The 288,358-nt window shown below is 33.3% G+C and overlaps 3 protein-coding genes across 3 annotated transcripts; 2 read left to right on the top strand and 1 right to left on the bottom strand.

The window, feature by feature from the left end:
- Positions 1 to 33,868: 33,868 nt before the first annotated feature.
- Positions 33,869 to 73,316, bottom strand: LOC129231603 (exostosin-2-like). The gene is made up of 11 exons (XM_054865965.1): positions 72,819 to 73,316; positions 52,560 to 52,757; positions 51,774 to 51,980; positions 50,481 to 50,667; positions 49,562 to 49,701; positions 46,152 to 46,377; positions 44,396 to 44,579; positions 41,514 to 41,583; positions 41,302 to 41,398; positions 37,411 to 37,554; positions 33,869 to 36,054 (listed from the first exon to the last, which is right to left on the bottom strand). Exons 1-11 carry the CDS (start codon positions 73,121 to 73,123, stop codon positions 35,704 to 35,706), a joined length of 2,109 nt encoding a protein of 702 aa, XP_054721940.1. The 5' UTR covers positions 73,124 to 73,316; the 3' UTR covers positions 33,869 to 35,703.
- A 336-nt stretch (positions 73,317 to 73,652) lies between these two features.
- Positions 73,653 to 74,840, top strand: LOC129231000 (uncharacterized). The gene has a single exon (XM_054865245.1). It carries the CDS (start codon positions 73,653 to 73,655, stop codon positions 74,838 to 74,840), a length of 1,188 nt encoding a protein of 395 aa, XP_054721220.1.
- A 68,774-nt stretch (positions 74,841 to 143,614) lies between these two features.
- On the top strand, positions 143,615 to 273,818 carry LOC129230999 (protein Fe65 homolog). Its single transcript, XM_054865243.1, has 16 exons — positions 143,615 to 143,651; positions 216,419 to 216,662; positions 230,552 to 230,782; positions 234,044 to 234,288; positions 239,898 to 240,010; positions 246,861 to 246,982; positions 247,111 to 247,156; positions 253,342 to 253,497; positions 257,537 to 257,664; positions 263,345 to 263,350; positions 263,507 to 263,787; positions 264,676 to 264,878; positions 265,675 to 265,745; positions 268,891 to 268,999; positions 269,093 to 269,164; positions 273,719 to 273,818. Exons 1-16 carry the CDS (start codon positions 143,615 to 143,617, stop codon positions 273,791 to 273,793), a joined length of 2,139 nt encoding a protein of 712 aa, XP_054721218.1. The 3' UTR covers positions 273,794 to 273,818.
- Positions 273,819 to 288,358: the final 14,540 nt, after the last annotated feature.

The raw sequence follows: 288,358 nt of genomic DNA, 5'->3' as shown, positions 1-288,358 counted from the left end.
TCCATGATTAAAAGTCCGGCCTTTACAAAAGCTACAACTTCACATCATTATCACAATGAATATCATGTTTTGATAACTATCGTATCCTTTTTTAAACGTCGTTATGCGAAGTTAAGTACTTGTTCGCTTGTGAAAACATTACCAGCAGGTATTTAAAAACTTCAGCTCTGAAATACAGCATAGAAAGAATTACACGTACGAGGAGCTATAATGGAAAATTTTCAGTAGCCATTTTGAATCTTCGAAAACCTATGAAAACTAACGCAATCATGTTACAGAAGTTTTCAATTGTTTCAAATTGCCTTTCAAAGAGTTTCAAACAAAATTTAGAGCTATTGCTGTGGTTTAAACCTTGTAACACTTTAAAATTATTCCAGTCAAATACTAAAGAATGCTTGTGAAAAGAAAACTTAAACTACGCGCAGGTAGACGCGCTCGTAAATTTTCGGTCATATACAATTGCAAGTATCATGAAAGGGTGGAAGGGTTTTTCTCTTCAAAAATCCTATAACTATAAATCTTATCTTATCGCCATCCATTTTCATCCTTACATCTTCTATTTAATCCAGTCATGTCCAATAGAACAAACCTGAAATTTTACAGACGCCTAAAACAAGTGCCAAAACTGGGGTCAGATAAATATGATTCCAGGATTTCTATCTTGATGCTTCAAAAAAAAAAAAAAAAAAACAGTAAAAATAATAAAAAGGTTAAAAAAGGATCTTAAAACAAAAAGCGCAATTTACTTCTTCGTATTATTTTATCCTTAGCAAAAACTACTATACTGCCGTGTACAGGTAAAGGGCAATAACTGCAATTTTTTTTTTTTTTTGCATTTTTGTATTTATTGTAAATTAGCTTTATTGTGAAAAATTGCTTATTAGGTTTTCGCAGAAAAAAAGGCAGTAAAAAACGTCAAATTCCAACATTTTGTTTTCCTATTATTAGTATTGAATCCAAAACGCTTTTCTTCAAATATCACGAAAATTCATTTATGCAGATACTCCTTTTACCTGCCCACGGCAGGATAGGAGAGAGGAGGCACAGAGGAGCAATTGTCATGTTTTGTAAAAATTTCTTTCATTTTAGTTTTTAAAAAAATTAAATACAGAACATAATAAAAGCACTTCTTACCTTTTATTATAGTATTTCTTTCATAATTTATCCACATTATATTCCTTTAAAACAAATTTCAAAAATCGAAAGGTTCTCAAGTTGTTTCACTGCGCCTCCCAACGGAACATTGGGACAGGGATTGGAGAACATTGGACATTTATTGAGGCACATATAAAACCAGCCTATAAGACACATAAGATACCTATAAGACCCTATAGGTCCCTATACTACCTATACTACCCTATACTACCTATAAGACACATAAGATATGAAAACAGTGTTCTTTCATATCTTCAGTATAAGTTATACCTGCACAGTTTTATCTTTTAATAGGACATAAACAGGGATAACCCGATGAGAGGTCACTGTAACTTCCCAAAACAATGTCCTTATTTGACTGATCTTGTCTGACGCTAAAGTAAATTTGGAGAAAGTATTGTAATAATACTTAAAATGTATGTATATTATAACGCTTAATGTTTCTTCTTATTATACGTAAGTATGTGGGCATGCTCGTATTTTATCAATCGATAAAATTCGGTGATTCATTCAGTAAATTGAAAATTTCCTTCTCCCAAAGTTCGTAGCGACCCTGCTTGTAAAAATAGTCATAATGATAAAGCATATTTAAGAGTTGAAGTATTCTTAAGCGAAAAATGTTTTGTGCCTTGAAAATAACAAACGAACATTAAAATTAAACGTTAAAGGATAACAAAATGTTAAGGATAGAATGTAAAGGTTATTCAAAGGTTCATTGTAACTTAGAAAAACATTGGAAGACTTCAGAAATGATAATCATTTCTTGGTTTGTTTTTGTACATCCAGCATTTTGTCGAGCCACGGATTTTGAAAATTTCATTTCAATGCCGGTAATTATAGTTCGTAAATAACATTAACAATGACAATATAATAGTATCAGAAGATAAATAGGCTTTTAAGTGCACTCTTTAAATGAACAGAAATATGGTTGAAAATACTATTTGAACGAAACCTCATTAAAATTGATGTCGTTTAATAATTTACTTTTAAAATCCAGAAGTCCTAAAATATAATTTACTTTTCATTATTCTAAAACGTATTTGCTCTACAGTAGGACATATTGATTGAGGGTACAGTACGACATTCAGAGCCTGATTACCGCTGGGGCAAGTGGGGCACAGGCCCCTCCTCTTAGATTTCAGGGGGGCCCAAAATCCCTTTAATTTATCATGCTAATTAAAATAAATAGTGATTTCAATTATAATCTAGAGCAGTGGTTGGAAGTAGCGCGCTACAAATAGCGACGCTACTGTAGTAGCTACATTTTTGAGTAGTTTGTAGTGTAGCGCACTACTTTTTTAAAAAAGTAGTGTAGTGAGTAGTTAACTACAAAAAATAGTAGTTTGTAGCGATAACTGGAAACTACTTTTAAATAAACTGAAAACAAAAAAAAAAAAGGTTCAAACGAATTTGATTGGCTCAAATTTTACACAAGTACATCAACGGATGCAATGAGAAATAGACTCATAAAAATACGAGCTGACCTCAGGCATTTCATTTTGCCTCCATACGTTCTATCTGTTTGACGCCATTAGTTTTTTTGCCGTTGTAATTTTCATATTTCACCAATATTCATATTGCAAAAAGCACTTATTTTCGCGAAAATAAAGATATCGGTGATTTCGCGAGTTGAAAATTTGGTGAATTTTATATGAACTGACCGAAGATTAAAAAACAAAAATATTTTAGCGAGGCTTAAATTTTTGACAGTATTCACCAAATAAAAAGAAGCTACTTAAAATGTTATAGAAAAGGATAAAATTGAACTGTTCTAGAGGACTTATAATAAATACGAGCATTACAGTGTGTGAGAGTATTATAACGGACATTTTTCTTAATGTCTTCTGATGAGCTGATTTATCAATCTTTTTTGTTCAATTCTCTTACGGTGTGTGTGTGTGTGTATCAGGATCCCCTCCCCCCCCCCCAAAAATCGAAAGTTGATTTTTCAAGTCGCACCCTCTCTTATATTTTATCCTTTTACATCCAAAAAAAAAATCATATAATTTGAACAACGGCAGCAAGTGCCGATTTTGTCTGAAAGTGTGAATCAGCACTTGTGTAATGCTAGGCCAAATTGAAATAAAATGTTTTTTTAGAAACTCAAAATTTCTGTTGATAAAACGTTGCTCCTATACCCACATATGCACCACAAAAACATTTATTCAAATTAAAAACCATTTAGATATCCCACACGTGCCTAACATTTATAATTTCTTCAAAAAATTAAGTTTTTGATACATATTTTCAGAAATTTAATATTTTACGAAATTATCAAGCTAACAAATATAAACAGTAAAGTAGAAAAGTAGGTAATTAGCGTTAAATAGAAATGTTTGTTTTCCTGCAATTTTTAAGTCTCCCACATAGTACTCAAAGATCTGGTTTTTTTTCAGGCTGAGTTAAATTTTTCATTTAAAATATATTATTTTTTTATTATTCGTTTGTAATTGTTGATCTGTAAATGTGTTCGTTATTAATTTTTGAACTTTATATTCTATTTAAATTTATATGTAATTTTTTAAAAGATAACTGAAAAAAAAAATCAATTTTTAAAGTAAAATTATAAATTTTAGGTCAAGTGTGTCATATCTAAATGTTTTTTAATTTGAATAAATGTTTTTGTGGTACATGTGGGGTGTTGGGTACAGGGGCAACGTTTCCCAACAGAAATTTCGAGTTTCTAAAAAACTTTTTTTTTTTTTTTGCGATTTGGCCTAGCTTACAAGTACTGTTTTACACTTTCAGATGCAGGCCGGCACGGGTTGCCCTTGTGCAAATTATATGAAACTTTTTTTCACGATTGTTTTGACACAAGAGGAAAAATACAAGAGTGTATGCGACTTAAAAAATTGACTTTCATTTTTTGAGGGACAGCTTATTGTGTATGCTTTTTATTTGCTTATTTTTTGGAAAGTAGCAAAGTAGCGACTACATTTCAAAAGTAGTTTGTAGTTCCTACATTTTGAAAAAAGTAGTTGTAGCTGTAGTTAACTACATTTGTAACAAAATAGTTGTAGTTGTAGTTCGCTACAAAAAAAAATGTAGTTTTTCCAACCACTGATCTAGAGTACAATGATATCATTGATATTTTTGCAAATACTACGACGAAAATCTCTTATTTATTGATAAAAATTCCCCTTAGAAATTTGATCTCTTTGCAAATCTCAAAACCACTCCGTTTAGTCTGTATTTACTATTAAAAGTTATATCATAAATAACTTTGATATTTACGGTAAACTGCAACGGGCAAAGTTTAACCACATCTTATATAATTATCGTATTCTATATCTCTTCTACTTTATAAATGTGACATGAGGTACCACCAAATTTAGAATGGCTGTGTTAATATGCAAGTATCGAAATATTTTATAGCTTCAGAATAAGTGGGAATAGGGGGAGGGGGCACAAAATAAATTTTAGGGCTCGACCGATGGCATTTTTTGGCCGATGGGCCGATGCCGATTGTTGGCCGATTGTTCAAAGATGGCCGATGGCCGATGGCCGATTGTTTTTCTCCAAATGGCCGATTGCCGATGGCCGATGGCCGATGTCGATGGCCGATGGCAAAAAAAAAATATATAATAATCAAACGAAAATAAATCGATAAGACTGTCAGGGATTTGAAGAATCCTTCCCCCTCTTTTTCTAAATCTTGCCACAATTTTCCTGATGTTAAAAAAGGAAGTTTTTGTTTTATTAGGAGGTTTTCAAGAAATTTTCTTATAATCAAGTGTTAACTTTTTCTAAAAAGCGAAATTTAGGAAAACTTCATTGTTTTCTTCCTCCTCGAGTTAACCTCTACAGTAGAAAAAATATTGGTTCCATGATTTTCCTCTGCCATCCCCTCACTGAAGCAGGCTTTTAAGTAAAAGTAAAGCAAGTTCGTACGCAAAATGTATATATATTATTACTATAACTTTATTTTGAGCGTGTTATTATTAGACCTCTTGAAATCAAAGAAGCGAAGAACTAATATACATTAATTTGAGGAAATCTATGATCTAAGTGAGATTGGCATGTAAGACTAGCTACGTTGGTGGGAGGGCTGCCATTGTTTGTGATTGATAAATTTCTGAATGTTAGGTTGTAACTAACGCAGTGCATCAGAATACTTTCAATATCTTCTTCGATGCTTTGACTTTGCATGTGGTGCTAATGCTGAAAATTCAGATTCATTCATATGTAGATGAAAACTACACCAACAACCTGAAAAAGGCAATAATGTTGAAAATATCCACACGTGACCACAAAATTGAGCAAATTATAGTTAGTTTTACTTTTTCATTTTATTTTTCTAAACATGCACGCCTCCCAGGATACTCTTCTTCGCCCACTAAGGAGATGTGCACCTCCCTCGCCTCAGTTTGAGAACCCCTGCCTTACAGCGAGCAGAAAAACTCTTATAAAACATGCACCCCAGTTTGTTTTGATGTGAAGTGGCGTATTTAAAATATCACAAATGTTGCAATAACGCAAGAGGCCCCATGACCATAGGGCCCCGTAGGAGTTACAAAAATGCTTATGGTTGAATCCATTTCAATTCAACAAGGTGCGTAACTTGATAGTCTCGGATTTTTTTTAATTTAACATATGTTAAAAATTCATAAAAAAATTAAGAAATATGTTTTTTTCCCCAAAAATAATTTCGGGGCCGAGATTGTCTAAATCTTTAAAGTACATTATCTCAGGAACGGTAAAACATATTGTGTTGCGGTTTGTTTTACTTGAAAGGATATTTTTTCTTGTTTAAAAAAATATGCAACATTTTGAAATATGATCTTTAGTTTTTTTTCTACATTTTTTTAAAAAAACAAATTAAAATATTTTTTAAAATTTTCCTTCAAAATGCCAATTTAAAACTTTGAATTTTTTTACAGTTGATTAGTATCACTGAGCACTACGTTCCTTGAAAAGGAGAGCTTCCATTTTTTGTTTAAGATATTTTAGAGGCATTTGAAGAAATGGGGTTTTTTAAGGAACTCGTTACGTAATGGCAGACCTGAAAATTCAAAAAAAAAAAATCGTAACAAGTGGCCAGAAAACACTATTAAGTTGAGTTATATAGCGAAATTATAATTTTTAGTCTCCACGTTCTCCAGGAGTTTTATTTTTTATGAAAACAATAATGCAGTCTCCATCCGATTCGCTGCATTTCCCCACGCAACCTTTCAGCGTAGCGCCAAAATAATCGTTAAGCGCAATGCCATCTTGTTCTCACTAAAATGAATATCCTGAATCAAATGGTGACTCAAAATGAAAATTTCGCTATATGACTGAATTAAAAGTGTTTTCTGGCCACTTGCTGCGAAAAACAAATTTGAATTTTCAAGTTTGCCTTTACGTAAAAATTCATTAAAAACCCTCATTTTTTCAAATGCCTCTAAAATCTGCTACATGAAAAAGTAGAGGCTTTCTTTTTCAGGGAACGTAGTTCCCAGTGGTACTAATAAATAGTAAAAGATTTTGAAATTGGCATTTTTGAGATAAGTCAAAAAAAAAAAAAAATATTTTAAACTTTTTTTTAAAAAAAAAAGACTGTTTTTTCAAAATTTAATATATTTTCTTAAACAAAAAAAAAATTTAAATAAAACGAACCGCAACAAAATATGTTCTATCTTTCCTGAGATAATGTACTTTAAAACCTTTTACGAAAAACGCAAGTGAGAAATCATGACGGGGCCGCCATTTTTTGGCGGCATGTATCTCGGCCCAGGAATTTTTTTGGGCAAAACAAAAAGAAACGTATTTCATAATTTTTTATGAATTTTAACATACGTTAAACTCCGAAAAATCCGAGGCCATCAAGTTACGCTCCTTGTTGAATTAACATGTATTCTACCTTATGATAAATGTTTTACAAGTTCCGTGATAGAGAAAGAGGGCCCCAAAATGTATTTCGACGGGCCTCCAACTTTTAACTGCGCCGAAGCGATACAGAAAGACTACATTACAGTGTGATTCATATTACAAATATCGAAAAATTAAAAATTACCGTCGGTTCAACGGGAATCTAACAAAATGTCACAAAAACCGGTTTCGCCATGCATCTCATATTTGTTTCCAAGTTGGTCTCCAATTCGGCAATATATCACCATATGATCAAACTAAGACGCTATGTTATTTTTGCATTGAAATAAGTAATTGATAACCACAAAAAATGAGTAAATAGGCCTTTTAGAACACCCGATTGAAAACAAAAAGGGAAGTGCACAACTGGAACGTACACAGACCCCACATACGAAATTTTAACCTTCTACAGCTTACCATTTTTGAGTTATGACTTATGAGAGATACATACGCACATCCAGCCGCAAAAAACAACGCAATAATTAACTTGTATGTACCTGAATGCAGTATTGAAAATTCTCTCAGGGGTGACTAAAATAGAAATTCATACTGAAATTCAAGTAAAAAAGTTTATATGAAAGCAATAACTCCCTTTACTTTGTATTAGAAAGTAAAACAGCGAAAGTCCGTTTTTTCGAAAACATCGGCCAATTCCATCGGCTTTTCGATGTTTTTAAGGCCGATGGGCCGATGTTTCCTCCAAGTTAGCAGCGGCCGCCGATGCCGATGCCGATGGCTAAATTATTGAACCATCGGCGCCAATGCATCGGCCAGGCCGATGCATCGGTCGAGTCCTAATAAATTTCATGCCCAGCGTCTTCAAAAATCTTAGTCGGGCTCTAGGGGGGCCCTGAAATAGAAATGTGCCCCATGTCCAGTATCAGAATGATCGGGCTCTGACGACATTATCCCGAATGAGTCAAACTTCAAAATTTTACTTAGTAGCAAGTGGGTCAGAAGATAATTTAAAATTAGTTACGTAGCCACATTTTCATATTTAATTGCCACTTTATTCAGGGTTTTATTTCTGAGAAAACAAGAAAGCAACTTTTTGGCACTACGATAAAAAAGCGGCTACAGACTGTTCTTGTTATCATAAAAATTAAATTCCTGGGTAGACATAAACTAAAAAAATGGCTATGTAACTGAATTAAAAGTCTATACTGGCCACTTGCTACTTTATAAAATTTTGAATTTTTGTTTGCATTTGCGTTAATAGTTCTTTGGGAAAACCGCTCATTTTTTTTCAAATACATCTATACAATGTATTAAACTCAAAAGTGGAAGCTCTCCTTTTCAGAAAATGTAGTTCAACTGTACTGTTCAATAATCGAAAAATCAAACTTTTAAAACTGGTTATTTTAAAAAAAAATGATTTTTTTTTTTCAAAATACTGCAATAAAAAATTAACTAATATTTCAAAAGGGTGCATATTGTTTTATAGAAAAAATCATTATTTTTTTATGAAAAAACCGCAACAAACTGTCGTGCACCGTCCAGGAGATGAAGTAGTATAAGAATTTTGTTGAAAAATGGCAAGTGAGAAATAGCGTTTAGGTTGCCATTATTGGCTGACAGTATCTCGAGCCAGAAATTTTTGGACAAAACAAAAATATGCCTATAACTTACTTTTTCCTAATTTTAACATAAGTTAAATTCAAAAACTTCCGAGACTATGAAGGTAATCCTTCTGCCTGGATTGACATGGGCTACATACCTAAAAAAGAAGTTTTAGAAAGTCACATGCTGCCTTACGCTCATAAACAGCTGCCTCCTGCACGCATGTTTTATCACAATAATCATACCCAGCACACCTTCAAAATAGTGACAAATTGGTTTAGACAGTTTAGAGCTAGTAAAATCAAAGTTTGGGACCAACGTGGCTCTCAATTAGACGATTCGCTTCAAGTGTCGGAAATCGTGGGATCGATTCCCGCCTGTGCACTGTGTGTTATTTATAAATCTATCTTGCACTGGTCTTTATATATAAATAAAGGAGTCAAACCTCTCAAGGCAATGGCACCCCATATCTTCATAGTGGTTATTAGCTATGAACACGATACAACAAAATCAAAGTTTTGGACTGACTAAGTAAGTCACCTGACATCAATCCATTTAAATACCATAAAACACCTTAAACTACCTTAAAATACCTCGAAAAAAAATCAAGGTATGGACGTATTCTTTAAAGGCAGATTACTTTCAGGATCTTCAATCGAAATGAAAGAAAATCTCTAAGTCCACATTTAGAAAACTCTCAAAATGTAAGGATAAGCTATAAAATATTGCTGTATTTTGTTAAATTAAGATGATTAATTTCCAAAAAATTTAGAAAACTTTTGCTTAAGTATTTCTTGAATTATTTTTAATTTCTGTATTTGTTTCAATTGTTCTAAGGTTGCGTTTTGTTGAGCTTTTTACAGACTGGTAATATGCCTCCACAAAAAAGGTACACCCGAAAAAGTACAGCCGAAAAAAACTCTGTTATAACCTCCTCCAACGGCATAGAATACTTATGACGCTATAGCCAAGTAACTTTACAGACAATCATCATTACTATTTAATGTTTATGAACGAATGAAGGAACAGGCATGTTTTTAAATTAAAACAAAGTTTTAATTTAACTAGTTTAAATTTAATTAGTCTAGAACGATGTCAGTTTTACCAAGTTCAACTCTATGTATATTGGAAAAGTATTAAGAAACAACTGTGCAGTTTTTCACGTGAGATTTACTGAGAACTTGTAGAATAAAGGTCACTTCTGTGTAAACTATTTTAACTAAGAACAATGGTAGTCGAGGAATTTTTAAATTTATGAAATTTTTCGCTTTTTGTGTTCCTACTTGTTCGAAATTCAACTCTAAACTCGGTTCGTGGAACTCTACTGTGAAGAAAATAATTGACACTTTTTACTCAACTGTTGCTACAACTACAGCATGGCGGCAGAAAATCAGTAACTAATTTATTTTAGAGATAAAAATACAACTACAATATAATATGCAAGAACAAGTTTTGCCCCAGAGTAACTTTTTTCTTGTAGAATACTGAGGGTATTAAGAGTCACGAGTACTGAGGGTAATAAGAGTTACGAGTTTCTAGCTTTCTGCATAACTGTCGATGTCATCAAAATATGCATGAAATGTAAAAATCTAGTGTTACGACATTTTTACTAAAAAATTGCTACAAAATTTTGTGTTAAATTTTCAGCTTTTCAACATTGTACTAACAAAGTTTAAATCGATGTCTAATAAAATTAAGCTGTGATTACAATTTAGGGGAATAAGACTTTTAGTGATAATATTTTTACTTGTAAAGTAACGTATTCGAATGTGGATTTTATAAAAAACATGATATTGAAAAACTGAAAAAAAAAGTGAAAATAGCTACGCAAATAAATAATTAAGAAGATGAAAATTATCAATGCTTTTATAAAAACACGACAACTTATTTGAACTATTAGGCCAGTGAATAGGGAGTGAAAAAGGTCGAATACGGAAGTAATTTGTAGAAAGCTGGAAATTGCTTTAATCTATGCCGTATGGGTCTGAAATGACCATACTAAGTTTTCCCCCTTTCACTAAGTGAGCTTTAGCCGTTATGGGCAAATTAGTGACAAACGAGATGATGTGTGCATCACATGACTTCCTTTTACTCCAATTTAATGTCATTTTCCCATTATTGGCAATTTTTATGTGATTCAATAGTTTACTCTCTAAATATCACCAACAGTGGCCAAATCAAAACCCGATTTTCGAAAAAAAAATCGCCAAATTTGTCGCCAATTTGCCGACGAAACTTGGCGACCAAAAGACTGGCGATATATCGCACAGTGTCCGTTTTAATCTCTACAAGTAATATGCCGATATGTATGGCCATTGTAAGAGTTATTTTTGAGATATTGTTATATGAATGAAAGAACGAGTGTTTTTACTTCCTTTTACAGAAAAGGAAGTATATTATATTCGCGAAAAAAACTTCACTCAAAAATGGGCCTTAATTTCCATTTTGCTCGCCCCAAATGAATATTGAATTTTTTTTTTCAACCCGACCACACGTGGATATATGCCTAAGAACCTATATACACTCGAAGTATCCATTTTGACAATCCCCGAGTTAATTACAACGAATTTTCTCGTGACGTTCGTATGTACGTATGTATGTGCGTATGTGTGTATGTGTGTCACATAACTCAAGAACGGAATGTCCTAGAAAGTTGAAATATGGTACTGAGACTCCTAGTGGGGTCTAGTTGTGCACCTCCCTTTTTGGTTGCATTCGGATGCTCCAAAGAGGGTCTTTTGCCCCTTTTTGGTGGGAAATCATTGTTAATTTCGATGTAAGCTCAAGTAGTGTTATAATTTGGTGGACACTTGGCGATATATCGCCAATCTTTTGGTTGTCAAGTTTTGTCGCCAACTTGGTGACAAATTTTTAGATTTAAAAGAAATTTTTTTTTTTTAAATCTGGTTTCAATATGGCCACTGTTGGGGATATTTAGAGAGTAAGCCATTGAATCACATTAAAACTGCCAATAATGATAAAATGACATTAAATTGGAGGAAAAGGAAGTCATGTGATGCACACATCAGCTCGTTTTATTACAATGTAACAAAGAAATGAAAAAGGATCCAATTTTTATACAGAACTCATTTTATTTCTCAAAAGGAAGCACAAAAATACTGATAGGTTAATTTCAAGTAGAATTATCTAGAGAAAATGACTGATTTTGAGTTGAGTGAGTAATTTGTATAAGAAAATTAGTTTTTTGTTAAAGGTAAAAAGCTTTCCAGTTTGCTTCTTGAAGTAAATCAATTTTTTCTTTAAGCAATATTAAATATTTCATCTATAATAATAAATGTCTTGCTGTGAGACATGGTATTATATGAGATGCGATTCAGAAAATCCACATAAAATATTACAAATTCAAAGTTTTAAAGAAATGCGCATTAAAAACAATAAATTAGTATTTAGAAAAATGCATTATTACAACAAGAATTTAAAGTACAAATGACAATCATCTGGACTTCAAAAAAGTTATTGTTTTCCTATTAACTGAGTAAAATAGCAAATATTAAAACAAAAAGCAAAAAGTTAATATATGCAGCAACTTTAAGTAGTTTTCGAAACATAAAAATTCATTAAAACATAAATAAAAATTCACACCTATTTCCATGAATGCTCAACTTTTGCATTTAATCGGTGCGTAATTTCTTCAACATATACAGTTAAGAGTAATTAGAATAGTATTAAACATGTGATTATTGAGAAAATATGTTATTACGATAATTTGAAGTACAAAGGGCATAAAAGATAAAGACATCAGGCATAAAAAGTTACTAGCAATACATAATATACACGTGAGTCACCTAAAATAATACGCTGAGGATGGCTAAAACATTTGAAAACATGTGAAAGTAAAACAGGGCGTGAGATGGTGATAAAAAACAACATAAATTTTCTCGCTTAATTTGATATGATAGTATTTTAAGGCTGCTTTCAGCAAATTTTTGAATTCCACATTCTTTGACTTCAATCACGTCACCTTCCGTATATAATTTTTCCCAAATCACACAAAACTCAGGGATGTTTTCCCAAATAGTTACTTCACGTAATCACTGATTGAGCTATATAGTACCATTTCTCACAGCAAAACATTTAATATTATTAATTAAGTTTTCTTCAAGTTGTGGTAAATTTAAAAATTTATTTACTTCAAGAAAAGTGATCTGGAAAACTTTTTTACCCTGAACATAATATGTACTGATTTTCTAATTCAAATTATTTCACTCAAATCAGTTATTTTCTCTGGATAGTTCTACTTGAAATTAACCTATCAGTATTTTTGCGCTTCCTTTTAAGAACTAAATTGAGTTGTGCGAAGATAGGATCCCTTTTTATTTCTTTGTTACATTGTAATGAAATAAATTGTTTTCAGCAACATCTAGTAAGTCAACTTGATGAATACGTACCTGTGTAGCTGCTTCCGTGGGTAGGAAAGCACCGTCTAATGTTTTAGTGGTACGCCTTAATTTATTTCGTTACAGAAACTAATAAACTGTTGGACATACAGTGTAAAAATTATGAATTTAGTCTTCTACAAGAGCTAATAAATTGTGCAATAGGATGTAACACAACAAGTAACGAAAGATTATTAATTTAGTATATTAACAGGAGCTAATAAATGTTTGGATTTTCAGCATAAAAAGCCAGAAAAAGTTATCAATTCAGAACGTTACAGGAGCTAAATTACTTACGAAGTATTAAAAGCGACAGAAAAACTATTAGTTCAGTACATGACAGAAGATTTTAAATTTTGGTCTATGCGGTTAAAAAATTACGCAAATAGTATTTTAGTGCAGTAAAGAAATTATTTTATCAACAAAACATTTGCATAAAAACAATCAAATGTTTTTAAAGTAATGAATGTAAATGGATTTTTTCTTTTCTTTTTTTTTTTTTTTTGGTGTTATTGGCTCTCTATTCGCTAGTCTTCAAGATCTTAACGCGAGTTACATTGTGGCAAAATACGTTTTACTTAAGACAAACATAGTTTAATATCTAGTTTATTTCGGAAATGGCCGCATATTCAAATATTTAGAAAGACGCTAAAATCACGCACGTCTGACGACACAGTCATTTACTTTCTCATTTCACTTTAATCCAGTCATTTTACGAGTTAGAATCAATTGTTCGTCCTTGACGCCGCTAATATCAAGTGAATCTGAAACTCCGTTCGACCCAGTGAATCGTCTAATTCGTGATCCCACGCGATTTGAATGCACAGTAGGACAATTCGCCGTACCTCATCTAAGTGAGCTAGTGGAGCTTGATTTTATGACCTGATAACAGCTGATGAATCCAAACACGTGGGAAGGCGTTCTGCTCAACCTCAAAAAGAGTTGTTCTTTAATAAGATTATTTTCAAGCACTGCATAAACAGAACATTTGTTTTGCTATGTACCTATCCTAATGTCAAAATTTACTTGTTGTTGTGTGACAGCTAGGCTGGCAATTTGGGGTGTGCTGCTTCACTTTCCCAACTGTACCGTAATTTGGTGTGAAGTCCGACTTCTACTGTACACACGTGCCATAAGGACCCGTTTATAGGGTAGGCAACCATTCACATCATAACGACACATTCACACAAAGAAAGGACAAGGACAGGAGAGAGAAAGCACGTCCATGCCCGAGCCGGGATTCGAATCCGGACCTTCCTGTCGCAATCAGACTTCTCTAACCACTAGACAAGGTAGGCGGTCAAAATTTACTTATCTTTCTTTTAACTGTTCAAAGTGCTATGTTGTACAACCATCACGTGTAGGACGACATTCTACTGAACCACTAAAAAGCTGTGCATTAGGGCGACTGTTTCTGCTACTCTATCCTAGTGTAAAAATCTACTGAACTATCTTTTTGGTCTTAAGTGACTTACAGTGTAGACCGTCACGTGGTAAAGCAGTCTGGAGAGCCTCAGAAATTCTGAAGTCAAAACTAATTTTCTTTTAACCATCTAAAATAACGTTCAGGTCAACCATCACATGGGCAAGAGTTCTGTTCAACTTCAAAAACAGAAAGGAATAGCTAGAAACAAAACAAGATTATTTTTCAGAGGGATATATATATATATATATATATATATATATATATATATATATATATATATATATATATATTAGGGTGGTCCTTATTTATATGGGAAAAAAAATTTCGGAATTCAACAAGTGACGCCCCCTAGTTTTGTGACACTATAATAAAAAGTAACGTGTGCAAAATTTGAACTCGATCATTCAATAATAACACGTGCCCCTAGGCCGTTGAACTTTAACAGTTTTGATAATTTTCTCACAAATCTTCCGAGTTTTCACTTCAGACCCAGTACATCGTTTCTCCTAGGTTTGCAAAATATTTTTACAGTGAGGTAGCACTAAAATTAACCTTTTTAATTACTTTATATCATCTAAAGATTTTACGTTGAATAAGAATGAAATAATGCTTTAGAAACTTTCCTTAATCGTACGCTTTTCTCAATGTATCTTGATAGTGTGTATTTTTCTTCCGATACTCTTGGACGGTCTGTAAAATAAATAAATGGCTTTGTGACTCATATTTGGTAAATTAGTTGTGAAATTCTTCGATTAATTGTGCTCCTCTTTCAGTTGTATCATGCACAATTTTCAGTATTTTAGCAATATCTCTTCCCTTTAAATAGCTTAAACATTTTGCCGTGAATCAGGATTATATAGGAAAAAATCTTTTAGTATTTGCAACTTATCAAACAATTTTATTGACTCGTAATTGATTCTATAAAGAGGAAGCTCTTTACTAATTAAGCATTCTAAATCATCTACTGTTATCTGAAATTTGTTAAACAGTCATCAGACACGTCTTCCTTATCACAAGCATTTTTTGGACTATTCTCTTCCTATCTTCAAAGTTAATTCCTTCATCCAATACGGACAAAGCTACTAGTTTATCCCCTAAATACCATAAGTGATTTATGAATTTTCCAATCACTGCTTCTGCTGCATGTTTGTCGTCATTTTGTACGCTGCTAGTTTTTCAGACATATTATATTATTCAAAGGAGCCTCGATTGGGTTACTGCGAAGATCATATATTCATACAGCATTTAATTGTAAAACAGCTTTGTAAGAAAGCATTGAAGGGCTTTCTTCTCATGTAAGGTCAATTTAAATTGTTTCCTAAATATAAAAATTTTCAAACAAAAATTCCTTTTGCCACCCATGTGGCTCAGGGATAAGCTCCAAATTGCCGAAAACATATCCCTGTAGAAGGAAATTCACCAGGAAATATTATTATAAGTTATGAGAATTCTCTGTAATCTTTCTCAATTGCGCTTTTTACGAACAATAATATGTCCTCCACTTCGTCTTTTAGAATTTATGTGGTATGTGTACTTGATTGAAATGTTATAAGTTCTGAATGATGGAGATCTTTCCACAAAATTTTGAAGCGCTTAAATAATTAAATATCTGATCTTGAACTAAGAAAGGCAAAAACTTCTTTAAGGACACACTCTGCAGTACGATTTCAAGTGCATGATGATGGCAATCCAAATGTAATATATCACCGTTCAGTTTTTGCTCTAAAAAATTACATGCACAATTTTACGGTTGGTATTGCAAGTCGTTGTATCAAACACTACAGCTAGAACAGTTAGCAATAAATAGCTATCATCTAAGACATCATATACAACTGAAGAAATATCTAAGGAATTCCGAGTAGCTGTTCAATATTAGGACCGGAAGCTATCACGGTAATCCTGTCGGCGTTCTTTTTCCAGTTACATCTGGATGTAACTTTGTATCCCAGTGAATAACTACAAAATCTAAATTTGAATTCATGAAATTTAATTTTACCTCTCGAAGGTTTTCTTTTGCTCTCTTAAGGAATGTACGATTGATCACTAGGCCATTTGGATTTAAATTTACTGCATCTGCATAGGCTGTAAATAAATGAACAACATCTTTATCCCTAATATGGTATTTGTCTAACAGTGATGAAAGGCGAGCAGATATCAATAGTTGTCAAGCTTTTCTGCATTGTGGTAGACCAGCTGTAGAAAATAAAATTTCAACAGGTTAGGATAGATACCCCTTTCGGTTTCTAAATCTTGTGAATCGCAAGAATTTGATGATAATAAAGGATTATGTACTGAAATAGAAGAAAATTAATTTAAAGTATAGATTTCTACATTGTTCCGATCTGGATATTTTTTTTAAATTTATATTTTAGCTATGGAAAATACAGTATATTTTTATGTTAGCAGTAATCGAGGATTTTTCGAAATTTATATTTTAAAAATTAAAACTTGCATAAGCATTTAGGTATGTTTATAGTATGTTTATAAATAAAGAACAGCGAATTAAAATATGATTGCAATTACTTATATTAATAACATTGAAATATTGCGACTCTATTTGACACACCTATTACATACACAGGGAATTTTGTAAATCAACACCCCCAAAGCCTGGAGGAGGCAGTTTGTTGTTGTCAAAGATCGTTCATTAATGGCCTAGGGCATTCATTAATGGACTGTAGAATATCTTGTGTCCATCTTGATGAGAAGAAACGTTCCCCTGCCGCTTGGTAGGAACAAGCGCAGAAGAGCCGTACGATTGACCCAAGGCCATTGGTGTACATTTTATTCTCTGTAACATGTTAAATTTTACAAAATAAAAGTGAGAGAATGGTCGATCTGAAAGTAGCACACCTATTGAGGTTCATACTTACTTTAAATATAAAAGTTAGAATATTTTTACACAAAAATGAGAAAATCCGCAATTTTTTCTTCGAAACTCAAAAAAGGGGGCCCTAGGGGCACGTGTTAATATTCATGGATTGACTTTACATTTTGCAAGGATCATTTATTTGTACAATGGAACAAATAAATGTATATATATATATATATATATATATATATATATATATATATATCAGGGTTGGCAAGTTTTTGCCGGGGGCGGAAAAAACCATGGAAAAAACCACGGTTTTTACCGTCCGGCAAAAATAGGTTTTTGCCAGTTTTTGCCAAAGTGGCAAAAATAGATTGTGTTAACAACTTACGGACAGTTTTTTTTCCTTTTATATAAAAGTAAAAGCATGAAAAGATTTTGATAAAATTTTAATTATTTTTATAGTTAAAAAAAATTTAAGGTTTAACTTACTTTTAAAGTTATGGTGCATTTTTATTTCTAAATTTTTAAACATTAACACAAAATTTCACTTTGTAACATCTAAGACAAATAATTAACTTACATTGAAAATGTAATTAGCTTGTTTATTATAGCATTTTTTACAGAATACTAAATATCTATATAAAGTATACTTAATCTAGATACAACTATAAAATAAAAGAAATAAAAGTAATTAAAAAGCAAAATACACATTTCTTTAGATTGAAATATCACTTAAATCACCATAGTCTATACCATCTTCATCAAAACCTATTTGTTGTTTAAGCATGGCATAGCAATAAACTAGTTTCATGAGAGAAGCAACTAACAAACGGTTTCGTATTTTTGATTGTACAAAAGAAAAATTTGAGAAATATCTCTCTATTGCAGCAGAACTTGCAGGACACATTTGAAGAGTTGCGACTAGTGTGCAGAAATCTTTAGGTACTGTACTGCAAAATTTTACCAAAATTTTAACTATAAACTAGAAGAGAATGTTTAAGCTCCAGTACATGTAATATAGAGTAACAATGGGCAAACGCACCACTTGCTAAACTAAAAACAATAAACTAGATCTCAAACCTAAAACTAAAAGCAAAACTAAAAGCCCTAAAAATCTAGTTGAAAACATCTGCTTAAGTATAGCCTTCGATGAACATTTCGCTTCCTTTGAAACTGTTTAACTGTGTAAATGTATGATACAACCGTGACAAACCATTTTTTATGAATCACCGGGGTGGATGAATTTTACACGTGCGAAACAGGCGACTCGGTATGTCTACACTGTTAAAAAAAACCTGAAAATTCAGGTAGTTTTCTGACTGATTTTAACAGAATAGTTCCGTAATGCTTCAAAATGTATTTTTTCCTTACAAAAACGTAAACATCCCGACGAAAACGGAATTTTTCCATTTCTAGGGTTGCCGCTGTGCTGTACTTTGCTCCGATTAGTCTTCAAGTCATGATAAACATCACTTATTGATAGTGCTTATTAATCGCACTGTTACATTCTGCTAATTAAAAGCATATTTAGAATAACAACTCAGATGCTGTAGACAAAATACATAGCTTGCTATTTCATGTCTGGAGAGTAATATACTCGTATGTCGAAATTGTTTATAAGCATTTGAACTTTGTAGGTTTGGAAAAATGTTCGCGCCATTTTTAGACTGGCAGATGTGTTTTGATCGCCCTGGTGATTTGATGTGGGTTTTACCGAGTCAGTATTAGAATATTTTTGTGGTTTTAATATTTTGCTCAATACTTTGAACAATTCTATTCGTTAGTCATATTGTGTGCTCTAGCAGTGAGAATAGTTTAAGGATCTCGTGTTATCAATTTAAAATAAAGCCTATTGGATTAGCTGTATCCAGATGCATTTAGCACCGCTGGTCATATGTAAGTGTTGTTGAATATCTTTGTACATGTTAATACAAATGTATTTTCCTTGTTAATATGCATTTGATAGAATTCCGATGATAGTTTATTTAGAATTTATACAACTATTATAGAGTTATTTTTTATTGCTCTTACGCATTCTTGAAAGTTAATACACTAAATGCCATTTCGTATCTATACCGGAGATTATCGTGGTGTGCGAGCAACATAGGAAAAATCACTCTTCTTTGGGGGGGGGGGATTCGCTTCACAGTTTGGAATACTGAAAGTAACTATTTTAAATCTCTAAATAAAGGTGTATTGTTGATCTTTAATATATACAATGAAAGTTTTGTCTACAATAAGTACTTAATTTAATTTATTAAGATCTTATCCAACAACTTATTTGAGATTATTGCAAGTTTCTCGGAAAAACAGTTCGGGTAAAACGAACTGATTGATATATGCTTAAGTAATAATGATTATGTACTAAAAATCTACGTTGCGATTCCAATGAGTGAAAAATTTGGATATCATTGGGGGGGGGGGGAATGTAGCATCTGAACCAAAAATTCTTCACATGCATGTCAATGATTCTGTTTTTAAACACAATAGATATGCGGTACTCTCTATCAGGTATATCATTATATGATAACGTCAACCTGCTTTTAATAGCATTTTATTTGACATATTCTGCAAATAAAAATATCATATTTTTCATGTATGTTTTTCCATGCCACCCGAGACAATGTACGACGAAGGGAATATCGAACAGTATCAGCAGGGATAATTGGTGTCCTATTCAAATCCATCAATTTTTCTGCTAGTACTATTTGATTAATTTGACTCATCTGAAGTTGATATAAAAAGTTTTGGTCAGCAAATGGATGGTTGGTATGTTAGGTAAGTTGTCTCTCCAGATGTTAATTTAAAAAATCTTTGAGTAACGAATGCAAATAAAAAAAAGTAATATTTTTAGAACAGTTAACTATATCTGTATTATATATCATTTTAAAGAACTAAATTTTTAATGAAACGAAAAGTCAATACTTGACATAGCTTTTTAAATATTTTTTTAAAATAAAATCTTTTTATATAAATACGGGAAAATGAGAAATGGAAAAAATATCGCAATGAAAAAATAAGGAACGTAAATTCTGTTAAAACACAGAAAGATCGTAAATGAACGGAAAAATAAGAAATGGAATTTTCGTTCAGTCACGAGAAATTTATAAACAGAAAACTACAACTACGGAGAAATAAGAAATGGAACTTCTGTTAAATCACGGAAAGTCATTGAACGGAAACGTAATATTTACGGCAACTTTGCTGCCGGTACTTTCTCCGTTATTTTCAGGAAATTTTTTTAACAGTGTATGGACTGATTTCTGGATATGTTTTTATGTTTTTAATGTTTTGTTGACAAATGGAATGGTTTTTTTTTATCAGGTTGAACAATGGATTTGATTTTGTTTACGTGGATTTCAAGGTAAGACAATTTTGTTATAGGCAGGTACTGTCCCGTGGAAGGCTAATTATCGGAACTTGTTTTCCTAATTAGTCGAGGCGAAACCCCCTGCTTTTAGTTTTAGGTTTGAGCTCTAGTTTATTGTTTTTAGTTTAGCAAGTGGTGCGTTTGCCCATTGTTACTCTATATTACATGTACTGGAGCTTAAACATTCTCTTCTAGTTTATAGTTAAAATTTTGGTCTTTTGACCATAATTAATGAATCCTCCACGGCTGATGAGCTCTGGATTCACTCTTTATCTATTCCTACTTAATAGCTGTTTGCATTTTTCCTTTTTATCATCATTTGTTATTTATAATTTGTTTAATATTTGTAATTCTGTTTGCTTAATTTTATATTTACTTGGCTTTTTAGTTTTGCTGCGTTGCGCATCTATGGGCTCTTGGTGTGGTCTTTTCAATATTTTTCACTTTTATTATTATTATTATATATATATATATATATATACATATAATTAGAATTCAATCTTTTTATTAATTCACTAAGCTTAAGTAAACATTCCTTGTTTTAGCATTGAAGGAATTGGCTCATTCTAAAAAAATTGTTTTAGCAAACATTTAAAATCTTAATTTTTGCAATCCCAACATTTCTTTTTTATTTATTTTTCACCTTATAAATTAGAAGTAACATGGAGAGACATAACTAAAATATTAAAGTGCATTATTTATATTATATTGTCACTATTTCTTGATTAACAATATAATGCTACTTTATTTGCAACTAGGTTTTTGCCATTTTTTCCATTTTTGCCGGTTTTTTCCATTTTTGCCATGGTTTTTTCCACTGTCCCGGCAAAAATACCTTTTTGCCGGCAAAAAATCCAACCCTGATATATATATATATATATATATATATATATATATATATATATATATATATATATATATATATATATATATATATATATATATATATATATATATATTTTTTTTTTTTTTTTTTTTTTTTCTCCCAACCTCCAGTCACACACTATGAGAGGCGAGGCACGCAGCAGGTGGCTGGACTTTCCAAAACTCCAAAAGTCATAAGAAGTGTGCTTTAACGAATCCGGTCTCCATAGTGTGTTCAAAAGGATTATTGAATTTCTAAAAAATAAAAATATCAGCGCACTCAAAATGTCTTTAGCGAAAACAAGGGATCTTCGTCGGAAGGCTCCTCATTAGTGCCCTGTGACGTAAGCTCGTGACGTTTCAGAAGAGCGCACTTTTGCGCGTGGATTTTTAAAAATTCATTAAAAATCAATCACGGTGTTTTAAAATTCGGCAATGGTGAATTTTTTAGTTTTGAGGGTCAATTAACAATATCCAATAGTCAAAATATGAACATTTAATAGGTTGCAACTTCCCTATTCTAAAGAAGAAACTGAAACGATCTCTAAAGAAAAAACTGAAACAAAAGAAGAAACTGAATTCTAAAGAAGAAACTGAAACGATGTCTAAATTGCCTTACCGTAACATTTTAGGTTGCATTTCATTCATTGCAAGTAGAACGCAACCATGTTTAAGTTACGCTGTAAATATACTATCTCAATTTCAATCTAACCCAGGTTTGAATCACTGGAATATTCTACTGAAACTTCTTGGCTATTTAAATTACGCAAAAATCTCTGAAATTATGTTTGTCTCACGTTTCAAATTTAAAAGTTGAATGTTATAGTGATGCACGTTTTGCAGCAAGTCGCGATGATAGAATCTCGATCGGCGGAATGATTTTATTCATTGATCAATCGCCTATCATTTGGAAAACTTTTAAACAGAAATGTGTTAGTTTATCAACAATGGAATCAGAATATGTGTCACTTACTGAAGCTGCAAAAGAATTAGTTTGGATTGTTAGCGTAATAAATGAACTTGTAAAGTTTGAATTTATTGAGATCAAACCACAGTGTTTAATTTACTTTGCGACAATCAAGCAGCAATTAATTTTTCAAATTCGCCAATAGAAAACAGTAAAACAAAACGCGCGTATAGACATCAGACTTCATTTTTTAAGAAATTTAATATTAGAAAATTTGTTTGATTTAAATTATGTGAATACAAAACAAAATTTCGCGGATATTTTTACAAAACCTTTGAATAAAATTAAACTCTTTCATAATTTTTTTTTTTTTTTTTAATGGGAAAAAAAAACAGTCCAATTACATTTGCATGTGTACTTGGGCAATTTTTTTTTTGTAAAAATGTTCGTATTATGTTATTGACAGTTGTCATTTGTTTTCATGTATCTGGAAATTCTGGAGCGTTTAAATGCAACAGCACTTGTAGGACTTTTGGTGTTGTCGTTCCCGATTCAAGATGGATGCTTTTCATACACTGTTAAAAAAAACCTGAAAATTCAGTTAGTTTTCTGACTGATTTTAACAGAATATTTCCGTAATGCTTGAAAATGTATTTTTTCCTTACAAAAACGTAAACATCCCGACGAAAACGGAATTTTTTCATTTCTAGGGTTGCCGCTGTGCTGTACTTTGCTCCGATTAGTCTTCAAGTCATGATAAACATCACTTATTGATAGTGCTTATTGATCGCAGTTACATTTTGCTAATTAAAAGCATATTTAGAATAACAACTCAGATGCTGTAGACAAAATACATAGCTTGTTATTTCATGTCTGGAGAGTAATATACTCGTATGTCGAAATTGTTTATACGCCTTTGAGCTTTGTAGGTTTGGAAAAATGTTCGCGCCATTTTTAGACTGGCAGATGTGTTTTGATCGCCCTGGTGATTTGATGTGGGTTTTACTGAGTCAGTATTAGAATATTTTTGTGGTTTTAATATTTTGCTCAATACTTTGAACAATTCTATTCGTTAGTCATAGTGTGTGCTCTAGCAGTGAGAATAGTTTAAGGATCTCGTGTTATCAATTTAAAATAAAGCCTATTGGATTACCTGTTATCCAGATGCATTTAGCACCGCTGGTCATATGTAAGTGTTGTTGAATATCTTTGTACATGTTAATACAAATGTATTTTCCTTGTTAATATGCATTTGATAGAATTCCGATGATAGTTTATTTAGAATTTATACAACTATTATAGAATTATTTTTTATTGCTCTTACGCATTCTTGAAAGTTAATACACTAAATGCCATTTCGTATCGGAGATTATCGTGGTGTACGAGCAAGATAGGAAAAATCACTCTTTTTTGGGGGGGGGGGGGATTCGCTTCACAGTTTGGAATACTGAAAGTAACTATTTTAAATCTCTAAATAAAGGTGTATTGTTGATCTTTAATATATACAATGAAAGTTTTGGCTACAATAAGTACTTAATTTAATTTATTAAGATCTTATCCAACAACTTATTTGAGATTATTGCAAGTTTCTTGGAAAAACAGTTCGGGTAAAACGAACTGATTGATATTGATATATGCTTAAGTAATAATGATTATGTACTAAAAATCTACGTTGCGATTCCAATGAGTGAAAAATTTGGATATCATTGGGGGGGGGGGGGATGTAGCATCTGAACCAAAAATTCTTCACGTGCATGTCAATGATTCTGTTTTTAAACCCAATAGATATGCGGTACTCTCTATCAGGTATATTATTATATGATAACGTCAACCTGTTTTTAATAGCATTTTATTTGGCATATTCTGCAAATAAAAATATCATATTTTTCATGTATGTTTTTCCATGCCACCCCAGACAATGTACGACGAAGGGAATATCGAACAGTATCAGCAGGGATAATTGGTGTCCTATTCAAATCCATCAATTTTTCTGCTAGTACTATTTGATTAATTTGACTCATCTGAAGTTGATATAAAAAGTTTTGGTCAGCAAATGGATGCTTGGTATATTAGGTAAGTTCTCTCTCCAGATGTTAATTTAAAAAAAAAAAAAAAAAAAAAAGATGTTAATTTAAAAAAAAAAAAGTAACAAATGCAAAAAAAAAAAAAGTAATAATTTTAGAACAGTTAACTATATTTGTATTATATATCATTTTAAAGAACTAAATTTTTAATGAAACGAAAAGTCAATACTTGACATAACTTTTTAAATATTTTTTGAAAATAAAATCTTTTTACATAAATACGGGAAAGTGAGAAATGGAAAAAATATCGCAATGAAAAAATAAGGAACGTAAATTCTGTTAAAACACAGAAAGATCGTAAATGAACGGAAAAATAAGAAATGGAATTTTCGTTCAGTCACGAGAAATTTGTAAACGGAAAACTACAACTACGGAGAAATAAGAAATGGAACTTCTGTTAAATCACGGAAAGTCATTGAACGGAAACGTAATATTTACGGCAACTTTGCTGCCGGTACTTTCTCCGTTATTTTCAGGAAATTTTTTTAACAGTGTATGGAGTCTTCGAAGTTTGGCAGAACGAGGCACTAGCTCTCGATGCGGGTCTACAGCTCGACTCATCAAATTATTTGATTTTTGCGTGATTAGCAAAGTGCTATTCTATGTACTCTAAAAATTTTGCAACATTGCCAGAGTTTTAAGTCGTCTAGATGTTGTATTTAAATTTCGTAAATTTCAATTGTGCCTTTTTTATATAATGTTCTGGTGCGATCTTGATTGCAAGAGGCGGGCCATTGTTACGAAAGGAGTTATATTATTCTCCAAAAGTATTGGAAACCTTAATTTGCATTAGTTTTTTCTCATTCGTTCTTTCCGTCTTGCAACAAGATCGCGTCAGCAGAATATGCAAATTGCCAGTAGCATTTAAGCTCCCGGCACTTTGCCTCGTCTTCTCCCTTTCAATTTCAATCCAAGTCATACTTGGTTGCTTTTCGGCAGCTCAGTTGAGTCTGTCCGTTTTTGCCGATATATTCGGCTTACTGCTCTTACATGATTATAGCTCTATATGTTTAACGTTTCATGCTTTGACTTGGAATGTTTGCTTCAGAAGTCATTTAAAGTATAATGGGCTACTTAATATTGTAAAGAGCGTATTCTCAATATTTCGTTCAGGGCCCGATTAAGATATTGAGCGGCCCTAGGCCAAATACTTTTTGGGGGCCCCCTGTATTTAAATTTCGTAACTTTAGCCATTGACTAAAATAATTTCAGCCATTTGGGGGCCCCTAAATATCAGGGGCCCTAGGCCACGGCCTTGTTGGTCTATTCAGTAATCAGGCCCTGATTTTGTTTAATATGTCATTATATATACTAGTGTTCGCCCAGTGGTCGATATTCGACCATATTGTATGAATAATAACTTGTATGAATTTAACTGTTAAAACTTGTATGAATTTAACTGTTTCCAACATTTTTATTTCGACTCTTACTCATGTTAACTGCATATCTGAAAACATACAATTTTTATATGTATACGCAATAACTAACAGTAATAATTTATTCCAATTTGGCTTTTTATCTGTTAATCTCAAAATAAATGGATGAAAGGGGATATTTCGGTAATGGGGTCGTTTCCGAAATTTTCAAAGTATTTTTTACTGAAAGAGGATGCTTAAAAACAAAGATTTTAACCATTTTTTAAATAATTTGAAAAAATTTAATAATTTTTAACAACTATTTTAATTGGTGCGCAGATTGAAATTAATTTTTTGGCATCAAAAGCGATAAAATGCCACTCATTGATGCCATTAGCGCACAGCGCAAATTATCATTTCCCAAAAACGCGGTTGAGAGCAAACCGTAAATATTTAGCGCGGCAATGGAGTCGCTCGCCAAAGTACATCACTTATAACGTCATAAAGACCACGCCTTATTTCCAAAGTCGGACATTCAAAAAAGTTTTTAAAAAAACAACAGTTGAGAAAATAAAAGTTTTTTTTCAGGCTCAACTTTTTTTTTCTTATTTTATCTATTTCAGTGACTAAACGTGTACTTTTGATTGAAGGAAACAACCCCATTGAGAAATTGGTGTGGTCAACAAATTGCTGGCTTGAGTAATTTTATTTTGGATATCATGTTGCTTTGTGCTCACCCTATGCAAATAAATATTTCCCTACTCTTTGTTTACGTATGCAAAGGAAAAACATTTTTCGCGCTGGCACTGGAAACAAAAAAAATCGACGCCAATGGATAAAAATCACCAATAATCCAATTTTCGAAATCTTCCTGTATGAAATGAAGCATCAAAACTCAATTTATACGTAAAACTTCTGTGAACAATGTTACTTATAAAACGTCCACTATTATCGAGTAAGTTGCTTCTTCGTCATTAGAAATATAAATTTCCAAGTATCAAATGAACGAACTCGACTCGTGGCAACATATAACTGTCCATTCAAAAACACTGAGCATCGTAATAATAGTACAATTTTTTAAAAAGGTCGACTTTGGGATTTGTTTATGGTTAAGGGCGGTGAATAACTGATGTCACACTTTTCAACATTTTCGACCCCCCCCCCCCTCTTTGTCACAATGTTTTGCACTTCACTATACCCCCTCTTGCCTTTGTCACATGTCCCGCTGTTTTTCATAAACGTAACTATTAAAAAAAAAGGCTTGTTGTCACGTTCTCCCCATTGTATGCTCCTCTTGTCATGTCTTTCCTTTCCCTTGTCACAAACTATTACTATTTCGTGAACCTCACCTTAAAGTGGGATTTCATTCGTGAACAGCCCCTATTTTGTGACAACCGTATGCAAATATACATTTCTCTAGTCTTTGTTCTAGTATGCAAAGTAAAAACATTTCTCGAGCTGCAATTGGTGCCAAAAATTTGACGTCAATAGATGAAGAGCGCCCACCAATTTAACAATTACCGAAATCTTCCCGAATGAAATGATCCTGCAAAACTCAGATTATACGTAAAACTTCTGCATGAACAATGCTTCTTTTAATAAGTTTAATATTATTGAGTAAGTTGCCTTGACCTCTGCTATTAGAATTATTAAGTTCCAAACAGTCAAATGAACGAATCCTACTTGCTACATTAAAAATTGTTCATTCGAAAACATTGGACGTCGCAATAATAGTGTAGTTTCTTTTTTAAAAATCGTGTTTGTGATTTGTTTAAGGTTTAGGGGAAAACTGACAAATGCACTTTTCAAAATTTTTGATCTCTCTCCTCTTTGTCGTCAAGTTTCACACTTCATCATAACCCATCTCCCCTTTTCCACATATCACAAAGTTTTTCATAAACGTTCTTGTCAAAAAAAAAAAAAGCTTGGTGTCCCATTCTCCATATTTTATGTCCCTCCTGTCATTTATTTCCTCCGCCTTGTCACGAATGGTTACAATTTAATGAACCCCACCTTTAAGAGGGACATCATTCGTAGTCAGGTCCTTTCAAATAGACATTTCTGTACTCTTTTTTTACGAATGCAAAAGAAAAATATTTCTCGTGGCATTGGTGCCAAAATGGATAAAGTTCGCCAATTTCACAATTATGGAAGTCGTTCTGAGTGAAATGTTACCGTTAAACTCCCTTAATACGTAAAACTTCTGTACGAACAATATTTTTTGTAAAAGTATGCATGATCTGGCCGTTAAATATAAAATTTCCAACTGTCAAATGAACGAACTCTACTCATGGCAACATGTAATTGTCCATGCGAAAGCACTGGACGTCGTAATAATACACCAATTTTATCAAAAGTTTCACCTTGACATCTGTTTGTGGTGATAGCAAATGCAGATATTATTGGGAGCTGGAACTGAAAGTCATCCCTCACTCCGTAAAATAAATTATTTAAATATTAAAATCGCAAAAACATAATCAAAATGAAAATATTTTAAATGCTCGTAATTACCCAAAAAGCCTCATAATAAAAACAAATGCAAGTATTTCATTTCTTTATGCTCAAGCGAGAATTGGCAACACCACAATATTATCCAGCAATTTCTTTACGCTATGTCGCGTGAAAAGCAAATAAAAATGAATTTTTACTAACTTTTAATTGCTTCTGGCGCTATTTCTAGCCCACATAGCAGGTTTCGATTTTCGCGCGGTAAAACCGGGTAGAAACGTGTTTGAAAGTATTTTGTACGAGCTTTCCAACCATACCAAGTTTGAAGCAATAAAATGCATTTTTCGTGTAGAAAAAGCGGTTTAAAAAATGAATTAAAACTTAATGTTTCACGCTTCAATGGAAAAGAGATAAAATTAAAATTTTTGAGTTTCGCTAACTAAAAAACGCTTATAACTTTTTTTTCTAGTGGATTTAGGTTATTGGACTTTGGGCGCTCTGACAATTTTTTCGTTAGAAGTGTTTTTTAAAGACCTTTCCAACCATATCAAATTCGAAAAAATTGGACCATCCGTTCGCGTAGAAAGAGCCATTTAGGACGAAAATGCGTTTCTTATTAATATCTCCGTTAATTAGCGTTCGATTTCAAAAATTTTTATTGATGACACTAAAACTCGGCAATAGCTACCAAACAAAAAAAGAATGAAGGAAATCGGTTCACAAACAGAGGAGAAATCGGTACCGAAAGAAAACAGCTTGCCTATTAATATTATAAAGATCATAGCCATAATAAAGTTATTTTTAACTTTGGCTCTTCTTGATATTGCACAAGATAAATGTTTTTTCAAGAACTATCACACGTCCTGGTTGAGCTTCCACTAAAAGTTAATAAGCTGAGCACTTTTAAAAGCTCATAGCTTAACATTAACACTTCTGAATCTATGTTGTTCGATTTTAAAGAAACCATCAGGATAGTCTCTGTCCACAAAACACGTATCTGGTTTTCCCTTCACTTATTGTTAGCCCTGCATTTCTGGTTGCCTTTTCTTAGAGCAAGGAATTATTTTTTCAATGTACTTTCAGATTTTGCCATGATGTCTATATCATCTGTGTAAGCCAGAATTTGCTCTGATTGGTAAAATACTGAAACCTCTAGACATCTAGCTGAACTGAAAATTTAACTGTAGTATTTATTTCAAAACTCAAAAAAGTTTTTTAAACAAACTAAAAAATGGAAAGAAGCAACACTTTCAGAAAAATACTTAATTTTGTCAAGAAGTTACATTTGAGTTTTGACCTCTTTAGTTCTTTTGAGAAAAATTGATAAAATTATCATATTGACACATCAACTGTTTTTTTTTTTTTTTCATATGTATCATTATTCTGTACAATGAGAAAATGACATCACAGCTCTCTTCCTCATAATCCTTATTGCTTGATTTGCAACCTTCAGAACTTGGTTCACTTTTTAAGCTAATTGTTTTTTAAACTCATAACACAGTATTAAAGAAAAGAAGAGATTAGTTTCAACCAGTGATGTAGAATACCCGGATATTTATTTTTGAGGGTGAATACCCCTGAGTGGGTAACTACCCAAAATGGGTATTTACCTGAGTATTTATTTTCCAGTAAACTTTATTCACACAAAATACCCACATTTGGTATAATGATATTGCAATATGTATATATAGTATATTGAATATAAAGAAAAATTGAACATTTGAACCCTTTTTACTAATTTTAAATTTTATAGACCTAAAATAATAAATCGGGAAACACGAGTGTTATACAACATCATGCATTTTTCATGCAATACTTGATTTGAATATTTACCCTTTTTTAGTAATAATATAATTGCCAACTTTAAGAAGAACAGTTGTGGTCAATTCAAAAGGAAAGAATGCTAGGTTTGACTTTTAAATGGGAAAAAAAGAGAATTGATAGTGGAAACCAGAATCAATCATAGCAAGAATTAAAGGGGGAATTGTGATGCTATTTTAAAAGTCCTTAAAACTCTTGCAGTAACAACATTGTTTTAAAAATTCTTAAAATAGCTTTTTAAGAAACCAAGAAGCAAATAAAATAAAGGCAAAGAAAGATTGCATCATAACTAAAAACGTACTTTCTGAAAGTAATGAATAAAACAAATTACGAGTTTTTGCTCACTTTAAGAGAAAACTATGGATTCATTCGAACATTTCCAAGTCAGACTGATTTTGAATCGTCATCTGAATTGCACAAGTTATCTATCTTTAGGCTAAGAAAATTTTCACGCATAGTTGATTGCTTAATTATTTTGTATTATGGCTCTTTTATTCATTTCTAGTCCTTATTCCTTTTGTGTTGTCTTCCCTTTTGTAATGTAGCCGCTTCAAATTATGGGATAGATATTTGAACTTAGTCACTGTCTGAACTTTTTTATTGTGAATGTAACTGAAAATGCTGAAAGATCTTTCTTCTGCAGTAGAAGTAAATGATGTGTTTAAAATCTGCTAAGCTACTTTAACACTTGTTCCTCACGAACTTTTCCCCCCATACTAGCTAGTAAACTCATGCTCTCAATTTTTCTGCAATCTATGATGAACAGTGGTGTTCCTATAGGGTCTATTCCATATACACTCAAACATTTTTTAGACAAATAGCGTATACCCTCAAGCTTTAAAATTTTTCATATTATGACATATTATGTTTATGACTGCATACATTGTGCATGATTACTGGGAGTATACCCTCAGAAAATTTGATCGGAACATCACTGATGATGAACAATCCTATAGTATCTTCAGCTGAATACTGTCTAATTTCAAATTCTTCTGTCCTTTATAAACAAAAGATAAACCATTAAGTAAATTTAATTGTTTCCTTGCATCATTGGATTTAAAATCTGCAAGGTGAATTAAACCACCAACATTTTTTTAGACTGCTAATGAGTGGATTCACAATTTATTTTTTAATAATTTCATAAAAATTTTCTACAACAAATACTATAAACTGAAAACTACATATGTATACATAACTACATATGTAAACTACATATATCACTTTTATACATTTTATTTTGTGTTTATATAAAAATGTATCATTTATTCACCTTTAACTTTTTTTCCCAAAATTCCCAGTTTTTGGGCAACCCTTGCTTAGGGTTGTCCAAAACATTTACCCTTGCATTTTTGCATTTACCCTTGCTTAGGGTAAATGCAAAAAAAAAAAAAAAAAATATTTACCTATCCACTGGGTATTTATAAGATCCATTTCACTGGTTGCAACCTAAGATTAAAAGAATACCAAAATTCTTGGACACTATGCAATTATGGAAAAATAGAAAAAGAAATTACTATTTTATCAAAGAACATATTTTTCATTTTTATAACACATTCAACAAATCTCAAATATTTTTTACAATAAAATACTTTTACTTTTTAAATGGCAAATATAGTCTTTTGTGCCAATCATATATATGAACTAATCCATACGACTGCTTTTATAGTAACATAAGTAACTAGGAAGTTCATTGCAATATCTTTAAAAATTAAAGACACAAGAGAGAAACTTCTATAGAGGCAGATGCAAGGGGAGGATCATGTTTCCCCCCCCCCTAAACCATTGACAATATAGTATCTGTCTACATTGTGTTCAAACACTTGAATGAATACAATGCAAACGATTTTTGTAGTCTTTTCAATTAATTTTTTTAAAGGTAAATATTTGAAATACAGTCGAGTCCCGACTTACGCGAGGGATGCGTTCCAAGACTCCTCGCGTAAGTCGAAATTTCGCGTTGTGGAAAACTTTAGGTATACATTTTTGTAGAAGCATACCAAATTCTTTTAGACACTTATAAACACCCCGCAAACTGATGCTTTAAAGCATTACTCAGCTATAAGTTAGTTTCTTACTTCGAAAAATAAAAAAAAAGCTGTTTTATTCAACATGAAATACTTTAAGGAGCACAAAATGAATGATCAAACACTTAAATGCAACAACACGGTACGCATAGTATTTTGTAATAATAAAATGCTGCACAACAACAGTACTGTACATAGTAGATTAGTAATAATATTTATGAGTAAATGAAGATGATTATGATTTATGCTCCATGATCAGATTATCTAGTACATTTTTAAATACAGTTGCTTTGGCTTTTCTTTGAAACGTTTCCATTTATGGCAACAGCCCATCTTCCTAATATCTTTAAACCACAATACAAGATCAGCTTCCATTTTCATAACATTAACTTTGCTTAGACATTACTCTGCCAACTTCAAGAAACTAAGTTCTAAACTTTTAAGGATATATTTATGTTTCGACTTTTTAATTGTATGTATGATATTGTCAGAAACTTTTTTTTTCCACCCATCTTCAAACTTTAGATGAAACAGCGCACTAAGATGCCATTATATTTCATCAACTTTAATATTTGGAATGAAAGAAAGATAAATGAAAGATACTGAGTAGTTATTTGATGCACTAACAGCGCGATGTGTCGACTATTTTGGTGTGGTGTCGCTGTCAGTAATGTTAAACGTACGTATTAACGTTCATGAAATCAGTATTTAGTAGCCAATAACGAAGCCGATACTTCCTACAAAAATAATTTGTGTTTGGACAAGGAATTCGCGTTAGCTATAAATTTGAAAAATTCGCGTTATAGCCATTTCACGATCGCTTTATAGCCACTTCGCGTTATAGCCATTTCGCTATTAAGTTCCCTATGCCTGGCTAATTTGTTTTTTTTTTTTACCCAAGCAGTTTCAGAAATTTTTTGTACCTAAAACAACAGAAATGTTGGTCTGTCTGTAGTTAAACGTTAATGAAAATGCAAAACCTCAATATATGTGCAGTGGAGATTTTCATTTTCAAATGATCCAGAATGAATGCTGTCTCGATTAGAGAAATTTCAGCTATAAAGAATTAAAATAAATCAAAATTAATGAAAATATATTCTTAATATCACCTCCACATACAATTAGAAAATAAAACTGGCACAAATGAAAAACCATGATGAAGCCTATAATAATTTAAAGTTTCCTTGTAAAATGCCAACTACAAAAATTAAAATATCTTTGTTATTTCCCTATGAATGCATCTCACTAACTCAGGTCAATTGAGTAACTTTCCAAATTTGATGAAAATTTTGGTTGAAATTTTTCAGTTTCTGATTCCCTGCTGTACATCAATTTGTTTTAAAAATGCCCGAGTCAGTCAAGCTGAGTTGCATTAATATGCAAATGTTTTCTGTTTTAACTAATGCATTAATTTTTTAACTCAAAATATCTGAAATTACACCAATTTTTTCCCCAGTGGAAATGTTAAAGAGCACAAGTTTCAATTCAATACTCTCAGTATCAGTAAAATTGCATGACAAATGTATATAAAAATAATTGGACAACAGAAGTACAGATAGGAGGATTTCTATTCTACTTAGATGTGAATTAAAATTAGCATTTAAAAGGCAGATATGAAATGCACAAGATTTCCAGCCCTGAAAATCAAATCTAAAATAATAAAAAAAGGGACTGGTCAAGAGTTTGAGCCATGCTCAATCATTAAATTTGTAAAAAAAAAAAAAAAAATCATAAATTTATATAAATGCAACTATTTTTTAAATTAAGCAACAAAATTAAACACTACAAAACAACTAAAACAGAATTTATTTTACAATTATTTACACTATTTACAAGGAGAATAGTAGTTGTTATTCAAGAATCGAGGTAGATACAATAATTTAAAATGAAAATTTTATATACAATAAAAGGCAACTCTTTCAACATGTGTATATATATAAATGCATTTCAAGACCAAATACAACAGAAATGTTACACATTTAAATGCAAAAATAATTATCTGTCATAATAGAACCATGCAGCATGTATTTTTACCATTTTATAAACTTAAGTGAACCCATTAGGGATTTATTCTTGAAAATATTTGAACATAAATAAATAATATATTATCTTTTTTCCACATTACTTAGACATCAGAATCTTAAGTTGGTCGCCTTGTCTAGTGGTCAGAGAAGTCTGACTGCTATGAGGAGTTTCCGGGTTCGAATCCCGGCTGGGGCGTGGATGTCCTTTCTCTCTCCTGTCTTTGTTCTTTCTCTGTGTGATTGTATTGTTATACTGTAAGTGTTGCCTACCCCACAAATGGGCCCTTATAGCATGTGTGTACTGTGAAAGTTGGACTTCACACCAAATTAAGGTACAGTTTTCCAACTGTACCTTATGTGAAGCAGTGCAACCTCAAGTTGTCAGCCTAGCTGGCACAAGTCAACCACAACAACATCAGAATCTTAATGCAAGTAAAACAGTACAATAAAATGCACTAATTTTATGCTGAAAACATTGCAAAAGAAATACATCTACATTCATACTATCATACTTTTGCTCAAATACCTGCTTTTATTCAAAATCACTTTTTAATTGAAGAAATATAGGTAATGTTATTAATTAGCCAAATATATATTTTTTGAGTTAAATAATAAAATAATCAAATTTTAGAAAAAGAAAACTGTAGATTTGCATCTCTCTAATGGACCATATAGACACATATGCCACATCCATTTTCACAAAAATTATTGAACCAATTTCCACAAAACATGACATACATGTTACATCAACATTTAATTGTTTTATATATAAAAACATTTCCAAAATTAACCACAAAGCTTGTTGTCTTTAAAGGATTAATCTTCTCAAAACAACTCACATGTTCTGTATCTAAACAAAAATTGGGTATAGATGATTTTTTTAAAAAGAAAGAAATGTTCACTTGTATTTGCTCAAAAAATTTCTTGTTGAGACAAATATTGAATGCAGAAGACTATGACAGAAATTAAAACTAAATATGAAAAATTTTCTTTCGATTCATTTATCTTTTCACATAATTCAAAATGTATGAAATAATTATTTTTCTCCTGAAGTATTTCTTCTTTTAAAACCTACCGAAACTATGTCAGAATTATCTTTGCTTTAAAAAAAATCAAAAATTGTGTCATCTATCTTTCTGACATTTTTTGAAAAAAAAAAAAAAAAAAAAACTGAAATGCACTTCGTCTGAAGCAAATGTATATTTTGTAGGAATCTAATTTCAATAAAAATGCTTTATTATACAATGTAAATTTGGACAAATTCGTTCACTTTAATAAGGTAGGTTTTGCTTTAATATGGTAGGTATCAAAACTTTCTTGAATCTTATTAACACAAAACATTACAGACATGTTTGCTAATGAAAATGGTTTTTCATTTGTATTTTTTGAACTTTTAATGTTTACAAGTTACATAAACATTTCAGCAGAGTACACAACTTATCTAAGAAATTCTAAATGTTTGACACTCCACATGAGCCCAAATTACCACAGTGGTAAGAATTGTTTTTTTATACATTAATTTAACTAATGTAAAATGTGCAATATGATTTGTAAAAGGAATGGGTATTTCTTGCAGAATAGAAAAAATACGAAAAGTATTTCAAAGACTTCCAACATTGTTAAATCTTTTAAGCTTTTCAGGGAAATTATCTTTATAAAGAACAGGATCAGCACGGAATTCAACAGTTTTCAAAGACATCACACCATATATTTGAGAAAATCTATTAATGCATTCAGAACGTTCAGCCATATGTATTACATCAGCAGAAAGCATTTCAACATTTGTGCACTCAGGACATTTAAACTTTTTCCTTGGAGTTACTTTTATGGGTGCTTTTCCAGTAACATTAGCAACTAGGAAATTCATTGCAATATCTTCGCAGTTCATATGATCGTCTACCCATTCTTTGATATCACCAGGCATGGAATATGTATACAAGTAACTATAATACTAGGGGAAAAAATTAAATAAAAAATTAAATACAAAACACACGATAAAAGTACAATAATCTGCAACACTGATTTTGAATTTGAATTTCATAAAAAGCAACATACTTTGCTACTACATATTTTAAAACTATATTGAACATAATTTGAAAACAAATAATACTGTTTAAGAATCTATGAAGCTATTTCAAGTGACATAATTACTAGAATTAAAATAGTGTTTTCACAATCAGTTTTTCTTTTTTAAAATGTAGTTTAATTTCAAAAGTTAATTTCAAACAATGGAAATATGATAGTTTTAAGCAGAGAACTTACAAATTCGATCATGACATCAAAAATTAAGCTAGTTTAATTCTAGTTTAGTCTAATTAAAACTGAATCCATGAATACAATATATTTAGTGCAGAGTATAAAGTACAAGCATATTAGTATGTTTATCAGCAATTTAACTTACTGCTAAGGAATTTTTAAAAAATAATAATAAGAAGAAGAAAGAAAATAAAAGAAAAAAAAATGAAGAAATACCAAAACTACTGAACTTGAAAATCATTAATGAAAATAATATTTGATTAATTTCAAGACTTTGTAGTTAATCATATACCTTATTAATGTCACATGTGCAATTTTATGCTCTTCAAACTTACAAGCAGTTTTATAGATGATTTTGTTCTTCTATTTGGTGTGAACATCAAATTATGATATATAAATATTATAATTTACCCCATCAAATAACTTCACTTTTAAAAGCTACATATTTCTCTTAAAATACATTTTTTCCTTAAAAATAGTTTCTTATTTTGCATTTCCACGGGGTGGGGGTGGGGGGGATTTTGTACTAGCATAACACTAAAAATACCGAACATAAGTCATTTTTATGCATCACTCTTCCAAGTGACTTGCTATTAAAAATGATGAATTTGTAGTTTAAAAATGGAAATAAGTGAAACAAAATTCTGAAGATAAAAAATTCAATGCATCAGTTTTTAAAAAGAAGTCATGAAAAAGGTTTTTTTCTGATAAAACCATGTGATACAGAATATAATTGACATTTAGTTTCCCAAATAGAATAAATACTAATTCCTTAAGTAGAAAAATAGCTTACTTACTGCATTTTTCTTTACCTAATATCACTTTGGATTATCATTTGAAAACGTTAATATATATATCTAGGTTTAGTGAGGAGATAGAAACTTGGAGTGACACTGAGAATTCCAGAATTATAAAATATAAATAAGAATTTTTTAACTGTTTTATCACACATAAGAATACAGCAACAAAAAAAAATAAATTGCATCAATTGAATGTAAAAACTATTCACATAGTATCATACAAAGATTCTCCTTAAAATATGTTTCCTTACTTTATGATAAAATGCAGCACCAGTCAAAACCATCGATATTTCATTTGTCCATTCTGATTCATACTTCCATTTTTTAGTTGTATTATCCCATAAATGAACTCGAGATGGAAAACCAACAATACGATCAGGAAATTCTCTCCAAACCTGAAAATCAGAAAATATTTTTATTCTTAAGAAAGTGAAAATATTCATTATACTTTGCACAATAAGCAATTCATTTTTAAAAAATATATTAACACCAATAAAACACATTAATTGTTTCTGAAGTTTGCATTAAATAGGATAATCGACTTTTAAAAATTGAATGAAGAACAGCCCATAGTTTTGGGACATTATAAACAACCTCCTTCAGATTAAATCACATTACTTGAAGTAGTGAATAAAACATAAATAATCCAGAAAGGAAAGAAACCCAACTGAAACACATTCATACATATTATGTACATAATATGCATACATAATATGTTTATGTCATATTATGAGATAAATAGAACCATGTTAGAATCTTATTAAATATTAACACAATGTGGACCATATTAAATAATGCATCAGGTACCTTTCTTTTAGCTAGAATATTTATTTCAGTAAAATGTTTGACACATATTTCTCATTTGATTTATTCTCTATACAATGGGATTCAATAGTAGTCTGTAAAAAAAAATTGCATAGTTCAATCCCTAAAATTACTCTTCTTGCTTTATTTACAAAGATTGAACACTTTTAATTTATCAGTATCAAATAAATACTTAATTTGTGACTTTTTACTTTTATTAATTAGTATTTGACTCCAAATCTGATTAATCCACTTCTTTTTAGATGACTAGATGACTTCCAGGAGCAAAGAATAATGAATAAAACAATTTGTTCAAAAATACAAAATTTCGAATTTCATAAACTTTTTTTGCATTACTGTTTTTTTTTTTAAAGAAATTCCATGGCCTTTCGGAAGAACTTTGTTTATTATGCTTTAAAATAATCACAATTTGCTTTATAATGAAACACAACTAATGTTATTTACAGAAAATAACTATAATAAAAATCTTAAATCTGTTAACCCTTAAGTAGCCGCATATTGGCCTATTCCCCGCCTATTGTCATATATTTCTTTCTATCCCACCACCCCTTATATTGATAATGGGGCCCATCTGTGTAGCTGACCTGGAGTAACTCAACACTCCCAGAGAATTCTCTGGATTTTTTCGGTATTTTAAGGTAGCATAGCTTTCAGAAATGTATGTTGGTCATTTAGAACAATAGTACGACAACCTAGTCAGATCTCCGAGAGTTACTTTCTTTCAGCCTATGCTGTAAATATTGTTCTTCATTACATACTATTGCATAGTAAATGGTATCTATTCTATTAGCTGAAGCAAACACTAAAAGAAATCTTTGAAAATTCTTTTTTGTATCACAAATTGCTAGATTGGAAGAGACAAAAACGCGAGTACTATGTAATAAAAAGATACGTGACTACATCCAGGTTAATCGACTAATTTTTGACAACTAATAATATATTTTACTATATTTACTATGCTCTATATACTATGCTCACTGTTAAAATGAAAGTTATTGTAAAAATGAAATAAGAAAATATTTTAAGTGAAAGAAATATTTCACTAAAGAAAACTTTATTTACTCTCTACTCCCTCCCACATTTTAGATTCTAAAAGAGCAATTAGTTTTCTTCTAACAATAGCATAATTACTGACATTTCAGTCTTTTAAACATATATCTCCATTTTCAATGTCAGCGAATGATTTATGTTTAGTTTAAATTGCTTATGGATTTTTCTGCCCTTTAAAGCAAAAGAAATGTGGCTTTAAGTTGTTTTTGTAAGTCATTCGCTGCATGTATGTTTTTAACAAAACTTGGATGACAGCTTCTATAATCCATAATGCACCCTGTAATGATTTCAATTTAATGAAATATATATTGAAATATCAGCCCAAAAAAAAAGATATTTTCTCCTTGTCACATTGCTTTGCTTACCAGCTTGTATGAGGATGCTATTTTTTTTTTCAAAATAGTGCACCTTAATGTGTACAGTGTTGCAAGATTTTTTTTTTTTTTTTGCCATGGCGAAAATTGCATTGCTGGTCAATCTTTGAGAGACTAAAAATTTTGGCGAAATTTGAAGTAATAGACCTTTTATTTTCTCTATAATAAAAGATTTTTGAATATTGAGGGAAACGAAACTACATGTGAATCCTTGTTCTACAAAAGGATTGTACAAACTGTTCATAGAGAGTCTGCTAGTGCCGATTTGAATGAAGATAATGATGAAGAAACTTGACCACCTCAAACTACTCAGTAATTTTCAGATTATGCAAATATTTACTCCAGTGATTGCAAAATTCCAAAAACAAGGATAAATCAAATTGTGTTTACAAACTTAATGACCTTTAAAGATGCAACAAAAAAATATATGCAGTAAGAAATAACTTTCCTTTTCAAAGTATCTAAAAAAATGTATTCTCTATAAAGATTTTTTAATTTTTTGTTTTTAGTACCAATAATTAATTGTATCTAAGCAATAAGCATTATAGTCAACTTATTATGCACTCTCTTTTCCTGAAAAAGAAAATAAAATAATTAATGAGAAGACAGGGAAAGTAACTTCCAATAACTCAGACTACCAATTACTCGAAGGCTTCAACCGGTTCCTTGAGACTTTGAGAAATCGAAAGTTGACAGCACTTTCCCTTTATAGACATGAAATTTGAGACTTGAATAACAAAAAGGTCAGCTTAGCTATTTAAAAAAATGATAGTATCCAATATGCACCTTCACATATCCAATAGATCCACAAATCTGTGACTATCAAGAGTATTACAAAGAACTAAATAAGAAAAGAAATTCCGATTGTTTTTCATTCTGCTCGAAAAGGCTAACCCTAACAAAAGAGTTTAATAGAAAAATAATACACACCGAAGACCAAATACAATTTTTTTACAATTACTACTAAGCTTATCACTATTCAAAAAGCAGAGCTTAAGAGAGACTACCACAAGCATTTCCACAGCTATTTAAATATTATTATTGTATTGAATAATAAAATGCTAAAAAAAATTTTAAAGTGTGATTATATGTGTGTGTGTGTTTGTCTGTCCTATACCAAATTTAACATTTTTCTAGAACTTACTAAAATAGTAGCATACAGAACAGTGAGGATGTTGCGCTTCTCTAAAATTTTGAAATTAAGAGCACCAACATTTATATGACTTTTTGCACAGAGAGAAGCCAATCGGGAGGATGAGAATGATAAAACCCATAAATATTTTTAAGAGGGCTTTTTTATTGGCCTCTAGTTTCCTTCTATCCTAGTTTTATTGGCCACGATCATATTTTTGTGATATTGCTGCTGTTAGTCAAACGTTTTCGATTTAGAAAGAAAAGGGAGAATCAAGCATTGAAAAATATAATACACAGCTTAACAAGTGAACAATTGCTCTCTTTTTAAAAGTTAAAAAAAAAACAGGAACTTACATCAAAATATATGTTTGAAGAATTAAATTGGCATTCATAAGGGAATTACTAGTACATAATTTTTGTTACTCAAACTCATTATGACTGCAGTGTTACAACAAGAGAGGCATTCAGAAAACTTTTCCCCACAGATTGTACACATAATCAATAATGTGACTACTACACTTTTCAAAAAAAATACATTATGTTCAGTTTACTGCTGGTAAGATGCAAAAAGGATCATCAAAAACTGGCAGTCATCACTAAAAACAAAGAAAAATCGATTTTGCTTAACTAGAATTATATTGGTTACAATGAGCTTTCAATATTCATTACGCATTCTGAGAATAGTTCAATGATTAATATAGGAAATTTTACTACTCATAAAGTGAATGCATTTTTCAGAATAAAACATGGATTACATACTTCATATCCAAATTCCAATTCATCTGCAGTTAGCATAACAATATCATCATCAATAGCAAGCACACTCTCTGTTTCAATTTCATCATAGGGGAAAAATCTAGGGGAAAAAAGCTTCATAATTGCAAGCAATTATATTTTACAAAATCATGACAAAAACTCATAAATTTCACACAATATTAGTTTACTGATATGCAGGCAAATTAAACATTTACCTGTTGCTTAAGCGATTTTCTTTTGTCTGCACAACCTTTAATGGCTTACTAATCTTAGGCCATGCAGAAGCTAAGGAAGACACATAAAATGTTATATTAAAATTAAAGTTATTTTTCATTTACTCAGACACAATTTTTAAAAAGTCCCTAAAACTATATCAGGTTGTTATAAATGTTGTACAATCATGATGTAAGTAGGATTTTATGTGTTTGTTGTCAAAAAAATATTTAGATACTTTTAAGAGACATAAGCAAAAAGAATTAGCAAGAAAAAAAGTTATTTAAAATCTTGGCTATCAGATTAAAATGAGGCAAGTAAAGAAAACGATATGAAACTTTGCCAAAAAAAATCTTTGATCATAATGTGAATAAAATTTGATGTTTCCAAGAAAGCACCATCATATGGCATGCTAATTAGGAGCTTTTTAAAGCAGCAAATGCTACTAAATTATTCTCAATAGTACCTTTAACAAAGAAAGGATAAAAAAAAAGGTGTAGTTATTTCTCAGAACTGCAGTAATGGTTTTGTTACACTGCTCAAATATCATCATTTGAAAGTTTTGTACAATGGTCTAGTGTCAAATAATGAATTTTGATGGATCATCATCACATTTTCAAAAGATTGAAAATCTGGGTGAACTGGGACAAAAACAAAAGAAAAAAGATCTACGCTGAGATGAAAATAGAATGATGTTTTCTACCGGTGGCTGACTGTTATCTTTTTTCTTATACAGTGAAACTTTTCTGGAGCGACCACTCTCCATTCCTGAAAAAGAGGTCGTTATTGGAGGTTGGTCGCTCTTAGAGGACATTTTTGAACATGCAAATATAGCACCAATAGCTGTTATTTATCTTTTTCCTGTAGTATATTAATCAAGAAGATTATGATAAGAATGCATTTAAATAAAGAAACTTTTTTTTTTTAATATTTAATACAAAATATACTTCTTACATGATTTTTCCGTTTGAAAACTATTTATTAACTTTAAAATATGTGAGAAGAATTGCCTGCGTGAGATTCTTAGAGTTCTCGAAAACAACTTTAGTTTCAAGTGTAGCTTTCAGCTATAAAAATAAATTACTAGTGTCCTAACCATTTGTGCAACCTGAGTGCCAGATAAGATTATCTATTTCTGTTTGAGTTTGTTGTGCCTACAGCTTTGGTTGTACGGTATCCCTCAACTCGGCATTATCACCACCTTCATCTTCCTCATCGTAATCTGATTAAGTGCCTGAAAGGAAAAACTTTTTTTTTCTACTGCTATTTTCCTATCTAATTTTCCTTTCTTATGTAAGTTTATTACTTCTACAAGTTTCTCGAGTATGAGATAACTCACTTTTTTGACATTTTGACCGTGATGTATGGTGATGAAATGCAGAATGCAACTTCACTGAAACCAACTCTTGAGCTATTCAAATGATCTAAAAGTAGATTTTGACCTCTCTAATGATCTAGGAATGCTCCATCCTAAACCCTCTCTCCCGTAAGCAACGAAGAAATTTCAAGAAACAACCAAGCCTTTAATCAGCTTCCCTCAACGACAGGGGTCCATGCTTGACTTGCCTCGAGATGTACAAGAGCCACCTTAGCTTCCCTAGGGTCTGAAAAATAACGTCCTCCTTTTTGTGGCATTTTTCAGGTTCAAAACAAAGAGGGCTAGAAAGGAACACCTTTGGACCCACAACAGAATAAATTTTAATTCCTTATTCCGGTTTCTTTCCACTTTTGTTAACAAGGGAAAACTGATCTGTGTGCGAACTAAATGTTCTTTTGCTTTTCTTTTGTCTCTCTCTCTCTCTCTTTGGGTTTTATCTAACAAAAATACCTATATTTGTTAATGCTGATGTTTACGATTTGCCAGGCGTTGTGAGAGATTTCAATGGTCTTTCTCAGAGGTATTTTAACATTGGTCTTTCTCAGAGGTATTTTAACATTAGGTATATGTGGGGAAAATCGATGCCTCAGAAAAGTTATCATTAATGGAGGTGGTCGTTCATAGAAGACTCACTGTATTCTTAAACAAAGATTTAAGCTGCGTTAGGCGATTTGTCTATTACCAGTTAATGAGGCAAAAGCTGCACCATTTTTATTCACACAAATAAACCTTTTCATTTCCAGTTTTTGTTAAAAACGGCCACTAATGATGCATAAACATGAAGAACGGTATATTATACATAATGAACACAACATTCTGCAGCATTATCTTTTCTGTGCTGTCATAAAGTGAGCGGACTTCATAATAAAGTAGGTGCAAGGCAGTGCTTTGAGCTGTTCTCAAAAAGCATGGTTTACTAACTCTTGAAAATAGTCATATAAGTTTCTTTCTTTCTTAATTAGGAGAATCAATGTAAAAAAATACGAATATGGCATAAAGATTTTGATAAGGATTCTTATTTGTTCTTGGCTTACTTCATGAAATCAAATACAATTCTCATTTGTTGTAAATGTTAAAATCCTTTTGGTTTTAAACAAGATTAATGAACCTGAATTAATTGTCGACAGTAACAAATTTACTAAGCGGCAAATGTCACAACCAAGAAGGGCCTACACGATCATTAGGAGCAACAAAAGGGATAGAAAAATGCACTTATTAATGTTTTACATAGTTCTAAGATAGACATAGGGGCCCTCAAAAATGCATTTTGACTGACCCCTAAACCTGCAACTCTTCCACTGAATCTTGGTTTGAAATACATGCTTTTATAATGCTGTGGTTCTAAATTGATCAGGAAACTTATTCTTTCTCATGCAAACTTTTATAAGGACTTGGATCAAATGCACATTTATTGCTTCATTAACTTTAAAAAACAAAACTACAGCACTATTTCTTCTGGAAGTTTTAAAGGAAAATAACACAGCAGAATTAAGTGAAAATACACACCTAGTGGAGGAGGTTTAACTTGATTATTCCATACAACAAGAACTTTAGAGAGGCTAGGAGCTTGAACAACTTTCTGAATAACTTGAAACAAGCTTTCTAGACGATCATACGTAAGAATTACTGCAGTAAATCCTTGAGACTTAGGAGCGATCATTGGTAGGAACAAAGGAGAAGATGTGCCTGCCTACAAAATCAAATTTGTATAAAATAAATTTTCAGTAGTGAATACATACATATACTATAACAGTTAATGAACATGCCCTAAAGTTACTCAAAAACTTTAAAAAACAAAATGATTAGAAACAACGAAGCATATTGCTGCTAGTTATGACAAACTGCTTTCATCATGTTACTTGCACTAAGTGAAAATTTTCACAGCTTCATAAAAGAAAGCCCACAGTAAACAACATCTACCATGTACATCATTTCCGAAAACTCATGGTAGAAGTACATAACAGACACATGTACATTGCTATTAGCTACAAGTAACAGAGTGCTCAAAGTCTGCATTGTGTACTTGTATTTCATATTTTATGCTTGTGTCAGATTAGAGCACTTTTTTCTTTTTTTAAACTGAAATATGTGTGTTTCTATAGCTAGAGCTTTCAAAAAAGACAAAAACTTTTAAATGTCAGCAAAACTGACAGATAGAAATTAAGTTGCATAAATGTTCTTTAAGAATCATGAAAAAGAAACAGACATACGCAATTCAGAAAAAGTCCTGCATTTTTCTCAATAAGATTTTTTAAAAAAATATGCATACATCTAAAACCCAGATATCAACAATTAAGCATTAAGAAAGGTACTGATGTTACTCACAAGTGGTGAACAGACAGATGGTGTTTATTACTACTCATTTTCCCTCTCCCTTAAAAAAGACTATTTCATAGTAAGAAAGAGTTAAAAGCAAGTGATGGAGACAAAAAATTACAAAAAGTGGAGAACGATTATGAAAGATAAAATGTGAGATAAATTATATTTATAATTCATATCATTTAACGACTAACTTTGCTAAATGATATGAATTATAAATTTTATTCATTTTCAATACTAAAGATAAACACACCGGTAGCGGCCACTTCAAGGTTTGTATTTGAAAAAATAGGATATCAGATCTCCCAATGGATTCAAAAGTGCATCAAATGTGCAGGAGGTATTACCTCCTGCATGTTTAAATCCATTGAAAAACCTGGAATTCTACTTTTTTTTTTTTTTTTTTAAGATAAACCTTAAAGTGACCACTACTGAAGCACACACTTCCGGAGTGTTTACCTTATTTGTACAATTGAGATGAATCTTTCAGAATTTCTACAAAATATGCAAGTCACAAGTGCAATTCTTATATAGTGACACATATTCATGAGGTGAAAATTTTTACATTTACTAAAAGTTATTTTTAATAATCATGTAAATATTATGAGTTACATATGTGCGTTGAGAAGACAAAAAGGGTGGGGGGAGGAGGATAATTGAATATGCTGCAAAATTGATGATTTGCTAAGCAAAAGTCAAATTTCATAGATTTTATATAACTAAGATGTTGAACTAAAGCAAAATGTATCATACTCAATGACAATTTAATTTTAAAGGATTGTTCTGTATTAATATATTAAATTTCTTTCACAAAACATATTTTTCTTTATACTTGGTACAACTATTACTGATCAAAAATTCCATTTTTGGCAAACAATTTTATTTGATATTGGCATTTTCTGATAATTTGATACTTACATTATTGTGAAAGAAAGCTACTCACTTTTAATGGAGGATTATTCCAATGTTCATATGAATGAGCATTATGAGGAAATATTCTGTCATTAAGAATATCTAAGACTGTAGTTGTAATTTGTTTCATAGAACTGAAATACTTTTGCCAAAGGAAGCAGACTTGCTCACGCATTTCAGCTACTTTTTCATCTGAAACTGCTTTTAAAGTGTGAATGACATCAGAAAGGTTCTCTTCAAGAATTTGAATACTTGCTCTGTTAAAACAATGAGATAAAATTAAGAAACCATTTTGTTACAAATAAACCTCAAACCTTACAAAAGACTTAAGGATAAAATTATATTAAGATGCAAAAATGATACTATGTAAAAAAAGAAAAAATATGCAGAATAATGCAAGTCTAGTTGTGGCTCTGAAAAAAATTTGGACACTCTTAGTTTTTAAATGAATATCAGGGTTTTAACCAGGCCTGCTATTTAATGGGGTCAAGAGGGGTGGGTCAATTAGCCCCCCCCCCCAAATTTGAAAAAAAATTAATGTTTTTACTAAAAGTAAGCATGGTTTTTTAATGTTTTCTGATAAAATTTTCATGGAGTACACACCCTTTGCAGCAGGTGGATCGAGCGAGACACCAAAGGCATCTTACCTAGCCACACTGAGGGCTAGCTTTTTTACTTAATGAGTGCAAAATAGATAGTCCTATTTCTTTATCCCCTCCCCCCCCCCCACCTCTTAATGACATCCAACCTTTAAAAGTAACCAAAACCAGACTAGTTGAAATCTGATTTTTACATATACACTTCTTACGTGCGTAAAAGAGGGACCGGACCAGTTTTATTTTTTAAAAATTCCCTCCCTCTGCAAATCATATTTAGATTTTACATATATTTGTTACATACACTGTTATCGATTTTAGCTTTAGTTTAAATGTATATGAGAGTGTTATTTATTTTTTAGCTATTGTATACATTACTATCATTTTTACCTAGTCCTGTGGATTATCCATGATATTTGCTTATCCGTGGTTACCATGCCACTGTGTTCTACAAAATATTAAGAGTTTACTGCCATTTTTTAAAACAAGGCACATCAGGAAAATTCTATAAAATCAGTTAAATTAGAATACAATATTTTTTACCAGACACTGGCATATCAGGACTCCTACAACCTGTGCATATGCACCTGTAGAAGTTAGTGAAAACAAATTCATGAACAAGAAGCACATACTGAAAATTGTATAGTATAAAGAGAGTAAATGAGTTTTTTGAAAGGAAAAAATGTTACTAGAAACTAAGAAAAATTTATTAACGGCCTGTCAAGAAATAGTAGCATAGTTGTACTGCAGTATCAGATTTTACTTTTTATCTCTCTCACATTCAATTTAAACAGTATAAATTGCTTGAAGTAATGTAAAGATTTATACATGTCTTTGTATTTTTAATAAAAAATATACAGTTGACTTTATCTTTAACGACCTAAGTTGTCCAAATTAAATCCATTGTTATAATGCAAATGTACAAGATACAGCATGCTTTTTAGCCATAGTTAAAATTAGTCATAGTTTAGTCATACTGAAACAACTTTTACAAATTGTGCATCACTTTAAAAGATAATCAAAGAAAAAACAAAATAATAATTCAGTATACAAAATAATAAATAACACACATAAATTAAAAATAACTTTTAAATAATACATTTAACGACAAAATACACTGAAAGCTACTGATAGTAATTGGAAATTTTTAATAAAGAGATCATGATTTGCATCTACTTTGTTTGAGATCTTTTATGAGTACTAGTTTCTTCTCTTATTTAGATAATGTAGAAGTTTTCCATTTTTACGACTAATTCTTTAAAAAATATTTCATAATGTCTATTGTTTGGGCATAGTTTCTTGTTAATTCTTTGACCTTTTTATCATGAAATGACTCCTTTCACAAAGAAAATATTTTATTGTTGGAAACATAAAATTGTTAAATATTAGTTTTAGAATGGATAGTCTTGAGAACAATGAGATGAAGATGTTCAAACTGAATTTTGGATGTGGATTAAGTGATTCAGTTTGGACCCTTTAACAGACGTTAAAATGAAATTGAATATATGGAGACTTCATGCATCAGTCACTGTAACAAAATGGTCACGATAATAAGAGGTCTTTCAAAAGAGCTGTATAAATATGACTATAAACATTAAACAACAAATGTATTCAGCTTTTTACTTCAGTAAACTATTGTTATATAAGAAGTGCATGAGTTATTACCACAACAAAGTCACAAGTCTTCAAAAATTGCAAAGGAAATATAAGAACAACACATGGCAGGAAGTTTTAAAAGGGGCATTAGCAATCCATAAGATTATAATCTACACATTCATCATATATGAACCTCAAAATATCAATATTGACAAGACTAAAAAGATTTTTAAATGGCTTGCGTAATACAATAATTGGAGTTAATGTCCACAATTTATTTTTTTAAATGTACATCGAACTTATATAAAACAGAGCAATAAATTAGTTACAATTCATGTTGTGTTCCATTGGGGGACCATTTGTTACCAAACTTTTTTCAAGTTGCAGAAAAAAATTACAAAAAGGAAAGCAGCATTTTACTTGATTTCTGTTCACGAGGCCAGTTCTTTTTTCTTATTTTTCTTATATTAATAATCATCAGAAAAGAATGAATGCTATAAGAGCCAGGCAAAAGGAACTTATTGATGTTCATTATATGAGCCACTGATTTATGAATACTGATAATTTTACAAAATATTCGCTGGTCCCAAAGAGAATCATATTGAATCATTTTAATTATTTGCTTTCACACGTTAAAATTTAAAAATTGAGTGTGTGTGTTTTTTATTTTATTTATTCTTTCTTTATGAACTTGGAGTAAAGGTTCTTTTTTTCAGTATTCTAGCTGCAAGAAAAGAAATTCTGAAAAAGCAGTTTTTGAGGATGCATAATCATAAGCACTTTCAGATGCCAACCTTGTTTTGTTGTAAGAAATTGTATACAAAACATGTTGCAATGATTCCTATGAAGGCAATGAAAGGTATTTAATCTTTTGAAATCAGTTATTTTTTTCAAATCATGTAACGCCATTTATTGCAAAACATGAAAATAAAAAGGAGTTCTGTGGCACACAGTACTAGAGTGCAAATCAACTTAGAATGAGCCAAACTCAAACATCTTTCATATCACTCCTTGTCATTAAGTTGCCTTCTGCTTTTACTAGTGGTACAGCTTAACATAGGAGAGATATTCCCTCATGCTAAGAAGGGGATAATAGCTAATGTTAAGTAGACAAATAAAACCATTCTGATTCTTAAATGGATAAAAATTTATTTTGCATGAATTAACTTCAATTTAAAACACATGCACCTACAGCTTAATTATTTGAGAAATAACAGTGTGATAACCATACAGAGAATTTAAAAATTACCTTTTCCAATCAATAACTTCAGAAAACGGCATAATGTATCCATCCGATATTATTACTGGAATACAACCAGCTTGCATGGCTTCAGAAAGAACAGTTTGTCCAAGTCGAGCTCCTCTGATGATGAGACAAAATGTGGAATCCTAAAAACCGAAAGGAGCATACTTTTCTCAGAAAATATTTTTAAATTTTTACAGCAATTTGAATGACAATATCAAAAAGATGAAACTTCAACCTTCATAACCCTCCCCCCTTTTTAATCATTTATTTAATTAAACATTACAATTTTGCAATAAAAACTAGAAGAAAAAAAAAGTTAAAGAAACAGTACAATGAATAATTTATTTACATAAAAATAAACCATCTGCTAATTAGTTTTTTTAATCTTAGAGGGGTAGGAAAATCAGAATTAACTCAATGTTTCTCTCACTTTGGCTTTAATTTCCTATTTCCATTGGATTAAGCAACAACTATTACTGGTTCACTATAAAATTGCATCATGTTTATGATGTTCATAGTTCCTTGATTTTTCCCTCGGCTGTATGCTTAAGCTTTAATGAACAAAATCTGAATAAATGCAGCATTTCCTTTTTGCTAAGAAATATTTAACCTGCTTAAAAACAGTTCAGCAGAAACAATTTAATTTTTTCAAGAAACAACTAAAGAACTTTAGTTTAAAATTTAGTTACAATTAAATTAAGAATTTAGAACCTATTTCTGACAGGGAGGAAATCACATTAACTTTTAGCAACAGATTCTGCTTTATACAGCTTCAGCTATTTTCAAACTATCCAATATTTCTGTGTTATATGGAGGTTACAAAAGATAAAAGTTTGCATTAAATTTGTTTCATATAAATAAAAGAATTTTTTAATATAAAAAAATTGAAACAATGTTATAAAAAGAAATTGTAAAAAATTACTTCTAAAATTTCTGGATATGAATAGGTGTCACCACCACAACATCGTAATGCATTTTGTTGGTTTGCACCTTCAGAACAAGGACCTAAGACCAACAATTCTGGATGCTCTTCAGCTAAGTCTTCTAATTCATGTCGGTATTCAAAATGGATATTTAACTGAGTGGAAGTTACCAACCAATGTCTTGAACTGAAAAATAAAACATAAATACAAAGTTTAAGATATTTCAAAATAGTTAACCATTTATAATAGTGCTGTAGTCCAGGGGAAAAAGATGGGAGGACACTTTCAGAAATAAGAAAAAATTTATGACATTAAAAAGAGGAGAGTGCTGTATTCATACATATATATATATAGAGAGAGAGAGAGATATAGATAGATATAAAAAGTATACAAGCAAAATAACAAGTTTTAAACATTTTTTAAAAAATAATGATGAGAAAAAGAAAATACAAGCAGCATATAATAGAAAAAGTTGAAAGGTTGAATCCAGAGCTCATCAGCCGTGGAGGATTCAATAAATATGTGATACATACTAAGAAACATTAATATAAACTGTATTTTTAACCTGAACAATTCAAACAAATTAAATTAAATCAAATCAAGCTTCACCACTCAGTTCAATAGGTGCCATAGGCAGCATGTTGATCGTGGTAGACAATAAATGTCATAGTAATATAAAATTTGAACAAGAAGAAATGTAAAATTGAATAAAAATCCCAAAACACCCTGAAGCCTCATCAGGGGGTTACTCCCCAAGGGTAGGGAAAACACCTTGAGATGTTTCCCTACCCAAAAGGAAGATGGTTTTTCCCTACCCTTGGGGAGTAACCCCCTGATGAGGTCCGAGGTTGTTTTGGGATTATAATTCAATTTTACGTTCCTTCTGGTTCAAATTTTATACTGCTGTTACATATATATATATATATATATATATATATATATATATATATATATATATATATATATAATATGTATATATATATGTGTGTGTGTGTGCATGTGCGCATATATATATATATACACAAAAGAGGTGGAAGCAAAACTGAAAGAAATAATAAGAAAAAGGAAAAAAAAAAACTAGAAAACAGGGGAAATTACAAAAAATAAAATGCCAAGTAAAAAATACAGAAGCGGGGAGTGTTAGTGTAAAAATTAAAAAGTAGGAGGACACTGTCCCTTAACCCCCCCCCCCCCCCCCAACTCCACCATAGGTTTATAATCTATATTTTGTAAAAAAAAGAAAATAACTAATAATTTATTTTCCATGAAATCTTTAGATAAAACATGCTCACCTTTCATGACAAGTCTCCCAGCTAAAAGTCTCATTTAATGTACTGAACGTTGGAATACTGATATCAAATGTTTTACGATAAGTTGAAGCTGAAAATCCTGCTCCAGCTAAAATTGAATTACCACAGTCTACATCTAGTACTGGATGGTAATCTGGTACAGAACCAGGGATCATATTAAAAAGAAGATGATTGATGCCTGAATTCCAACTGAAAAACATCAAACATTGTTAAATATGATTAATCAGATACAAACATACTGAGAAACACTAGATAGAGAAAATAAAGATTACTTACATTTTGGGCTTCAAATAATGAAATCTTTTATAAAACTATGGAAATATATTTCCATAGAAAACATAAAAGCACATAGAAACTTAACTTTAGAAAATCTATTTAAAATCTGATAGTAAGACTGATTTTTTTTTTTTTTAATTATAAAAAGCTGTTTAATATTTGGTTCAAAAAATTAAACTAAAGACAGAGAGATTCAGATTTATATTCCAATCGAACTCTCGTGGACAATATGCTTAAAGGAGTTATGTTTCAAGGCCAAGCTTGCATGAATTTTCTTTACTTTTCAAAAAAAAAAGTTTTATTTTCGGATAAAATTTTGTTAAAACTTCAAAGGAGCTAGGAGGGCATACTAAGAAATGCAAAAAAGAGGGCAGGCTGGCCCTACTAAAAACGCCCGGGGAAATCGGTAATCCATTTTTCATAGTTCATTTACAGAATAATTTATAACTATTCAAATTCAAGAATTTAAAAACTGAAGCTAAAAAAACTTACTATGGCAAAGTGGCTAAAACTCTTGATGTTTCCTTCAGCCTTATATTATTCTGGTTGAGTAAATCAAGGGGTGGGACAAATATACATGCCTTTTTAGGATCTGGTTCATAATAAGGACTGTCATATATAGTTTTCAATATTTCAATATACTCATTAGAAAAATCAACTGCAATTGGAACGGCTTTAGAATCTTCATATCTAAAAGGGAAGAATAATTGAAAGTAAATATATATATATATATATTTATAATATATACATTATTTATATATATATATATATATATATATATATATATATATATATATATATATATATATATATATATATATATATATATATATATAATGTGAAGCAACTATTTCAATATATAGGAATGGAATAAAGTTAAAATTTAATAAAAATTTATCAGTTACTTGAACCCCTTAAGGACAATTGAACATATACTGGGGTAACAAAAGTCATGGGATAGCAACATGAAAATAGGCAGAGATGGTAATAGTGCCCCACATGGAATTTTCTATATGGAAAGTTCATTGGCAGGGTTTTCATTTGCAGTCAAGAGTTTCAATTGAAAAGGTTTCCAACCTGGTTATAGCTGCAACACAGAAATTAAGAGACTTTGAACCCAGAATGGGTAGTTCAATTTAGATGCATGAATTTTCTATTTCGGAATTAGTTGATTACATCAAGATTTTGAGATTCTCAGCATCAAAAGATTGACGAAAGTATTTTATTTCAGGCACCCCCCCCCCCCCTACACACACACACAATGGACAGCTGCCTGCACTTAATGATCGAGACTAGCGACGTGTGTTTAAAATTGACAGGATTAACCGACAAAAAACACTGCGTATAATAACCACAGTATTCAATGGGACGTAAGACGGGCATGTCCATTGCTTTGTCAATGGAGTCATGATTCCCATCGATATAAAGATGTTGATATGGTTTGATTGTGATGCAGTGTCCATGAAGTCATGAACCCAGTTGTCAACAAGGCCCCGGACAACCTGGTGTGGACTCCATAAAAGTGAGGGCTGTTTTACATCACATGAACTGTGTTCTCTGGTCCAACTGAATCTAAGACTGCCTGAAAATGGTAATGTCGGCTAATTTAAGACTACCTGCAGCAATTTATAGACTACACAATCAAGGATAGAATTTTTAAGGATGACAATGGTACCCTGTACACCAGCCACACACAATTGCAATTACATACAAAAACATTCAGGACAATTCTAGCAAATTATTGGTTCTCTTACATCACCCAACATGGATTTTATCAATCATTTATGGGACAGAACCGAGAGACCTATTCATACAAAAAATCCTACAATGTAGGCATGGGCAATATCATCCTTTTTAGTGGTTTATCAGAAGATCATTCATTTCTTTTGCCCATTCATCGAACTCGTTCCTTTCAACGACTTCATTCATTTAAAAAGTTATTGACATTTTCTTAAAGTTCATTAAAAATTATCAAATATAAAGTATTAAAAGTTATAAATTAATTAAATCTATACTAATATCATAAAGCGGAAGAGTTTATTTGGACGCGCTAATCTCAGGAACTACTGATTTAAATTGAAAAATTCTTTTTGTGTTGAATAATCCATTTATTAAGGAAGGCTATAGGCTTTTTTTTTTTTTTCAAAATCAGATTGACCAAAATATTTGTAATTGCAAATTAAATGTTTAATTAATGTTTAGTTCAATGACTTCCTAATACATGGTGGGGTAAGTTTAGTTCTATGAATTTTCTCATTCAGAGGGCGCTGGCCGACAGTGTCAATAGCTACAAGGAACCGTGCCGTACGACTCAGATGCGAACTGTTTCGAACGTCGCTGTTATGGTCAGCGAACTGATTTTTGAATGCGTTTTTTTTCCGATACTCAGGTACATAATTTTATTTTGTAGGATTTTTCTATTGGTTTTGTTTTTCTTATTTCTTCAATGTTTGTTTTTGTTATTATAGTTGAGAACAGTTACCTACTTATCTAAGTAAATAATTTGTCATATTATTCAACTGTGATTGTCCTTCATGTTTTTTTATAGTATTGCTTATTTTGCAAAACATTTTAAATTGCAGAATAAAAACGCTTCCCTCGCTAAAAGGCAGGGTTACGGTAGCGTGGTTGCTTGGCGCGTTAAGGATGAACTATACAGTTGAAGGATTATTTTGAGTTTTAAAGCTACTGTTAATCTTTTTACATGTTTTGGCAAATAATTTTAAATCAAAGAGGCTTTAACAGGTTTTTTTAAAAGGTGTGTATGCATTTTAGTTGAAGAAAAATGATCATTTCACATCAGAAGGGGGGAGGGGGCATGGATATTTTTATTCAATGGACTTCCTTTAAATTCTTAGCACCCTCATCGCCCTGCGGGTACTGCTAGCTATAAATATGTTTTGAAACCTGGAAAGTGGGCTATAAAAACACTAAAACTTAATTCTTTAACTTCTCGGTGTAAACAAGATGGCAACAAAAAGCAGAAAAGCAAGTGATGCCATTTATTATAAAGTAGAGAAGAGGAACAAAACTATGTTTACTTGGGTAGTATAACTTAAAGACCGATTTTAGTAAACATGAACGAATGAGAGAATGACATGAAACAAATGTACTTTCAGTGCAATGTTAAAAACTGTTCGTCGTAAAAAAACGACCTTTAATTTTATAATCGATTATACTATGCCGATCATTTTAAGAAGTCTTTCTTTTCGACCCGTTGGTTCATGAATGACACATCCCTACACCACAACAGCAATATTTTCACAATAGGGAAATTTTCGATTTTTCAATTTTATTTTCATATGATAGAGTAACATGTATGAACATCATAGGTGAAAAAAATTTTGCGATACAATAAGTAGTTTTTTTTTAAATTAATTTTTAAAGCTTGTGACGTCAAATGGCATAGGAAATGACGTCATGCGCTCTTCCGATAGGGGAGAAGCCGAAGGTCACGCATTCGACTTCGAAGACGAAACGTAAAAGGCTTATCTCCTCACACTTAACTCCTCACGTTTCTGGAACATTAAACCTCTCATCCTCTCGGAAATATTCGAATATCATCGATGTTACATGAGGAAGATTATTTAGATTGTGCTTTAAAGAATCCGGTCTCCATAGTGTGTTCAAAAGGATTATTGAATTTCTAAAAAATATAAATATCAGCGCGCTCAAAATGTCCCTAGTGAAAACAAGGGATCTTCGGCGGAAGGCTGCCCATTCGCACCCTGTGACATAGGCTCGTGACGTTTCAGAAGAGCGCACTTTTGCGCGTGGATTTTTAAAAATTCATTAAAAATCAAGCACGGTGTTTTAAAATTCGGCGATGGAGAATTTTTTAGTTTTGAGGGTAAATTAACAATATCCAATAGCCAAAATATGAACATTTAATAGGTTGCAACTTCCCTATTATAGACGTTTGTAACAACAGCATGGCTCAATATTTTTGTAGGGAACTTCTAACAACTTGTTGAGTCTCTACACTGTAGAGTTGTTGCATTTCTCTTGGCAAAAGGAGGTCTGATGCAATATAAGAAAGTATCTTATGACTTTTATCACCTGAGTGTATGGGTGCACAAGTTCAGAATTTATTTCTTAAATTATCCAGTACAAATATTTTATAATCAGAATCTTAATATTGGCAGAAAAAATTATAGTTTTAAATATACAGCAATTTCTTTTGAAAACATCTGAAATGAATGAAATAAATCTGTATTCATACTGCCCTTTCACTTTTACAGGGTGTCTACTGATCTGGTGATCCAAAATTCTAGTATAGGGGGAGATGGGATACGTTGAACCGAGAGGCACTTTGGACTGGTCTCAATTATTTAAATACTGTTAGGGTTGCTCAAATGAAAAGTGGACAAGTTGATAAAATTATTCTTTTAATGTAAATCGAAAGAAATAGCTATGGACATTGAAACACAGGACCCAGCATTGTGGCAGCAGGTCGATGCCTTTGCTGTAGAAAGAACAGGGCAGATTCCTGAGGAAGAACTGCACAGCTTCCTTCACTTCATCATCCGAATGGAAATGTTTCCCCAGTAATGCTCTCATAAGTGGCTCAAAGATGTGGGAGTCACAGGGTGACAAATCCGGACTATACACAAGCTCATTGTCATTTCTGATGATCAAGGGTCAGGATTTTTGGTACCCATTCCACACACACTTTATTGTACCGCAGCTGTTTGTGGATGATAGTGTGAAACGTTCCTTCACTCAGGTTGAGCTCCTCACTGATTTCACTGGTCTTAATCCTTCAATTTGCTCAGATCATTTCATTAATGAAGGCAATAGAATCATTTGTGATCGCGATGTTTGCTTGGCCTGGTCTCGGCAGATCTGATGTCGTTTGCAATCCTTCTCGAAACATTTTACACCACATGTTTACAGCCATACGACCTAAACAGTGGTCGCCATACACTGCTAATATTCACCTATAAATGTCTGCAATTCGCTCACCTTCCGCAACATGAAACCGTACTATCACATACTGTTTTGATCTGGATGCTTCCATGGATAGCACGACTTTCCTTTTGTACAATTTTCTCTACTGGAAACAGATTTTGCCACAGAGCGGCATCTGAGATGCATACCTCATACCACCCTTTATATACTTGTGCAGTGGCGCTGTAATACAAATACAAAAGTGACGACCAGCAACAAGCTCTGGGCCCAGCTAGACTCGTCCCAGTCAATTTACAATCCCCAGTGAAGATCAATGGCCCTCTTAAAACTGTCTACTCCCTTGCTCATTACCACCTCTTCCAGTAAGCTGTTCCAAGGTTCCACTACCCTGCTAAAATAATAATTTTTCCTAATATCCATGTTAGCCTGAGATTTAAATAGCTTAAAACAATGATCCATTGTCCTGTTTTCACTGCTAAACTTCAGCCTCGTAACATCTTTCATTTTAATAAATTTCAACAACTGAATCAAGTCCCCCCGGTCTCTTCTTTGCTCAAGACTGTACATTTTTAGCCTTCTAAGCCTGGAATCATAGTCTAAGTGAGAAATTCCATTTATTAGGCATGTGCCCGCCTTTGAACCCTTTCCAATACAGTAATATCTTGCTTAAGATAAGGAGACCAAAACTGAACAGCATACTCCAAATGAGGTCTTACCAAACTTCTATATAAGGGCAGAATAACTTCTTTAGATTTGTTTGAAATAGATCTATTGATAAACCCAAGCATCTTATTGACTTTGTTACTAGCAATGCTGCACTGTTGGCTAAACTTTAAATCCTGACTTATTAAGACCCCCAGATCAGTAACTTTGTCTGCCTGACTAATGACTGAACCTTACAAATAATAACTTGTACACTAAATTTCTATGCCCTAAATGTAGCACTTGACATTTCCCAACATTACCAGCCATACCCCATTTATCAGCCCACTCTGTAATACGATCTAGATCTTCTTGCAGCTGATTTGCTTGTTCTTCATATTCTACAGTCCCCATAACTTTGACATCATCAGCAAAACAATTCATGTTCCCAGAAATATTTTTGTGAATATCGTTCATAAAAACAATGAACAAAACAGGCCCTAACATTGATCCTTGAGGAACCCCGCTTAAAACCTCACTGCAATTAGAATAATTTCTCCTTACAACTACCCTTTGTTTCCTTCCGGTCAGCCAGTTTTTTACCCAAATGAAAGTTTTCCCTCCTATTCCTTTATCAGCTAATTTGCTAAGAAGAGCAACATGCGGTACCTTATCGAAAGCTTTCTGAAAATCAATGTAAAGAACATCTACAGGCGTCTTATTGTCCAAAGCCTTGGTAACTTCGTCGTAGAAATGTAATAAATTAGTTGCACAAGATTTACCTTTTCTAAAACCGTACTGAAAACTAGTCAATAGATTATTAGTCTCTAGAAAATTTACTATCTTAATTTTTATCAATGTTTCAAAAATTTTGCAAACCACCAAAGTTAGACTCACAGGTCTATAATTTCCCGCACTCCCTTTAGACCCCTTCTTGAAGAGCGGTGTAATGTTAGCCAGTTTCCAGTCCTCTGGCACTGTCCCTGAGTTATAAGAAGCATTGAAAATATTTACAATTACATCTGCTAATTCCTCCACACATTCAACTAAAATTTTTGGATAAATATTATCTCGTCACGGAGCCTTAGTCTCTTTAATTTTTTTCAAATGAAGTAAAACGTCATCCCTGGAAAATACAAAGTCCTCAAGCTGTACTATAGCTTGTGTCTTGTTGGTGTCAACTGTTGAGATACAGTTATCGTTAAAAACAATCGAAAAAAAGTTATTAAGAACATTAGAAATATCAATATCGTCCTGGATGAAAATTCCCTGCTCATCAACCAGTGGCCCAATATGACTATTTCGAACTTTCCCCGAATTAGCGTATGCAAAAAAACCTCTTCGGATTCCTGTTTATGTTATCTTCCAGTCTTTGCTCCAACTCTCTTTTCTGAATCCGTACCAATGACTTAAATTTACGCCTTGCCTTACAATATTGGAGCCTATCTGCGCTGTGACCAGTTTCTCTAAACCTATGAAAAGCGGCTTGCTTGTAATTTAGAGCGTCTTTAGTTTCCCTGGAGAACCACATCGGCCAAATTTTAGAGTTGACACCCTTTCTCCTAAAGGAAACATGATCCCCAACCGTTTTCGCTAGATTTTCCTTAAACTCTGCCCACTGAAGATTCACATCTCTATTGTCAAATACAGAAGAAAAAACTGCTTTCAAACTCTGCCTAAGTGCCACAAAATCAGTATTTCTGAAATTGGGCACAAACCTAAAATTCTCTACTTTGTGCATATCAAATTTAATCCCGAACCTAATACTGTTATGGTCACTATCTCCAATGTGTTCCCCTACACATAACCCCTGAACAGAACCTTCCATATCACAGAAAACTAGATCCAAAATCACGTCCTGTCGAGTACCCTGAGTTACAATTTGATCTAAAAAAGAATCACCAATTACTTTCAAAAATTTTCACAATTTTTCAGTTTTCACAATTTTGGAGTGTGCCAATGTTTGTGTCCCTAGGGGTCATATTAAAAATGCTAAACCTTTTTGGAATGATAAGCTTCAAGACCTTAAAGAAGATAGAGACAGAGCAAGAGCTAAAGCGGAATCTACTGACGTTATGGAGGATTGTATTGCTTTAAGAAAAAGCCCAGCTATTTTGAAGAAAGAGATTCTAAAAGCAAAACGCTCATCTTTTGGCAAGTTTCTAGAGGGCATGGACTACCAAAAAGACAAACCAAAGGCCTTTAGATTTTTATCTGCGTTAAACGGTAAATGCACACAGCCTTGCAAACAACCTTTGAAGATTGGCACAAGAACTTTGACCTCAGAGCAAGATATTGCTAAGGCTTTCTTCAAATTTTACCGCAAGATTAGTAATTTTAACCCACTGATTAGGATTACGAGGGGGGAAATTATCCCCTCTGGTGATGACCAAGCATGGAATAGCCTTTTCTCTTCGCCTTTTACTTTTTTGGAATTTAAAAGAGGACTAAATTGCATGTCAAGAGGAAAAAGTGCTGGTCCTGATGGCATGCTCTCTGAATTTGTCTTGGAGCTTGGCCTTAAAGCTAAACAAACAGTTTTAAATTTTATAAATAAAACATGGGGCGGCACTTTCCCAAGCCTCTAGAGAAAGGCTGATGTTATACCTATCTTAAAACCTAGAAAAGACCCGACTGACATACAGAATTTTAGGCCCATTTCCTTGACCTGCATCCTTAGTAAATTAACCAAAGAATGATCGTTGATTGACTTCAGTACTTTTTGGACCACAGTGGCCATATCTCTGAGAAACAGGCTGGTTTCAGATGAGGATATAATACGACTGAACAAATTGTTCGACTTATGCAACATATAAAGGATGGTTTTCAGAGGAAACAAAGTACTCTTGCCGTCTTCATCGATTTTAAATCGGCATTCAACCGTATTTGGAGGAAAAGGCTACTTAAGAAGCTGCTTCATATGAAAGTGCATGGAAATCTTTTTAAATGGATTAAGGACTTTCTTTCACAGAGACTTTTAAACGTGAAATACGGTAACTCTCATTCAGGTTTTGGTCAAACCAGGCAGGACCTCCCTCAGGGCTCAGTTTTGAGTCCTGTCCTTTTTAACATCATGGTAAATGACCTTTTGAGTTTTGTTAAAAATAGTGTTCCAGAGACTGAGTCGCTGTTGTATGCTGATGACCTTGTTATCTAGTCCACTGGCTCTGACATCTCTATGTTGGAGAAAACACTAAATTTGGCTTTAGAGGCTCTGACAACCTAGACCCTGGACAATGAGTACAAAGTAAACCCGGAAAAGACAAATTTCGAACTCTTTACAGTTAGTACCAAAATGTTTACTGTTGACCTGGTGTGCAAAAACAGTGCATTAGCTCGGACTAATTGTGCTACCTACCTAGGCATAACTCTTGTTACCAGACTAACTTGGAATAAGTACATTGAACAAGTGACTGACAGAGTGGTGGACCGCCTTTGCCTATTGAAACGTCTTGCTGGAATAAAGTGGGGTTCTTCTCAAAGTGTTCTTACATCCACCTTTACATCTTACATTAAGCCTGTATTGGATTATGGCTCAGAGGTCCTTATTACTGCCTCTGACGGCACACTTTCAAAACTCGACCTCGTTCAAAATAAAGCACTAAGACTCATCACTGGTGCTGCGGTGTCCACCCCTATTCCTGCTATGCAGCTACAGACAAAAAATTTTAATTTAACTGACAGACGAATCAAGGCTTCCCTTTCTCTCGCTGAAAGATTATTGAGAAAAGAGCATTTCTGGCCTGATTACATTCTTCCGCATACTAGACTAAAATCTCAACATTCTTTTCTTTTTGAGTGCCAAAGACTTGCAGAGGCCTTTGAGGTCTCCAACTCCAGACTTGGCATCTATCGACCATCTTCTTTTACTGGCCTTCTGAGATATGCTGCAACTAGGTTTGATCTGGTACAGCCTGTCAAGAAATCAGATTCTCATCAGACTGAGATGTACTCCATTGCTTTGGCCACAGTACACGAGAGGTACCCTGATCAGGATTGGTTTAGGGTTTATACTGACGGATCAGCCACTCCTTCAGCTGGTAGAGCAGGTGCCTACTCCAAACATTTTAGTCTTCAGGAGCCTCTCGACACTTGGGCGGATAACTTCGATGGAGAAATGAACGCAATTTTTATGGCCATCAGATCTATTGAAGAACCAGCTGAACAAAATATTGTTCTCAGGGGCCAATCCAGGACTTTTTTCTCGCTACCTATTTTTGTAAAAGTATTGCATCATTCTATTTTTGTGAAAGATTTTTTTTTATCAGCATTGTGTCTGTGAAATTTTAGACGAATCCTAATTTTTGTAAAAGAAGTAGTGGAACAAGTGAAATTTTAGTTCGAAAAGTGTAAATGCATCTAGTATTATTTTTAACAGGTTTCGTTTTTTTGGGGGGAGGGGGAGCTGGAAACCTAAGAAGCATGAAAAATACCATCGTAATTTCAGCTTAATGGTCTATGTACTGTGTACAATATAGGAAATTATGAGAAAAACGGTTCCTTAAAACAGATGTTTAAAGATTGCGATAATATTGCATAAATACACTTTGGGGTGAAACAGCTAAAAATTAGTCAAAATACTACAAAGAGGTTTCTATTTAAGCGATTGTTCATATAAACCTGCTTATAATTTTATTTTATGAGTATATTTTGTTTTAAATAGAGAAACAAATTTTATATTTTAAAATGCGAATTTTTTGTGAAATTTTCGATGTTTTTGTGAAACTACTGATTTTATTACTTGATTTTTGTGAAAGTACCGATTTTAAAATAAGATTTTTGTGAAGGTACCGAAAAACGGTAGCAAAATCAGCCTGTATTGGGCCCTGGTTCTCTTTGTTGATTCTCAGGCTGCAATTCAGACCATTACTGATTACAATCTATATCCTTCAGAACTTGACCTTGAGTCTAAAAAATCCATTGACTCTCTTTTGCGTTCCAGAAGAAAGGTTGTCTTCCAGTGGATCCCAGGCCATTGTGGCAGCTATGGAAATGAACGAGCGGACATCTTGGCTAAAGAGGCTGCATCCCTGCATCCACCTTCTCGCCGATTCCACTTAGAAACGCTAAGCGACTTCTCCCAAGCAAAATCGAACATGCTACAGTCTCTGCCCTGAGGAACAAAGCTGACGGAAAGCCCTGGGCTTGCCTTCCGGATGATGAACAGCGTACGCCCCTTTCTCTCCTTCCCAGAGCCCTGGGAGTTTCCTCTTTCCGAGCCATTACTGGACATGATTATCTACAGGCCCATTTACATAAAATCAACCTGGCAGATTCACCTCTCTGTGTGCTCTGTGAGGGGACTTCTCCAATGACAGGGGAGCATCTTTATAGTTGCTCCTCTTTTCATGATATTCATAATTGTGATGACTTCCAGGCCTTAACACCCTTTGAAGCCACTGTATTGTTATACTGGACAGCAAGACGCCTTATGTTTGAAAGAACGATGATGGGCGTATTTAAAAAAAAAAAACTTTCAAAAATTCCTCTTCTCTGCTATCACTATGGTTAAAATTATTCCAATCAATTCCTGGAAAATTAAAATCTCCCATTATGATGACTGACCCCTTGCTTGAAATGTCACTAATAATACTAAACATCTGTTCATCTTGACCCTGGTTTAAGTTGGGTGGCCTATAAATGTTCCCTAAACGTAGTTTTTTGCCATTATTGCTCATAAACTCCAGCCAAATCATATCAATCTCATTAGGTTTATCATTAATTACCAGTTCATTGCAAGTTAAAGTGTTTCTGACATAACATAAAACCCCACCACCTCTTTTACCTACTCTATCTTGTCTAAACAAATTATACCCAGCAATAAATAATAAATCATCATCATTTTCGGTAGCCCATGTCTCAGAACCAATAATATCCAACCTCTTGTCTATTATTATGCTTTTCAATTCTTCCACCTTGTTCCTAGTACTATGAGCATTTGTACAAAAAACCTTAAGTAAGCCCATCTTACTTTTATTTAATGCTGTGTGATTATTTGAATTCCAATTGTTAAAATCTTTTCTCATCCTATTTTCGTTTCTACTTAAATCCCAATGGTTAGTACCCTTTCGAATTCTGCTCCTTAAACCATGCCCCATTCCAACTTAGTTTTTTGAATCTGAAGCCTCTAAAACCAAACCACTAACCATTTTGACCCCTGTAGAGCTCAGATGCAGGTCATCCCTAGCAATCCAATCGCGTTTTCATTTACTCCACACATCAATGAACCTGATACTACGCTTAACGCAAATTTCCTTGAGTACCAGGTTCATGCACCTAGCCCGTTGGTTTAACTAACTCCTATGCACTCCATATCTGGGAAGCAAACCAACCACTTGGACATTTGCCGAACATTTGGTTGCTTTGTCCAACAGGGAATCCTATTCCTTTGTAAACTCATCGTCGTTTACTATGGCCTACATCGTTAGTTCCCACCCAGAAAGTAACTACATCGTCTTTATTAAATACCCCCTTCTTTTCAGCAACCCTGTTTACATCTCTCACCCGAGCCCCTGACAAACAACATCTAGCCACCTTACGTCTAACTCTGCCTATTGAGTTTCCCACCTCACGCACCATTGAATCTCCCAAAATTATACCCTTAGTTTCCCAGTCTGTCACCCCAACAATAACTTTCCCCTTTACCTGTGGAATATTCCCACTATCTAACACACAGCTAATGCCCACCTACTTTTTACTAACTTTCCCCTTTCTCTCTGGAGTGTTTACCCCATCTACACTCCTACAGCCTAATGCTAACTCACCCTCCAAAGTAAGCATTTTAATTCTGATTTCTGAGAGTTCAACACACTTAGTGCAAATACAAATACAAATGTGACGACCAGCAACAGGCTCTGGGCCCAGCTAGGCTGGTCCTAGTCAATTAATTAGTCCCCAATGAAGATCAATGGCCCTCTTAAAGCTATCCACTCCCTTGCTCATTACCCGCCTCTTCCGGTAAGCTATTCCAAGTGCCCACGACCCTGCTAAAGTAGTAGTTTTTCCTGATTTCCAAGTTAGCCTGAGATTTAAATAGCTTAAAACAATGACCCCTTGTCCTGCTTTTCCCGCAAAAATTTAATCCATTTACATCTTTCATTTTGATAAATTTAAATAACTGAATCATGTCCCCTCTGACTCTCCTTTGCTCCAGGCTATACATGTTAAGCCTATTAAGTCTGGTATAATCTAAATCTGAGAGTCCCCTTACTAATTTAGTTACCCTTCTTTGAACCCTTTCCAATACAAAAATATCTTTCTTCAGATAAGGTGACCAAAACTGAACAGCATACTCCAAATGAGGTCTTACTAAACTCCTATATAAAGGCAGAAGAACTTTCTTAGATTTGTTTGAAATAGATCTATTGATGAACCCAAGCATTTTGTTGGCTTTGTTACTAGCAATACAGTAAACTCCCGATTATCCGCGGAATTGGGTGGCACAAGTGCCGCGGATAATAAAAATCGCGGATAACCGCAAAAAAGACTAAAATGGGGGAAAATCAGGTAAAAATTGTCCTATCTCAAATTCTTAACTGTGTATTGATGCATAACACTTTCCCCCCCCCTGCAAACAGTGAAAATTTATATAGAGTACGGTACAAATGTTTTGTATTTTTGCACAACCGAACTTAGCATCAATAACAAACAAGTGTATGTACGATGAAGAACGCACAAAAATAATAATAATAATAAAATTAAATTAAATCAATCAATCAAGCAAAAACAACTGAGTGTAAATTTACAATTTTTCAAAAAAAAAAAAAAAAAACAGCCACTGCTCGCTTTTTACCGCGAAAATACATGTTCGTGATTGATGATTGATTCGCGGATAATCCGCCCCGCGGATAAACCGCTCGCGGATAATCGGGAGTCTACTGTACTGCACTGTTGACTAAACTTGAAGTCCTGATTTATAAAGACACCCAGATCCATAACATTTTCTGCCTGATTTATGACTGAACCCTGCAAACGATATCTCATTCGCTTATTTCCATGACCTAAGTGTAGCACTTGACATTTCCCTACATTTACTGCCATACCCCCATTTATCTGCCTACTTAGTAATATGATCTAAATCCTCTTGCAGCTGTTTTACTTGTTCTTCATTTTCGACAATCCTCATAACTTTTACATCGTCAGCAAACAATTCATACTTCCAGAAATATTTTCATTGATGTCATTCATGAATATAATAAACAAAAGAGACCCTAAAACTGATCCCTGAGGAACCCCACTTAAAACATCGCTCCAATTAGAATGATTTCCTCTCACAACTACTCTTTCCTTCCTACCAGTCAGCCAATTTCTAACCCAAAGTAAAGTTTTTCCTCCTATTCCAATGTCAGCTAACTTGCTGAGAAGAGCAACATGCGGTACCTTGTCAAAAGCTTTTTGAAAATCAATATAAACAACATCCACACATTTTTTGTTATCTAAAGCTGAGGTAACCTTGTCGTAGAAATGCAATAAATTAGTAGTACAGGATTTACCTTTCCTGAAACCATACTGCAAACTAGTCAACAGACTATTAGTCTCTAAGAACATCATGATCTTAATTTTGATCAAAGTTTCGAAAATCTTACAAATCACTGAAGTCAAACTTACAGGTCTATAATTCCCAGCAATACCTTTAGACCCCTTCTTGAAGAGTGGCGTTATGTTAGCCAGCTTCCAGTCCTCTGGCACCGTCCCCGAGTTATAAGAAGCATTGAAAATATTCAAAATAACATCCACTAATTCCTCTGCACATTCAACTAAAATTTTTTGGATAAATATTATCTGGTCCCGGAGCTTTAGTTGCTTTAATCTTTTTCAAATGAAATAAAACCTCCTCCCTGGAAAATACAAAATCCTCAAGCTGTATAATAGCTTGTGTCTTGTTAGTGTCAACTGTTGAGATACAGTTATCGTTAAACACACTGGAAAAAAAGTTATTTAGAACATTTGCAATATCCCTATCGTTTTGGATTAAATTTCCATACTTATCAACCAAAGGCCCAATTTGACTGTTTCGAGCTTTCCCAGAATTAGCGTAAGCAAAAAACCTCTTAGGGTTCCCATCAATGTCATCTGCCAGCCTTTGCTCCAATTCCCTTTTCTGAATCCGTACCAAATACTTAAAATTTCGCCTTGCCTTACCATACTGGAGCCTCTCCGCACTCTGACCAGTTTCTTTAAACTTACGAAAAGTGGCTTGCTTATAATTAAGAGCTTCTTTAGTCTCCCTGGAGAACCACATGGGCCAAATTTTGGTACTAACACCTTTTCTCCTAAATGGAACATAGTCCCCAACGGTTTTAGCAAGTTTATCCTTAAATTCCGTCCACTGCTGATCTACGTCGCTATTTTCCAACCCTGACGAAAAAACCTCTTTCAAGCTCTGCCTAAGTGCAACAAAATCAGTATTTCTGAAATTGGGCACAAACCTAAAATTATCATCTTTGCACACTTCAAATTTAACCCGGAACCTAATGCTGTTATGATCACTATCTCCAATATGCTCCCCTACACTCAACCCCTGGACAAAACTACCTATGTCACAAAAAACTAGATCCAAAATCGCCTGCTCTCGAGTTCCTTGAGTTACAACTTGATCTAAGAAACAGTCACCAATTACTTTTAAAAATTCCTCTTCTTTGCCATTACCAGGATAAAAATTATTCCAATCAATACCCGGAAAATTGAAATCCCCCATTATGATAACGGATCCCTTACTGGACATGTCACTAATAATACGGTAAATCTGTTCATCTTGTCCCTGGTTTGAATTAGGTGACCTATAAATGTTTCCAAAGCGTAGCTTTTTGCCTTTACTGCTCATCAACTCCAGCCAAACCATATCAATATCAGTAGGCTTATCATTTATGACCAATTCATTGCAAATAAAATTGTCTCTAACATAAAATAAAACCCCACCACCTCTTTTACCAACTCTATCCTGTCTGAACAAATTATACCCAGCAATATGTAATAACTCTGCATCAGATTCGGTAGCCCATGTCTCTGTAATTCCAATAACATCCAACTTCTCATCCATAACTATGCTTTTCAATTCATCCATCTTGTTCCTAATACTGCGAGCATTGGTATAGAAAACTTTAAGCATGCCTAAGTTGCTTTTATTTAACACCCTGAAATTTCCTAAATCACACTTGTTAGCATTACTACTCTTGTTCGTCACTTTATTTCCATTTCTAGCAATACCCAAAAAAATTTCATTCTCTCGATACCTGATGCTTGAACCATGCCCCCCATTCCAACTTAGTTTTTTGACTCCGAAGCCCTTAAAATTAATCCACTAACCATTTTGACCCCTGTAAAGCTCAGATGCAGGCCATCCCTAGCAATCCAATCCCGTTTACAATGACTCCATACATCAATGAACCTGATACTGCGCTTTTCGCAAATTGACTTCAGTAGCAAGTTCATACACCTCGCACGTTGATTTAGCCAGCTCCTATGCACTCCATACCTGGGAAGCAAACCAACCACTTGGACATTCGTCGAAAAGCTGGTTGCTTTATCCAACAGGGATTCCCATTCCCTAGAAAACTCCTCATTTTTACTGTGGCCTACATCATTTGTTCCCACCCACAAAGTAACCATGTCCTCCTTATTCAATACTCCTTTCTTTTCAGCAACCATATTAACGTCTTTTACCCGAGCCCCTGGTAAACAACACCTAGCCACCTTACGCTTTACTCTCCCAACTGTGTTACCCACCTCCCTTACCATAGAGTCCCCCAAAATTACACCCTTAGTTTCCCAATCTAACTCCTCATTTGAAACTTCCCCCTGAATCTCTGGAACATTTATACCCTCTAATGAAATCCTTCTCAGACTCATCCATCCCCTTAAACAAGCAGAACATCTGACATAGGTCACAAGAAATCCACTTGCCCCCTTTACCACTTTTAACCTCCTTCATTATGCATATAACTCCCATTCTAGCTCAAAATGGTACACTTAAAAAGTCAATACAAAAATACAAAAATGAAGAATTAATGCTAATTATTAGAATTAGAAAGCATTGGAAGTAAAAGGTACAAATATTACTAAATCCTAAGACAAGCAGTAAATTAAAATAAACAAGTTACACACTTAATAGAGCACTCAGGCTTAACAACAAGAAATCAGCACAATTTAGGCTTAGCTACAAAGAATAGAAAAACACTTTAAGAAAGCAAGTAAATCAAAAATAAGACTTAAAAGCACAAAAATACTTAATTATATGATAAAATACAATAAAAATACTGAAACTAAAGCAGTAAAATAAACAATCACAGTAAAAAATCACTTGTCTCAGGAGCTGCAAAAACTCCTCCCCAGCAACAGTAGCGCCCTCTAGCGGCGAATCCAATCGAATCATTTATTCTGATGTTATAGCAAGTGTTAACTTTTCATTTAAGGCAACCCCTATACTAATGCTTTTATTTTTAATTAGGACTAACAAACAGTACTTATGGTCCTACAAACTGTATAATGAAATCACATGGTACAGTAATATTGAACAAATTTTATTCCAGAAAGTGTTATTTCAGTAGTGCTGATTATTTTCACAAAAGTGCAACTTTATTTTTTTTTTATTGGGTTTCATCAAGATAGCAGAAAGAAAAAATGAACTTCTTTCTTAAAGTAAGTTTGTTTAGTTCACAATTATTTGCAGTATTTTAATTTTTTGTCACTAAGAAAAAAATTATGACCTCATTTTTTTAGATCAAACACGTGGGCTATGTTGGTCCACCTCTTTTGCAGGGTACGTTGAACCAGATAAACCCACCCCAAGTAATTTTTTTAAAAAAATTTCTCTCTTAAATCAACAGTTATAACAATATTCTAAGTGTTTGTATATTACACATTCATTTCACGTTACACATGTTTGGAAGTAATTATAATAAAAACTTAGGGTAAAAAAAAACCAAAGGCATATTTTGTAATTATTTAACAAAAAGTGTACTAAATTAATTTTCCCAAAAGATTTATTTCATATCTGCACTTTTTTACTATTTATATTTTAAAATATTCTTCTAAATTTTTGTAGCCAATTGTTTTCAAAGAGTAAAATATGTAATACATTCTATAATAAAGTTGATGTATTAACATTTTTTTTTTTTTTTTTGCCAAACTAATTCTAAATATAGAAAGAAAATAAAATAAATAATTGATTGGAAAAAGGCAAGGCCACTTTACAAAAAACCGTTGAAAAATTAACAAAAAAAGCTAATCAATTCGACATTTTCAAAAAAACCTGAGATGATGAGCAATGTTTAGTGAAACTTATTGTAGAAAAAACCAACTGCTCAATACATTTTTTGATTAAATAAAAAATAAAAAGTAAAAAAGTGAACCAACGTGCCCCATCTCCTCCTATTTCTAAAATTTCTAACATCAAAAGGAAAAATTTCACAACTTCATGGCAAAATAAATAAGAAAATAATACATGTCATTTAGTAGACCAATTTATTGGTAAAATATATTTTTTTCTTTAACTGAACTTTTACAAATACCAGCAACAGGCTATGGGCCCAGCTAGGCTGGTCCGAGTCATTTTGTTAGTCTCCAATGAAGATCAATGATCCTCTTAAAGCTATCAATCCCCTTGCTCATTACAGCTGCTTCTGGTAAGTGCTCACAACATTACTAAAGTAGTAATTTTTCCCAAATTTTCAAGTTAACCTAAGATTTGAATAACTTAAAACAATGATCCCTTGTACTTATTGGTTTTTGTGTAAAAAATTAACCCATATTCACATTTTTCATTTTAATAAACTTAAACAACTGAATGATGTCCCCTCCACAACTCTCATTTGCTCCAGGATATACATATTAAAGCCTTTTAAGTCTGGTATAATCTAAATCTGAAAGTCTCCTTACTAGCCTAGTAGCCCTTCTTTAAACCCTTTGTAATAAAGAAATATCTTTCTCGAGATAAGGAGATTAAAACTGAACAGCATACTCCAGATGAAAGCTTACCAAACTTCTATTCAAAGGCAGAATAACCTTTTTCAATTTGTTTGAAATTGATCTGTTGATTAATCCATGCATTCTATTTGCTTTGTTACTCACAATGCTGCACTGCTAGCTAAACTTGAAGTCATGATTTATACATGTCAATGATTTACATACTCTTCTAAAACAATTACATGCACAATGTACTTATTCTCAGTTCTTTATAATAAATTATTTCCATTGTCGCACACATGTTAAAAATTTTATAAAATTAATAATAAATTATAAGAAACTAAAAATTATTACATTGTGCACATAAAATAAGATAATATTACTTAATGCTGGATTTTTTGACCCTGAGCTTATAAAAAAGAACTTCAAAAAGAAGAAATAGTATAAAAATTCACACGTTAGGGGAAAATGGCTCATACATGAAAATCAAGTCATTTTGAAAGCAATAGATATATGTATGTAATACATGCTTAGCTTAAACCAATGGCGGATTTACTAGGGGGTGGTGGCAGCGAATGCCCCCTCCATGGACATCATTTTCTGAAACCAATACAATTTAATTGAAGAAATACTAGGAATCGCTATTATTTCAATCAAATAAATTCCATAAACTTGCTTTAAATTAGTATCTATGAGACATAGTAAAGTCGAGGATGGACGCCAGTATCCACTTCTTAATTTTAAGCCAAGCTCGCTCTCCCCTCCCTTCCCCGCCCCTTTTTCTAACTGTAATAATCTTCATATTTGTACCTCTATGAAACTGTCTGCGCAAATAACCAGTTTTAAGCAGAGCAACTTGACTTTCCTCCCTTGATTTAACAAATGGATTAGTTAAATCCCTCGTACATCGGGAAGTCATTTTATCAGAGAGATTGTAAACAGCTAGCGTAATCCTGCAGCAAGACTTTTTTAAAAAAAACTTACAAATTTAGCACCAATGCACCAGTTGGTGCAAATTAGTCTATAAAAACATTCTGTGAGACAGGGGCGGATACAGGATTCCATTTTAGAGGGGGTCATGGGGAGGGGTGATAGTGGACTCCAGTTTTGAAGGTTGTCTGATTGATAAAGTTTTGAAATTTCATACTTTTAAGAAGAAAAATTCCTAAAATTCGGCAGTTTTCTATGTTTATCAGCTTAGATTGATAAAAGTTCTGAAATGAATTCAATTGAGGTGAAGAAGGCAATTGTTGAAACTTGATAATGAAGCAATCAGGGGCGGATACAAGATTTTATTTTAGGGGGGTCATGGCCATGGGTGATAGTGGACTCAAGTAACATTTTCAGAAAACAGTCTGAACTTTCGGTAACTATGAGGCATTTCTACACCCCCCCCCCCTCCTCAGGTAAAAAAATTGAAATTTGCATACATAAATCATAGAAATAACCATTTTACATTTTTTTAAAATAATTTTTCAGGTTTAGAATGTGCTGTCAGTCCTAAATTTTTCGGAAACGGCAACCCAAGATTTTCGAATATTTCGGATCACAAACCCCCTTGGTCATGCTTAAGAATGTAATCTCACGCATAACAATTTCCTTGGACTTCGGTTAAATTTAATTAAAATAATAATAATTAAAATAAATCACTTTGTTTGACCTCTGGAATTCATCTAACTAAAACCGTGAAGGAATAGTATGTTTCCAATTCTAAGGGTGAATTTTGTATTTGTGCTGAAAAAAGTTTTAATCCTATTTCTAATTTACGTAACAACTTTAAATAAAATAAGGATCTCAGATATGAGTTGAAAAACGTATAGGGCTTGTTGATAATTGTAGTGGAACCCGAAAATTATAGATCTGGGCCTGAAGCGAAGGATTGTTTAGAAAATAAGTTGTGATTAAACATTAACTAACTGACGTAACTAAAAAGTTATTGCACATTTATTATAATAAAATAAACATTAAGTTTAGCTTCTTACGACGGTCACTGCTCATTTTTATATTTTATGTCTGATATCTCCATAAAGAAGGTTAATTTTTCATTCATATATCTGATTATGACATCTATCTTGCATGCAAAAGAAAACTATTGAAACATAAGTTAAAAATGCGGCGAAAATATAATTAAAATTAAATATTTTATGAATGTAATTTAGACGTTGATAAATATTTACTGACTGATTCACCTCACCATACTAAGCAATCTGACTTAGAAATTTAATTTGAATTGAAACCCTGTACCCCAGTTTACAGTTACACACCCCATAGTTGCACAATAAATCAATAACTTACTTGTAAATAGGATAGATATAAACAGAAAGTTTATTCAAAGATCGACCACATAAGTACACGTTGAAGCATGAGTTGAAATGATTACAATCTCTGTTACGAGGTTCAGCCGTCAAAGCACAAGAAAGAACTTTTACTTCAGGAGAATCCTCCACAAACCGCAGTACGAACTTTTCATCCTTGTTTACATACTTATTCCACTGACTGAGGATTATTAAGGTTATTATTACAATTGAAAATGCTATGTAAGATGTATTATGCAAAATTGCGGTGACATGTTTACTTCTAGGTGCCCGAGCAAATCCCATCTTTCTTCAGCTCAATTACTTGCAAACAGAGGCAGTCTTCAGGGTTTTTGCTTCATTACAATCATTGATTTCGTCGGAACGAATACTAAGCAGAAAGTGACATAATTTTGACACCCCGAAACCCCGAAAACTTTTTTTTTTTTTTTTTTCCTCACGCGGTCACGCGAAGATGGTAAACATCTTCACATTCTCTGGCAACATATTTTAATCATCCGTTGAACAGGAGGCTCTGATTGGACATTTGAATGAATAAACGCCGGTTCAATAGCTACTTTTAAAATAAGGGTCCACAACTTATCACCTGGCAACCCTGTGAAATATTTCGTAATCCGTAGTTTCCGAAATTCCGAAGACAAAAGAAAAGACGACGGCAACGAGAAGGTAGAGAACGAGCAAGAACGAGGGTGAAAAGTAAATATTTCTGGCTTGTTTTGTTGTTATGTCGTGCACAACGCGTTTGAATGGCCTGACCAACTTTTGACATTGTTATTTTAATTTATTAAACTTTAAAAAACCTATTTCATGCATTATGTCTTCACATATGATTTATAATGCATTTACGGGTGATGGTTCATCATCGTCCTCGAGTCCACTTTCATATTATAATATGGACACACCATCTTCTACTCCTTATACAGATGCTATAAAGTGTAGGAAAGTTGTTGACCATGTCAAAAGGCCTTTAAATCCATTCATGGTTTGGAGTCAAATTGAACGAAGGAAGCTTGTTCATTATAATCAGGACTTGCATAATGCCGAAATCAGTAAATTGCTGGGAAAACGCTGGAGGCAGTTAACTGCTGAAGAAAGAAGACCATTTATTGATGAAGCCGAAAGGCTTCGCTTACTTCATGTCCAAGAATTTCCAGAGTATAAATATAAGCCCAAGCCGAAAAAGAATCCAAGAAATCCGACTCCACTTAAGCCCAGACCAGCTATTCTATCCAAACCAAACTTGCAAAAAAAGAAGGCCCCCTGTCAATCTTTCCCACCTGCTCCAGAATTGCCAATTTTTGCTTTGAGAGTACCTGAAACACCTTCTAGTAAGTATAAGTTAGTTAATACTTTGCACAGAAAGATACTTCCTAATCCACAGAATTTCCTTCCTAATCCTCAGATACTTCCTAATCCTCAGAAAATTTATCAGAATTCCCTTCATAATCCTCAACTAAACACAAACCAAGATTCTACAGAAGTGAAGAACAGAAATTATGAATTATCTTTTCAAATTGACCAAACATTTCAAGGAAATGCTAGTACATCAAAGGGAACAGTTGGGTTTAATAAACGTAAATCATATTTGCCGGCGACTTATGCTGACTCCTCTCAAATTTCTAAAAATTCAAACGAACTCTCATTCAGACTGCCTGCAGATTGTGATTTAACCTACACAGAAGACGCTCAAGTTTTGTGGTCAAATGAATACTCTTTATGTGTACCTGAAGAAACATCATCCAGTCCAATTTCTGCTGACGCTTGTTCAAGTGGAGAGAATTGGTCAAAATTATTTGATGATGTTACTAAAAATTGTAAAAAACAGTATGCAAATGCAAAAGATGAAATAGCGAATATTGCTAAGACTTATTTTGCTCTGAAAAACATGGAAAGTGAGCTTATTGCTCAATCCCCTGTTCCAATTGATCCATGTCCAACGATGACTGAGCTAGTAGGCGAGAATTGGAGGCTGGAAGATTTTGGCTGTGATGTGTTGATGTAGAAATGACATAAAATTAATTTTTCTTTCCTGGTGCAGATTTCACTCCACATTCCATCCTAAATCTGAGACTCTTGTGGACAAATATAATTAATTATGTAAAAGTAACATTTTGTCTTTCGAAATACAGAAATTATGTGCAAAAAGTGAGGATGCACCGAATACCATATTTTGCCGAATATTCAGTTAATTCAAAACAATACAAATGTGATTGGCCAGCAACATGCTCTGGGCCCAGCTACCCTGACCTTAGTCAATTTATTATTCCCTAATGAAGATCAATGGCCCTCTTAAAGCTATCTATTGTGAATTCAGGGAGAAGTGATAGTGGAAGTAAACAAAGAGGGTTGCTGTTAGGAGCCGACATTTGCCACTTTCAGGAACAACTCATTGGATTGGCAATTCTTCTCAGGAGCAGTTCACTTATCTGATAGGCGCTATTTTCACCATTCCATCGCCAGTCAGACAAGTGTCACACTATTTCTGGTAAGCTGTTTCATGTGTCCACAACTCTACGAAAGTAGTAATTTTTCTTAATTTCCAGGTTTGGGGGGTACCCCCTTTCCTTGTCCTGCTTTTCATATAAAAGTTTAACCCATATCTTTCATTTTGATTCAGTTAAGCTGCTGAATCATGTCTCTTTCAACTCTTCTTTGCTTAAGACTGAACATGGGTGGTTCAAATAACTTTTTTTCAGCTAGAGTCCAGGACACTCTCTTTTTTGTTTTAGACTTACTAATAGTATTATGCTGTAAAAGTTTTAGCTTCTTCTACTCTAATTTTAAAAGGATGTTCAATGACCCCTTAATTTAACATTAGCTGTAGCATAGAAAATGCCACAAATTTAAAAACATTTAATTTCTCCAGCTGTTTTTATGTAAATAATTATTTTATTGCAATGTATATGCATATTATTAGTTTATATTATAATATGAAGTATTGTTTTTTTAGTTCAATGTATTTTTTTGACCCTCCTCCCCATACATATGAAGTTTGGGGGAGGGGATTGAGCACCCACTTTCAGTTGAAATAAGAAGCTAAAATTCTTCCAGTACAAGCCTAAAAATACTGAGGGGTGTCCTGTTATCTAGCAGATTTTTTTTTTTTTTTTTTGCATGTATTTTTGAGCCACCTTACTGAACATTTAAGCCTTTTAAATCTGAATCTAAATATCAAAACTGTCTATCTAAATATTTGGTTTTAAAAAATTTAACTATAATATTAGTATGTTTATTTGGGCAATTTGCAATAAAAACTATTTATCTATTTCATGTTTGTAAATCTAATTATTTTGTTTTTAAACAATATTTAATACTGCAGATAGTATCAAACTTCAGACATTCAAATACTGTAACATTTAATATCCGTGTGTTTCCTTTGCACTTCATTAATCACCTTTTTAAGTATTTACAAAACGATGTGTGTTTTTAGAAAAAATTAGCAGTTCATTGACTTATATATGAACACTTAATATTATGAGGATCTTTATGTGTAATGTGTCATAAGATATATGAAAAACTGAAAATTAACAAAATTTAAACTGAACATATGAATGTTTTCTCATGCATTAAAATAACCTTGAATGTGTAACATTATTGCATAATTCTGTTTAAATTAATTTTGTTTTATGATTATATACTATAACTTTCTATCATTGCATCAAAAATTATGCTTCTTTACGAATTGTAGAACACTTAAATTTATTTGCCGAACTGTTGAGGTATTTGTTGAACCAAGTATTCAGTTTGTTTGCCAAGTATGAACCGAGTATTCGGTGTATCCCTTGTAAAAAGCAACGTTTCTCTTCATAGTGCAGACTTGAATATCATTCCATCCATTACCCAAGACTCATTTTGGCAATAGGAGAAATGCATAAAGTTACATTGCATAAAATATATTAAATTTGTCTTATTGTGTGTAAATCAGGCAAGGCTGCCTAGACTTATATGCTAGCCATGTCCACATGACACTTTTGTACTTCTCAAATCCCCACTGTAGCTACAAACAAACAAACAAAAAACTTATTTTTAATATTCACTGTTCACTTGTAAAAAGAGGCTGTACTGGACAAAGTGGTTTTGCGAAGGAAGCAGCCTTCATTTTGCAAAGTGTTTTCTGGGTAAAAGCTTGGCCTTTACCCTTCTAGGAAGCAGAGGAAGAAAGATCCAGTTACCCGAATGCTGTATAAAGCAGGTTTTTTCTGTGGTAGAAAAGCTCTATGTGAACTACTGTTGACCGAAACAAAAGAGGTTGATTGAGGTGTTCAATCAACAAATTTAGATTGTACATTAAAATTTATTTATTTTATGTTCTTTTATTATTTCATATTAATGGTTTTAGCTGTTAGGGCCATTCCATAAGTGTCAACCACAGCCTCAGAAAAAAAAATGATCCCGAAGCTTTAATTGTGACCTATCATTTTATTCAGCATACTTTCTAGTAGATGAATCAAGTAACAGTTTTAAAAAAATCCATTTCATTTTTTGTGGCAACTCAATAAATGCATGATAGTAAAAAAGGCATAGCATATGCAAAAAACGTTGGTCAAAGTTTTCTTGTATAATGTAATAATTAAATATATTTAAAGAAGATATGCTTATTATAAAAGTTAAGATCTATGTCCAATGAAATTGATTGTATTGTTTTCACCCCGTTTATGAGATTAGTATTTTAATTCACTGTTATTTCATTGCTTATATTGTGTTTCGTTAGTCACAAAATTGCAGTTTTCTATTTCAAAACTAAATCAAAAAAGTAGACAGGCTATAACTCTTATTTTTTTACAGCTGCATCATATCTACTTAAAAAGTGCAAGCAGATTCAGCGTTAGAAATCAGTCAAATATCCGACAGGTCCTTCGGACAAGTCAACATGAATATGTACTGTTCTGCTTTAAATTTAACAAGAATTATTTTTGTGCCTAAAATTATTTGCACGTTGATTACAATTATTAAGTTATTTAAATGTATCTTTCGTTTTCAGCTACTTTATCAAACATTAAGTGAAGTACTAAAATGTAACTATAAATATATAGATATATGTATATATACAGTATACGCCGCTTAATGTGATCATGGTTATTGTTATCAGAATCACGAAGTTTGGGAACACTTTTATGTTAACCATGTGTAAAAAAGTCGGATATTGTAATCAATCTTTGTTTACTGTTATTACTTTTCATGAACTTCCCCTTTCAATCTTTTCCCCTTTTTTGTTCCTCAATCCACTGAAATACAGAGACAAACTTTCTGTGTGGCATTTAGTAGTTTCAAATAGCAAAATTTTTTCTAGAAAAGTAACAATACAATACAATACAATGTGATGACAAGCAACAAGCTCTGGGATTTATTAGTCCCCAATGAAGATCAATGGCCCTCTTAAAGCTATCCACCCCCTTACTCATTACTGCCTCTTCCGAAAAGCTGTTCCAAGTGCTTGTAACCCTATTAAAGAAGTAATTTTTCCTAATTTCCTGGTAAGCCTGAGATTAGAATCGCTTAAAAACAATGACCCCTTGTCCTGCTTTCAGTGAAAAAATATAACCTGATAACATCTTTCATTTTGAAAAAAATTAAACAACTGAATCATGTCACCTTTGACTTTCCTTTGCTCCAAGCTATACATATTAAGCCTATAATATTTTTTGGTATCATAGTTTAAATCTGAAAGTCCCCTAACTAATCTAGATCCTTCGTTAAACACTTTCCAATACAGAAATATCTTTCCTGAGATAAGGAGACCAAAACTGAACAGCATACTCCTGATGAGGCCTTGTTAAACTCCAATGTAAAGTCAGAAGAACCTTCTTAGATTTGTTTGAAATAGATCTATTGATAAACAGGGGTGCCCCCCCCCCCATGAAAAAATACTTCTCAACCCAGGGTCAAGATGAACAGATGTTTAATATTATTAGTGACATTTGAAGGCAAGGATCAGCCATCATAATGGGAAATTTTAATTTTCCAGGAATAATATTTAGGGTCTGGTGGGGGAAAGTGGTTAATGGGGTAAAGTGGTTATTCGTCAAATAAATGGCTATAGCTTGGAAATAAATGTTCGAATGAATATGAAAATTTTATTTTAGAGTAGGGCAGTTAGAAACTACATTTTGAACACAAAATTTTACAACTGGCAAAACTTTATTTGGTAAGAAAAAATATTATGTGTGAATTTGAAAAATTTAAAAATCTAAACACCATTTTTAACTTGCTTGGGAAATTTTGTTTGCTGGAATTATGAACAAGTTAACTGCACAGGTCGCTTTCTACATGTCTCAAGAACTCTTAGGTACTCATTAGCAGTTATCGGAATCCATTTTAGGTAATTTTTTAGAACAGTTTAAGTAAGATGGGGTAAAGTGGTCATAATATTAGGCTTAACGAATATTGTTCTTCGAATGTCATTTAATATTTAAGTATGAGACAGATATAAATTAATTATTAATTTAACTTAATGTATATTGTTTTTACAGTAAATGGGGTTAAACATACGAGTATATGCATATGCATACATACTCGTGTAGGCATGTATGTAAACGTATTCACATAAATGCACCAATAAATACGTATAAGGGCGTCTGCAAGTATTTTTATCTATACTTATATACATTCTATACATATATACACGTATATCCTCACTTACACTCGTATAGATACGAACACTTATATACTCAGGTAAACACATATATACGCGTACGTACGCGAGTAGACACTTACATACAAGCACGATATAAAAGTATACAGGGTGAGTTCACATTCTTGAGAAAATTATTAAATGGTGTTAGAGGGGAGGATAAGAAGCAAGAATCATAAGGAACATATGATCACAAACACAATGCTGACACGCTACATGCACGCAAAGCCAGGAACTGATGGATGCAAAACAGGTCAGAAATTCATTACACAAAGACAATTTCACACAACATTTGAGGTCTTAAGAAAGTTTTCAAGCGATTGATGAAAATTTGCGGCCTTCAGCTGTTTTTTACATCTGTCGCAATCACAAATCACTCTCCTATAGCAATAACAAGACTTATGAAAAACTTTCATCAGTCGCTGCGTCTTTGTTGCGATGCTTGTATTATAGCTACTACAGACCGTAACTTTTAAGAACTGCTCTAAATATTTCTTAAAAACTAAAACTTTGGGTAAAATCATCGTTGTGCAACAAATTCGTGACCTGTTTTGCATCCACCAGTTTTTGGCTTTGTGAGCATGTAGCTCGTCAGCGACCATAAGTTCCTTATGATTCTTTGCTTCTTATCCTCCCCTCTCACACCCCTTAGATTTTTGCCCAAGAGTTTGGATGCACTCTGTAGGCATACATGTATGTAAGGGTATATACTCGTATACACATATATGTACTTGTGTATGCGCGTAATAGTACATAAATGCACCTATACAGGTATATAACCCTGTTTACGCGTATACATATGTATGTACTCGTGCTTCCATATATATATGTGTATATATATATATATATATATATATGCGTGAGTAGACACGTACAAAGACGCAGTGGATGTATCCAGGAATTAACTCGTGTAGACTGGTTTATGTATGCATGTATACTTACATTTGCGTATATACATCTACTATACATGTAAATACTCAGGTATGCACTTATATACCCGAGATACAAGTGCATACGCGCATATGACGTTCGTTTATGTGTATATACTCGTATATGCACGTGACACGTATATACTCGTGTATACAGGTATATACTTGAGTAGGCACGCGCATACATGCATCCCCTTATATGTGAATGTGTTTACTCATGTTTACATGACACGTATATACTCTTGTGTACATACATATACATATACTTGTAACTAAAAACAACCGAAATATACAAATATTAAGGTTATTTATAATGGTTTTGCTTCCATTTTTAACTATGACCACTTTACCCCATGCTATGATGACCACTTCCCCCCCCCCATGGGGTAAAGTGGTCATAAATACATAGGGAAATAAGTTATAAAACTACTTAAATCAATATTTTTTTTCCTGAAATTCAATGTACTGTGTTCTTTAATAATGCAATGTAAAATAACAACAAAAAAAGTTGAAGAGTTTAAAGAATTAATTGTATTTATTATCCACCTAAGTTGAAAACCTACGATTATATGACCACTTTACCCCACCAGACCCTACAATTAATAGCAGAGAAGAGCAATTTTTAAAAGTAATTGGTTTGATCAAATTATAACTCGGGGTACTCGACAGGACATGGCTTTGGATCTAGTTTTCTGTGACATGGAAGGTTTCGTTCAAGGGTTATGTGTTAATGTGCAGGGGATATTTGGATATATATATATATTGTGCATTGGAGATAGTGACCACTACAGTATTAGGTTTGAAATTAAATTTGATATGCACAAAGTAGAGAATTTTAGGTTTGTGCCCAATTTCAGGAATACTGATTTTGTGGCACTTAGGCAGAGTTTGAAAGTAGTTTTTTCTTCGGGATTGGACAATCAGGATGTGAATCTTCAGTGGGCAGAGTTTAAGGAAAATCTAGTGAAAACAGTTGGGGATCATGTTCCCTTTAGGAGAAAGGGTGTCAACACAAAAATTTTGTGGATGTGGTTCTCCAGGGAAACGAAAGACGCTCTAAATTACAAGCGAGCCGCTTTTCATAGGTTTAAAAAAACTGGTCACTTTGCAGATAGGCTCCAATATTGTAAGGCAAGGTGTAAATTTAAGTATTTGGTACGGATTCAGAAAAGAGAGTTGGAGCAAAAACTGGCAGATAACATAGACAGGAATCCTAAGAGATTTTTTGCATACGCTAATTCAGGGAAAGTTCAAAATGGTCATGTTGGGCCACTGGTTGATGAGCACAGAATTTTAATTCAGGGACGATAGTGATATTGCTAATGTTGTTAATAACTTTTTTTCAAGTGTTTTTAATGACAACTGTGTCTTAACAATTGATACCAGCAAGACACAAGCTATAGTACAGCATGAAAACTTATTTTCCAGGGATGATATTTTACTTCGTTTGAAAAAAATTAAAGAGACTATGGCTCCGGGACCAGATAATATTTATCTAAAAATTTTAGTTGAATGTGCAGAGGAATCAGCAGATGTAATTGTAAATATTGTAACAGATCCGGTGCAACTTTCTTGAAATGACGACACAGTTCTTGAGAAAACCACAGGAGATTTATTTACACTATGTACATGAAAGATCGTCAACAACTGCTAAATTAATCATCAGCAATTAAGCAAATATCACTCAACACCATAAACTCAACGGTTACACATGTATTTACTTCCAAATACGAAAAACAACACTGCGAAATGCCTCGCAATAAACAGAGCTAATACACTCCCAGAACAAATTCTCAATCAAGACTGCCTCTTTATCATGCGTAACAATTTTTATAGACATCAAAAGACACCTCTCAACTATTCCATAAAATGCTACACCGTTCTACACTTTCTTATTTCTTTCCATTCACAAATTTTATCATTCAGAAATGAGGGGCCGGTATACTTCAGCCAAATGTATGGGGGCTGTATATTCATTACAAGAAACTATTTACAGGTTACGTTACTACAATAATTTTAGATGAAAGATAATTAAATGAACACCAAATTTAGCTAGATTACGACAAATTAATCACAAAAATAATTACTATTTACAGAATTTGTTAACATTGGCCCTTGATAAGGACTGCACATCCCGGGCAGTACAATCCCCAGAAAGGGTGCCAAACTTATATCACAAGTTCACAAATACACACATTAAATAATCAATAATACACAGAAAACACAATAATAACAAGAAATACTACTACACATTAAAAGCAAAAATTATCTACAACTTTTATGTTATCAACCATGGCTGTTTACGTAAATACTCATGAGGTATGACCATAGTATGGGGCTAACCGATCATAAGGTACAATCCTCGGCTTTGCGTTAGGTGATTTTTGGATTCTGACTACAACATCATTCAGTCGGTTAAGGACTTTATAGGGTTCATCCCAATGCGACTGCAATTTGGGTGAAAGACCTTTCTTTCGGATATGATTCCATAACCAAACCTTGTCACCTTCGTTGAATTCATATCCAGTGGACCTTGTGTCGTATCGGGTCTTCATCTTCTCCGCCGCAATGTTGATTCGCTCCCGTGCAAAGTTATGAACGTCTTCCAACCGGGCCTGCAGATCCTGGATGTACTCCTCAGGCGATGCAGGCGCATCCAGAGGACGACCGAAGACGAGATCACAAGGTAGCCGAAGCTCTCGTCCGAAGAGCATCTGAGATGGGGCATATCCGGTAGTCTCGTGGACAGCACTGCGGTAGGCCAGCAGGAACAAAGGTAGCTTCTTGTCCCAATCCTGTTGATTTCTGGAGACCATAAGCGAGAGATTATTCAGTATTGTGCGGTTAAATCTTTCCACCATGCCGTCCGATTGTGGGTGTAGTGGTGTTGTCCTAGTTTTCTCAATTCCGAGAATTTGACATAGGCCCTTAAACACAACATAGATGAAATTCTTCCCTTGATCAGAATGAATCTGCAAAGGTGTTCCATATCTCGAGAGCCAATGTTGGACTAGAGTCTCTGCTACGGTGGTAGCTTCTTGATCTGGAATGGGATATGCTTCGGGCCATTTGGTGAAATAGTCAATGGAAACAAGAATGTATTTGTTCCCATCAGCAGTTCTTGGTAGAGGACCCAGGATGTCGATCCCAATCCGTTCGAAAGGAGCTCCAACATTGTACAGATGTAGCTTCCCTCTGCTTCTTTTCTTCGGACCTTTACGAGCAGCACAGGCGTCACAAGAATGGCACCACTTCTCCACGTCATCCTTGCCTTGCTCCAGAAGAAGCGCTCCCGAACTTTATTGAGGGTTTTCAAGACGCCAAAATGTCCTCCAGTCGCACTACTATGTATTTCTTTCAGAACATCTGAAATTCTTGATCGGGGAAGTAGTAACTGCCACCTAGATGTTTTGCCGTCATCAGGTTCCCATTTTCGGTACAGTACGCCGTTCTTTAAATGGAGTGAGTTCCATAAAGGCCAGTATCTTTTTGTTGCAGGACTGAAGATGGAAACATTCTGCCAGCTGGGTTGCCGACTGTCACTTTCCATGAACTCCAAAATTGGTTTTATGTCCGGGTCTTTAAGTTGATCTTTTCGAACTTAGTCGACACTCCATGGATCAGGTTCTGATGATGTTGGAGTCACTGTCACCTGATAGGCAGTAGGGCTAGTCGTTCCATACTGTTTCTGGATTCAGGAACAATAATGTTATTTCTCAGGACAGGGTCTCCTTGATAAAGCTTCTGCATTACCGTGAGACAACCCTTTTTGGTGCTTGATCTCCATCGTCTAATTCCTGGAGCCGCTGTATCCACCTGGCTATCTGGCCTTCTGGATTTTTGAAGTTCAAAAGCCAAGTTAACGAGGCATGATCTGTCCAAAGCAGAAACTTTTGGCCGCAGAGGTAATGATGGAAGTGTTCTACAACTTTCACTATGGCCAGTAACTCCTTTCTGGTGATGCAGTAATTTCGCTCCGACTTTGATAAGCGTTTGCTCCAGTAAGCGATGACATGTTCATTGCCGTCAATTTCTTGGGATGAAACAGCTCCGATGCCCTCGTGGCTCGCATCAGTGTCGAGGATGAAGGATTTTCCAGGCTGAGGATATGAGAGAATAGGCATTGATGGTAAAGCTTCCTTCAGTCGTAGAAATGCATCTTCACATTCTTTGGACCATTCAAACTTTTGCTTGCTCTCCATCAGCTTATGCAAAGGTCGTGCAATGTTGGAAAAACCCTTCACAAACTTCCTGTAGTACGTGCAGAGCCCCAGGAAACTTCGCAGCTGATGGATGTTTTCGGGACGACTCCAACTCTTGACCGCAGATACCTTTTCTGGATCGGTTTGTACACCCTCAGACGAGATGATGTGACCAAGGTAGTTCACTTCTCGGCGGAACAAATTGCATTTGAATGGGCTTAACTTCAGATTGGCTTCCTTAAGCTTCTGCAGCACCTTCCTAAGATTTGCCAGATGTTCTTCGAAGCTGCGTCCCACGATGATGATATCGTCTAAATAGACCAGACAGGATTCGTAGGAGAGTCCTCTTAACACTGTCTCCATAAGACGCTTGAACGTAGCTGGTGCATTGCAGAGGCCGAAGGGCATCACTTTAAACTGCCATAAGCCTTGTCCAGTTGTAAACGCTGTCTTCTCTGGGTCATCAGGGTGTATCTCAACCTGCCAGTAGCCGCTCAACCAATTGTGAACCGAAAACCAATTGTGTCCGGAAAGAGTGTCCAAGGTGTCGTCTATCCATGGAAGAGGGTAACTGTCTTTCTTGGTGATTTCATTCAGCCGCCGGTAATCGACACAAAATCTGGTGGAGCCATCTTTTTATCAAGACGATGGGAGAGGCCCAAGGACTGGACGAGGGTTCGATAACATCATTCTCCTGCATCTCTTTCAGGAGGGTCTCAACTTCTTCCTTCTTGGCGAACGGTAGTAGTCTTGGATGCTGTTTAATAGGGGGGTGTTCTCCAGTGTAGATCCCATGCTGCGTTAAATTCGTACGGCCAACATCCTCCGATGTAGATGAAAACAGATGCTTGAAGTCGTCCACCAATTGTTCTGCAGCAGTTCTTTGATCTTTCAATAATGGCACACTCCCAAATAACTTCAATGTCAAGGACTTAGAAGACACAGTCTCGGGGGATTTGATTCTTCTAATGATGCAGTTTACTGGAGTACAAGGTACCAACACTTCACCTTTCCGGATATTCTTTGGCCTTTCACTCACGTTGGCTACTCTCGCAGGAATTACATCCTTAGAAATGTCCACAAGCATTGATTGTACCACCACCCCTTTTGGGTTATTGCTTAGGTTAGAGTATTCAAAGAGGCCGAATCGAAAACTATTGCTTTCTTCAATAGAGCCAGGTAATAATGATTCTGACCTTGAGGGAATTGATAAACCTGTTTGGACTATTATTTCATGAGCAGACTTTACATCACTTTCTGCGGGGAAAACGGCTATGTCTTCTCTCGTCGAGTGCAGCTCATTAGTCTTTTCAGATCACTTTTTAATTGGTCTTGATTAGCCGCCATATCACTCTTCACAGAGTTGATTGCTTCAAGAAGTTGTTTTAATTGTTCATCCATTGCGCAAGTAATCACCATAAAAATAAAGTCCAAATTCAAACAGTCTTTATGAAAAGATGTCCAAAGTCACACTTATTCCAAGAAAGTCCTGAAGAAGCCCCACGTTGGGTGCCAAAATTGTAACGGATCGGGTGCGACTTCCAACTTTCTTGAAATGACGACACAGTTCTTGAGAAAACCACAGGAGATTTATTTACACTATGTACAGGAAAGATCGTCAACAACTGCTAAATTAATCATCGGCAATTAAGCAAATATAACTCAACACCGTAAACTCAACGGTTACATACGTATTTACTTCCAAATACGAAAAACAACACCGCGAAATGCCTCGCAATAAACAGAGCTAATACACTCTCAGTACAAATTCTCAATCGAGATTGCCTCTTTATCATGCATAACAGTTTTTATAGACATCAAAAGAGACCTTTCAACTATTCCAGAAATGCTACACCGTTCTACACTTTCTTACTTCTTTCCATTCACAAATTTTAGCATTCAGAAATGAGGGGACTGTATACTTCAGCCGAATGTACGGGGGCTGTATATTCATTACAAGACAAGAAACTATTTACAGGTTACGTTACTACAATTATTTTAGATGAAAGATAATTAAATAAACGCCAAATTTAGCGAGATTGCGACAAATTAATCACAAATATAATTACTATTCACAGAATTTGTAACGATATTTTCAATGCTTCTTATAACTCGGGGACAGTGCCAGGGGATTGGAAGCTGGGTAACATTACACCGCACTTCAAGAAAGTGTCTAAAGGGATTGCGGGAAATTATAAACCAGTGAGTCTAACTTCGGTGGTTTGCAAAATTTTTGAAACATTGATAAAAATTAAGAGAGTAAATTTTTTTAGAGACTAATCTATTGACTAGTTTTTAGTACAGTTTCAGAAAAAGTAAATCTTGTGCAACTAATTTATTACATTTCTATGACAAAGTTACCATATCTTTAGACAATAAGAAGCCTGTAGATGTTGTTTACATTGTTTTTCAAAAAGCTTTCGATAAGGTACCGTATGTTGCTCTACTTAGCAAATTAGCTGATTTAGAAATAGGAGGGAAAATTTTCATTTGAGTAAAAAACTGGCTGACTGGAAGGAAACAAAGGGTCGTTGTAATAGGGAATTATTCTAAATGGAGTGAGGTTTTAAGCAGGGTTCCTCAGGGATCAGTGTTAGGGACTGTTTGTTCATTGTTTTTATGAACAATATTCATAAAAAAATTTCTGGGAACATGAATTGTTTTGCTGATGATGTCAAAGTTATGGGGATTGTACAAAATGAAGAACAAACAAATCAGCTGCAAGAGGATCTAGATCATATTACGGAGTGGGCTGATAAATGGGGTATATGGCTGTTATTGTTGGGAAATGTCAAGTACTACATTTAGGGCATCGAAATAAGTTTACAAGTTATTATTTGCAAGGTTAAGTCAATAGTCAGGCAGAAAAAGTTACTGATCTGAACGTCTTCTTTTAATAAGTCAGGATTTAAAGTTTAGTCAACAGTGCAGCATAGCTAGTACAGGGGATGAGATTTTTCCGGCTTTTGCTGGAATTCCGGCTTTTTCTGTTGACTTTTAGAACCTTTCCTCCTTTTTTTCCTCTTTCAGGTCTTATTTTTCTCAAAAATCGGAAAAAAATACGATTTTTTTTCAAATTTTTGGCCCCAGTTTTCTTATTTTTCTATTTTTCTCCCTCGAATCTTCATCTTCTGCGATATCTGCCTAAAACGTATGTTTTGGAATCATGCCAACGATGTCAAACACGTGATGCCTCGTTTGAGATTTCAATCTTTTTGCATCCTGCAAGTATTTCAATTATTTTTAATGTTGGGTGGTTTTTCACTATGTGTTACCTTATATCTGCTTATTTTATTCACCAGTTCAATAATATTTTTATTTCTTTAATTTATTTTGGAAAAAATGCAAAAAGGTCAATCAAAAAATGTTTCATAGCACCCACAGTCTCGAATTTTATTAAAACTTGGCATGGTTACTTTTTTGTGTATTTAAGAAGTGTAAAAAATATTTATGGTGAATCTCAAACCGTTTAGGCTTTTCAGCCTGTTAAAAGTTTTGAGATGTCATAATTAAATGAGGCGGCTGCAAGTTGTTCTTTTGACTCCGAGATCGTATTAGGAAGTTTTTAAAGACAAATTTTGGGTTCTAATGCAAGGAAAAGGATAACCAATCGTTTGTATACAGATATATTTATTTATTTTCAAATCTTACTATGAAAAATATGTTCTACCACATAAAGAATATTTAGATTTTTCTCTCTGTTGAAAATTTTTACTTTACAAACAGACCTAATTTTAAAATTTATGTTCTCTTTCATTTAACACTATAAACTCAAATGTTTTTAATGAAAAAGTTGACACTATTGTGTGATGCAGCCAAAATTAACCTGTGACTCCCTCAACCCTTTGTTCAATAACTCGGATTAGAAATTGTTGCCTCTTTTTCAAAATTTAGATTTATTTATTAATAGACACTCTTGCAAGAAATGGTACAATGCATCAAACTGTACAGAATTATTACTTATACTTAATTAAATACGTATTACCTTTAAAACTGGTAAATTAGCCATTTTTTTTATTGAATTTTTGAATATCTTGGCTTCCAGGTTCTATTTTGATGCGGTTTTGGATATCATCCCTTTTACGAATTTTTTTTTTTTTTTTGGATTTCCTCCTTTTTGCTCTCTGACTACTCTCATCCCTGCTAGCAACAAAACCAATAAGATGCTTCGGTTTATCAATAAATCTATTTCAAACAAATCTAAAGAAGTTTGGTAAGACCTCATTTGGAGTATGCTGTTCAGTTCTGGTCTCCTTATCTTAAGAAAGATATTAATGTATTGGAAAGGGTTCAAAGGCGGGCTACAAGGCTAATAAATGGACTTTCTCATTTAGAGTACGATTCCAGGCTTAGAATGCTAAAAATGTAGTCTTGAGCGAAGAAGAGATCAAGGGGACATGATTCAGTTGTCTCTACAAAGAAGTGTCTGCCGCCTGATCGCTTTTTATGCTACAAATTTAATCGAAGACAGTTATTGCTAAACTATTTCCAGAGTTGCAGGCATCGGTACAATTTATAAAACATTTTTGAGTGTAAATATTTTTTCTGTATTTTTTGCTATTATGATTTTTATACAGTTTTGTTTTTGTTCGTGCTGAGTTTATTTGTAAATGTGCTGTAAATAGTTAATTAGTTTAAATCATTGTTTTGGATTTTGTGTCGTGCTAGAAATGTAAAATTTTAGTTTCCTGTTTGCCTGAAACCTTGTTATTCGAGGGTTCCCGAAAATTAGCCCCTCGTATTAGATAGACGGAAAATGACTGAAAAAAAACACGTTTTGTCAGAAAAGGACTACCTATTACAAAAACAGTAAAGCTTTTGGGTGATAAATTTTTTTTTTTTTTTTTTTTTTTGCAAAATTAAAAAAAACTGATGATCCCAAATGCAATGGAAACATATCCCGAATTCCTGTATCAGACTCTGAAACTAGGACGTCCTCGTTTACCTTCAATTTCTCTACAGCTGGTGGAAAAGAATCGGTCTGTAAGTAATTATCAATGGCCGAATTACATTCATAAAATATTTAATTTTTAATTAGATTTTCGCCACATTTTAAAGTGAAGTTTTACTAGTTTTTTTTTCTGCATACAAGATGCATGTCTCGAATGAAATGGAGATATTCTTAATGGAGATATCAGTACGTAAAATAAAAAAAAGTGCAATGAACGTCTGAAGAAGCTATTATGTTAATGTTTAATTTATTATAATTAATATGCAATAACATTTTAGTTACGTCAGTTAGTTAGTGTTAACCACAACTTTTATGTTAAACAATCCTTTACTTCAGGCCCATATCCATAACTTTCAGGTTCCACTACAAATCTCAACAAGCCCTATACTTAAGTTGCTATGTAAATCTGAACAGGATTAAAACTTTTTTTTCAGCACAAATTCAAAGTTCACCATTAGAACAGAAAATATCATACTGTTCCTTCATGGCTTTTACAAGATGAATCCCAAAGGTCAAACCAAGTGATTTATTTTAATTAGTATAATTTTAATTAAATTCAACCTAAGTTCAAGAAAATTGCAGTACGTTCGACTCCCTTCTGAAGTCTGACCAAGAGGGTTTCTTGATCCGAAATTTTCCAAAATCTTGGGTTACCGTTTCCCAAAATTTAGGGCTGACAACACATTCTAAACCTGAAAAAATATTTAAAAAAAAAAAAAACTTTAAAAAATTGTAATTTTTATGATTTATGTACGCAAATTTCAATTTTTTTACGTGATTAAGGAGAGGGGGGTGTCAAGCTTCCTCATAGTTTCCTAAAATTCAGACTTTTCAGAAAATGTTACTCGAGTCCACTATCACCTCCACTATCACCCCTGTTCATGACACCCCGCCCCTCCCTAAAATGAAAGCTCGTATCTGACTCTGATTGCTTCATTATCAAGTTTCAACAATTGCCTTCTTCACCTCAATTGAATTCATTTCAGAACTTTTATCAATCTAACAAGGAGACGGCACGACCGTGGGGTCGGAGATTTGCGTCAATTTTTTTTTTTTTTGGTGAAAGAGGACTCCTAGTACCTTACGTGGTTACGACGCAATACTCAGAAAATTATGAGAAAGTCAATTTAATGTCGCCATAGAGTCTCCTAAGCGCCTTATGTGTTTAAAATGTCAGTCTATTGACGAGCCACCGTTAGCCTAGTTGGTTAAGGAGCTATCTTATGCTATCCAGAGATAGCACGATCGAATCCCACTGAACATTTTTCTTTTATCTTCTTTTTTTTTTCTTGCTACCACAACAATTAGTGGCAACGCTTTTCACCCCTATTATACTTTCTGAAATTTATTTTTGCCAAGGAACACTAACTTTTTCATTTACTGAAAAATATTCTTGCTCGTTATTCTGCACGGTTTGATTTGCCTCGTAAAGGTTTTTGACCTGTGGTCCCCTTACGGTTATAAGGGACATCTGCTCATATGACATTCGGATCTCTTTTTTTTAATTATTATCACAGCAATTATTGAAAGTTTCTCTTCCCTACATAGTTTTAAAAAATTTATTTACATCATTTTTTTTATTATTATTTTATTTTTCTTCCAACAAAACACAATTTTAAACAATTCATATTTTTCATTTTACCACTACTTCGTTACCACTAATTGGTGTGGTAGCAAAAAATAGGAAAAAGGTCCAGAGTGGGATTCGATCGTGCTATCTCGGGGTCACAAGATCGCGCCTAAACCAACTAGGCCAGCGGCGGCTGGTCAAGAGACAGACATTTTAAACTTATAAGGTGCCTAGGAGACTCCATATCGACTTTAAGTCGATTTGTCTCATAATTTTCTGAGTATTGGGTCGTATTACTTTAACCACGTAAGGTACTAGGGGTCCTCTTTCACCACAAAAAAAATTGACGCAAATCTCCGACCCCACGGTCGTGTTGTCTCCTTGTAAGCTGATAAACATAGAAAACTGCCGAAGTTTTGGAGTTTTTCTTCTAAAAAGTATGAAAATTATAATTCTAAGAAATAGTGATACCACTGTTTCTTAGTATTATACTTGAAGAATTTGTGTTTGTGGTTGTAACTGGGGCGGGGGGCAAAGCAGCTACAGTTGAAACCTAGTGGTTGATAATCAAAATTTGTACTCAAGAATTTCTAGATGTCATTGTAAAACTTCTATCGTCATATGTGAGTTTTTGTTTTATAAAAAAAGAAGATTCTGCTTGAGAAAATTCAGAAAAAAAAAAGAGGACATGACTGTTGTTATTAAAAGTAGTTTGTATTATTATTATTCCAAGTGTCTGAAATGTTTAATTTAATTTGTAACCATGCATTTTTATTGAATCTGCTGGTCTACTTATACTTATTATTAAAAATAGATACTTCCATGAAATGAACTTTTTCATCTGTTGCATAAAATTTACTATGATTATAAATGTAAAGTAATCAATATTCTGAAGATTTTTAAAAAATCTGATATATATATATATATATATATATATATATATATATATATAAATTTTAAAAAACCCGATTTAAATCACAAACCCTGAATGTAAACACCCTTCAAACTGTTTTAAACTACTATTCCTGAAGTATATGTCAATGGTCAATGTCTCCCACATAAGGATCTGAATTTATACTGTACATGAAAAAACCTGGGTTATTCAAAATAAAATACTGTTGTGATACACAAAATCTGTGATCAATGAGAGATAGAGGGGTGTGGAGTGCAATACTGGATGTACAGTACACAATAATAATAATAGTAAATTACTCGATTATACTACTGTATGGTAGATAGAGGAATAATAACTGTAGCTAAAAAATTTATGAAGATGATGATTGGTGCTGTGCAACTATTATGCAAAATTATTTCATATTGAAGAAAATAACTCTTTTTGAGAATCTCCATTTGTGATTCAAAATGAAATTTATTGCATATTTAAGTTTGCTAAGGATGTTTTAACGATTATTAGAGATGGACAGTCTATCAATTCCTGGGAAAATAAACTGTTCCCGCAAACAAAAGACTATGTCACTATCATGTACTTTTGCCTTATTGAACTTGTATTTCAGATTTTTTTCTAAAATTCAGAAAAAAAGTGCTTTATCAAATAAAAATTTTATAGAAGGAATGTTGTGTCTGATATGTTTTTCTTTCTTCAATTGTATAAAATATAGTTTGATATATTTCAGGTATTGTAGATTTCTATCTTTACCAACGTGTTATTTTCTTCTAGTTTCAGCTTTTCAAAAAGAAAAAGATGTCTCTAAAAAATAAATATAGACACTACTTGCCTTTTTAATCTTTATTATAGCATGCATTACACATTTGAATTTTTTAAAAACCGTAAGGTGATTTTTAAAATAATAGATGAGTGGTGCAGAGGGGGGAGGGATAGCAGTTTTTATTGAAAGGAAAAGTAAATTTTTTGTTAATTTTTTTTTTTCAAATATTTTGCTCCTGTTTTAATAAGCTTCATTAACTTCAAATATGTATTGTGCGACTTTGGTTACTTTATGCTTGCCTTTGGACACGCTCATTTATGCATGTGTTAAAAGATGGCAATTTCTTAACTTGGAACAACGGCAACAATCATTATCTTAATGCAATCCGGCTCTCCTTACTCCAATTAGGGAAGTTGCAACCTATTAAATATTTATATTTTGACTATTGGATATTGTTAATTGACCCTCAAAACTAAAAAATTCACCATCGCCGAATTTTAAAACACCGTGATTGATTTTTAATGAATTTTTAAAAATCCACGCGCAAAAGTGCGCTCTTCTGAAACGTCACGAGCTTACGTCACAGGGCACTAATGTGCAGCCTTCCGCCGAAGATCCCTTGTTTTCGCTACGGACATTTTGAGCGAGCTGATATTTTTATTTTTTAGAAATTCAATAATCCTTTTGAACACACTATGGAGGCCGGATTCGTTAAAGCACAATCTAATAATCTTCCTCAAGTAACATCAATGATGGTATTCGAATATTTCCGAGAGGATGAGAGGTTTAATGTTCCAGAAACGCGAGGAGGTAAGCTTTACGTTTCGTCTTCGAAGCCGACTGCATGTCCTTCAGCTTCTCCCGCGGCGGAAGAGCACATGACGTCACTTCCTGTGCCATTTGACGTCACAACGCTTGAACTTTAAAAATTAATTATAAAAAAAAAGTACTTATCGTATCGCAAAAATTTTTTCACCTATGATTTTCATACATATTACTCTATCATATAAAAATAAAATTGAAAAATCGAAAACTTCCTCCATCAAATGCTATAAAGCGCTTCCTGTGGTCCTCCCCGCGAAAATGAGAGAAAATTATTGCTTCAAAAATTGCTTTTTCGTTTTGGACAAATGAAGTCATAAAACTAAAGTTAAATTTATGTATAAAAAACGTGTGATGAAGTTTTGCTTGACTTAAACGTTATCAGAACGAAACATCATACTACTTTTACAAAATCTATTGAAGGTGCGTTTTTTTATCATTTTTTCCGAATTAAACGTTTTGTTTTAATCGTTATATATTATTTCTGTAGCCTGTTTTTTGTTTCTACGCGAGATCTTCCTCAATTCTTGATCGATTTCTTTGATTTACTCCTTATTTTAAAGATCGTGCAGGCTACTGACGAAAAATAGACCAACGGTCTAAAAATAGTTTTTTTTCTGTCAAAAAAGCCTGATTTAAAGAACCAGAATGAGGTTTTCGGTTAAATTTAACTTGCACTGTGACCGACAGAGCTGAATAGCTCGATCGGCAGAGCGTTCGACTGGCAACCAGGAGAATGAGTGTTCGCTCCCATGTCCGGACAATCTGCATCAAAAAAATTCGAGAAATATCGCGCATTGCATGAACACTTAATAACAATGAATAACAAATGTGAGAGAATAGAATAAATAAAATGGGAACTCTCCTTGCTGTGATGAAAATTTGATGCAACTTGGAGCTAAATTGATTCTTAATTGTAGGCCCCTTAAAAAAAAAAAAAAAAAAAAACTTTGGCTCCGGTAAGAAAATTAAAGCATTAAATCGGAAAATATAAGTATCAGGTTTAAGATTTCAGACTACAATAGAATTGTTTTAGTTCAGAAAAAAAATGATAAATCGTATATTGAAATAGAGTTTCTTCAATGACTTTTTGACTCTTTGTACAGATAAAAAAATTACTACCTCAATTTGAAGGGTGAAATATATGTTTTTTTTTCCTTAAAAAAAAAATAGCCTATCACATTTTTACTACATACGAAAAACTAGCTTAAAAAAGAACTTAGTTCAAACTATTTTGCATTTTAACCGTGCTGTTAAATGATGAACACGTGCTGCCATCTAAGCCATAACGGTTCCAGTAGCCTGCGATAACAAATTGTAAAAAATTCAAAAATAAAAACACTTCTCTTCAATATCTTATCCTATATATTATTTCTGTGGATTATTTTTCTGTCAGTATGCGAGATCTTTTTTATCTCTTGAAGAAATTCCCACTTCATTTTAAAACTTATCAGGCCGGCTAATGACGAAAAATAGACTTACGATCTAAAAATAAAGTTTTCGGAAAGCCCCTTGCTGTTGCAAAATCTTGATGCAGCCTGTAGTTCTTGTGCAATTTTTTTTAAAAGCAAAGTTCTAATACAATTTTCCAATTTTTTGCGTCGCTTTCGGCAAGAAAAAAAAATTAAAATTAACAATGTGTGTTTTTTTTTTTTTTTTTTTTTTTTAATAAAGCTTGAAAGCACTGGACTTAGTTGTTCGGTTAAATTGATAAGTTTTGTTCGGTAGCGCGTTCGGCTATAATCTATTTGAACTTTCTTCGGGCTGTCCGACATAATAGCAAATTTACATTACTATTACGCATTACATGTACTCATAACATGATAGGCGTCGGAACCGGGGGTGCTTGAGCTCCCCCTGGAATATTTCAAACCGGCTCAGCTCCCCCGGAAAATTCTAGCACTGCAGCTTATTGCCGTACATTGATTTCCTCAAACCTGATTTCAAAAATGTGATCTGCCTTTTCTAGGAATTTCCACCCAATAAGCAACAAAAGCAGGGTGCAGACGGAGTGGTCAGTGCACTTGAATTCATCTTCACCCTTTTTTTACTGTTAAAGCATCTCTTGATTCCAGAAATGCGGAAAAGTGGGCTCTACCCCACGGCCTGTGAAAATCAGTACCAGTACCAAGCGGTGGCGAATCCAGAATTTTGTTCTGGGTGCGGCTGAGGTAGTTAAAATTCTTGCTGAGGTCTCCTTGTCATTACCAAAGTTTATCGATGTAAACGAAATTGTTCTGTATCATTATCTGCTATCTAGGGGTGTTAATGACTAATGAATCTTTCTGAGTTACATTTGAAATTATCTAAAATTTGGTATTCAGTGTTAAAATTCTAAATTTTAAATGCATATTCAAAGTTTTTTCTTTCGTTTAGACACATTTGTTATGCAATTTGAAGGCAAAATTTTCAATTCTTGTTAAGGATGCAAAAGGGCCGTGGTAGCCCGATCGGTAGTGTGTCGGATTGGGGGCCGGAGGATCCTGAGTTCGAACCTCGATGGTGGAAGGCCCACCGTCGTCATTAAAGGGGACTGGGCGACGTTAAATATGCTCGTGGTCTCAATGTCCTCCAAGTGAAACGGTACCTCTGGGGGTGCTAGCACCAGGTAGCTATTAGCTCCTGGACTAGTTCTAAATTCACATTAACTGTTCAATCCGGTGATGGTGCTGCCATCTATCGGTATATAAAATAATGGAGGCAAGGCACTTAGTATGCAGTCCTCAGTTGTAGTCAGTTGTGACTCTGAATAGGAATAGGATGCAAAACAATTACGCTGACAAGGTGATGTAAATGAAATAGAAGAAAGAAAAGCTGAAAGATGTTAAACAAGTAGTGAAAAACAGCGAGAAAGAAGACAAAACTTTAAGAATTGATATTAAACACGAAAATCAAAGAGAGAAAGAAAGAAAAACAAGTAGCTATATATTATATCTACACTTTTTTCTCCTTTCCTTCTTTCAGTGAGTAAATGTATAAATATTTGGAACTGGTAGGGAAAAAGTTCAGAAATTTGAAGGGAAATTTCGGAAAACTAACACTCCTGTTACTATCGCAAATTTGTATATCAACCTTAAGAAGAGCGAAAACAAATTAATTGATAAAGATATAATGGATGTAGGAAATTATATATATATATATTTTAACACTAAGATGCATAGACAGAGGGTGAAAGAATTTATTTCTGGTATGGGGGTGGCTGCAGCCTCATAGCCGCCCCCCCCCCCGGATTCGCCATTAGTCCAATGGATCAAAAAAAAAATAATAATGAGCCAGTTTGTCCTTTTAAATATGAATAACATGGAAGGTGCTCCAGACATGACTGAAAAAAGGTTACTAAGGGTGTTTGTACTTGTTCAAATAATGTTGAACTTGTTCAAATAATTTCAACTTTCCAAAAACTTACAGTGGCTCCCAAAAGTATTCGTACACTTACGATTTTCAATGAAATACGCCATTATCGATTCGCTAAAATTAATATTTTGGAACGGGTATTTACTTATAAGATCTATGATTTATTTTTTAACAAAACTACACGAAAATTGTTAATAACATAATAAGACTTGATTTTTAAGAAATCAGTAATCAAAAAGTGCCAGAAACTTAATCTCACTAAAGTCTTCGTACACTTTGAAAAAATGTCAAAAAACTAGTAAATAATCTAACTTTTACTGAGTTATTATTTAGTAGAATATCATGCAGTATCAGCAACAGCTTTTAAACCGTCTGGGAATAGATTTCATTGCTTTTTTTTTTCTTTCTTTCTTTCTTTTTTTTTTTTGAACAATTTCTGAGTAAGTGTTCAGCCGCACTTCGAGTCTTACTGTTTCTAATTCGTTTTCCGTTTCAATAGTGTATTTTCGTAATATATCCACCAGATATCTTCAAATATGTTCTATTAAGTTTAAATCTGGCGATTGAGGAGATATTTCTAAGCTTAAAAAAACGAAGTTGTTTACGATTGCCAAATTTTGGGCTAATTTAAAATTGTTTTAAAAAATATTTCACTTAACAGCATGATTCATCGAAAAATTTCAAACTTCCAAGTCCTGCACCCTCACACAAGAACACTTTCACCGTCCTGATTAACTCATCCCAACTAAGTTCTTTAGATTTAATTTCTCATTTTTTTTTTCTATTTACAGTTATGCAACAATTTAACCCAAAATGTTGAATTTATTTTTATTTTTAAGTAAGACGTTGTTCCAAAATGTTTTGAGCTTATTTATCATTGATTTTAAGGCGGAAAACGTAAGCTTTCTGTTTTTCGCACGAACAAGAAAATTTCGGCAGGAAGAGGTCCCATTTAATCCAGGTAATCAGAGAACTTGGCGAATAATTTTAGGGGAAAATTAAACGAAAATGTTTCATTCAATTCTGCAGAAAATTTTTCATCACTCAAAGGTGTATTTTTCATCATTTTTTTAACTGTAAATCTCCGATCACGCTTTGTTAACTTTGCATTTGACAATTTCTTACCTTGTTTTCGATCCGATTCTTGTCTTTAAAGCATTTTATCAAGCACTTCACTATAGAATGGTATAAATTAACTAATTTTTAGAGACATTTCAAACCAATTTACGGCTATTGAGAGAGAAAAAACATCAAATTTCGAATTGTGTTTTTGGTTTATGCGCATAGCTGCCATTTTAAAATAATAAACAGAATATTAGGGCATAAATAAACAAAAAATTGAAGTCAAATGACTTAACAGTGTGTCATCACAATGCAAAAATAACAAAAAAAACAACTTATGATAATTTTAATCATGAATTTATTCGAAAATATTTCAGTGTGCAATGACTTTTGTGGCGTATTTTTTTCTCTGACCCTTCGTCTTTTGACAAATTTCAAAAATAAAATCTGGCAATATATTGAAAAAAATTACTGGGTTTTATTCAGAATGGCATAGGAATGGTGTGAAAAAAAAATGGACTTCATATTCGAATTCAGTTTCGCGTTATTTTGATTTTACTACAAAATTTCAAGGTGTACGAACACTTTTGGGAGCCACTGTATCTCATTTTAAGTTATCTGACCCCTCAAATTATACTTTACGAAGTTACAGTTATTCTTGTTTTTTGAGCAATCACGATTGCTTATTGCTTTCATTTGACTATTTTGATGTGCTATCATTTTATTTTCCCGCCAGCACCCTCTGCAGCACCACCGTCGACCGGCCTCACGATGCTGCTCCTCTAGCGAAAACCATCTCCAGCTAGCGTCAATATCCTACACTTACACGCATACATACACGCACGTACAAACAAACACATACACACACATACATACACCTACACACATACACACGCGCATACATATGATACATATGGACATATACACACACACCTACACACAACTACCCACACACTCATGCCTGCACACAGACACAAACACATATGCCTGCACACATACACATCTCCCCTACCACAAACACTCATACACACAACTACCCACACACTCATTTCGAGTCATATTTTCACTAAAGGCAACAAATATGGTGTATAATCGCGTTTTAAGACATTAGTTTCGAAACTTTTTCAGGGAGGGTATTCGAACCTTTTCTCCCCTTAACATTATCAAAGATCACCTATAAGTTCGATTTTAGAATAAGAATTTTGAAAATTTTCCGGTAGAGACCCCAAAACACCTCTATTTCTACGTGCTCATCTTCGAGTACTAACCTACTCCTTTTCAAAACCAGAAGTTTAATCACCTCATTCTCTCCATAAACAATTGTATATATACAATATTCAATAAGAGATGGAAGCTTCGAAGTCAATTTTTTATGGGGAAAAACGTTTAAAAGCCTCCCTCCTCCTCCCCCCCCCCCCAAAAAAAAAAATTATTTTCTGGTTGCGCCTCTGCTTCTGCCCCTTAGATTCCAGACATTTCTTATGCTGTGTCCCAGCTCCCCCTACTTCTACAAAGTTCCTACGCCACTGCATAACATACAACAGATAACACACGTAATAAAATAAATGCAGTGGGAATGCTACTTGGTGTTTCGACCCCTTTTTGCAGGCTACAGTTGTCATTCAGATAAGTTGACTGTTAATCGAAGGGTGTTCTTCCTTTTTTTTTTTTTAAGCTTTGACTCCGTTCAGACCACTAAGCATGATGTAAGCATAAAAGAAGTATTAGATTTACCTTAAGGGAATCCTTTTTGTGCAGAAAAACATTTTCATTGTATGCTAAAATGTAGATTTTTCTAATAGTAGTGTTTGACCTTTTGTACAAATGAAAAAATACTACGCCAAAATTGAAACTACGAGTTTCACCCAGTAAACCTTTAATTATTTATTCGAATACGATATAAAACATTAAAATTATTATCAACTTCATTAGTAAGAAATCATTTTCTACTCCTCTGCTTTCGGCTGAAAAAAAAAAATGTATTTTGTCTACGTTCGAAAAATTACACTTAAAAAACGAACTCGGTTCAACTGGTTTTGGTTTTGAATTTTAAGTGTTCGATTAAAAGAAAAACGTGTGGCCTTTTAAGCCGTAACGGTTAAAGCAGCCTGCTATGGGAAATTATTCAATATTAAAAAATAAAAACACTTATCTATATATATAAAAATGGATGTATGTGTGTGGGTGTGTGTGTATGTTCCTTATACAAATCCACAGTTTTCGTCGGATTTCTTCCAAATTTGGCACAAAGGTAAATTGTTGCTCATTAATTCATATAGGCGGGTTTTTGGAATTTTAAAAACACCCAAAGAGGTCTAATTTCATATTTTGAGTCATAAAATTGCTCTTTTCTGCACGATCAAATTTTTGTATAGTTATGAATTACGTCTACATGAAAAGCCCGTAAAAAACTGCCCTAGATGAAGTTTCTTCAAAGTTTAACTGTAATCGTTAAATTTGTGAACCTTGGTTCAAAGCAAATGAAAATGGTTAGCAACATATAACCACCAGGAGATATTTTAAATGCAATCAACACGAAAAGTATCCTCAACCATGGTCGTTAATGTCGATTAGCGACAAGCGTAAAGCATGTTTGGAAAGAAATCCGAACGAAAAAGAAATGCTGTTTTCAGAGGCGTAGCGTGAAGAAACATTTTGGGGGGGCACAGGCCTCTAACGTCAGGGCAGATCCCCTCCCCCCCCCCCACCAACTTAGATTATAGCAGTACACTACACACACACACATTAACAATTCCTTGAAAGAAAAAATAGTATGTTGAGATGACTCAATTTTAGAAGAAACAAAGATTCTGTTCAAACCTGTTGGGTTTTATGCTAAAAATCACGAGTTTCAAAAAGTTTCCTTGCACTAATTAAAACGAAGGAATATTGTTTTTCGCTCTTGCAGTGAGTATGATTTTAAAAATAATATTTATTTATCAAAATAATACGTGTTTCTTGATTAACTACACAAAATTTTTAATTTAGCAATTTAAATAAACAATCTTATAAAAAGGTTAGAACAACATTATGATTTCACAATTTATGTTTATTATTACTGTGCTTCTTCTTAAGTGGTACGACAGCCCCGGGTGGGCCGTGGCCATTTCAGGAATTCATTGATTACTGATAGCTTGTTTTAATCTCCCTAGAAAGGAAATATAGCGTGTTAGCATTCTTTTGAAAAATATTACTTATAAAGTACGGTTATGAAAGTAAGTAATTTTATTGTCGCTGCATCATTCGATGTCTTTCTTATTTAAAGGTTGAATCCGGTTCCGAGCCCTTTCCTTGAAACTCAAAAGTAAACAAGAATGAAAACCAAAGTTATTCCCTTCTGTTCAAAATACTCATTAAATCAATTCCATATATGATTGTGTGTGTAATTAATGTCAAATTATGACTGCTTCTATTTATATTTCTAAGTAATAGAATTGGCTATTTTTAGCTTGTACACCCCCGATTAAGAAATATCTTGTTCTGCTATTAGAAAAGACATATAAAGAATGAATGTACGCAGTCGACAAACGTCGGAGATTCTCAAGAAAGGACTATTTCTTAAGTGAGGCGGAAATTTTTTTTTTAAATAAGTAAAAAATCTTAAATTCTTGAGAATAAATTTGTACTGTATTTCACGGATTCTGGCGGATATAGTCCATATGTAACAGGTATTTGTAACTTTAAGCTCAGCATCTTTTTTTTTTTTTTTTTTTTTGCATTTTTACGAAAGATCTAATTTTGATTTATTTCGCAATATATTTTTTGAAGCATTTTAAACCTGCATCGAATAGGGCTGAATTCTTTTCCTGTGCTAATGCGTAGTAACAGTTAATAAGCAAATCCATCTTAGTTACAGCTCTTATTGTAAAAAAGTGGTGCATACACGTACGTCAGGGTTTTAAGAATAGCTTATCAAAGAATACAATTGCATTGCAGTTCTTTGTAATCATAGCTGAAATTCTACTAAAAGAAGCGAAAGAACCCTACATTTCCCTCAACTTAGTTTTAACTTTTATACATAAATAGCTTAAAGTTTGCCTAAAATGATAAAATCTAACAAAAATTATAAGGCAATACTGGAGCTCGGCGGCTCGGCCCCTGTGAGCTCCTATGCGAATTTAACTCTGTTTTCCAAGTTACGTTTGTGCTACGCCTTTTATAGTAATATTTGTTACAAACACTATGTTGGTTTTTTCTCATTAATTTTTTTCATACAAAAATAAATGTTTTACAATACCTTGTAATGTCAGTAGAAATTGAGCCTTCTAATCGGTTGAGGATGCAAATTTTTCTACCAGATCGTCAAGCTCTTTGGGCTCCATCAATTGTGCTGTAACCTCCTGTTCAACAGCCATTAACGCTAATCCGCTTAATCTGTCCTGCCGCATAGTAGTCCTCAAATATGTTTTTAGACGGCGAAGAGTGGAAAACGATCGTTCTGCGTTTGCTGTAGTGATAGGCCATGACAGTGCTACTTCAAACAGCTCCAAAATAGAAGGGATACTAGTTGATAAGTTGTGTTTCAGGAATGAATTTCCAAATTCTGATAGAGTGGGAGACAGATTGTTGAAGTTTAATTTTGCATAGTTGTGATAAAATCGGAGCTGTGTGGTGACGTCAAATTTCATTTTGTAAAATTCTTTAATGCTATCTGCAGATGACTCATTTAAGGGATCTTTTAAATTGAGAAGTATGTCTGAAATAACTTTGATTTTACTATAATCATTTTCAGAAAATCTCTGTCTTAAATTGAAGAGGATAGTGTCTAATCCTTGGTAGTAAATATTAACTTTGTATGCCTCTTCTGCAGAAGTAGGAAAAAATGCCGATTGGAAATTTCCATCGTCAAGTCTTCTTGGCACTTTTCTTTTCCGGTGGAGGTGTGGTTGTCTAATTTCGAAACCGTCAGAAGAGAGTTTGTTGCATACGTCCTCAGTCTCCTCCCAAATACGCTTAAAATACTCATCATTTCTCTCAGATGATAAACAGTGTAGCAGTGCTTCGACTTTTGAAAAAAAAGATGAAATGTCCAATGTTATGCTTTGTATTTCTTTTGACAGAATATCAGTCACACTTAAAACACGGAACAAAAATTTTAAACAGAATATACATTCAAAGTTCGTTACTAATGTCAGCAAGCCATCTGCTTGACTAGCTATTTTTACATCTGACGAATCATCGGAAATTTTAAGTAGTGTCTGAATTATCTCTTGCAAATTTTCTATCACCACTGATAAAGCACGATGACGAACTGTCCAACGTGTTTTGGACAAACTACAAAGTCTTCTAAAAACTGTACCTTCACTTTTCTTGCAAATATTTTCAAATATTGCGAACCTTTTTGCAGATGCATTTATTAAGTTATACAGGGTGTCTCAAAAGGTCGTTTACGAACTTAACATGCTGGTCTGTCATATCATGATGAACAAGATTTACATAGGAACATGTGTTCGCAAACGCAATGCTGGCGCACTCCATGCACACAAAGTCAGACACTAACGGATGCACAACATGTCACATATCTATTATACAAAGACGGTTTTATACAACATTTTAGTCTTTTAGGAAAGCTTAAAGCAGTTGCTAAAATTTGAGTCCTGCCAGCTCTCATAATCACGTTGCAACGACAACGCAGCGATCAGAGAAATCTTGTCAGAATGGATCGTTATTACGACGGTCGGTACTTCGTTCGTTGCGAGTGCGACGGTGTCTGACAGTTAAAGGCAGCAAATTTCAACAACAGCTATAAGCCTTCCTTGAAAACTAAAATGTTGTGTAAAATCGTCTTTGTGTAATAAATATGCGACATGTTCTGCATCCGTTAGTGCCTGACTTGGTGTGCGTAGTGCGCCAGCATTGGGCTTGCGAACGTATGTTACTATGTAAATCTTGTTCATCATGATATGGCAGACCAGCATGTTAAGTTTGTAAACGACCTTTTGGGACACCCTGTATAATGAATTGACAACGCTAAGAGCATTTCTCAGCTGCTTTATTTCTTCACAGAATCGCATTACTGCCAAATCAAGAAGATGAGCGTGACAGTGAGTGTATAGTGCTCTTGGTTCTTCATCTTTGAATTTTGCAGCAACTCCGTTAAATTTTCCACTCATATTTGAAGCGCCATCGTATGCCTGTCCACGCAGTTTGCTCAAATCTATCCCTGTTTTCTGCAAATAATTTTATATAGTACGATGCAAATTTTCTCCCGTCGTCTCTTCAACGTCAACAAATCCCAAAAACCTTTCTTTAACTAAAAAGGAATCTGCTGTTTTCTGTGGATACCTCACGCAAATACTGACTTGCTCTTTTGTGCTACGGTCGGTTGTTTCGTCGCAAATTATTGAAAAAGCAGACGCAGAATTTACTTCATTAACAATATCGACTACAATCTTGTTTTTTATGATATTTATTATTTCGTTCTGAATCTGGCCACTCTTATATGAATGAATTTTTGAGCTCATCATTTGGATAATGTCCACTCCTTTATCTTTAGCGCGAAGCTGTAGCAACTCAAGGAAGTTCCCTTTGTTCAGAGAAGACATTGTTTCATCATGACCCCTCAAAGTTAAGCATTGCTTACCCAAAAACAAAATAGTTTCGATAACAAACCTCAAATACGTTCTATTTTGTTGCACTTGCTTTGTATGAGCATAAGACAAATTGTCACATATGGTGTTACCACTAATTTTCTTCTAATTCCAAAACTGCAATGATTTCAAATGCATCTCTGATTTTTCATGCTTTCGGAATTTTTCCAAAGCTTTCTTCCAGTTCGAAACCCCTTTTCTTGAGAAATTATCTTCACCCCAACCTGATTTTTCACAACAAAATAACCTGCAGTAGTAGCAGAAAGCTGCATCTTTCATAATGCTATACTCAAGCCAAGGAAACTCAGAGTACCAAGAGTCTTTAAAACTTCTAGACTTTCCTTGACATTTCTGAATTTTATTAAAATCTTTCGGCTGAAAAGGACCAGTGTTAATATTTGCATATCTTATGCCATTAGCAGGATCACCATTGTTTATTTCGGTATCTCGTTGTTGACTTTCAAAATCATCAGTAGGCTTTGATTTTTCTTCATCTATGGTAATCAATTCTTCATCACAAGATTCATCATCGCATAACATATTATTAAATTCTGTTGCTTTCGCAACATCTGCAAATTCCTCAGTGTTATCTTCATTACTTAGCAATTGGTTCGTTGAAGGCTTAGAGTTTTCTTCGATCCTAGCTACGAATTCACCATCATTGTTTGTTTTAATAGAAGACGAACTCTCTGTCACAGAAACTTTTTGAAAAAAGATAAAACAGTTTTCTGTTTCAACATCTTGCAGATGAAGAGATTTAAGTTTTAAAACTCAAGAGCAAGACGAAGTATTCATTTCAGAATTTATTCGATACTGCATGATAGCTAAATCTTTGGAGAGAAGAGATATTTTCCTTTTCAAGAATCGGAAGAAAATGAGCCTTTCTGCACAAAATGTTCAACTCGGCCGGCTTTTTCTTTCCGCGAGAAACGTCTATTATCCTTTAAAAAGACTCATTTCTGAAAACTCTTTCTGGGAGGTCAATCATGATACTCTAAGTAGTCCCACAGGGACGATTCCCTGCTGTTCTGTCACTTGATGATCTCTTATTCTGTGATGTAGTCACTAACTCCCTGTTGATGGTTCCCAGGTTCCCATAACGGCACTTTACCTGATACACTGTCATTGTGATACAGGTGCCGATTACAATAACTAAAAACAGGCGGTAAATGGTAGGCGGCGGCTTTGGAAGTTTGTCATACTGTTGGGAGCCTTGTGTTACCAGGCATCCGTAAATGAACATTTTTATTGCAGTTATTTATCAGAACTTTTCACATCGACTAGCGACCGCACATGTCGTAAAAGGAGCTTAAGATACTGAAGTTCTTTACGAAAATAAACTTTAGAGTTCATCTTCGGCAGAATAAAATTTTTATTAATGAGTCGCATTATGTTCACAAAAATTTTAGATTAGTATTTAGTATGCATTTTAAATTTACATTTTACGATATTTAACCCCCAATGAAATACTGTTTGGATGGGGATAGTTATCCTATATAGATAATTTGAAAAAAAAAAAAAAAACAGTTACAATCAATACCGGATCAAGTCAAGGGATGCCCAGGTCCTTGTAAATTTGGTGTCTCCCTCTCACACGAAAATTATCACATTTTCAAAGTAGTAATTTCCAAAAATGGGTTGAAATTTAAAAACTTACTGTATGGCTTCCCTAAAATTCTGTTGTCCAGGTTCTCGTTCCTGCAACGTTCCTGTTCCGTGTGTTAATCAGGCCCAGGTTAAAACCTCAAAACAATTTTGTGAAATTCCTAAGACCAATTATGTCAGCTTAACTTAACTTTTTTGAATAAAAAGAAATCTGACACATATATATAGTTTCATTGTGAATTAATTTATCACACACAATGCACGAAATCAGCGGTACCTTGAGCGTCAAATAAAGTGCAAAGGAAATTCAAGAGCAGTTGTACCCTCCTCCTCTCCCCTCCTCAAATAATGCCGTTTGCATAGTTAAAATAAAAACTAATCCTTTATTTACTGTTATAATTTCAAACACATATGCATAAGAAAATGGTTGTTAAAAAAATGGTTATTTTAACATTTTTTCGACTTCAAAAATCTTACACTGCTTTGGAATAAGCCTCTTTTTCGATAACCAGTGAAGACATGGGGATTGCAAAATAGTCCGTTTTTAACAAATACATAATTAATTCAAAACCCCTCACGACTAAAATGGGCGCATTTTTTCATCATGTCATATATCGTGCCATTTCTAGTGTAATTTTTTGTAAAAACTTATCGTTTCAGTCGATTTTTTCTTGATCTGCCTCTGCAAGCGGCGCAGAGACGATGAACAGTGAGTGAAGTTATTTTTACTTTACTTGATTCTTATATGCCGATTTGAAAGATTTTGTAATTGTAACAACTCCTCCGAGCTCCAAGGCTGGGGCTATAGGAAATTTATACATTATTGCTACTTTACTGGGGAATGTCAGCATAAAATGAAAGTAATAAGTAGCCGCGTAGAAACTCCTGAGATGATTTTCGTTTTAATTTCGGGACAACAGAGGCAACCAATTTTAGTAATAAAAAAATATGTTCAGCAAGTTGGGGGGGGGGCACGTGCCCCCCCGTGCCCCCCCCCCCCGACCCTACGCTTCTGGCTGTTTTTCAGTAGTTCTTAAATTGCACCCGGAAAAGACATAGGGATGCATTGAAACACCGTCGGTTCTTCATCAATTTGCTTGCGCATTTTGCTAATAAGTTTTCAAGTAATAATACCGTAACAATAAACGAAATTTTGATCTGTATTTTCTGCATAACCAGCACAGAAAATACCAAAATGAGATAGGTATTAAAAATGCATTCAATTATCGAAGTACAATCTTCAACAGTTTTAGCGTTAGAATACTAAACTCATATTAAAACGACATCCTTGCAAAGGAAATTTAATTTAATATTGTATTATCCTTAAACAAATCAATATGTAAATGTTATTTATACTATTCCATGATTTACCTAATTCGGTTCACCTAAGTTTCACCGAAATCGCTCCAGGTTATCAAAGAAAAAGAGGTAAAAATACTAATAGGGCTAATGGATTGCAAAATAATCATTTTTGTGCATAGTAGTAAAGATTGAATTTATCTTTCAAGGGGGAGGGGGATAGTCATGGGGTTCATTACATGTACATAAACTACCATACTAGGATTGCTAATGTGTGGTGAAATAAAAGACTGTGCACCTTTAGACCCGAAACCACACGGAAATGTAATACGGCGGAATTAAAAGTTTTGGAAGGGTAAAAGTTTAAAGTTTGAAAAAATGCAAAGAAATATTAATTTAAATTTAAACTTTTAAAATGCATAAACTGTCTCCATTTTTATGTAAACAAATTTCTTAATCGTTTAAAATTTTATGTTACTTTAACGCTCGAAGCAATAGTACACCTGATGGAGCATCTCCGCTGACTAGCAATAATTTTAAACCAGTTAGCGGGTATGATGCAACTTTTGACACTAAGAGATTGCTCCTGAAATTGGCATGATGAAATATTACACCACATTATAAAGTTTTTTCTTTTTAGTCTTCATCGTGAAATTAGTTGAGCAAAGCTCCATTTCCAATTCCAAGACTCTCAGTTCGATAACTTTTATTGTAAACAATCGAAAAACATTAGTGTTTGTAACTGCCACTAAGTAATTCAACCGTCATTGAAAAAATGGTGTAAGATAAAAATGGATACGCATCAGTGTTATAGAAGCAACTCTGTTCACAGTGGAGGGATAAGGTGAAACAATTTGTATCTCATGTATAACCACTAATCGCAATACATCATTCTTTAAACTTCAAGAAATTAAGGTCTCCAGTAAGACTTAAGTTCTGTATCACGATCAATAAGTCAGAAGGGCAGGCGATCAAGTACTTTAAATGCATGTGAAAATTACCTTTTTCCCATATAGATAGCTTTATGTTGCATGCTTAAGGTTGGGTTCACTCAAAAATGTATTTCATTTTGCTGCTGGAACGGGGACTAAGAATTGTATTTAGGAGCAAGATTTGAGTTAAATTTACAAATTAAAAAATTTTGAATAATTTAACTTTTTAGTGTTTGAATTACGTTTCTAAATGTGGAAATACATTTCCTTCGTTTTGAAGCTGCGGATATGAGGAACAGAATGTGCAACAAGCTTTTGTAAAACATAAACAAAAAATTGTCTAATATACAGTTGTAAGTAGAAACAAGACGGTTTTTTTTCTTTCTTTTAATTTCATGACCTGCAAATAATTTTTTAAAAAATACGCAGATAGTGACCAAAATGTGTACGCCTATTTCTTTATAAGGCAGTTCAATTGACGGGTTTTATATAGTTCGTTCCATAAGTTCGTGTTCATGTACTCCATTTTTAATGCTTAATGTAACTTAAAATAATAACTATAAATATATCTATAGCAACTATTATTCAGTGGAACCATTCCTACCCCTCATTACGACTGTGCCTATGTAAATTAAAATTTCGATATTCTCAAAGGAATACTTTAGAGCAGCAAACTTAAATAAGTGCTCTTACTACCTGCATCAGATTGAGTTATCATGTACAACATTTACGGCAAAAGTGTGAGGTTTTAAAAATTGGAAATAAAATTTTAATCAAGACAAATTTTGAATCGTTGCAAGACACCAATATTAATGTCTAACTGTCATTTTCGCCTACGAAAATAGAAATTTGACATAAATATAAGAAAACAAATGTAGTTGACGTACGTCTTTTTATGCAACTTACACTTATCCTACATGGCATGCTACTAAATCTACACAGAAAAGGCAAACAGACACATTTTGTGAAATTATTTATACTAAGTGACAGTTTTCTACGGAATGTGCTTGCATACCTGAACACTTACAAAAACTTATAAAATGAGTCTACCTAACACGTGAAACCGTGAAAGCAAAAACACTGCCAGAAAATCCGTGAAACGGAACGTTAACTTTTATATCTGAAAATATTGTAACGGTGTCATATTTTGCATATATTTATAACTGATAAAAGCCATTGAATTTTACTCGCGACTCTTTCTAGGAAGACATTCCATGATTTTTTTTTCCAGAATAAAATGTATGTGAAGAGTACTACAACATGCTTTAATGTCTTGAGATATACAAAACCTTCAAACACAGAACAACGGTTTTCGTATTCGAAGCACCACGTAAAAGGTTGTCCCACAAGATATGCAAGACAATCATTTGTCTCTGCATTAAGGCAATGCATGTACCGCCCATCTGTTTCAACCGCAGACAACGTGCCAGTGGACACGACAGAACCAAAGAACATTGTTGACATAACCCCGGTAACATGCCTCATGCTTTTTCGTTTTTACTTGATGCTATTTTTTCTGCAAATGCTCAACTTTCTGTGCTATTTACAGTCTTGAAAATTTGACTCTGGACTGGTGTGCAGTGGCGGATACAGCCGGCGGGCAACCGGGCATTTGCCGGGTGGGCCGGTCGTGCTAAATGAAAATTACGCGCATGTGTTTAGAATAACGCAAATTCGCAAAACACAGCATCAGTTCCTCTTTACGCATGGGCTAGAGCTTGCGGGTGGAGGGAGGTAGGGCCGTCGCCACAAGAATGCGAGGGGGGGGGGGATTTCTTAAATGGGGTTGCCCAGGGCCTGATTACCACACAGGCTAACTAGGCTTAGGCCTGGGGCACCAGGTTCTTATGGGGGCCCCACATTTTTTAAAGAATTATGCATAGCATTGCAACGATGTGAAAAATACATGCATTTTTAAAAAATAAAAAAATATGACTTATAAATTGGAAAAAAACTTCTTTAAAGGGGAATTTTTAATCATTCTGCCAGTAACGAAGTTACTTGGTCACGATTATGAGGGGGCCCAAAGAGGATTCATAAATGCACATAAGTGATTTATACATAGTTGTGTGATTAGACGAAAAGGCCCCCAAAAGTGCATTCGTGCATTAAAAATTTAAATCAAACACTGCAGTCTTCAGGGGGCCTCCAAATTAATGTGGGCTTAGGGCCTCACTTCTAGTTAGTCGGGCTTTGGGGCTGCCAATATATTTTTAGTAGTGTATTAAAAAATAAATGAATAAATAATAAAAAAAAAAAAAAAACAGGGAAACCTTAGCGGTCGTAAAAAGTTAAAATACTTTTGGTCTCTTTGACGCTTTTATTTATAAATGACAATTCACAATTGCTTCCAGCGGCGGATACACCCGGCGGGCAACGGGCCGGTCATGTATCGTCATGTATCGGGCCGATCAGTTGCCCTGTCTACAAACAGTAAAATGTAAATACCGCTTAAATCCTCTAGCTTCAATCCATCTTTACGCATGGGCTCAAGCCCGCGGATGGAAGGTGCAAGGCCGTCGCTAAGGGGGCCGTGGGAGTGATACCAGATTTTCAGAAATGGGTCGCCAATTTCATTTTAGTAATGCAATAAAAAACAGAAAAACAAGGGCAGTATTTAAAAGTTGCAACACTTTTGTCCATTTTTCAATGTTATTTATGAATTGCAATTCACATTACTTTACTTATGAAAGGCAATTCATATGAATTGCAGTTCATAACAATTGCAATAAAAGTGACAAAAAGTATTTCTTCAATAAAGGTTTAACAGAAAACGCAATCTTAAAACACAGTTTGGAGCATCCAAAATTCTGCAATTTAAAGATTATTTAAGTAAAGACTTGCTAAACGTTTCTAACATTTTCTTTTGCGAAAAATAAAATATTCAGTTTCTCTCACTCAATATCCCTCGAAGGGTTCAAACCCACGGTTGAAGACCCTTCAGTTTAAAAATGATTATATAAAAAAAAATATGATTCTCAGGGACCGCCGACACACCGACCTTTTCTACCATTTACCTTTCCTTTTTTTTTTTTTAAATGAAGAATATCATCCTGAAAATCAGAGTTATGTATATAGAAAAATACACAGGCCCCCGAAATATGGTTTAACTAGGAGAAAAATCAAAATATAGCGAGAGAGATTGGAAATATTGAAATTAATAGTCACACCAGTAGTTCCAAGTGTTTGAATGTAAAAATCGTGTATGAATTGAAAATAGAAATAAAACTTTATCAAGAGGTGAAAAAGGAATGATATTTAAAATAAAATAGAGTGGAAAAAAAGAACAAAGGTCATTAAGGTTATTTAAGGTCACCAAAGCACCAGATCAATTCAAGAAAAGTTTTCTTTACCTAGTTCCGCAGATAGCTTACATTTCAAGCAAATAAAAATACTAGGCTGAAAATTTAAAATTTTATTATGGAAAATCTAAATGTAAATTTTTTTTGAAGGAGAACACTGTTGGAGGGTGTTTCATATTATTATCAATAAAATAAATAAAAGAAGATTGGGACGTAGCCAAAAGGGGAGAAGAGAGGGATCTAAAAGCTTATATCTTCCTTTTTAGTCACCAAAGCTTGCTTAAAGTGCGTTTTTGAAACTTAGCTTTTTAAGGAATTCCTGGGAAAAACTCCCGAACTCCACTCCTTAGTTTAACGTCATTAAGGATGGCCTACAACAGCGTATTTGGGATTTCAGCTTCGAAAAACTTCGAGGAGAGTATTCCCGTCGCAATCGACCAAGAAACTTTCCCACCCCATCATTAAAGAGCGTCAGAAATCAGTGTCGAAAACATTTCGAAGGCCCCTTAAGCATCTGCTTCCCATAATATCATCGAAGATCGTCTAAAATGATCTTCTTCGGGTTTCAATCTGAAAAAAAAATGAGGAAAACCCCCAAATCCCTATTTTTTCCATAACATAATGACAGAAGAATTTTTGACCTATTCACAGAAATTAAATTAAAACCTCAAATTTAAATCTGAACACCACACACCACTATTCTTAGTAACATTATGAAAGATCGTTTATATCTCCGTTTTCGAATGTACAGCATCGAAAAATTTCAAAGAAAGTCCCCCCCCCCTCCGTCAACATCAGTAAAGCACGTCAGAAATCTCGTTTTTAATGTTTTAATTTCGAAAAAATTCCAAGGAGAGCCTCGCCATAACTCCTCCTCCTAAAATCATCGAAGGTCGATAAAAGTTTCGTTTTTGGAACTTAACTTTTGAATAACTGTCGATGTCCTAGTTTTTATCAAAAAAAAAAAAAAAAAAAAAGGCTTACAATCACCTTTTTAAGATTTCAATATCAAAAAAATTCTCGGTGGATGTTGCTCGATAATCTCTCCTTTCCCTAGCATCACCCAAAATCTTTTAAAACTGCGTTTTCAGAGCTAATATTTTGAAATTTTCCCGGATACCATCTTCCAAACATAATTGAAGATAATATATAAATGCAATTTCGGAGTTTCACTTCCAAAAAATTGCCGAAGGAGGACCCTCAAACCTCCGCTCTCCCTAACATCACCAGAGATAATCTAAAATTGCGTTTTTAGGACTACAATTTGAAAAATTTGCCGGGAGAGAGACCCCAGGACCCCATATTTCTGACTCAATGTTAAACTTACAATTAGTTTTCTAATGCTAATATTTAATGACTCCCACATGCAAGAAAATCAATCTTCTCCCTATCACTCTCTGTATTGATACATGTGTTTGACAAAATTAAGGGGTCGCCTCCCTAATAACCTCCCTATTCTAACTGAAGTAATGTTAGAAGATATCATTACGGAAATAATCAATACAGCAGCATGCACTTAAAAATACTTAAATAGATTATTACAATCGCCTTTTTTTTTTTTTTTAACAAACAAAGGTTTAGCTTATCTTGTATCAATTGTTCACCATTAAAACACAGAAAAGAATTCCATCTATTAAATTTTTTTTAAAAGAAAGTATTTGATTTTTTTGAATAATTTCCTCATATTTAAGTGATATCGTTTCCCAATCATTTTTGTAAAAATTAGTATCTATATAAGCTATGGGGCCGCGATATCCCTTTATGCCAGGGCCGATTTCTTTAACCAATCCGCCACTGCTGGTGTGAATGCAGGTTTTTACTGTCATTTAGATAGAATTCCTCCATTTAATTATCTGAAAGATATGTTGCATTGAGAAGCACCCGGGCAACGCCGGGTATTAAGCTAGTTTTCAATATAATTTATTACTTCTCTAGAATGTTTGTTTCAATCGCTACGTGAGATCTTCCTCATTCTGTAATCAAATTCCATGTTTTACGAATAATTTTAAAACGTATAATGCTTGCTAATGACAAAACATAGACGCATGATCTTATTATTTTTTTTCCTGCAAAAAGCTTTTTTTGCTGTTTTTTATTACGCATTCCTTCAATGTATAGCATTCTAAAAGGAAGGCGCAATTACTAGGTTTGTTGGAGTGTCGTGCTGTTAATCAGAATGGTGCCAGTTCAAATCCGTGCCAATAAATATCTCCTTAATGTTTCGTTTTTTTTCGTCAAATGTTGACATGGGCAGGACTGTATTTGTCACAACCTCTTTTTTTTACATGCACAATTACTGCTTTTTCACGAGTCACTCAGCCACACTTTGAATGATATTTATGTTTGCATTGAAAATACGTACAACCAAAAGGTGAGCGATGATCAAATTATCACAACGTTGTATTTAACGAGGTTTTGTTACTGATGTCTTCAAATTACATGCCTTCTCTTGTGCGCTTACTTTTTTCCGTTTACTTTTTTATGTTATCTTCATAATGTTCTTTCTTTGAAATTTTTAAAGAGCGAAATGCCTTATGAAACGATTCGAAGCACAGTGCGGAGTTCCGCACGGATCGACTAGTTTTTTTTATTGACCTTGAAAGCGAAGGGTGGTGGGTAGAAGGATTGATGCAGGGCCCCCTCTTTCAGTGGAGTATAGAATATCCATACTCTTAGGGGGTCCATGGATTTCTCCGCCGGAGAAAATTTTGAAAAACAGACGTGAAATTCTGCATTTTTAGGCCTTATTGGGGGGGGGGGGGAGCTTTGTCTCTGAGAGGGGCTGAGATTTTTTATCACACTTCACACGTTTTTAAGCTTAAAGTCATGCCTTAACTAGTAGAAAAATTGTACCTTTGTTGCTTCATCTTGTTACTATTTTGTCCCAATGAATCTTTCTTTTAAGCGCCATAGTAAACATTGTAGTTGACTTTTCACGCAAGTAAAGTACAGAACTTTAATTATCTTACTATAATGCAGATTGCTGAAGGAGAAACCCCACGTGGAATAGTTTCATGGCCAATATCCGGTGATTAAGACCCTATCGGAAGGGTTTCCATGTGTATTTAATTTTCCCTTTTATTTACTGGTTTAAGCAAAAGGAGGTGGGGCACTGAAGCAATCTGCATGAATGCATAGAGTCTTGAACAAGTCATGAAGTTTTTATTACTCCTATTTTTCTTACTCCTGCATTTCTCTTTTGTTCGATTTTTTTTCACACGACCATCCGTACCGTACCCAAATTCCAGTTTTTGTCTTATCTCATCTTATTAATTTTACAAGAATTTGGAGAAACGCACTTACCGACCTGGATCACAAAGACTGACATTCTCCGAGCTCCGAGGGGTCCTTGTTCCTGTCACCGGAGTAACTTAACATTGTGTGGAACCAAATTGATGAAGACTGATCTCCTATGCAGTACCGACACCTCCGGGGGCGTCAGTAGCAGCAATAACAATGGAGAAAGAGGGAAGGAAAGAAAAGTTGTTGTTGGCTAAAATTGTATTTGTTGGAATTTGCAAAAGATAACTTTTTCAACTTTAGGATTATTCCAGAGATCTGCGTACGCGCAAACTCCGCCGTGCGAGGGAGGAGGGGGGCTCACCACTAAGGGGCCCAAGACCCGAGAAACCAAAAAATCTTTTAAAAAATAAATAGAACATCAAACACCTCTGCTGAAATTTTAGAAGTTTAAAATATGTTTTTGAAGAAAAAACGAAACTCAACACGGTCTTGGGCGCCGAGAACATTTGGTGCCGAGCCCAACGTTCCCGGCACTCAATATGCTTGGCGCTCAACGTTCCCGGCGCTCAATCTTCCCATTTCGACTCAGCACATATTACCCAGGAGCCGCTAAACTGTGCAACAGTGATGTTTAAGCACATTTTCAAATAGGCAAAAAAAAATATACGTACGGAGAGCATGAAAAACTCTCAAAATTTTAAAATATCTTAATGATAGTCACATCAGTTCTAAAAGGGTGAAAAAAATTTTACTTGATCAAAAGATTGAAGTTCATGTTTTGTGTCTCAACTTATATAAAAGGCACACAACACCTAAATATTACTAACGGTTAATAGAGGAATAAAATGAAAATCAAAAAAACTGATTATTTACAAAATTAACCAAAAATGGCGTAAAAACTGGTCGAAGCATTTTCACGAAAAAAAAAGTTTTTACCCATTCAGGAAACAAAAAATTCTGTGAATTTCGGTTCACCACAAAACAGAACCTTAAATACTATCAAAAATCAACACAAATAAAACAAAATTAATAAATGAGACAAAAATGAACTTAAAGAAAATTTCAAGCAAGCAACAGAAAAAATGAAGTATTTAAAAGAAAACCCAAAAACATGCCTCAAACTTATGAGAAGTACAGAACGAAAGCTAAACCATTTACCAAATCAAATTCCATACTATGTGAATACTTTTCTCAAAATCAAGATTGACAGAGGACAGCAGTTATTAGAATACTGTTAAATCCTGAAACTTGTTTACTTGCTGATATAACTTATAAATAAAATGAGTATCCAAAAAATCAGGATTTATAATCCCACGTAACTACTCAAAACCTTAAAATATAATAATAAACTTGTAACCCCACTTTACGGTACTGCTTATTATTCGGATTTTCGTTTATTCGGATTGCCTTTGGTCCAAGTTATTCCGGATAATAGGGAAGTTTTCGATTTTTCAATTTTATTTTTGTATGATAGAGTAACATGTATGAACATCATAGGTGAAAAAAATTTTGCGATACGATAAGTAGTTTTTTTTTTTTTTTTTAATTAATTTTTAAAGTTCAAGCAGTTCAAGCGCTTGTGACGTCAAATGGCATAGGAAGTGACGTCATGCGCTTTTCCGATAGGGGAGAGGCCGAAGGTCACGCATTCGACTTCGAAGACGAAACGTAAAAGGCTTATCTCCTCGCATTTAACTCCTCGTGTTTCTGGAACATTAAACCTCTCATCCTCTCGGAAAAATTGGAATATCATCACTGATGTTACATGAGGAAGGTTATTTAGATTGTGCTTTAACGAATCCGGTCTCCATAGTGTGTTCAAAAGGATTATTGAATTTCTAAACAGGGGTGCCCATCCCCCCCCCCCCAAGCTCAATGGCGCAAATTCCCCCCCAAAATTTTCTCGCTTTCGAATCGGGTTAAATATAAAGTTTTTAGAGTGTTTAATTTCCAGTCAAATTCATGGGGGGGGGGGGGAGGGGGGTAGCGCTAACAAATAGCATTTGGATTGAAATATTGTTGGATTGTTGACCTGCCTTGCCTTCCCAAATTTTACAACGTGCACCTTGAGTAAACAAGTTTTGGGTACCCCTGAATTTTGCTACACCTTTTTTTTTTTTCAAACGTATGAACAATTACGGGAAGAGTGAAATCAATTTTCTTGCTTGGGATGGAGTCATTACTAGATGTATTGAATATGAATCTATGAAATATGAATCTATAAAATATGAATCTTATTTTATCGTCACTTAGATAGGGGTTCCGGGGTTTTCTCCTCCGGAAAATTTTCGAAATTGTAGTTTTAAAACCACAGTTTTAGACGATCTCTGATGATGTTTGGGGGATAAAAGGTTTGGTGTGCCCTTCCCGGTAATTTTTCAAGATTGAAACTTTAAAAGCGCAATTGTAGATAGTTTAACGTTGTGTGAAAGAGGGCTTTTCCTTTGTTTTCAAAATTGTAGTTCTATGAACGCAGTTTTAGACTATCTGTGGTAATGTTAGGGAAAGAAGAGATCCTAGGGCTTGCCCCAGAAAAATGTACAAAATTAAAGTCTTAAAAACGCTATCTATGGTTGGGGGAAAAGCAGTTTTCTGAAATTGAAGCTCTAAAATCGCAATTGTACGTTTCTGATGTTAAGAAAACGAGTTTTCGGAAGCTCTCCCAGAATTTTCTCGAAATTGAAGCCTTGAAAACCAAATTTAAAACGATTTTTTAATAATGTTGACGAGAGTAGGGGGGGAGGGAGAGAGAGGCGCTCCACTTAAATTTTCGAATTTGTAGCTTTAAAAATGCAGTTTTGATAGATCTGGATAATGTTAGTGGAAGGTGAATTTCGGTGCCATTCCCCCGGCAATCGTTTTAAATTAATACTCCAAAAACGCAATTCTAGGCTTGTCTTTGATCATGTTTAGGGAAGAGGGGGTAAACAGGGGCTCTCTCTTATAAATTTTTCAAAATTGCAGTTCGACAAACGCAGTTTTAGATGACTCTTGATGATAAAGAGGGTGTTATTCTGGCGCTACAGTGGGGGTTGCTCTCCTAGAAGTTTTCCAAAATTGAAGTTGCATATCCAAAAAAGATGGATCAGACGCACGTGACAGATATGTTTCAGAAATCCTTAAAAATGGATTCAGCTATTCAGCACACATCGAAAATCAGAACTCGAGAATTTCAATGAATCAAATATCCTTCTATACATGTCAGATATAGAAGAAAGTAAATATGATTTACGAAACATAATTTAATCACCTTAAGAACAGTTTATTACCTCCATCAGCGAAAACCACATCACTGAAAATTTTAATAAAAGTCTTCTAATGATAAATTGAAACAATCAGTTTAAAAATGGTAGAGAAGATGGGAGTCAAGTGAAATGAGAAAAATTCTTCACAAGCTTAAGCAGTGGCGGCGCGAGAGCAAAAATAGACGTCGGCGATGCACAGTTTTGCGAGGCCCTTTTAATCATAAAATATTCTCAGACAAGTAATTGAATTCATGAAATTAAATTTTTGTAATAGCTATTGGCAATTGAGTTCCTAATTCACTTAACTGCTAGGAAAAAAACATTTCATGACCAGTAGCGCAATCAAAGAGAAGTTTTTTTTTTTTTTTTTTTTTTTTTGTGGTGGGGGAGGGGGCGGCACATTGAAGGGGGAAAATGACCTGATAGAAAGGGGGGGGGTCCGGGGGTTCTCCCCCGGAAAAAATTTGAATGGGGGTTGTTAGGGGAAAAGAGGTATAGAGGTCTCGGTGGAAAATTCTAGAAATTGAAGCCATAAAAACGCAATTATAGGCTATATTTATTGACTTTAGGGTCAGAGACTGTCCCAGATCAATTCTTTTTTTATAAAAAAATAGGTCAAAATGAATCCCCTACAAATTCTCGAAATTGAAGTTTCAAAAACAGAATTTTAGATAAGGAAGGGAGCTCTACCTTCGGAAAATTTTGAAAATTATTGTCCTAAAAACTTTAGCAATATTTTATATTTAGGAGCCATTCCACTTAAACTTTTTGTTAATGTAGTTTTAAAAACCCAATTGCTTATGATATAAAAGAAAGGCGGTATGGGGACCCTTGCCCGAATATTTTCTGAAATTCAAGCCTTTAAAATGCGATTGTAAGGCCATATTTTGTAAAATTAGGCTCGGTAATTTTTGAAATTCAAGCTACAAAAAATTTTAAGCGATTTTCGATCTTGTTGAGTATTTGGGGGCTTTGAGCTTGAAATATCGCGAAATTAAAGACCTGGAAACGAAATTTCAGATGCTCCATAATGCTTTCGGTGTGTGTGTGCATATGTAGGGGTGGGGGGAGTTACGGAGGAGCAGCATTTTGAATATTTTCTTATTTTTAAACGAATGTAGGAAACAAGAGAAGAAAGAAAAGAAATAGAACGGGGGATGGGGGGAATAGAGTTGGCTGATCAATAAGCTGTAGCTATTGAATATTTTTAATTCAGGCCCTTACAGAATTGGGCCCCGCATTTGCTAAGGCTGGCTTTGTGCATTCTCCCCTGCATGCACTACTTTGATTACTTTTGTGTCTGTTGTTTTTTATAAGAGCTTCAATTGAAAACATGTGAATTTCTTAAAACTTCTGATAATTTACGTCTGAGAATTTTGCGAGGCCCTATCTGCGCGAGGCCGTCGGCAGTCGCCGACGTCGCCGACGCCTAGCGCCGCCACTGAGCTTAAGCTAGTTAAGGAAGAAAATATATTAATTGTCGATTTGCTCTACTCGAAAACGAAATGGGAAGATTGGGCGCCGGGAACATTGGGCACCGAGCACTTTGGGCGCCAAGCATATTGGGTGCCGGGAACATTGGGGCCAATGTGCTCAGCGCCCAATCTTCCTAGACCGGCTCAAAAAGGACTTAGTTACGTCCCTGGGTATCCCCAAAATTATGGTGCCCAGGTACATGGACCTGCCGGACCGTACGTTCATTAGGCGCTGATTATATCCAGTAGTGGCGGTGAAATTACACTGCTTATTGAAACAAGCAGTCCTCTCGCTACCTATTTAAAAGGAAAAAGTATATTGCCTTGTGCCTAAATATGCTATTCAAAAGCGCAATCTTTCACACTGAAAACACATGATGCTAATTATTGCTTACATTAACAATTTTCTTCCTAATCTGGAGCTGTGAAGGCTATTTCGGTATGTGTATTAGGGTGGGTGGTTCAAAAATACATGTAAAAAAAAAGTTTCTAATAGATACCAGGACACCCCTCAATATTTTTAGGCTTGTGGATAGCAATATACTGGAAGAATTTTAGTTTCCTACTTCAACTGAAAGAGGGTGCTCAACCCCCTCCCCCAAACTTCATCAGTATGGGGAGGAGGGTTAAAAATACATTGAACTGAAAAAACAATGCTACTAATTATAATATACACTAGTAATATGCATATACATTGCAATAAAATAATTATTTTTAAAATAACAGCTGGAGAAATTAAATGTTTTTAAATTTGTGGCATTTTCTTTGCTACGGCTAATGTTAAATTGAGGGGTCATTGAGCACCGTCTTAAAATTTGAGTAAGATGCTAAAACTTTACAGCATAATACTATTAGTAAGTCTAAAAAAATTAGGGGGTGTCCTGGACTCTAGTTGAAAGAAAGTTTTTTTGAACCACTCTAATGTCTTTGGTCCACAAGGCTGAGCAAATGTGGTGCAGGAGATTTCCTATTCCCCATTTTAGTTCTTGAGGTGATTATGTTGCATTGTAATTTGTACACTATGTCCTTTTTTGATTGCTTACTATTGTTCGTGGTAGTTCGACTGTGTCATGTTATCATACATAAAACGAACTGATGTGTACATCACATGACTTCCTTTTACTCCAATTTAAAGCCTCGGAGTGAACAAAGAAACACTTTAAATATTTTCGACCCAAGTTTGTTGCTAACCGAAGCAAAGAAAGCGTTTTATACAGATAAATTGGCAGTTTTAATGTTATTCAATCGTTAACTCTCTAAAAATGGCCAAATTAAAACTAGATTTTAAAAAAAAAAACCCGCTAAATTTGATTTTACCTCAAAAAGGTGTAAAAGATCCCCTTTGGAACATCCGAATGCAACCAAAAAGGGAGGTGCACAACTAGACCCCACTTGGAGTCTATGTACCAAATTTCAACTTTCTAGGACATACCGTTCTTGAGTAATGCGAGATACATACACACGTACATACGGACGTCACGAGAAAACTCGTTGTAATTAACTTGGGGATCGTCAAAATGGATTCTTCAAGTGTCTATACGTTCTTAGACACGTATCCGCGTGTGGTCGGGTTGAAAAAAAAATCAGTATTCATTCGGGGGCGAGCAAAATTTAAATTAAGGCCGATTTTTGAGTGAAAATTTTTTCGCGAATACAACACTTCCTTTTTACTTCCATTTACCAAGAAAGAAAGTATTGTATTCGTAAAAAAAATTTCACTTAAAAATTGGCCTTAATTTCCATTTTGCTCACCCCCGAATGAATGTTGAGTTTTATTTTCGACCCGACCACACGTGGATACATGCCTATAGGAACGTACAAACACCCGAAATATCAATTTTGATGAACCCAGAGTTAATTACAACGAGTTTTCGCGTGACGACTGTATGTACGTAGGTATGTGTGTATGCATCTCGCATAACTCAAAAACGGTTTGTCCTAGAAAGGTGAAATTTGGTACGTAGACTTGGGGTCTAGTTGTGCACCTTTCCTTTTGGTTGCATTCGGATGTTCCTAAGGGGGTCTTTTACACGTTTATTGGAGGAAATCATTGTTAATTTCAATGCTAACTCAAGTGGTGCTATAATTTGTCAAACACTTGGCGATATATCGCCAAGCTTTTGGCAGCCAAGTTTTGTCGACAAAGTGGCGAAAAATTGGGCGATTTTATTTTATTCATTTTTTATTTTTTTAATTTTTAAGTCTGGTTTTAATTCGGCCAATGTTGGTGAAATTTAAAGAGTTAACCACTGAATTACATTAAAATTGTCAATAATGGGGAAATAAATCATAGTAAAACGTTTTTTTTGCTTCGGTTCGCAAGAAACTAGGGGTGAAAATATTTAGTGTTTCCTTGCTTACTCCAAGGCACTATTATCATTAATTTGGCGTAAAAGGAAGTCATGTAATGCACACCTCAACTCGTTTGTAAAAGGAAGTAAAAATACTGTAAGCCCAATTGCATTATATTTTGCTTGTGCGTAATATTTATATACTGTAGACATCAATTTTGGGTAACTTTTTAGTTCCAAAAAGTAACGACTTGACCATAATTACTCGATCCCCCCCCCCCCCTCTTTTGCCCTTTTACCTTAATTATTTGCGTATTAAAAGAGCTATGGACAATGTATTAGTTTAGATATCGTCATTGCCTTTTTAATGATTCCGTACTTTAGAATTATTAGTTTTATCGGAAAGGGTTTCAGTTTCAGATTTTAAGGTGGAATGTTCTATATTTCAATTTAGAAACATAATGAGTCCCCTGTTGTCATGTTCTTAAAAGGCATAAAAGTGTTTAATTATTCATCAAATAGAGATTAGGCAGATCGTTAGAGCGGCGTCAACTTTGATATTTGAAATATTTTCTTTTTCCAAAACGCATTAGCACATCAGAGAAGCTACTGAACTCAAAATGACTTCGAGATATGAAGTAAAAACATACACAATAAGCCAAAATTAAATACACATTTTACCCATTATTTTTGAATAAATTAAATGCCATACGTATTTTTTCCACGTCATATTCGTCTACAAAATCTCATGTACCAGTATAGTCAACAAGGTGTTAACTATATTTTCGTCGGATGCCACTGCATAAAGGCGCTCAAAAGACATTTGTCCGACGGCGCCGATCAGGCTTGGCGCGAGCTTGGAAATACTCAAAAATATAAAATTTCAACTACTAAAGAGTCGAAATTTGTCTGAGTACCGAGAGTATATAGGATGTTTCTGAACTCTTGGGCAAAACTTTAAGGGGGAATAGTACATATCTGGACAAAGAATATAATGGCAAAAATAAGGGTCCCAAACGTCTTTCGAAGGAGATAAGCGCCATTAAAATTTAGGGTCCAAAATTTCAAATAATCATAAAAAACGGAAAAAATTGGTCGATTCGTTTGCGGTTTACGTTAAAATTATTCTTTTTATCATTAATTTCTTGAAAATTAATTCTGAAGATGTAGTTTGAAAAATTCCGATAGAGGGTGCTTTAGACTTTGAAGTAACGAACAACAATATTTTACCGCTATTTTTGAATATCATTAAATGTTTTCTAATGCTTAGACTTAAACTTAAATTTGTCAGCTCAAAATCAGAATCATTGGGCGTGATTAAGTAGCGAAAACTGAACTTTCTTCAAAGGCTGAAATACACTTTGTCACAAAAAATGTATGCATCAAAAATAAATTGAACTGCAACCAACAAACTCGGCAGGAATGTAGTTTCGTAAGCGATGATTTGAATTTCGTCGCCACTGACGAAAGGGTAAGCACGCTATACGCGTACAAGATGCGCAGATAGGTACAATTGAAAGTGTGAAAGCGTGTGTCAAAGCGCACTTCAAACGAAAGTAAGGACGCTATTGTGACTAGGACGATCTTTTAAGGTATTCGAACAATTGTTGGACTTTTTAAAAGAACGTACAATAGGTCTCGGAGAAGCAGGTTGGTTGTACGCGCGGATCTCCCGCCACTTCGGTCGGAGCGATATAGTATTAGCTTAGTGTAAGTAAAAATAAATGTATCACACCATTGCGTTGCGACAACGTACCAGATGTTGAAATAGAAACGGATTTCGATTCCTCGCGGATGAGAACATATATTTCCAGTTCGTGTACTTGGTCACACAGAACCCAGATGATTTGAATTTCGTCGCCACTGACGAAAGGGTAAGCACGCTATACGCGTACAAGATGCGCAGATAGGTACAATTGAAAGTGTGAAAGCGTGTGTCAAAGCGCACTTCAAACGAAAGTAAGGACGCTATTGTGACTAGGACGATCTTTTAAGGTATTCGAACAATTGTTGGACTTTTTAAAAGAACGTACAATAGGTCTCGGAGAAGCAGGTTGGTTGTACGCGCGGATCTCCCGCCACTTCGGTCGGAGCGATATAGTATTAGCTTAGTGTAAGTAAAAATAAATGTATCACACCATTGCGTTGCGACAACGTACCAGATGTTGAAATAGAAACGGATTTCGATTCCTCGCGGATGAGAACATATATTTCCAGTTCGTGTACTTGGTCACACAGAACCCGTTTATGAACTCACTCACGTCCATATGACAGATAGCACTATACAGGCACATAGTGTAGGACAGAATTAACAGAAAAGCGAAGGAAGTTACAGCCAGGGCGAAGGACGAAAATTGAAGGGCAACTCGGTATTACCACAATGACGCACAAACAAACAGTGCTACCGAGGCCCCGTTTCAGAATTTAGGTAGAAATACTGAAGCAGTTAAAAACAAACAACCAAGAACGGATTTCCCAATAGGCCAACCTAGGCCCTGGCTTAGGGGCGCAAGCCGAAAAGGGCGCACATCGCAGTGAAGAAAGAAATTAATAAACAGCTTGTTGAAAAAAAAAAAAAAAAAATGTGGTACGCTGGTATATATTAAGACGCAAAGTTCAACTAGAATCGATGCAACTATGCCGTTGGGCAGAAAAAAAAAAAAAAAGCAATTGGAGGATAGGGAAGGGGCGTAATGATTGAGTCGAGATCCTTTTCTGGTCAAAGCAGATAATTTTCAATATCTTTGAATTGAACAATAATTTCTTAAAAATATAGCTTTGCCCAGGGGCGGACTGGATCCTCCTAGAGGGCGTCAACCTTGCTTGACTGCCGAAGGGCGCACAGGTTAGAGGGCGCAAAACAGAAAAAAAAAAAACATAATGATGTATAATGATGTAAGTTATCGGGGTTTGCTACCAACATATTATTTTTATGAATATTTCTATTCAAAATTTCACCATAAGTTCATAACAAAATGGATGAAAATGCATGGGATGCCCCGAAATATGTTTTAAACAGAGAGAGAAAGATTGATTCAGAACATTGTAAGGTAGAGACACCAGCAGTTCTAAATTTTTCTAAGGTAAAAAAATGAATAGAAAACAGAAGTGCATCAAGAAATTCAAGAGTCCGGTCATTTAAATTTAAATAAAAAGAAAAAAAATTATGTAACATATCACTGCTAAATATCACCCCAGGATAAAGCGTCATTTTTTTTTCCGAGGGCAAATGCGTTCGTTTTTCAAACAGACAAAATTTTGAAAATTCCATTATGGAAAAACTAAAACAGTTGAATGTTTTTGGAAAAGAAAAAGTGGGTCAGGATGTTTTGCAACATATTTTTAAAAATAAAAAAAGATTATGAACAAAGCAAAATAGGGGGAGGGAGGAGTTTTCGAAATCCATCCCCAACTTTTTACGTCACCAAAAGTAGCCTAAAATTTCATTTTTATAACTTTAATAGAAAAACTTCAGAGAAGATTCCATCAACCCGCTTCCACTATCAACTTCAAAGATTATCCAAACTTGTTTCTTTATGAAACATCAATTTCAAAATGTTTCCGAGTGAGACTCTAAACATTTGTGTAGGAGCGCCCTCGAACCCCTCCGCCCCCCGTTCTGTTTCCAACATTTTGAAGATGGTCTAAAATTTCAAACATCTTCCGGAGGAGATTCCCCAAATACTATCCAGTCACCCAGCATAATAGGTCCTACAAATGAATAGTTAAGAGTTTTCATTTCGATTTTTTTTTTAGAAGGGGATGGGGGAAATCTCTAAAACTACCCAATTTCACATCGTATCAGATAGTCTTAGATTTTGTTTTTAGGACCTCAATTTTGAAACTCTTTTCTGAGAGAGCCCCCGATTGCAGCCCTTCACCAACATTATTAACATCATCCAAAATTTTGTTATTACGACTTCAATTTTGAAACAACTACGGAAGAGGGATACTGAACCCTATTCCTTCTCGTAATGTCATCAGATATGGTTTCCAATTGCGTATTTAAGTTTTCAATTTCGAAACCTTTCTGAGGAAGAGCGGTTTAACCCCATTTATGTCCGGACGTCATAAAAGGTGTCCTACAATTTTTTGGTTTTCATTTCAGTTTCGAAAAGTTTCCTCGCAAAAATCACCAATCGCCCTGCATTAAAAAAAAAAAAATCGTTAAAAGTTGCGTTGTAGGATCTCAATTTCAAAAAAAAAAAAAAAAAAGAAAGAAAAAATCATTAGAGTCCTCTCGACTTCCACTGTTCCTAAGCATCATTAGTAACAGATCGTCGAAAATTTCGTTTTAAAAACTAATTTCAACTGGGGAGGGGGTGAGGCGAGAGTTCCCGAACTCATCCCAATCTTTAACATCATCAAAGATAACATACAATTACGTATGTAGGACTTCAGTTACGAAATCTTTCCTGGGCGAGTTCCGAATGCCATTTCTTCCGATTAAATAGCCTTAGATGGCCTAAAATTGTATTTCTAAAGCTTTAATTTCAAGAAACCCCCTGGGGAGCACACCAAACCTCCTTCCTTTGAACATCATCGAAGGAAAACAAAGAAGGAAACCCATCCATCATTTTGTCAAATAGGGGGAAGCACGAAATCTTCAACTGTCACTGGACGCTACTACGCCCCTGGCAATGGCTGGGGGATGGGGGGAGGGAGGATTTTGATAGAGTTCGAATATGTGAGGTGTGTTGGGCGTAATCTCTAAGTTTGGCCTAGAGCGTAAATAAATCCGGCCCGTTAATCCGGGTCCTACAAACAACAATCACTAGTTTAATTTTTGAGGGGGGGGGGACAATTCAGTGGGCGGTTAGGGGCCCTGATGATTTTTTGCAGGGAGGCCGAACATTTCTGTCGTTGCCCGAAGGCGATTCCTAAGTTGCCTATTCAATAATCCCGCCCTGTTTACGGGTCAAATTCAACCCTAGGGGCCCCTAACCAGGGGCAGATACAGAGAAATCTTTTGGAGGGAACACGGGAAATTGAATACCCCCCCCCCCCCCCGCCTTCGATGTTTCATAACAAAGTTTTGACGACTTTATTTTTAAATGTGCGTGTTTTTTATTTATTTATTTATTTTTAATTATTTTTTTTTTAATTTTTTTTTTTAGGATTCCTTAAGGTCAATGAATCTACTTCTAAGTACATGAATATTATGCACTAATATACTTTGAATGTGGAGGGAATACATCTGTAACGTTTCAAGCCATTTAAATACTAAACCCAATATAATGTCACCAAGATGCTAGACAATGAGCGGCTTTACCTAGGAACATTGTCATAATGATTATAACACGAGGGCAAGGTTATTAAATAAACCCATACCTCTCTTGAGTTTTTTTAAATTAATTTAATCATAACTTCATAACATATATAAGTTTCACTGAAGAACTCAGAAACTATTTCTGTGTGAATTTCAAAACAATTGCTGATTTGTTCTTAAAGCCATGATACAGTTGAGATATCATATTGATACTACATGCCGTTTCTATTAAAAATCATGGTTTTTCTATAAGAAACTACCACATGATTTCTTTCATTTTGCATCTTTTATTAGCTGAAAAAGAAATCTATTGTTTCGCAAATAGGTTCCTAGACCAAAAAATGACTCTTTTGGGTGCGCCTACACATTTTAAAAAAATGTTAATTATTGATTCCATCAAAGAAGAATTAATCGACGAATAGCGATAATGTGGTCTCTAGAATTTGAAGCCAATGAGTTAAATGTATTCTGCAACTCTGGGCCTCTAACTCCAGTAATACTTCTTTAGCAAACAAAAATGCTTTTATTCAAAATATGCTGTGTGTGTGTGTTTTGTGTTCTTTTTAATTAGCTACGTAAAAAAGTGCAAAGGAAAGGTCAGTTAAAAAGTAATAAATAAAATAGTGAAATTAATTAATCCCTTTGGGGGGCACGTGCCCCCTGTGCCCCCCCTAAAAGCCGCTACTGCCCCTAACCTAAATTTAATTTTTGCCACGGGGGCCCTACCTGGCTTTAATTAGGCTCAGTGTTCTATATTTGTATAAAACTCGTAAGAGTGACCTAAAGCATCCTGGAAAGGAACTAATTAAGATGCAGAGGAAGGTTCTAAGCAAATATTTTTTGGGGCCAATGCAGTCAAATCTTACTTTTAGTCATTAACTGAAACAACTTTAGCTATTTGGGGGGCCCTAAAAAGCAAAGGCCCTAGACCACAGCTTAGTTGGTCTATTCAGCAATCAGGCTCTGATCTTGGCAAAGCATATAAGGAAACAGATTGAAATAATTAAAAGGAAATCAAAGAATTGTAAAATCATATTTTGCTACAATTTTTTTCCCCCGCTTTGGGAGCCCTTCCTAGCTCGGGGGCCCTCGGCGATTGCCGACCTGGCCAGTTTGGTCCTGGCAACTACGGTAGTTAGTTTTCTGAAAGTTGCTTCCCCTCTGTGATGCAAATATTTCGTCCTTTGAGTGGGTCCGTTGGAAAGGACCTTTGTTCGTAGGTTTCAGTTGTATGCGAAAATAGTTAGTTAGTTTCTTGAATATATAATAATACAACAATATTGTTTACTTCTATTTATTTTTATAAAGCCTTATAATAAAAATGTGACTGCCAACAATGGGCTCTGGGCCCAGCTAGCATGGGCGGATTTATGGAGGGGCAGAGGGAGGCAATGCCCCCCCCCCCAGTTTTGGGAGGACTTCATGTAGTAACAACACATTTTCCAAAAATTAAAAAATATACATATATTATTTTTTCTATTTTGAATACTTCAGAAGGGCATGAGTAGATTTATAGGGGGGGGCGGCATAGAGGGCAATGCCCCCCAGTTTTGGGAGTACTTTATATAGTAAAAACACATCTTCCAAAATCTTAAAACAAAAAAAAACACGACTTTTTCTTTTTAGCCTACTTTCCCAGTAAAAGTCAGAAAAAGAAGAAAAAAGCATAAGCAGCAGAAGAAGGAGGCTTAATGCATCTTAAAAATATCGCGAAAAACAAAAAAAAAAGTCAAAAATAAATAAAATAATTAAATAAATATTGAAAAATTAAAAATTGGAAAGTAGGGTAATGAGATGGGGAAGAATGTCTGTCGATCTGTTTGTCTGTCCCCCCCCCCCCCCTAATAACTTTTGAATGAATAGTCCGATTCGAACAAACTTTTTTTTTGTTCAAAAGATCTCGGCAAGCACACCTCATTCCCATATTTCACTTTTTGATTTGAACTATTTTTTGTTCAATTTTGCAACAGTTCAAATAAACTTCACATTAGCGCCTACTGGGAAATTCAAGCAGGGCCGCCGCTACCAGCAATGGGGCCCGGTACCAATTTTCATTCCGGGCCCCCCCCCCATGACCCCCGCACCCCCATTCCTTTTTTTAACTGTCGCGCTTCATTTCCTTTCACTCACACACTTATTAACTTCAAAATGAGTAGTTTAAAATTGCATTCATATGTGATGTTCAATTGTTTAGTTGCCGATAGTTTTTTTTTTTTAATTTTAATGTTAATTTAAAATTTAATCATCTTTTATAAAATATGTTTTCAAATACAGTAACTTCATGCGGTAAAAATTGGATAATTTGTCATGTTTGAGATAAGTGAAGTTCCATGATTGTGAATTATGAATGTTCAGTAAGGCGAAGCCGGATGAACGAAGGGAAAAAAAATCCGAATTACGAAATAAAAAGCTCTAGACGTAAAAATTAAAGCCGAACAATGGTACCGTAATGATATTATAAGTCGAAATATCATTGAAATAAATGCTGAATTTATTACCACACATACATATTACATTTGACTTAGATAATCCACAGTCAGGAGAAAGTATTGAGTTTCTAGAGTAAATATAAATTAATAATCGAAAATAACATATACATATAATCTCTCCGAACATGAGATTTTAAATTTATATTTAAATTAACTTACATACGTTTCCATAACTTTAACTTCTAACGAATATAGATATACCTGTCTGGATTACAGAATGGACATTTAGTGGTTTTTTTTTTGTCAGTAACATTCACTAACATATTCTCACCCTACGTACTTTTTTTGTCGCAAACTCGTGTATGACTGAATTAAAATCCACTTGTGCTGCCAACTGGTGCTCAATGCCAAGAATAGCTAGCGAATTTAGTCTGTCTTGTCCAATTGCTGATCTAGTCCATGTTTTAATTCGATTTCCTAATTTACTAAATGCCCTTTCAGCTTGGGCGACAGTCAAGGGGAGAGTGCAGAATATGCGAAGGGCAATACATATGTTAGGAAATATTGTTTGAAGCTTTCTGTTGTAAATCTCATTCAAAAGCACTAGGGGAGAAAGTTCAGTTACTTCATTAAACACTGACGAATGAATGTTTCTAATGTGAATAATCTCATTTCCAAGTTGACTATTTAAGTCGATTGCATACTTTGATGACAAGCATGCAGACAGCTTTTGCACTTCTTCATCATCTAAGGACATATATTTCAGTATTGGTTTAAATAGAGAACAAATTTCTTTCATTTCTTCAAAACGAGTATTTATATCAATTATAATAAAGTCCAAAACTGTAAAAATTACTTCTGTTCGAAATTTATATTCACCGGGTAAGAGTTCAGTACTTTGATGCATTGCTTCTTCTTCAACTTCTGCTCCTTCGTCAAAAAATACTTTTCTCTTTTTTGTTCGTTTTTTTGAATTTGAAAATTCGATCTCCAAGTCCATGGCTTCAGAAACCAATTTTGTTTCTTGAAAAATTGCAGGCCAACCATCCCTTAACTTTTGGAGATCTTTATGGATATCATTTAGAAGGTTCAGTTCCACATCCAGGGAAATTCCACGTGTTTGGATAATCACGTTTCGTTCGTCAATACATGACAGCACTTTTAACCAGAAAGCTGACATAAGCATGCTCTCAAAAGAGCTAAAGTATTTTCTTAATGCTCGAGCTTCACTGAAGGCCTTCTCAGTTAATTGTAGTTCATCACACAAACGATCGAGAGCTTTCAATAATCCTGGACGGTGCAAGGCGATGGGTCGAACAGCGTCAATGCGAGAACTCCAGCGCGTTTCTGATAATGCCATGAGAGAAATTGGTATCTCTTCTAAAAGAATGGACCATCTGGAAGGACTGGCTGCAAAGAGTACAAATAATGCTTGCACAGAACCAAAGAATGTCATTATTTGAGGACACATCTTTGCAGCATTTACTCCAGTTAAATTTAACGAGTGGGCCCCACAAGGTGAAAATAGAGCAAGTGGGTTTTCGTTTAGAATTCGGCTCTTGACTCCTTTCACAGCGCCCTTCATATTCGACCCATTGTCGAATACTTGTCCCCTGCAATCCTCTAATGGAATCGCATGCTTTTTAAGGCAATTCAACAATTCCTGAGCAATATCAAATCCCGTTTTTTTTGAGAAATTCAGAAATTCAATAAATCTCTCCTGAATTTCAAACAAATTCTTATCTGATGAGAAAGAAAGATACCTTAATATCAATACATTCTGTTCTTGATGACTTACATCTGGTGTTGCATCAGCTATGATAGCATAATAAATTGCCTTTTCACGTTCTGCAAGAATTAATTTCAAAACCTGATCACCACATAAGGAAATAAATTCATTTTGGCTCTGCCATGACAGATAATGCGTATGTTTTTTGCTTTCCCCACGTTCCTGTTCAAGTTTAATTTTGTTCAGATGATCTCTAGTTATTTCATCATAATGGCTTATCAATTCTAAACATCCTAAAAAGTTTCCGCTGCTCACATGCCCTATGTGGGAATTATCTCCTCTGAAGGGGAGACCTCGAGAAGCGAGATGAAGTGTAACATCAATTATTCTTTTAAGAATTGCTTTCCATCTTTCTGTCTCGCACATTATCAGAGTTTGGATGTTGCTGTCAATACCATGGGCGTCGCGGCCGGGGGGGTCCAAGGGGTCCGGACCCCCCCAATATTTGAGGACCGGACCCCCTCAATATTTAAAAATCGGACCCCCTCGATAATTTTCAAGATGAAATTCATTATTTTGGGGAAATTATTTTTGCTTTGAAGACTTTAAACAGTTGCATAATACATAATTTACCATGTTTAATTCATATCAAGTAAAACGAAATGAACATCGAAAAAAAAAAAAAGAACTAAATAAAAACAAAATAAGTGATGTGTATAGTGAACAGAAAGTCGGAAAGTGAACTCCAATGACAAACCATTGCTCTGCTCTCTGCGCACACGAGCTTCAGTGGGGGATGCTAGAAAGGGGACACCTTCTCCCGAGTGCAATGTCAGCCATCCATAGTCGTGTCGCCGGCCTCCCCAGCTTGAAAGCAGGGCTGCGGAGTCGGAAGGAAAATGACCGACTCCGACTCCTGGATTTTTTAAACGCCCTACTCCGACTCCAGATTTTTTTATTTTATTGTATTTTTTCAATTCCCTCTCCCCCTTCAGGAAGGGGGAAAAACCACAAACGGAGATTGAAATATTAATTCTTTTCCATGAAAATTTCGCATTTTGTATTTTATTGTAAACGTAAGATGCATACAACGTCAGAAATTCAATTAGAAAATCAAATTTTCCAATAGTTACGAGTTCAAAGTGAGATGACTTAAAAATACCATTTTTTTCTTTTTCAATAATTTAAAAGGATTACTTGTAATTTGCCCCCTTTTAATGTTTAACAAATACATATTGATAAAATCCTGTGTTTTCAAATTTTGAAAGTTGCAACTTGAAAGAAAAAAAGCTTTTTTCTAAGTCTAAGTTCTTGAGAAGGGGTGGTTTGCCCCGGGTGACACCCATCTGGTAGGTGACACCCAAAGTTAATTTCAGAGTTTGTAAAAAATATAAATATTTTAATTCTGAAAATTTTCTTGAACATATTTTAAATTATATTTAACTTTTCAATTTCAACGAAAGTAAGGCACATATACGTCAGGAGCAAATTTTGCACAAAATGCGGCGGTATACAAATTTGTACGAATAGCTTTTGCTATACCTATATTTCTTCTTTGCTAAATTTTTAATTTAAATTTTATAGTCTGCTTTATAATTAACCTTAATATGAAGATTTAAAGATTAACTGCAATTATTGAGAGTTGTAACCAAGAAATCATTTACACTTATTTTGTTCCATACTTTTTATGGAGAATTAAGCATATAGAAATGGTGTTGACAAAAAAAAAAAAAAAATCATCGGATCTTTTAGATTCGTGCTTTCATGCCAGAACTTATTTGCAAATTTGCCGAACACTCTCAAAAGTTTCCACCCGAGCTACGGGCCTCGACTTACTAAATTGTTACTTTCCTTTAACTATTTTATAACTGAGATTAAACAAAACACTATATTTCTACTTTTATTTGAAAGTGATTACTTGAAAATGTTAGGCAACAAAACCGTTTGCTGACAGTTGCTATTTGTTAAGTTAAAAAGCAAGCAAACTAGGGGACGGCTACAGAAAGTTCGGAAAGCACTTAAGTTAGCTGATTGCCATAATCGCAGTTATTTTCTCATTAGTAGCTTTTTATACGTGTAATCGAACCAATTGCTAGTCAGTTTTTAAAAAATGCAAGGAGAGTCAGTGAAAATGAAAGTAAAAAAGAAGGTCGGAGTCGGAATGTTTTCTAATGACTCCGACTCCTTTGCCCCAAAATCAGTTCGACTCCGACTCAGTGGCGGATCCAGCCGATTGTTTTGGGAGGGGCCATCCGAAATTTTTGAAAAAACTCCCCAGGACCGAATTTAGCTCCATGCCGCCCCTAGGCAAATTTGAAATCTGTCGTCCCCTCCCCCCCCCTAAAAGAATCCCTAAAAAATATCCTTGACTCAAAAAAACGTAAAAAAGTGTTCCCCAGGTTCAAACTGTGACAGTTATGAAGAAATGATGGCGTTTCACATTCTGAGGCGCCCCGATGAAATGATCACAGTGATCTCCAGAAAAATTTTTTATTCGGCAAATTTTGCTGACGATTCAGCAAACACCATGATTGAAAAACATTTGACTTTCAGAAGATGTGTGAAAGTAATCATTATGAAATTACAAGAAAAAATTGTCTCTTCTGTGGAAAATGAAAGAATGCTAATATTTTACTTTCAAGAATAACAATTGAATTCAAAAAATGTGCATTATAATAGCAAATTTGCCGCCGCTAAAAATTTTGTCGCCCTAGGCAGCTGCCTACTCTTGTCTATTGGGAGATTGGGCCCTGATAACTCCCCGGAAATTTTATTAAAATGAAGTTTTAAAAACTAGATTTTCGGGGTATCGAGACATTCGGTGAGGGGGTGGATTTAGGAATCTCCCTCAAAAATGTTTCAAAATTTAAATTTCCGAGTAATTTTTTAAAATTAGGAAACTAAAAACGCATTTTGTCTATTTTTGATGATGTACGGAGAAAGGACAGGTTTCGGGCGCTGGCCCCAAAATACTTTTTGAAAATAAAGCTTAGAAACCAAAATATTCTACCATTATACATTGAGAAGTTAGAAGAGGAAGGGTGCTCTTCTAACTCTTCAGCTGTCCAGCCTAAAAATGCACCTTTAGGTAATGTTTGCTTACATTAAAAGAAGTGTGAAGGTGCTTAGAATCCTTCCTTCCTGGAAATATTTTGCCTTTGAGGCTCTAAAAATTCGATTTTCAACTATATTTATATATATTTTAGAAAGGGATGGAAGATTCATGAGCTCCTCCAATAAACCTCCTTTTAAAGCTATCATCACGATATAAACTAGGGAGGGAGGGGGTCCTATCAAAACTCGTTTGTAATTGAAGTCCCAAAAAAATTTATTTAAGTTGCTTTTAAGCAAGTTAAGTGATAAGGGCTGGAAAAGCTAGTTTCCGCTGACATTTTTTTCCACATAAAAACTTAAAATGCAATTTTTTGCTACATATCAAGGCATTTGTGAGAGGGCATGGGAAAAGGGGGTTCTCTTCCTATTTCGAAATTAAAGTCGTAAAAACGAAAATTTAGGCGCTCTTTGGTCTTGTGAACAATAGGTATACTCTGAGAACGGCAGCATTTACAGATCGTTCAAGTGTCTGTAGTTGGAATCAAGAAGTGATGTAAAAGATGGAGAAAAATTTTGGAAATATAAGTTTTGTTTTGAGGATACTGATATAATTTATCTCTCAATTAAGGTCTATACTTCTTTTTCAGTAAAATACATGTGTTACATTTTGTTATCTTCTCATAATATTTTTTTCTTTTTTTTTCCTTAAAAAAATTCCTACAATCACAAGGCTTTGGGAGGGGCCATGGCCCCCATGGCCCCCCTCTAGATCCGCCCCTGCTCCGACTCCACAGCCCTGCTTGAAAGTCATTCCAGCGTATTTGTTGCTATTTAGGGGGAAACAACGGGACAACTTTAAGATACTGAAACTAGATGGACAACTCCCCCCCTCCCCCTTTTTACGACTCAACAGAAGTCAGACGGGGATCTGAGTTTCTGCCCCTTTCTTTCTTATCTCGTTTCTTGGCGCTTCCAGGTTTCTGTTTCAAGTTTAGCAGTGTTTGTTTCTCCGATTCGATTTAATTTATAGCGACCCCGACGTTACCCAAACAAGATGAGACACCTGACCTCTTTGGCGGTTTTTTGCAGCTGGCAACAACACCCTGGCCAAAGGATGCTCAAAAATTTAGAAAACCACTTAGCTGGTCAAAGGTTAAGTTTGGGGTAGAAAGGGAAAGGACGTGTCATGTGTTTGTCATTATTCAACACGTGGCTTCAAAGTACCTTACCGAAGCGCGGTTTCTCAAATGTGTTTGCGGCATCTCAAATTTGACCAAAAAAGCGTTACGTTACAGAAAAAAAAGAGGAGGAGTCTAAAAATTAACGTGCAATTTCAAAAGCAAATCGTAAGTCAGCATAACGATGGATACTGTGATGTCACTTCCGATAGACCAACGAAAAAAGAAGCGCAAGACGGCTATGGATAGGTGACTTGAAACGGGAAAATGTAGCAAACCTTCTACGTCAAATGAACCTGAGTAATTTTTAACTACTGAATCATCAACAACATCCACGGAACCATTTTTAAAAAGTCAAAAGACCGTGATAGGTAAGTACCATTCTGTTTAGTGTATCATGCAGGAATTCCCCGATTTTATACTATTCAGATTAGGTTACTTCTCGATTTTCTAAATGAAATTCCTAATTACCCACATCACTACTATCCACATCACTATCTAATAAGAATCTCCTTTTAATGCAATATTGCACAAAAAACTTCGAAATTTGAAGACTCGTCAGAATTTTCTGGGAAAGGAAAGTTTATGAAAGTTCACAGTGACCTCCTATCGAGTAGCCCCTGAATGCCTGTTAATCAGGTATGCTTTACAGTCAATATTTTGACATTATGAGTCCTATCCGAGCTAATGCGTTCAACTTTCTCTCTCTCTCTCTTTTTTTTTGAAATGTTTCATCTTTAATAAATTTTAATGGAATAAATAATACTCCTTTTAGTTATTAAAGCTTAACAGAAAGTTATGCATTAATAATCCTGCTTTACTGAACAAATTTTATTGAAATAACTATTTTAAAACTTATTGTCACGTGTCAGAAAAAAGCAGTTCATTTCTCTATCTCTTTCCCATCGTCCGCTGATCAGAATTCAATTATGCACCAAATGCTGTTTGTTCTCTGTGTAGGCCAGTACTTTTAATCTGTGGGATGTGCCTCTCAAGGCAGGCCTATCACTTAAAGAGGATTAGGAGGGGCACTTTCCCCGCTGACTTTGAGAAATCAAAAATTAAGGTATATACGAGTATTGTACATGGGCATGGCTATTGCTGTTTTTTGGTTGCTTATGCACTGAGTGTATGAAGGATTCAACAAAAAAGCAAAATTTTAGTGCATTTGTTACAAAAAACCTGAAAAAATTAAGAAAATACTTTAAAAGGTTGCATTATTAAAATATGATATTATGAGAGCTTAATTATTTGTGTCTTATTTTATTTTTGTATTTGTGTTTTTCGTAGGTTCGTGAATGTCATAAGGGTGAATTATATACTTTAATTTTTTAATTAAAAAACATCAAATTAAACTCTTTCGAATCCAACTTGTGCCAAGAACTTAGAACTGCAGGGTTTATCACTATGTAATATAAAATTTAATTATACAGTTGTCGCGGCTTATATATGAGTCACATTTTGTTCTAAACAGCTTTGATTCCATAAAGCGGCTGATTCAATGAAGCTAGATTTCGTTTTTGATGATTTCATTCATTAAGAACGGTTAATTCAATTGTCTACTGTTTCAAAATGTTGAAAATTTGGTGCGGCTACTCTTCGTGTGCCGCCCTTCGTCGTGTAAAGCTGAAAGAAGCTTCATTGCGCTGAGAAAGCTGAAATTGTATCTAAGGTCGACTATGACACAAAAGCGGTTGAATCATGTTGTTTTATGTTACGTTCACAAAAACATCTTGGACGAAATTGATCACAAAAAAATAGTACGGATATTCGTATTCCATGTGCAGTCTAGAAAAAATGTATCTGTTGATATTTAATTTTTTTTCTTATTGTGTAATTATGTAAATCAAGATGTAAACCTTTGAAAGTATTGTATCAAATGTAAATCCAATTCTATTTGATGTCAAGATTTTGTCTCATATATATATATATATATATATATATATATATATATATATATATATATATATATATATATATATAAAAGAATTTTTCTTAATGCAACTTGAAAATGACAGAGTCAAAATGGTCCCCCCCAATAAATTTCAGCTGACGACGCCAATGGTCAATACCCTTCCCAGCCAGAGACTGCTCCAAAGATTTCCACGAAACATAGCAATTCTTATGTCCTGCACTTTCTTCATGTGAGGGAAATCGAGAATAACATTTTTTCCAAGGCACTTGAGCTGGTGAAAAACCACTTTTCTTCGCAAGACTGCTATTGCCTTTACTAGAAATGGAGTTTTTAAATAAAAAGCAGGGGAAACAGTAAAGTGCTTGATTCATAGAACTCCATACAAGCCAGTCTCGCTGCAATTCTTCTCTTTGGTTTGAGCTTTTGCTGTATAGAAGCTTCTTTTGAAACTGTTGCTTGTTTAGGTCTCGTGGAAACTTAACTGCAGACAGTTTATTAAAATTTGTGTTATATATATGTTTATGAACTTAGATGGTTTTGAAATAAGGACATAGATGAGATTCAGTAAGATTAAGTTTAATAGTGCTGCGTCATAAGCACGCACCGCATGATGGATGATGAAGTGAACAACAACGTTGGTCAGGGAGCGGTTGCAGTTAGAGGTAGAATAGCGATTCCGATTAAATAGATACATGACTAACTATAATACATGACATCTCCCTTTTTTTTTTTTTTTGAAAAAAAAAAAAAAACACATATATATATATATAAAGAACACACAAAAGTAGTTGAAGAGAAAAAAAAAAAAAATTCCGAATATAAAATACAGGTGAAATCAAATATAATAATAATAAGAAAAATTACAATTATCATCATTATTATCTAAATACCAATGTTTAATTGTCTCTGAACCTTGATGGGGGTTTAATTAATCGGCCCGTACGGGTCGTTAAGGTTGTAGCAGCAGGAGTCTGAGTCACAGTACAAGAGCTAGGTGTTACAGTTACTGGAGTAATAATCTGGTTGGTTGTTGGGACTACAAACAGATCCTCTGCCGTTGATTCATTGTTGATGGGCTGTGCAGATCTAAAAATTTTAATGTGAAAACAATTTCTTCGATAAACTCTACCGTTCTCAGCTCTCACGCAGTAAGACCTAGGCTGAGGTCCAACCTTGCAAATTTTTCCTTTGCACCATTCTTTATTATGCTGAAACAATACTACTTGGTTATTATGCAATGGCTCTAACGGGCGTGTATGCAGGTCATATTTATGTTGACGTTGTTGCCTCAGATGTAGACGATTTTGGACATCACTACAGTCGTAATGAGGTTTGAGCAGTGACGGTAGAACTGGAATCAGGGTGCGAATCCGACGACCCATTAAGATCTCAGCTGGAGAAGGCAGACCATCCATGGGAGTGTTTCTGTACTCCATCAAAACTAGATGAGGATCCTTATTGTCTTGAGCAGCTTTGTTGAGGCTTGATTTGATGGTTTGTACACATCTTTCAACCTGTCCATTTGAACGGGGGTATCCTGGGCTAGATGGGTTGTGGAGTATATCCCAACTTGTACAGAATTCACTGAACTCTTTGGAATCAAATGGTGGTCCATTGTCTCCGACAATTTCTTCAGGAACTCCAAAACGAGCAAAGCAAGTTTTCAAAGCATTAATAACTGTGCTAGCTGTTGTGTGGTGCAAATGTTGCAATTCAATATATTTGGAAAAATAATCAACAATTAAAAGATATGTTACTGATGAGAGGTGAAAAAAATCAATTGCAACCTTTTGCCATGGTCGCTCAGCAAGCTTTCTGTCTAACAGTGGTTCTTTGATGTTTGACCTTTGGTTTTGTTGACAGATGGTACAGTGTGAAACCATATTTTCAATGTCGGTGTTCATACCTGGCCAGTAGAGAGATTGACGAGCAAGATTTTTGCATGACACTATGCCTCGGTGCCCAACATGGAGATGTTGCAAAATATCTTCACGACAAGACTTGGGAATCAGCAATCGCTGTCCACGACAGATGAGGCCATTCTCTATATGCAGTTCAGATTGGCAATGCCAATATGGTTGTGCTTGTAGAGTCACACTGTGTTTATTCTGGGGCCATCCATTTGTGATGTAATTTCTTACACTTTTAAGTTCTGCATCATTCTGCGATTCCAGACTGATTTTATCAAGCTTGGATTTTGATGCTTGTACCAGCAAGGAAACCATTAGTTGAGCAGAGTCAATATCTGATGTTGAGACAGGATGTGCTGGCAAGGGTGCTCTGGACAAGGCATCAGCGACAGCTAAATATTTTCCAGGAACGTGTGTTAGTTTGAAAGAATATCTCTGAAGCCTCAATAACAGTCTTTGCAGTCTAGGTGATATTTTTTCAAATGGTTTGTGGATTAAGCCTAGGAGGGGCTTGTGGTCAGTTTCAATTTCTACATGCTGGCCAAAAACAAAATAATGAAAATGTTCACAAGCATGAACAATAGCAAGGAGTTCTTTTTCGATTTGAGAATACCTTGACTGAGCCTCGGAAAGAGTTGCAGAAGTATATGCAACTGCTTGGCGATTCTGGAGAAGAACTCCACCAATTCCAAAAGAACTTGCATCTACAGAGAGCACTATGGGTTTATCTCTGTCAAAAAATTGGAGAATTGTAGATGACTGTAGCAAGTCTTTAACTTTTGAGAATGCTTCATCATGATGAGAGTCCCAAATCCAATTTGTGTCTTTCTTTAGCAGATCTCTTAAAATAGACGTTTCCTGTGAGAACTTAGGCACAAATTTCATGAGATATGTGGCCATACCTAAGAATCTCATTAATTCTTGTTTGTTGGTAGGAACAGGAAAATCGGATATTGCTGAAACTTTTTTAGGATCAGGAGAAATACCATCTGGTGAAATTATATGGCCTAAATATTGTAGCTTAGAAACAGCAATCTTGGTCTTATCTTTGTTTAGTTTCAAACCACTTTGCCTAGCAATTTGAAATACCTTTCTTAGCTTTTCACAATGGTCTTCTAGGTTTGCACTGTACACCATAATATCATCAAAATATGGAGCGATGTCTGGACAACCTTCAAAAATGTTGTCCATGGCCATTTGGTACACTTCCGGCGCACAGGATAAACCAAAAGGCATTACGAGGAAACGGAATCTACCAAATGGTGTAATGAAAGTACACAGATCAGCACTTTCTTCGTCTAGTTGGATATGGTAGAAGGCATTTTTTGCATCTACAAGGGAAAAGATTTTTGAGCCCTTGAGCTTTGATAAGAGTTGATCCTGCGTTGGGATTTGATAGTGTTGTCTCTTGATGTATTTGTTGAGAGGACGAGGATCAAGACAAACTCGTAGAGAACCGTCTTTTTTAGGAACCACAACTATTGGATTAACCCAATCAGTCGGTTTTGTCACCTTTTCAATTATACCATTGTGTTCCATTCTCAAGAGTTCATCCTTGAGTTTATTTTCTAATGCCAATGGGATTTTGCGTGATGCAGCTATAACGGGAACTGCATTTTCATTTAAAATGATTTTATGTTTCCCGGGTAGGCGACCCACACCCTCAAAAATGTCACTATACTCTTCAATTAATTTTGACAGCTTAGGTGTATAAGATGTGTTAGGAGGAGGAACGCTATTATTAGATGAATTAACATTTGAAACACACTTGGTAGAAACACTGTTGATGCACTTTCCACTTTCTTGTGATGTGGTGTCGATTCGTTTGATGAGATTTAAATGACTGCATGCAGCCGCACTTAGTACTGGCTGCACACTAAGATTCACTATGTGGAAGGTAAGAGCATAACACTGATTATTAACTTCACACTGTAAAACACTTTTACCAACAACTGGTAAGGCATCACCCGTATATGTACACACTTGAAGAGATGTTTGAACAAGTGTTGGCGAATTTTTGAGACTTTTAAATATAGAAAAAGGAAGCACATTTACTTGAGCACCGGTATCCAACTTGAAAACAATGGGGAAACTATTTACAAAAATTTGTTGAAGCCAATCACAATCAGATGATGTTGATATTGTCCCAATGTATGCCACATTAGGGTTAGAGCATTCAATTGTTGACACTTGCGAGTGCTGTTTTGGATGTCTCCTTTGCTGTCTGCAAACGCTAGCAAAATGGTTTTGCATTTGGCAGTTGTGGCAGGTTTTGCCATAAGCTGGACAATTCCGGGGAGCATGTTGTGACCCACATCTGGAGCATGGTCGTTTTCTCTGCACTTGAGATGCATTTTTCTTGGCAGGATTTAGCTTAAATTGGTGTGTACTTGTGCTTGAGTTACCTTGACCCTGGAGCTTCTTGGATTTTTGATGGCTGATTGTATCAACTTGCTTAGATGAAGATTGCTGTGACATTGCAAGAGAGTGCAATTTTGAGAGCTCAGCTGACTTGCAGATTTCTACAGTCTTTTTTAATGAGAGTTCTGGTTCCCTAAGCAGGCGTTCACGCAAAACATCATCGCGTAACCCCTGAATTATGCGATCCTTAATGTTCCGATCGTAAGCAGCATCGAACTCACATTGATCTGCTTGCAGCTTGATTTCTGTAACGAACGAGTCGAAGTTCTGACCTGGTTTCTGATACATATTGTTGAACACAAAAGTTGCGAGTGTTACGTTACGATATGGTTTGTAGTGGTCATCAAATTTATCTAAAACTTGCTTGACAGTTCTTGTCTGACCAGCTGTAAGGGTTGGAAAGTCGAAAGTTAAGTAATCTTTGTATGAGGATTTTCCAATGACGCTTAGCAACAAAGCGATTCGAGTTTCGTCATCTTCCTTGCTGTACTTTACTGCAGTTTCAAACAGTTCATATTTCTGTCTCCAGTCGCTCCAAGCCTCTGCTGGGTTATCTCCAGGAACGAATATTTCCATCTGAAGAAGTTGATGCGCCATGCTGACTCTAGATGCTTAAGTCCACACAACGAAAAATAAGTTTAAAAATATGGCACTTTTCGAAATCTGCAAGTAATATTTTCTTCTGACACCATGTTATATATATGTTTATGAACTTAGATGGTTTTGAAATAAGGACATAGATGAGATTCAGTAAGATTAAGTTTAATAGTGCTGCGTCATAAGCACGCACCGCATGATGGATGATGAAGTGAACAACAACGTTGGTCAGGGAGCGGTTGCAGTTAGAGGTAGAATAGCGATTCCGATTAAATAGATACATGACTAACTATAATACATGACAATTTGGAGCTCCAATTTTTATTATTTCTGAGCGAAGAGTATCATTTATAAAGTCCGGCCATTCTGCAGGATCACTCAGATTTGCATTGCTAGTTGAATCCAGTTGACTTATATTTTCACTTCTATTTTCATCAAATTTGGAGCCTAGAGAATCTTCTTGAGTTATTTCAATCGCTGATGTAATTGGTTCATTTGATGCCAGTTCAGTTGTTTCAGAAAATACTGGTTGCACTTCAGGATCGTTCAGATTTGCATTATTAGTTAAATCCAGCTGATTTACATTTTCTCCTCTACTTTCATTAATTTCGGAGCCCAGAGAATTTTCTTCAGTTATTTCAAACGCTGAAGTAGTTGGTTGATTTGATTCCAGTTCAGTTGTTCCAGAAAATAACGGTTGAACAGAAAAACAAGCAGAGGATTGAAAAAAATTAGTAATCTCTTGCCTGCCAATAGCACTTTTTTTTTCTTTTTCAGCTCGGAGCCTTTTCTTTTCAGCCCCTGATTTGTGTTTGCAGGACATTTTGACCAAGACCTGCAGTAAAACTTTCTCTAACACGTAAATTAAAACACGCGTCAAGCGAGATCGTAGATTACCGTGAAAACAAAATCAAAGCACATTCGAAATACTACGTCTTTCACGAATCGCAAGAAAATGAGATTTCGAACCGACTCTCCTTGCGGATTGCATTGTAACCGACAGCGCATTGCTAAACGCTGGCTTGCATTGTCTTGTGGTTCTTGGAAGCAGTGGTTTCCCAGGCCGCTATCCGCCTACCCGTCGCGACCATTGGTCGCATCAACATGTGCCGAGTTGACAAACAGCGTGGAGCTAGCCAAGGTAGATTCCTAGGCAACGCTGATCGCGCGGAAAAATTGACTTAACGAGTTTTTGTAGCGGGAGAAGAAAAGTTTGCGTTGCAAAATTCCAGTGGTCAGGTTGATTTCAGCTTAGCGCTTCATGAACAAAAGCTTAATTTTTTTCGAGAAATTATTAACATTATTATTGGAAAAACTGTTTCATTACTTTACGGGCCCCCCCAGAGCTCCGGGCCCCGGTACTATAGGTCCGGTGTCCCCCCCCCAAACGGCGGCCCTGAATTCAAGGCAATTCCGAACTGTGAGGCAAATTTGCTTCAAACAAACTTTGTAGGAAAAAGCGTTTGATGAAAAACTTGTATATAAAATATCTTTTTGATTTGAACAATTTTCCGTTCAATTTTGAACAGTTCAAATCCCTTAACATTAGCGCCTACGGGGAAACTGAAAGTCAATGCAGATTCCGTACTTGAAGGCGGATTTACTTCTAACAAATTTTGTTGGAAATAGCTCTTGACGCCCAACTCCAGACTTCGACTCCGAGAATTTAGGGGCACTTGACTCCGACTCCTGTGCCCGACAATTAATTGGACCCGACTCCCCGACTTCGACTCTGTCTTCGTAGTTTTGGCAAAAATTTATACACGGAGGACAAATGACTGACTCCGATTCTTAGATATTTGACTCCGACTCCTTTACCCCAAAATGAGATTGACTCCAACTCCGACTTTGCAGCTATGGTTTTGACTGTAAAATAATTATTGTTGATCTGACTTGTTTTTATTTTTACGCTAAAGTTTTAATTTAGGTATTCAGTTTTCGGCGAATAAACTCGAAGTCATTTATGTTTCTACATAAAGATATGCGCAGACGATTTTTTTTTTTTTTTTGACAATGAAAATTATTTCTTTAAGTTGACATTTTATTGTTTTTATTTATTTTGGTAAGTGCATTAATTCATTTAAAAATTGTTTTTGGCAACAGGAGAAAAAGAAACGATGTTTTTTTTTTTTTTTTTTGATATGATGTAATTATTTAATGAGCTTATTAATTTTAATTATTATTTTTTCGTTTTGAAAGCTGCTAAAGATTTTTTTAATGGAAAAAAGTGTATTAGCTGCTTTGTTTAAAAGCTGCTGCTATTTTTTTTTTCTTTTTTTTCCACATCTAATTTTTTTAGATGAGTGAGGAATATTTTATTCCTAGAAATCAGCTTAAAGTATTTTAAAAATATGTTTGAAAAAAAATTGCGATTTTAGCTATTTTTGAGAATATTGATCAGATACTAGAAAGTAGTATGGGTATACGGGAAAGTAGGCTCGTCTAGTTCTAGACAGAACTTCTTGTTTGAATAGTTCAATGAAAATGAAGAGAAAAGCGAATGTCCTTTTCTGATGGGAGAAAAGAAAAGGGAAAAAAAAAACGAACATTAAATATAAATTGTACAGCCACTGGAGTGCTGAAAATGTGTCTAAATTCACTATTTTGGACTGAAAACCATTAAGGGCAAGTATATGAATGAAAATATAGGCTAAACGAGCAAGATATTAAGCTGCAACACTTATAATAATTGACGATTATTTTAGCAAATTAGAACCTAAAGCAAAGGGGACCCCCCCCCCGCCATTTGCGCTAACAAAACGTTCTACTCGTTATGATTTGTGTCCACATTTAAGGTATATTTGTGCATAATATTTATGTTCTTAGTAGATTAATTGGCCTTTTGGGAAATTCTAAAAAACATAGTTTTTTTTCCTTCTCTCTCTCTTTCTATTTTAAGAGAGAAAGAGAGAAAAAAAATACTATCGCAAACTGAATAAATTTCAGTTATCTGAGTAAATGAATCTTTTTACTTAGAGGGAGAGTATAATTTTACTTACTTTATAAATACTGTTTAAAATGTAAGGTAAGTCATAATCATCTAAGTCTAAGTAAGTCAGTCCTTGTCATTATTGAAATCTAAATAATTGAGTCATCAAAAGTTTTGGAAAAATTTGCTGAAATTTTATAAAAGTCTATATAAAAGTTTTGTAAAAGACCTAACAAAGATTGGTAAAATCATAAAAATCCTTTAACCGTAAAAACTGACAAATTTTCGTAAAAATTACAAAAAAAAAAAAAAAAAAAAATCAAGTAAAAAGTTTGCAGGTAAGAGTGAATTACAAACAGGGCCGAATTTGCCTATAAGATAAATAAGCTATTTCTTTAAATATTTGGAAACGTGTGGCTACAAACCTTAAATTTTAAAATTTCTAACAAATGGTTGAGGGGGTGGAATGCCAAAATATGTCAAATTCAGCTCCTTGCCACATCCTGTATTAAAAATGTAAAAATCATGGTTCTCACGTTAGTAACATATTATTTGAAATAAATTTTTGTGACTCACATGTTTCATATCTTGCTACGTATTCAATCCCGAATGTAGTATTTTGGAAGTTCTTTTGTATTGATTGCTTTTATCTTACTTCTTCTGCATATTGTCTATATCTGTTTAGCACGGAAAAAATACACACTACTTCTATTTTTTTTTTTCGTTTTCTGCCCCACTTGCAACTGAAGAAAAGTTGTTGTCATGAGAAATCTATGGCTTCTTTTTTCTTTTAAATTTAAAATAGCTATTTCTCACAAAGTTAGAACAGGACTGTAAAAATTTACAATCAAGTACTAAAATATCAGAGATTGGAAAGTACAAATGAAGTGCGTTAAATAATTTTATTTATTCTAGAGTCCTTGAAAATAATTAGATAAGTCTGTGAAAATCATAAGAAAAGTCGGCTCCAATTACTTCTACTGCATATTGTTAATCTGTTTAGCCAGGGGAAAAAATGATACACTTCTTTTTCGTTTTCTGCACTACTTATAATTAAAAAAAAGGTTGTTGTAATGAGAAATCTATAGTTTATTTTTTTTTCAAACTTAAAATAGCTGTTTCTTACAAATTTTGAGAAATACTGTACAAATGTATAATCTAGTTATCAATTTCTATGTCTATCCAATTAACCTTTATAAGGCATTAAAATGCAGAATTTTATATCCATTTTACAAAATTTCCTCCGGGGGTAAAATCCCCAGCCTCCTAAAATTGGAGATAGTCTATTTCCCACTTAAAAGGGAGCCCTGCGTCACTCTTGATACCGGCTCCCTCTCTTAAGGTCAATTCAAAAAGGACAGCATGAAAGCACACATTAATGAAAACGACACACAAAAAAGTAAAGCATGGACTTATGCATCACAGGAAACAGACAAAAACATGGGAGTGGGGGGCAATAAAAATGTTGCTAAATAAAAAATAAAAAAAATCCTGCCCCCCCAGGAACTCAGTCCTAAATCCGCCTATGCCAGCTAGGCTGGTTCAGTCAGTTTATTAGTCCTCAATTAAGGTTAGACACTCCCTCATACAGATGAGAAAAACGAAGTACAAGCTAATGAAATAGAGCTACTAAAAGTAAATAGATTTCGATTAAAAATAGTTCAATAAGTATGACTTTTCCGTTTTCAACTTTTTATGCCTAAATACTTCCTCCAAGCTCAAATTTAAATAAATATTTGATTAATTTTAATTATATATTATCTGGCAACATTGCAATTTTTACGAAGCTATCAATAGTAAGTATGCGCGCATGAGCGACAGGGTCTTCGATGCAAGTAACTTGAAAAACAGTGCCAAAAAGTCGATAAAGCTGTACTAATTGTAACCTACGCTCATACTGCGAGATGTTGCCATTTATTTTAGAAAATTTATTTATTTTTTCTCCTCTTCTCTGCATTGTCTTGACTTATGTGTTTTTAAGTCATTAGTCAGTCATCGGGCTTCATATCAATAACTAGAAACTGAAATTTAGTTATCATCTTTTATGAAACTCTATATGTGTTTTTATATGGAAAATAAGCAAAGGTTTGGATTGTGCACCTTGTTTGTTTTCACACTGAAGCGAACGAAGTGAAGGGATGAACTAAACATTAAATATCATATTGTTTATTCCTGGGAGCTGTCTTCTGCCTGAGAGAGGTAATGTTGAATATTTCAATTTGATATTGACTTACTTCTTTTTTGCCGCAGAAGATTTTAATTTCTGAAATTTAATTTTTAACTTGTTCATCTCACACTTTGGCTGTATTTTTTAAAGCGAGAGTGAGTGTATTTCACTTTCGCGAAGCTTTACATATATTAATCTCTTGGTGACAGAATAGGTAATTTTTGTTCTTATAAACTTTAGAAAAAGGTCTATTTTCAAAGCATTTTTTAATTAATATTAAGCCTTTGTTAATCTAATGGTTTGTGTGCGATACGTACTAAGATTACATCTCGATATTGATTTTTAGAACCAGTCCTATCCTTGATTGCCAAATCCATGTCAAATGAACTCGAGGATTGATAATTTAAGCCCGCTCTATCAGATTATCTTAAAACTTGGTGTGCTTCCTTCCTTAATTGTCCTCCCCCCCCTTTTTGTTTTTCTTTCCATCTCAATTGGTTTTGGATCATTTGTCATTTTCGAGACACTTAGATTACTTTGCTGTCGTTTATTTTTATTTAAAAAAATGCTTTTGTGTAACTTATGCCTTTTTGAAATTATAAAATAGGCAAAAAGAAATAAACCTACTCTTTTTAAAATCTGTTTGATGAATAAAATTACTGTTTGGATGTAATAGTATTATTCTAGTGTAGGGCAATTCCACGAAAAAATGGACACGAGGGTTGAAATTTAAAAATTCTTTTATTGCTATAAGTAATACATCAAAGCTAATAACATGAGGTTTATAAAACTATAAAGAAAACTTTCATAAAAGTAACTTTTATATATTTTTTTGAGCCTAAAATTAATGTAATATAACAAACCTTGTATTTAGGAAAAACACAGTATTTACATTCGCCCAGGATTACTATTTAAAATAGGAGAATTTTGTATGTGTCGATTACTATTTGTAGCACTTGTCTATCCTTTGGAACACTTAATTTTTCATAACAAAATATTTAACAGAATTTTTAGTATAAAAAAGTTATGAGGTCTCACTGTCAAAATTTCCAAAGTTCTAATGTTTGCAGGTCTGAATAGAAGCAAAATGTTTAAATTTGATCAAATATTTATTCTCTGGGAAAATTTGGTGTGACTTGTGTGACAAACATATTCATGACGGGTTTAACAAAATCATTGAGACAGGTGAAACAGTATTTAAAATTGCTTTTAAAAACTTTCCAAATGAAATAGAAGATTAAACCATTTTATTTCTTAACAAATTAGCTATGTAGTTTTAGAAAAATATCTGAAAATCTTATAACATGACATATTTGAATTAACTTCAATTTCAATGTATTTCGAATTGTAATCAATGTTATTTAAATGTATTTCAATAACTTTTTAGTTATTAAGTGAGTTACTTTTATTTAATTCTTGAAACATTTCAAAGGGGTAAAATAGCTTTAAAGGGAGTAAATAATCAGTTGCACATTTCCATAACTACTCTGCTTTGTGAAAATGCCTCAGTCAATTTTTTTTTTTCATATGTGATAAAAAATAACATTGGAGACACTGGAATCATACAACAAGTAAACTTTGTTCAAAATTATATCACAGGTTCTCAGGATGCAATTTAAAGTCTCATTATCACATTTACAAGTTGTGCATGGTTAAAAGACAATACATATTGCTCCCTTATGGAAGTAAGTTACTGTGTCATGACAAATATGCTCCGTGGAATATTTTAAAATGCTAGCAAAACTAATCTGAAAATGGAATTGTCTTAGCTATTAAAAGTGAAAAAATGTTCTGATTGCTGTCGAGCTCAATCAAAAATGATGTATAACAAACTAGAGCTTTTTTCTAAGACAGGGGATTTTCAACGGACATGAGATTAGAATATTTTCACTATTTTGTATGGAACGCAACAGTAGTCGCATTTGTGGAGGGCTAAATGCAGTCAACGTTGTTAAATTGAGCTAAGTCAAATGAAACTGCTTTTCATTCATTTAATTGTGCAGTGAAAATGACAAGAGTTGATCTGTATATTGAAGCAAACACTGTGGGGCTGAGTGAATATCATCTGCAAGTTTGAATCAATGAAGAAATTAAGTTCAGACAGGCAATAACTTTTGGGAAAGCAGCTCTGATAATGTTCAAGCAGAACAGACTGCAACATATAGCTACATATAGCATATAAGTTTACATTGCAAAATATAGCTATCACTGTAACTCAAATGCTATATCTTACTCCCAGTCAGATTATTAACACTTGATATAGCTTTTATTTTTCTTTTCACTCCATTCAAGGCAATGTCATTCAAAGCACTACATTATTAGTCTTATGTTACTGTTCTACAGATTAACTTTAAAAAGAAAAAATGCAAGCTAATGGATGACCCTGTTGATTTTTCCCCGTAAAGGGTGATATTTAAAAAAAAAAATTGTTTGTAATCACCAAAAAAAGCTACACTTGACCTAATTTTGTTAATGGCCATTAAAGAAATGCTAAACTAAATGTACACACACACCCAGTATTAACTTTTTTCTTATGAAGTATACAGGGGTCTGGCCAGAGGATATTTGGGTCCGTTAACGGACCCTTCACAAAAATCCGATCAACCAAAACAGACCCTTCACAAAAATCCGATCAACCAAAACGGACCCTTCACAAAAATCCGATCAACCAAAACGGACCCTTCACAAAAATCCGATCAACCAAAACGGACCCTTCACAAAATTCTGGTAAACAAGATCGGATCTTTCACAAATTGTTTATTGAAAGAGCAAATCTGAAAGTAAAATAACGCATATTTCTGTGTATAAACCGATAATTTTTTGAACCTTTTTTAAGTCAAATTAGAGGGATCAGATTATACAAAATCGGCTAATTTTGATAAAAAAAAAAGAAAAAAAAAAGCACTCTTGCAATGCTCCTTCAAGTGATAAATAATTGCTACTGCCAAATAAATATAATGGTTGTTTGTTTTATCACAGCTAATTAGCAGCGGTGTTGTAAACTTTTCTGAAAAGGCATTGGTAAGCACTTTTCTCCCTGCTCATGATTTAATAAACAATAATAATATATATCTGCAAAATGAACTTATAACTGCAAAGGGATAGTAAGGGTGGGGGAAAAAATATGATCGCTTCAGATAGGGTTACCAACTTCAAAATTATCACCACTTAGCGTCTTGTCTTTCGTTGAACCTTTATAATGACTTGATTAGAAAATATTCTCATCATTTTACCAGCTTGTCAATATTTGCGTTTTTACGGTGGGTGCGGTGAGATGTTTAATTGTTATTTTGGGAGAAAATTATATGGGTTTTGATTTTTCAATGCTAACAAGGATGATTAACTTTAAATAAACTCTTTTAATTACCTTTTTTTTTTCTTTAGATGTCTACATTTTGAAAAATGCAATCTTTTGACATCCGATATGAGAATCATATTTTGTTCTTTTTTCAAGCTAACTTCGCTTTATTAGGATGCAAATAAATGAAAAGTCTTTTTATTTCTGTTAGAACTCTCATTTCAAGTTTTTAAAGCAAAATTCCATTTTCTGAAATTAAGTCAAAAATTAAAATGCTGAATAGATGGTTTATTTTATTTTATTTATTTATTTATTTATTTTTTTTTGCTTCAACTGTGTCCACAGATATTAATGAAATGTTTATCATAGGACTCTAAAATGCAATTTTAAAATAATTTTATCAAAAATATTTCTTTCACGAGCCGTTTTTATACTTTTGATGCCTTCACTTTGAGAATTGCGATCTCTTTGCATCCGCTATGGGAATCCGATTTTTAGAATTTTTGATGATTATTATGCTTTGTTAAGAGGTAAACTATTAAAATATCTTTTTATTTTTGTTAAAATCACGGAGTTTATAAGTTTTAAACGAAATTCTGTGCTTTTAAGAGTCTTGGGTCAAAAAGTTAAATGCTGAACCCTATTCTGAATTTTATTTTATTAATTTTTTTTTGTTACAATTATTTTAAATACTGTACAGAAATATTTCTAGTGAAATTTAACATAATGTAGAACAGTAGATAAATATTGATACTTGAGAGAGCGATGTCCCCCCCCCCCCCCCGTCAAATATCAGACCACTCCAGAATGATTTTCTCGACATAGAAGAGGAAAACACTCAACTTTAAGTTTAATTGATGCAGTTTGTGCCATCTGTAAATTCTAAAATTTCATTTTAACAATAATTTCAATCAAATAATTTCGCAAAAAAAAAAAAAAAATTTTTTTTTTTTTGGGGGGGGGGGGGGGAATTATTTGATTTTTCACAAAATTAATTCATTTTTCACAAAATTATTTGATTTTTCACAAAAAACGGACCCTGTGAAAAATCCTGGACAGACCCCTGGTATAATTTATATTCACTGTTCTCAAGTATGTCATATCTACTGATCACTATTCTTTTAGAAATTGATCATCCAAGTAGCGGATTTGCACAGTGTCACACCCATCACAACACAAAAACAGTCCTGTTTAATAAAATAAATAAATAAATAAATAAATTCATCATAACTATCATGTTTTAAGTTTCATTTGAATGTCTTTTATTGGAAAAAAATGCTATAGTAATGAAACATTAAAATATTCACTGGAATTTCTAGAAATATGAGTACAGGTGAAAACTGATGTCTCGCAAACATCACTCCTATCACATTATTTTAAAAATTTCTTTAAAAAAATTGATAAGTCCTGCAGTTTTGCTTCAACTCAATCATTCAAGCAAATGCATAGTTAAACATGGTTAAAATACTTTATTAGTATTTGTTAACTGATTTAGTGCTCAAAATAATGGTTTAACTAATAAAAATAGTGTCTGAATGTCACAACCATCACAACGGAATTGCCCTGTACCATAATTCTATTACAATATTTATTTATTATAAAATATTTAAAATTGATTCTTTCAATTTAAGTAAAATGATAGTGTATAATCAGGGTGATTGGAAAAGGAGGGTGGGACCGTGTCTTTGATCTTTCAGTTTCGCCGCTTCTTGGCTAAAGGAGGGGAAAAACGACCGTCTCTGACGTCATCCTGGAAGCACTGACTTGCGTATTTCCATAGCTCAATACTGGTTTGCATCTTCAATTTTAATTTTTCTGCTTACACTATTTATCGCACGGGCTCCCCTAGCCCGTGCCCTGGGCATGACATTCCCAAGAAACAGGAGAATTTTTCATACTTCATTTAAATTATTTTTCAAAAACTATCCCAGTGCTTTGAAATTAATTCTTTAATTCTTAGTATTCCTTCCTATATTGTTTTCCCTTTTTTGTACAGTGAGGGGGAGGGTGCAGTTTATTATGAATTTAAAACACAGAAATCGTAAGTGTATAAAATTGCTCCATATTTTTTATCTGTGCTATGATTTCTGCATACCCTTTTTTCAAAGAAGCAAAAATAAAATAACTAATGACAAAAACTAAGAGTTTTTTTTTTGAACCCCTTCAATCTTGAGCCTCTTCTTTTTCTTTTTTTTTCTTGCTCCCTCAAACCTAAGCTCAGTTTTTCTTTCGCCCCTCAAACCTGTGTACCTTCGGTTTATTTATTTTATGTTACTTAATTTTTTACGGACTAAAACCTGTGCGCTTTAGGGGTGTCCCCCCCCCCCCACTTAAACCTGTGGAGTGGGCTTTCGAGGAGCTTTTTTTTTTTTTTTTTGAAACCTTTGGGAGTCAAGGTTGGTTCTATCTTGGGGAATCCTGTCCGCCCCTTCATTTATTTATACAGTTGCTTGTGTTTTGAATAATTATTTCTGATATTCATTCAAAAATTCACGAGCAGTAGTTAACATAAATATCAGTTTGAAATTACAGTCATTGGTTTCAAGAATGCTTTATAGGATAATAAATCTCGGCAACAGTGAGATCATTATTGAAACACTATGTGGTATCTGTTCGGAAGAATCAATATTTTTCCTTCTGTAGTTGTTTAATATATTTTGTAAATGTAATATTTCATGATTTAATTACGAGCAATGGTATTTGAATAATGTTTTTTTTTAAATGAATTGTTTAAAAGAATGAAAAATTGTTTCATTGCGTAATAAATTTCTGAAATAGTAGGGTTATTAATGAAACATCATGTTTCAATTTCGGAAAATATATATAGTTTTTCCTCTCTAGTTGTACATATATTCATAAAATCTACAAATGCAGGCATTTCATTATCTGTACCCGTTATAGTTATTTCATATTTTTTTGTGGATGCGTATGTTTTGAATTGTTATTATTGATATTCATTCAATAATTCGGAGTGTGCTGTTTGAATATCTCTTTGAAATATAGTATGAGTTCTCAAGAATTTTTCATAGGATAATAAATCTCTTAATACAACAGTTAAATATTGGAACATTAAGTGGTTTAAATGTCAAAGAATCAATATTTTTCCATTTTTAGTTGTTTTATCTATTTTGCAAATTTAAATATTTCATGGATTAATTTCGAGCAACATCTTAAACTGTTAAAAAACTAACAAACAAACAAAAAATCATTGGATAATGAACTTCAACGAATCGTTATGTGGTGTCATTTTCGGAGAATACATATTTTTATCATTTAGAGTTGTTCATATATTCTACAAATGCAAATATTTCAGTTCATTATAGTTTATTTCATTTATTTGTTTCATAATCATCAGTAATTACATAGCTGATTATGATTTGAATTTTTATCATTGATAACCAGTTAAAAAGTCACAACAATAGTTCTTGGAAATATCTGTTTAAAGTAAAGGTAGTTGTTTTAAAAAATGTTTCAATTGAATAATATTCCTTTGTGGAGTTATTAATAAAACATTATGTTCCAACCTGTTGGGTCAGTTTCGTATAACGCATATTTTTCCATCTAGAGTTGCGCATATATTCTCTCTCTCTCTCTCTCTACAAATGCAACTATTTCAGTATATGTATTTATTATAGCTTATTTCATTTATTTGAATCATAAACATCAGTAATTACATAGTTGATCATACTTTGAATGTTCATCAGTGGTATCCGTTTGAAAAGTCACAGCCAATAGTTCTTGGAAATATCAGTTTAAAGTAAAGGTTTGAGCTTAAAAATATTTCATAGGATAATTTTTTTGGGGGGTTATTAAAGAAACGTTATGTACCAACCAGCTCCTGATGTTCCTCTATAGTTATTTTAATATTCTGCAAAAATAATATTTTAATATATGTATTTATTGTAGTCATTTATGTACACAGCTATTTGCATTTTGAATCAACGTAGTAGTTACAAAATCTTTCCATTATACACAAGTAACAGTACTTGGGAAATATCTGCTTGTAATAACAGTAATTGCTTTAAAAATGCTTCATGAGATATTTAATTTCTTTCATAAAAGACGTATAAGTGAAGTATTACCATGTGGTAATCAGTTTCTGAGTATTTGTATTTTTCCCTCTATGTTGTTGTATATATTTTATAAATGTAAATATATAACTATTTTGAACTAATATAGTTGCTATATATTATTAAATTCAATCATTATTCATTGAAAAATTCATTTTTTACTTCTTAGAATTAATATTAATTTATTATATTATTAATATTAATAATGATTCTTTCTCTCTTCTGCAATTTTTTGAAGATAAACTTTAAAGTAAATGCATAACAGTAATTTCTCTTCCAAATCAGGAAAAGATTTTTTGTAGTAATTTATGAATTTAATGACTCAAATAGATTACCATTTTCTTCTAATAAAATTATTTAAAATTGTATTCAAACTTGGTTTAGTTTCATAATAATTACCGTTTGAAATCACTCATGATCAAGTTTTGTTCTTCCATTTTATTCGAATTCAAAATAATTCTCGTAAAATATGGGTGAGACACTAGTATCAAAGAAGGTAAATTAAGACACGAAGACTTAATTTTTTTATCTCCAAATTATGCTTTTATGTCCAAAAATAGGAGTGAAGCAATGCATTTCCTATTGAAACCATCTTAAAGTGCTGCGCGAGTGCTTCCGGAACTACATTACCAATTTCATTCCCCCACAACCTGTTTTGGGAGATAGTCCAACCCTAGTCTCCTTCCAAAGACCCTGGTGTATAATACTAATCAATTAGTTTTCCCTCCAGGGAATTTTAAAAGGGGACAGCATCCCACTCATTGTAAGGTAACGTTCAATAATGCGGCCTACCCTCTTTTTTGCTTTTCTCAAAGTGCCTTCAGTGATTCTTTGAAGTTTTAACAAAATTTTATATGAAACGATTTTGATTCAGCTCTCCCGATTTGTGGAAAAGGTCAAATTGGTTGCTTGTGTATATAATGCTTGAAGTACTTGCAGAACAATATTTGTCAAATGATTTTATGTTGCAGAACATTGTCAAGTAGTGCTTTGGGCATGTTCCTCAAAAACAATGACAAGAAAGACAATAAGACAGTTCAAATCAAATAACCAACTTCTTTGGTACTGTACAGAAGTATAAAAATGACAAAGCAAGCATGCATAAATTTTTATGTTTTTTTATTTTTGTTTTTTTTTTCACAAACTTGTTTATAATGAGCAAATATCTCGGTCCCTTCGCGCTCATTATTAGCTAGTTCAACTGTAATGACACTTTGCAGCACTCGTTGCCTCTCCTTGAGACATCCACTTTGGGTCTCTCGGAGTAGGTTGTTCAGCTGGATGTTAACCGATTGTGCCCATGCTTAGGTACAAAACCAATTAGTAATACTGTTTAAGGTAAAAGACTGAGAAATTTCTAGGTGAGAATTACATTACCATTTTTAACAAGAGTTATTTTTTAAGGGAGATTCAGGAGGATGAAAACCTATTCCAAAGCTGCTCATAATTCCTGTGTTGTGTGATATTGAGTGTTTTTTATTTGTCACTTTATAAAACTCCAGAAATACAAAAAAAAAAAAAGTACTCCACTGTCAAACCAGAAAAATAAGATGAGCACCCACTTACAGGCCACTCCGTTTTTCACAAAATAGTAAAAATATTTGTTTTCGAAAAAAACAAATAAATAAAAATAACCATTCAAAAATTGATAATGGGAAGCTATAATAATTTTAAATGTACCCCCATATTTTTAACGTATAATTTGAAAGGATAGTAGCTAATCTAAATGTTGTGGAGGGGCACTGGATTGTTCACATTTGTATCAGGTGTTTCATTAACAACTGCTCTATTCTCTTCAAGACTTAGGCTTAGCTTGCAAAACTAAAGAATTCTTAGCCGTTAATTTAGTAAACAGTGAAAAATTATCATAAATGTTCTTGGATGAATTTGAATATAAATTGCTCTGCAATAATATTTAGCTGTTGCATTTTTTTAGTTAAAATTATATTTTCTCTAAAAGAAGTCAATGCGCTAAATATGTAGAATACCTGCTCACACGAGGAAATCATCCCTACAGAAAAACAACATGGTTTATTACTCTGAAATTTTAACCTAGAATAGTGACTAGTAATGTCATCTATTGATAGTTTTTCCAGATTTCAAAAAAAATTCACATCATCTTGTTAAAACATAGTATCTTCATATGTGCTCCTTGTTTACATGTGCCTCCCTCATTCCTAGCTATAGATTAAATGTTGTTGTAAAGTAAATATTTAATGAAGACGCTTATGATATCGTTTATAAATTTTCAAGGAAAACTTAGACTTTAAAAGTGGGATAATTTTTCTTGGATAGCAATTTATTGTATTTTTATATTTGTCACTCAATACATATTTTTTCTTTTGCAGACACTTCCATCAAATACTTATGTAATTGGCCAAAATTAAATGCTCCTAGTTTAAATCATCATAATGAGCTCTTCAATCAGTTTAGGTGAGTGACATTTTATTAATTATATGAAATGTACCTAAGACTGGGTTTGTTTATCAAACATATACCTGTTAGAAATGTAGATTTCTCTGTTGTGAATATTATTTAATTAAGAAACCAATAAGTAATTTTTTCAATGTAAACATTCAACTATGTAAACTTTTTCAAAATATAAGCTAGACTATGTTGATCTATCACATACAGTTGCTGCCTCTAAATATATTTAATTCAAAAAACAAATAGAATACTTATATTTTTGCAAGTATGCTGTCCCAGAATTAAATTCATACATTATTTTGACATTCAGGGAAAGTAAAAATCTGTACTAAGAGCTTCAGTTTTCGGGAGCAATGGCACATCTATTGGTACAAGGTGTCATGTTAAATGGAGTTTGAGTTATAGGTATAGTAATAGCTATCCATGTAGTTTATTGATTCTGTTGACTTGACTGGTAAGTGTATTGGTCTTCTATTAATCATTGAACAGATTTTTTCAATTGAAGATGATCATTACAGAATAAGAAAGCAATCGACAGGCTTCCATGTACTGGATTTTGAAAGAAGAATTAAAGTAATTATCAACATTCTATAGTATTAGTACTCATTTTTATGCTTAAAAGGTGAAATATAGCATAATTGCATAAACTTTAGCACAGAAAATAAGTGTTTTAATTGTTCATCTTGAAGATGGGGGCAATATTATCCTATACCATGTTATATACAGTTGGCTCTCTGTTTAACAACACTCTATTTAACAATTTTCTCTATTTAAAGACAGCTTTTCATGGTCCCGGATGCTCCACTGTTGTTTTAAACGCATTCTATTTAAGGACGCATTCTACTTAAGGATGATTCTTTATGGTCCCTTGAAAATCGTTAAACAGAGAATCAACTGTGCAATCAGGTGCATGTATTTAGTTCTATAAGTCATATAAATCTCCCTTTTTTTCCATTCTTTATACTCCTGACAATATCATATGATGAAATGTAAAACCTCTTTTAATTCAAAACCATAAATTTCTGTCAATACTTACAGAGATAAAAAATAGATACAATTCTGTCATGAGAACTTGACTTTATATGATATTTTTTTTAAAAATAAATTCTATATTGAATGCTTCTCTTTGGTTATGAAATATAGGTTTTAGGGTCATTCCACGAAATTGTCAGCCTGTAGGCCAAAATTTCAAACTCAATCAATATTAATGTGTTATATATCATTTTAGAGATATGTAACATTCTTAATTTTCAAATCTGGTAAAGCATTTCTCAAGGTGAATGTCATGTGTAGAATAATTACTGCTTGAAGATCAACAACATGTAAGTTTTAACTGTAAAGCATTCAAGCCTGTACTTTTTTAAACATGCATTTTATGTAAATGTTTTTTTTTTTTTTTCAGTTATTGCTTATATTTTGCAACTTCAGTTTCTTTAATTTCTTTCATTGTATTTTTTTTTCTCATGAAGCCTAATTTGAATTCCGTGTTGAATGGCATGTTACGTTCATCCCAAAATGTCATATTTTCCCTTCTACATTTTTATAGGACTATAAAAAGAAAAAAATTGCCTTATTCTCTTCCCAAGAGCTACCTAGCATGCATTTAAAATGTTCAGTTTTTATTAAACTTTTTTAACAATTAGTTATCACCGTGACGAACATAACAATTGGTTGTGACGAACGTATACATATAATCACTTGAAACAAACACTGCATCTTTTGAGTGTTTAGTCCAATAAGAAATAAATGAAATGTATATTTTGAAATAATTTAGTTTTCTAAATGTCACTGTATAATATTTTGTAATTTTCGCAATAGTAAACTCGATTTTTTAACACATTTGTGGAATTTTCTTAGGTTGTATTTTATGGAAAAAATGGAGGCTCAAAAAAAAAAAGAGTTAAAGCAGAGCAAAAATGGCAGGTAAACAAAAAGAAAATTACAGGAAAAAAGCAGCAGAGCATATGCGAATATTATGGCAAATAAATAAATAAATAAATTTAAGAAAAAAAAATCAAGAAGACTGAGGAATCAAAAATGATAAGTCAGGAGAGATGATAATCAATTGCAGGGAAGCTAGTAATCTGACTTTGTATAGAGTTGTAAACCAATGCAAATGCAACTCCGCCTTTCTCAGCATGCAAAGTTTATGGAAAGATTCAAAAAGCATGCTCTTCCAAGTATTCCCAGGAAAAAATAGGCTCTTATATGTTATCTTGCTAAATAAAAATAATAATATTGTGGCAGAAATGAAAGTCAAAAAGTTCTTGGAAGATGCCCTCTCGAAAACACAATCCTTACAATTGGTTTTGTTTCGCTCACTTTCAGTGACTTAATTTTATTTACCATTTAGTTTATTGTTAGAAATAAAATCTATCCTGCTGACTTGGTCAGTAACATTGAACTTGACCAAGAAGATGTAACTTAAATTACATTGTTGCTTCTGCTGCATTGTCCCTCTCCCCTCTTAAACTTGGATATATTATTCTTAGTGATAGTGTTGCTGTAATGAGTTGGTTTTTATTATTAGAATTAGGGTAAAAATCCATCATTATTTTATTTGGCACATTTTATCTTCATTCTGGGACTATATTAGAGATAAGATGCGTCTTACCAATCAAGCTTAGGTACAAAATGGGTACAGGTTCTGTATAAAATTTTCATGCCCATGTGTACAAAGAAAAATTATATACTTTGAAACAAAATTATTCCACCTTCAGAACATTTAAGTTTTCTATTGGCTCTAAAGCCTTCGAAAAAAAACCATTGCAGTGTTATAAATTTAAAAAACGAGCTAATGAATAAAAGTGACCAATAGAGCTTTCTGTAAAATTTAAAAGAAAATACAATCTTAAAATATTATTTAGGGATGTCCAAAAATTATTGAAGATTACCTAAGTGTACGTTTTTTGAAAAAGCGGCAGTAAATTTCATTTTAATAATGTGAAAAAAAAGAGTAAAATGGATAAAAATAATTTTTTTTGTTAAAAAAAAAAAACTTACATTATTATTTAGGAATGTGAGAATCTATTATTTAAGGCTACCAAACTACATTTGAACTGCCGAAATATACACATTTCAAACAGTTTTATAAATTAACAAAAAAATATTGAGTATACATTCAGGGCTTAATTTCTGACAAAGCCCTACAGTAAGTTCTCACGCAAATTGAGCATTGCATACAATATAGAAAAAAAGGCATGCCACAGTTTTAAAAAATGATTTCATGAATAAAGATAATTCTAATTTCTTTAAAAGTAAAATATCATCATTAAAAATCAGAGCAAATTGGAGAGAGATACATCGAAATATTTAAAATAATAATAATAACATAGAGAGACATTTAAAATATAGTCAAGAAAAGTCACACCACTAGTTCTAAATTTTTGGAGTTAAAAAGTAAAAGTTGAACAATACTTTATAAAGACATTTAGGAGACATTATAAGCAAAGCAAAGTGAAGAAAGTCTCTGAAAGGGGGAGAGGAGCATCACTGAAATGTAAGAAAGCATCACTGAAAAATGCCGCTCTGTCCAAAATTTTAAACATTTCTGCTTGTAGCCCCAGATGTTTGTATTACTAAAAAAATAAAAATATTAGGGTGAAAATATCATTATTTAAAATTTTGAAAGCTACTTTGGATGGTAATTTCTTTTACAAAATTAATATTTTCACTCAGTAACTGCAACCCATGAAAATAAAATATTTTGAGAGTAGAAGGACGGAGCACAAGCCTATGAGTTACTTTTATTCAGAATTTATGCTACCTAAATCCAGAAAATTGTTTCGCCTCTGCGTTTTGTCAAGATATGCATGCTACACAAAAGCTGATGAGCTTAAACTCACAAAAATACTAGAATTTACTGGAGAGAGCCTCCAAAGTTACAAAGTCAGTGTTAAGTCTATGCAGAAGTTTCCACTCGATTGCTAATTTGCATTTAAATATTTTGAGATAATTTTTACTGCATAAGATTCTTCACAGCAGTGCGAATGACACTCATTTTTTAATTTTTCATTTTCTGTTAAAATTTAATAGTAAATGGCAGTTAATTTCTCTTTAAACACTTCATAAATACTCAAGATCAAACATTTGCTGAAATTTAAAAACTAAGCGCCATTCTTGAAAGTTTGGGCTTTTCGGAGATACCTTTTATTTAATCTTACTTAAATTAGGATAAGAGTAATTGGGAGGGAAAAACTGGGAAATTTGGCAAAAATCAACCAATTTTCGCTTTAGCCACGCCTCTCGCCGGTGACAATAGAGGAATGGAGGGGACAGCTTCCCTATTCCCAGATGGGTGGGGCATGGAGATCGTTTTCAGGCAGGGGAATAAAAAACATGTGTTTGGGGGAGGGGATGACACCAATTAAGGGTTCAATGAGCAAGAGCATTTCTTTCCTTCGGGTCTAAACTTTGAGTAGACTTATTTTTTGAGCTTTCCTTGCTTACAGATTTGGAAATACATACCCTAGTATGGGGCGAGCCGAGCCCCCAAGTAATTCAAATGAATCTTTTAACTTATTTTTATTGAAAATATTACACAACTTTGCATTATACCTTTATGTAATTGCCATATTATCAATATCAACTATATTTTAATGCAAAAGAAAAACTGCCTTTCAAAAAAAAATATATCAGAGGTGTAATAGGCATATAAAATAAAACAGATGTCATAATTATGTGCCCATTGAAAGTGATTACAATGAACTTTGAAGAAAAGCATAAATAAATTTTGAGCAAACAAACCGCTGCATTAACTGGAATAAAATACTACAAAATTCACTTATTTTTGCGAGCCTAAATTTTCGTGAAATTAAAGTTTCATGAAATATGTTATAAAGTTCAAATTTTATTTGAACAGAATTTCATTCTTTAAAAACATATTTCGTGAGGTTTGAATTTTCGCAATTATGACGAGTTCTGGAAAATCACGAAATTGAACGCAAGGCTGAAATAAGTGCTTTTAGAGTACTCAAAATCATCACATAAATACATTACCCTTAATTATTTTTGATCTAATGAACTAGTTTTCATGAGCTGAAAATCTAACTTCATGGTTTCGATAAGAACCTTTTGAATATGCTATTTAAATAGCTCTATTCGCCAATTGATTCACCACAAAGTGCTTAACTAACCTAAACCTTTTTTTTCCGGGTCCCTAACTGCCAAAACATGGCTAGGCGCGGGGGGGGGGGGGGGGTAATCGCATATTTAGATGGGCGAAGGCATTCCCTCCTAAATCTGAAATAAAAAATTAAATAAAGGCAGTTATTATTTGGTTTTAGTTTGCTCACAGATAATTTTCAAACTTTAAAGAAAAAAAATAATGACAGTGATAACAATAATTATAATATGTTAGATCCAAATTTTCTGACCTTGGTGCTGCAGGAAGAGGTGAGAGAAGCCGCAAAGTGTTCACAGTGTAATTTTAAAACTAGACTAGAACGCCGTGAGAAAATTCTGATTCTTCAAAGGGTGCAATGAATTGTTAAAATTTGGGACCCCCGCATTAGAGGATACCAGGCAATGGTGTTCAGAAGAGATCAGGGGATTTGTGTCCCAAGTTATTTTAACAAAAAGAAAGCGTTGGGAAAAAAATCTCAATTCTTTCAAGAAGGAATCTTTAAATTAAAAATTTTTTACAGATGCAGATTATTGCTTAGCAAATAAAGTCCCACTCTCTTTCTTTCACAGCCACTCCCCCTTTTTTTCCTTGTCAGTCTGAAAAGAAGGGTCTTCAAAATGTTTCTCGCCTTAACTCTCATTCCCTGCAAGAAATTTAAAATAAGTTTTAGTTTTTCAGTTGGAGTAATAATGGAAATTTATGCCCTAAAAACGCATTTATTTAGGCGTTTTTCGGACATTTCTGGGGGAGGGTACCCCGAACCAACATTCTTTCACTGAGGTAACAACCAAAAATAATCTGAAATCGTGCCTTTAATACTTCAATTTTGAAAAATTTCGGAGGAAGATCTCTAACCGCTCCAAACAACGTCTCCAAAGATAACCTGAAATTGTGTTTCACCTTTCAGGGTAGCTCCTAAAACTTCTTTTTGGTTGTGCCACTGGGTGACAGTATAAAGTCCTTGCCCCACTTCGAAAAAAAAAAAACAGACAAAATTAGGGTACTGTTGCCCTCTTCCCCACCAAAAAAAAAAATTAAAATTGCAAAAAAAACAAAGTTTGAGGGAAACTAATCCTTGTTATATGGGCCCCTCCGAAAAAAAAAGTATGCCATGGGGGGAGGGGGACCACAATTAGGAAACTGAGGTGCTCCGCGTTGGAGCACAGAGCTATAAAGCACTGGCTACTATGAGATAAGGCTCATAAAATCAGCTATATTGTGACACCATATTATTGAAAACAGCTTAATATATAGTTGAGGAATGTGGGGCAAAGTGAAATGATAAAATATTTACTCTGCTTTTAGCGCCACCTATCTAGTAATATTTTAACTATGTAGTAACACGTATAGTCGATTCTAGTCAAGAAAAAATTATATCTGAAAATCTCAGAATATGATAATATAAACAATTTTCAAAAATTGACTCCCATTCAGTGGCGTAGCTAGGGAGGGGCGGAGGGGGCGGTCCGCCCCGGGCGGCACATTTCGAGGGGCGGCAAATTAACCCTTTTGATGTGGAAAAAAAAACGTATTTTTTCAAATATAAATTATGGTTTTAATCTGTTACTGCAGGCAAAAAGAAAATCTTCGAATTTTAAGCCTTTTGTGTCACTACCAGATTAAAATTACATACAATACTTTCTGATTTCTCTAAAAAACTTTCAAAAGTCTTCCTTCATAGCATATCAGTACAATTCCTTGTTTTGTTTCTGAGGGGGCGGCAGTGGACAGTCATGGGACTAATGTTTTTTTAGACTGTGGAAGTTAACTCCAGGAGGAAGAAAACAATGAAGTTTTACATTTTTCATTGTAAGAAAGAGTTAACACTGAATTGAAAGGGAGGGGGGGGGGGTGAAAAATGGTACACGAAACAATTTATTGCTTATCACACGGGTGGCTGTATATGTTTCAGGGTTTACTTCGATTTCTCATTCATTACAAGAGTTCTCTATTTCGAAAGAAGTAAAAGGGATTTCTGTTTTTCACTTTTGAGAGTAGAAAATCTTCCCTACAACTTTGGATCACACATTAGTCTAATCCTTATGGAAGGTGAGTGAATTTCATTTTTCAACATTTGGTTTGGTCCCTCAACTTGACCAAGCATATTCTAAAATTGTTTTTTAGCATATTCAGTTTCAAATAATTCCGGTTGGGAACCTCTCCCAGCTCCACTCTGTAGTCTAACTGCTTGAAAGATAGTTTCAAAATGTTTTTAGGAAGGAGTGCTCTCTAATGTTTCATCTCTTTTCCTGTTGTCACCAAAGATAGCTTAGAAGTACGGTTTTGGACCTCAATGTTTAAAAATTTCTGGGTAGAACCCCGAATCCTGTCTTTTCCTCTAACGTAGCAAACACAGCCAAAAAGTGCATGTTTAGGACTTTAATTCTGAAAATTTTCCTGGAGAAAATTCCTCTCTTCTAAGGTCTCAGCATATAGCCTAAAATTACGTTTTTAAAACTTTGATTCTTCAGTTACCTTAATCACCCCCCCCCCCCTTTATCTAACGTCTCCAAAGATTAAAACTGCGTTTTGGAAACTTCAATTTTGAAAATTTTCCGAAGAAGGAAAGCCGAACTCCTCAGAACTTTTCTTAACGTCCCGAAAGGTAGCCTAAAATTTCGCACATAAAAATGTGCGTGAGTGGGAGAGCTCGCTAATTCCTCCTTTTCAAATATAGCCTAAAATGAGCTTCAGCTGGAAAAAAAATTTGGGAGGGAAGCCTCTCTCTGCCCCCTTTTCCTTCAAACATTATCAATATCAAACAAAGCCTAAAGTTGGGCGTCAATCACGGAAAGTTTCCATTAGAGAGTCGCCTGGCTTCACAACATTTTTAAAGCCATTATCCCTTTAACGTCACGAAAGATAGCCTAGAATTGCGTTTTTGAGACTTTGGTGCTGAACAAATTTCAAAGGAAGATGAATCTTCCCCAATCCATTAAGTCACCAAAGATGCCGTTAAAATTGATTTCAATTTAAAAAAATATTTCAGTAAGAGCCTAAGCGCCTCTCCCTCCCCTAACGCTTACAATTGTCTTAGAATATTCATGCAATTGCGTTGCCAAAGAAAGCGTAAAATTGACTTTTTCAGAGCTGAAAGTTTTTGAATTGAGTATCAGACCATTCCTAATTTTCTTAACTTCTCCACAAAGTAGCATAAGCTGCATTTTAAAACATTCATTTTGGAACATTTCCTTGCAGCGCCCACCGATCCCCTAACGTCAACAAAGAAACACTAAAGAGACTTCAGTTTTGAAAAAAATCGAAAGCAAACCCAACTCGCCCTTGCCCTTCCCTTACAGCAAAACTGCCTCAATATTCGAAATTTTTTACGTAAATTTAGCAATTTTCTCCAAGTGTGGCCCCCTTCCCCCTTCTTTTTTTTTCTTTAATAAGTATGTGAAAAAATTTACGCCTTTTTTTTTCTTTAATTAAACTTCTAGTTTTAATTTCAACAGTCTTGACAGTTTGAAGTGTTAGCTATTCGCAACAAAAGGGCGGCAAATTGAGAAACCGCCCCGGGCGGCAAACACTGTAGCTACGCCACTGCTTTCATTGCAATATTTTGTTGCAAGTCGAAAACTATTTTTGGTATTATCAAAGGATAAAGATCTTATAATTAACATTTGAAACATTTAGACCTTCAAATATTCGGTGCAGTTAATATTATATATAATTATTTAGCTAATATTAAGCTTACTTGTATTTTTAATATTTTGTACAATTACACAATTACATGCCAGGCAAATTGGATGGGACAAAGTGAAATAGGTAATTTCATTAAATTATTCAATCATTTATTAAATCTCCTACGTGTTCATTTCTTTGTTCATTCATTCACTTATTGTCTTGTTCACTCACTCTTTTATTCACTCCTTTATTAGTACTCATGCATTAATTAATTTATTTAATTATTATTATTTTTTTTTCAGTATCATTTCCTTTATTATTAACCTTTTATTTACTAATTCATTTGATAAAAAATATTTTTTATAATCGAATATCGACTTTCCCCTTATTTTTGATGTAACATAACACATATCAGCTCAATCATGACTTCCTCCTTATCAAATAGTCTAACTGATGATAAAGCACTATCAACTAGCAGTTTTTTGTTACCAGGTAACAGTGTAGTGATGGGTGTGACAGAAGAGATAAGAACGTGGTTTGCCTTATTAGTATTCCTCTCATCAGGTGGAGGATATGATCCATTGCTGCATATGCTGCTCATTTGCACAAACTGTGAGCAGGAGAGAGCGAAAAATAGGAAATAGCGAATTACATTGTGTGGCCAAACAAACAAATAAATAAAAAAGTAAGGGTGATGGGAGAAAACAGTGGTTATTTTGGATCAGAGGGAGGGTCGTTTTACATAAGAATCAGAAAGAATGATGTTCCCCTAATATATTAAAAAATATATTGAAAATGCTATATTTTTTTATCCTATGGTTTGTTTTACAATTTTTTCATTTTTCGAGGTGAACCAGGGTTTTGAACTCCTATAAGCCCCATGTCCAAAAAATGTTTTTGATTGTAAAAAATGTTTTAAATAAAGCATGAAAGCACTACATGTTGCAAATACACATGCTTTTGAACATATTGCACCTCTCTAAACCCTCATAGAAATGTTAATGGTTATCATAATACTCCCTTCTTGTCCAAATAAAAATTATGGCCATGAAACTGTTGAAAACTGAAAGAAAAGGAGAAGGGGGTGGAGATGGGGCATTAAAGCTAAGTCCCGTTAACCAAAACCTTACCCTTTTCCAACCCACAACTAGCCCAGTAAATTTTTTGTAACAAAGTATTTTGCACCACAAATTTATAGTTAATAAATATTTTCAGAATTCGTTCCTCATAGCATGTAGAGTAAACCCTAAAAAGTCCCCAAAGATCCCATGTGAGCTTCCATCCAAAATGGCGGATCAAAGATGGCCACCTAATGCTTTTTTTTTCCTTATAACTCGGTCAAATGAAGATTTTTCAGTTCTAAAAAACTTGTATGCTCTAAAAGTAATACTGTTTCGATATATACCCTAAAATAACCAATAAAAAAGTCCGAACAATTGTTTTGACATCAAAAGCTAAAATTTCTATTTTCTACGTAATATGCAGCAGAATACCAAAATAATGAATTTTTATGGTATTTTTTTTAAAATATGAGCTGCAAAATGATTGACATATTCCATTTATTGGATAATCAAATAGCTTTTATTCCATTTCGGAAAGAAATCTTGCTATTTCTAGCTTTGGAATGAGATATGATAATAGAGACAAAAGTGACCTAATAATGAATTTTCCAAAACAATGCAGAATATCATTTATTTAGTACCCCTACTTTAAAACATACTAATATCTTTTTGAAAAGCATGTAAAATATATCAAGAGACGATAGTAATGTCAGTGAAAATCTAGAAAAAAAAAAAGCATCGTCATTCAATATCACCCTTATCTTCGAAACTGCACAGAAATTGAATTTTTTCCTTTTCGCCTAAACAATGCATGCAAAACTTGGAACGTTAAAGGTATGTGCTTTCATGGCATCTGGATCAGTCTCGTATAATTACTGTTAATTTGTAGTCACAAAACATTAAATACAGAATTCCTTCGGAAGCTTCGGGAAGTGACAAAAGCGTTGTGAACGGTCCACCTTCTTTTATAAAGCATCCCCATTTAATTAGATTCATGTTTTTCTTAAGCAACTGTTGTACTTTTGGATAAACACAAAATGGATGCTGTGAAGTAACTGATGCACTTGTGGGAGGAAGAGTTGCCAAGCTTTAAATTTTGAAGAAGGAGTTTTGGTTACTTAATTATTATAGCGGTTGTATCCTAGGATGTCTAGAGAATTAAGTGTTACTCGTTCCAAAAACATGTTTCAGCAACACTTCTACAATGTGGGTGATCTTTTCCGGATGGATCAAGCTGAAAACTTCTGAGCTATGAGATCAGAGAAAGCAGTTCCAGATTTTCCTTTAGCAACTTGAAAGCTGAAGATTTACCCTTTCTGAATATAGCTGACGCTGACGTGAAGTTGGAGTCGCATCCTGTAGATGGGTGGAGCAAAAAAAGAGGATCCTTCGAGGGAGCCAAGGCTTCTTGTACATTCAATATATTGTAACATTTTCTTTGTATTAAATTGGTTTGGGGCTAAAAAATACAGTGATATTCCAGACAAACCTCTTTCACTTTGAATCCAGAGCAGATTTGTATCAGTACCTATTACTGTGACTGGTCTGGAGCTGTTCTGGTATGTTTTTATTGCAATTGGAACATATTAATACATTGGCTTCCTTATCCACTTGTACAACAGTCATTCCTCCTATGATTCAAAGAATATAGTATTCCATCATAATTTGTCTTGATTTGTTCTCAGAATTCCGCAAAAGGTTAGTCTGTATAGTAGTCGTTCCCACTGCATTTTCTTCAAAAAGCAGTAGTCTCAGACATTTTCGATATCACTCTTCTTTGTTTCTTCCCAATGTTAGTTGCTAATGCATCAGCATATCCATTAAAAACCACTGCTTCACATAAAAAGAAGTTTTTTCAGAAGACACCTGAAGTATTTGAGGTATATGTCTCTTTATTATATGTCTGACTCGTCCTATGCCAATGCGTGCATAAGAAATCCTTCAACTTTAATGGACGAAGAGATTAGTGGTGGGTGTCTTAACTAAAAGCTCTTCTGATTCAATGATAGCTGCCACGCTTGTGTTTTTAGCCTTTCTCAGAGAGACAAAACCAAAAAGGGAGGGTGGTTGTGGGGCTAGTTCATTTTTGAGACATCTCGTAAATTATTGTTTGATTGAAAACTGCAGCATCCTGGTCAAAAACTGTGGACGTCTGAACACAACGCTCATTTCTTAATAACAACCCCTTTTTTCATCTGAAGTTTAACTTCCTCAAAAGAACTTCCTAAAGTTGAAAGCTGAGATCTTTCACCGACATTTTTTTTCATTGTCACATAATTACATGAAAACATAATTTTAAAAAATATCATTCTTGAGTACCTATCTGCTACCTAAAATGCACAAAAAATACCATTTTGAGATAACAGTGATCTTTTTTTATTAAAAAAAAAGTTTTGAACCATTTTTGACGAATTTCTATCTTTACTCTGAGTTTTTTTTTTTTTTTAATTAACATTACAAAAGGAATTTGGAGCCACTTTACGATTTATGGTACTTTCAAAGAGCTAAACAGTTTAACATTGAATTTTCACACTGAAAATTGTGCATTTCAGACAAAAAACACTTTGCAGACCAAATATATTTATAGCTTTTTATGGGGAAATATCGGTAAAACACAAGCACCAATTCAAACATACATAGCATCTTTTAAAACTGAAAAAAAAAAAAAAAAAATCATCTGTTGACTACAATATGAGGGGAAAATATCTTTTAAAAAAACCCCCCAAAAAATGTAAAAAAATATTAATTTTGATTCCGACATTCATTTATTTTAGTAGCTTATGTGTTCTGCTGCATGTTATATAGAACACAGAAATTTAAGTTTTTGGTGTCAAAACAAATGATGGAAATTTTTTATTGGTTATTTTAAGTTATGTATTGAAACAATATTACTTCTAGAGTCTACAGTTTTTTCAGAATTGAAAATTTTTCATTTTTGACCGACTTATAAGGAAAACAAAAAGTACAAGGCGGCCATCTTTGATCCGCCATTTTGGGTAGAAGCCAGTAGCGTAACTTCAAATTTTCGGCCCCACCGCAAAATCTGATTTTGGGTCCCCCTACTAAAAATTGTATTAATGTATATTTGTAGTACAATTTTTCGATTTTGTCAGCCCCACATTTTTTTCTAATACACACACACACACACACACACACCTAAATATATCTATCTATATAAGATATATTTAGGTGTGAGAGGTGTGATATATTAGGTGCTATAGAGAGAAAGAGAGGAGGGGGGATTGAGCTTCTAGTTTAGAAAGGGTTAATTAGCTGCAGAAAGCTGTAGAATTCGTCACAGCAAGGAGAAAAAGAATTAGCAAAATGAATTAAATTGTAAATATAATATTTTACAGAAATGGAAGTTCGGGTAGAGTTTCTAAATTTCTTCTGAAATTCTAGTTTAAAAAACAGAATTTCAGACTATATGTGGAAGAAGGAAGGTTCAAGGGCTTTCGTCGTAAAATTTTCGAAACGGAAGTTTTAAAAACGCGATTGCAAGATTTTTTTTTTTTTTTGTAACGTAATGGAAAGGAGTCAGTGACTCTCTTCCACAAATATTTTGGCATTGGAAGTGCGAAAAACGAAATTTTAAAAGACTTTCGATGATATTAAAGCAACGGAGTTCGGGGGTTATCCCCAGAAATTTTTCGAGACTGAACTTCTAAAAATACAATACCTTTAATGACGTTTGGTGAAAGAATGAGGTTCAGAACTCTCCTCCAGAGTTTTTAGAATTTCCAAAATAGTGATTTTAAACGTTTGCAGTGATGTTAGGAGGATGGAAAATTCAGAGGACTTAGACATAAATTTTTCGAAAGTTTTTACACACGTGATTGTAAGTCACCTTTGGGGGAAGGAGTCAGGGGCTCTTGCGAAAATCTCCCGATATTAAAGCTCTAAAAACATAATTTTAGACAATCTTCGCTGATATTGATAAAGGGAGGGGGGTTGAGACTTTGCCCCGGAAATTTTTGGAAATTAAATTCCTAAAAACGCAATTGTAGGCCAACTTTGATGACGTTACATTAAGGGATTGAATTGGGGACTCTGCCTCAGAATTTTCGAAATTGAAGTTCCAAAAACGCCATTTTAGGCGAATTTAGGTGATATTAAGAAGAAAGCAAGTTTTGAGGACCTTCTTGGTAAATTTTTCGAAGTTGAAGTTTTAAAACTGCAATTGTGAGCCATCCTTGAATCAACCTTGCCTTTTTGGAATTTCGATTTAGAAAAAATTAAGGGGCAAAGTTTCAAACCCCTCATTCCTTCTCCTAACTTTATCGAAAGTGGTCTACAAATGCGTTTTTAGGATGTTATGTTAGGAAAAGCTGTTCTAAGATTAGATTTCCGGAAAAATATTTTTTGTATCAAAGTTTTCATTAGCAAATTTAGATGATGTTCGTTAATTTTAAAAAGAACGAGGGTTCGGAGGCTCTTCCCCGGAAACTTTTCAAAATTGAACTCCTGAAACGTAGTTCACCTTTGATGACCTGACGAGAAGGGGTGGAGTTCCAATGCTCTCTCAGCATGTTTTGAAAATCAAAGTTTCAAAATCACAAATTTGAGAAGGGATGAGGTTCGGAGCTTTGTCCCGGATTTTTTCGAAATCGAAGTCTAAAAAACGTTTTTCGTACACTCTTCCAGAATGTTTCCGAAACTGAAGTTTAACCCATTAATGCCTAGCGTCCCTTTTTAGGGACGGTCCAAAAATTGTGTCTCAATTTCCCAAAAGTAAACATTTCAACTCAATAATTGTGTTCATTTATTACTTTAGTATTGTTTCAATTCGTTACTAGCAGACGGCAGCACATAATCGTTATAAAGTGTGTTCTGTAACCATTTTGTTATGATCTTCGTGAAGAATTTCATTGTTCACAATGTCAAGAACAAAAAAGTAAGTTTTCAAAATTTTTAACAAGTAAATCAATTTGTATTTGATACATATGTTACTTTGATCAATATTTCAGTTTACCTTTTCTTGCATTTTTGTAGATTTTAAAAATTTTATGGATTTTATAGCAATTTAAGAGCGTCCCTAAAAAGGGACGCTATTCAGTAAAGGCTGCATTGTTGAATCGTTGCTAGTTTCTTGTTAGAATTCAAAATTGGCCTCAAAAGAAGTTATTAAATGTTTTTAGACTAAAAAATAGGCAATATGTTTTATTTTTAAAAATTAAAAAGACTAATTAATAATAAAACTACCTTTTTTAAAGCTATTTCAGTAACAATTTTTTCTGCAATTTCGAAAAATACTTAGGTAAATTTGAAAAGCTAACTGTTTCAAAAATTAACTTCTTTGAAACCTGAGTTATTTTTTGACATTAATAATCTTCAGTAACTCATTGAGATTTTCTCATTGTTTTGTCTGACTTTGAAGAAGTCTTAGCACTTCTGGAACAGCTCTCTGATGATAAAGAATTCAAGGAGGCTGATATATGCATTTGTCCACCTTCACAAGTTAGTGAAATTACTGACGAATACAGTGGGCCGGATGACTCAGTTGATGTTAATCAATTATCAGGTCAACAGTTGAAATCTTCTGCTACAATGACCATTAGAAAAGTTAATCAGGGTAAGGTAGTATGTGTTGGAGATAGTCAGTCAAGTGACTGATGATGTTGAGCAGCATCTTCCAAGCAAACGCAGAAAAATAAAGAAAAAAAAATACAGAAAGAAATTGGGTTAAGAAAGATATATCCATCAATAAAAAAAAAAAAATAATGTATGGAATGTGGAAACACCAAGCTTTTTGAATGGACACCAGTGTCAATATTTGAAGAGTTTTTTACAGATGAAATACTGGATGAATTTGTTTTTCAGAGCACCCTCTATGCTCGACAGAAAAAACAATACATACTCTTCTATAACGCGAGAGGAGCTGCGTTTATTCTTGGCTATCCTATTAACAAGTGGATATGCATGCTTGCCCCAGCGGAGACTCTACTGGAGTCCATCAACTGATGTCAACGACATAGCAATTAGTTCTGCAATGAGTAGAAATCGATTTGAGCAAATTATGCAGTATTTACATTTTGCTGACACCAAACTCAACAAAAATGACAATGTCGGAAAGTTTTTTTTTTTTTTTTTTTTTTTTTTTTCAAGTATTAAATCGTCGGCAAAAAAATATTTGTCGTTGAAAAAGCATGTACCCTCTGATGCCTAGCGTCCCTTTTTAGGGACAATTTTTCTGTTATTAATAAAACATTTATTTTTTGCATTAGATTTTTTTAATTATTTTTCCTGTCTATTAAACACTATTTGCAACCCGTAAACAAAAAATCTTAGAAAAAAAAATGTCAGGCATTAATGAGTTAAAAACACAATAGGCTGTGTTTGGTGAAATAAAAGGATATTATTTAGTCTTAGGATCCCTTCTTTCCCACCTTCTTATGGCTAATCCCCTATCTTTTATTTATTTAAAAATAAAAAGTAAGAAAACTTAGTAGGTGATACATTAGCAATTGCCCCCCAAAACAATCAACCTAAAACAAAGTAGCTATTGCATTTCTTTTCTTTAACTTCGGAGGTCAGGAGTTGGAGGCTATTCCCCCACCTAACGTAGGGCCTGTTTACTCAGTAGACCAACTAGACTGAGGCCTAGATCTCCTGCTATTTGGGGGCCCCCAAAAGGCGAAAACTCTTTAAGCAAATGGCAAAAATAGTAATGGTTGGCTACAAGAGGGCTTCGAAAAAGGGTTTGGCATACGACCTCCGATATTTTAATTGGGAGAACAAGGCCAATACCAATGTAAACATTTAAAACTAAGTTTGATTTGCGGAAAAAGTTAATAAAAGTAAATGAAAAGAAAGCTAAAAAAATTTCAGGCCCTTTCCGGTTTCGCCCCCCCTCCCTCCCCCCCCCCCCCAATCCAGGTCCTACCCAAAAATTTCTATTGGCTGTCTTTTTCCGGGCTCCGGTATGGTCAGGATTATTTTTCTTCTTATTTTCTTTGAGGAATTTTCCCTTCTATTCATAGCAGGTGGCCTAGAGATAGCAATATAATATTTTTTGCACCGAGCCAAGGTTTGTTTTTCACGCAGATAAAGTTGTGCCGTGGGCCCTCATCCTCTGGGTCTGTTTACTGAATAGGCCAACGTAGACATGCTTTCAAAAGCCTGTCTACACCTCTAAAATTTTATCCAAATCAGAAATGGTCGGGTGAGGAGCACTAGTTCACTTGACATAGAATAGTTATGCAGTTTTTGTGAGCCTTAGGACGTTTTGCAGAAATTACCGCCACAGGAAGGTATATCTTTTTTTTTAATATTTTATTATTATTCTTTATTATTGACAATGATCTGTAAAACATAAAGGAAGTGTTCCAAAAACGGGCCAAAACTTTCATTTTCTACCTTCTGATTTACCTATTCACGCTAAAGGGACAATTTTAGTGCCAATAACTCTCAAAAACATTCATGAAGGTGATCTTAGGATCCAAAAAACCATTACACCAGTTTTAAGTGTTTTAAAACTTCATGATTACGAACGAAAATCACGTTTTTCAAAAGGTGATCCAAAACCGGGCCACTTGAAGAAAAGTATTTTATCTCTTAAAAAACAAATAAAAAGCATGAATTTTAACTCCAACAATTTTATTAATTTAAATTTTTGATAGCTGATATTTATATTTCATAAAAATATCAGCTTAGATATTTTTTATGAAAAATAAAAATCATTTATATCTCATTTTTTAACTGCATAAGTTTCAAATGTAGTGAACCTTTTTTTTTCATCCCACACACTCGGGTGTCTAGCCTTGCAGTAGAGAATCCACACTTCTCCTGTAATGTCATCAGAAAAGAATCTCGTAAAATATGCGTACTACATCGCCATTATCAGATTTATCAAAAACAAGGTCCACCAACTCGTTGCCATCTTGTAGGAAGATGAGTGTGGTCTCCTTTATCTTTTCACTGGCAACTACTTCCCCGCTCACAATTTTCCGACTGTTGTTCAATACACGCTCCACACTTTTCGCCAGTTCGTCCTTGTAAGATGATCCAGTGATCATGCAAGTCTTGGCATTCTTGCGGCCAGGATTGTTCTTTTTCTTTGCAGTAGTAGGGGATTGGAGATATTATGGACTGACGGGTTTGGATGTTGAAGTTTGATTACTTGGTAGTTGATTCGGGATGCTGAATCAACCACGCAGAAAGTATTCCGCTGTTAATCGCAAGAAAGAAATTCCCAATAAAATCTATCCGTCCAAAAAAATCGCTTACACGGTTAGAAATATAGGATATGTGCCACATCCTTTGCAGAAAAATATCAGCAAATTCTTCACTTACGCACATCTTCAACTTAATTCAAGTTTTGATGGTCAAACACAAGTAGAAATTCTGCAACTGAATTTGATAAGAAATTTCGAATGCTAAATTTGAGATTCTATCATTTTTTTATGGTTCTGCAGTAACTCCACCCGCCCCACAGTGCTTTTCTGCGAGTTAATTTAAGTCACTATATTAAGTCAAAACTTTCCAGTATCGAAAACAGCATGGTCTAAAAACGGGCTAGCCCGTTTTTGGACCACCATTGGTAGCCCGTTTTTAGACCACGCAGTATTTTAAGTTTATGGTGCATTAAACCATTACTTAAGAAACATTTCAAATCAAGTACACTGAAAGAAAGCCCATATAATCAACTTTGTTTTAAGATAAAAACCACTTACTTCACTGTATAAATTAGAAAGATATAAATTATCTTGTACAAGCTTCCAAAAGTTTTGAGTTCTTCAAAAGCGAGTGTTTCTCACAAAACAATTCCTGACAAAGCATGTGATTTAGCTATCAAGCTCATTTGTTCACTACGCTTTTGCCTCTTCATGTTGATTCATTCGGTACCATTTTTGTGACTGCACACAATCCCCTTCCCTCATTTTTAGCGGGTGGCCAGTATTTAGACCACTTGCTCTACATAAAAATCAGCTCTCAGAAAATAAATGAAGTTTTCATTTTTCTGCACATATTCAGCACCTGGTACCTGCAAATTGGCCCTCGGCCCAAGCTAGCAGGCATGATGCGTATGTTTAAAGTGCACTCTTAACTCTATTCTACCATTTACAATTAGTTACTCAGAGAGTAAGTAAGGTCTGCCGGCTCTGGACTCTCCGACTATAAGAAACGAATGATTACGAGAATAGATTTTAGACTACCACGAAATATTATTGAATTAAAAAAAAAAGGAAAAACCCGACTCTTGAGTTAAAGTTGAGATCTCTCTTGCTCAAGCAGTGGGATCTTTTTTTGAAAATACTTTGAGTTTTCATACATCTACAGGTTCTTCCTCGTTAATGTTTTGGAATTTTTGTCTTAAAAATGTAATTTTAGGCTACTTTAGTCTACGTTAGGGGTTGGGGAATACGGTTCGAAGGGTCTCCCCCGCTACTCCTTAAAATCTTTAAAACATTTAGGCTGTCTTTGATGATATAAATGTAAGGGCTCTTTAAGCAAGGGGGCACAGGAAGTTTTCTCCCTAAAATTTTCCAAATTGAAGTTTTAAAAATGCTACTTCAAGTTATATTTTGGTGATTTAAGGAAGGGATTCAGAGGCTCTCCCTGTAAATTTTTCGGAACTGATGAAGTCCTAAAAGTTCAATTTTAGGCTTCCTTTGATGACTTCTAATGAATATTTTGGGCCTACTACCGGAATTTTCTCGAAAATAAGCACTTAAAAGCGCCATTTTATGCTATCTTCAATGGTAAAAGAGTGGGGGAGGGTTTACTCAATGGAAACAATTCTGAAACTAGAGCTTGTGTAGCGAAAATTTGGGTCGTCTTTAAAGTTAGGAGAAGGAGGGAGTGTATTCTGAGGTTCTCCTCGAAAATTTTTGCACTGAAGACTTAAGAGTGCGATTTTAAGCTATTTTTTCCTGATGTTAGGTTTCAGAAGGAATTTTTTTGAAATTGAAATGTTAAAAGCAATTGGACGATTTTAATGATGCAAAAACGGGAGAGGTGTTCTCCCTCTTGTCTTCGCTCCCGAGCCGCCGTCACTGCGATAAAGTCACCTTATAAAAATTAAAAAAAATCTCAAAATCGGTTCATCCGTTTAGGATGCCAATGACCCACTTATAGATTCACTTGTTAAACTTATAATCCCCGTAGGGGGGGGGGTGTTTAGGTTCTTGGATTTCTTTTTTTTTTTTTTTCTTTCTTTTTTTTTTTTTACAATACCCAATCCGTGTTTTTTTTTTTTTTTTCATTGAAGGGGAGGGTTCCAAAATCTTTTGACGGGGAATATGTTAATTCGTTTAAACTTATGCTGTATGTTTTACTCTGTGTAATGATTTACTTTGACTGATTTTTTTTTTCTGGTTTTATAATGCAGCGTTGTTTATCAACTTCTTGATAATGTGATAGTGAGAAGTTAAATATTCAGCTGTGTTATACATCAACAGTTCCTTTAGCAATTTTTATGACATATATTTTGAAAATTTTCATCACCAAATTTTTACGATTTATACAAAATAAACTATTTTTTGGGTGGCTAAATCCGAAAAAGTTCGAAGAATTTCGTTATTTTGGGAAGGTCTGGAAAATTGCATATTGATGCGGTTTTTTTTTCTAGTGAGTAAAAGACTACTTTTTAAAAATAAAACTAAATTCAAATGTATGGGAAGTTTCAATACTTCAACTCTTATTTTTTCAAAACTTCATACACATTTATAATCATACAATCTTAACCTACAGTAGGGCTTAAGACATCGCTCTCAGGTTAACTATATTTTCTGAGCCTTTTAAATGTATTTAGACTTTTTAAACTATTTTTCTCTCATGCAACAACATCTCATCTAACGTTTGGCTGCTCCTGGATCCTCTAAAGTTGTTAATTGTACTTTTATTTGCTCAATTTTGAAAACAGTCCCGAACCCCAGTAACAGACACCGAAAATCTGATACCCAGGAACAAACAGGCCAAAAGAGGACGATGAAAGGATGATTAATGTAGACCGAATTCCCCTTTTCTCTTCAAAATTTTGCAAAAATTCTTCTTTTTTTTAGAGCTAAAGCCTTTTTCAATTCAAGTTAACATGAAACACTAGCTGACCTGGTGGTAGCTGTTCATATAACCTTCCACCACTGCCTTGTAAATACCAATTGGCTCATAAAATTCACTCAGACAACACTAGATGGCTTCACCGTGTTCATGGGCCACAGCAACATCAGTTTTACCCGCCTTAAAGGCTTATTATTTAAATCCAAACTTATGACTGTTACTGGCCCTTTTTCTGTCACTGGTGACCTTACCTTAGACATTTGAAAGCATATCTGCGTGAAGGTAACAAAAATTAGCAAGATGAAATGCCTTGATTAAAACGTTATTATTATGAATATTGTCGATATCACTTTTTTTTTGGCTGAGGGGTGGGGAGTAGGAGAGGGTGAAAAAAATTGCACCGAATGCTAGGCTCCAAACAAGCGAATTTACCGATATGCGACTTAACACCAACAGAGTTGCCAAATACTCCGCATTTTGCGGAGTTGCTCCGCAAAAGTGGCGAAACTCCGCGGCTCCGCAAAGTTCTTTTGCTTCGCATTTCCTGGCCGAACGCTTTCAAGCTTAAATTTTGCTATTTTATCATAAAAAACATGAAAAAATAGGATATTAAAGATGCTTATACTCAGAGATTGAAATATTGATTAAAGATGTTTTATTATTATTATTATTATTATTATTACTTGTACTAGTGCTTAAAATGATTATTGAAACTCTTAAACAATTTTAGATGAGTGGTTTTAGTTATTTTTATTGATTTTTATACAAAATTCCGAATTGCTCCTCAAAATCAGCACAGTTGCTCCTCAAATTGTTTCTCCAGGGTTGGCAGCCCTTCGACCGATACAAAAGCGCCATGCCGATCTTCTTTGACTGTACGTATGGTTTCTCGACGATGTAAGTTTTGCGGTGGGTAAAATGAATTTACAGTGTTTTTTGCCGTTCCGTTTCAAAGGTTCCCAAAAATGAGGAAATAATGGTCAGCAGAATGAGCATTAAGTATTACCTAAAGGAACTCTTTTACGCGGCCTTAGACTCGTGAATATTGCTTGGTTGTTTTACTTGAACTTAAAGACATGGTAGTAAAAAAAAAAGAATAATTTCTGACAAATAAAAATTTTCGCGATCAAGAATTGCAGACCTGTTTTCGTTGTATGTTTCTAAAAGTTAGAATTTTACAAAAATTTTCACTTTACCTTTTCACATTTTTTTATTCGTTTTAAACATAACAATAATGCTAATTGGCGATGCATTTCCCATACATCTTTTTCATTAAGTAACGCCGAGATATTTACTAACACGTAGATTCTCACTAATGATTTTGGAAAGATTTCGTTAGCTAAAAAGCTTAGCTAGCTTTTTCTTTTTAACTGTTGCCAGGGTTTTAAATGCCATTTAGTAAGAGTTAATGCTTGTCGGTCGATTGCTGATGTAGGAAAAATAGAACGATTATCGCAAAAATTTTGTAACTACTCAAGTCTCAACTTTCGAAATATATTTTCATGTATTTACAGTGAAATTATAATATTGTTGAGAAACTTTTGAAATGGCCCAAGTGTTACCCGTTAGTATAATTCTCTCGATCTTTTAATGGTTTTTGATGACCTCAATTACTTTTTGCCGGAGTTTTTATATTTTAATGCAACTTTTGAGAGAATTATCATAACTTGGAACTTTCCAAATTGGCGGTACTTTTCCAATTCAACATCCATTAGGCATTTTTTAGTGTAAATTGAATTTTTGGGTTTCATTTGTCGCCAAATTTCTATCTACCATTGCGCGTGAAGAAATGTTTTATCAACGGCAAGAAAAAATGGGGTTGTTGAACTATAAAACTTCTTTTTACCCGACTGAGCGTGCGCGACGCAAAGGAGGGTAATGTGTTTATGAGTCTATGTAAGTATGTTTGTTCCTGGCGTTTTAAAGACTAAATGCCTTGGCCAATTTTGATGATTCTTTCGTCAATCGATTTGTCTTAACCTTGCACGTGTCATTAAACACATGTCATTAAACACATGACAGTAATCAAAATTCACCATAGCAACAACCAGTCTCCATGTTGTCAACTCGGGGTGGTGTCGCACGCGTTTTCGCTAATTGCATTTTTTTGTTTACTGAGACTACTAAATCGATTTTGATCAGATTCCCGACTTTTGGGACAGTCAGCCTATTTTTTTTTCGCGGTGCTATACAACACTTTTTTCTTTGTTGTGGGTGAAAGACTATTATAATTATGTCGAGTTTGATCTCTAACATGTTGAATTGGTTTTTGTGATAATTCAGGGGACAAGGTTTCGCGACGACTACTTCCTTGACGGACTTTTTTAGTTTTGCAAGAAAGATTTGACTGACGACGTTTCCGAGCTCTCGTCATCGTGGCTGTTGTTCATGGCTGTTGTCAAACAATGTTCCTGGAGTAAGAGTCAGAATCGAACCATCAACAGCAGAATTCGATGCACTTTTTGGTCAGAGTAAAATAGAACGAAAAATGTTGCCATTGATATTGTGCTTGGCTGTATAGCCAGTGGCTTATTAGAATTACTTACAACTTACAAATCAGAGCTGCTGAGTGTAACAATGTTTGCACTTGAAATTACCAGAAAGCATTCAAAATGTCTGATGCAAATAAAATAATAGTTTAACAAACTAAAAAAACACGCTTTTGTAGCAAAATGAACTAAAAAGTTAAAAATAATCTTTGGATGACAAGTATATAAAGCAATTGACCAAACACTTAATTTTACTGTTATAAAAAAAAGGTGTTGGTGGGGGGCTTCTTATCAGTTGTCTTAAGTTTCTTCCACTTGTTATCCATGCAAAAATGTAAATAGGCAACCCCCCACGCTTTTTTTTATTACAGTAAAATTAAGTGTTTGATCAATTACTTTATATACTTGTCATCCAAAGATTATTTTTAACTTTTTAGTTCATTTTGTTACTAAAGCGTGTTTTTTTAGTTTTTTAAACTATTATTTTATTTATTTAACTACAAAGCGAATTGAAATCTTTTCATTTAACTCTTGAATGTATCGACTAATCGAAATTTTGTAAATATTTTGAGTTATCATACATCCTTAGATGAGTTATCATATATCCTTTTTATAGTGAAAAGAGATTCAAGACGAAAGTTCACCTTTTTGCTTCAGTGATGTCGCAGATGTAACGTATTTACTTATGTCAAAGTCAATTGGTTAAATTTTTCAAAATCATGGAAGTTCTTGACAGAATTTTTATTTGTGTCAAAACATATTATTGCGTTTCCGATAAATTTTCACCAAAAAAAAAAAAAAAAAAAAGGAACCGACTTCAAATTGCTCTAAAAAGTGAAAAAAAAAAAAATTTTTTTTTTTTTTGGTGCACCATCGATAAATCAATGATACTTTTAAACATAATTTTTGAAGTTTGCCCAAAAACAAAAAGTAAAATCATTTGTAACTATACTTCGTTCATATTTATTTAGAAAAAACATCCAAAAGTTAGGAACGAAACATTTATTCCGTTACTCAAATATACTGTTATCAATGCGTAATGTTTGCGGGTGGTATTGAAGCAACTGTTAAATTTATAGTTGTACTTAAATTATTGCTACGAATGATTTTATCTATCATTTTTTCCGTCAAAATTGTGTATATTAATTTTTTTTAATATTGTGCTTTAGTTCGTTTTAGTAGGATTAGGAATTACGTCACACAATAAATTCTCACCTCCGTTACCTAAACACAAAATGCCATTTCTCATTTATAGGTGGCAGTAATGACATCACATTTTATTTTCCATGACCCAAAGGAGCACTCTTGTTTATTTTCACCCATAAAGAAGTTGTGCGATTTTTGTTGAAAAACGAGAAGATAGATTTGTTTTAAAAACAAAGTGTGGGATATTGTGAATTCTTACCTCCTGAAAAATATTTATTCATTAGGCCTATATTAATAGAAAATTCCTCACCTCCGTGAATCTCACCTCCTTAACAGACCTTGTCAATGTCATTAATTCTGAGGTAAAAATAAATGATGAAGAGGAAATACATCAATTTTAGGCATTCTACCAAAATTATAATTTGCCTGTATGTTCTCAAATGTACTAATTTGGAAACATATTAATATTATACTATTTTTTAACACGCATTTGAACTAAAAATTAAGCCGTACCTTAATTAAGAGAGCTTAATATTAGATTCACACACTAATCATTAAAATAGCTCACTGTTTGCACAATTAACAAAATTACTGCTTTGATACTAAATTGGCCTCGATTTTCAAACACCAAAAGTTTTTTTTTTTTTTTTTTTTTCTATTTTCTTGAACAAGGATTTTTTTATTATTCTTTTTACTCATGAGTAAAATAATTGCAATTAAGCTGGGCCATTGTTTATGGTTACTTCTAGTAGGTAACACTTTCATGTAAGAATGAAAAAAAAAGTAAAAGGTTTCGAATTTGAAAAATATTTTCGTTCAAAAGTTATACTCTCTGGAGAATGACCCATGTGCACCATTTTGAAATATATGATTTATTTTTCTCTTTCCGGTCTTTTGAAAAAGCATTTTAAAAATATTTCTTTGATTTTTTTGCTGATTTCAATTTTTTTTTTATTTTAATTTTTAAATTGTTGATCAGTACCTATAAGCGCTACATTCCCTGAAAAGGAGAGCTTCCACTTTTTCTTTTAACAGGGTTTTGGGACATTTCAGAAAATGAGGGTTTTTCAGGAACCCTATATTTAAAGGTAGACTTGAAAATTCAAAATTTTATTCAGCGGCAATTGGCCAGAAGACACTTTTAATTTAGTTATGTAGCCACATTTTCATTTTTTGTTGCCACTTTTTCCAGGATTTTGATTTTTGTGAAAATGAGAAGGCGCTGTGCTGAACTAATCTTTTGGCAATACGCTGAAAGGTTGCGTGTGGAAAAAGATTACGGCTCAGCAAACCTGTTGAAGACTGCGTTCTTGTTTTTATAAAAAATAAAATTCCTGGATTAAGCGACGGCAAAAAAAAGAAAATAAACAGAACTAAATTAAGAGTGTCTTCTGGCCAATTTAAAACAAATATATATATTTATTTTTTAAATAACAGATTTGTTTTAAGAAGGAAGAAATAGTAATGTTTTATATTCGCGCGGCTTTTTCAGTTCGAAGTAGAGGTGCGACATCGATGTTAGAAATTTAAACATCGATGGTATTGATACACCGATCAAAAAACATCAATGTTTCCAAACATCGATCTTTTTATCAATATATGACATACATTTTTGAATATACTACACTAAGTTAAGCAATACAAAAGAATACGTACCCGACGAATATATTGAAAATACTGAATATAATTTAACTTCAAATTATATTCAGTATTTTGAATATTCAGTATTTTATTATTGATACTTCAAATCATGAATATAATTTAATAAGAATAATTTCGCAACATCTTGGTATTATTGTAGGACAAAAATTGATAATAAGACAAGCACCGATTAATACAAACTAGTTATAGTAATAAGGAAATATTTTCAAACTGAATGAAACTAAAAGTAAATTTACATCAAAAAAGAATCTAAGAAAAATGTATCATAGCCCTCACTGTCAGTTGAATGATGAGAAAAAGTTGTGCTAATTATTTAAAAATACAAAATTAATTCTAACAATTATGTTTAAGAGCAAGAAATATGTGTTGTACTGTGAGTTAATAATTAAACACAAATTGTAAGTAATAGAGGGACGACTTGTTGGGGGAAGTCGACAAGTAACCCCGAATATTGGTGTTGACGGTTTGGAGAAAAAGAAGTTTGTTTACTTTGTCCCCCAGAAGCGCATTTCTCTTTTCGCAGACTATCCCAGCAGTCAGAGAAACATCTCTTTCCGATAGAACAGAAGTTGCCATCACTATCAAATACTTTTAAGCAACTTTTACCAGCTCTGAATTTTTAAAGTTATAATTTTCACCGTAGTAACGTATAGGATTTTCCTTTAGTTTAAGAACTGGAGTCTTGAAATAGATCGCAAGTTCTGGCACCAGACTACCAGTGTCAGGTTCTTCCAATAGCTTTGACCTCTTCCTCACTCTCTGGTTAATCTTCTACTATCTTGTAGTGATCTTCTCAGAAATCATCCTCTACACAGAAAAATTGATCTTATAAAATGGGTGCAAAAAAATGATTTTTTTTTTTTTTTGGCAACTCCATTAGTAAACTTAATTACTTGGCGAGAAAATTGGACCAAATTTTATGATAATTTTCAATTAAAATGCAAAAACATCAATATCGAAAAAACATCGAAACCAAAACATCGATGGTCCAGTCGGTGTTTCGAAAACATCGACATCAATGTCGCACCCCTAGTTCGAAGTCGCAGGAAAAGGAGAAAAGCGCCCGTGCCGATTTTTGACTGTACGTATGGTTTTTTAACAATGTTTGTATCTCGGCGCGTAAAACAAATTTACAGTATTTTTCGCAGTTTCGTTTCGAGGGTTTCTAGAAATGAGGCAAATAGTCGGAATAAACAGGAAATATCTAAATGAAATCTTAAACGCGGCTTAACGCTCACAAACATGGCTTGATAGATTTACTTTTTTACTTGAGTTTTGAAACTTAATGGTCTTGAAAAAAGAAAAAAAAAATTTCTTATTTATAAAAACTATTTAAAACTAAATTGCTTTAATGCAGTACTATTTCAACGAATTGTGCAAATCTGAGCGTTATGATAACATAGTTCACTTTTGGTTTGTAATTTAAATATGGGTCATTCTCCAGAAAACGTAACTTTTGAACGCAAATATTTTTCAATTTTGAAATCTTTTGTTTTCTTTCTTTTTCCTTTTTTTTTCTTTCTTACGTGAAAGTTTTACCGACTAGAAGTAACCATAAACAATGGTCCAGTTAAGTTCCAATTATTTTACTCATAAATAAAAAAAAAAATAAAAAAATGCCTTGTTCAAGGAAATTAAAAAAAAAAAGAAAAACACTTTGAAAATCGAGGTCAGTTTAATGTCTGCTCTATAAATAAGGGTTATGAAACACAAGGACATGAGTTTATTAATTTTTGTCTTTTTTTTGGGGGGGGGGATTCTAATTTCAAAAAGGCGCGTTGACTTTTGAAATTAGGATTTTCCCACGATGTTTAAACTGGAATCAACGTGATCAAGTTTGGGAACGATTGGCTTATGGCCTTTCTTTTTTCGTGAAAATATTCGTCTCTGTTGGTTGTTGCGAAGGACGGGTAAGATCATTCTAAAAACTTCAGAAGTTAAGTTGCTCTTCAAATTGACTAGGGATATGGATTGCTGTGAAAAAAGTTTTTTGACATCCTGTAAGGACAACGAGTCGAGTTCAAACGAATAGTTTTTGAGAGTAGAACTACCATCTTACGCTTTTGAGATAAAATCATTAGCTACATACCATAAGTTGGTAAATAATTTTTGAGGGATAAGCAACACGTTCTTCCTGAGGTAACGAGCTTACTTTTGTCAAACTGTCTATCTCTCTCGGTTAGCCTGAGTTTTAAATTATTTCGAATATGCGTTTGTAACGGTTATTATTGTAATATTAAAACAAAATGAATCATTGAAATATTTCTTGTTATAAACAGGGTCGAAGCATACATTTATAACAAAGGTATACATACTATTCCTTTGTTATATACCCATGAAAAATGTTTACAAATTCAAAACTTTCGATCTGCTTATTGTTTCGTAACTCGGAGGACTATTTTGCGATGAACAAACTTTAAACTATGGTATTCATTTTACTACGTTTGTATTTTAACCTAATATGACAGTATTTCTTCTCTTTCAATAATATTAATAAATTCCGCCTTAGAATTGAAGATTCCTTGTTATCTGAGAGAAAAGTCTTCTCAATGGCCAGGTAAGATAGATACAAAAATCGCACTTTCGGCATAAGATGTTTCAAAAATATTTAAACCCGTTTAAGGGCAGTCGCGTTATGTTTACCGCTAGCAGTTGCTTCCAGCAAACATTGGACATAATGCAGAAGTTTTGTCACGCATTCGTCATTCAATTTGTACCATAAATAATGAAGAACTGTCGAGACAGTTTATCATTTCAGTTGTTTGCAGCGTAGGGAAACGTTTCAAAGTTAAATTATTGTAAACGCAAATTATGTGCTATGGAGTCGCTGATTTAGTTTCTTTGAAGCTTTTTTGTGTCGTAATGAAAATTCAGTATGCAGCAGGGTTGGCAAAATCCCGGGCTTTTTAAGAAAAGCCCATGGACTCGGGGATTTTAGGTTTTTTTTTTAAAAATAAAACCCAACTAAAGCATGGTAAAAAAAAAAGGTTTTGTCTTTTTTAGGGAAACGGTGAGGCACTTGTAGCATATGGTAGCATAAGAATATGGACAAAGCTTAGAAATTGTCTTGGGGTGGAAAAAGCAGGAAAACTAGTTAAATTCAGCGTTTTCTGAAGAAAAGTATAAAAGACAATGAAATACAAGAATGGTGAAGTTTCAGATTTTGTAGTTTCTATGATAACCAAGAATTTTGTCCAAGTTACGTGATAAGCCCTATTGTTCTTTTTTAATTACTACATTTTTTTTTTCGCATTTTACTTTATTGTATTTCATTTTGTTATACAAAACTACAGTAGAACCTCAATTGTCTAAATCCCTTTTTACTGAATTCCAGCATAATCATTATTAATTATATTACCTGTTTTTCTATTTCTTTGTATAGAGTAAGAAATGTTAAACTTTTTTTGTAAGATAATAAAAATGCTGTTCATCCTATTCTGTTTTCTGTCTGGCCGTTTGTAAGTCCTGTTAATTTCTAAAAAGTATGCCTTGTTTATTTGAGATTTGTGACTTGTGTTGGTTTGCAGAAAATAATTTACATGAAAGCTATTTGGCTAGTGTAGTTTTCTCTGTACAATTTACATATCTTGAGAAAATCAGACCTGACAGGTCTTAGTCAAGGTATTTTGAATTATTTCTTAATCAGTTAAAATAAAAAGCAAAATATGTTTATTTAAAATGTTAGAAATACTTTTTCAATGCCGTTAAGACTTAAGAAGGAAGTACATTGGTTTATTTAAATTTGACTAAAAGTAAAGTACAATGCATTTATAAAGGCTATTAAAGTTCAAAATTTATTTTTTTATTTTCATTGTCTGTAGTGAAGATCAAATAAATGATAAGTTTAAATTGTTAAAGTATTTAAATTAACTAATTTTATTAAAAACTTCTCAGAAATTAAAAAAAAGGGGGCTAAATTATGGTTTTTTTAATGGGATTTTTCCAAAAAAATCCATTGGATCCAACCCATTTAGGTGCAATCCGGCCAACCCTGGTATGCAGATTCGTGACACTTGTTGCATGACGTGTAAAATACATTGTTACAACATCAAACATCTGCAACGCAAAAGGTCTCCTCAGCAGGGCTGTGGAGTCGGAGTCGGACTGATTTTGGGGTAAAGGAGTCGGAGTCGTTAGAAAACATGCCGACTCCGACTCCGGGCTTCTTTTTTTCTTTTCTTTTCACTTACTCTACTTGCATTTTTAAAAAACGGACTACCAATTGGTTCGATTACATGTATAAGAAGATACTACTACGAAAATAACTGCTATTATTGCAATCAGCTAGCTTGAGTGCTTATCGAACTTTCTGTAGCCGTCCCCTAGTTTGCTAGGTTTTTAACTTAACTAATAGCAACTGTCGGCAAACGGTTTTGTTGCCTAACCTTTTCAAATAATCACTTTCAAATAAAAATAGAAACATAGTGTTTTGTTCGATCTCAGTCATAAAATAGTAAAAGAAACGTAACGAATTAGTAAGTCAAAGCCCGTAGCTAAGGTTGAAACTTTTAAGAGTGATCGGCAAATTCAAAGAAGTTCTGATGCGAAAGCACGAATCCAAAAGATCCGATGAAATAATTTAATGTTTTTTTCTTTATTAAGACAATTTCTATAACCATGGTTCTCACTAAAAAGTATGGAACAAAATAAGTGTAAATGATTTCTTGATTACAACACTCAATAATTGCAGTTAATCTTAAAATCTTCATATTAAGGTTAATTCTAAAGCAGCCAATAAAATTTAAATTAAAAATTTAGCGAAGAAGAAATATAGCTATAGTAAAAGCTATTCATGTACAAATTTGTATACCGCAGCATTTTGTGTAAAATTAGCTCCTGATGTATATGTGCCCTATTTTCGTTGAAGTTTTATTGATGAAATATAATTTAAAATGTATTCGTGAAAATTTTTAGAATTAAAGTATTTACATTTTTTATAAACTCTGAAATTAACTTTTGATGTCATCTACCAGATGGGTGTCAAACGGGGCAAACCACCCCCTCTCAAGAACTTGGATTTAGAAAAAAAAGCTTTTTTTCTCTCAAGTTACAGCTTTTAAAGAATTGAAAGCACACGATTTGATTAATATCTATTTGTTAGACATTAAAGGGGGGCAAATTACAGGTAATCCTTTTCAATTTTTTTAAATGAGATTTTTAAGTCATCACACTTTTTAACTCGTAATTATTGTAAAATTTGATTTTTAAATTGAATTTCTAACGTTGTATGCGTCTTGGGTTTACAATAAAAAACAAAATGCGAAATTTTTATAAAAGGGAATTAATATTTCAATCTCTGTTCAGAGATTTTCTCTCTTCACCTGAAGGGGGAGAAGGAGTTGAAAAAATACAATTAAAAAAATTAAAAAAAGTCCGGGGTCGGAGTCGGCCAATTTTCTTCCGACTCCGCAGCCTTGCTCCTCAGTAACCTTAAAATGAAAATATATGGAACGAAAAACTAAACTTTAGAAAAAAAAAAGAAATGAAAAGAAATTCTTAATAAGCGTTAGCAAGGTGGGGGGGGGGGGCAAAGACTAGCCTGTGTAAAAGTTATCCAAAGAAAAATTTACAAGCCCTACTTCACTTCACAGGTCCTAGAAAAGAAAGTAAGGAACCAGTAGAGGAAAGGTATTTCTGTGAAGTGGTCATGGACAAAAATAATGAAATGATACAAAAAAATTTTTTCACCTTTTCTGTTTTAAATGAGGGCGGAATTTTTAAATTATTGCTTCAAATATTTTTAAAAAATTGATTTTAAATACGAACATTTTTTTTTTTTTTTGCATAATTTTAGATTTGTGACGAAAACTCATTTTACATATATATATATATATATATATATATATATATATTATAATTCGGTGTGTGTATGTGTGTTTTTTTCAATGGAGACGGGAATTCATAGTGATTGCGATATAACCTCGAAGTCAGTATGAGTAATTGTAGAAGAATACATTCCAGTCTCGCACATAACGTCGAAAACAGCTCGATAATATAGAAAATTATATCTCGCTCCGAACTCTCTTCATTCTTAAACTATTTTCTGCCGCAAACTTCTTGGCGAATGTTAATTTAGTAAGATTCGAAAAGGAAAAAAAAAAAAAAAATTAAGCGAGATAAGTTTTGATGTAATAAATAAAGAAGTATGAATTTTGGTTTATATTTCTACACTCTTTCAAAACCTTATGTTTATCAATTTTCACATTGTTTTTGAGAATAATTCTTTTGTATATAAATTTACTTTTAGAACTTTTAGACACTCTTTTATGCGTTTGTCTTTTCAATAAGTAAATGAAGAAATTAATGAAAATTGACACAACTAGAGATCATGTCTGAAACTATTAGAAAGACTGGAAAATTAATATATATATATATATATATATATATATATATATATATATATATGAAGTTCCCACTCGATGTGATAAAACTACAAGTTTAAGGTATTGTGTATTTAATTTCTATACCTTTACCAAAATAAAGTTAGAAACCAAATTATTTTTTGATAATTTTACTGCGCTAAACAATATCACTTTGCTTAAAATCTCTCACAGTTATACTACGAATGTTATATTATTAAACGTGGGTTATAAAGAGTATATTGTTATAGTCTTTTTTTTTTTTTTTTCAAATGCTTTCGTAATTCATAATATGCTTTCATAACTCGATTTTTTTGAAGATTTTTTACTCAAATATTATCCTGTGTTTAGTTTTTTTTCTTTTATTCTGTCTTCTCTTCTTTATTTTTTACTCCCTTTTTTTATTTTGCTTTTAGAAGGTTTTTCCTCAGTCTTGAATCAATCAAATTGTAAACAATAAAATTGTATATATTTTTTTGTAAAAAATAAGGAAAACATATTCGAATATGGATAGTTATTGTATTCGTCTTTTATAGGTTTTATGTAGGTTTCCTCCTTTATTTCGTTTTTTTTTTAGTTTTTTTACTTTTTTATAATTCTGTGTATTTTCCCACCATACTTTTCTATTTTCTCTTTTTCTGTTTTTGTATGTAAAGGTGCAAATGAAAAATAATTGTGGTACTCCAAGCGTAAAGTCCCACCTTGCGAGAAAAGTGTATTAATCAAAACACCGTAATTTCTCTCACTTGAAAAATGAGTGGAAAAGGCAGACGCTTTGTTTATCGATCTCGTCGCGGAATGATGTCACGAGAATAGTTTGGTATTGGCCCCTTGAAGCCACGTGACCCTTAGGTTTATAGCTGCAGAGTAAGAAGCCGAAGACGGGTAAGATGGTTACTCGTTTGTTTGTAAATTGCTTTCCGTGTTTTTTTACCTCTTCTGATTTCATTTTAAATGGCTGTCGAAGATGGTTTTAAATAGTAAGTTTGTCTTGTACCCGGTTCTTCGTATATTGCTTCTATTTGTGCCTATTGCATCTATTTGTGCCAAGGTGATTTACGGAAGCACACCATTGGTATTTAACTTCGGGAGAAAAATTAGTGCCGAGGACCACTAAACGCGTTTTTTCACTGCGTAATATGTACCTATCTGCTTTGCGGACAAGCTAGTTCTAAATGTTAACTAAAAAGTGCAATTTGAGTGTGAAGAAATAGAAATTGTATACGGAGATGCATGTCTAGGAATTGTCTGATACCTTTCTACTGTTATTGATGCAGCGAGTGCTGCATGTGAGCGCCACCCTTCTGTATTTATGTGTGTGTATACATGTTTGTGTATGTATTAGGGTGGTTCAAAAAAATTTTTTTAAACTAAAGTCCAGGACACCCCCTATTTTTTTTTTTTTAGACTTACTAATAGTAATATGCTGTAAAAGTTTTAGTTTCTTATTTAAATTTTAAGAGGGTGCTCAATGACCCCTTAATTTAACATTAGTCGTAGTATAGAAAATGCTACAAGTTTAGAAATATTTAATTTCCATAGCTGTTTTTTTTTTTTTGTAAATAATTATTTTAATGCAATGTATATGCATATTACTAGTGTATATTATAGTATGTAGCATTGTTTTTCCAGTTTAATGTACTTTTTTAACCCTCCTCACCATAAGTTTGAATTTTGGGGGAGGGGGCTGAACACCCTCTTTCAGTTGAAATAGGAAGCTAAAATTCTTCCAGTATATTACTATCCGCAAGTCTAAAAATATCGAGGGGTGTTCCGTTATCCAGGAGATTTTTTTTTTTTTACATGTATATATATTACATGTATAGATATGTATTAGAAATACAACGAAAGCTCTGAGGAAAAATAGTTGTGAGTGAATGTGTAAGATGTGCGATTCTGTTTGGTACTACAGTTGGCTCTCTATTTAACGACTTTCAATGGACCTCAAAAAATCGTCCTTAAGTAGAATGCGTCCTTAAATAGAATGCTTCTAACACTACAGTAGAGCATCTGGGAACGTGAAAAGTCGTCTTTAAATAGAAAAAGTCGTTAAATAGAGTGTCGTTAAACAGAGAGCTAACTGTATTTAAATGCACAAGATATTAATTTCGCTAACCAAAAAAATATCTCAACTGTGGTAATGACCTTTTCTCTTAACAGGCAGCTTTAATTTTAAATTAAGTTTCACTTTTTTGTAATATCAGCATTGTGTTAGTTTTTCCTTTCAAGATTAAATTAATGATTTGTTAGTTATTATATAATACTGAGACTGACAGAAATCGTAAAATTTTAGGCGCCATAAAAATTATTTCTCAGAATTTATCGTAAAATTCAATGTAACATAGCTTCTGAAAGATTCTTGTTCTAAAAGAACTAGCGATGCACCGAATATTCGGTTGGTATTCGGTATACTGTATGTTTGGCAGATAAACCGAATACTTTAATATTCGGCAGCCGAATAGTAAACAAACTTAAAGAGTTTAATAATTCGTAAACAAACACATTTTTTTTTAAACAATCAATGAAAGTCATAGTGTTGTACCATAGTACAAAATTCATTCAAACTGTTACTAACAAGTTATATCACATTCAAATTTCAAAGTAATTGTAATGTAAGAATAAACACTTAGACATTTAAATTTTGTTGCTTTTCAATTTGTCCAAAATATTTGGCAACGGAATATCAGATTCTCAAAATTTGTTGCAATTGAAATTTTTTAAAAAGGTATTATTAATGTTTCTTCAAAATATTTTAGTAACATTTTAATATTTACTTGTACCATTTTGAAGTATTCTAATTCCTGTAATAGAATTTCAATAGAAAATACAGAAAAATTGATGTTTTTACACTGTAAATTAAGCTTATATACTACTGCTTAATATTCTTGTGAAAATTATCTTTATCTTTTTTAGCGCAAACCCTAAGTATAAAATGGTGCACTAAATAATTTTTGCTTCTGATTTTAAAAAATATTGCTATATAATTATTAAATCTAAATATTATTATATTATTTTATTCGGTACATAAATAAACTTACGTGTTAGATGAAACTTCTTTTAGTAGAGTGATTTAATAATAGTATTATTCTTATGAAATATACTTTATAATTTTAATATTACAAAATATGTCGAATGAACTGTCTATTACAGGCATTATTTATTAAATATATCAACACGTTGCTAATGTAATCTTAATATGTTATTTCTATAGCTTGTTTTTTTGTCGCTACGCGAGATCTTCATCATTTCTTAATCAATTTCTTTGATTTACCCCTCATTTTAAAGCTTATCGCGAAGGCTAATGACGAAAATTAGACCTACGGTCTAAATTTTTTTTCTGTCCAAAAAAAAAAAAAAAAAAAAAAAACCGTTTAAAAGCACCGGATGGAATTTTTCGGTAAAATTCATAAGTTTTACTTGCGCTATGGCCAACAGAGCTAAGTAGACGATCTACCAGCATCGAAAATTCGCGCATTACATGTACACTTAAAATGATTAAAAAAAAGGAAAAAAAAACACGTCAGGTAGTAGAATAAATGAGATAGAAATGCTCCCTGCTGTTTGGAAACCTTGATGCAGCCTGTAGTTCTTCCACTGTTAAATTGACTCTTTATTGAAATGTTTTTTTACATAAAATTTTGACTCCTATAAAAAAAAAACTAACTTCTTTTTTTGTGTCAGAAAAAAAAAACATTTTTTTAAAATTTTTTTAAATCGCACATCGCTTTATAGAATAGCATTCGAACACGGAGACGTATTTGTTCGGGTGAATGAAGCGTCGTGCTGGTAATGGGTTGGGGTTGAGTTCGAATCCAGGGAGAAAAATTTTATATATTATTTCCACCGCTATGCAATATCTTCCTTGTACCTTGATCGAATTTCATGGTTTACCCTTCATTTTAAAGCTTATTGTGTCGGCCAAACACGAAAGAAAGACTTACGGACCCCCCCCCCCCTTTTTTTTAAAAAGTTTTTTTGTTTTTATAACGCATTATTTCAATGAATAGTATCCGAAAATTGACTCGGCTGTAAGACATCATAGAACAACGTGGTAACAGTAAAAAGGGGGTGAGTTCGAACCCAGGCCGAGAAGTGTTGTTTTAATGTTTTTCTTTCCATCAGCAAATTTTAAATCAAATTTTAATTAATGTGTAATGTAAATACATTTTAGGATTCTGAACTAAAATTCTATTGTTGTTAAAATCAAGAAACAAAACATTAATTTTACTACGGTAAAATCGCACTTTAACTTTAAAAAAAAAATGTAGAAGTGTAAGTTTCAACTTTTGTTGCTTTACTACGCTCATAACTTCCTTAATACTTCAGCATCTTTTTTTAAAAAGTTTTTTTTAAATTACACATTCTTCAGACACATACTTTACACATGTTTTTTTTTGGGGGGGGGGGTGTTCCCCCCTTCATGAATAAGTCAACAGATTTCTTAAGTAAGACATCATTTTCAAGATTTTTTTAACCACTTTTGGCAAAAAATAAACAAAAAAATCACATTGTGGGGATTTTTCAAAAAATTCTGTTTATTTTGTGTTTAATACGCGTTACTTTAATGTGTCACTCCGTATAGGTCATTTGATTAGAGGGTCATGTTAAAAACGCGAAGGTTGTGAATTCGATCTCTAAATTTGTTTTTGTTTTTTTTTAATTTGAATGACATTTCTTCTAGGGATGTGTCGTTCATGAACAAACGGGTCAAAAAGAACGAATCATTAAAATGAACGGATCCCGTTCGTTCAGCTAAAAAATGAATGACTGTTCTTTTGAACGGTGAGCAGTTTGGAACCTTGCATTTATGACTTGTGATAAAATCGCTTTTTTTTTTTTAAATAGCATTCATCTTCAAATTTTTAACTCTCAATCAATCTCAAATTTTCTTTTCTTCAGTGCAGTACAATATACTCATTTCGAACCTTTTTACTTTCTGCTTTATTAATCTTTTTTTTTTTTTTTTTAACCGTTGCAGTTCATTTGCAATTTTCCAATGTATCCTTTAGTAATGTTTTGTGTAACTGTTTGGTCCTTCTTACACTTTCTGTCGCAAAAATTATTTCTAAAAGTACCTTTTACCTCTTTTCTGGCGATCCTTTTGTCTTCTATAACAGCCCTCCTATCAACTACTATCTATATTTATTTTTCCTCCATTTAAAAAAGTGTTGTGTGTATGTGTGTGTGTGTTTTCTGTTCTCATTGGTACTGTGGAATAATTTTGAAGCTTCCTAATATTTAAGTGAGTCTTTTTTTCTGATTAAATCATCCAGTACTCCGACTGAGCTACTAATATATTTGTTGTTTCTTTTTTCGTTATACCTATTGGTAATACAACTATACGTATGTATACAGTGCTGTGACTTGGAAAAAATATTTGAAGGAACGCACCTCCTTCTTTTGGGTCGAAGTAAAAAAACAAAGTATTTATATCTTTTATTGGTATTTAAAAATAAATGCTAATGTTATGCCATGATGCGCAAAAACACACTAAAATAACCTCAATCTTAAAAACCACACTCTATGCACACACATAATTTTAAACCCATTGTTAACCGCTATATATTCCCCCTAAAAGGCGAGTGTAAAGTGGTGTAAATCACAAAACGTTGAGTTTAATATCTCGGTAAATATTAGTCGTACAAATGTCAACCTTTTTGTTTCGGATTTGTTTTTCAATGGAGATTATTTCCCTGAATATATGTTAGGGGACCTAGGGCCCGTGTAAAAAGTTAAATTTTACATGTTTTGACTCATTTTTATTTTTGCTTCAAACTTTCAATATCTTAACCCTGTATCTGATTTTGAACAATTTTTTCAATTGAAAGTATGCATTTAGGACCAGCGGTTGCGAAAAAAGAGGTCTTACAGGTTAAGGCTCTTCTAAACCTCTCCGTAAAATCAGATTCGACGAAAACACGAAATCTGTGGCAACACAGGGGGTGTATCTGGGAGGGGCTAACTCGATTTTTTTGCACTGCTAATTGGTCAGATTTCATGATGGACAACGTCAATCATTGAGTTGTTGAAAGGACAGTCGTAAATCTAAGCTGTCCCCATCGGTACTCCTTTACGGTCGGACGAGGGCAGAGAGCGAGCTAAGAAGGATTCTGTTCCAAAACATGTCCCCCACCCCTCCGGCCTGTTTCCCACCACAACAACAGATCGGGTAGAAGGGTGTAGTATGAGGGTGAAGAAAGAAGAATCCAATTCTCCTATTCTATTCTACCAACCTTCTCACTTTTACTTGAAAACTTTGGAACCGCCGGACAATTCTACACATTTACTCTTCGAATCGAATTCTGTATTTGTTTTGCAATTCATGGGCGGCATAATCTTCGTTTTTTTTTTTATTTGTTTTATATTTATTCGTTCAGTTCATTCATTTATGTATTTTTCAATATATAATTGAGGCGGAGAGGGCGAGCGGAACACTGATGATCTTTATAACTTTATCGATAAAAGATTGCTTTGCTTTTTACAGAAATTTCTGAAACTATTCTTGAAAAGAAAAGCAAATTAATCATAGAAAAATGTCGAAGAATTTCTGCGGATGTCGGTGTGAGCATAAAATAAAAACATTTGGTAGTTGTGTAGTTAGGTTTGCTGATAGCTAGTTTGATGAATGTTACAATTAATAAAAAGGCATAAATAGTAAATCTTTCGAAAAGAATCGCGCCCTGTACAAGGATTTTCTGTGCAGTTTTTAATTAGAAAATTATGCTTTTGTTTTGTCTATGAATTTTCTGCGCATCAAAAGAGGAAATAAAGAAACTGACGAATCTGCATGTTGGCACGATAGAAAACAGGAAAAGAAAAAAAATGCTGTTGTCTTGTTAGTGATCAGAAGGATACCATATTACCAGTGGCGCACATGAATTTTTTAAAGGGAGGGTCCAAGGTCGAAAGTCTCATTCCATTATTACGCCATCAAACATATTGACTTGATTTTATCGATTCCCGAGAACAAAAAACAGTAAAAAATAAGCTAATGAATAAATAATTAGCATTAAGTAAAGAAATAACCAGAAATTAAATAATTTACGCTTTTATTTTTCTCATAATAAAAAAATGAATTCAAGTTCAAAGGATCTCATTTCAATTTGTAATCACAAAACTAAAAACATACTTATTACTGTGTATTCATTTATAATCCCCATTCTTCTTCTCATAGGCTAAGTGCACAATATTTTAAAAAATCTCTTAACATGCGGGTTTTATTTTTTCACTTATTAAAACAGAAGTTATTGTAACCTTTGTTTGAAATTATTTCATGCACAAAATATAGAATCGTAATCGATCGGGGAAAAAAGCAAGACCTATGGGAGGGGTCCTGACCCCCTGGACCCTAGTGTGCGCCACTGATAAATACCCACTAAGGTTTTCATTATTTATACACGTGTACTAAATAATTAGAATGAAATGACACCTCTCAGTAATGCTAAAAGCAAATTATTGCAGAGCTTAGTATTTTTGACAGTTGCATGCAGAATCAACGCTTGATTTAAATCTGAGAAAAGCCATGTTACTGCGTACAAAAGCCCTTTATCACGCTCTGAATGCAAATTGGGAATTTTACTGTTGTTTTTCTTGGATAAAAGCCTACTTCAATTCAAACTTTCGTCGATGTGCCTATTCATCAACATTTTAAGATAATTTCAATTCATTGAGCGTATTGTTAAAAGAATAAAAATCATATGTTCACAAATTTTACCAATGCATATAATAAAACGTAAGTAATTGAACTCTAATGGTTTAAATATACTTCGAAAGAATGAATGAAGTGTAAGAAAGCGTACAGTGGTTCAAAATAGTCAGCAAGTGGTATTTAGGAATTTCCGTATCATAAAAATTTGATTTCTTGATCTTGAGGCAAAGAATGTTTTTTTTCTTTCAGTTTGACACTCTCTGTTATTTAAACATTTTGTTCACATAGTAGGAAATAAATAAAATTCCTTATGAAAATAGAGTGGCGTTAAACAATATGAGTAGCACAGTATACAAATGAAAAACGTTATCTATCATGAAAGCGTCTCGAAAAATATTTACGTGTACCAACAACTACGCTGTTGTAAAAAGATTGCCATCAATCATGAAACGAGAAAAAAAAATCCTAAAAAAAGGAAGGAACATGGTTTTGTTAATATTTTCGAAAAATATTTTCGTTTAGAGTTGAAAACTGTCATATGACAAAAAGAAAAAAAAAATGCATCGATTCAATGAATCAAATGTATGATCATGTTCAATATCGAGAATTATAGGAAAAAATAGATTGCAAAAGACACAAAATTAAATAAGCATTATTCGAAAGGAGAGACAGTGAGGCACTCAATTTATGTGCCGAATTAATTATCACTATGAGGAACTTTCTTGTTCCCAGTCTCATTCGCTGTACGCAAAAGAGAAGACTTGTTTATCCAAAGTGGGGAAACAAAGTGCAAAAGGTGAGAAAAAATTATACATGAAATCAAATGAATTGATATCGTTCCATCTTCAGTATTGGAGACAAACAAAATAATATGAAAATTCAAAAAAAAAAAAAATGAGCAAGGAAAAATAGTACTGTGGCCCTAAATTACTGTGACAGTATCACCATACAAAACTTTCTTGTTCGCAGCCTCATTTCTTTTCATGCAGTCACGATGATTGACAAATTCGCCCTGCAAAATTCGTATTGCTTTCTTGATTCTTAGAAAAAATATACTTTCAACTGGGGTTTTAAAGAGCCATTTGGGCGGAAAAAAAATCACCAATTTATTCATAAAATTGAAGGAACCGAATATGATCTTGTTCCATGTTGAGTGTTGGAGGCAAACAAAATAATATGAAAATTAAAAAAAAAAAATGATCGGAGAAAAAAGGTTGTGAGGTACAAGGGCGGATTCAGGGGAGGGTCAAAGGGTCAGCCGACCCCCTGTGAGAAGAATGTCATTATGATTATTATTAAACTTCAATTCTTTACATCCGAAAAAATAGTACATGGAATCAATGTCAACATTTTTTTTTTTTGCTCGGTTCTGTAAGGTAGTTCTTTTTAGCGCGTCATAATTCAAAGAATTGACTGGATTTGTTTACGGAGGCATTGCTATTTTGATTTCTTTGTTCATTTTCAAAAGCGCAAATTTCTCTAATGAGCTTAACTTTTTCCCCAGTTCTCCTCCCCCTCAAACCACATGTTGTGCGTGTTATGGGTGCTTTTTATTACTATTTATAGATGTTATCTCATATAACCAAAGCTTACGGTGACATGACCAGCATATCTGCCGAAAGAAATGTGACTTTTGATGAAAGTTTGAGGGAATATGATCCATGGCTCAGGCTGTGGCATTGAAAATTTAGGGGGAGGGGAGGTAATTTGAATGGGTTTTGACTTGGGGGGGGGAGGGGAGTGCTTCGTAGCATATGAGGCGGTACGCTCTCCTGCATGGAATGATGGGCAACCCTGATTAACTGCTACTTTTTTACGTAGGAATAATAACGATATCCATTGAAACTTGACCCCCCTTACAAAAATTTCTGGATCCGCCCCTGTTGATGTACTAAATCATACTTGCTGATGACAGTATCACCGTACTGAGCTTTCATGTTCGCAGTCTCATTTCTTTTTCATGCAGTCACGATGATTGACAAATTCGCATTGCAAAAATAAACTTTATGTAACCTGAAAAGAGTTTGGAAAATGCATTGTAAATTGTGAATAGAGTTCTTTGATTGTGAGCATGCGCAAATGATCGAGACGAAAGTTCAACTGATGATACTTCTTGTACTAGCGAGAATTATTTTGATATGAAGTGCTGCAGGCGTCATTGCTTTGTTGATTCTTTGAAAAAATACTTCCACTTGAGGTTTTAAATAGCTATCTGGCCGAAAAGCATCATTTTATACATGAAATTGATTGAATCAAATATGATCCTGTTCCACCTTGAGTATTGGAGGTTGGAGGAAAACAAAATAATATGAAAATTTCAAAAACATTGATCGTAGAAAAAAGGTTGTGAGGTACTAAATTACTTGCTGATGGCTGTATCACCACACTCAACTTTCCTTGTTCGCAGTCTTATTTCTTTTTCACGCAGTTGCGAAGATAGACAAATTCGCTTTGCAAAAATCGACTTTATGTTACATCAAAAGAGTTCGGAAAATGCATTGTAATTTGTGAATAGAGTTCTTTGATTGTGAGCCTGCGCAAATGATCAAGACGAAAATAAAAGTAATGATAATTATTGAAATATGTACAATCTTTAAAGGAGAAGCATTTTGATACGAGGTGCTGACTTTGCTGATTCTTCGAAAAAATACTTTCACCTCTGGCTCTAAAGTCACAGGGGAGGAAAAAATGCATGAAATTGTGTATATATATATATATATATATATATATATATATATATATATATATATATATATATATATATATATATATATATACATATATATATATATATATATATTGGATTAATCAAATGTGATCCCTTTCCATTTTGAGTATAGGAGGAACACAAAATAATATGAAAATTTAAAAAAACAATTATCTGGGAAAAAGATAGATACTGGCTGATGAGAGTATTACCATAGTGAACTTTCTTGTTCGCAGTCTCCTTCTTTCCTTTTTTTTCACACAATTATAATGACTGATAAATTGATATTGTAAATAAAAAAAATAATAAAAAGAAAAACCTTTATCTAAAATGAAACATTAAAGAGTTCGAAAAAACCATTGTGAATTAAGATTGTAGATCCATGGTCGCGCCGTCCTTATGTGCGAGGTCGTGAGGCGCACTACGGCGCCAGAGTCAAAACGGCGCCTTTCACTACCAATCAAAAATGTTCCAAATGGGGGGAATCTCTCCAACCAAAGAAGGAAAAAAAGGAACTTTTCATTATATCCAGTATCCAACAGGGCCCGCTCAGCCCAAAGTGATGCCCAGGCCCTGGCAAAATTTGGTGCCCCCTCTCATAGGAATATCTGCAATTTTTTTGTGTGGAAGTTTTCAAAAACGGGAAGAAATAAAGAAATTTACCCCCATTTTGGTGCTCCTAAAATTGTGGTGCCCAGGTCCATGGACCTACCAGACCGTGAGTTCATCAGGCCCTGATTATATATCCTATGGTGGCGGAGAAATTACACTGCTCACTGAAACAAGCAATCCTCTCGCTGCCTATCTAAAATGAAAAATTATTGCCATGTTGTGTGTCTAAACATGCTTTTCAAGAGTGCAATCTTTTACACTGAAATCACGTGATGCTAGTTAATGCATACATCAGCATTTTTCTTCTTCGTGTGGAGGCGTGTATGCTGTTTAGGGTTAATAGTACACGAAGCTGAACATATGAGGCGCGAGAAATTTTCTATTCTTCATTTTGGATCTTGAGGAGAATATGTTGTACTATAATTTGTGCAATATGTCTCTTTGTGATTTTAAATTATTGCTCGCGGAAATTCGACTATTTCATTTTATCATACATAAAAATTATGGTAAGTGTATTTGCATATATTTTACTTGTGCGTAATATTTGTATATTGTAGACTACAATTTTGGCTAACTTTTTAGTTCCAAAAAGTAACGACTTGACCATAATTACTCGATTCCTCTCCCCCTCCTTTTTTTTAAAACTATTTGTGTGTCAGAAAAAGAGCTTTGGACAATGTATTTGTTTTAGATATCATATTCAATGCCTTCCGTATTTTAGAATTGTTAATATTTAAAATATTTTCTTTTTCCTAAACGCATTAGCATATCAGAGGAGCTACTGAACTCGAAATAAGTTCGAGATATGAAGTGAAACTGTAATCACACACGTGCACTGTAATCCAAAATTAAATACACATTTTTTTCAAAATCAATTAAATGACAAACGTATTTTTTTCTACGTCATATTGGTCTACAAAACGTCAATCCAGCTGTTAACTATATTTTCGCCGAACGCCACTGCATAAAGGCGCTCAAAAGACATTTGCACAACGGCGTTGATCAGGCTTGGCGCGGACCTGAGTAGAGCTCTTTGATCTTGGTTATGCGCAAATGATTAAGACAAAAGTTCAAGCAATGACAATTCTTGAAATATGTATATGAATCTTCAAACGAGAAGACTCACATTTTTTCCCATTATATGATGCAGTAATTTACACAGATTCTTTAAACAAAATAACTTCTACACTCAAACGGTGTACTTATATTAAAACAGCATTGAAAAATATATCACCTAAATAATTTCAAAAACTTATCGAGGAACTCGAAAAAAGAAAAAAAAAATGCGTTTTCTTTTTAGAACGGATGTCACCGTCGAGTCACATAGATACAAGACCAACACAAAAAACGACAAAGAATGAATGGTCATTAGTAGGGATCCAGTTTATTGCCTGGCGAGGCCTGTGGCGAGGCAGAGGGGAAAAGCGGAGAAGCAGCCAAAGACCCTGGGGGAGAAGAGAAAGTGGTCCCTCAAAGTGGGGTGTGGGGGGGAAATGGGTGTGGTCTGGTGGAAGGCGTGTTTTTCGCAGTTTTTCTCAATTTTTCGAAAATAAGGCTTTACTCCGTGGAGAATATCAATAGAACAAATTGTCTCAGAAACAAACTCAAAATATGTTTTTAAAGAGAAATGTTCAATCTCTTGCGCTCCTTTTTCCGTTTTTCCATATCATTTTTCAAACGTGTGAAAATAGTCGTTTAAAGTTTTAAAATGTTATTAAAAAAATTTCAAAATAACTACAGAAAAAATAAAAAAGAGCATCTCTAGTTCTAAGTCATAGCCATCGTTTAAAACAAACCGCATGAAAATATTCCAGTAATTTCTCGTGTTATGCTTTGTATAGGTAGCAGATTTTCCCGTAGAGAAAGCATTATCGTCGAAAACCAAGATGGACGGTATAGAAGAGCCTTAAAACTGAACACCCTGTATAAAAAGCAGACGTTTTATGATCATAATATTTTTGTTAAGTTTATGTATATTTAACGTACATAGTTTTGATAAAATTTTCTTTATTCTTGTGTTCAATATTGTAGCCTGTTTCTTTTCTTTTCTTGATTTCGTAGTTCTCTGTAGTTTTTTTTTTTTTTCGTGATTTACATTTTTTTAAATGTAACCTAAAGAACACGTTAAAAATTATTTTTTGTTTTTCTTTCACCTGTGACCGTATTACGTTTCGAGGTATGATATTTTTATTTAGAATTAGTGCACTATTTCACGTAAGTTCAATTTTACAAATTTTCTGCCGTAACAAACAGTTTATTTTTTTCATATAGTAAAATTTAATAACTTAATTTTGTGACGTGCTGAAATGAAACCTGTGATTTTTGGAATGGAAAACATATCTTACCATTCGGCAACTGAGAAATATCTTACAAAATGAACTATAATTGTTTTAAGATCAAAACCTGAATAAAGCTTTTTTGATTAATTTTTCATAGGCATATTTTCACTACTTTTAGATGATTTTAGTTATTTCTTTCTTCATAGAATATTACTGAACAAATGAAACATTTCGAATGCACGTGAGGATGTCGTGCAAAGAGATCACCTGCAACTTTTTTAAATGAACGAAGTCGTTGAAATGAACGAGTTAAATGAACGCTCCTCTGATGAACGGATCATTAAAAAGATCGACATTGCCCACCTCTAATTTCTTCCTTTGTAGAGTTTTGGTATAAATTTCAAAAAATGTATAATCTAAAATTATTGCAGGATTCTGAACTACACATGTACTGTTGAATTAAAATCATATTCAAAAAACCTGTATTTTAGCATGTTAAATCGCAGTATCAGAATATCATATCTTAAGAATGTTTCTTTTTCTTTTGGGGAGGGGGGTGGGAGAAGGTCCTTACTGCTAGGAATCATTTTTTTTTACACTGTCATCAATGGGGGAAAAACAAGCAATTAAAAAAATTGCCATTAGAAATCGAATTTTTTATGCAAAATAAGAAAAACATGCTTAAGGTTATAAATTGCTACATTTCTTTCAAAAATGTAAGTTAAAAAGACATTAAGTGGTAGGTTTTTATAGAATTCGCAGTTAGGGCAGGTCTTTTGCAATAAAAGGAAGGGTTCATTGTGACTTCTAAACATGTGTAAGTTTTAGTTTGTAATTTGTGCTTCTTTGTGGTTGTTTATTTATGAAGAACATATTTGGGAAGTAGTAGTGTGATGAGTATGGGGGGGGGGGAGGTCGGGCGAGTTTTAAGTCAATCTGAATTACGCAAATTTATAATAAATTAAAACGATAGTTTTCTATTCCTTATTTAATTGAAGTCTGGAAGTCTCTCCTCCCCCCCCCCCCCCCGCCCCAGATACTTCCGCAAATTCTTTGTAGGATTTTAATTTTGTGAGTTTTCTGTTGACGGAAGTATATTTACATGGGATTCGTGACTTTTTTTGGCGCAGCATAGTGATTTGATCCTATTCAGTTGAATGCTCATCTTACTGTGCTTGTGGAAAATAGCCTTTGTTTTCCTCTGTAAAGCTGTTTGTAAACTCCAGTTCCGTTTTTGCGTAAAGTTTTACTAATGACTTAAACGATCTTCAACCGCAACGGTTCAGAACAGTTTTTCATTCAATGGTCTCATTGTAGAATTTATTTCGTTGATACGGGCCAAAAATTTGCTTGTATTAACCTTTTTTTTTCTTCTTGGGGTTGTGGGGGAGGGGGGTGCTGGGTGCTTTCATAAGCGCCTTCATTGTTTCAGGTAACTTTTCCCTTTATGGAAACGTTGTATGTTCGCTGATTCTGTCGTGTATATAAAGTAATGGCGGTAACTTGCGTTATTTCTCATAAGCATTTGGGGGGGGAGGGGGGGTCATGCAGCAGTGTACTTTTTCCGGTCCTTAAGCAGGGTTGCCAGAGGCTAAAAAGTGCCCAAAAATGAGTAATTTACCCTCATTGAATTCCAAAAATTATCATAAATAAAGAGTAAAAGTTGTAAACGAAACGTTTAAGTAAGGTTGCCTACCCATTGCGTATGAACTAATCAGGGTTGCTAGGGGCTTAAAGGTGCTCGGAAATGAGTGATTTACCCTCATCAAGTTTCCAATAAGTTATATAAAAATGTAGGTAAAAATATTACAGAACCAATGGTCCCAGTAAAAGTGGTCTAATCATAAGGTTGCCGATATCCGAAGTTTCAATATTGAAACTCAATTTCATTGTGACATTTCATGCTAGACACTTGAATCTATCTTCTTCTCAAGTGTTTATCACTCTGAGAGTAATACTTTTTTTTTTTCAATACGACATTGCGTTATGAGGTCAAATTTAAGTTGTATTGACTAGATAATTCAGTGCGTAGCTTCTGATTATGTTGAAGTCAGCATAAAAAATCGTTCTTTCGTTTTTTTTTCCTTTCTTTTTTTTTATGTTTTCAACACATGTGCAGTACAAACTACTTCGTTTTTATTTCTTTTTCTATTCCTTCATATTTTTAATTTCATTTTATTGTATTTTTAAAGCAATTTAGAATTCCTTTTTCCATTAAATCCCTTGAGATTAATGACCATCGAATTAAAATCATTGTTCCAATGTTTTTTTTTTTTACTCGCTGTTATTTGCAAGAAACTCTCTTTTTCCGTTTATGTTTTTGTTCCTGGTGATTGTCTAAAAATTGGGAAGCAGGTATCGAGTCTGTGATGCGGTGAACGGTCCACGCGATCAAAACGTGTGTTGCGTGTCACAGGAATCGAGCTTAAATTCATAAGTAATTGATTTTTTTTGAGGGGGGGAGTCTATTTTTTGCACGCAACATACCAAAACAATCCAAAATGAATTTGAATAACAATGAAACTAACGAATTTTGTACCTTGTTAATTAATGTGTGATACAGGGTATAACTGGGTGTTGCGCGTCAAAGTAAGTTTCTAAATTTAAAAACTCTTACCATCTATTTAACTTCTTCAACGCTTCCAAAAGTCGCGGGGCAATGAAATCATTTGTACTGAAGTCTTCAGATATTCCTTCGTGTAGAAATTGTGACACAAACACTTGAACTTTTTTAACTTAGAAAAATTTAATTACAGCACAATAAACTACAATGTTAGTTGCAAATAAAAACTTGTTAATTAATAAACACAACATAATGAAGATATCGGCAACGAACTCTCTCGAAAATAAAATCTCAAGAATTTTGAATATTACATACTGCTATAAGAACTGCTACGAGGTGCGCGAGTCCGGCTAATTTATTTAAACTTAACTACTCAGTTCAGTTCAGTTCTTGGGCGTTTTCCACACTCCCCACCTTGAGTTCAGGGCTCGGGACTCCGGAACTCAACTTCAATGCTGTCAGGCTAGGTGATGAACTGGTGGTGGTGGTGCAACACAAATCCTCAAGAACAGTCACAGGAGGGGGTTTTAACTTTTGAAGCTCACAAGATGACACCGCTCCCAACTCCAGAGAACACAACTTTCTTCTTTTCTGCGTTCACTACTTCCATGGCAGGCAGAAATTCGTCTTTCGGCCAATATTCGGCAGATCTCTTCAACCAGTCCGGTCCGCACAGCCATTCCGTACGCAATAGCTTTCCTAAGGTACATCCTCGGGACGGAATGTCAGCTACGTTCATTACTCCTGGTACGAATCTCCACTGTTCAATTTTTGTCAGTCTTCTGATTTCTTGAACACGATTTTCTACGAATGTTGCCCACGGGCCTTCCTTTTTTATCCAAAATAGCACATCCATAGAATCTGACCAAAAGACAGTTTTTACGGCTTCGAGACGTAAGTCGCATATGATGGTGTTTGCTAATCTAGCTCCAATCGAACAAGCTAAAAGTTCAAGACGAGGAATCGTAATCTTTTTTAAAGGAGCAACTCTAGCTCTAGCGGCAATCAAATGACAAGTTACTGGGGATCCAACCTGTTCCACTCTAAAATATATGCACGTAGCATAAGATGTCTTGCAAGCATCACAAAAAATGTGTAAAGTTATGTCTTTAAGAGTAAATGGCAATTTGGATAAACGTCGGGATATTTTTAGACTGTACAATTTTGCAATCTCATTTTTCCACTTTTCGAAACGCTTCACTAATTCATCGGGAAGCCGAGAATCCCACGAAGCTTTGATTTTCCAACATTCTTGTAAAATTATTTTGGGTATCAAAGTTATTGGGCAAGTAAAACCAATCGGATCGAAAATTTGATGTGTAACGGACAAAATAGTTCTTTTTGTGATTGGTCCATCTATTGTTATTTTTCTGACATCGCACGACAGCGTGTCTTCAGCGGTGTTCCACAAAAGTCCTAAAACCGACACCGGTTCACTTTTTTCCAAGTTAGCGATTTCAGGAATTAATGCATTACTCTGCCAACCTCTAAGATCAAATTTTGCGGATGATAAAAGCCTACAAGAATGTTCACGGAAATTTTCTAATTCTGCTACGCTGTCTACGCTAGCCACACAATTATCCACATAAAGAGAATCTCTAAGTTTTTGCGCAGTTTCTTTAAGTTCATCTGGGGCTTGATCGAGATGGTAAGCAAGTGTACCGGCCAGAAGAAAAGGGCTGCAACTTACGCCAAAAACGACACGAGCGTGGCGATAAATTAGTGTCTTTTCTGGATTGCCCTCTGCCCACCACAAAAAACGCAAAAAATCCCTATCGGCTGATTGCAAAGCTATCTGTAAAAAAGCTCGACGAATATCAGCAACCACCCCAAACTTTCCAATCCTGAAACGGTTCAAGATGGTAGGGATCAATTCTATCAAATTAGGCCCTTTCTCGATGCAATCATTAAGAGATAAACCTCCTGGTAAATGAGCGGATCCGTCAAAAACTGGACGAATTCTAGTAGTCGAACTTTCCTTAACTACTGCTCTGTGTGGGAGATAATGAGAAGCAGTTTCCGTTTTATTTTCTGAAATTGGAATTTTTTCTATTATTCCCTCTGTTTCCCATTCACAAAAGACATTTTCGTAGTCCCCTAAGTTTCTTGTATATTTAAGATTTTTTACCGTATTTTTCAAACGTTTTTCCGCCAAATTTTTATGATCATTTAGCAAATGAGGATCTTTTACCCACGGTAAAGAAACAATATATCTCCCATCCTCTTGCCTTCCTATTGTATCTCTAAAATGCTTTAACGCCAATTCTTGGGATTCTTTTTTATTTATTTTCTCACCTGGATCAAGAATTCCCAAAGAATCTAAATTCCACAAATCATTTATTTTAGCGTCATTAACATGAAGAGATAACAGTAACAGTGAATTATCTACGTTAGCTTTATTTGAGTCTTTTCCCATGAGTGTCCATCCCAACTTAGTTTTAACAGCAACTAAACCGTTCGAAAAATGTCTGATTCCATTCGTGTATAATTTATCCGCTATATCCGCTCCTAACAACATGTGTATTTCATTATTATTTTCTTCATACAAACATGTTTTACTCATTGACGATATATCACTCAAAAATATACTATCGCGAGAAAGTGACTGTTTGGAAGTTTCGAGCTACTAAACGAATTAATGAAATGCGTCAGAATTCGTTGGAAGTCAGTCGCATCAGCGAAAATCAAAATAGAAGCTTTGAAACAAGCAGCAACAGTACTATACGAGTTAAACTTCCGAAATTGACTATCGCGAAGTTTTACGGAGATGTGAGCCAATGGTTAACATTCTGGAACAGTTTTGAATCTGCGATACATAAAAATGAACTTTTGAATAATGTTGACAAATTCAACTACCTAAAGGCATATTTAGGTGGAACTGCCATGAACACAGTTGAAGGATTTCCAATTACAGCTGAAAATTATGATAACGCGATAAGAGCATTGAAGGACCGATATGCTGAAACTGACTTATTAATTAGTGCTCATATGAATAATATCATCAATATGCAACCTCTTAGAGACTCTAATGATGTTCGTGCATTTCGAAGATTTTATGACAACTGTACAACGCAAATACGGTGTTTAGAAGCATTAGGTTTGTCATCGGAAAATTACACTAGTGTATTATGCCCCCTGCTATTAAAAATCCTTCCTGCGGATTTAGTTTTAGAATATAGCAAATTAGAAAGTAATACCCATTCAAATCTGACAAACTTACTTGATTTTCTGTCAAAATCTTTGATGTCGCGAGAAAGAGCAATGCATATTATGTCAGTTAACATAAATCAAATTTCCCCCAACGAGACTTTCGCGCCACATAGGCAAAACACTGTCGAAAACCGTGTTAGAAATGATTCAAGGAAGAATAGGAAACAAATCGCTACCGCGTCTGAATTGATTTCTACCGATGAGATAGAAAATCCCAGAAAAATTAAATGCGTATTTTGCGATTCATTTACCCATTTCAGTTCTGAATGTGAATCTGCCAGTAATTTATCGCTAGAAGAACGGAAAAATATCCTGATGAAAAAGGGAGCGTGTTTCAAGTGTTTAGAAATTAGGAAGCATATTTCTCGGTTTTGTAAAGCAAACGTAAATTGTAAGCATTGTAAGGGAAAACATTCTTCTTTAATGTGTTTTACTAAATATAAGCAGAAACTTAACGTAGATAAGAATGTCCCTCCTGAAAATTCCGTCCTCTCAAACCAATCTTCGTCGAATGAAGTTTATTTGCAAACTTTAATTGTGCGTATTCGAAATCAAGGTTTAGAACATTTACTGCGTGTAATTGTCGATTCAGGGTCACAAAAAAGTTACATTTCGGAATTTGCTGCAAATAAAATGGGGTTAAAGAGTTCGGGAACTGAAATTGTTAAGCATGGGCTTTTTGGAGGGATAGAAACTACAGAACAGCATAATCGTTATTCTGTGCTCTTGAGTAGTCTTGATCGGAAGCATAGTTTTCAAATTGAAGTAATGGATCAGAAGAAAATTTGCGCTTTTATTCCGAAGGCTAAGACAGGTCAGTGTATTAAAATTTTGAAGCGGGCTGGTATATTTTTGAGTGATATATCGTCAATGAGTAAAACATGTTTGTATGAAGAAAATAATAATGAAATACACATGTTGTTAGGAGCGGATATAGCGGATAAATTATACACGAATGGAATCAGACATTTTTGTAGTCCCCTAAGTTTCTTGTATATTTAAGATTTTTTACCGTATTTTTCAAACGTTTTTCCGCCAAATTTTTATGATCATTTAGCAAATGAGGATCTTTTACCCGGGTAAAAGATCCTCATTTGCTAAATGATCATAAAAATTTGGCGGAAAAACGTTTGAAAAATACGGTAAAAAATCTTAAATATACAAGAAACTTAGGGGACTACAAAAATGTCTGATTCCATTCGTGTATAATTTATCCGCTATATCCGCTCCTAACAACATGTGTATTTCATTATTATTTTCTTCATACAAACATGTTTTACTCATTGACGATATATCACTCAAAAATATACCAGCCCGCTTCAAAATTTTAATACACTGACCTGTCTTAGCCTTCGGAATAAAAGCGCAAATTTTCTTCTGATCCATTACTTCAATTTGAAAACTATGCTTCCGATCAAGTGCCATGTTGCGCGTCAAAGTAAGTTTCTAAATTTAAAAACTCTTACCATCTATTTAACTTCTTCAACGCTTCCAAAAGTCGCGGGGCAATGAAATCATTTGTACTGAAGTCTTCAGATATTCCTTCGTGTAGAAATTGTGACACAAACACTTGAACTTTTTTAACTTAGAAAAATTTAATTACAGCACAATAAACTACAATGTTAGTTGCAAATAAAAACTTGTTAATTAATAAACACAACATAATGAAGATATCGGCAACGAACTCTCTCGAAAATAAAATCTCAAGAATTTTGAATATTACATACTGCTATAAGAACTGCTACGAGGTGCGCGAGTCCGGCTAATTTATTTAAACTTAACTACTCAGTTCAGTTCAGTTCTTGGGCGTTTTCCACACTGGGTATTAAAATTTTGAAAAGCCTTGAATTTGAAACTCGCTTTGGAAAGTAACGAAAAAAAATCAGAACAATCATGGATAATCCTTAAAAATTTCCATCTTGATATTTTGCAAGCCGCTTTTTTTTCCTCTGAAGTATTTTATTTTTTCGCCTAATCCAGTTATACCCAACCTTTTTTTTTTTTTTTTTTTTTTGACTCATTGTCCTCTCTAGAGGTTGACTGACACCTATCGCCCCCCCCCCCCCACACGCATATTTCTTTTTCTTAGAAAAAACCATTAGTTGGCGCTTATGGTGCGAGTGAGCATCGATGCTATTGAGAATACAAGTGTGTCTAATTTTATTTTGAAGTAAAATGTAAATAACAAATATATATTGTATTTTATTTAGTCTTCTTAAGCATTTTTAAAAACAGAAAGGAAAATAAAATAAATTGTTCCTTTTATATGTTTTTCCCCCCCAAACAGAGCAGATTTTTGAAGGAACATTCTTCACTAACAAGTAACCCGACTCAAGTGTGAATCACTAATCTGAATAAAACTTGCACAAAACACCTATTGAACATGTATTTTTTTTTTCTTTTTCATCGGTAACAAACACTTTTAACGGTGTAGAAGTTACTCCTAAGTATTGGATAATTGGGACATTAGACTTACAAAAAATTCAAATGAAGGGCTCTGAACAGATATGCAATGCGACAAGCCACAAGGAGTGACTTTTCGATCAAAATTTTTGTTTGTCATAACTAAAGTCGAAATGAACATGACAATGGATTATATCCTTTAGAGCAAAACATATCTGGTTTTGGTATTGCAGAAAATAGAATGTATAATACCTTTGAAAAATTCTTCAAATATTTTTTATGAGTTGGAAATTGACCTACTGAAAAATTCACGTCAATGGCATATCACATTCTTGTCCCGAGCCCTTCAAATAATGATTGAAAATTTGAAAAAACTAAACGAACTAAAGTTGACTTGTTTGAGGATTTTTCTTAAAATACTATTAACAGGAGTAAACCATTCTTCGCAATTTAACACTGTCACGGTGAATGACTTTGAAATTTAAATCTGTCGTAAGAAAGTCGTGTAATCTATCAATAGAAAGCTCTATTTTTTTAGCTTTACAATGGTTTATGAATTTTCATTCTACTATATTTAAGAGAGAAGTTAGTCATTTATAAGAACTAATTTTTCAGTTTTTTCGCACATTTTGAGTTTTTTACAGGCCTATATTTTGAACAATTTTCAAAATAGAAATCTAAAACTTGGCAGGATTACTGATACTGTCATATGTGTCCTTCATGCCAAATTTTATTGAAATCAGAAATGGTGAGGTCATCCAAATTTTCAATCATGATTTGAGTTTTTGTTATTAAAGTTTGAAATGAAAGAATATATTGTACCCTCTAATATCCCAATTTTCCAATATTTAGGGGTAAATTTCACCCCGATAAAAGTGTTTGTTGCCGGTTAAAAAAAAAAGCGTATTCAATATTTTAAAGTGTTCATTCGATGTGCAAAGTTTTATTCCAATCAGTGATTCACACTTGGATAGGTTTACTTGTAGGATCATTGACGTACTTCTCAAAAAAAAAAAAAACAAAAAAAAAACAGGAGTACATTTCTTATCAATTGATTACATTTTTTAATGGAATCTAGAATAACTGCAAACACTGAGAATTTAATTTAAGAAAAAAAAGAAACTTTGAAAATTTATTTGTTCATTTTTACCATTTCAATGGCTGCCTTCTGTTTGGTGAATTTCAATTAAAAGCTTCAATCAGGCTTTATTCTCTTCGCTGGTCCTCTTTTAAGTAGATGTCCAACTATAAGCGGTTCATTTTTTCTCCACAGTAGTGGAAAGTGTCCATACTCTTCAACCTAGGCTAACTCATAGTCCTCTTGCTTTTTAAAAAAATTTGCCTTACAGTAATAGTGCAAATCTAGAAACTCTGTCTGCAAAAAGTTATCAAACTGATCACAGTATCTGAAGAAAATGGATCTAAAATCTAATCCAAAACCTCTAAATTGGTCAATTCTTCAAATCTTGATCATATGTTAGTTTTTAACTGGTCAAAGTGATCAATAAAAATTAGTTTTTTATCCCCAGAAAATTCAACATTCTCGCTATCTTTCATGAACGCTTTTTATGAGTCGGAAGCTGAATCAACTTTTTAAGACCAATATTTAACTTGTGTACATCCAGGGCCGGTTCTAGCAGTCTTGCCGCCCTGGACAAATTTCCAAACTGCCGCCTCTCCCTAGGGTAAAACAGAAAAAAGAAAGAAAAGTTCAAACTTTACAAATTTTCATTTTTGCATTACAAATATAGTTTATTTCTCTTCTTTTTGGTATTTTTTTTTTTTAATATGAAACATTCTTCCAAAAATAAAGCCTCGCACCCCCCCCCCCCGCACGAACTAAAATGGTCATAATTGAAAGCAGTTAATTCGCGCTGTCTTTACGTATTCATGAATTCATTGCTCCTATAAGTATGGCCTAGACTTCCTGCACTTGGAGTAGAAAATATTTGGGGGGGGGGGGGGCACGCTTAAAATTTCCTGTATCTGCTAGGGGAGTTTGGGGGCTCTCCCCCGAAGAAATGTTTGAAATTGTAGTCCTAAGAACACAGTTTTAGGCAGTCTCTGGTGGTTTATACGGGGTTAAAAGTTTCAGGGGGCTTCAGTCCCTAAATTTTTCTTAAGAGATTCTTTCCCCCTAAAGACTTACTTTCTGAAAATTAGAGAAAGGGGAATAAATGAAAGAGGAGGGCGGAGAACCAGTACGCCTTAAATGTGTTTAAATGAAATGATTTTTCAGATACATTTTATTAAAAGTGCTTGATGGAAACTATAAAACATTGTTGATCTTTTTTTCTACAATAAGAAGTAATAAGTAATACTTTTAACGGTAAAATTGTACATGAAAAAGTGTTTCCCAGAATCTTACAAACATTTTGTGAGGCAAATTGGCATTAAATGGCTCTTTCTACCCGAAATAATGATCCAATTTTCTTGACTTAGATATCATTCGTAAGCCCGCAAAAAATACCCCTCAAGTTGATTTACTTCCTTCGAATTTCAAAAAAAAAAAAAAAAAAAAAAAAAACCAAGGCTGTAAATCACCAGGAAAATAGTTATAAGCCATTTTTAAACCTAATGGAACATCCATATCAAGTCGGAAGTTTATCGTTTGCCAACGAGCCCAGTTTAAATTAACGTGAATAAAATCATTTTGGATCTGTTGACATTTTTTTTCTCGACTGTGAACAAACAAAATTCTTGCTTTTGCTTTGAGGTAAAAATGTCCCATTTGGCATATATTTTGTTTTTTTTTTTGTACTACCAGCATAAGATAATCAAGAATTTTAGTTGCGTTTAATTTATTCAAGATTTACTGTTAACAAAATTTAAGAATATTTTTTTGACGGGAAATTTTACAGTAGATTTTTTTCTTCTATTATTTGAGCTCGGTTGTTGAACATGCATCACTTGAGACTTGACAACTTTTATTTTCAAGGTAGACCGTGCAAAGCCGCTGGTTGATAAATAAAGTTATTTGCCGCTCTTAAAATTAAAGTGAGTTTGTAGTTAAATTCCAAACTGGTTTTTGTATATCCAAACACTGATACACACTTTAAACTCTGTTAAACATTAAAGTAGCTCATCTTGTGGCACTGAAACATGTATTAATGTTTTCTAAAGACTTTTAAATCGCGTTATTTGCCACCCTCAATTTAAACTGAATTTCTAGTTGAATTCCAAACTATGTTTTGCATATTCAAACACTGGTACAAACTCTAAATTATTATTTTTTTTGCATTAAAGCTGCGTATCTTGTGGCACTGAAACAGATGTTAAAAACTTTTTTTTAAAAAATCAATTTTGAAATTTGCCGCCCCTACAATCTGCCGCCCTGGGCGGCCGCCTAGGTCGCCTACCCTTAGAGCCGGGCCTGGGTGTGATCGAAAAGTATGGTGAATGATTTTTATAGCAGCAACTGCTGAAGCTACATCCATATGCTGTGATTTGTCCAATAGAGTGATCATCTGAGACTAGTAGGGACAAGTTGTAACACGTTCGAAGTTGTCAGTCAGTTGCCAAAGCCGCTAGAGTGAGGTGGAGTTTATCTTGTCTGTCGCGCAACATGGATTTCGAACAATGCATTAACATTAAGTTTTTGTTTAAGTTTCAAAACAGCTCACGAAATGTTAAAATTAGTGCGCGGCAATAATGTGGTAACTCTGAAGACTGTGTACAAGTGGTATGCCAATTTAAAAATGGAAGTGAGACTATTGAAGACGAGCAGCGTGCAGGATGTCCAGCAATCTCCAAAACAAGAGAAAATGTGCTAAAAGTGGAAACAGTGATTCGTTCAAACAGAGGAATACAATACTTAAGAGCTACCAGACGACCTTAACATCTCATACGGTTCTGTTCAAAGCATTTTAACTGATGAGTTGTAAATAAGACGAGTGAGGGCAAAATTTTTTCCTAGACTTTTGAGTGATGAACCGAAGGAAGATGGCATTTCTCGAGTTTTTGGCCGGAAAAGTGTGCCTGTCTGTCCACTTCCAATATACTCACCGGATTTAGCACCACACGACTCCTGGCTCTTCCCAAAAATTTAAACTGGGCTTAAAGGAAAACATTTTGACACAATCATTGACATTGAGAGGGTCGCAATAGAACAGCTGAAAGCCCTTCCAAAAGACGCCTTCCAGAAATGCTTCCAATCATGGAGACAATGTTTGCGTAAGTGTATTGCTCGCCAAGCACACTACTTTGAAGGAGATTAAATCGAATTTTATTTAACCTTATTACTTTTTTTAATAAAAAAATTATTCACCGTATTTTTTGATCTCACCTCATATATGAGGCAGTGAGAAGCAAAGGGATGGAAGTGCCAAAAATAAAAATTTAAAAATAGCCAGTACAAATGGTAGGTGAACCTCTCCTCTGTTTTGGAGTAAGAGTAGGTACTAGTAGCTCTGATAAGTGCTGCTATACAGCATGATTCAGAAATACTTTTCAATGAAAGTCTACCCTGGACCAGAACTTTAAACATGTTTTACTTAAAACTTCAAAGAGGCCACTTACATCCTTTTGCTTCTTACTGCCTCATATGTGAAAATAAAATTCGCCGTGTATATGAAAACTGAAAATTGCTTCCTTTAACTAGAAGTTTTTATCACAAATTTTGGCAAGAGTCAGCTTCTACTACTTTGTTAGATTATCAGCTTGTGAAGTAGTATTAGATTTGCAATTCATTTCACTACTCTTGTAACTATTTTTTATTTGTATCCATTAAAGTAAGGTGTTTAAGAAACAATGTATGAATATCTTGTACTTTCGGGCTATATCTCTATTCAAGTAGAGTTGAAATAGATTTACACAAGCATTCTTACAATGAAGTATGTACCGTTTTCATACCAAAGAGAAACTTTTATAGCAATAATTAGAAGTTCTTTTGTTACTTCATTTTCGGAAATGAATGGCAGTGATTATCAATTATAAATTAATACTAGACGCGCTTAGGAATTCAGGCAGTGGTTTTGCATTTTTAGTTAATAATTTTATCTTATGCAATTTATTTCTTGTTGTGATGATATTAATATTTTTTTTTTGTTAAATTTGTACCCTTGCTATTAAATACTGACTGTGATGTTCCTGTATTATCCTTAAATGCTGTTTTTTTAATCTTATTTAGAAAGTGGACTGCTTAGTTATGCTAATCCAAACTACCAATTGAATTCTTCTGATGAGAATTGTAATATAGAAACTATTGATGAATATGATGATTTATATGAAGGAATAGATATTGCTTGCAGAGTGTCCAGACGACCGGGTATTCGGAATAGGCGCAAATATGCTAGTTTGGATCCCGTGTCTATGGGTGTGGACCTTGACTTAGAAACTACTCCAATGCTTACCACAGATACTGAAAACAACTTGTAAGTATTGTTTTTCAAATACTGAATTATGTTATATTAAGGGGTAACTTGAGGGAAAAAGTGGATTGCTGTGATTTCTGAACTTGAGTAAAAAATGAATATTTATCAAAAAAAATAATAATGACTTTAATAGTCGATCACTACTGACTATTTTTGTGGGATTATATTTCTGCACTGTTCCCTTTGGTTTTGCTTTTGATTGTATGGTTTTCTAAATGAATTTTGGAATTATCAAAATACTTTTCCCTTCTCAATTTCCATTGATCAAACCTTGATCAAAATCAAGGTTATGAATTTCTTAGAGTTTAATAGTCTGTTGTCTACTTTGGCAGAATGGTTTCTGAAGTGGTAAATCTCGTACTCCTAATGTATTGCATTTCTATGACAAGGTTACCATGACTTTAGATAACAAAAAGAGTAGATGTTGTTTAGATTAATTTTCAAAAAAGCTTTCGATAAGGTGTCGCGTGTTACTCTACTTAGCAAACTAGCTTATATAGGAATAGGAGGGAAAATTTTCATTTTGGTTAGAAATTGGCTGACTGGAAGGAAACAAAGAGTAGTTTTTAGTGGAATGCATTCTAAATAGAGTGCTGTTTTAAAGGGGTTTCCTCAAGTATCAGTTTTAGGGCATCTTATGCTTGTTATTTTTGTGAATGATACTCATGAAAATATTTCTGAAAACATGAATTATTTTGCTGATTACGTCATATGGAGATTGTAAAGAATGATTAACTAGTAAAACAGCTTCAAGAGGATTTAGATCATATTACTAAGTAGGTAGGTAAGTGGGGTATGACAGTTAATATTGGAAAATGTCAAGTGCTATATTTAGGTAATAGAAATAAGTATACAGGTTATTATTTACAGGATTCAGTTATTAGTCAGGCAGAAAATGTTATTGATCTGGGTGTCCTAAGAAATCAGGGCTTAAAATTTAGTCAACAGTGCAGCATTGCAAGTAACAAAGCCAATAGAGGATTTGGGTTTATCAATAGATAGATTTAAAACAATTGTAACAAGGCTCTTCTGCCTTTATTTAGAAGTTTGATAAGACCTTATTTAGGGGAATACTGTTCGGTTTTGGTCTCATCTCAAGAAATTTATTCTTTATTGAAAGGGTTCAAAAAAGGGCTATTTGGCTTGTAAGGAGACTTTTCGGTTCAGATTATGATGTCAGACTTAAAAGGCTTAATATGTATAGCCTGGAGCAAAGGAGAGTCAGAGGGGACATGATTTAGTTGTTTTAATTTATCAAAATGAAAGATGTTAATGGGTTAAATTTTTGTATACAAAGCAGGACAAGGGGTCATTATTTTTAGCTATTCAAATCTCAGGCTAACCTAGGAATTAGGAAAAGTTACTAATTTGGTAATGTTGATGGCACTTGGAACAGCTTATCAGAAGAGACTTTAATGAGCAAGGAGGTAGATAACTTGAAATGGGCCATTGATCTTCATTGGGGATTAATAAATTGACTAGATCCAGCCGTTCTGTGTCCAGAACCTGTTTCTGGTTGTCACATTTGTAATTGTATTTATGATTCCTGCCAGTGTTACCAACACACATATAAATATATGCATATATAAATTAAGGGGAAGCTGGACAATAAAAATGGCTATGAATGTGTTTTTTGGGTGTCAACTTCAGAAAAAATTTAGGGCCCAGTGTGAACCCATCCTTTTCGTTGACATCATCGTTACCTACAGTTGCCTTTTTAGGACTTCAATTTTGAAAAAATTCCTGGGGAATGTTCTGAACCCTATCAATTTACTCAACATTATTAAAAATGACCTATAGATTAATTTTTCCATTTCTGAAATATTCCGCGGGATAATCTGTGAACCCCTAAACTGCCTCAACATCATCAAAAGTGAGGTACAATTGCATATTTAGAAGTTCAATTTATAAAAAAATTCGAGGAACCATATCCCTTTCTTTGACATGATGAAAGATGGCCTTAAATTGCGTATTTAGAACTTCAGTTGCGAAAGATTTTCTGAGGAGAGTACCGAAACTCATCCCTTTCCTGGTTATCCTCAAAGATGGCGCTTACAATTGTATTTTTAGGGCTTCAACTTCGGAAAAATTCTGGGGCGGAACCTGTCAACTCCATCTCATCCCTTAACGTCATCAAAGATGTTTTACAATTTGCCTTTCCTAGGACTTTAATTTCAAAATGTTTTAGGGCTTTCCCTTTAAAATTGATCTGAACCCCATCTTTTTCTCAAATGTCATCAACAGTGGCTAAAATTGCAGTTTTAACTAGTAGTAGGGGAGCATACTACATTCCGTGGGAAATTTCGTGAGGAAATTGTGAGACCAATTTTTTTATATTCCTATGCCTCACTGGGTGTTTTGCTTGAATTTGTGTCAGACGGCCTGTATGACGTCATCAATCCAAGATGGCGGCTTCGATGAGTTTTTGTAATTATGAGTTAATTTTTGGGTATTTTATGATAATTTTCTAGTGAGTTTACTTGATTAATATTCAATTCATTTTCTTACTATAAAATAAAAGCAAAATATTTAATTTATTTGTTTATTAACTTATTAAAAAAAATCTGATAAATCTTCTATTTTTACTTTGACTCTCAGAATCAGCTGCTTTAAAAGTACCTCGAGTGAGCTTTCGCATTTAAAAATACTTTTAATTTTCAGGCTAAGATCACTAAACATTAGTACAGTCAAGCCTCGTTAATTCGAACAGGATCACAACGAACTACTGCTAAAGCGAACTACATTCGCGATCCCCGTTCTTCTGTTTAAAATCACTTAACACACCTTACACTATTGTTTTTCGGATAAAACGAGCTGCTGTTGAGACATTCACTTTGAAGGTCCCTTTGAGATCGTTTTAACGAGGTTCGACTGTATAATCGTTTAAAAGAATTCTAACAACCTGTATACCTCCTAAACTCTTTGACCGGATGTGAGTATCGTTCATCGGGGGTGCTCTTAAGGAATTTGTAGGGAGAGTAGAAGATAAAGGTTTTGAGTAGAGAAAGTATTGTTTGCCGGTTCGCTGGTGAATAGTCTGCAAATCTACAAGTACAGTTATTTTTCCCTAACTTATCACTGTTATTTTATTCACGATGTCTTCTCTCCCAGAAACTCATTTACAAGTTTCTTTGCCTTCATCTTCAAAAAAAGCAAGGCTACAAATTAATTATAAACTATGTATTTTTTCTTAGATTAAGAAGTGCCCATTAGTTAAACCCATTGGTTATGATAAAGTGTTAGAATGTATCAAGAAGAGAGCAGAATGAAATGACAAAGAGTATATATATTACTTACTGATAGATTAACGAATGTGACTGTAGAAGAATTGAAAAATGAAAACGCATTATGGCATGCAGAATGCTACAAGAAGTGCACTCATAAAGCAAGTATGGACAGAAGTAAGAAATTACACGAAATGTAAAAGAATAAACCATCTTGTTCTACTTCCACTCATGAAGAAAATGCTGTAGACTACACACAACGAGATCCAAAATTGTCGTTGGTGACAAAAATAAGTGTTTTTTCCTCCTCGGAAAAGACGGTGTAAGAAAACCATTGTTGGCGATAAAAAAGATCCTGTAGGTCAGCAATTAAAAAACCCCATTGAAATTTCCAATTTCAAAATTAAACTCAGTGACTGTACAGATCCAGGAGACCCTCATGCAAAGAACATTTTATACCATAAATCTTGCTGGGCAAAACGTGTATTTAATGTTTTACGAAAAAATTGCGATCCTGATGTAGTAACAAAGTCACAATACGTTTCGATTGAAGCAACAGACGTAGAATTTCTGTGTGCATTAAATAATTTTCTTGTTCAGGGAAATGTTACTACAATAACAGACTTGAAATGAATTATCAGTCAATTACAAATAAAAATAGAGGAAAAAAAATAAAACGTGAAAATAAATTAAAAATCTCATTCAAGAAGAAATGGATGACGCTATATTTAGTAATCCAAAAAGTGTAAATGAGTCGCAACGCGCATCTTTAAAGGCAACTGTAGATATTACCCTATCTAATGCAGAAGATGATTTTATAGACATTGGAAAAAAACATGAGAACTATCTTTGAAGCTGCAAACATTTTACGCAAAGCAGTTTTATCTGATCAGAAATGGACATTTACAAGATCTTTTGAACAGAATCAGATAGTTGATGCCGTTGCAATCGAAGTTGATCAGTTTTTTAAATGGTGCTGCAACGAAAAATTCGAAATTAATTCTATTTATGAGGTGCAGAACAATATCGTGCTGAATAAAGCTAAAAGACTAACACATATATTCATGTATAAAATACTGTCTCCGTTGCAAGCTTCGAATGAAACTGTTCATCGACATGCCTGAGGTATGCCTTTGCAAGTTGGTGTTCACCTTAATATGCACTCTGCTACCCGAAGCAAATATATAATTGATTTTTTTAAACACAAAATTGGTGCTTCGATTGATTATGCTTAAGTTCTACGCTTGGAAACACAGACAGCGAATGAGGTAATAAAGGCGCATGGATGAGAAAAGCGGAATCTATATTCCTCCACTGATCTGATAAAAGCAAGATTTTTATTTTATGCAGCTGGTAACATTGATTTCCTTGAAGACACATCTTATGGGAAGGGTACTTTGCATGGCATTGTAATGGTACTTTATCAACAGAAAAAAAGACTCAGATAGAAAAATTCCACTTTCTCTTAGCACACCTTCCGCAGCCTTTTAGCCCTTTTGACATTACCTCAGTCCCTGACTGAAATAACGTCCTATAAAATTGCAAAGACAAGTAAACCCAAATGTTCAGCATTTGGGGAAGTATTAAAAGATAAGAAAACTGAAAGTGAGATTTTAAAGGAATTATGACCGCATTAGAGGACCAGAAAAAACTAAAGGAATATTAGGACTCCATGCTCTATCAGGATGTGATACAACAGGTTCACTTGTTAAGAAGGGAAACCATCTTTCTGGAATATTTATAAGACGGCAGACAAAAATACTCTTGATGCTTTGAATCATCTGAGGTCAACCGAAGAATTTAGTGCAAATTATAAAGTTGTTATTGAAGGATTTATTTGCTCCGTGTATGTGCCGCTGACCAAGATTTCAGATATTGAAGAACTTCACTGTAAAAACGATTCAGAAAGGTTCCTGGAAAATAATAGGCAGCTGATGTGCCCACTTTCTGCCACTAACATATCTCACAAAAACCAGGAACGTTTTCCGATAAAATTCAGGAACCTTCCTGAAATACTGGGAAATCTTCCCTGTTAAAACCAGTCATGAACCTTCTACAAAAATTGAATAGGTTTAATGCATTTGATTAGAACCTTCCTGGTTTACCAAGAAAGCTCCAGAAGCATTAGCGCAACCATGGCCAAATCGACGCGAATAACTAACTGCATGCAAGAACCAAACATATTCCTTGCCTGCAATTCCTGCCTCGCAAGGCTGCAGCTATTCAATAACTTATTTACTCCCATTGGAAGCTTTGTCAATCCAGGCAGACCGCGATTAAATTAAGGCCGATACACTTAATAAACACGCTCAGTCAACCTTCAAACTGGTAGCAAAAAACATTTTTCACACCAGTGAAAAGTCTGCATTTGTGCATCTTTTAGCAAATCAGGAAACGTTTTTGCGAAGATACTTGATTTTGTGAGGAAATAGGTGAAAACCTCTGAAATCCCGAAACGTTCCATGGAAATAATAAGTAACGTTTCGAAATTTTTTTACAGTGTTCGTTGGTTCATGTTTTCCAAGCAAGAGTCTCGAAATGAAAATTTGCCTCCTATAAGAGCATCTTTGTCCCCATACATTTTAAGAGCACATTATCAGGTATTAGAGTGGCGTCTTGCTAACCAGCAGCACCCGAAAGCACCATCGCCGTTAGACTTCGGAATGGGAAAAGAAAGACAACTTCTATGCTTCAGTTATATGTATACTTCCTTGTGCGTCTGAATCCATCTTGAAACTAGTTCGATGTAGCTGTGTAAAAGGCAAATGCATTGTTTCATGCAAATGCAAATCTCAAACCATTTCATGCACTGAACTTTGTGTGTGAGGAGGTGATGGGATTTATGTAAAAAGCACCCCCCCCCCCCCCCCCAGCCAACAAAGCGATATTGATGACGCTTCAGATGAAGAACTTTAAGTGAGGACTGTTTGTTTACTTCTAAATCTATATTTTTGAATTAAAATCAGAGTTTAAATAAATTATTCTTTACTTAGAGTACATAAAATGTAAAAAATAAAAGTGTCATTGCTTCCGATATTAAGTAACGGAAGTTGTAAATTTTTTCTACATTTAAAAAAAAATGCTTCTTATAACCTCAAAACACGTGTATGTAAATAATTTTACAGGTTTTTTGGAATAATAAATATGATTTTATCGTACAAGCTTTCCAAAATGTTTTTTAACTGCTAATGGTTACTAAAAACTTTCATAAAACCTGTATCAAAAATCAAAAATAGCAAAATAAATAACTTATTTTATGTAAACAATTTGTTTTTAAATTTGAAATGTAATAGTATTAAAGTGTTAAATATATAATATAAGTTGAAAAAATTTCATAATATGCCTCAAAAAAGAGTTAAAATCGAAAATTTTCATCAACATCTACTGCAGCCGCCATCTTGGAATAATGACGTTACACAGGATGTCTGACACAAATTCAAGCAAAACACCCGGTGAGGCATAGTTACATAGGCCATAAGGAATGCATTAAAATTGGTCTCACAATTTCCTCACGAAATTTCCCACGGAGGGTCTTTTTCCTTAAGTATGCAACTGGACTATAGGTTTTCAGTAACTTTTTTTAAAATGCCAAAGAGAGCCCCAAGTCTCCAAGGTCACCGAGGGCCATTCCTGGCCCCTTGTCAGCTTGGTTGCCAGGCTTGTCTCCCATAAAATTTATACTACTCCAAATCCAAGTTGGGCTCTCCCTAGGATCTGACTGAGTTGACTCTCTTGTTGGCCCTGAAAACCACATCCCTTGCTCTAACATTATCAAAATAGTACAATAGACCAGTGGTCACAGTGCTTGTTCTTGTTTCAAGCACCCCCTTTTTCACTTGAACATCATCAAAGATGACTTGTATTTGCATTTTCAATGACTTCAATCTCGAAAAATTTCCAGCAGAGAATCTCAAACCACATTTCTCTCCTAAATGTTAACAAAAAGGGCTTACAATTGTGTTTTTAGGACTTCAATTTCAAAACAAATCATGGAGAGAGTCCCAAACCCCATTCTAACATTATCGGAGATGGCCTACAACTGTGCTATTTAGCACTTTAATTTTGGAAGAATCCTAGGATCTTCCAAAATTAAAGTGCTAACCATTCAACCATTCAATCGAAAATGGCATTAAATTGCATTTGAAGGCTTCAATTTCAAAAACAAAAGTCCAGGTTAGGTTTCCAAACCAAATCCTTTACCTCAACGTCATCAAAAATTGCCTATATTTGCTTTTCAGAACTTCAATTTCGAAAGAATGTCCAGAGGATAGTCATGAACTCCATTTCTTGTCCTGAATTCCTTTTCCTTCAGCCAACAAAAAATAGCCTATAGTTGCGAAAAACTTCCTGGAGGAGGTTCAAATCCTACCCTTTTCTGTAACATTGTCAGAGATCACACACATTTGTGTTTTCATTACTTCAATTTGTAAATTTTTCTGGGGGTGCAACCCAGAATTCCATCATTAAAGATTGCAAGTTTATAATTAAGGAAGTATCCATGCAAGCCATATCATTTCATATGAAGATCTCTATAAATAAAACCTTTGAAGCTTGGGAAAAAATTACGCTTACTTTCTCATTTATTGGGAGACAATGATATGCTTGTTTTCAAACCAACTTATGTTATACACGATGTTTTTTAGTTTATGATGACTTGGATTATTTGCTTTATTTTGATATAGCACTCATAATATTTCTCGCAATACACAATGGACAAAGCTACATACAAGTGAAATTTAAAATGAAATTAGTCATTCAATATTAGTCAGAAATTAAGCAGATAAGGTTTTGAAAACCAAAATATCTTAATACCTATTTTAGAATTATATAAACCAGCTAAAAAGAAACTGTTAGTTCTCACATTGAATAAAATGATCCTTGTTCTCACGTTGAGTAAAATAATGCTGTTTTTGAACGCCTTTAGTAATGCTTTTTACTTCCAAAGAGTTGCATCTTTTATGCTATACACTAAACTCTTGATTATCTGCGGAATAGGGTGTCACAAGCGCCGCGAATAATAAAAATCGCAGATAAACAGCAAAAAGGCTAAAATGAGGGACTAATAAGGTAAAAATTGTTCTTCCTCAAAAACTTGGCTGGATTGATTTATTAACTTTCTACAAACGGTGAAAATATAGAGTACAGTAAAACTGCTTTGTATTTTTCCACAACGGAACTTAACATCAATAAAGAAAAAGTGTATGTACGATGAAGAAGGGGCAATAAATAAGTAAGCAAATAAAAATAAACAAAAACAACCGAGTTAAAAATTTTAATTTTCAACTAAAGAAACAGACATTTATATTTGCTTTTTGCTGCGAAAATACATATTCCTGACTGTGGATTGACTCACGGACAATCCGTTCCACAGATAATCCGCTCGCGGATAATCGGGAGTTTACTGTATAGAACATTATTTTTGACCGAGTACCAATTATTTCTGTGATAGTGATAAAGGTAGACTAAACATTTTAATATCCAATGAGTGGGCACAGCAATTTGATGGAAACTATCAACAGCTCTGGGCGTTGACCAGCTAGAGCCTTCGAGTTGTTTGTAGTTCGAGCTACAGGAAGTTCCCACAGCCTTCTGAAGAATTTGGGACCCAATGACAACTTCCAGATAAAGGAATATTTGAGTTATAAGGCTTCGAGTTGTCGCGAGTTACTGTATATATGTATATACATAAGTATGAAGTTACACCATTGGAATGTCAATTTCAATAACACTCTTTGGTTGATCCCATGCCCTAGATCAGAGGTTCCCAACCGGTGGTTCGCGAACCCCCAGGGGTTCGCGAGGTGCAGGAAGGGGGTTCGCGAAAATTTCGGTAAAAAATTATGAAATATTCAATTTGCACACATAGTTACTAAATTTTTTTTTAATTTGAAAACGCGCCAGACTCTTGTATTAAGCTCAAAAAAAAAAAAAAAAAAAATCTTTCAGTGGTTTTATAATTTTGGTTAAAAAGAAATTTTCTCATTTTTTTTTTTCGATAGACAACAAAAAGAGATATCCTTCCTTCTTTATTGCGAGGTGCCATGCAGAAACGCTGTATTAAGCTGTGGCGGGGATCACGATGACCTTAAAAAGGCGCCATCGCGTGGAGTCAATCAAACAATATACATAATATACATATGTCGAAAAAAATAAAGAATTCTCAAACAATGCATCATAGGGGTATTATTTCTAATCTGGTTGAAATATAACTCGGGAATTTCCGTCGAATTCAGTCATCGAATAGCAGACATGACAGCAAAAGGCTCCCAACTTAAAATTTATTACTGGATTTTACCCATCTGTTCGTTTTCAAAAATATATAACATCAGCATGCTCATAGTTCTGGGGAAATAGTTGTTAAGAGACGTATTTAGAGATACTTTAGAGATGCTTGAAAACAAGTGATTTTGTTTGCAATTGGTTTTGCTACGTGAACTTGCTACTCTGTTTGTGAAGTTATAATCGTGTTGGTAATTTTTATGATTTAATAACTTTCTGCTGTTATGGATTGATGGTTGAAAACTGGTAGTTTGGTTGAGCGACAAATGGACAAGCAGTCAATCGATCAACCCTCAACATCAGCAGTAACTTTCGAATCAACACAGGATATTGAAATAGATAGCTGTAATGAACTGCCGCCTCCCCCGACTAAACAGAAAAGTGAACTAGGGGAGAAAAAAGGAAAAAAGCAAAAATATGACAGTGACTATTTACAAATGGGCTTTTATTTTACTGGAGAAGAGTCTGAACCTAGACCGCTTTGTCTTCTCTGCAACGAAGTTCTAGCGAACAGCAGTTTGAAACCGTCACTTCTGAGAAGACACCTCGAAACAAAGCATCCGACACACAAGGACAAACCTATCGAATATTTTAAAAGAAAATTGGAATATAATAAAAAGTGTAGCGTCTCTACGTTCCTGTTAGAATCCAATGAAGATAGTAAAATGGCCCTTGAAGCTTCATATCGAGTCAGTTATAGAATTGCAAGATCTGGACAGTCACATACAATTGCAGAAAATTTAATTGGACCGTGTGCTAAAGATATTGCTAAGTGTATGCTGGGAGAAAAGTCAGCAAAAAAAAAATTGACCTGGTTCCGCTATCAAACAACACAGTATCACGCAGAATTACTGATTTGGCAAGTAATGTGGAGAAAGAACTTGTGAATAGAATAAAAGAGAATAATTTTGCGATCCAGCTTGATGAGTCGACTGATGTAGCAAACGCTGCAATATTACTTGTCTATGTTAGGTATATTTTTAACGATACAATTAAAGAAGATGTACTATTTGCAAAACCTTTGAAAACCAACACAACTGGAGAAGCAATTTTCGAACTGGTCAACAGTTACTCTGAAGAAAATGGAACAGATTGGTCTTTGTGTGTGGGTGTGTGCACGGGTGGTGCAAAATCAATGACAGGAAAATTTGTTGGCTTTGTGGTGCGAGTAAAGAAGATCAACGAGAAAATTGAATGGACTCATTGGTGCATTCATAGACAAGCATTAGCATGTAATCGTATTCCCGCAGAATTATCCGATACTTTGAATGATGCGGTGAAAATTGTAAATTTCATAAAATCACGTGCCACAAACTGCCGTCTATTTCACGCGCTTTGTGAGGAATTGAGAAGCCTTCATGTTACTTTACTTCTTCACACAGAAGTTAGATGGCTTTCCCGTGGCAAAATTTTGACATGCTTATTTGAACTGAAGTCAGAAGTCCAAGCATTTTTTGTTGATCATCCATTTCACTTGTCCACTTGCATATTCGATCCTCTTTGGATGCAAAGGCTTGCATATTTAGCTGACATCTTTTCAAAATTAAATGAATTAAATCTATCCTTGCAAGGTGCAGTTGTTAATATTTTCGTTGTATATGATAAAATTGAAGCTATGGTAAAAAAATTGAATTTCTGGATCCAATGTCTGGAAATGGGTGAGTTTTCTTGTTTCACTTCTCTTAGTAGTTTTTTATCAGAAAACTCAATGAAACTTGATGAAAGCGTTAAAAGAAATGTATGTGAACATCTGCAACATCTTGAACTAACTTTTGACGAGTATTTTCCTAATAGGCGTAATGTCCCTCTCTCAAACAACTGGATACGCAATCCTTTTGAAGAAATCCATGCTTAGAGAACACCCTGACATTATCTGAAAAGGAAATGCTCATCGAGTTATCCTGTGATAATTCATTGAAAACTACCTTTAAAGAGCTCTCGTTAATTGACTTCTGGCTCAGTGTAAGAAATGACTATACCGTTTTGTCCAAAAAAGCAATTCGAATTTTATTACCATTTTGTACAATATATCTGTGCAAGAAAGGATTTTCCTCCTATACTTATCTCAAAGATAAATACCGAAGCAGATTGAATGCAGAGCCTGATTTAGGACTCAAACTGTCAGACATTGAACCAAACTTTCAGTTTCTTTGTTCCGTCAAACAGCCACAAATATCGCATTAAGGATTTTTTCCCCAATTTAAAGTATGCTTAAAAAAATAGTTGGTTTATAAAACTTCTTGTTTATAATTTTTCTTGTAGATGTAGTTTTAACTTTTTATTAATGTTTGCACTTAATGATATTTAACAATTATATTTTTGTTTATTGCAATCAAATGCTGCAAAAAATGGAAAGCAAACATGCTGTTTTTTTATTGTTTCTTACATGTTACTAATTTCAACATCAGGGGGGTCGCGAACTTTTTTGCCTGTTCCAAGGGGTTCGCAAAGAGAAAAAGGTTGGGAACCGCTGCCCTAGATAATGGCATGTGGATAAGTGTTATTTCTTCATCTGATCGAATTTAGTGAATAACAATCTGTGTTTCAACAAAATTAAACTTAAAATCCAGTTCACTAATTTATAGTTTGTTCTTGTTATATTTAAGTTCAAGATAAATGAAATTCTTCACATTGTTCAATGCAGTTGTTTATCTGCAACAGATTGTTAGCTGAAGTTTTGAATTTCAGACTTATTAATACGATACACACCAGTGATGAAAATTTAGTGATCAGTGCAAGGAACAAACCAACTACCTATGCAATGATTAAGTGGTCAAACAAATCCACAAAGTAGACAAAAGTTGTAAAATTAACACTTGCAAGTACAGTGAAACTTCTCTGGAGCGACCACTCTCTGTTGCTGAAAAAAGTGGTCGCTCTTGGAGGTCATTTTCGAACATGCAAATATAGCACCATAGTTGTTATTTACCTTCTTCCTGCAGTGTATTAACCAAGAACATTATCATAAGAATGTATTTAAACAAAGAAACTTTTTTTTTTAATTTTAAATGTAAAATATAGTTTTTACACGATTTTTCTATTTAAAAACTAATAGCTTTAAAATTCGCCTGCTTCAGATTCTTTGTTTTTCCTAAAACAACTTTAGTTTATAGTTTAGTTTTCTACTGCAAAAATAAATTAATAATGTGTCCTTATTATTAGTGCAAGATAAGATTATCTATTTCTGTTAGAGTTTGTTTTGCTGACAAGTTTTTTTTTTTTTCTATACTGCTAATTTTCTTTCTAATTTTCTTTTCTTGTGTAAGTTCAAGACTTCTGCACGTTTCTCGAGTGTGAAACTGCTCGGATTTTCGAAATTCTGACTGCGATGTATGGTATGGTGATGAAATGCAGAATGTAAATTCTCTAAAACCAACTCTTGAACTTTCAAAGGCACTAAAAATAGATTTTGTCCACTGTAATGAAGTAGGAATGCTCCTTTCTAACCCCCCTCTCCCGTAAGCAACCAAGAAATTCCAAGAAACAACCTTTTAACAAAGTTCTATTCTTATCAACCTCCCTCAATGAAAGGTGCACACTTGACTTGCCTTGAGATTTGCATGTGCCACCTTACCTTCCCTAGGGTCCAAAAAAGAACGCCCTCCTTTTTGTGACTTTAACGAGCTTCCACACAGAGAAAGAGCAAGAAAGGAACACATTTAGAACCACTGGAGAATAGATTTTAATCCCTTATTCTGGTTTCTTTCCACCTTTGATAATATGAGAAAACTGTTCTGTGTACATATCTTTATTTCCTATTGCTTTTCTTGTGTCTCTCTCTTTTTGAGTTTTCTGTAACGAAAATTCCTGTATTTTTGAATGCTGAGGTTTATGATTTGCCGGTCGTCGTGAGAGGTTTCAATGGTCTTTCCCAGAAGTATTTTAACATTAGTCATATACAGGGGAAATTCAGTGCCTCAGAAAAGTGATCGGTAATAGGTGGTCTATATAGAGGTGGTCGCTCATAGAAGTTTTACTGTACTGTTTGTTTTTTTGTTTTTTTTTTCAATTTAATTGTCTTCATATTCCTAACCGGGGGAAAAAATCTGAATTGTAAGGAATTCCAACATAATTTATCTGTTTGTTTTGTAATTCGACTTTCAGTGAATTGAGATTGTTAAATAAGGTATAAAGTGTAGCTGTTTGTGTGGTAACTTGAACGTTAATTTTAAACAAATAAATAATGCTTTAGAAAGTATTTTAAAGGTAGTTTTGGTAAATGATATTCACTAAACTCAACCAGAAGCAATTGATGATTATTTGACAGCAATTGTCACTATGATGCATGAACTCAAGTAAATAATTTTTTGTCGTGTTTTTATTGCCCACATTTGTTTTAATATGTGTAATTTTTTAAAAAAATTCTTGTTTTTTCTCTTGCAATAGAAATCAGGCAGAGAGTGTTTTACCAAGACAAGAACAATTTTTTAATGACAATGGTAATTCAGTTTTTGACTCAAATGAGAACAAAGACATGGGAAGAAAATCAAGTTTCTTAGATTATTATATTAGCCTTGAAACATCTTCACAGAAACAAAAAAACATACCTGCCTTTCAAACTGTATGCAACTCAGATAGCTCTTCACAGAAGTCACCAACACCATCATCTGCTGATAAGTAAGTTCTTGTTTTTAATCTATTTAAAAAATAGTTTTTTCTTCAATTAGTGTTTTGCATAGAAAATAGGTTTTTGTGCTTTATTTTGTTTGAATTGTACATTTCTGATGGTTCTATATTTTATTCCCATTCACTTTTTAAATATTAAAAAAAAATAATAATAATGAACAGTATAACCCTGATTTAACAATTGTCAAAGAACTGGGAAAAGTTATTGTTAAATCAAGGATCTCGTTAAATCAAGGAGCATAGACATTCAATGTAGTCAAATCTAGGCCAGTGAAATGCATCATTAAAAATTGAGGAAATTGTTAAATCAAAGTAATACTGTATTACTAATGTGAACAACTTGAAAAAATTCTGGATATTCATCAATTTTTGGTTATTTTTAACTGACCTGTTCAGAACCTTTTTTTTTCTGTTGACTTTTTTCTGTTTGGCAATTCTTAAGCTAACTCAAAAAAAGTTTCTCATTATTTCTCAGTTTTATCAGCATTGTTGCAACATTTCCTATTTTGGAACTCTTTAATGAGCCCCCAAAATTCTGTAACAACAGATGATCATCATGCATATTGTTAACACACATAACGGAAAGAAAAAAAGACAAAACTTTTTTTTTGTTTTGTCACTGTTTTAAAAATACTGCACTCGTATTACCCCACCTGGTTAATATTCCAAAAAATTCTAAATTCGATACCTTAATGAGTTTGTGGTTAATTTCATACATTACTCATCAATACTTTTAGATATATAATGTTTTGAAAACAAAAGAATCATTTGTAGTACTGTAAAACCGTTCAACTTTAGACCATTGAAGGAATCTGGTAGTATGTGCCATGGTAGTGGTCGTTGGAGCAAAGCTGAAGTCTTTAAAAATATATTCAGTAGGTTCGCAAGTTTTGTCCAGCAAAGTTCATGTTGTTTACCTCAAGCTCCAGTGCAATCATTCTCGAGTCAATTTTCATTTGTGTTGGGAGTTTTTTTGAAATTTTTGCTTCAGCTCTATAAGTCTCCTTCGAAACCTATATTTGCCGATTGAATTCTTGGAAAGTAAGTTTATTACTTTATTACTTGGGTATCTAAGATGATTTAGCCTTATCTGCAAATCCTGATGTTGCTTTGTTCACTTGTCGTTTCAAAGTAAACAAAATACGAGAATTCAAGTTGCAACTTAAGACCACCAATTTTTACTATCGTTTGTGAATTTTTTGCATTGTCTTGAGCAGTTTTTTAGTTTTCGGGCTTTATTTGGTTTAAGACAGGAATCCAGGGAAAAGAAAGAAGATAGGCGTCGGTTCTTACCTCAATTTATTGCCTGAACTGGTGGAAAAGGTGATCCAAGAAATCAGGAGCAACCAAATATCATTAAGGAAGGCAAAAAAAAAGGGGGGGGGGTAAATTTTGGTGTTGGCCTCATTCCTCCAATGTCATTTGGTACAAAAACAAAAAACAGTTTATTGCGTCATTGAAGAAACCTGCCCAATTGGGACAAAATTTGTATCAAGCCCCTGTTAAAAATGATGAAAAAAATGCCCTTGTAAAAAAAAAAAAAAAGAAATCCAGGAGTAGATATCTACTAATTGCTTTTCATACTATCTAACGTTCATATTTATATATATGAATAAAATATTATATTTTTCACAATTGATTTTATTTCAGAAAATCTGAAATTGACTCAAAAAGTATTAAAAAAAATTATAAATCGGAAAAGTACGTACAAAAAAAATTTTTTTTACATTTTTGCAGTGTACAGGATTGGAACAGAACAATTTATGCATTGAAACTTTAGACCAGAGTGGTTTAGTGGTGCATATCAAGGAAAATATGAGGTGGTCTAAAGTTATTACCATCATGTGCAAACTTTTTACTACTGTTCATAAAGTTCCTCCTCCCTTTGTGTGTAATTTAGAATTTTTTTCGAAGCATCACTCTACAGCTGAGATTTATAGTAGTTAAATTATGTAAAAAAATATAGTGGTTAAATTATGAACCTTTTTTGGCAAAGAATAATGAAAATATGAAAAAAATATGTACGTAAAGTGGTCTAAAGTTGTACGGTTTTACGGTACTGCTGTGTATGTGTCATTCCATGTCAATTGGCCTAAAGTTTTAAATCTTCCGAATCCAGCCATCTCTGTTTTGGATGAAATTTGATAGAGGTGTAGACATGTGCCTTTGAAACTAACAAATGCAACTGCTCCACTAATTATAGAAAAAGGCTGTCATCACTTTCTCTCATGATTTGTGACCTATCACCAGCTCTTGGTTGACTTTGGTATGTTAAAACAATTTTTGCAAGAGAGGATTAACTCAGTTTAAGTCAATAAAAATTTTATGAATCACAAAATGTTGCTTGGTTAAAGTGGGGTCTGCTCATTAAAAGTGAGCTTCTATAGACTTAACATTGTACCAACCAAGTAATTGTGATTTCTTCGTTAAATCAGGGCTTGTTATATTAACTGTTAGTCTGTAATTCTGTGTATCAAACATGTAGAAAATCAATGGATTTTAATTTTGTCCAATATGAATTTTTTGTGCAATTTTGTTGGGCCTGAACTTTTTACAAAAAACTGAACAAAGTAGAACCCTTGCTGGTTACTCTTTGATTCTACTATTGATTTGCGAACTATTGATTTGATAAACTTGATAACATATGATATTCTATGTTTAAATTTAAAATCTATTTTGATTTGCACAAACATTCCATGGATGGATCCATCCAGGTTTTACGCATTTTACGCATCACATATAATTCTGAATCGTTAAAAAAAAAAGAAATGCACACTGAAAAAAATACGTAATTACTTTTTAAATAAAATAAACTTCCTAATATAGGAAACTTTGACTATGCTAGCAACATAGTTAGCTGCATATATAATGCTTAATGACTGACATTTTAAATGAATGACATTTTAAATCAGTTTTATAATAAACTGAAGTATTACATTTAAAAAGGATGGAGCTAGAAAATAACATTTTTAATGATGACAGTAAAATGATTCTTCAGTTTTATTGAAGCACTATTAAAATCTTATAAATAACTTTAATCCAAGTAAAATAATCAACTCGACTCCTCAAAAAAAAATTTTAAGACGTCACACAGACATGTATATAATTCTGCTTGTTGTTGTGGTTAATTTTGTTGTGGTTAATTGTGGTATGAAATTTGACTATAATAAGTATTTTTTAGATAGATTGAAAGCATGTCACATTTACCAATGTAAAATATACAACCTTTGATTTTATGTATTTATTTTATAGAGATTATGTGACCGTTGATGCAAAAGGACAGATTCACTCAGATGGAGTTTATCATGTTCAAAGTCCATTTTCTGAAGATTCTTGCTCGGTTCCTCACAAAACGTGTATTTTATCACATGAAGAAAAGCCTAGTTCCTTGTTAAATATCCCTGTTAGATTCAATGGTTCTTCTAATTCTGAAAAAGTTTCATTCTCAGAATCAGATGATAATGACTTTCTGCCTACAGGTTGGGAAAAGCATGAAGGTAAGTTAAATAGTAAGTTTGCAATAATGCATCGAAAATTATCAAAGGGTAATTTGGAACTACTGTATGTGTAGGTTATGCAAATATATATATAAATTTGCTTTCTTCACAAATTCTTTTTTATAGAAAACATCAGAAGATTGATAATTAGATGGTGTACATCCAATAATATCTTTTTTTTTTTTTCAAATTAAAACTTTGTACCTGAATTGCAGTGTGAAGTCTGGGTTTAAAATTCTAACCTAATACATGACAATCAAAACAATCAGCCCTTTTTGAATGGTGAGAAATGTGTCCTTCTTCCCACTTATTACCTTTGCATTTTCTGGTATTTATTTTACATATTCAACTGTAACATACTGTTGGATGCTTCTTTTACTATTTGAATATCAACTGTTTAATGAGGGGGAAAATACCTTTAGCTATGTAACTAAATTAAATATAAACATCAATTATGCATTTTATTGTAAAATGTATGTAATGCAGTGGAAACTAGGGCATAATTTTTGAAGAATTTTATTAGCTTACTAGCTGCGTGCCCGCCGTTGCACGGGCTACTTAAAAAATGAAAGAGATGTCCAATTGATATTTTTGTATTACTCTGACATCAGTTTCTAAAGCGCTAAGGAGTTAATAAATACGCGTAATGCAAGGTTTGCAAAACACCAGTAGAGCATATTTTTGGCAAAAATCTCCTTAACGTTAAACATAGTTATCAATGATACAAGTTATGAGTATTTTCAATTAGCACAAAAGATGAAAATATATGCATTATCAGGGGCGTAGCTAAGGGGGGGGTTTTGGGGACAAACCCCCCCCCCCCCGAAAAGTTAGTCTCAAAAAAAAGAAAAAGAAGAGGGAAGAGAAAGAAAAAAAAAGAAGAAAAGGAAAAAATTCCAAGTGATTATATATATATATATATATATATATATATAAAATATATATAGATATATATATAAAAGAAGTAACCCCCCCCCCCCCCCCCGAAAGTCGGGTCTAGCTACGCCACTGTGCATTATCAACTACAGTCTGTGCTCACGTTAAAATGAATTATTACATCTCATAGACTATATCTGAAATATTTATGTACAATTACAATCAGCTTTTTACATAAAATGACACACACTTTTTGGTTGATTGCGTGAAACTAAGACTAAATAACTACCAATAAGCATTAATTTAATACCAAGTCATCAGATTCCAATTTAGCTTTAGTTAAAATCCTTAAAGACAATCTTTTTTGTTCAACTCTGTTTCACTTAAAGAAATCCAAACAATCTTAATTTAACATATTCTTTTAACGATATAAACTGTATTTTAAAAATAGAAACAGGAAGGAAAAAGAGAGTTATTATAATTCAAAAACTCACCCATGTGACGGGAAAAAGTGCAACAAAATAAACATAATTAGTCGCACATCCTAAGTGTACCAAAATATGAGGCCGGTGAATGATGAACTTACACTACAATCAATAAACATAGCTAAAGAAACAACTTTCATATGCTGAAAAGAGTTAAGAACGTTGAATGTAAAAAATAAAAAAAAGGACACGATAAAATAAAGGCTATGTCCGAATAGGGCAACCAATTTTAAACTAATTTAAAATGAAATTTTAGATGGAAACGTTGTTTTGAGATTTGGACAGCAGCCAAAACAATTATTAGAATTTTACTTGCTCACGCATATGCAAATGGCAACAGGAAATAAATAAAAAATCCTGAATAACGTTATATTAATTAACGTTTTAATTAATATCTCCGCTAATTAAGGTCGCATAATTACGAGATTGGTCCTATTGTTTTCTTTGGAAAATTCAGAATTGATCGGTATCTCGTTTGATTCTCGATTCGCAGCGGTTCTCGAGAAGATCGATCTTCAGACAGACGGACAGACGGACGCGAACAGATTTTAATATTATAGTGGATTACAATTCATTTCATCACCATTGAGTTGTCATGTTTTCAAGGTAATTTTTTCTTATGTGAAACTGGCATCAAAAGTGGCTACTGAAAGAAAAGATACTGTACTTAGTGACTGTAGAAGTGACATTGTGATGACTGAACTTTTTGGCCCATTTAAATATTGTGCTACTCAGAGGCAGACTGGCCCACTGGCCAGTGCGCCTTCCTGCTTATGCCCTCAAGCCTGAAGAACACTTTATTTATTTATTTTTTAATTTAATTTATTTTTTAAATTTTTTGGTGCAACTTCAGAAGTTTGGTGCAACTTCAGTTTGGTGCAACGCTCAGAAACCTGTGTGACTTTACTTCGCTTTCTTTTTCTTTTCTGTAAACTCGCAAACCTGTGTACCATCGTGTTTTTTTTTCTTTATCTTTCTTTTTTCAAATTTTTTGCTCCCTTTGGAGGCCAAGGTTGGCGCCCTCTTACAGGACACAGTCCGCCCCTAGTGCTACTTTTATGCTTGCAACATGAGTTTTGGATAGTATGAAGAAGGTGACCATTCATCCCATTTCCAGGTATCCTGTTCCTTTGTCCCCGCACATATTGAAATGTCCCATTTACTTAAGTGACAAAAGGGAACACTGAATGCTTTAATCAAATGTCACCAAGTAGATCTGTTTACCCATTTTCATGCCAATAAACTATAAGATGCATGATTATTTAATATATTTTATGTGTTATCGGTCCTACTGCACTCATAGAAAGGATATTTTGACTTATGACCAATTTGTAGGCTAGCCGAAAAAACACAGTTGAAAATTGCAGTTCTTGAAGCATTGATGATTTTACCCAAAAATTGTTTGAAATTCTGCCCGGAAAGTCACTTTTATTTATGAAGTATGAAGTGAAAAAGGAGGCGCTTGAAACAAGCGCGAGCACTGAGACCACTGGTCTATTGTACAATCCCCGCTTTGACCACTAGTGGAGCCCAATAACAGAAACAAATTTCAGCAGCTGCCTAAACAATCAGGGATCCACATAGTAGTATCCTAAGTGTTCAAATATCTGCACAGAGTCTTAGTCACATTCAGACAGTACATGAATTGAGCTTTCATCTGCCATATGGCATCCTCTACAAGATGGATCGTCAGTAGCACCCATCAGATTAAGATGTCTATTAAGAGAGCAGTGTCCAGTTAGTAACCCAACATACTTTTTGATCTCTTTCCTACTTAAATTAAGCAGTTCCCTGGTTCTGAACCACGGAGGCTGCTGGTTGAAAACTTTGGCCTGTCTTTGAGAGTCAGACTGAAGCCACCTACCATACGAATCATCTATTCTTTGCAGTAATCCTCACTGCATTGTAGGGCAGACAAAGGGCAGGCTCGTGTTCCACAAATGGTATATTAGAACCTTGCCTAGCTAATTGATCAGTCAATTCATTGCCCACAATATCACTGACCAGGAACCCATTATAGGGAAACCTTATAGCTGCAAGCCAGTCTTACCAATGCATTGTGGCACTCCCAAACGTTCTTATTTAAAATGTGCACCAAATGAACTCAAATTTGTACATTGAGAAATAACATCAATTCTTCTTTTTTAAATGTTCATTTCTTTCTCGAAAACTTTATTAGAAAAAAACCTTTTATTCATTTTTTTTATAAGTTCCATTTTGAGGAAAAAAATAAATGGCCACCTTAAGTATGAACAAATACTCTTTTCTCCTGAGTTTTATATAAAAAGGTCCAACTTCAGATATTTTGCGCTTGTGTTGTATGGGGAGTTTTTGCTGCTGCTCAGATGGGTACATTCTTGCTTAATTGCATTTTTGGAATTGTTTTTGCATTTTTTGAAAGTAGTTGTAAGGTGTACATTTACTCTGTGTGTTGTTTTGAATGTACACTCAAAACATCATTCTAAATGGAGTTATGTTTTGAGTGAGGTTCTTCGGGGATCAGTTTTAGAGCTTCTTTTGTTGAATAATTTTATGATTGTAATCCAATAAGGTTCTTCTGCCTTTATATAGAAGTTTGGTAAGACCTCATTTGGAGTTCGTTGTTCAGTCTTGGTCCCTTATCTCAAGGATATTTCTTTATTGGAATGGGTTCAAAGATGGGTTACTAGGCTAGTAGGAGGACTTTTAGATTTAGATTATGATGCTAGACTTAAAAGTCTTAATATGTATAGCCCGGAGCAAAGGAGAATTACAGGGGATATGATTCAGTTGTTGAAATTCAAAAAAAAATGAAAGATGTTAATAGGTTTAATTTTTGCATGGAAAGCATGACGAGGGGTCATTGTTCTAAGCTATTCAAATCTCAGTCTAATTTGAAAATTAGGAAAAAGTATTACTTTAGCATGGTTGTGGGCACTTGGAACAGCTTATCGGAAGAGGCTGTGATGAGTAAGGGGGTAGATAGCTTAAAGAGGGCCATTGATCTTTATAAGGGCTAATAAATTGACTAGGACCAGCCTAGCTGGGCTCAGATCCTGTTTCATGTCATCACATTTGTATTTTGTATGTTTGTGTCAGTTTTTCATTAGTGCTATATTAAATTTAATTTATTTGAAAATTCACTTTTTCACATTAAAAGTGTTATTTCTTTTTTCCTCACATAATTGTCTTGATATGGAGGTTTGGCAAAACATGATATTTAGCTATAAAAAACATTAGAACAATTAACTAATGAACATATCACTTCATTGTTGAAAACTTAACATGTATCACTGTAGAATCATTAAGTATATAATAATTTAAACATTCTTTGAGAAAAAGTGAAATGTGCTTAAAATATTTGTCCAATATCTTTATTTTATTTGTTTATTTATTTATTTATTTTTGACCATTTATGCACAGTCAATCTTGCCTATCTCTAAAACTAGTTATGTCAATTTTTTTTTCACTTTCCCTTCATTTGTAGCATAAATTCATTATTTTATCCATGCTTAAATTGAATACATTTTACTAGAAACCTCTACATCTGAAATTCTGGTAATGTTGTTATTTTCAGATTTTTGCCCCAATAGTTTTTATTAACAGCAGAAGGTGAAAAAGAAGGAAAGAAAATTCTTATATAGTAAAATTCTGAAAACTTGGCCTAGTAAAAGCCAAAAAGTGGCCAAATTTTAAAATGCATTGTTATTGGGAATGTGCACAAAAGATTTTTTAAGCGGTCTTTTCATCCTGCCAGAATGTGGCCAATTTTTTTAAAATTTGGCTTGGTTAATCAAGTGTCAAGTTCTTGAAACTTTGCTGTATCAGTAGTCATATTATTGTGTTTTGAGTCTTAGGGACCTTTTAGCTCAAACAAAATTGCATAGGGAACTAGTTTTCTAGGAATTCTCTCCTCTCAGAAAGTTTTTAAGAAGAGTTATTGAAAGACAGTGATAGAACTTTGTGAGTTTTACTTTCAAAACATGAAAAATAGTCTTTTATAGACTTTGTTCTAGTTGCTCATTTTTACAATTTTATCAAACTTTCAAAACCTCTTTATTTCAAATTTTTCTTCCATCCCATGAAATTTGATATAAAAAAATTCAACTGTATTAGTATACCTGAATTTCATTTTTTTTTGTTTGATTTTTTGTTGCATGCAGTTTTCTTTTAGAGATAATGCTTGAAATGTTGAAATTATTTTCTGTCCTAAATAACTAAAAATATGTTCCCTGTCTAGAAAACGTGCTATAACATTTTTCTTTTCAGATGATAGTGGCCCATACTATTGGCATATCAGTAGTGGAACAATACAGCGTGAACCTCCTGTTAGCATGGATTGTAATAAAACTCCAACAAGAATGGCCAAAGATTTTGATCTGGTAACTGTTCGAATTGAAATTTTGTTTAAAAGACTGTCAGTTGCTTGCTTTTTATTCAACGAATACCGATAGAACGAAATATATGTTACAACCAACAAAACGTTCTGCCCTGTTTTGAAACCTATTAAGATAATATATAAAAAATCTCGATTGAACAAAGCGATTTTTTTCAAAAATTCATTTCAACAAAATGTTTTTCTCAACTTCATTTAGAATATTTTCTATTAATGCTGTTTTCGGAAACTAAAAAACAACAAAATCACAAATCGTAATGTAAATACTCTGTTTGTACTTTTAGAACAGTCATTCAAGGTGGAAATCTGTTCATAGTGAAACATAAGTTGATGTGTGGCAACAAATGCCAGTGCCTAGCCAAGCGCATTCAATTTCTGCGCACTAAATATGAAACACCTTGCGATTTTGAATGGTAGCAACACGTTTTCAATCTTTCTTGTGGTGTAAGTGCCGTTCACAAATTAGAATCTTTTATAATGTCCATCCGCTCAAACCAAATCTCTCATACAAAATAACTTTTTGTGAAGAAGAGGACCAATGAATAAACATTCAATGCTCAGTATTTTTCTTTGATTTTTCAGAATATATGTGGAGGCACACATGGACTTCCATGTTAACTGAGTAATTATTTATTAGGTGCTTATCTACAAATGGTTCTTCAATGATGCTGATGATATATTTACACATGAATATGAATGTTCTGTAACTACTGGATACCACGGCATCAGGTCCTAATCTGGCACTTCCAGCACTGGTACTTGAAGCGGTACTCCACCTCAGCCAAGTCTTTCAAAAGGCGCGAACAACACTTGTCCCTCTCTCTTAACCGCAGTCAATTGCACTCTGTCTTCTTTCCCATGTAATATGGTGATATTCTCGCTGCTACGTAGAGGCTGGCAGCGCCACCACACAATCTCTTGTCATGTCGTTGGGTAGGGGCTTGTCAGCTAGTTCCTACATATATGTGTTTACTTATATTTTAGATCGCTAGTAATGGTAAATGTTGCAGATTTAATTATATTAGAGTTCAGATTTGCAAAGTTAACACTTTTATAAAAATAAAGTTTTAAGACAATTTCGTTTCAACTAATATTCCGTCACAACCAAATTTTTTTCTCGGTCCCTTGGAGTTCGTTGTAACAGAATTTCTCTGTATAAATGATTCAATGTAGCATTTTAAATACCTATGTTCATGTTGGTATGCCATTATTTAGTGTTGAACAGAACTGGGCATTTCATACTGTTATAGGGTTGTACATTCATGGGGTTTTAAAAATCTGAAAACAAAAAAAAATAAAAAGAAAGTGAGAATTTTTGAAGTTATTCTAAAACTAAGTACTTTCACATCCATTTTTTCAAGAAATTTAAATGAGCCTGTTCAGTTGGGTCTGTAACATCTTTAAAAGTATATAGAGTAGGTTTTTAAGCATATTTTTGTCAACCATACTGATGTATTTAGGATCAGTATGTTTCCTGATTTTGAGTTTTATTATCGTGTTTTATTATCATTTATAAGTGTTCAGTGCTTGTCTTTTGTGCCAAGTTGTGAGTATGAAATAAAATATGAGTATAATACAAATACAGAATTTATAACAAAGCATAAAACTAGCACTTGGGTTGAAAACTAAATTTGACTTGTTGCCAATAATGTAGTAAGTTTTTCTTACTTGTTTACAGACTTAAAAGTTATGTATTTGTTTTCTGGCTAAACATCTTCATTTACTGGGATGCTGCCCCCCTTTTTATTATACCCCCCTAAAAAAGTATAAAAAAGATCCATAAAAGTTCTCTCTGTTTTAAATAGTTATATATTCATCAATATAAATGTTTGTACTTTCTTGTACCAAATGCTATGGTCAGACCACTCTAGTTATTGCCTTGTTTTAAACATAGATTTTGAATTATAAAGTTGACATTCTGAAAAACTCAGTCATTTGGTTCAATGTTAGTGTGTAGATACTTTTTTTACCGAAGTCGCAGGAAAATAAAATTTATTAACCAAATAAATGCTGCTTTGAGATTGAACTCCTCAGATTTCCAATGCTGGCAAGTTCAATCTCAAAGTAGCCTTCACTTTGTTTTTAGCTTTTTTAAATTTTTCCACCACTTTCTTCTTTTTTCCTTTTTAAGTATGCTTTTTCTTTTATTTGTTTCTTTCCATTACTGTACTTTGCTTTATTAGTTTTGCTTTAATTTTTAATGTTATTTTCTTGTCAGTTCTTGAAAATTTGTTTATATATATATATATATATAATAAGCAAGCCAAATTCCAAATATTAAACAAATTATATAAAAATAATGATGATAAAAAGGAAAATTGCAAATAGCTATTAAATAGGAAAAGACAAAGTATGAATTCAGAGCTCATCAGCCCCGGAGGATTCATTAAATATGGTCAAAAGATCAAAATTTTTTAACTATGAACTAAAAGAGAATGTTTAAGCTCCAGTACATGCAATAGAGTAACATTGGGCAAATGCACCACATGCTAAACTATAAACAATAAACTAGAGCTCAAACCTAAAACTAAAAGCAGGAGGTTTCGCCCCGACTAATTAGGAAAACAAGTTCCGATAATCAGCTATCCACGGGACAGTACCTGCCAATAACAAAATTGTCTTACCTTGAGATCCATTTATAAAAAACCATTCCGATGTTCAACATGACAGAATTCTTTCCAGTTATCAACGTAAAAGTAAAAAACAAATCCATATCCAAAGAGATCACTCCAGAAACATGCCAGTCGTCCGTTTCCCACGTGTAAAAATTCATCCACCCCGGTGATCCACAAAAAATGGTTTGTTACGGTTGTATCATACATTTACACAGTTAAACGGTTTCAAAAGAAGCGAAATGCTCATCGAAGGCTATACTTAAGCAAATGTTTTCAACCAGATCTTTAGGGAAGTTATTATTAAAAAGTATATTTTTGAGTACTGAAATTTCTTGATTAAATTTGGAAATGGTATTACAAATTCTTTTTATTCTGATAGCTTGCGAAACAATGATGCCAATTAAAACCTTTTTACTTAAGCAGGAGGAAAAATCTTGTAAGCTGTTAACTGAAATTAAATTCGCGCCTTTTATCATAGATTGTAGTGTTACAATTTGAATCAATTTGTATGTTAATATCCAGGAAATTGAAGTTATTTTGATTAAAACTAGTCTTTTTGAGCGATAATGAACAATGATAAATAGTTTTGCTAAGTTCAGAAAAATTCGGAAAATTTATACACAATAGGTCATTGATGTACCTGCAACAAAGAGAGAGGGTAGAGAAGAAGGATTGTCAATTAAATATTTTCTCTCATAATATAAAAGAAAAAGGTTGGCTAATGTAGAGCTAAAATTAGCTCCCATTGCAATGCCATTAATTTGAAGAAAACATGATTTACCATTTTTGAAAAAATTATTGAAAATACAAAATTTAAAAAGACCAAGAAAAAACAATTCATTAAAATCAAGGGAGTCCTTGACCGAATAAAAAAGTTCTGAAAAGGAGTAAAAAAGTTCAATGAGTGGGATATTGGTGAAGAGGTTTTCAAAATCAAATGTTTCCGAGTAATTTATATCAAGCATATTCAGTAAATTGATCACTTCTACACTATTATTAACAATCCAAAACCAATTCTTTTTTTGAAACCATTTAACTGTGTAAGTGTATGATACAACCGTGACAAACCATTTTTTGTGGATCACCGGGGTGGATGAATTTTTACATGTGTGAAACGGACGACTGGCATGTTTCTGGAGTAATCTCTTTGGATATGGATTTGTTTTTTACTTTTATGTTGATAACTGGAAAGAATTCTGTCATGTTGAACATTGGAACAGTTTTTTATAGATGGATCTCAAGGTAAGATAATTTTGTTATTGGCAGGTACTGTCCCGTGGATGGCTAATTATCGGATTTTGTTTTCCTAATTAGTCGAGGCGAAACCCCCTGCTTTTAGTTTTAGGTTTGAGCTCTTGTTTATTGTTTATAGTTTAGCATGTGGTGCATTTGCCCAATATTACTCTATATTGCATGTACTGGAGCTTAAACATTCTCTTTTAGTTCATAGCTAAAAAATTTTGGTCTGTTGACCATATTTAATGAATCCTCCACGGCTGATGAGCTCTGGATTCATACGTTGTCTTTTCCTATTTAGTAGCTGTTTGCAATTTTCCTTTTTATCATCATTATTTTTATATAATTTGTTTAATATTTGGAATTTGGCTTGCTTATTTTATATTTACTTGGCTTTTTAGTTTTGCTGCGTTGCGCATCTATGGACTTTTGGTGTGGTTTTTTTCAATATTTTTCACTTTATTATAATTATATATATCGATATATCTATATATATATATATATATATATATATATATATATATATATATATATATTATACATACAGTCAAATCTCATTAATATAAACTCAGCAGGGATGCAAAATATTTCACGTTAACAAGTTTTCATGTTTAACGTGATTTTGTGTACGCAGACAAATTTTTTTATTTTCGTCTCAAAAAATATAGGAACCAAAGAACTTTTGTATAAAAATGTACACCCAAGCATTTATACTTATAATTTAAGTAAGAAACACAAGTTATTTGAAACAGAGTCAATGGCTATTCAGACCATTTCTCTACAACAGTGCATTTTCAAACGTCTGATTTTTCCTTGATTTCAAGACTGGATTTTCATTGCAGTGTTGATGGATAAAAAAGACACTTTATCGCTTTTAGACCATAAACCTCTACATGGGCAGAACAGGTGTCCAAAATTAGACCTTTTTTTCACGATGAAATTTTACATCTAGGTTTGTCAGCCACTTATTGAGGATTTCACTCTTCATCCAAGCTTTTTTTACTGTAAGCATAGTCTACAGCTAAAGTTCGTACTTTCTTGAAGTACATGGTTTTCCCGATTTTCCTACACAAGGAGAGGAATTTTCTTGCTGCACACTAATTGTAGCACTAGACTAGATTTAACACTAATTTGTAGCTTCATCTGACGGGGAATGGCATTTACTTCGCGCTAAGCGAGTTCGTGTTAATGAGGTTTGATATATATATATATATATATATATATATATATATATATATATATAATACATGTAGTACATTTTTAAATACGAATTCAAATAAAAATTCATAAAAATGTAAGAATGTAACCTACAATATAAAGTAGTGTAAGCGTTAAGCTGCTAGAAACAAAAACATTACAAATATATGCAGGAAATAAGGAATACCAAAATTACAAAATACAGATGTAGGAAGGATACAAAATGGAATAGGTAAATTAGGGACTAATACTCCTGCTTTTCCTGAATATATATATATATATATATATATATATATATATATATATATATATATATATATATATATATATATATATATATATATATATATACAGTTGGCTCTCTGTTTAACGACTTTCAAGGGACCACAAAAAATCGTCCTTTAGTAGAAAACGTCCTTAAATAGAATGCTTTTAACACTACAGTGGACCATCTGGGACCATGAAAAGCAGTCTTTAAATAGAGAAAGTCGTTAAACAGAGAGCCAACAGTATATATATATATATATATATATATATATAATGTAAAAAAAAGAAATCTTTTAAATGGAGGAGTTAAATACTTGTAAAAAAATTTGTGGAGGACCAAGAGTTTTTTCCTTTATCACAAAGTAGAATAATAATGAAAATAAAATAAATATATAAATAATATTTTATTTGCTGTTCAAGATCTGTTACAAAAAATAATAACATATTGATAAGTAGTCATTGTAGTAATTATATAGAAGTAATAAGCATTCCTGAAAAATCATAGAAAAGTACAAAAATTAATCACAAAACTCAAGTAAAATATTTTGAATAGGCTATTTGTTTTCTGGTATTGTGGTACTTCCCTTTTTTGAAAAAAGAAATTTTTATTAACATTGACAAGCAAAAATCTCTGAGGACCGGTCAGATTTATCTGTGGACCCAGTTAAAAATTTGAAGATAAGCAGTACAAGTGGAAGGGGAACCTCTCCTCTGTTTTGGCATAAGAAATAGTACAAGTAACCCTGGTAGGTGCTGCTATACTGTGAAATTTAGAAAAAAATGTCGATGAAAGCTTACCAAGGATCATAACTTTAAAAGTGTTTTACTCAAAACTTGAAAACATCTACTAACATCCCTTTTCTCCTCACTGCTTCATATGATGAAATTAGTTTTAAGCAATGCTAAGTGTAGCAGAGTGTTTTTTTTTTTACAGATATATTTTTTAAAAACAAATAAGTTAGTGTGTGTATAAAGTTTTCTTTTTAACTTTGTGTAAAATAAATCTTGAATTCATTGTTTGCATATTTTTAATTTTCAGTAAAGTGTAAGAACAAATAAATAAACAAATAGCTATAAAAGACCTTTTTTGTTTCCAAAATCAGTTTTTTTTTTCTTTTTGCTTTTTTATAAACTGCACTAGCCTCCTTAGATGTAAAAATAAGAGATCATGACTGAAATTTTGAAAATATATTAAGTAATGAGTTTAATGAAACAACCTTTAAACGTCCAATTTTGTCACTTTTCTAATTATTTCTATTTGTTTAAAGGGGAAAAATTAAAATAATCTTCTAAGGGGTAGCAGTTAATAAAATTTCTTATAAATGTAAAATTCTTTTAGTGTTTTGTTTGAAAAACACTATAAGTTACACAGCTTTTTTTAATAATTTTACCCTCAAAAATGAGAGAGAAGTTAACTTTTGTGAAGTTTTTACTCACTTTGAAAGGGGCATTAATGATATTATATAAAAGGGATTCATATTATCTATTAATTGTAATAAGTAATATTTTTACATTTTTCAGATGACCACAAGAAATGAATTCTGTGCAAATTCCTATAAAACGTCCTCATGCTCTATTAATCTTGCAACTGATTCAACTTGCAACAGCATTTTAAGAATGAGTTCCATCGACGAGAAACTTAAGTTAGTGTTTTTAATTTTGTTATACAAAAGGGGTGAAACTACTGAGTGTCATCCCTTTTATTCTCTTTTTCATTCTATTTATGATCTTTTTCTCTAAATTGTCCATTTTTTTCTCCACTCGATTTCAGGAGAAGAAGTTGTCCTGATGGATCATGTAGCTTAACTCAAGATAAAGTGAGTTACTTTTAATTTTATTGAGAAACCTGGGGTAATTCTTGATTTTTGAAAATGCGGCCATACTTTTTTAAACAGGATCATTACTTTTTGTGAAAATTTGATCACTTATGAGGCAAATCCTATGTAACCTACTTTTCCTTAGAAACTAAAATAGAATTTAAAATATTTCAAGTTTTTTGTGATCAGGAATTACCCCTGATGTGTGGCATTTCTTGATGACTTCAAGGGTAATTAATGATTGCCTAGCTGTTGTTTTTTTGCCAATGCTTTTTCAAGATGGTTATACAACGATAGTTTACAAACAACACATAAGATGAAATGAGCCTGAAGCCTTAGTTCAGCAGCAAACATTTTGTTTTGTTTGAGAAAAAAAAAAAAAAACTCTAGACTTTAAAGTGTCTAAATTTTTTTGAATCCTGAAGTTTTGTTTCTGTATTCTATATCTCTTTCCATCCTTTGTGTTTTTATTGTGTTTGCGGTTAATAAATATTAACAGTCAATTTTTCTGAGGCGGGGCAAATCTTTAAACTGCTGCCCTTACCCATTTTCTTTCAAGTTTTTGGACTGAGTTTCAACGAAAAAAACCTCAGATATAAGAGTGAATTTGTCACCCCCCCCCCCCCAGAAGTTGCCACCTCGGGCAAGGGCCCCAGCTTACTCCCTTCTTGACCCAGCACTGCAGTCATCTAAAAAAACTAAAATTATGTATTCATTATTTTTTCCTGATCATATTTACAAGAAATGAACTTGAATTACCCCAGTGATCAATAACAGTCCCATCTATAAGGGCCCATATTTGATGTACCTCACTGTAATCAATTTTAATATTGATGATAAATGTGGAATCACTAATCAAAAGATAACACTTTTTTGAGATAAACTAATATAAAAAAAATAACTTAACTAATTGAATTTTAAGGCAGGGGGAGGATCTTTATAAATATATGCGTATGTGAGAACTTATCTCCAAATATATTTAGTTAGTAGTTTTAAAAATGTTTAATTTTATAAATTAAATTTTATATTACTATTGAGTAAATGTAGTCATACAGTAAAACCTGTTAAGTTGACCACCCTTGTAAGTTGATTACCTGTCTATGTTGACCACTAATATGCACCAAATTTGGCTGAGAATCGTATAACAAAACCTTTGTAAGTTGACAACCTGTCTAAGTTGACCACTAAAGTACTGCACCGCAAGTGGTCAACTTACTCAGGTTTCTCCCCGTTAATCTTTTGTCTTCTCCGTTAATTTCTGATACCTGTAAGAAACGTTTGATTCCTTCTGTCGCACGTTGTGCTAGATTTTACGCTTTGCCGAAAGTACATAAACCACTTATTCCTCTCAGTCCCATTGTTTCTAATATTGATACTGCTTCCTACAAACTGGCAAAATTTTTGGTTTCTGTTTTTTCACCGCTACTATCCAGCAACTCTTTCACTTTTTCGAAATTCTTTGAATTTTGTTAACAAACTTCGTAATTTTCAGTTAAAAGATCATGTCATGGCCTCTTTCGACGTTAAATCTCTTTTCACTAACGTGCCTGTTGAAGGGGCGTTGGATTGTCTTAAAATGAAATTGGTTGAACATAATTTTTCTTGTTTTGAGATCGATGAATTGTGTAAGCTAACCAGGTCCTGCTTAGAACAAAATACTTTTATTTTCCACAACAATTTTTTCCGAATGACTGAGGGTCTCGCGATGGGTAACCCGTTGAGTCCTATCTTAAGTGACTTTTATATGCACTATTTTGAGGTTAAATTATTTAAAATTTTACAGTTTCCATTTTACGTCAGGTATGTTGATGATATTTTTGTTCTTTTGGACTCGTCTTTCCGTGACTTTGATAGTCTTTTGTCGGTTTTAAACTGTATTGATCCACATATTCAATTCACCGTTGAAATGGAATCTAAAAATCATCTCTCTTTCTTGGATGTTTCCATCACTCATTTTGATAATAATTTTATCACTACTGTTTTCCGTAAACCCTTTGCAGTCACTCTTCCCCCACATAAATTATCTGTTCATCCCCCTCAACAAAAATTAGCGGCATTCAGAACTTTTGTTTTCCGGGCTTTAAAGATTTGTTCTAGTTCCAATTTACTCACTGCAGAACTGAATTATTTAAAAAGTGTTGCATTAGATCGGGGGTTTACAATTGACACCATGCACAAGAAACTTATCAATTCAGCTAATAAAAATCAAGCACTGTCTAAGATGAATTATTCTAATTTGGTTGTTTTACCCTTTTTTCCAAAAATCAGTCTTCAAATTGCAAGAATTTTAAAAAAGTTTAATTTTTCAGTTGCATTTTCCCCTGTCAACAAACTTAAATTTTCGCAACTAAAACACCCGGTTCCGGAACTTGACCGATGGGGCATTTATAGCATTTCTTGTCAGTGTCAAATGACATACATAGGACAGACCCGACGTTCTCTTAAATTCCGTATTAAAAAACATGAAAATTATGTCAAGAAGCAAGATTTAAAACGTTCCTCGATTGCACAACACTGTTGGTCTTTCAATAATTTTTTCGATTTTTCTTCTGCCAAGGTTATTCATGAGTGTTCCTCGATTTATGATTTAGATTTTTGGGAATCCTATTACATTTGGAAAAATTCTTCTTCAATAGTTAATGATTTGTCGAGTACTCCCCCTTTCCCCAGTGTATGGAAATCTTATCTTTAAAAAACTTTTTTCTGTTTGTGACGTTTTTCCGCACTATAGGTGTCGTTGTTGTTCTATGACATATGTGTTTCCGGTTTCCATGCCTATTTACTTTGCCGCCTTCCATTTTCTGTTCATTTATCGTCCGGTTTACATTGTGTGGACTTTTAGTTCTTTTTAGCACTGATGAAGGGGCTTGCATGTGACAGCCCCGAAACAGCTGTTTGCTGAGATTTTAACTCTTTTATACTACTTTATTTGTACTTTATACACGTTGTTGTCATTTTTACTCATTCTATAGTACAAAGTTTTTGACTGCTTTTTTACAGGTTTCACTGTATTGAAGTAAAGTGTTCTATATTCCTAGGTTGTCTTTTGTTTTTCATTAAAATTTAATTTTTTCAATAAAAATTAGTTGACCAGTTTTTACCTCAAAAGGATAATGATCAAAAAATTAATGCGGGTCACTCAGTTTGTAATTGTATGATAGCAATGCTTTATCAAGATTTCATTCTTTTATTATGACCTGTTGTTTTTTCTACTGAAGAAGGTTTAGTAATCAGCGTTTTCAAATGTCTAGGGTTCAAATGATTAATATGTATATCCACAATAAGTAGAGCTCATTTTGTATTTGGATAGCTTTTAAAATAAAAAAAAGAAAAATATTCAACTCATTGCTCTTTTAAAAACATTAAAAAGTAATTAAAAATATTCGAATTTCTTTTTTCTGAAAAAATAAGATTTAAACAATTAGCAATTATTTAAACAATAAATGCAGCAAATTTAGCTGAATTCAAAACACTCCTGTTCTATTAACCGACTGAAAAAGAAAAACTAATTTTACGCAGAAATATAATGCTTTATTACTTAAGTTGCTCCAATGTAAAGCATTTGTTTTTTTTTACTTTCACCTTTTTGAGAGACAGAATGAAAGTGTTATATTGAGGTACAATGTGAGCAGGGGTTACTGTAATACTAATAGAGGAGTGTACTTTGTATATGCGACTCTTAAAAAACCGTACATGACGCATAAATGATTGCGGATGAGTACCACTAAAACTTCCTGAGAAAGAATGAGCAAACTTACATATTCTTATGTACATGTAAAACAGTTCGAGAAACGAAAGGGGGGGGGGGTTGATAATCAAAATGAAACTGCATTGGAGAGTAGTTAAAAGTTTAATTCGATTTGCAATAATCACTTTCCTGCTGGCATATCCCTCAAAAAGAAAAACTTTTCTTTTTTTAAAGACGACAGCGTACCTCTTATGAATTGAAATGATGACCTTTGTGCTAGCTGTATGTGTAGCCATCAGTGTCAGTGAGTTTTGACATGCACAATACACCTGAAGAGTGGAAAATGTCTACTTGATGATGAGGATATTGTATTTTAAAAGTTTTATACCTGTGAGAAATATGAATGAACAATAGATTTTAGAAAAGATAAGCAGAGGTGCTCCCCCCCCCCTCCCATTTATAGCAAAAGTTTTGTTATAGCTGTAATTTCATAAAAAAAAGTTCATAATGAAACATGATGAAGGATCAAAGCTATTATGCTGTAACTATAAATTCATTATATACGACTTTGCCATGACCCGTCATGGCTGTATATATATTTTAACCATTCCAATGTATTCAGAAAAACATAAGTAGTGTGAAGGGAAATATTTCTTTTGAATCCCGTCCTTCCCCTTGAAAAAAAAAAATCCAATCACAGATGCACTATGAAAGATTTTTTGTGGTCCCTTGCAAGTCATTAAATAGAGAAAAACTGTATGTAATTTTCATAGCAATTTTTCCCAAACTGTTCAATTTGGCCTTTCATCAGACCCTTAAAGCTTGGACATTATTTTCCTTTGAAAAGTCTATGTTTGTTGTGTGACACTTCTGTTTTTTAAAGGTGACAAAATAAATATGTATATAATTAAGTACAACATTTTTTGCACCTGAGACAAGATACATATTTATTTTTGGTAAGTACCTGTTTATTCTACCATTAGTGTAATGACTGCAGTACCAGTAGCACAGTGAAAGGGGGTTGTTAGGAGGGGAGAAAACTCCAAAGGTTTTAATGTTGTTGCCAATCCTAACATAGTAGTTTATACATCGGTGCAGATTGATTTCATCAAAAAAAAAAAACTCCTATAAGGTAATTCTGGCTAAGCTAATGACTAAAAATTGGTATAGGATTGCTTGAATTTAAAGACATAGGTTATATACCATAAGATAATGTTTGAATTACAGTTGAACCTTGTTAATTTAAACACCATTAAAACAACTTACTTCTAAGACAAACTACATTTACAATCCTCCCCCCCACAAACTAATTTTAAAGGTCACTTTGAGTTTGTTTTACTGTGCTTGATTGTATTATGATTTGCATGTTAATATAAATAGTGCCATGCAAGCTAAAAGTAAACTTAAAACGTAGTATTTGCAAGCATCTCATCTTTTGTCATGCCAAATGATTTAATCCTCATATATGCTACTATCATCATCTTTTTATTATTACTATTTCCTCTTATTACAAAAATTGGGTTAATATGCTGCAGGTGCACATATCCTTTGCTTGTACTCTTCAAGTATTGGTATTTTAGCAACCTTGGTTTTTAACTCAATTTTGGATATGCTGCACATTTTTACTGTCGACAAAGAAATGCATTATAACGAGAAGTTATCTACATTGTTTATACATTTTGCTGAAATCGCTATTTATAATAATATTGTACTATTTTGAACTCTGCGAAAGTAATACAAAGTGGATGTTTATAAATTCATTTAAAACCAGTCATGCATTTCATTTAGTTTTCTGAGTATTACCAAGTCTAACTTCGTTTGAATTTTCAATGAATGCTATAGAACCAGGGTTGGGTTTTGGACTGTCCAAAACTGGTTTAGGATGAGACAGGTGGTTTTTACCATCCAAAACTGTCTAAAACTCAAAAACTATGCGAATGCTATGCTAAAGGAGTTGTTATGTAATCAATTTGTATTTGCTGCAATATTCATAATGCAGAAATATAAATATAATTAAGCTTTAATTAATGAGTATTTGATAATATTTTTTATCCAAAATGTTCATTCAAAAATATTTTACTTAAAAAAATTGCCAATAACTATATTACATAAAAACTTCCTCATGTAACAATTGTTAGAGTTATGAAGGAAATTCACAACACTACCAAGACAACTAATTTCAGTTCCATTCATAAAATTGAACTGGATTAAACTGGTCGCTAACAGAGGGTTTTCCGGTTCTTTTTCAGGAGCAGTTTTAGTGTTAATTAAATAGTTGAGGAAATCAAATACTTTAAAAAGGTAGTTTTTTCACGCAGGAGTGTTGTTGTGTACAAATGTTTGCTACTGTGGTTTCACAAAGAAATGTTTCAAATGCTTTTTTCAAATTTGTTTTTGAACTGAAGATTTTGTACTACTATTGTTCGAATAAAATCTGCTTATTCATTTTCAAGCTAAAAGTGATATTAAATGTTTAAAAAAAATGTGTACTTTTTAGAGGCCTATTCGATTTGCTGTCAGATCACTAGGATGGGTAGAAATTGCTGAAGCTGATTTGACTCCAGAAAGAAGCAGCAAAGCTGTAAATAAATGTATTGTTGATTTATCAATGGGAAGAAATGACATTCTTGATGTTGTTGGACGATGGGGTGACGTAAGTTATTTATTTTTCAGTTTAACTATACATTCCCATGCAAAGTAAATTGTTAATCCATGCTAAGTGAGGTCAATCCAGGATTTATTGCCCAGGTCCTGTTTTTGAAATTCTGTGAAAATGAATGTTACCCCAAACTTAGGACCATTTTTGAAAAAAAACGTATATAATTTTACTGAATACAATATTAAAGAATATACCAATATATATATATATATATATATATATATATATATATATATATATATATATATATATATATATATATATATATATATGATAAAAAATCATATAAAAGTGAAAAAAAATGCTTGTTAATGATGTTACATTCATTACTGCAGTTACTTATTGCAGTAGAAGATCCTTATAACACACACTTTAGTACCAGAAATTTTGCATTATAAAAACTTAAGTGTTTTTTGATCATTTCAGAAATTTATCAAGTAATATTTGGAATATATCAATGTATTTGTACATCAGAATACGTCATAGCTAAATTGAGTAATAAGTGCCAAATACTGCATCTTAATCACTGTTCACAAATAAATAGGCTTCCTAGTACAGCATTATCCTGATCTTACTAGTTTGCATAGCAGCTGCATTTTTGAGGACAATTTAGTTCTGTATTTTTTACTGTGAATACTATTTTTCTTGTAAAGGTTTGGAATTTAAGTGGAAAGATGAGAAACAGATTCAAAATTTAGGTTTGCCAAAGAGTGCGGTATGTTGCAATAGGGATATTTTTTAATGCACAGCCTATTGTTTAATACTGAAAAGTTGTGCGGTTTACAATTAATTGTGTCCGATAGATTTTTTACAATTGCTTTGATCTAAAAAGAAAAATATTGAGGGTGTGCTACTTAAAACAATGACTTTCGTTTTTTTTGGAACACCCTAATACATATAGATATATATATACACAGGTAGTTATCAAAATAATGGAAACACTTGAGAATTATAAAGAATTCTTTAATTGTATGGTGTAGGACCACCTTTGACATGTAATACAGCTTGGATCCACCGATAAATTGATTCATACCAGAGTTGAATAATGTTGAGCAGAATTTGTACCATTCTTCATGGAGATATTGTGAAATCTTTGGAAGAGACGCTGGTGGAGGATATCGATTCCGTATCGATTGCTCGAAAATAGACCATAACGGTTCAATTATAATAAGTTCAGGCAACAGTGCTGGCAAAGGAAGATGTTTAACTTCATCCTCGTGTTCATCAAACCATGATTGGTCAAGTCCCGCTGCATGGATAGGTGCAGTATCATCTTGGAAAATTCCATATCCTCCAGGAAACAAAGTTTGCATCATAGGATGGATCTGGTTAGCTAAAATGTCTCTATACTTCTCCCCAGTGATCCTTCCTTTTAGGGTTACGACTGGTACCGCGAAAACCCACAACTTGACAGCCCATATCATGACAGATCCTCCTCCATGCTTCACAGTTGGGAGGAGAGAATCACGACTCGTTTGCTGGTATCCTCCAAACATGTGCTCGTTCTGTAATGGGGAAAAGTGTCAAAGACGATTTGTCTGACCATATTACTCTCCTCCAATCATTAATCAACCAGGATTTTTGAGTGTGGCACCACTATAGACGACGGTTAGCATTAACATCTGTGACAAAGGTTTTGGGAATCGCTATTCTTCCGTAAATGCTCTGTTTATAAAGGTGCCTTCTACCTGTAACCACTCACGCTGGTGAATCCAGGTGGTGATTGAGTTCTATGGTCACTTTTGCTGCTGTTGTGCACTTTTTGGACCTTACAATCCACTTCAATACCCGCCAACATCTTTCACTGAGCTTCTCTTTCCGCCTACTATTTTGCTTAGCCGAGCTTGTCTAACCGCACTATGTGAATGCTGTCATGACTTTAGTTACTGTGCCTCAAGAAACGCCAAAAAGTTTAGATGTTTCTGTTACACTTGCTCCAGCTAGACACACTGACAATTTAGTCTCTTTTAAAATTTGGGATGTCCAACATTTCAAACGCTTGAAAAAAATCCAAGAGTTCTAGTTCTTTCTCTAGTTCAATTAAACCACCACATACTACCAGAATATATACATTGCTCTTTATAAAAAAAATCAGACACCTAGTTTTATTCTTTATTGCTTACGAAGCGCATTGAAAAATGTCACTTCTATTTACAGGTGTTACCATTATTTTGATAACTACCTGTATATATATACAGTCGGACCTCCATATATTGAACTTCCACATATCAAAATTTTCTATATATCATAATTCCAGCACGTTTCCATGTTCATTACATAGAAAAATTGTTTCTATATATCGAAAAAAGTCTCTATATATCGAAAAAGTCTCTATATATCGAAAAAAATTTTTTCCACTTTAGACTGTTTGTCTCATGAAAAATGAAATTTAGGGAAGAATATTATGTTTACTAAAGGTTGCTATGAAACTCGTATGGAATCTGGGGCTGAGAGATGTGTAGATATGTCGTTGTTCCGTTCTGGAGTTCTTAAATTCCGTCAAGTTCATTTCAAATCTTATTACCAGTAACACTGTAAAATCAGTTTCAAGTTATCCCTATTGTCTGTTGATTATCATTTTTAGTCTTTTAACTTCAGTAAAAATCATTCAGCTTAAGTAGATTGTGGTTTTTTTCTTTTTCTCTCGATCACATTGTCAAAACGAAAATACCCTAATATTGCGGATCAAGTTGAATTGACGAAAAATGAAGATGCAAAAGTGTAATTTCTATTAATTTTTCAATTCTTAACTTTTAATCTGATGCTCGTATAAATTAGAAATTGGGTTTCATACACGAAAATGAGCTTTAATTTTAATGTTTTAGGAGATTTTTATGATAAAAACAGATTGTTTCTATAGATCGAAATTTCTATATATCGAATTTTTTTCCGGCAATTTGTTACTTCGATATATGGAGGTCCAACTGTATATATATATATGTATATATGTATATATATATATATATAGAGAGAGAGAGAGAGGGTGTTCCGTTTTATCCTGCAAGACCTTGATTTTTGCAACCTTTAGTTCTACATGTATACTTTCAATTGCAAAAATGTTCAAAATCATATGCAGAGTTAAGATATTGGAAGTTTGAAGTGTAAATAAAAATAAGTCAAAAAATACAAAATTTAACTTTTGATATGGGCCCCAGGTCCCCTAACTTATATTTAAAGAAATAATCTCCACTGAAAAAGAATTCCAACACAAAACATTTGTAATTAGTCCGACCAATATTCACCGAGATATGAAACACAGCATTTTGTGACTTACACCAGTTTTTACTCATCGTCAATAACAACTTTTGGGGGAAAAGATAGCAGTTAACAAGTGTTTAAAATTATATGTGTGCATAGAGTGTGGTTTTTCAAATTGTTTAAGGTTTTATATTGTGTTTTTGCGTATCACGGCATATCATTTGCATTTATTTTTGAATAGCAATGAAAAATATAAATACCTTGTTTTTCTTACTTTGACAACCTGTCATTCTTCTGAAAGGGCAATAAGTTCCAATCTCATCTTCTGTATGGTCCCTTAAAACTTTGAACTGGAATATCTCTTTGAGTTTTGGTTGCACAAATGTCAATTTTTTTTGTCAGTAATAGTTTTCAATGGAGATTACTTCTCTAAATATAAGTTAGAGGACCTAGGGCCTGTATAAAAAGTTAAATTTTGTATTTTTTGACTCATTTTTATTTTTTCTTCAAACTTTCAATATCTTAACTTTGCATCTGATTTTGAACATTTTTGCAATTGTAAGTATACATCTAGGACTAACGGTTACGAAAATAAAGGTCTTGCAGGTTAAAACAGAACACCTTGTATATGTATGTGTGTAATGTCTTTTATGAAGGTGCTTTTTTTTTAATTTATATTTCAATTTTTTTATTTAAGAATTTCTTTGAATGATATTTTAGAAACTTAAACTTTTTTTTCAACTGCTTTTGTAACATTTTTTTGTTGAATATTCATAAGAATCATACACTTGTGACTTTTTTTGTTCTTTAGTAAGACTACATTCCTTGTTTTTAGGGTAAGGATTTGTTTATGGATTTAGATGATTATTCATTAAGGTTAATGGATACTCAGGATTTAACTGTATTGAACACCCAACCCATTCATACTATTAGAGTTTGGGGAGTTGGTCGTGATAATGGGAGGTTAGTATTAAATATCTTATTCTTAAAACTTTTTCTGAAATACTTTGTAAATCTTCATAGCTCATTATATCTATGCTTGATAATGCAATTTCTGTTGAACGAAAAGTTTAGCAGCTAAAGTATTTGAAGAAACTGATTGTTACTGCAAGTACTCCGGTTTAATTTAAAGAAAATAACTGAATTTACTCACAAAGAACTGCATAACTTAGTATTGGATAAACATTAAAATTTTCATGTTGCTTGAAATATCTTCCTATTTTATGGCTCTTCTTGATCCTGCTGTCTGGAATTATCTTCGTGAATATTAATATAGCTCTACATTATTCAGAACCATAGAGTCATAACTGATATTGTGTAATGAGTAATAGAGTTTATGAATTGATGCAACAAAAATTCAACACAGAATGAGGTGCAAGAGGCCCTATTACATGTTCTAAATGATAATTGCAGCCATTTTCTATCTTGTTTAAAACATTCATCGTCAAAAAGCTATTCAACCTTTTACTATAACAATTTAGTGTTCTAGCTAAGCAGTTCTATTTCATACTGTAGTTTTTTTTTTTTTTTTAACCTTTAAATGCAATTAATAATTATATTTCAAAATATTTAGGAATTTTTATTTATTTCTTAACCCTCTTTAAGGCATGTCATTATTAAAAAAAAAAAAAAAATTGCTTACTAACCCTCAAGGAAAAGGAATAGGAGCTGAGACACATAAAAATGTGAAATTAATTTTTTGCTCATCTGTTAAGAACATCTAACCTGTGTATATCTTTATATGTGTGTGTGTATGGGTTTAGTACTATAGGAGCTTGGTGTTTTTTGACACTGATGTCATGACATGTGGAAGAAAAAGCAAATTGATAGATAAAACTTCACACTTACTAACTACATATTTTGAGAGTTGTAGAATAACTCCAACTTTTTTTTTAGCTTTTGATGGTTAGCATGCTTGATTCTAATGAATATACTACTCCTTGCTGCACTCCTCATAAAATTGAAAATATTTAACTACTTACAAAAGTTATGACAAAAAACTTGATATATGGATGGGTTTAACCAGGGTTCGTACGCTCCTTCAAAACTCCTCCAATACTCCTTCATTTAGGAAAATTTTTTGAAGGGCCCTTCAGTTTCCTTCATTTCGGTTTTAACTCCTTCAAAACTCCTTCTTTTTTAGTTCAAGACTGCACAATCTTCCTCTATGACAGTAACTTAAAATACTTCGATCGACAACTTAGTCCCTAGGGCGATTGTATAAAGGCAGTTTTAATGTAGTAATTTAATTTTTTTTTCATAAAGATTTGATTTACAAATTGATCATAGTTAAGTCACAAAAGTTGAAGGTGAAACTGACTGGGACATTTCATAAGTGAAGTAAAACATGCTTAAATGGTGCTTGGCTATTTTTTCAAGTTTTATTATTATTGTTCTCCCCTCCACTTCAGCAGCAAAAGTCAGATTGTATTATTATCCTCATAAATGTAATAGCCAATGATTGAGTAACGCTGACGCGACATCAACAATGAAACTAGCACCATGGAATGATAATTTGATAATATGTTTTGGTAAAGTTTAAAATGCAGGGAAATGCTTTATTTTGATAGGGCTGAACTGTTTTACTGGTGAGACTCGTTTTAGGAGAATGAAGAAACGTAAAAATGGTCAACATAAAACACTATCTACTGGAGTTTAGGGTTAATCCACTGGATTTAGGGTTAAAATGGTCAACTATCAAAATATCACCAAACGAGGCAATGGCTTTTTTCAAATGTAGAAGCACTCTCCCATCATACCTTGACAGGCAACTTTCTAGTTATTTAAATATTTAAAAATACATAAATATGTTATTGTTATACAGACAGTTATTGTAACAAGATGTTTATAAAAAATATGACATGTGACAAGAGAAGGAGTTAGGTTAAGTGGCATTTTGTGATAAAGGGGGAAGAGGGTCAAATATGTTGAAAAAAAGTGCGACATTTAATGACAGCCCATTAGTACTCCTTCAAAATCTCATTTTACTCCTTCAAAACTCCTTCATTTTATTTTTGAAATTGAGTATGAACCCTGATTATTTCTAAAATCTCATTTCACTCAAGTATCTCATTTCACTCAAAATTCAGACATCCTGCTGGAAACTACTTTTTTAGCTAGCTGACAGTTTATTTCTCTTATTGTCAAGAAACATTGCAGTCTAATATATCCCTGTTCTGCTCTGGAAAATCAATGGCTTGCATTAGAAATGTGCAGTACATTTATTAGAAGATATTAATATGGAAGTGAAGCATCACTTTGCTTGCCTTCAAACTTTTATGAGCAGTGCTATTCAAAGTTCCTGATACTGTTGAATAAATGTTAACTAGGAATTACATGAATGAAAACAAGAAACCTAAATGATTTGTGATGTGGAAGAATCAGTAAAGATTTTAAATGTGGGAGGGCCTTGTAGCTTGAAACAATAACCTAAAGGTAACTGATTCATAATCTCTTAGGCACCCTCAGAACAGCAAAAACACCTCAAGTGATTGCAAGTTGACCTGGTGAAATCCAAATTTAATTTATTGTTTCTGAACTTTTCCAGGACATTACCATATTCCAAATGATAAGTTTTAATATCATACTCTTTTCAATAAACTTCAATGCGGAAATTACACCTAGTTCCTCCTCTCCCCTGTGTCTTAAATTGTTTACTGCCAAGTTTCTTCTTTTGAACTCTATCATATCTGGCTGCCAATTTTATATTACCGCCAATTTCTGAATTTTTTCTATGAAAAGGATCTTTATACTGAATAAATAATTAGATGAACTGTATACTTATTTTAAAACTCTTCAAGTATATTTTCATTCCTGTTCATTGTTAACTACATTGAGTTTAGACTATATAATGTTTAAAATATAAAAATTAAGATAACATGGTTAAATCTAGTTTTTTTTTTCATCACTTTTGCCTGAAGTAGAATGAGGTTAAAACTAATTTCTGACAGTGAAAATACAAATTAAAAACAACGAAATAAAATACTAACATCAAGTTTAGTCATCAAAATTTATAGAATAATACTAAAGTTAAAATTTAATTTCTTCTTTAAATATTACTGTCTAAAAAAAAAGTTATCCTGAGAAGAGATACCTAGTTAATAAGATTGAGAAATTGAGTTTGAAGTAAATAATTACTTTATTGTATAAATTTAATGATTTTAATGTGTTGCTGGCAGAGATTCTATCACTCTGGATCTTGCACTAGCTGCAATCACCCCAATTCCTTGAGATCTTTAACCCGTTCGGGACGGCAGTTCGCAGAAGATAGCGCTCCCTCAGGATGGCGGCTGTTACACTCGAACTGCGTACAGGTCGGGGCAATTTCTCCCGCTAAACCTAATACGCAATTTCGGAAAGTATGCATACATAATAATGGATAAAATGTATACTTTAAGCAGAAATGAAACTATTTTTTAATGTATGATAAAATATATAAAAATTTCAATCATAACAAAAAATTGGCTGAAAATAATTGATATTTAACAATAAAAATGCAAAATATATTGTTTTTTACAATAACTAAAAGTACCAAAATTAAACAATATATTTTCTACAGAACAGGAAAAATATTTGCGCTTAATATTATGAAATACTTGAAGAATATTGTAACAATTAATATTTTAAAGCTGCATGAAAAATTTCAAAGCACGGATAAATGCGCAATGAGCATTATACACTCATACGTAGTACTCATACGTCTTTTATTCTGCTTTGAGCAAATTACACATCTCCGTCTTTTTTTGCGTTCTTTTTCAGCATATGATTTTCAAAAGTAACTACTGTATGAAGAACTCCAACAAAAATAATTTATAGTTGTTTCAGTGTGACCCAAAAGATCCATAGATGGATCAGTCATAAATTAAGATAATTCCTCCTCAGAAAGATAACGTGTTCACCATGGTTACCAAATGAACATAAAAGTAAAACCCCTTGCAGGAATATCTCCCCTCCAATCCCATTATAAATGGAACCGAAACTATAAAGAGCCACTTCAAAATGAGTATACGTTTCCCTTCTCACTTGCGAGCACATGTTTATATTTTCTTTCACGAAATCCAATAAATCACAGACACTTGACAAACCCCATTCAGACAGAGAAATACTAATGCAGGAGAGCAATCATTTGAACGGAACATGGATAAGTAATGCCATCTAATAGTAAACATTTCGTTCCAAATCCAAAACGCAGAATAGCATCGTTAGGCCGGCTGCGTACTACTTACCGTAAGGTACGGATGCGTTTTTCGTCTCTGAAGAACACCTAACGCTGACTCAAAGACGCGTCGTTCTTCCCGAACAGGTTAAGGGTAGGGGAAATATTCATAGTTTTATTTAGTCATCACAGAACTGAAAGTACTGGGAAAACTTTGGCTATCATCAGATCTAGAAATTTCGTCTATTTTGTCTGCAATGCTTTAAAATCTTACCAAATGTAATTTATATAGTGTAATGAGTTTATCTAATGTAATACTTAAATCTCAATTTCTGCATGACATTTTATATTTAGTTATTTCTTGTATATAAATTACTTCAGCTAAATATACTTTTAAAAATAGGTGTAAACTTTAGCTTCAATATTTTGCTATTGATTTTGGCTGTCCTGCATTTGATGTTAATATTTAATGGTAGCAAGTTCAAGCTATATGTATTGTTATTTTTATTTGAAGAGTTGCCACATTTTATAGCAAAGTCAGAATTATTGATTTTTGTTTTGTGTTACTGAACATAAATCACAGTTGAGTGTACCAAACATATGAAACACCTCTTTTTGACAATATTCCATGAAGTTTTTTTGGAACTATTTCATTCTGGCATTCTGATCATTTTATTTTGATCATTCTGACTAATGTCCAAAACTATTACATCCGAAATAATCTTTTTGACAGATGTTCAATATGTTCTCGTAAATAATTTAATCTTTGACCGTTCTACAATGTTTATTTTTTTACTTATCTACATTTTGAAAGATACCTTCTAAAGGGCGTCCCAAAATTAACACCATATTTGAATTTGCCGCCATTTTTCCAGAAAATCGCTGGCAACTCAAAAAAAAGAACAATTTGACAGCTGAGAGTTTAGGGTCATTAAAAATGGAGTGTTATATGATATAACTCGTTTCCTTATTGAACTATTATTTCAAAAATAATGAAAGTTGAGACTGGTCAAGCAGTTACTGTTATTGGCGTTCAATATTGTAACAGGGTAATGCACGGGTTTGTTGAGGGATTTGTTGACATAAATCTTTGACTTCAAATAACCCCATAAGAAGAAATCTAATGATGTTAAATCACACAATCTAGGGTGCCAATTCTGATCACTGAAACGAAAGAGTACACGACTAGGAAATGCTTCATGCAGTAATTGAATTGTTTCACTATCTTTATGGTAGCATAACACTCTATTTTTACTAATCCTTAACTCTCAGCTGTCATATTGTTATTTTATCATGGCTGCCAACAATTTTTGGCAAAAATGGAGGCAAATTCAAATCTTGCGTTAATTTTGGGACACCCTTTAGTTTACAAAACGTTTTGCTTTAAATGTGTAAATATCATAATAAATACTCAGTTTTATGTTGTCTGTATGAAATTTTAATGGCATTTTTTTGTATCTTTTTTACTCATTCCTGCTCCTGCTACAGAGAAAGGTAATGTATTTTTTCGTATTTCAACCATTTCATATTTCGTTTTATGAGCTTGAAAATTAATCTGTATGATTGCTATTACTTTGTTACATAAGATATTCTTCCATGTTAGCCAATTTACTAGAGTTTTCAATTAATTTATCTTTATCTTATATTTAGAGATTTTGCATATGTGGCTCGTGATCGTGTTACAAAGAAACACATGTGCCATGTATTTCGTTGTGACATACCAGCACGAATCATTGCTAACACATTGAGAGACATCTGCAAAAAGATAATGATTGAAAAAAGCCTTCAACGCAGCATGGAGAAAGGTAATGAAGCAATATTGCTGAAGAAGAGTGAAAATTCAAACAGTTTGCGTGGAACCCCTACAAGGCCTACTGACTTGCCTATGGAACAGCACCAGTTTCAGCATTCAGATTCTAATACTTACACTGGTATGTAAAAGAAGCAGTTGAAAACTTTGTACAATGAAATAAGTTCGTAAAAATATGACAACATGTATACATGTTCAAATAAAATGAGTTAAAAAGAGCTAGATTTTTTAAAACTCTTTTTAATATATTTTATTTGTGCATGTATACATGCTGTACTATTTTTACGTACTTACTCACACTGGTATTTTTTCCAATTTTGGTATATTTTCTGTATTAATGTTTGCATTTTGACACGTTTGAAATTTTGTTAATATTTGCTTCCATTTAAAATAAGTTTAATTATTAGTTGATTTCATTCATTTCGTGTAACTTTTTAAAAATTTTCTAATGCGCAGGTAATATAACTTGTTTTTATTAATGTAAATGAGTTTTACATTTCTGCAGTCTTCCATATATATGATGTTGATTTAAAACGATTGTGTATTTATTTTGAAACATATGGTGACTCCACTAAAATGAAAATTGTACTGTAGTTTAAGGTGTTTAAAAAACCTAAATCATGCCTTAATGATAAAAGTTTCAAAACTATATTTTATTTTGGATGTTATTTAATTACCATCATATAATAATAATAATAATAATAATAATAAGTCATTCAGGATGTTAAATTCTAACAAATATTCATACCATTATAATTTGCATGCATTCTTTCACTATGATTTGCAAAGCATATGTATTTGAAATTGTCATATTATTTCTTTATTAGTTTTTCTTTTGTTTGTAAGAACTGTTTCATGTACTTTTTTTTTTCAAAATAGTTGTACTTTAATTTGTAATAGTTGTAAATTGTAATATTCTTTTAAATATCCGATTTAATATCTCCTTATTTGTTTCCAATTTATTTTTCTGCATTGTTATTTGTGTATTTATATGTGTATATGTTTCCAGGTCCATTTTTCCCTACACCAATGGAAGAACCAAAAAAGGTTCTGAAAGTGCATTATCTGGGATCTATCAATGTTAAAAAGGCCACTGGAGTTGAAATTTTGAATGATGCTATTGAGCAGCTTACGTCTTCACTACCATTATCTGAATACAAATATGTTAATGTTGCTGTAGCTCCATCTACAATTACAATATCAGAACTAGGAGTAAGATCATCGATTTTATTAAATAATTCTCTTGTATGAAGATTTTTTATAAAATTTACAATGAACTAAAATGATCATTTATCACGAAGGATATTAAATAATTATAGAGGTAGATGAAAGAAAATCACACCCAATGTTTTCTTATATGTGTTACTGAATTGACATCAATTATGAGATAGTATTTTATATTGTCTGTGTGGCATTCTATGTACATTAGTTTTCTTTTAATCACAACATTTCTGCATGAGCAGTTTTGACAGACATTGTTTTGCAGTGCAAAATTAGAAGTTTGTACTAGTATTTTTGTTGAAACCACAGCAATCATCTAATTGCTTTGAATGAGCTATTTTAATTTTTTTTTTATTTTTATTTTTTGCTGTGACTTGCATGATAACTATTAATTCTTAGCTGTGCTACTGCTTTTGTTCCTTGCATCAGTGATGAAATACATTTTTGTTATTACTGTTTTTTAATTCTATTTATTCAGTAATATTATATTATTTCAGATAATGTCTAGCTGACACTTATTCTTTTCCTTGAAACATACTTTCTATCCAAAAGTACTAAGCATTCCATATTTACATGTTAAGGCTGTTCGGTTTAAGGACTATTTCTCGACCTTTTTCCTTCATATGTTTGCTCTTAAAATTTAAACTGTCTTTTCAGTATAATTATTGATTTTATTTTTTGATGTTATGCAATGTTATATAAAAATAAGTTTTTTCTTTCTTTTCTCTACAAATGTATGAAATAGACCTAATAATTTTTTAATAGTTGTTTTATTTGAATGTTTTAGGAAGAAGGAAAGCAGTTAGCTGAATGCCGAGTGAGATTTTTATCATTTCTTGGGATTGGCAAGAATGTTAAGTATGTTTCAGTATTTTTTTTACCTTCAACACCTGTTTTTTATTTTGTAAGGGTCATTCTCAGAGAAACTGTCATTTTCATGTTCCTGTGATTATTTACAATTTTTTTATGACTCATGCATATTATTAGGGGTTTAAATACTTTTCGGAATAGAGTTTAAAAAGATACATACAGAAAATTTTCAATATTTTATTTTAAAAGTCTTTAATGTGTGTCTAAAGTACCCAAAATGTCATTTCCTCACTTATCAATAAAAATTAAGTAAAAATTATTTTTAGCAAGCGAACTATAAGTTCATATTTTTATTTCATACATTGAATAACTTAAGTTAAAAAATGATTTAAAATTAAATTTTCAGCAAAAATTTGTTCATGGAATTGTTTTTAAGTTTGTCCTTAGCAGGTGTTGTCATTCGCTCACAACAGTCAATTCACTTCACAGAATCACAACGAAATAAAAAAAGTTTTAACTGAAAAGTCTAGTAATTTACAGATAGCAACCAAGAAAAATATTATAGCATATTGCATCTTTCAGTTGTTGAAAATTTATTCTTGGAATCTATATAAAAGCAGAAAAACAGGGAAGGTTTTTTGAATCCATCATTCCCTCACACCGGTTTTTAAAGTTAAATAAAATAAAATGCATAAAAACTGAATAATCATAATTTACTTCCTCATTTGAGAGTATTTTTATGTTGTTGTTGCAAATCTCCGGTGTTTAGCAGCGCTAAACCAGGTCTATGAAATTCGTCACTCTCAAAAACACCAACATTGGATCCGCCAAAAGATCCAATCTTGAAAGTCCCAGACAGTTCAGTATATGTTCGGGGGTGGCCTGATGGTCGGCACACTTCACACAGGTTGGAAAAGTCTTTTTTCCACTGCAATAAGTCAATGATTTTAGGTGTCCACTAATGAGCCTAGTGATGGTTGTCTGATCTCGCCTACCACACTTGAGAGATAATGCACCTCCCGGGCACTTCGCCTGGTACCAATTATGGGTGGGAGGGACAGTCCAGGAGGACTTTGCATCTCTTTTAGCCTTAGAAAATAGCTCCAAGTAAGTCAAAGAATCAGGTGTATATAATGGCTCACCAGTCCCTTTTTTAGCCAAGATATCGGCCATCTCGTTACCGTGTACATGAACGTGAGATGGAATCCACTGTAAATGCACCTCTCGAAAAGAAGAAATATGCTCTAGTTTGTTAATAATAGAAACACCAGTACCATCAAGATAAATAAATACCTTTGTGCTGAATAGTAAAGTCAGACCAAACAACGTAAGTAGAAGCACAAATTTATAAATTACAGCAGACACGTGTTTCGGCGTTACAGGGAACGCCTTTTTCAATGCAAAAATAATGAGCTTACGGATGAAAAGACATCCGACAAAAGCCAAGAGCAGATAAGCATGCAGCTTAAAAGATAAAAACAGCGGATTAGCCAAACACCAATGACAAAGTTATAAACCTTTCAGGAACCAATAGGAATGCAAGCAAAGGTCAGGAGCTTTCGCTTAGGTACGAACCCAGAAAGAAAGAATTCAATTGGACAAGGATTAAGCCGAAGCTTAAACAAAAAGAAAAGAAATTGTCAATAACCGTGAACCGCAAGAAAGGAAAAGCAGAATGGAAAACCACCTTTGCTTGCATTCCTATTGGTTCCTGAAAGGTTTATAACTTTGTCATTGGTGTTTGGCTAATCCGCTGTTTTTATCTTTTAAGCTGCATGCTTATCTGCTCTTGGCTTTTGTCGGATGTCTTTTCATCCATAAGCTCATTATTTTTGCATTGAAAAAGGCGTTCCCTGTAACGCCGAAACACGTGTCTGCTGTAATTTATAAATTTGTGCTTCTACTTACGTTGTTTGGTCTGACTTTACCAGTACCATCATCCACTTTATGCCAATTAGAGAGATACTGGATGGAACTTCGGCTATCTGACAGAATCCAAACGGCTGAAGAGCCGGGAAAATACAAAATTGAACCGAGCCCCTCATCGATAGCAATAAGCTCGCTTCTAAAAACTGAGCAACAGTCTGGATTTCTTCTGCTTAATTTTGTTGCACACCTTTGGAATAAAATATAAACACCCCTACCAGAGCAGTTACGTTCATCCTTACTACCATCCATATACATTATAATAGAGTCCTCAGGGATATTTATCACTTTTAAAGCCAATTGTTTCAAATAAGCCGGTGCATCTGATTTCTTGTTCACCTGGGAAGGAAGATCCGTGTGGAAGTAGACTATGTAGGATACGGAAGTAGACCTCAGTGTATTGACAACAGAAACTGCTCCTATCCTCCAGCTATGATTTTGTCGCTCTCTGAAACTCATGCTGCATCGGCCATCGTGCAGTCGAAAAAGGGTCGCAATCAAGATTTAGGTAGAGGATATCTCGATTGAATAGTGTGTTACAGTCTCCAAAGTATTTTTATGGGAATAAAGTCTAATATCAGTTAGATGTAACTACTAGAATCAAATTTTAATGAATTTGTTGTTCCTTTACTAGTGAGTGAATGGCACTTAAGTGAAGGTGCTATTAAATTGTGGTGTTATTGAAAAAAAGTTTTAAATGATTTTGTTGAATATTAATTTATTTCGGGACATATTTGCTCTTGTCCTTATACTTTTTTCCATGTTTTGCATAATGCATTTGTCTTAACATGTGAATAAACAATTTTGCTATAATTTAATTTTCTACTAACAGGTTTCCAATGTTTCCGAATTAAAAGTGGTGAATTATGCTTAATTTGTTAGCTGTTGATGATTACTTTAATATATAATACTCATTTTTTAACGTGTCCTTATAATTTTTTCCATAGCTGTATTACTTAATTAGGAATTTCAATAATAATTATTATTATTATCTTTTATTTGACAATTCAAAAAACTTCTTAATTAACTGATCACTGTGAATTTAGTTCTAGCATTAAAACATTTTTTAGAGTATATTATGCTGGAATATACATTAAAACATTCAATGTTTTAGAACATCAGTGTTTTAATTTGTAACATTGATGCTTTGAACGTTTGAACATTGATGTCGCGCCACTAGTGTGAACTGATTTCAGTAGCCACTAAAAGTGAAATTGTTATGCTGTAATGAATCATATATAATGATCATGATATGTTTCTTCTTTAGGAATTGTGGGTTTATAGTTCATACTGCTCAAGATGATTTTGTAGCTCATGTTTTTCATTGTGAGCCTTCATCAGGAGCACTATGCAAAACTATTGAAGCAGCTTGTAAAGTATGTATAATTTTATCTATGACATTATAGTTTGAAAACATTTTTTGGAAATATTTTGTTAAGTATTAATTTTTCTTTTAAATTCATCTATAGTTACGTTACCAAAAGTGCTTAGATGCTCATAGACAAGATGCTGATCGAAAAAAAATGGAAGCACAAAGAAAGGTTAGAAATGTATTTGTATTTTATTAAAAGTATTTTCATTAGAGTGCAGTTTTTTCGAAGGCATAGAAATAGTCCCCTTTTGGGTTCAATCCCTTTACGTGTCATATTTTAAAAATCAGTGTCAACTAAATTTGTTGGATTGTTATTTGCATTGTCTCAGAATGATCATATGTGCTCACTTGGTTATTTTTTAAAGGGATGAGGGATATAACTTTTTTTTTTGAACTTTAGGCTTTTCAAATTTTTTTGTTCAAACAACTTTTTGGGATGATTTATTGTTAGATAGTCAGTAATTTAATTTGTATATTTATTCCTTATTCAATCACTTGATTTGTTTCATTAATGTGATTGTGTTTGTTCTTGTAAACAAGCTGTGGTCACGGCCTGACTTGCAAGTTTTCATACTCGAGGCAGTATCGGTTTTCTTGCTTGAGATGTACTTTATATATATATATATTTTGACTCATTCAAAATTGAAAATATACTTCAAAAATTTAGTCAAGTATACTTTAAATAAAAATTTAGCATTAAAAAAAACAGCTAAAAAGAAGCAATTAGATTTTGTAAAACTTTTGTTAGTTTTTTAAATACAAAATGTCAAACATTCTAAATGCAAAAAATCAAAATAGTACATATCTCGTCTTTCCCTGTCATTTTCCATTTCTTTAGAAAGTTTGTTTTTACCCGACTGTGTATGCAACGCAAAGGAGGGTAATGTGTTTATGAGTCTATGTATGTATGTTTGCTCTTATGTGGCATTATATAGGCTAATCCCCTTGGCCTATTTTGATGAATCTTACATCAATCGATTTGTCTTAACCTTGGGAGTGTCACTAAACACATGACAGTAATTAAAATTCACCATATCAACAACCAATAGCCTGTTTGTCAGTTCCGGATTGTGTTGCATGCTACCTGCGTGCTACACAGCTTTCAACAAATGCAGGTAGAGTTTTCGCTATCTGAATTTTTTGTTTACTAAGTCTACTAATTTGATTTTCATCTGTAATATGTTGCATTTTTTTTGTCGTGATTCAGGGGACTGAGTTTCGCAACCTGTGCTCTCTTAACAGGCTTTTTTAGTTTTGGGAGAAAGATTTGATTGACGACTTTTCCACGCTGTTAATATATCTGTGGTTGACTTAAGTTCGCGCATTTTCGATAAAGATCAAGCATATGTAGCTTTAAGCGGAGTAAAGTCCCTAGAGGGACTAATAATCAGTAGTTTAGACCAACGCAAGTTACTTAATAATCCTCACTATATCAACTTTCTCAATAAAAGGACAAGATTTTGAAATTTGCCGTCTTATGATCTTAATAACTAAGTCAATGAAAATTAACTAAAAAGTGAAATACAAAATTATTAAATAAAAACAAAAAACCCGACTGCATAAAAACCAAAAAAAAATTATAAAAATATATATAAGTCAAGTAATTTAGAATGTTATCAAGTACTACTGAATAACTACTCCATTGAAATAGTTTTATAATCGATACACACATAAGATTATCATAAGATAAGATAATCATAAATTCAAAAGCAGAATAGAAGGATCAACAGTCGGGGCCCATTCAAATTTTACGGGGTTCCTTGACTGGTCAAAAAGGAATGGGCCCCGACTGTTGATCCTTCTATTCTGCTTTTGAATTTATGATTTGTCTTATGTGTGTGGAGTGATCAGAAAAAAATTTCAATGGAGTAGTTATTCCATAATACTTTATAAAATTCTAAACTACTGGGCTTATATTTTTTCTTTTTAGTTTTTTTGGTTTTTACGCAGTCGGGTTTTTTGTTTTTATTTATGAAATTGATCACTATATAATCTTCACTCTTTTCATATATTTCACTCCTCTAAAAAAGGTCAAGGGGTATTTTCACATTTTAAATAACATCCTAGCTATATGTCTGACTTTAGCAAACCCATTGAACTTCAATTTTAATTTATTATACTTCTGAAAAACTATGAATTGTAACTGGTATTGTTAGAATTTAAATATCAATGAGCAGAGTTCGACAAAAATAGCTAAATCTTTGTCACTAGGAAAAAATATTATTCACCAGATGAATTCGATTCTGAATCAGTGCAAAATTTTTTGACTTGAACTATTCAAAAAACTTATGTTCTTCTTTTTGAGTAACTTTTATTTTAGAATTGATTCCTCATTATTCCTTCCTATATTTCTAGAGCATCAGTCTTGAATGAGTTCAGAAACTGGGTAAATAACAATAACATTTATTATGTAAAATTTAAAAATAGATAGCAACTGTAAATCATAAAAACAGATAGAATTTGACTAAGTTATCCACCTCAACCTAACAAGCAGTTGACCTTAAGCCGTTGAAACTATATACACATTTTAAGTACCAGTTGCTTTTAATACGTAAGATAATCCTAATACGCTAACTTAAATGTAAATGCATGACTATCTAACAATAACTGCCTGACACGACATTCCTATCTCATGTCGAGCTGACTGTAACCAAAGAACAAGGCCAACCAGCAAGCTAGTGTCTGCATACCTGCTTCACAGAGCAGGGTGATTAACAACGAACCTAGAATCACATACTGCATGCAGATTAAGTACAACACAATATTAGCATGCAATACCTGCCCAAAGCAGACGAACATCAGAGCATATCATGAGTCACCCATACCTAAGAATTGTTTTTGAAACTTCCATATGATGTTATACTACCTTGAATTCCGCCCAGAGGCTAGTAAAACAGAAATGAATATTCAGTGAATATTCATATCAAGTGAATAAATGCTGTTTTGCCTTTCAAGGAAATAGTGTTCTAGTTATGCAGTTATAAATAACATACTGCAATATACCAGACAGCCCGGTTATCACATCCAGAGGCTGTGGTTTCGTTCTTGATAGTCTAGAATAGTGAAGAACCCATTCTCAGTCACTATTCCAGACTGTCATCGATATGGCATTGTGAAGAACCGAGCTGGAGGCGGATGTCATCTCATTGAAGGGGAGAGCGCCAACAAACTGGTAAATAAAGTAATTTTCTCACCAGCGAGTGTCCACCAGGTATATTGCACACCGTGTATATTGCATGTAGTTCTGCCTTAGCCCTGGCTTAGAGGCAGTAAGTTACTGCTAAATACTCAAGCTTTGCCTTCAATTTTCAAATCAAACTGCATGACGCTGCAGACACTCATTGGTGAGATAAATCTACTTTACTTACCAGTTTGTGCTTCAATGAGATGACATCTGCCTCCAGCTCAGTTAATCACTATTCCAGACTGATGAGTTCTAACAAGAACAAAACTATAGTCTCCAGATGTGATAACCAGGCTGTCTTTTATATTGCATATAAAGTAAGAAAAACAACGTTGAAAAAAAGCACAAATTTACCAATTACAGCAGACACGTGTTTCGGCGTTACAGGGAAACGCCTTTTTCAATGCAAAAAGCAATGAGCTTATGGATGAAAAGACATCCGACAAATTTGTGCTTTTTTTAACGCTGTTTTTCTTACTTTATTGTTCAGCACAAAAGTATTTATTTATCTTATATTGCATGTAGTTCTGCCTTACCCCTGGCTTAGGGGTGGTAACTTACTGCTAAACGTACTGTTTGTAACAATACATATTCTTTCCTTTACCTTGTGATAAGTTGATGGATAAACTTTACTATTCGTGGCTAAGAGACGTTTATGCCTAACACTTCTAAAACTCAAGTGTTGAATAAAAAGTAAATGAGTAAAATATATCTTCAAAAAGAATTGCTTCTTCAGTTTAGAATGCTTTAAAAAATATAAATATGCTACAACTGTATATGTGTAGGTACCATTCTGTTTTCTTATAAATCAAAAACTTTCTGAACTTACTGAAAACTAAATAACTGATATCTTCATTTCTGGATAAAATTTTAACTATTAATTTATTCATTTTTTATATCAGTTTATGTAAAACATATATTACGTTGTTCTGGATAATATTTGAAAAGTTGATTGAGCCATGTAAACTTTTACAAGTGTCAATATTACTTTACTTGCAAAGTATCAATTTACTTCAAATTTTTAGACAACAGTAGCAAAAGGGTGTTGTAATAATTTTCTAGATAAGGGATTATATTCATGTTGGGGTTTTTTTCTCCTGTTCTGAAAGGGCTATTCGAGGTTTTTTCTTTCAGTTGCTCGGACGACCTGAGGCCCAGGATTTGTCCAACCTTGACTATATATAAATATCACACATAGGTTTCCCTGTTATATCAACAAACAAATTTAACTTCAATTAAATTTGATAAATCCTTTTGAAGAACTCTTTATTGTAACTGTAATGTTATGTTTATGCTATTTCTTTCTTTTTTTTAAAAATAAATATTATTTTGGCTTTTTTTTGCAGTTGTCACAAATGTGGTTAAGAACTTTCAACAAATTTAAAAAATTCTTAAGATTTTGCAAATATTTTTGTTACAGAATATTTATCCTGCTTTTTATTTTATTTTTTTTAAGTTCTAAAATGTATATCTTCTGAGTGTGAAGTTTATAAATAATTTGATTGTTGAAATAAGTTGATATGTTGTCTTTTTTTTTAGGGTTTAGGAACAACTTTAAAAAATGCATTTGGAACATTTTTTCTAACTCGACTGACGAAGAGCGCTGAAACATGAAAACAGAAAATTGCTTTTAGACAAATTATCCAGCCATATTTATTTATACTATACTTTTATTTTTAGTAGCTGTTTTATGTAAAATATTGTAGAGTAGTATTTTCTGCAATTTTTTATTGAATATGTTTAATCCAAAACTAATTGTTTTGTCTTTAGACCTAGTCCTAATAGATTGCAATGTTGAATTTTCAAATCATTGTATCACAATAGAACCTCTAAGAGCATAGTCTTTTTTTTTATATTATTGTTATTGTTATCTCAAAATGTAAATAATTGTAAAATATTGTTTGTCATGTTGTACATTTGTCAGTTTTTATGTTCATAGGTTGCTTTTGCTATGGGGGGGGGGATGGAAACAACTGAAATATACTGTTTTGATTAATATTTTTAAACTTTAAATTTGCTCTATCGCCGTATTCCATTGGTTTTCGCCCCTTGCTATTCTTCCTTATATGTTCTAATTTCGGATTGAAATGAAAAAATATGCAGCAAACTTAAACGAATCCTTTATGTTTGTTGTGCCACTTATTACATTTTATTGGTTTACATCAACTGATATTTTTGCATAGATATTCTAATACTTTAAACGAAATTGCAGATGTAAAATAGAAATGCCCAGCAGTTTCAAATGGATTATTTTTATCTGTTATGCCATTTACTAAATTTCTTTGGTTTAAATTCACATATTATGCGGAATGAAACAAAAATAATTTTCTCTTTCATTTTAAGAGGCAACATTACATAAACTAACAAAAAATACTGAAAAGTAAGTTTTTTTTTTTTAATAATAGCCATTATATCATTTAACATTGTTGACAAATATTCTTTTGTACAAAAATTTTTTCGAGACAGGTATTCTTATGAAGCATTTCATTGTTTTATCATCATTTGTAAAAAAAAAATAGATTTTTATATTAGTCTGTTGTTGCAGAGAAAAAAATTGATGCTTTTTTAAAAGTTTTTTCCTTTTATATGGGAATGGCAGCATATAAAACTAAAGCTATTTTTGTTTTTGTTATTTTTTGTTGTTGTATATTATGTCTATTTACAAATTTATGATCATGTTACTACCATTGTCAACATCAATTCAATGCATTTTTTTAAAAAAATCAGTTCTGCAAGTTAGGGAGCTCATTTGATTATATTGATAGAAAAATTATCAGTGTGCAAAGCAAATTGTTCTTTTATAAGTTATAAACTTTATGAAAAGTGTTATGTGACAGATTAATTTTAAAATTTAATCTTCTTTTTAGTTGCAAAGATTTTTGTTAAAAGAGAGAAAAGATTTTTTGCATGAAGCAAGAATGACATTTTCCATTTTGTAAGCAATTTTTGTGTTTCATTTACTTGCATAAAAAAACTTTTTTGAACTACTATATTTTAATAAAACTGTTATAAATATTAACCTTAAAGTTAATGTTTATTATTGGTGCATTTCATTGTTTCTTGAATACAAGAAAATTATTTTAATGGTAAAATTTCTGAATCTGTTTTAACTGCAACTCTGTTCAAAACCTTTAGAATGTAACAAAGGTTTTTAGAAAAAGGAACTTGGCATTGCTAACCCGAAATCACTAGCTTGTTTACTGATTTTTATTATTTTACTAAAAGTATTGTAAAACTAATGATGGTAAAATATAAATACTTTGATGATTCTGATTTTGCATTTCAATTATGAAAATAATTTTTGGTATTGCATTTTCAGTTGAATTTTCCCAATATCTATTATAAGTTAAAGTTTTTAATTCTTAAATCCTCATTGGATTAAATATTTTTATTGCATTTATACAATGTCATACAATGCATTTTTATTGCTTCTATAAAAGTAAAACTAGATTTCACGATATATTTCATACATATATTTGTATTATTTTTTGTTCCAAAAGTTCACGATTACTTTTGAGTTCCTATGCTTATTTATATAGAAATGTTAAACCCCCCCCCCCCCTCCTTATGTGTTGGAAATAAGATTTTCAATTTGGAAGGTGTTTTTTGCAATACTAAATATGATACTTCATATTATTATCTCAAATTTTCTTGAGATCTAGTATTGAAAAACCCTTCGGCTTTTTTTACCCAGTTCTTTTTAAAACTTGTTTATTTGTGTATTATAAGTTGTTATTCATTCTGAATGATCAATCTTCTATTCTCTATAAGTTATAATTCTGAACTCATGACGTTACTTTTTGCTCCCCACATAAATGTGTCTTAGTAAGATTAAGCCATCTTAATTACATTCCATGACTTGAACACAAAAGAAAACAATTATGTAACATAAGTCCGAATACACATTTATAAGTGGTGTTATAAGGTGTAACTCTGCCCCTGCTCCACTTTAGAGGAAAAATAATCAAATGTATCTTTTCATTTTTTTTCTTAAATTTTATGCCAGTTAATGTCTTCTGAAGCTTCCTTTGAAAATGCTTCATTGTGCAAGATGTTAAGTAATTCAGCATTATGTCGGACAAAAAAAGCATTAAGCAGCATCTTTCAAGTGATCTAACTGAAAAATATCCCAGCAAATAAGCAATGATGTGTATGTATTTAAGGGTTGTCAAAAATGGTATGAAAAAAATAAAAGTTAAAAATCTTTATTTCCAAATCACTGCCCTTGTTCCACTTTGTGAAGTAAATTACCCAATCAAAATTTGTATCAATTGGGGAATGATAAAAGGTTGTGATGAATAGCAAATTGTAAACTTTTCTATTTGTTTGTAGTTCCATTTATGGATCATTTTAAAGCAAATCAGTTGAACTATTACAAGTTACTACAATTATTAAGATGTCTTGTTTCTACTAAAGAGCAGCATACTATTGGTGTTCTCAGATCGCAAAAGCATGTTTACCATTAGTGCAGTTCCTAAGAAATATAGTTTGACCAAGGATAAGTTTTAAGCATCTTAAAAGCTCAATCAGATATCATCACCTAAAACCACGAGGGACTGTAGCAGATAATGACTAGTCATTTCCTTTTTTCGCACGGATCCTAAGTTGTGGTTTTTGGATCCCAACTTAATTGATCAAGACTAAAGTGAACAGAGTGAAAGTAATGAAAGACTGTTGAAAGAACTATTGCTCTGATCCAAATATGTAATAGCAGTGTCACAAAAAGTGAGGAAGAATTTCAGTACCCCCCTTCTTCTATCATTTCAGCTGCATAAAAAAAACATTTCACACCTAAGGTGATGCAAATAGCCAATGATGTTATCAAATCTTAGTAAATAAGAACCAAAATGTTGTATGCAACATTATCATTTCAGAAACCTGAACTATGACCACTAAAATCTTTTCCCCGATTTTTCTGTATTTATCTGTATCATTAGTAAAATGTTTTCACCAAGAAATCGGTGGTTTCTTGACAAAAACATATTACTAATCTAGAAATCTATTAAACTAACCAAGATCATTTTACCAACCAAGAAATCAGTGATTTAGTAAAAACTCCACTTTCTCTATGCTAGATCATTGTATTTATATGCTAAATAATTAGGACACATAAGTTTAAACCAATTCATCTAAATTTTTCCAAAATTCTATGATACCATATGGGGAAAAGGACAAGCTTATGGAGTATGCGATTTTCAAAAAAAAAATATTGGACCATTTCATCCTAATGTGCATCCTTGGTATGGCTAAAAACATAAAAATATGGCAATCTATTGAAGATATCAATGACTAATGATATTCTTTATCTAATCTGTTTATTGAATACTATTATTATAATAAATATAAATCAAAATTTAATTCATTTTGATAATTGTAATATGTGATGTGTCTAAATTGTGCATGAAACAATTTTGAGATCTGGATCTATTTAAGTATTGAATTTTATTGAAATTGCACTTACACATTTCTAAGTATATCAAACTTCTTAAATGTTTCAAACAATAATACATAAAATGAAAGCTAAAATATTGAATACAGAACTTAAATAATGTCAAAAGACACTGAAGAATGAAAACAGTATTTATTTGAAAAAATTTGAAGAAATGATAGAAAAGAGCTCACCAGTGTATCCTGTTGAATAGAAATGAAAAGGAAAATACTCCCACTGCCCTCATTCCTTTCTCTCACACAACAAAATTACTCACTTAACAATTAGTTGCTTTTGAAAGATTATTCTATGACTTTGTAGCAAACCTTTTTAAAATTATCTTAATAAAAATGTTTTCCCCTATGCATTTTATTATGAAGGAGCATAATGCAAAATCAGGAATGTTTGAACAGGGAGCTACAGAATGTCATAAATAATCTGATTATATATAGTGCTTTAAATGTAAAACAGTAGTTTTGTAACTTTTTATTTTTACCATTTGAGCTGTTTAAAAATGTATCATTTCATAGCAGTACAAAAGTATCTTTAATTTGGCTTGCATGTTGTTTGCTAGTGACAAATTTACAATTCTGCTTTACTCATTGATGTATTAATGAAAATGTAAGCTTAAAAATTATTTTTTGTCTTCATCACCTCTTGGATTTGAAAATAAAATTGGAAATTTAATTACCATTTTCTATATGTTTTGTACTAATTTCAAATTCAGTTAACTTTTGGTGTATTTCATAAAAAAATTGAAGTATTTGATCAGAAAAGGATTCAGAATAGTGTTAATATGTCATGTGATGCAGGATATTTGAGGTAGCTACCAGGAACACAAATGTACATGTTTTATGGGTTCTGGAGAAAGAAAATCAGGAGATATTGTACAATGCATAGGAATCCAGAAAATTTAGTACTTAGAAATTTCAACAAGTTTTCCTTATGCAATAGTGTTTAATTCCTTTAATTAAACATAATCATGATAGTTTGCAATCTTAGCATTGTGCTTTATTCCTAATAATATAATAGTGTTGATGTTTTCATTTCAGCGATGTGGACATCTAAACCAAAAGCAACATTTTAACACTTCATGTGTTAGTTTACATTTATGTACAGTAAAATATCTCTTAGTGACTACCTTTGTTAATGCGTGTTATCAGAAAATATATTTTAGCTTATTAAAGCCACCATGGTATTTCCTGGAAAACTACTGTCCAGGGTAATTCCTGAACACAAACATTTTTGTTTTAAAAAGTTTATTGAACAGAGAAAAAAAACAATAGAAAAATAAAATAATTCCCAGAGATACTCATGAGCTACAAAAACTATCTTCTTTCTAATGTTACTAAAATTTTAAGTTTACTATTCACTTTTTTTTTTGCAACTATTGATTTTTTGTAAAATAACATCCCTTCAGTTACGTTGCTTTTTTTTTTTTTTTTTTTTCAAATATAGTGCTCACAACAAAAGTTTGAATGAATTTTTCAGTTATCTCTTCTGTTTAAAATATTTCGAGTATATTGATAAAATAGGTGAAGACAATACATTGTTCTTATGCCAAGCCAAAGAAGATAACTCCAGCTTTGATAGATTTTTTTTTCTTAACATGAAATGTGTTTTGCTTTATGGTACTAAATCGTTGGATAATCTTGTTTTTTGTAGTATTAAACCTTACTATTAACCCATTTTAAGCAATAGTATACATAAGTATGGGATTTTCTCAGTCATTTTCACCAAGGTGCAAGCATGCAAAGTTTTCTGGCCGTTATCACAATGAAGCTAAATTTTGGACAAAATAGTCCAAGCACATATAGACACTGATTGATTTCTCAAAATATTGATTTTGTTTTAATTATGAGTCATAAAATTAAAAAATAAGTCGTAAATTATTTTATGTCATTCTCCCCCCCCCCTGAATTTTAAACTATTTTTATTTTCATACAGTAAAACATTTTTGGTGATAAGGACCAATTTTTTACTTTTCTGAATGACACAAATGAGTTAAGTAATGATGAGCATATGCTTTAACTGTGTGGAAACATGTGCTCATGATTTATAATTAGTGCCATTTCTTGTTTTCAGTAAAGTAGCAAAAGTAAGCAAACAGATATATCTTTACATTTCTAGTATGATTTTTATGATGAACTTCAAACACAGTGAGGAGTAAAATATATATTAATATACTACTCTATTCTTCAAGTTAACTTGATAGATGGCTTACTGTGTACATATATATACATTTTAATGTTCATTTATTCTGACATACAATGTGATCTGCATATCATCTGTATGTATGATTTTTTGAGAGAAAACATGTGTTAATTGTCAAAATGAATCTTCACTACAGAATAAAATGTATTGTTTATTTAACTATTGAGCATGTTGGCTACATTGATTTCTCTGAAAAAAACCTTTCAGTTCATTCATAGTATTTTAAACATTTACTACTGCACATTATTAGATAGGGACCCTTAGACTATTCATCATAATGATGATTTGAAGGTGCTGTAAAAAACAATCTTAATTGAAAAGGTTAAAACAATTGTTATTGTAAATTTCTGTTATAACTTTATTTAAAAAAATCGAAACTTCATCATTTAGAACAGCTTAATAGAATCTTACACAATGTGTGATATAAGAATGTAATACAACAGATTGGTAGCTCCTGTGTATGAATATTTCAATACACGCTAACAGATAATCTATTCTATTAAAACCTATGTGTGCCTGTCTGTCTCTATCTTCTCTGGACTATGAATGGCTACCTTCTCTGACCAGGTAAAGGCTGTTGGATAAAGGACATCCAGGGAAAGCCATTCTTCCCTGCCTCACCCTTCTAAACGGTAAGGGGCTGGATATCCAGGGAGAAAAGCATTAAAATCAATTGTCACTCGCTACAAGCAGCGTTGAGCCACCTGTTGGAAAAATAATTCCTTTCCTGAACTTTCCCAACGTTCTAAACCCATGAAGCAAAACGACTAAAATCATCAATTATTGAAAGAAAATATCTACTGCCACTTTTTGATGGCGTTGGTAGAGGACCACAAACGTCCATAAAAACTAACTGTAGTGCAGAATTTGAGATCTTAGAATTGATTTAAAAGAAATCCTAGTTAACTTAGCTAGAATACAAACTTCACATTTTTCGTCTGGTTTTTCTATTTTTGGAAGACCATTCACGCTTTGATTTCTACTAGTATCTCGGATGTAATCATAATTTATATGACAAAATCTTCTATGCCAAAGGTTAGAGAGTTGATTTTGTTTAACAGTTCCAGTATTTGCGATAAATTTGACTTCGGTTTGTTTATTTTCAACAATTTGCGTTTGTTTAACAGTACCGGCATTTACGTTAAATCCGCTTTCTACTTGTTTATTTTCTGCAGTATCGTACTCAAACGGTTCTACATAGTATAAACATTGGCGTCGTCAGCTGAAATTTATTGGGGGGGGACCATTCTGACTCTGTCTGAAGGATGGATATATATATATATATATATATATATATATATATATATATATATATATATATATATATATTAGGGTGGCCCTTATTTTTCAACTTTCGAAAAAGTTAGCTCCCAACCCCCTATTTTGTTCCAATGGACAAAAAAATGATGTGTTCAAAATATTAGCTCAATCGGAAAAGTTTAAGGGGTGCCGCAACAAGCATGAAATTATCAAATTTTCTCCAAAAAAGGAATTTTTCAAATCTTTTCAAGTTAAAAAAAAAAAGCATCTCGCATATTTACATTTTTGACGTACCTATATCTTCTTACAGGTGTTATTTTGCTCTAACTGGTTTTTCAGAGACTTTCTATGTCTTTCCCCCTTTTTCCTCTGACGTCTTTTGTGGTATGAAAGCTTTTTGACCAAGACACCATTCACTACTCATGACGCGTTCTTGCTACTGCAATTGTTTCTACATCAATCTTATGAAAATTTCCCTGTCAACTTTTTAATTGAGTTATTTTTGTAGTCACACTTAATTTTATGAGTAATTTTTAAACTAATTAAAAATATAATTTGAGTATTATCATATATATCAGGATTAGGACCATGATAGTAAATATAATGTTTGTATTATTAATCAAATCCTATTTTTTTTCCCAAATGATTGGATAAACTTAAATTAACTCTATTTTTATTATGTGCTTCGTTTGATTATTTTCTAACTAAGTATAACCTTGTCTTTGTTCATTACCATCATTACCATTCCATCGTTTATTATTCCAATACATGAAACAAATCAATTGTCGAGCCGAGAACATGTTTCATTTTTACGGTAGTTTGCTGCTTTGATATGATAAAGACTGCTGCTTTTTAATCCCAAGTTTTAAATAGAGTCACAATACATATGATCTACATCTATTTAGAAGAAAATTTGATGAATTGTACAAAATAAGAGTTCCAATTGAAACATCTTTTAGGTGAACATCAGTCCTCTCTCTGTCCAGTATATCTCCCATCCCCCTTAACCGTTTCCCACCATCCCCTTCCGAAGAAGACCCCACATTTGGTCAGAGGTCAAAAGTCAAGCGGGGGTGAGAGACGACCTTGGGTGAGCGTGGGAGCAGCTGCCCACAATAGAGCCCCTAGGGGCCTTAGCCCCCAAGAGTGCTGCTGGTAACTTGCGCCTGACTTTCGTGTCATTATCAACTCCGACTTGCAAAATGGCATCAACGTCTTCCGGTAGCTCATTAAACAAGTTGAGAAAAGATTTCTACATTGATCTTGTTGGCAACATTTCTAATCAAATTGTTGGAGCAAAGCTACCATCGAATAGACAAGTCTTGAGCGTCTTTTTTTACAATATAAAAGTTGTAAATATGACAAAAAAAGAAAGTGCAACATTAGTGATTCAAGAAGTATCTGTTTTTTTGGCAAAAGGCAAGAATTCCCACTAAAAGAACGGATCACTGCGTTGACAAGTTAGTCAAACTCCATGATGAATGGAAACATTTGCAGAAAAGTTTTTCGAGAACTTCAGGGAAAGGAAAAATGAGAAGAGATTCTTTTGAAGAAATTATGGACGATCTCTTCGATATTGCTCATGCAAATGCTTTAGAAGACATCAAAATTGAAGAAGATAGGAAATTTCTAATTCTTCAGCGCCAAAAAGGAAGACCGGGCTCCATGGTTGGTGTTGACCTAAAATTAACACAAAAAGAAGAAAGGAAATCAAAGAAAAACAGAACAGAAGTTGCCCGAAAGAAACGAACTTATGAAGAAATGGAACGACAATTAGTCGACACATCTTATGATATAGTTTCAAGCAACCCAAGCAGTGACGGTTTTGACGACAGTAGCAGCCCTTCTTCTGTCATTGATAAACAATTACCAGAAACTGATATAGACACACTTGAGAGTACGGACAGTACGACTTACGCAGAAACTAGAGGTACATTGCATTTTTTTACTCCTCGTCTATCTGAAGTTTTTGATAGATGTAAAATCACAGATAGAAATGGAATTTACATACTGGTAGCTGCTGCAGAAGCATTCGGACTTGATACTAAAGACCTGATCATTAATCGAACTTCTCTTCAACGCCTCCGAAAGAAATTTAGAGAAGAAAGACATGCGGAAATTCAGAAAAAATTTAATTTAAATGATTGCCAAGAGCTTGTCTTACACTGGGATGGAAAATTGCTCCCAACACTTGCAGGAGTCGAAAAAACTGACAGACTGGCAATAATAGTAACTTTCCAAGGCAAGGAGCAAATGTTGGGAGTTCCTGAAATCCCATCCTCATCAGGAGAAGAACAAGCCATGGCTATTTATGAAGCAGTTGAAAAGTGGGGATTAAACGATAAAATTCAAGCACTTTGCTGTGATACAACAGCCAGCAACACAGGCCGAATAAATGGTGCCTGTATTAATCTAGAAAAATTGTTTGATCGTGATCTGCTGTACCTTCCTTGTCGTCATCACATTTTTGAGTTAGTTTTAAAGGGATGTTTTGACTCTCTAATGAGTGCAACTTCTGGTCCAGACATGCCACTTTTCAAAAGATTTAAAGAAACTTGGACAAAACTCGACAAAAAAAATTATACCACTGGTAGCAATGAAGTACCTCATGATATTCGTGCAACCATGCTCGAATTTCTTGATCAACACCTTTCAGCTCGGAAACAACAGCGCGATGATTACCGAGAACTGTTGGAATTAAGTATGATATTTCTTGGTGGGGATTCCAAAGTGTGGAATATCATTTCGTAAGCCAGGAGCTGTAAGTCATGCTAGGTGGATGTCAAAGTCCATTTATGCACTCAAGATTTACTTATTTCAGGATCAGTTTCCCTTATCTGAAAGGGAGAAGAACTCTTTAAGAAGAATATGTATTTTTCTTGCTCGAGTCTACGTTTGATCTTGGTTTCTCTCCCCGGAAGCAGTTAAAGCTCCATATCACGATTTCCTATTTATGCGTCAACTGATCGATTACCAGGATATTGATACAGAAATCAGTATTGTTGCTCTCAAAAAATTTTCAAAACATCTCTGGTACTTAGCTCCTGAAACTATGGCTCTATCCTTATTTGATGATAATGTTCCAACCTCGGTTAAGAGAAACATGGCACAAATTATGTTGGAAGCAGATAAAGATGAAGAATCGCAAGAAGCAGAAAACCAACAAAAGAGATACATTCCACATCAAAACAATTTTTCTAAGTTTATTAACAACGAATTTTCATCTTTTGTGACACCTGTTACAAAACATTTCCTCACCCGATTTTCTGTAAGTTCTGATTTTCTCAACAAAGACCCTTCAACTTGGAAAGATGACCCTGGTTACACAAGTGGAAAGGAAAAACTTGATAAAATATATGTTGTGAATGATGCTGCAGAAAGAGGGGTCAAACTAATTCAGGAATACGACAATATTCTTACAAAAGATGAAAATGAAAAACAATTTGTTTTACAAATTGTTGCTGAAGATCGCAAAAGATACCCTATTGCTACTAAATCCTCACTTAGGAAAAAATAATGATGAACATTCGCTTGTTCCCGCTGTGTTTTGGTTCTGTAGAAATTGTTTGTCATAATAAAATGTATTTATCCTCTAAAAGCTGTTGTGTTAGTAAAGAAAAATTAAATATTGTTAAAAAAGCACGAGATTTCTAGGATTTGCTGAACTTCAAGTCGTTTGCGGCACCCCTAGAAATTGTCCAAATGAAGAGAAATTTTACACAGCCTGCTTTATTATTCATTGGAACAAGATAAGAGGTTGGGAGCAATAAAATTTTAACTTTCGAAAAATACCCTATAGCTAAGGGCCACCCTAATATATATATATATGAGATAAAAACTTCACATCAAATAGGGGTTTACATTTAATACAATACTTTTAAACGGGTACATCTTGATTTACATAATTACACAATAAGAAAAAAAAATTAAATACCAACAAATACATTTTTTCTAGACTGCACATGGGATACGAATATCCGTGCTATTTTTTTTGTGATCAATTTCGTCCAAGATGTTTTTGTGAACGTAGCATAAAGCAACATGATTAAACTGCTCTTGTGTCATAGTCGACCTTAGATACAATTTCAGCTTTCTCAGCGCACTGAAGCTTCTTTCAGCTTTACACGACGAAGGGCGGCACACCAAACGAAACCCGACGAAAGGTAGCCGCACCAAAGTTTCAACATTTTGAAACAGTGGACAATTGAATTAACCGTTCTTAATGAATGAAATCATCAAAAACGAAATCCAGCTTTATTGAATCAGCTGCTTTATGGACTCAAAGCTGTTTGGAACAAAATGTGACTCATATAAACCGCGACAACGGTATAATTAATTTTTTATATTACATAGAGATAAACCCTGCAGCTCTAAGTTATTGGCACAAGTTAGATTTGAAAGAGTTTAATTTGATGTTTTTTAATTAAAAAGTTAAAGTATATAATTCACCGTTATGACATTCACGACCCTACGAAAAACACAACTACAAAAATAAAATAACACACAAATAATTAAGCTCTCATAATATCATATTTTAATAATGCAACCTTTGAAACTATTTTCTTAATTTTTTTCAGGTTTTTTTGTAACAAATGCACCAAAATTTTGCTTTTTTGTTGAATCCACCATACACTCAATGCATATGAAACCAAAAAAAAACAGCAAAACCGTGCCCATGTAAATACTAGGGCTCGACCGATGGCATTTTTTGGCCGATGGCCGATTGTTTTTCTCCAAATGGCCGATTGCCGATGGACGATGCTGTTGGCCGATGGCAAAAAAAAATCTAACAGAAATAAATTGATAAGATTGTCAGGGATTTAAATGATCATTGATTCATTTTACTTTACTTCCTTTCTACGAATAAGGAATTGTAACCCCCCCCCCCCCCAAAAAAAATCAGATTTCGACCTAAATTTTTATTTTACGATCATCCAATTTAAACTTCACAAGTTTTTTCGGCGCTTATGTACATGCATATGTACCTAAGAACATATAGATGACCGAAATATCCATTTTGAAAACCACCTTAGTTAATTATCGCAAATTCTCTTGTGATATTTTCATGCGCGTAAACTTACGTCACTCAAAAACGTTATGAAATAGTAAGTTGAAAACTCATACGTAGGTAGTATGATCTAAAAGTTCGAGGACAAGTTATATAAAAATTTACCGTGAAACTATCTACAAAATAGTCACCTTGAACGACTATGCACTTCTGCCACCGTTCGTATAGCTTTTAGAAGGACTCCTGGAAGACATTTATCGCAAACTCCTGTAAGGCCTCTTTCGCTGCTGCTTTGACTTCATCGTGGGGAAGAAGGCGACTTTCATGTTGAGGATGCACGGTTCGATTGGTCAATACTCTGATATGACAAACCAATAACATCACGTTTCGTCGGACTTAGCTCCGTGTGACTTTTACCTGTTCCCAGCAAAAAAAAAATGCATGGACGCCGCTTTCTTCCGTCAGGAGAAGATAAAGCTGCGTCACAGAAGGTAGCGAAAAATGGCTTCCAGGAGTTTTTCCAAAAGTTATATGAACACCGGCAGAAGTACATAGTCCCTCAAGATGACCTTTTGTAGGTGGATGTGCTTCAGTCATGTGAACTATTCTGGGTAAGGTTTTATACAGCTTGTCCCTCGAACTTTTGGATCGTACTACGTACAATCTGTATAGGGTGTAGTTATGCTTCTCCTTTTTTGACTGAAGACAAAGAACAACAGCCAAAAAAAAAAAAAAATGGAGGAAAAACAAAGAGACTGTTTAATAACCAATTTTTTTTTTTTTTTTTTTTTTGAATTGAACATATAACTAAGATTTCAGTAATATTGTAATAATGTTTGGATTTAGGTAAACTAAACATAGTTAAAAAGCATTAAATTATGTTTAATCATTCAAAAAAAAAAAAACTTTGAAACCGTCAACAAATTACGCTATTAAAGTGAAAAGATTGCACGTAGACATTTTTTAGTCATCAAGTTAAACAAAAAAGGTAACAGATAAATTACAATATTAAATTATAATAGGAATATTTTTATACTTCTTTAAAATTTATGAATAGAAAAGTTGGCATTTTTCATAAAATGTATAACAGTGACATAAATTTTGCGGAAAAAAGAAATAGCCATGAAATGAGCGAGGTTCTTAAAACGCAGCTACAATAAACAAACTCAATATTTACACCAAGTTAATAACTGAATACATATATATACTACTTGATTTGATGTTTGCACACGTAATATTGAACAATTTGATTGATTAATCTTTTATGAAGCACAGCAAACACGTTCAAATTAAATTTTTCAATTTAACAATAATTTTCTGAAATTTTTAAAAAATTGCATAGTAGAAAATCCTTGAAACTTTTCTATAACATATTATTAAACATATGATGGAAACGAAAATAACTTATACATTGATTTTATATAAATGCATAAAAATAGTTACAACAGAAAAAAAAATCGATCGCTATTAATGATGCAAAAAAAGGTGGCGCATTACAAAATATAGGTGAAACAAGTATAAAAAAATACGCAAAATGACATTTCTTGACCAAAATAAATAATCGCTAAATATTTAAGAAATGCTTGAAACGACGAGGGCGGATTAGGGGGATCACCCTCTGATTTTGGTGTAACTCACAATGTTAAACTTAGGCCCCAATTTCGGCTTAATTTTTTTAGTACAGAACCGCTACCACCAACCCCTCGGAAGAGTTTCTGAATCTACTTCAGCACTTCTGAAAAAAAAAAAAAAAATCAAAATCCCTTTGTTTTCCGAATTATGTCACCATTCAAAACGTCTTTAATCAATTTCTAATTAATGCTCTAAATTTTTCCTAATAGATAAAACTTGAAAAAAAAGATCTCTAATTTTATAAATGGTGTTAGTTTTAAACAACTCAGAAGTACAACTTTAGTTTAATTTCAGAAATTGAGGGAGTGGGAGGAGGAGCACGCAAGTGTTCTCGGAAATACAAAAAATAGTCGTAAAAAATGGAGTTCAAAATAATAATAAACATTGAGCAGAAAAACCCTTTTAAAACTTGCACCCGAGTTTGTTTTGACGTGCAGTGGCGGATTTAAAATGTAGCAAATGTTGCCATTGCGCGAGAGGCCCCATAACCATAGGGGCACCGTAGGAGTTACAAAAATGCTTTTGATAAATGTTTTGCAACTTCTGTGATAGAGAAATACGGCCCCAAAATGTATTTCGACGGGCCCCAAACTTGTAGCTCCGCCGAAGCGATACAGAAAAGACTGCATTATTGTGA

This window comes from Uloborus diversus, chromosome 10 (assembly GCF_026930045.1).
Source record: "Uloborus diversus isolate 005 chromosome 10, Udiv.v.3.1, whole genome shotgun sequence".
In the NCBI taxonomy this organism is placed as follows: Eukaryota; Metazoa; Arthropoda; class Arachnida; order Araneae; family Uloboridae; genus Uloborus; species Uloborus diversus.
This window is presented reverse-complemented; position numbering and strand designations above follow the sequence as displayed.

Bases quoted from the DNA above. Each gene is read 5' to 3' on its own strand.
- LOC129231603 (XM_054865965.1), bottom strand. From the start codon at position 73,123: ATGGGATTTGCTCGGGCACCTAGAAGTAAACATGTCACCGCAATTTTG. The intron at 44,580-46,151 runs GTGAGTAGCTTT...TTGATTTTGTAG, and splicing joins GGAATAATCCTCCATTAAAA to GCAGGCACATCTTCTCCTTT. The intron at 36,055-37,410 runs GTAAGGAAACAT...TTTTTCCCCTAG, and splicing joins GTGCTGCATTTTATCATAAA to TATTATAGTTACTTGTATAC.
- LOC129231000 (XM_054865245.1), top strand. From the start codon at position 73,653: ATGTCTTCACATATGATTTATAATGCATTTACGGGTGATGGTTCATCA.
- LOC129230999 (XM_054865243.1), top strand. From the start codon at position 143,615: ATGTGCCGAGTTGACAAACAGCGTGGAGCTAGCCAAG. The intron at 234,289-239,897 runs GTAAGTTAAATA...TTTTCTTTTCAG, and splicing joins AGGTTGGGAAAAGCATGAAG to ATGATAGTGGCCCATACTAT. The intron at 269,000-269,092 runs GTATGTATAATT...ATTCATCTATAG, and splicing joins CTATTGAAGCAGCTTGTAAA to TTACGTTACCAAAAGTGCTT.